At 43.4% G+C, this 281,237-nt stretch overlaps 3 protein-coding genes across 13 annotated transcripts; all 3 read right to left on the bottom strand.

Annotated features, from left to right (window-relative positions):
• Positions 1–23,773: 23,773 nt before the first annotated feature.
• On the bottom strand, positions 23,774–106,367 carry TGFB2 (transforming growth factor beta 2). The gene is made up of 7 exons (XM_081186080.1): positions 104,608–106,367; positions 48,885–49,048; positions 32,582–32,714; positions 32,356–32,466; positions 30,384–30,558; positions 27,556–27,709; positions 23,774–25,485 (listed from the first exon to the last, which is right to left on the bottom strand). Exons 1-7 carry the CDS (start codon positions 104,951–104,953, stop codon positions 25,327–25,329), a joined length of 1,242 nt encoding a protein of 413 aa, XP_081042206.1. The 5' UTR covers positions 104,954–106,367; the 3' UTR covers positions 23,774–25,326.
• Positions 106,368–120,231: 13,864 nt separating this feature from the next.
• Positions 120,232–149,615, bottom strand: RRP15 (ribosomal RNA processing 15 homolog). The gene is made up of 5 exons (XM_081186116.1): positions 149,465–149,615; positions 143,454–143,710; positions 139,010–139,107; positions 136,845–137,046; positions 120,232–120,773 (listed from the first exon to the last, which is right to left on the bottom strand). Exons 1-5 carry the CDS (start codon positions 149,535–149,537, stop codon positions 120,612–120,614), a joined length of 792 nt encoding a protein of 263 aa, XP_081042242.1. The 5' UTR covers positions 149,538–149,615; the 3' UTR covers positions 120,232–120,611.
• A 12,930-nt stretch (positions 149,616–162,545) lies between these two features.
• LOC308582701 (uncharacterized protein) lies at positions 162,546–239,845 on the bottom strand. 11 transcript variants are annotated; one of them, XM_081186143.1, is made up of 8 exons: positions 239,499–239,845; positions 237,026–237,273; positions 221,694–221,802; positions 214,797–214,903; positions 211,907–211,970; positions 198,750–198,848; positions 173,087–173,294; positions 162,546–162,715 (listed from the first exon to the last, which is right to left on the bottom strand). In XM_081186143.1, exons 4-7 carry the CDS (start codon positions 214,889–214,891, stop codon positions 173,151–173,153), a joined length of 402 nt encoding a protein of 133 aa, XP_081042269.1. In that variant the 5' UTR covers positions 214,892–214,903; positions 221,694–221,802; positions 237,026–237,273; positions 239,499–239,845; the 3' UTR covers positions 162,546–162,715; positions 173,087–173,150. The 11 variants fall into 11 exon arrangements, 9 of the variants coding, with proteins under 9 accessions (XP_081042269.1, XP_081042266.1, XP_081042268.1 ...); XM_081186140.1 differs by lacking the exon at positions 239,499–239,845 and adding an exon at positions 238,543–239,162; XM_081186142.1 differs by lacking the exon at positions 239,499–239,845 and adding an exon at positions 238,040–238,534.
• Positions 239,846–281,237: the final 41,392 nt, after the last annotated feature.

A 281,237-nucleotide genomic window follows, 5' to 3' on the forward strand; every position in this document is an offset into this window, starting at 1 on the left:
ATATGCTTGCTCACACAACTTAAATCAAATTTACTTCCATTATTTTCCAGCCCTACAAACTGCTCCAGGGGAAAACAGCAGGTTAGATAAAGCACAATGACCAAAGTGCCAAAGCAATGTCACAAACTGTGGCTGTTGCACTGGCATGGCAGACTATGTTATGTGTTCCACAATTTGGGTCAACTCTACCATTCAGGCAACCACAATTTTCAAAATTGCACAGTAGAAAAATAGCAGTTTTAGAAGGTAGAATTCATATTTGTGTTAGGTCTCTAAACTTCAAGTGTGCAGATTCTGATAGGGGAAACTTCATGTTCTCTTTTCTGTTATTCATCGGAGTTTTCCTCCAAGTCTATTACTTTCCTGATGCCATTTTTTAAGCATCAGCACCATATATCAACCAGTGGCATTGTAGGTCACTAGGCCAGCTTTTGACTTAGTGACCGTATAATGGATTGTTCATGTATGCACAGGCAGTTCAAAACTAGCAATGTCAGCATAGCCAAGGGCCAGAGGGCAGAGTGGGAAAGCAGATTGTGGGCAATCAGGAAATTGTTTGAGTGATCTGGATCCAAGGCATCAAACAGAGTCAAAATCAGTTTCACCAAACCATACTCATAGTCCTGGTGAGAAAGAGGTGATTTAGAGTTAATGGCAGAAATGGCCGGGTTGGGAGGGAGAAGAGGCAGCATAGAGTACTAAAGACCTGTATACAATGGTGATTCTTAATAGTATTCTTATGACCCCTAAATTCCTGGGTCCAGTAAGTGTTAGATTCTAATCAAGGTTTGTGTGTGTTAAACTGGATTCAAAACTCCTAATCCCTGGACCCAGCTTCCCATGTTCAGGAGATCGCCTGGGAAATGGACCATTGAGAAAACAAAGGAAAGGTAATGGGCCATTAAGACAGCAAAGGCCCAGATGATCAGTGGGTAGGGCCATCTCAGAGTCAGTTAGAAGACAAAGCCAGAGTCTGATGCAGAGATGAGAGGTGGCTGTGATGTGACCTAGAGGAGGAAAAAGTTGCAGGCTGGGAAAGGCTGGAGAGAGGATCAGAACACAATGGTTGATTGATGCTTGAATCCAAGGCTGCAGCTATAGGAGAAACAAGTGCCTCTTAATGCTGTGAATCCCTCCATCATGGACTCAGGTTGTATTTATGAATAAATAAACCATATATCATAAAGACACCACAGTCTCCGCTGTGCCTCATTCCCGAAAGGAAACACAAACCCTGGGTAAGCTTGCCTGGAATCTCACACTGCTGGGAGACTAGGGTGGCGTGTAGCAATATTGATTATCTTTCTTACCCATCCACCCTCATAAGGTATCTTTCTTACCCATCCTGTAAAACAAATTACAGAAATGACAAATTACAAGAACATAGAGTGAGTCCTAGCGAGAGAGAAATGATGATGAAATAGCATATCTGGAAAACACATAAGGAGGAAGAAGAGGAGGAGAAAGTGTTTCCTTGTAACCTATAAGTCTGGCAGGGCAACTGACAGGCACCAGAGCAGGGTGTACTCATGCAGAGGATGTCATCACAGCTGCATTGATGGTACCCACTCTGCGCACTCTCACAGCTACCAGTAGCTTGAGGATTTGTGTTGCCTTGCATATAAGTTCAAAAAAGTTTCTAGTCTGCAAGTTTACCTCTCCACCTGTCCCCATATACCTGTATTATTTATATGTGGCATGCTGACAGTCTAAGTGGAAATATGAAGAAACCAGTTATTTTTCCAATTTACAGAAGATTCCTTGCTGCTCACTTGGGGAGGATTTGTACTCACCACTGGTGACTAGGTGAAGGGCTATTTGCACACCCAATATAAAGTTAATCCTTGTGGACTTCAGCATTGGTCTGGGCATCTCAGCGAAGCTAGAGGATAATGAAGCCAAGAGCGGTTCCCCCCAGTGCATTCTCAATGGAGGCAGCATCCGAAATGCAAAAGTATGGAAAAGCATTTAGATATCATTTTGCTGAAAGAATTACAAGGAGCCTCTTGCCACACACACACGGGCTCTCTTGACATGAAAGAATAGCTGACCGTTAGTCTGAATAAACTATTACATAACAGCTAAGCTATAATAAAACCCTGATTCCAAATCAAATAAGTCTCCCAGACTGCTTTCAATGAGTCACCAACAGCTTTATAAACATACAAAATACTTGACAAGGAAGTCTCTGATAATTTTTTAGCAATTATGTCTGCGAATTGTTCCTTGCTGACATCACCGTTTGAAATGGTTTCCCATAAGTTTGTGTTCCCTCTTTATGTCTGCTCATTAATCATTACAGCTTGGAATATTTCTTTTTCCTACCAACGCCCCCCCCCCAAACCCATTATCAGAGCATTTTCATGGCTCTGAAGCCAGCTGATGTGTCAGATTCTAAATTATCAGTGGCTCAGGAGAAACCATTTCCCCCCTTTTGGCTCTGTAGGAGGAGGCTTTTGTCTATACAAATAAAAGGACTGTGTGGTTAGAGCAGCTCCATTGTAGTGGTTTGCAAATGTTCCACTATGAAATAGATCTTTCTGCATTGACCTGTCTTGCTGCCCACCTGTCAAAATTGCTTACACTCCATTGCAAATCTCCTGCACTCCTGTCTGAGCAAAAACGCTCTTTGAAGCAGCTGCCCCTTTTCCTTTAAACACCACCACCCACCTGCTTGCTCTAATGTTTAAAGGAGGAGGTGGCTGCTTCAAAGAGCACATTTGCAAAGGGCTTCTTCTTTGCATCTCTGGTGTCAGAAATGGAGGAGGATCCCACAGGGCTTTCACTTCATTCTCATGTGGCTCTTTCTTATGTCACAGATGCCCCCCATTTCCATCACAGAGCTACAATTCCAGGAGTTCACTGGGAAGAGGGATGGACTGTTAAACCACCCTGAGAACCATAGCTTTCTGAAGGGAAATGAATCGCCTAACAACTCTCAGCACCCTTAACAAACTACAGTTCCCAGGATCCTATGGGGGAAGCCATGACTGCCTTGGCTTTGAATTCCTTTTCCCCACAGCATGTGTGTAAGTGGTAATCGTGGTTATGGAAAGACACTATGCATGTGCCCATTAGGAAACTTCATTCCGAATACTCCACAAGGTTCTCAAGCTAAGGCCTCCAGTTAGGCTCCAGGAGAGTGGAGCACAGCAAAACATCGTCTGATTCCTGCACAATTTATCTCCCTTATCTTGGACAAGCGGCTTGACATTTTGCAGCAACATACAATTAAGAAGCAAAATCGGAGCTGCCGGCCCCAAGTGTCAAATGGTGAGCTCCATAATATGGCCTGGCACAACCAATGCAAGGGAAAGAGAATTTTTAAAAGCTCGCCACAATAACAGCAACAACACCCAAGGCAGAGCCGGAGGAAATGGCCTCATAATGTTGAATGTGGACTAGAAAGGCCCACGCAGTCCAGTCATTCCTTCAGATCTGAGCTTGGGAACTAAGAAGTTGCTGAGTTCAAATGGGGGACTGAGGCACCAATCAGTGCGCAACCTCAGGCAAGACATCTGATGCTCGCTGAGCCTCAGTTAGCCCTGGATTCAACTGGAAACCAGATGTTGCCTGTGCACTGAACCAAGTAAATAAGTTGTAAGAACATCATACTTTCAAAACATGCCATTACTGGGGGGGGGGGTACTAATGGCAGGCCAAGTTGTGCACATTTCTTACAGACATGTGAATGCTTAGTAATGGTTTGAGCCAGGGATGGGGAACCTGCGGCTATAGTGAAGCTGTGCTGGTCCTCAAATTGCCTGCTCATTCCTGTGCAAGAGGCTGCTGTTAAAGTCACAATGGCAGAGGCTGGCTGATCATCTGGCAACAAGTGCCCAATTTAAAGGCTGAACCATACCACCATTCCAACCATTTTCAGTTACAACTTAAATGTACTTCATAACACAGATCTTCAACAGTCAAGGATTATAGCATCTACCATTTTAGGTTGCAGGCTGTTGCCTGTAAGACTCATCTTTTATCACTGCACACACTCAGTAAAGCTGCTGAGCCAGTGTGGTGTAGTGGTTAAGTCGCATAATCTGGTGAACCGGGTTTGCGTCTCTGCTTCTCCACATGCAGCTGCTGGGTGACCTTGGGCTAGTCACACTTCTCTGAAGTCTCTCAGCCTCACTCACCTCACAGAGTGTTTGTTGTGGGGGAGGAAGGGAAAGGAGAATGTTAGCCGCTTTGAGACTCCTTCGGGTAGTGATAAAGCAGGATATCAAATCCAAACTCTTCTTCTACAAGAACATAAGAAAGATCCTTACTGAATCAAACCAATGGCCTATCTAGTCCATTATCCTGTTTCCCACAGTAGCCAATCAGATGCCTCTTTGGAAGCCCAGAAGGAGTTCCAAGTCACAAGTATGCTCAAGTGTGTCCAAGGCTCCTATTCTGCCCAGTCAGTGTAGCTTTTCTGGTCTTCTTCCACATTGTGGCCCTCCAGGACCTTTTGCCCAGCCAGGCTCTCACCTTTTAGGAATAAGTACAACTCTATAAGGTCAGGAGTGGGGAAGCTGTGGGCCCTCAGTTGTTGTTGGACTCCAACTCCCATCAGCCACAGCCAGCTGAGCCAATATTCAGAGATGATGGAGGTTGTAGACCATTAACATCTGCATACCCTCCAACATTTCCCCAGTGAAAATAGGGACGTCCCATTTCATAATGATAATTTTACCATTTATGCCCCACACATCTTACCAGCCACTCTAGGCAGCTTCTAACATATATAAAAACATAATACAACATTAAACATTAAAAAAACTTTCCTGTACAGGATTGCCTTCAGACAGCTTGGAGGTCGGACAACTCCATACCCTCCAACATTTTTCCAATGAAAATAGGGGAAAGTGGGACATTCTGGGGGTCAAAGAAACTGGGATGGCTTTTCTAAATCAGGGACATCCCTGAAAAATAGGGACACTTATCTGGAGAGCCACACCATAGCATAGGTGATCTCAAAGAAGAATGACTTGCTTTCTCTGAGATACTGGATTTCAATCTTCTTTCATAAGGGCAAGCTAAGAAATATTGAGTGAGAAGGAAGATTTTGACTTAAACTCTAGCCAGGGCTGTTACCAGAGTCCAAATTCAGTAGCTAGTCTTAGCCCACCCTTCCTGAAAAGATTGCCATTGATTTCAGGGGTGTTGCGACTATTTCCGAACGAATTACCATTGCTTATTGGAGAAGAACTTGAAATTCTAGCATAGCATTGGCTTCGAAGATTCTGGAATTTTTATGGCGATGATGACTGAAAGGCCCATTTTCACAGCAGCTAAGGTCAGCTCCACATGATGACTCACTTACACCACTGATCTACACAAATAGCATGTGCTATGATTGTCATCTGGTATAACAATCTGCATCACAAGACTCCACATTTCCTGTTCCCCAGCGTACATCCACTGCAGGCCTGAGGGAAAAACTTAGCAAGTTTCCCAAGTATCTTTACAGAGTGAATAATGTCGCTTACATGGTGTTGGAGGAAGAGTGATGGGAAGAGAAAAGGGGGGAAATTATGAGGTAACTCCCCTTTCCTTTGTCCCTCCTCATGATGCTTGCCATTTCAGAGAAATGAAATCTATGTAATCAACATCCTACCTGAACAAAGAAACTCTAGAGTGGAGCAGAGTGACTCCTTCCTTAAACCCTGAAGGCCTGCTGCCAGTCAGTGTAGGTAATACTGAGCTAGAAGGGCCAATGCTCTGACTCACTATATGTTTCAAAATAAGGAGAATGTGCTTTGCCAAGAAGGATAAATTACAGCGTTGTATTGGAGAGGTTCTCAGACCGTGGTCTATCCATGCAGGGGATAGTTGAATATATATATATTTGACAACACACTTGATTTATTTATTTTGATGACAGAGATTGAGGCTGTTCTGTCCAAGGCCAGATATAGCATGCAGCATAACAACACCCAGAAATGGGGACCTGTGATACTTTCATAGTGTAACTGGGGCAGTCTACTAATTTCCTCCCCTGAAAATTATCGGCTAAAAGGCAGAACTATGGTTATCAAAATAGGAGTTATGGATATAGGTTGAATTGTAGACACCCCCCCCCAAAAAAAAGTTTATTAAGTGGTCCACCACAGCCCCCTGCAAGAAGGTTGGACTACAGCTCCCATCAGCCCCAGCCAGCATGGCCAAAGTGAAGGATGATGGGAATTGTAGTTCAACTACATCTGGAGGGCCATAGGTTCCCCATTCCCTGCTTTAGGGCATAACCTCTGTTCATATTAGATTCTAAACAAGGAGAACATCACGTAGTTCCAGGCTCTACTGAAGACATGACAGAACCATGTCATTTAAAGCCAGTGTGGTATAGACTGTTGGACAAAGACTTGGGAGTTCAGGGTTCAGATCCCCACTCGGCCATGAAGCTCACTTGGGCCAGTCCCTGCCTTTCTGACTAACCTACTTCACAGGGATGTTGTGAGGATTAAATGAGGACAGGGGAACCATGTATGCCACCTTGAGCTTCTTGGAGAAAAGGGTGGGATATAAATGAAATAAAGAAATACAAGTACAGAGAATTTCTTTTACGCTACCAAATTTCCCTCCATGGGCTCATGACGCCAAAAAACAAGAAATTCCTCCTCTGTCAAATAAAATAAAATTAGATATGGAATGAGGTAAATAGAAAACAAGCTACTAAATGTCAGGCATTATGCAAACAAATGAAGATTCTGGAAACCTTGTAGATTTCTGGCAAAGGACAGCCCTAAACTCAAGAGGTCAATGGCGTCTTTCAGGAAACAGCTGTCAGAGCACGTCGACCCAGGGAAAAGGCCTCACTGAGATTTCAGAGATTTCATCTTTCATGAGCATTTCAATCAGGCTCTGACTGAGGAAAAATGACCCTTTTAAGGCTGGCTTAAGGAAAGGCTGCCGCGTCCACTCGGGAAGTGTTGCATGTGATCCAAGAAAACAATTTAACTTTATAAAATTAGAGGTGGTGGGTGTTGATTTAACATAATTAGTGTTGATTTAACCTACACTGTGCAGGTGAGGGATGCAGTGGTGGAGACTCTGCCTTGCAGTCAGAAGTTCCCAAGTTCCCTGGCATCTCTCGGTAGGGCTGGGAGAGCATTCCTTCCTTACAACGCCAGAGAGACACTGCCAGTCTATGTAGAAAGACTGAACTAGATGACCCAATGGTCTGTTTCAGTTTAAGGCAACTTCCTGTGTTCCTGTGAGGGCCACTTGTAGAGGCCATCTTTTCAGGAAGCCCCTTCCACACAATGTAGGTACTGGGCCTTCAGTGTTGTGGCACTTTTACCTCACAGTTGTCTGAAATGGCATAAAGGCTGTTTTTATTAGAAAAGCAGAGAGGAACTTGATGTATGCATCTATCCACCCCTAGACTGGGAGGTGTGTGGGGGGGGGAGAAACTAAAATATATTGTGCACTTTTGAGTTGTCTTCCGAAGCATTATCCACAATGATACGCTCAAGCAGAAAACAAACAGCCAGAGAGCCAACATCACTGCCAGTTAGTCAAGCTCCTACGGCGCCCAAACCAATTTGTAACTCCATCCCCTTCTGCATCTGTCAAATTTCGTTCAAAACGGAGCAGTCCCTGTATGAAACCCTCTATTCCCACGGAGAATTACATTACAGAATGATGCTCCATGCGAGTAGTAATTTTGTTTTATTTGCCTTTCGCATATGGGAATATTTATCTTCAAAGTTTTCTCCTCTGGCTCAGAGGCTGCTTTGTAAACCAGATGGTCTTGTGTGGCCTAATTGTACGATGATTTGTTGTGTGATTCAGTAGCATTGTTTATTTGTACAGTGGTTTGATGGAATTTGTACACTGCATAATATTGTTCCACTGCGCTTTCTTTCAGGAACAAGTCCCATTTCACTCTTAACGTTTGTGGCTGCGCTTGTAATTAGATGGGGTTCCGAAGATGCTTTCATCTCGGTTCATTTGCAGTACTGAACTGGCAAAACTAAGGCAAAAGAGTCCTTTGGAAAATGTTGGCACGATCTAGAAGTCGCTGACATTCAATGTTGTTCAATGTGGAGCTGCACTTCTGGACAGTACATGCATCTCTATAGATCTTTTAGTTTGGCAGCACTTAAACTTTGAAACTGCCTGCCTGTTGATATCAGGCAAGCGCCTTCCCTGTACTCCTTTCCCTGCCTGCTAAAAACATTTTTGTTTAGACAAGCCTACCCACATTTCTAGAAGGTTGGTGCATGTTTTAATCTGTTTTTGATGAAATTTTAATTTTTTAGGTTTAAAATGGTTGTTCTTAACTGTTTTTGGAAACCACTTTGAGGTCTTTTTTTTACACTCGTGGTGTAGAAATTTCTTTTTTTTAAAAAATCCCCATAATTTTATTAATCTAGATTTTCCAAGATAGCCTACAAAAGAGAACCATAAAACAAATATAAAATAGTTCAGAAACATCAGAAACAAAAGCAGTTATCGTAGCAACAGTAAAAATACAAAAAGTAGTAGATATTTTATCAAAGTTACCCTGCTTGCCATAGGACTGAGAAAAAATCTGCCAGGATTCCCAGATGTATGGCAGCTTTGGGCAGCTGTGTGGGTGAAACCAAGCTGATGGGCAGCAGTGACTGTGTGAAGATGAGGAGCAGGCCCGACTAAGAGCTGCAGGGCCTACTGAGATCCTCTTGCCCAAGCCTTCACCAAAGTTGGATCCATTACTGATAACAACCTTCACTCTCAATCCAGCAGAACTCACTTACACCAGTTGCCACCTACTAAGTGCTGTGCAGAGATAAAAAAACAGGTCAGCCTCTCTACCTGGTGAGCTACATTCAGTCTTGCTCAGTGTTCCCCAAACATAGGTCTCCAGCTGTTGTTGTTTTTTACTACAACTCCCATCATCTCTAGCTAGCAGGACCAGTGTTCAGGGATAATGGGAGTTGTGGTCCAACAACAGCTGGAGACCCAAATTTGGGAAACACTGAGCTAGCTGATCATCGGTAATGGCCAACAGGGCAGCATGGCCAACAGGCCTTCCCAACATGGAGGACGCGGCCCAGTAGCCAAGAGGCAAAGTGGGAGAGGTGAGGTGGACTGAAGAGCTGTCCTCTCACCACGCTGAGCTCCATAGCACCTTGCCCTTCTCCCTCTCAATAACTGGCAAAAACCTCCATGTTCGGAAGCCAGGTAGGCAACACAGTCTCACTCCTCTGTGCTTTGCCAGCCACTACCACTAGTCATAAATGTTGCATGGACATCTTTTAGAGGCATAAGAATTGCAGCCTCTTTTTCAGGCCAAGAAAACTTTTGAGAAATTGGAGAACAGGTTTCGGCACAGCACTAGGTGTCTGGTGCGCTCAACAGGGGTCCTGGCAGCTGCCCTAGGATACCAGGAGCTGATTCTTATAAAAAGGTCCTGAAAGAATCTGGCTGACCTCCCACTTTTCCTTGAGATATATACACTGTCGTTGTTTTTTCAGCTCAGTCTACAAGCCGGTACCATGAGGAGTTATCATTGCCAACTGGCAGTCTTTCAAAGGAGTCCATCAAGCTGAAGGGACAGGACTGGATTATAAAAGAGGTGAGAGGAACTCCAAGCCAGGCTGCATTTGCTCCGTGAACTTCCCACCCTGATGGGAGGCTGTCATGTCATCATTTCATATGATAGAAGTAAAAGAAGAAGTGGAGAAATGTGTACTAAACTGTTGACAAATTCTTGAGAAGATTTTTTCCCCCTTTAAAAAAAAAAAGCAAACTGATGTTGAAATGGTAAGAGCTGAAGTTAAGATTGGAAGAGTGAGAAACTGAAACCACAATTGACAGCATCATCCATCCCTTCGCGCAACCCACATCCACCTCTCAACCATAAGGTAAGCGCAGCTTCTGAAATTCTTCACGCAGAAATTCTTCAAATACAGATCATTCTTCAGCTTTTCTGCTATGGAGGAGCCATCAGCAAACACATTTCCCTACTGTTGGTCTTGAGCTGAGAGATTGACTACACGGAGTTCATTCCAAGGCCTCTGTCAGGCTACCTACTGGGTCAAGTTTTGATATCAGTCTTTTGGGCACATCCACACCCAGATCAGTCCCCTGCATGAGGCAGGGGGAGGCAGCTGCCTTGGGCGGCACCCCCCATTCTGCCATCAAGCTTTGCTGCTGGTCTCCCAAGTCTCTAGGGGCAGAGAAAGACCAGTGACAAAGTTCAGCCCTCCTGCTGAGTCAGTGAAAGGGGAAGCATTCTGCCACCCATCTGTACCACTGGGTGGGGTGGGGGGAGATCTCGCCACCAACTAGCAGGGTAGCAGGGCTTTACACTGGCTTCTCCTGAAGGGAACAGCCAACACAAAACCCCACCTCCAGGCAGAAGGGTCCTGAAAAGATCTCTCCCCCCCCCCCCACCTCATGGAGAAGCACTTGTGGAGTTTGCTCCCCCCGTGGTGGGGGCAGAAGTGGAGCAAAACTCCTCAGGCTGCCCCTGTCCACACTACAGAGGTAAACTGGTTTAGCAATCAATCCCTCTTCCCAGGGAACTCTGGGAGTTGTAGTTCTGTGAGGAGGGTCTCTTGACAATTCTCAGCACCCTTAACAAGCTACAGTTCCCAGGAATCTTTGTGTGCCAGGGGAGGGGACAACCATGACTGTTAAAGATAGATATAAAATGTATAATGTGGACGCTACTTTCCCAGGATGGAGGCCACTTTCAAGCACGCAGGTGTGAGAATGTAAGAAGGCATTGTTTTCTGCCTGCCCTGCATTCATCACATAAAGCACTGTCTCTGTTCTATTGCAGCAGTCATGAAATTAAAAGACAAATGCTTCTTGGGAGAAAAGCAATGACAAACCTAGACAGCATCTTAAAAAGCAGAGGCATCACCTTGCTGACAAAGGTCCGTATCGTTAAGGCTATGGTTTTCCCCGTAGTGATATATGGAAGTGAGTGCTGGACCATGAAGAAAGTTGACCACTGAAGAATTGATGCTTTTGAATTATGGTGCTGGAGGAGACTCTGGAGAGTCCCATGGACTGCAAGAAGATCAAACCTATCCATTCTGAAGGAAATCAGCCCTGAGTGCTCACTGGAAGGACAGATCCTGAAGCTTTGGCCATCTCATGAGAATAGAAGACTCCCTGGAAAAGACCCTGATGTTGGGAAAGATTGAGGGCACAAGCGGAAGGGGACGACAGAGGACGAGATGGTTGGACAGTGTTCTCGAAGCTACCAGCATGAGTTTGACCAAGCTGCGGGAGGCAGTGGAAGACAGGAGTGCCTGGCGTGCTCTGGTCCATGGGGTCACGAAGAGTCAGACACAACTAAACGACTAAACAACAACAACAATACCTATTTAGCTTGGAATAAATCCAATTAACCTTCTGAGTAGGGATAGATTGTGCTCTAAGAGATTAATATGCATGGCTGGTTGATGGCATCATAGACCAGTGAGGTTGGTCTAGCTCAGCCACCACATCCTCCAACTTACAGTGGAATCCAGTCACACGTATGCACTTTTACAGCCCACTAGTTTCAGTAGGAGGTCTGAAAAAATGACTTTGGTTATTTGAATTCTGGCTGAATCATGCCTCAAAATGAGAGAGCTCCCTTTGAAAACTGGAAAACTGGCACATTCTTCTTCTTCAGTAGCATCCTCACAGTGCCAACTTTGTACATGTTGGATTTGCAGTTTCATAACAGCCATGTAGTTTGTTCATGGATAAATTATAGAATCCTAATGGCTGGGGGGGAAACATTCCTCTATTTTCTTCTTCAACTGGGACTTTGAAGCAGCCAGTTCTAAACGAGATCAATATTGCACAGGGGAGAGAATTTTAAATAATGATTAATAGTAACATAATATGGTCTTGGAATGGGTAGCAGGATTTACATGTCCATCACCTACCCCTCAAAAAAATCCTTCTACTGCATTTATGAAGGCCTGGATTCTTACACAGCCACTGGATGTTTTTCCCAGGTTGTGCTTAATCTTCCATATACAGAAAGTAGTTGAGTAATTCTTCTTTGAATAGTAATGTATTAATAATCTGAATGCTTTTATGCCTTTTCATGGAATTACATGTTTTGCAATATTCTAGGCTGCATCAACAGAAGTATAGTGCCCCAATCAAGGGAAGTCATATAGTTCTGCTCTATTCTCCCTTGGTTAGGCCACACTTGAAGCACTATTTCCACAATTTAAGAATATTATTGACAAGCTGGAACATGTGCACAGGAGGGCAACCAAGATGATCAAGGTCTGGAAACCAAGTCTTATGAGGAATGGTTGAGGGAGTTAGGTTTGTAAAGCCTGGTAAAAAGGAGATTGAGAGGAGATATGATAGCCATCTTCATATATCTCAAGGGCTGTAACATTGAAGATGGAGCAAGTTTGTTTTCTTCTGCTCCAGAGGCTAGGACCTGAACCAATGGATTCAAGTCACAAGAAAGGAGCTTCTGACTAAACATCAGAAAGAACTTTCTAACGGTAAGAGTTGTTTGACAGTGGAACGAACACCCTCAGAACGGTCATGGACGCTTCTTCATTGGAGGTTCTTAAGCAGAGGTTGGATGGCCATCTGTCATGGATGCTTAACTGAGATTCCTGCATTGCAGGAATCGGGGTACCTTCCAACTCTACAATTCTATGATTGTATCCGAGTCTTCCTAGACTGATCCAGGCAACTGCTCTAGCTTAGAAGGTATCTGAATAGAATGTCAGTTTATCAAACAGTTCTATAGAGTTTCCATATTTACATTTTTCTAAGTCTGAGAAGTAAATTGCTATCATGGTTGCCATTAATTTGATTTGAACTGATTTTACAATGGAATGATTTTAGATTGATGTATTAATTTACTATTGTTAGCTGCTCTGAGCCTGGCTTTGGCTGGGGAGGGTGGGATATAAATAAATTATCATCATCATCATCATCATCATCATCATCATCATCATCATGTACTTAATTATGTGTACTTGTATCAGTGTGGGATTTTCGGCAATAAGGTTTCTCTGTCTTCCAAGTAGTGTGGCGGGACCTAAAGTACAACACCATATTTCAAATCAGTGTATTGGAAGGAAGGTACATCTACAAAATTGTCAGGTTATTTTCAGAGAAGAGGCCAGGCCAAAATAGATGCCTAATAGAACAACAACTTTATTGCTAAAAAAATAGTCTAGAACAGCAGCAATTTAGATACAGCACCACCTGTGGTTGGCATAGCAGCATAACAGTTAAGCTCTCCGTTACATCTCCTCTCCTCCAGTTACATTTAACCCTTGCTATATAATCATGTCCTACTTTGGTAATTCAAAATGTGTCAAATTAGTAATTAATAGTCCTCAAAATGAAACAATGTCCTGAAATCCAACTATCATTAGTAACAACCTGGTCACCACCTTTTAAGACTGCAGATATGAACTGAGAAGTATTGTCTGCTACAAGCTTTTTCAGAAAGTCCACAATGTGCAGATATGCTCTGTAGCCTGCCTGTTACATTATTGACATGCTTCTCAGGCATACTATTTCTATGTAGTTTGTGAAATAGTCCACCATCAGCAAGTACCGATTGCTATTTACATTCACATATACCATCTGCTAGCCTCCTCATTACAAGAATGATGTTCTGAATTTGGCAAGAATAAGGGTGTAGAATACTAAGGACCACCCCATACATTTTACCCACCCCTCATTCTGTATTGTGTAAGCACTCCAGACCCTACTATTTAGTTGGCATGTGGCTAGTTTAAATAATAGCAACCAATCTCACAGCTTTAAGACACAAAAGATGAATTACTTAAACACTGTAAAAAAGGGGGGGCCTCTGGATTCCGAATCTACTTTATAAATAGTAAGCATTGCTGAAGTATGTGCAAGCAGAACAAAAACCCAGGAAATAGTGGTCACAGGACCTTTCTTGCCAACTTTTTGGTTTGGCATTAAATGGTTCATTCAAAGGCAAGATTAGATTGTTGGACCAACACAACGTGGTTTCTTTTATTCCCCTGAGACTCACTCTTGGATTACAGCAGGTTACTTCATTAAACTAGCATATCAAATTTGATTGGGAGTTCTCATAGTTTTCTGTTCCGTTTTATTTTATTTTATATACAGATGAAGAAATTACTGTTACACCCATACCCAGTGACAAGCCAACTACATGACTTCACATCTACTTTATAACCACATATAATTACATAACCTTGCAGTTTATTTTCTCCCAGAACTCATGGCTCCTGATAGACTTTGTTCTGTCTGATCTAAGAGGCAGATTCTGGACTTCTTCTTCTTCTTTGGAAAAAGAAAGTTTTCAAGACACTTATACAATTAGGTTCTCCTCCCCCACCCTCCGTATCAAATATTTTACTTTTATTAACGACATATTGACTCAACCAATATAGAAGGAGTGAGGGAAAGTGAAAAGACAAGCACTGCTAGCAGAAAAATTGGCACATGCACCCACCTTTTAATAACACATAGCTGCTTGTTCACAGTGATGGGACAGTTCTCGTATTTCCAATCCTACATCATAAACTCTTTTCAGAGTACATTCTGTTCCCTTTATGATGGTCCCCTCCCCCACTTATATGTATTGCATGTTTTGTGTAGCGTATACAGTTTTGGACATGATCTTAACCTGTAATGGCAAATTCACAGTGCTATTTTTCTAGAAAAAGAGGTGCCGGAACTCACCATGAATGCCTCCCTTGTTCTCCTATAATGGCAATGGCCCCCACCTGAGAAGTGCCAAAACTGAGTTCTGGCGAGTTCCGGTGGAAAAAAAGCCCTGCAAATTCAGATGTGGAGGATCCCTTCGTGGTAGTCATGGCCACACCCCTTCTGAGGTTATATACAATCTTCTTCTTTTTTACGAGTTTTTTTTTATTAGTTTTCTAAAATAACCCCAGGGACACAGGTGGCCCTGTGGGTTAAACCACAGAGCCTAGGACTTGCCGATCAGAAGGTCGGCAGTTCCAATCCCCGCGACGGGGTGAGCTCCTGTTGCTCGGTCCCTGCTCCTGCCAACCTAACAGTTCAAAAGCACGTCAAAGTGCAAGTAGATAAATAGGTACCGCTCCGGCGGGAAGGTAAACGGCATTTCTGTGTGCTGCTCTGGTTCGCCAGAAGTGGCTTAGTCCTGCTGGCCACATGACCTGGAAGCTGAACGCCAGCTCCCTCGGCCAATAAAGCGAGATGAGCGCCGCAACCCCAGAGTCAGTCACAACTGGACCTAATGGTCAGGGGTCCCTTTACCTTTAATGTACCCCCAATAATAGCCAAATTACAAGAAAAACAATTAATTCCCAAACTGTACAATTATCAAAGTTCCAATCAACTTCCAGTTAATACATTTTAGTTAAAATGGCTCCCACATGATGGTTTGGGTGTATTCATATCACTGCATTCCATAATCTTAATGAATGTCAGTTACATTTCAGTTATAATAATAACGCCTTAGTCCAACAGCTACATAATTAATGATTTCTATTCGTGATGTTACAATATATACAGTTATAAAGTTTCAAGTGAGGAACTCAAACTATTATCTGTATTCTGCCCTGCGTGTGAAAACTGTTATATCCAAGGAGATTCCTTCTGCCCATACATGGTGTTGTCTCTTTCACTTCCTAGCTGTTGTTTTCTCTCATCGTGATTTGGGGCAGAACTGAATATCAAAGTTTCTCAGAGGTCTTATCTTTACATCCCTTGCTTCGATGTCTCGGAACAGGCGACGGTCTGCTATATATACTATATACAATCTTCTAAGATTAGGAAATGCATTGCAAAATCAATGCAGATCTCCCTGTGCTTCAATGGGATCTATTATTTTCTGTGGTCATACATGAGCAAATGATTTCGAGTGCTCCGGTATCTTCTTTCAGAGTGACTTAAGTTGTGTTTTCCACGTAGTTCCATTGAACATAATAGAACTTGCATGTCATTGTTTTGAAACTGAAGTACCTCTTGTTTTCGGTGACTTCCGGGTTGGCGCCATCGCCGAATGGCGGACTCCCTCCGAGCTCCGGAGGGAGTCTGCTCGGCAGGGGCTGGGTCCTACCGCGCCGGCGACGCGGGGACCCTTAAAAACCACGGGCATGGAGCCCGTGGACATGGGTGACTCGGCTGGCACCGTTAGCGCCCTCCCGACTCGTGAAGGAGCCTTTTTAAAGGCTACGGAACGGGTGCCGGGGAGTGGCGTGGTGCTGTGAGTCCTCTGCTTTCCCTGCCGAGCGAAGCCGCATGCCATTCGACGGAGAGCGCTGACTTCTTCTATTGAAATTTCGGACTATGAACAACAACCCGTGAGTAATTTGGAAACTGGGTTTAAAAGGAGAAAAAAAGAATTTTTTTTCGGATTCGGCATGAGCGGGGGAGATCCAAAAAGGAAGTCAGTCCCCCCCCTATTGTAAACATTCTAAAACAAGGATTGGGTAACCAAGGTCGAGAGAGAAGTGTATTTCTGTTTAAAAATTTTTAATTCCACGATGGGAAATTATAAGAACTGTGCTGGAGGAGAAGAGTGGAGGGTGAGAATGAAAATGTAACCCCCCCAGGGAACCGGGGCGATTTGTGAGAGAGCCTGGTGGAGAGAGACGGAGACTTTGACAGCTGTCAAAGTAGCTGTCAAAGTTGGAGAATATAAAGAGGACTTTGCTATGAGGACTTTGCTGGTTAATTTTGCTACAATTTGCTACAATTTGGATATAAACTGTTGAAAATAAGGAATAGCAATTTGACTTTTGGATCAGAGGAAACAAAGTTACTACAATCCCCCTAGAGGGGTTTCGGGACATTACAAGAACGATCGTAAGTGGAAAAATACTCTTGGAATCGTACAGACTTGTTATCTCCTGGGAAAGCTGCAAAACTGAAACAGTATTTCGTCTACAGAGGTGTTTATATTAAAGGAGACAATAGAATTTTCTATTGAAGAAAGGAAGGGACTGGACGTAAGTTTTTGTTCCTGAACAACAACAACCGCTGTAGAGGTACCAAATTTCTGAATTAGAACGTTTTAGCAGCGGAACAGGACAAGAAATCTGAGAAAGTGAGAAAAAAGAACAAAGGACTGATTACGACTTGGAAAGAACAAGGGGGGAGCTATAAAGACCAAGGAAACTAAAGGCCCTCTGGGGGCCTCTTTCAAGTTAAACATCATTTTAAAAAAATTTTTAAAAAAAAAACCGGCAAGGTGGAACTGGGGAAAAAATTGGCCATGGATTTGAGATCTCCAGGCTGACAATAGACAGACTGATGGATATGGGGAATTCAAACCGGGGAAGGGGGGGGGAGATTTGGAATCCAAAGGCTGTGCAACTATGTATGTGCAATGTCTCTTTTTTTCAAGTTACATTTTCTACATATCAGTTTCATTTGTTGAGACATTAGTGTTACATTATGTGTGGGGTTTTGTGTCAGCGTCGCTTGTGCAGGTTCTCTTTCCTATTTGCTTGTGTTCCTTTGGTGGTGAGAGAAGTTGGGGTTGGCCTAGGGTGTGGTGATTGGCTGTGGTGGTCTTTGTTTTCATGTGTGAGTGGGGTGGGTGGGTGTTTTTGGATCAGGTTAGCCATATTGATTCATATGCTGTTGGTGGATTCTTGTCGTTGTCTTGTTGGGCTGTGTATGTGATAAAGGGGAGCCATACCGGGGTGAAGGCATCTTCTATTTGTCCCCGTGTCAGTTTCAGTTTATTAGTTAGTTTTTCTAATAAGGCTGTTTCGCATACTATTTGGTACCATTGGTCCACTCCATGCTTACTCCTGACAGGTCTCTCCAGTGTCTGGCTATGATCCCAACACAATTATGAAGCTCACTGAGTTAATTGTGGGCTCTCAAGCTAACTAACCTTTGGGAAGACAAATCGAAGCCCCCATGTACATTGCCTGCTATTCTTGAAGGAAGGACAGGATACAAGAAGTGCTCACTTAGAACACCATCTCCTGCATCAACTTCTTTGTGCACTATGTTCAATATCTGTCCTCTGCTTCCAACCACCTTAGGAGATGTGCTCAATGAAGACATGAGAGCAGACCTTCTTGGCACTGTCGCCCAGATTGCAGAACTCTCTCTCAAAATAATGTTGTTCATGAGAAGGCGGAAAATACTTTTATTATTCTGCTCTGTAGCTGACCCCAGCAGTAAGTATAGAGTTGTGGAATAATGTATGGTAACTGAAACATGCCTTATTTATTTATTGCATTTACATCCCACATTTCCTCCCAAGAGAGCTTAAGATGGCATGCCTGGTTCTCCCCATCTTTATTTAATTCTCACAACATCCCTGTGAGCTGGGTTAGGCTGAGAGACTGAGGCGGACCCAAGGGCAGAAAGCTTCATGGTTGAGTTGGGGTTTGAACCCTGGTCTCCTAGGTCCTAGTTCAATACTCTAACTGTTACACCACACTGGCTGTCTCCACACTGACTGTCTCCTGTAATTAAGAAGCACTTTGTACACTGGGGTCAAGTGCAAGTGATGGGCAATAATCACACTACACTTCCAACATTACAGTGCCAGGGAGAGGGGATTGCCAAGTGTCAGGGCACGTGTAACCATGCACATTCTGCATTCCCCGTTAAAAAGCAGCTGTGCTAGCAGTGAATCCAAAATCAAGTCCTGTTTCTTGCCTAAAACATCCATTGCCATTATTCTGATATTTGATTTTCCATTTTAAATTATGACACTCATCAATATTTTTTTTAATCAGTTGTTAAGTCATGCCAGAAATCCATTCCCAGCAAAGCACAATTAGCTTCTTGCTTTTCCGAATTGGAAAAGAATACCAAAAATACGCAAGCTTTGATTGCTTCAGAAAGGTTTATTCTCCTTATATCTACTTCTGCAAATCGTTGTCATTTCGGTTTTAAACTAAATAAAGGGGATTCCGCTCAAGGCATAATGTAAACCTGTGAAACCCCCCCCCCCAAAAAAATCTAAACTCATCTATTCATGGTAGTACACTATGAACTATAGCAGGCTTCCTCAAACTCAGCCCTCCAGATGTTTTGAGACTACAGTTCCACTCATCCCTGACCACTGGTCTTGCTAGCTAGGGATCATGGGGGTTGTAGGCCAAAAACATCTGGAGGGCCAAGTTTGAGGAAGCCTGGACTATAGTAGTACATTTTGCTGTTTGGGTCACTTAGGCAAAAATGCACATGTATCCTTCATGAGCAGTGAGATGTCAGGATGGCTATGGACTTGTGTGGGACCACATTTTGGTCCCATTGGGACTGGCCTTCCACATAAATCCATTTTCACAAGAGAAAGCAAATTCATACCCCGTTCAGAATCTCATGTCCTGCTTCAGTCTGAGAATCATACATATGTTAATTGGAGATACACAGGTTGAAGTGCAACTTGTTTAAACTTTTCTTTAATGGCATAGGAGCCGAGATTCCATTGTCTCCAGGTCAACAGAGCAGGAGGGGGTGGAGCTATCCTGTGACCTTCCAAATATTACTGAACTACAATTCCCAATACCCTTCCCCACTGGCAGTGCTGACTGGAGCTGATGGGAGTTGAAGCCCTCAGAAATGGCTGCAGGGCCTCAGGGACCCCATCTCAGTTGTAGGGGGAAATATCTCAAATTTAAAAGGATCCAAATGGTTTTGATTACATACAGTGGTACCTCGATTTTCGAACATAATCCATTCTGGAAGACCGTTTGAGTTCTGAAACGTTCGAAAATTGAGGTGCAAAGAGCGGTCTGCAAATTTAATAGAGAAAATTGAGAAAAATACAGTGGTACCTCAGTGGAAGCCATTTGACTTCTGAAGCCCGTTCAAAAACAGAAGCATTTACTTTCAGGTTTATGGCGTTCGAGTTCTGAAACGTTCATCAATGGAGACATTCAAAAGCTGAGGTACCACTGCACTTCTGTGCCAGTCCTTGAAAATAAACCATTACAGAATCCGACAGACCTTTTCTATATGGAGAACATCCAAGACAGAACGACCAAGCTACCTCAAATATCTAAGTTATATCCACTAATATAATGTGACAATCCAATATCTGTAGTAATAAACCGTTTTTTGTGGAATTTAACCCTGTTGCTAGAAACAGGCTTCATATGAAACTGAGCTATTAGATACCTATTCCAGGTAACCTGCACTGACTTCAGTAAGAGTTACTGCCAAGACTAGAGTTGGAATAGAAATGTCCGTCTGGTCTTCTCTTGGGGATTTTGTACTTAGACCCCCAGCTCCATGTGGAGAGTGTGGGAATCCACATGGCAGCCATCACAGTTGGAAACCGCTTTTCAAAAGGTTGTCCTGAGGAATGTGAAGAGCTTCCACATCAGCCTCTGTGGCTGCCAACTCGCAGCGTTGATTCTGAGCATTTACACATTATTTGGTTGAACCATGAGGAAAGCAGCTTTCAAAACATCACAGCCGGCATGGAGTGCAACGTTTCTCGAGCCATTTTTTTGGCAGTCTCCACACAAGAGCTGTAACATTTGATCCAAAGCTTATGAGCCTCCGGAGAACGAGAGTGTGGCCATTATTCTGGAAAACTTGTTTCAGTTTCCAGTCATTCTTATTGCAACAACATCCCTCTTCACAAGAACTACCCACACATTGAATCAATGTGCGAGTGGAGTCATGCCAAGCGACTCCTCCCCGATTTCCTGGTGCTCATGCTGTGCTAGGGATGCCAAGAGCAGTCAAGTCAGCATGCAGGATACTGGGGGCAGGGCTGGTTGGTGTGGCTTCAGCATGCGAACATGGCTTCAACGTGTGAGTGGTTCTTGGGAAGAGGACTTATTTGTACCTCTGTTTCAGTGTTTCATGAACTGATTCAGCATGTATCAAGATTTGGCCCAGTGCAAATAATCCTCTATTGTGAGAAAGTTAAAGAGTATGGCTAATGTACCGGCTTAATATATCACACAAGTAAAACCCAACCAAATCTCTATTTCTAAATAAAATATATGGAAGTCCCATTTCTGGACTGTTTTCTTAGAGGGAAATGACATCTTCATTTCATTATCATATTCCTATAGACACTAATGCAGAACCATTCAAATCATTAATGTACAGTGGTACCTCGGGTTACATACGCTTCAGGTTACAGACTCCACTAACCCAGAAATAGTACCTCAGGTTAAGAACTTTGCTTCAGGATGAGAACAGAAATCGTGCTCCGGCGGCGCAGTGGCAGTGGGAGGCCCCATTAGCTAAAGTGGTGCTTCAGGTTAAGAACAGTTTCAGGTTAAGAACGGACCTCCGGAACGAATTAAGTATGTAACCAGAGGTACCACTGTAATAGCGAATGTCTGAAAGTTGGTTGATGTTGACAAAGCCTAAAAAAGGAATGTAGTTTTATTCATGTCTTTTAAGAGGTAAGTTCCATTTTGTTCAATTGGGCTTACTCCCAAGTAAGTACAGACTAGGCACACTAACCTGAGAGTGAGCCTAACTGAATGCAGTGCGACTTTTTCTGAGTAAACATGCAAAGGATTGTACTGTGAAGATAGATTTTGGACACTGACTGAATCTATTTGGAATGGTCAGAAATCACATATGAAAGCCAACATTTGCTCATGTGTCTTCCTAAAAGTAGGAACGGAATGCATTTGATAAAAGCAAATGTACTACTTTCAAAATAGTATAAAATAATTTGAACAAAAAGGAGCTTTTGTGTGGTTGCTTTTGCACTTTAATGAAGAAAAAGAGAAAGGCGTTATCAGGGGAAGCAATGAATAAATTATGTAAGACAAAATAAAAATGCACAGATGGAAGGCCTGATCCTATAAATCATTTGAGAAACTGGTCATTTGCGGACAACAACTTTGAAAACAAATGTTCATCATCTCCAGATAAGATAGGCAAAGCTGAACAATAATAACCCTGGGTTCAAAGGACTGTCCTACAGAGTCTGTAGCCCTCAAGGTGGCTGTCAAAATGTAATCTGTGTAGCATTGGGGAAAAGCACTTTAGCAGTTTGGCACTTAGGTCAGATAAAAAACAGTTAAGGCCCACTGTGGCTGTGTAGGCCCAACCAACCACAGTGGGACTTACTCCCAAGTAAACATATGTAGGATTGCACTACTGGTTACAGTTTAAACAAACTGAATGTTATTTACTAAAATTCAGAGTTAAAATGATGTGATTTTAGTATGGATCATTTTAATAGCATACAACCATACAACTAATGATCCCTGTGGCTGAATTTATTTGCCTCATTGTGAACCCCCATATGCATGGCTTGTGTTCCCCCTCAAACTCAAACCTTCCTGAAAGTATGAATCAAACCGCAATCTTGAAATATAACACACCCTTGACTGTATCAATTCAAAGGGACTATTGTGATTTTTTAAACACACCCTGGATTATATAGGACTAAATACTTGGGCATGTGATGCGCAAACCTAGCTAGGCTGCATGTGCAGGGAAGCAGGTTTGGGCTATGTGGGGAAGTGTGAGCACAACTGTGCGGTACAAATGCCATTCCCCCATTTGAACCAGCTGCAAACCTTTTCTTTTAAAACAAACCTGAAATCTTCCCAGGCAAGCTAGATGCTTCTCCTTCCCCATCTAGCAGCTAAGTTGGCCACTTAAAGGTAAAGGGACCCCTGACCATTAGGTCCAGTCACAGACGACTCTGGGGTTGCGGCGCTCATCTCGCTTTATTGGCCAAGGGAGCCGGAGTACAGCTTCCAGGTCATCCGGCCAGCATGACTAAGCCGCTTCTGGCGAACCAGAGCAGCGCACGGAAATGCCGTTTACCTTCCTGCCGGAGTGGTACCTATTTATCTACTTGCACTTTGACGTGCTTTCGAACTGCTAGGTTGGCAGGAGCTGTTACCGCGCAACTGGACCTCACCCTGTCGCAGGGATTCGAACCGCTGACCTTCTGATCAGCAAGTCCTAGGCTTTGTGGTTTAACCCACACATCACAAAAAAAGACAATACATTTGCATGGACTTTGCATGTGTTAATTTATGTCGCGATGCATATTTTGGAAATAATTTCTAATTTAAATAGACATGCAATACATATCGCCAGTGTGTAGAACCCTGCACTCAGCTGCTAACAGTTACTGGGCATCTTTATGGCCCCGAGTCTTCCTTCCTGTTTTTATCTTTAAGCCAAGCTTGGCCTGGACAAGTGCAACAGAGGACTCCTTCAAACAGAAGCCTATTCCAGCAGCCCTTCAAATACAGGACTGTCTGGGATTGCAAAACGGAATGCTTTTTCCTCCCAGGAGTTCAAGGCGGCACACATGCCGGTTATATCCTTGCAACCACCCTGTGAGGTAGGCTAGGCTGAGAAAAGGCGACTAGCGCAAGGTCACCCAGTGGGTGCTACAGCAGAGCCAAGATCCAAACCCCTGCGCCTGCTATATCAGAATGGGGGTGTAGCGTGTGACTTTCCTCTTTTCATTTTGACTGCGGCTGAACTGACTTCGATACCCCGTTATGGAATTAAACAGAACAGAAACTAACCAATCCCCCTAAGTGGAAGAAGTGAGGCTGCACGTGTAAGTGGCCTTTCCCCTGCATATTGCTGATGCATATACATGGTCTCATGCAGACCCCCAGCACCACCGCAGCGCTAATCTGAAGTGGCTGGATGTGCCCTGTGACAAACTACGGGTGACTACAACTTGATCAGGCCAAGGAATGGCTTATATAAGCAGATCAATGAGAAGTCCAGAAGTCCAGAAGTCTTTGCTTCTGGTTGTCCTTGCCATCTGGGGAAAAAACAGAAAATTGCTTTCTGCTCCAGCACCCAAACAGAGATTTTAAACTTCAGCATTTTGAAGCCTCCCATTTTCAAATGTATGACTAGGGGGTGGGGGTGGGACTTTGCCTTGCCTTTTGTTTGCTTTGTTTTTACTGTACCTTATTTTCTTCTTCTGAAACAGAATGAAATTGGAGTCAGGTAGCTTATATCGTCAGGATGAAAAACAACATACAAAGCTCATGTATAGCAAATTTTACAAAACATGTATTTGTAGTGCAAGTTGGGGGGGGGGACAAAAAAATCAGGGGCTTCACTCATACTGGCCAGCTAGAGGGAAACACACAATTCCAAGTGATCAACAAGAGCCCCTAAGTTCAAACTCTTCAGAGTTGACAGTATTAACAGAGTACAAAAATATGGTAAAATTTACACGTTACACATAAAGTACTTAATTTTTTAATAGTTTACAATAGAGATCTACAGATATGTTTCCAATTAAGCTGGCTTCTTACTACCCACCTATTGTAATACTATAGGTACGGTTACATATACAAAACAAAACAAAAAACAACAAAAAAAATCCCGCGCGCACACAAATAAAACAGACAAACAATCCCAATGCAATAGCTATACAGCAACGTATTAGGGTCTGAAGATTAGACCAGTACATGTTAAATATTTCACTGGTTTACTAAACTGACAGTTTAGTTCATTTACAGTCACTGGTGGTGGTATGTTTACATGTTTAAAAGAATCTTAATAGACTTGTCTTTGAGACTGAAACAAAAATGTTCTTTATTGTTAAGGTTTTCAGTATAAAAACAAATGGTGCGAGGCTTTGCATAGGCTCTCGGCAAGAAAAACAACGGTGTATGTGGCTTTTTCTTTTTAAGGCAGACTTCCTGAAAAATAGCGAACTACTGTTTTAACTGAGCTAAACAAATCATGGTTTGCAGGATTTTTTTTTTAAAAAACTCTTTTTTTGAGCTCAGGTTTCTAAGGAGTGAAACCAGGTTTCTTGCAGTTTATTTGGTCTGCTCGTTTTTTGTTTGTTTTTTGCTCCCTCGTTCCCCCCACCCCTCCCCAATGGTAATGACATGCTCCCTCATTTGATCATATAACACAAAAATAAATAATGCGCTGTTAATTCCTAAGAACTACAGGGAATGGGTAGAGCATCTATGGCATAACACGGAGGTCAAGTAAGCCACGGAACAGATACAGCAACTCCACTGAATGGGATATTTTTCCTGTTTTTTTCCTTTCACATAAGAACTCTATCAAATTCTTCCAGTGTTTATTTTTTTAAAAGGCTTTTTTTTTTCATTTTTTTTTCTTTCTTGTTAGTATTTTTTTTTTTTTGCTTTTCTTTTTTTTAAAAAAAGAAAATTCCTTCTTGTCTATCTCACTAACCAAGTAGTTGAAACGTAGGATAAGGCCTTCACGGTTTTTGCTTCAGATGATGGTGTGTGGTTTTTTTTTTTGAAAACAAAACGCAAAACAATGAAACAAACTCTCAAACGATTTGGACTAGTACCACTTTTTTTCTCCTTTGTTTTTTTTTTTTTAAATCACTGCTTGACCCTATGTGTTCTTTACATTTCTTCTTCTTCTTATGTTTTGTTTTCTTCCTTTCTTTTCCAATGCACTTGCTGTGCTGCTTCAGAATATCCCTTAGCTGCATTTGCAAGACTTTACGATCATGTTAGAAAGTTGTTCGATTTTGGGCGTTTTTCCAATGTAATACAAGATGGTGAGGGGCTCCAAATCTTGGGATACACAGCATGGAGATGCAGAGGCTTCTGGGTTGATAGTGTTATACAAGCTGAGAACCTGGAAAGAGAGGAAAGAGAGATGAAGGCATTTCCTCCAGATGCTCAGCAACACATTTCATAGGTTCCATGGATTTCAGCTTGGTTTTACAAACGTGAAGAACTGGGACGCTGGATCAGACCAAAGGCTTATCAGCCCAGGATCCTGTTTCCATAGTGGACCGTAATTAATTGATTCACATTCATTCATAGTGGACAACCACTATGCTTCTGGGAAGACCACAGGCAAGACACGGGACCAACTGACCTCTCCTATAGCTGCCATCCAACAGCTTTTAATGTAATAATAATAATAATAATAATAATAATAATAATAATTTATTTATACCCCACCCATCTGGCTGGGTTTCCACAGCCACTCTGGATGGCTTCCAACAAAGTATTAAAATACAGTGGCCTGTTAAACATTAAAAGCTTCCCTAAACGGGGCTGCCTTCAGATGTCTTCTAAAAGTCTGGTAGTTGTTCTTCTCTTTGACATCTGGTGGGAGGGCGTTCCACAGGGCGGGTGCCACTATTGAGAAGGTCCTCTGCCTGGTTCCCTGTAACTTGGCTTTTCTCAGTGAGGGAACCGCCAGAAGGCCCTCGGCACTGGACCTCAGTGTCTGGGTAGAACGATGGGGGTAGAGACGCTCCTTCAGGTATACTGGGCCAAGGCCATTTAGGGCTTTAAAGGTCAGCACCAACACTTTGAATTGTTCTTGGAAAAGAGTAGTATACTAAAAGCAGAATATAGCCACTGTGACGTGTAGCCACTGAGAGTTCTAACCTCCATTAACAGTGAATTCCACAATCATGTATACCGTCTTTCAGTTTAGAAAGGGGAGCAGTTCAGGGACAGAGCATGTGCTCTGCAGAAGGTGCCAGGTTCCATCACCCAGATGTATCTGGCCATAAAAGGTTCCCCACTCTGAGATAGATGGACCAATGGTCTGACTCTGGATGAGGCAGCGTCCTGTGAGGATTTTGATCTCTTGAAACCTGGGCATACAGTGAATTAAGACTGTTTCCATTTAAAAAGGAGACTAGGATAGCACTGGAATAGGATGGAGAGGTGGCACTGGGACAGAGCAGAGGAAAAATGGCAAGGGGGTTATAGGTTATAGGTGTAGAATTGGGGGCAGAGGAATTTTAAAGGGCAGACCGAGAGCCACCCTTCCCAACCTTTCCTTAGCTCTTCAAATAAGCAGGCGCTGCCCCAAATCTTTCAAGCTTTCTCTCTGCAACCAAGAGAAGCTGGCTTTTGTGTTAGCGACGAAAGCCAGGATTTTCAGGATGCCAAAGTGTGTGCCAGACCCTAGATTCTGTGCTGGGTTTTCACAAGCCAGCACATGGAACACACCCAATCCTGATCACAGCCGCCCAGGAGAATTCCTTTCCCTAGAACAGGCCTGCGCAACATAGAAGTCCCATGTGTTGTGCAGGCCTGCCCTAGAATGACTTCCATGGGTGGAGTCAGTGCATTAGGGCTGCGTGGAAGATCAAAACCTGGCCTACAGAAGGGCCTAAACTGATTTTAGAACAGGATAGGCCCAGGAAACTGTTGCCGCTACTCCTCAGACATCTGCTTCAGCAGGGAGAAGGCACTGAGGTCGGAATGAAATCGCCCTGGCCCTGCTTGGGCACTGACTGTTTTAGGGCATGGATGGGGAACCGGTGGCCCTCCAGATGTTCCCAGACTCTAATTCCCATAATCCCTGGCCACGTGATGGGAGATGGAGGATATTCTGCCAGAGAGTGTGCTGTACAACTGGACTTAAAAATACAAGGTGTTAAGGCAGACCTGTTTGAAATATGTTCAGTTGGTGTGCAGACTAGACATGTTGCACCAGTTATTTTTAAAAGACTTTGGCAGCGCCAAGTTTTATTGTATTGGAAATGTATTGTGTCAATAATACACTAGTATAATGCACTAGCTGACAGGGGTTTCTTGCAGGGGGAGGACAAAGAAAAACTTATTTTTGTTATCAAAAATCCTGCTTTTCTGCACCCACCCCCACCCAATATATTGTTAATATTCTATCAGGAAACAAATCTAACCCCCACCCCACCCCGCAAAGGAAGAGACTTACTCTACTATGCTGAGTATCTGAGCTCCATAAATAAGGACAAGCTCCTGCACAGAAATTTGCATGGTATCCTTTAGGTTCATGTATCCATTTCCATCCCAGATCTCTCTTGAAGTCAATATAAAATGGGCGCAGGCAGCAGTTGTCTTGCACGTTCCTGAAAATGCAATTGCAGACAAGCATATTATTACAGTCACAGCCACCAAAACTGGGCTGGGGAGCAAGAAGCTGAGCTCAATGCAACTCTAAACAGAGATTCTTTGTAAGCCCTATGCAGTGTTCCATCAAACTTGGGTGGATGCTTTCGTTGAGATTCCTGCATTGCAGGAGGTTAGATCACACGACCCTTGGGATCCCTTCCAACTTTACAATACTATGATTCTCAAAATGGATGCTTTTTCTGAATTAGGGGTACACTTCATTTTTAGATTGAGAAACATTTACTTTCAAAATAGTAAGAAACATACAATGTAGCGCTCTCCAGATCTTGTTGGACCAAGCCTGTCCAGTGGTCAGGGATGATGGGAGATAGAGTCCAACAACATCTGAGGGTGCCATGTTTGCTATCCCTGTGGTAGCAGTAATAACCCCTTGCATATTTTAAACACTTTTATTAGTATCTGTTAACAAATATTTTATATTGTCCAGTATAAGTCACTTCTAGGTCTTCTGTTGGGAAAGTGGTATATAAATTTTGTTAATGAAATAGATAAAAGCATGAGCAAAGGGAGCACGTTGGCCATCCCTGTAACTTCCAGTTGGCTACCTGTTCAGTAAATGTGAGAAAAGGCCCCCACAGAACTCCTACATGAAACCAGAGGGCTGGGAGAGGACTCTGGACCAACCAGGATCCTCTCCTTGGTCGAATGAGTTCTATATGCGTATTTCGATATGCAAGTAGGGTCCTTTTCACATGGGCCATGGCTGATGGAAGTATCACTGGCCCCCACAGCTAGCCTGTGGTGACTCCACGGCCTTCTCATGCCCACTTTTAATACATGAGGCAGTTCATCTGAAACTTGCCCAATGGTGTTTCTGCATGAGTCATTCCTCTGGGTACATATCCAACAACAGTTGATTCCAATCTATCTCGCTGCCAGGGATGTTGAGGCAATCTCATGGCAATTGAAACAGGAGCAGAAATGGCCAACGTCTGCTTATTTGTCTGGGCCAGTAATCAATCCAGCGATTAATTATTTGCATAATTAATTCCATAAAGTCCCACCACAGCAGGCAAAGAGATGACTTTACATCAGAAACTGAACTGCAGGAGAACAGAAACAGGGCTGCGTGTGATGAACATGGGTCGGAACGGAAATCAATGCCTTCTAAAATCCCTACTCTTTCCATCAGGGGTGAATGGATGATTCAAACAAACGCAATGCAGAAACGTGACAGCATTATTCATCTCCAATGGAGGCTGATCGGTGGGGAGCAAGGCTAGAACAGCAAATCATTCAGCGATACAGTGGGCAGCCTGCTCTGCGGTGGGAATTACAGGAGACTTTCATTTTTTTTATTCACTTAAGTTTTAGGGGCACACCAGGGGGTTCTCTCTTGGCATACTGCAGCGCCTTCCTGTGCACTATATTAAAAAAGAAAATCTCACAAACTCAGTGGGACTTTCTCCTAAGCATAGGATGTGGGCTAGCTTAGCTTGTTTCCCATGACACCAGAACTCAGGGAACGATGGTTTATTTAACTTATGGTTAGTGACGACACATCAGGTTCAAACTGTTGTTCCAGTTCCTGGGCTATAAGAGCAAACCAGGAGTAGAAGAGAGATAGAAATGTATATGCAAGCCCAAAGCTCATCACAGGTTATTCCATATTGCCAGGAAATACTGTTTCCTGCTACAGTGGAACCTCAGTTTCCGAGTGTCTCAGAAGCTAACAATTTGGAACCCGAACACTGAAAACCTGGAAGTAATTGTTTCCATTTCTGAACATGCTTCGGAAGTCGTACAGCTTCCGCTACGTGTCTTTCGATTTTTTCAATGGGTTTTACTGACCATCCATTGATCCTTGGTTTTCGAACATTTCGGAAGTTGAACAATCTTCCGGAACGGATTACGTTCAAAGACTGAGGTTCCACTGTACATCTAAACTTGGCCACAATGTGCATGGGTTTTTTGTTTTCTGCGGGGGGTGGGGTAGTGCGAAGTAAATGTGGTCATTTCATTACAACTAAGGCCAGCAGGAGATAAAGGAATTTACTGGGAAGAAAATTCGAATTTTGTTACATTAAATCAGTTGTAAAGATACTATAAGAACTCAGGTGTTCAACTACTACTCTTTCTTCATACCTAGCAAGAGGCATTTTTAAAAAATAGAATCAGGGAATTATGGGGCTGTATTTATATTCTGCATTTATTTATATTTATTTGAATTATGGTGCTGGAGGAGACTCTTGAGAGTCCCATGGACTGCAAGAAGATCAAACCTCTCAATTCTTAAGGAAATCAGCCCTGAGTGCTCACTGGAAGGACAGATCCTGAAGCTGAGGCTCCAATACTTTGGCCACCTCATGAGAAGAGAAGACTCCCTGGAAAAGACCCTGATGTTGGGAAAGATGGAGGGCACAAGGAGAAGGGGACAACAGAGGACGAGATGGTTGGATAGTGTTCTCGAAGCTACCAGCATGAGTTTGACCAAACTGAGGGAGGCAGTGGAAGACAGAAGTGCCTGGCGTGCTCTGGTCCATGGGGTCACGAAGAGTCGGACACGACTAAACGACTAAACAACAACAACAAATTTATATTCTATGAATGTTAACCTATTTCTATGCATGCAGGCAGACAGGCAGAGACAACACCTCAATCCATAATTACCTAAAACAATAGGCAGCATCTAGAGCACGCTTCCTCCGCCGACTGGACTGTTGCGACTCAACTCTGTAGGAGGGCAATAACATTAGCAGAAGATGTGGGGTCTTCCCACTGTTTTTTTTCCTACTGGGCTTTAAAGATTTCTCACCACTGGGATATGTGTAGTAGTCATCAATACCTTTAAAAAATACATTTTGGTAATAAATATTGTGCTGCTCTTCTGGAACAAATTATATAAACCAACTTTTAACAAGAAACTCGAACCACAGAAAGAAAAAAATCAGAGGGCACTGGCATTGGGTGGGAGCATTTATTGCATGCTGATATGCATATGTAAATTTCATAGGAAGTTCTCATTATGTTGATTGCTGTGGCTCCTTTGAGACAACCTTCCAAACCTTTGTTTGGGAAGTTTTATACCACTGCCTTCCCTCATCACACACCAACACTCATCTTTATTTTACTATAGTATGACATCTGGGTTATAGAAACTATGGTTAATGCTGAGCCCCAAACCATGATTTGAAATGTGTTTGTAAACAATGCTTTGTAGGTTAGCACTAATCATGGTTTGGCATAGGATATCATGGCAAACTATGGTTAGAACAACCCAGAAATTGAAGTTGGAACTGGTGTACAACAAAAGATGGAGGCTGTGTTGCTAATCTGACAAGCTGTGGTTTGGAGAAGTATCCAAACTGAACATGTATTCTGCCCTCAATCAGATAAAATAAAATGCAATTTCAGCACATAACAATGCCAGGAGATGAACTATATCATAAACTTCATCTGCATTCATGATTAGTCATTTAGTCAGTTGTAATACAATATATTAAAGTTTTTTTTCTTTCAGTTATTTCAGTACAACATACATTTAGATATTTATTTAACTCAAATATTAACTCTACGCTTCTGATACACTCTACTAATCTAAGCTAAAAATGCTGTGCAGTCCAATCCTAAGCATGCTTACTTAGAATCAAGTCCCACTGAGCACAATAGGACTTACACCCTAATATGTATGCTTAGGACTGCAGTCTAAGGCTGAAAACAAAAGTCTGACTCATTGATTTGTATGGGGTTAGATTGCACTAGAAGATAACAGGAAATAAATTTTGACAGAATACTGAAACCCACCCAGGTATCATCACTAAAGGAAAAACAACAACCCAATCTCTGTACACAAACACACACCCAACCTTCCAGATCCCATTACTGTATTTGAGTAAATTAAATTACCGTAAATTAAACTACAAGCAAAAGCAGCAAACTCGGGGGGTGAGGGCTTGATATAAGATGGACAATGGAATGGGGACCCTTCATCTTCTTTCTCAGGCAATTTAAATTATCACTGAATTTGATTCCTCTCAATTTTGTTGTAATTTTCTGTTAAATCAATTTATGGGTTCCTTTATTGTTGCAAGATGGATTTTTAATTCCAATGTATTCCGACCTAAAACACTCTTGTGGATTGCAGTTTTTTTTAAAAAAATCTATCCACAAATGTTTCCTTTGTTCTCATTTACTAGTACTCAATAACCATGACCCACTTGCTCCCACTTGATTCAGTTGAGGAATCCACTTGGATTTGGGTGTGGAGCCAGTCAGGGATTTGCATCCCGCTTCTGGGGAATCCCAGTTATCATCCAAACAATATTTGGCTTCAATAAACTTTGGTGCCTGGCGTGCTCTGGTCCATGGGGTCACGAAGAGTCGGACACGACTAAACGACTAAACAACAACAAACTTTGGTGTTACCATGAGCATTCCCTCTTAGCTGCACTGGAGAAATGTGGTGAGTGACCAAGATCACTCTTTCTACAAACACACAAGACACACACACACACACACACACACAAAATAAGCACACAGAGCTCAATCTTTTCAATGAACTGGGTTTTTGTATTTTCCATGTACTGTAAAAACTCCTCTTACTTATCACATAACAATTTTAATTTTTATGGTTTGTCATTACCTGCAAATCTTGCCTCTAGCTCTTCACTTTTATTTGGGATGATATAATTATTTGAAGGCACGAATGTGCAACATGGACAGTGTAAACTTATCTTAAATCCAAGATTCCTGTCTGCAAAACACAAGGGGAGGAAGGGGAAATTGCCTTTAGATCCAGTGCAGACCTGAAACTATTTAGATTTAGCACAGGCAGGCTCTAAATGATCAAAGGCTTAGGATATGGTCACCTCGGTGGTGGAGCCACTCGTGCACCGCATCAGTTACGTCGAAAGATAGCCACTCGCCTTCAGCTCTGGTTTTAACTACCTTGCTATCAATGTAGCGCTGCATAGGTGATGTTAGATCTTTGGTTTTCAGAACCTGCAAATGAGAAAAGACAAGATGCATTCTGTTGGTTATGGGCTTTCAGGATTTCACTGAGAAGAAAAACTAGCTCAAAACTAGTTCAAAAGAAGATGGCAATGGTACAGAAAATAACTGCAGCACTCAACAGGTTACAAACAATCACATACAGCAGATATGAATATAAATATATAGAATGAAATTGGATTCCAACATTGATGTTGCAACCAGACCTGGTGGCATCCTGCTTTTCATCTGGGCTGCTGCGTATGTTCCTGTGTTGCAAATGAATATGGCAGGATGGTTAGGGTTTTAAAGATCAGAGTAGCTTTAACTCATGGCTCCAAGATTCTTTGCTCATCCCAGAGCTGTTTCCCTCCTGGCTCGATCTCTCTGCGCATTACAAAGAGGTAACAGAACTGAGATCCAGGCTTTCAAAGCCAGAAGTTACTACAAACCACAGCAAAGTGGGTTAGAATTTCATCATTGCCGGGACACTGGAGGAAAATAAAAGCACATTTCAAACCCAGACTACATCCTCTTTTACTTGTGTTGACCTGCTTTACGTATTTCTGATATAACCCAGAGTGTGTTAGCTTTTCAAAAAAGCATATAAAATTCTCCATAGGATAACGTGATTCAAAAAGATCTTGGAAAATAAAAATGCTAGTCTTGCTTTCACTGATTTATTTACTAGCAGAATGTCCATCATTAAGACATGACCTGCTTAGCTTTAACAGTGTACCAGCATCTGCGCCCAGATACCATTTTCCACTGCCCAGAGCCAGATTTAGTGGCAGGTGCCCCAGGTGACTGCCAAGGTGCCAGGCTTGCAAAGCACAGGGCTTGGGAAATGCCTTTCATGGGCTAGATGCTCCCCTGTCCAGTGATCAGCTAAGGCAAATAGTACTAACAGTTTGAACCATGGTTCATTCATTTACATACCATCTTTTTCTCCAAGGAACTCAAGGCATACATGGTTCCCCACCTTCTCATTTAATCCCTACAACAAGCCTGTGAGGTAGGCCAGGTTGCGAGGAAGTGACTAGCCCAAGGTCACCAAGTGGCGATTTAGACCCTAGTCTCCCAAACCTAGACAGCATCCTAAAAAGCAGACATCACCTTGCCAACAAAGGTTCATATAGTTAAAGCTATGGTTTTCCCAGTAGTGATGTATGGAAGTGAGAGCTGGACCATAAAGAAGGCTGATCGCCGAAGAATTGATGCTTTTGAATTATGGTGCTGGAGGAGACTCTTGAGAGTCCCATGGACTGCAAGAAGATCAAACCTATCCATTCTGAAGGGAATCAGCTCTGAGTGCTCACTGGAAGGACAGATCCTGAAGCTGAGGCTCCAATACCTTGGCCACCTCATGAGAAGAGAAGACTCCCTGGAAAAGACCCTGATGTTGGGGAAAATGGAGGGCACAAGGAGAAGGGGACGACAGAGGACGAGATGGTTGGACAGTGTTCTCAAATCTACCAGCATGAGTTTGACCAAGCTGTGGGAGGCAGTGGAAGACAGAAGTGCCTGGCGTGCTCTGGTCCATGGGGTCACAAAGAGTCGGACACGACTAAACGACTAAACAACAACTCCCAAACCGTAGCTAGCCATTACAACACACTGATGGGAAAGAGACAAAGTGAGTCGGGGTCTCTAACTTTCTTTTTTAAAAAAATTAACCACACTTTTGTGTGCTGTCCAAACCCTAATTTTAACTGTGGCTTGTTAAAACAAGCCAATTTCAAACCACAGTTTGTTGGATTCAGGCAAAATGAAATCTAAAAAGGAAACAAGACCTTCCCACCTCCGCCTCATGACTGCATTGGAAGAGGAGGTGGGGAACAGAACACACCAACCCAAGGCCCACAGCTGCTCGCTCTTGTCAAGATAAACCATGGTTTGTTGTGACATCCCAACTTGCCCAGTGCTTTTGCTTGTAAAACTGGCAATCCTTACCTGCGCTGCCAGTGTCGCATTGACATGTTTTAACTTGCAGGGGAAAGTGCAACATCCATGCATGCAAATTTACTGTCTTATGTGGCAAGGGAAGTATAATGAGCTACAACTGCAATACCAAAATGAGATACAGTGGTATCTCGGGTTACAGACGCTTCAGGTTACAGACTCCGCTAACCCAGATATAGTACCTCAGGTTAAGAACTTTGCTTCAGGGTGAGAACAGAAATCGTGCATCGGCGGCACGACGGCAGCAGCAGGAGGCCCCATTAGCTAAAGTGGTACCTCAGGTTAAGAACAGTTTCAGCTTAAGAACGGACCTCCAGAACGAATTAAGTTCTTAACCCAAGGTACCACTGTACTTTAAAGCTGAATAAAGGAAGGGCGACAAACTGGTGCTGCACCAAGTACCTATGTGGGCAAAGCTGGGTTAGATCAGTTCCATCTAGATCTCAGTAATACATGCCAAGTTGCCTCCTTCATCTACAATCAAAAGGTGGATGCGTGAGACTTCATTGTGAACCAATAGAAGACTAGCAGGCCAGATAGCACAGCAGCCATTCCACAAGGTACCTGCCTAATGGGATGGCCTGTAGGCATCTGAGTCTCCCCACATAGTGTCCCCACCTTAGTGCCCCATCCCCCTACCCACAACTGCCATTATGGGTACCACCACCCCTCCCTCTGTCTCACACCCAAAGTACAAAATGATGACCTCATGCAAACCTCCAAAACCTATTCTGTAGAAGAAGAAGAAGAAGAAGAGGAGGAGGAGGAGTTTGGACTTGATATCCCGCCTTTCACTCCCCTTAAGGAATCTCAAAGCAGCTAACAATCTCCTTTCCCTTCCTCCCCCACAAAAATCACTCTGTGAGGTGAGTGAGGCTGAGAGACTTCAGAGAAGTGTGACTAGCCCAAGGTGATGCTTTTTTTTCCATTAAGTTTTTATTCAGAATTTATAAAGAACAAACAAATGCAAAATAAACACATTTACATAGCTTGTTATTCCCATTCCCCATACTATACAAACAAGGTATAAACATACAAAATCATAAAAAAGAAAATCATAATATTTTAGGCTCTACCGAGCCTTTGACTTCCCTTCACCCTTTTGGTAAGTATCAAATACATTCCATGATTGCGTATTTAATTTTTAAACTTATAATTATTCGCTGATAGAGTTGTTCTAATCCCACCAGTTCATCTTATAAATCTGTTCCAATATATTTCCAAAATTTACTCCAATTTTTCTGGAATTTCTGGCCATCTTGGTCTCGTATTCTGCCTGTTAATCTATCAAGCTTGGCGTAATTTATCATTTTGACCTGCCAGTCACTTATACTAGGCATAATTTCTAATTTCCAATTTTGTGCCATCATAGTTCTTGCTGCTGTGGTGGCATAGAGAAATATTTTTTTGTCTTCATTTTTTATTTCTTTACCCATAATTCCCAGCAAGAAGGCCTCGGGTCTCTTGGGAAAGGTATATTTTAATATTTTTTTGAGCTCATTATATATTGCTTCCCAAAAGACCTTCGCCTTGCTGCATAGCCACCACATATGGTAGAGGTCTCCCTCCACTTCACCACATTTCCAGCATGTCTTGTTCTTTAATCTATACATTTTGGCCAATTTCGTCGGTGTAAGATACCATCTGTACAGCATCTTCCAGACATTCTCTCTCAGAGCCGTACAGGCCGTGAACTTAATACTGCTGTTCCACAGTTCCAGCCCAAGGTGATGCTTACTTGGTTATATAACCAACTACAGTGGTACCTCGGGTTACATACGCTTCAGGTTACATACGCTTCAGGTTACAGACTCCGATAACCCAGAAATAGTGCTTCAGGTTAAGAACTGTGCTTCAGGATAAGAACAGAAATCGTGCTCTGGCGGCGCGGCAGCAGCAGGAGGCCCCATTAGCTAAAATGGCGCTTCAGGTTAAGAACAGTTTCAGGTTAAGAATGGACCTCTGGAACGAATTAAGTACTTAACCCGAGGTACCACTGTATTTGTGAGCAGTGTATGATGAGAATACAGAGATCGACTGTACATTCTTTAAGGTCACCAACGTGAGCAAAAATGCCCTTCTGAACCCAGCGCCATCGATAAACAGACATGAATGCAACTTTAAACTACAAGTTGACTTCTAAGTTACATTGGCCACACCATAAACACATAAACAGATTTTATACGCACAGGGGTGGGGGAAACGTGTTCAAAACAAAATTGGTAAGTTTAACTTGCTAGTATCTTCATCTACCATCTTAATTGCTAAAGGCTGGTCCATGCCACACCTGCGTAGCGGTGGTTGGAGCACTGGACTATGATGGGAGCAGATCCCGGTTCAGCTGCCCACTCAGCCCTGAAGCCCATTGGATAACCTTGGGCCAGTCTCTATCTCTCAGCCTAACCTGCCCCAGAAGGTTAGAATCATGGAAGTGTTGAGTTGGAAGGGACCATCTAGTGCAACCCCCATGCAATGCAGGAATCCTTTGTCCAACGTGGGACATGAACCGTGACCCTGAGATCAAGAGTCTCACGCTCTACCACCCAAACTATCCCAGCTGTTGTGAAGATAAAGCGGGGGTGGGAGAGAACCATTTATGTTTCATGGAAGGAAGGGGGAAAACTTGAGTTTTCAGCTCTGGTGTCAACTAATCCTATGTGTTTGCTTCTCTCTTCTGGGAAAGTGACTCAGGTTGTCCATCACTTACTGCAAAGCCGCTCCAGCACATTTTGCACAGACGTCATTCAACAGGGGTTCAAGCAGGCCTTTTTAGGCAACCAGGCCTACCTGCCAAACCCTCCACGTCCTGCTCTTCTGTCGGCCAGCCTTGCGTAATGGTGTGTGATTGCAAAGGGGAATGGCATTGCAGCCACGGAAGCCAACAGGGGTCTTTCCCTTGGCTTCAACGAGGTTTGGATCTGGCAATAATTGAGAGCAGAATGTGGTCCTTATAAACTATTGTACGAGGTGCAGAGTTCTTGCCAAAATACAAAAGGTACATATGACTTGCCAAATGTTTTAAAGCCTATAGTTCTGTGATCCGCTTCCTGAGAAATTGCCAAGCACGTTCATCATGCAAGTTTGCAAATAAAGAGTACATGCTGCAGACACAGACCAAACCCAATTACGGCTTGGGTGGGTGTAGCAGCCACATTAGTTCACACAGTCACAACAGGGTTGCTTCCATCCTCTGCACCCATGTTGAACAATAGTAAAAATCAGACATGTTTTTAAAAATTGAATGTTACTAGCCCTCATGACTGTGAGAAATGGTTTTCAATGTGTGCAGGGATCTGTTGACAAACTACAATGGGCTGGTGGGTTTCCTGTCCCCATCCACAGCTTGTTTCTTTCTTTGGGTGCCCCATCTTTTCACTGCCAGCTCTTAATGCTGGCTGTTATGAACAATACACCTCCTATCTGCAAGGGTAACACCGCGTATACAGAACTGCTCTGTGTCAGTCTTTTTCCTGGAGCGGACAGTCTGATCAAAGAGCCACATTTGCCAACAACATCCCATTTTCATTGCCGGCTACAACACTACACTGTCTAATTTAAGCCTACGTTGGAAATGATTACTCTCAATATTGCCAGAGAGTGTGTTTAAGGAGCAGGTATATGGAAAGTGTGGAGAGCAATAAAGAATGAGGACGGTTTGCAACTGCAAGGCTGTATCCTTACATATGACAACTACCTGTGTAGCAGAAAATGTAGGAAGTGGTACTTCAACAACCATAGCACAACAGTAACACAATCATATGGGCTGCTCATACATTACCAGGCCAAGTTCAAGGTCAAATCTTGGGTCCAGGACATCATAAGGCCTGTTTGGTGCCTTATATCCCTGCCTGATCACTGAGATATTCAGGGGAGTCAGTGTTAGTAGTCTCTCATGGGTCAGACGCACAGCTCGCATCCACCAGAAACTGCGTATTCAGATTTGTGGGCCTAATTCTCTGGATTTCTCTCACACAGGTCTGTAGGTCAGTGCTTTCCAAACTTTTCAAGCTGGTGACACTTTTTGGACAGGCATCATTTTGCAACACAGTAATTCAGTTTTGCAACATTTCATGACACAGTAATTCAGTTTTACTAGCAAACCGGAAGTGAAACGAACCCTTTCCAGCCCCAGGAGGAGTGTGGGGAGCGTTTGTGCGGCATACCTACACACTGCAGCTGACATACTAACGTGTTGTGCAACACACAGTTTGAAAAGCTCTACCGTAGGTGCTAGTTCCTGGGGGCTGAGGCACTTTGGGCCCCACATTGTTCAGGGGGCTTTTGGTTCCACCTCCTGCCTCCATGCGTGATATCCGGACCCCCTCAGTCATCCTGAGAAGCTGGTGCCTCTGGACAGGTCCCCTTCCTTTTGAACACCAGGTGTCTGATGAAGACTTTTAAAGATTTCAACAGGCATTTGAAGTAAGCTTTTCTGGTTTAACAGTACATTTTAACATATTTTATCATTTGCATCTTTTTTGTATCTTCATTGTACACCGTTTAGAAACAGTAGAACCTCGACTTACCACCGCCCCTACTCACGAACAATTCGACTCGTGACCGCAGCAAACCTGGAAGTAAATACCAGGTTTGCCGCGATTCGCACACGTGCAGAAGCAGCTTCTGCCATCTGCACATGCTCAGAAGCGGCTGCCACCGTCTGCACACGGGCAGAACGGCGCTTCTACCAGCGACCCGGATCGACTCACAAACGGACCTCCGGAATGGATTCTGTACATGAGTAGAGGTTCCGCTGTACTGTATAAATTTGCTGAAACTGATCAAATAAATACCACATGACATCAGTGTTCTTCCATGTGGACTAGGTTATTTCTCACTAACCTCCATAATCTGGTACCACCAACAAGTGGAGATCCATGCAAAACATTTTCCTTAATCATGTCGCAGGATAATCTCATGGTAATGGAATGAGTTATCGATTGTGGGAATACATTGCAAAGAAGTCACTAACCATCTGGCTTTGGCGTAGGCAATATTATGCCCTCCAGATGTTGTTGCTGGACCCCAACTCCCATCATCCTTTGCCTGCATGGCACATGGTCAGGGATGATGGGAGATGTAGTTCAGTAACATCTGAAGGCCACCACATTGGTTGGCTGCTACCTCTGATCTAGCTAGCAGAGCAAAATAACGTCTACAAAGCTGGGAAGGCGTCCCAACAACTCGCCCTTGTTTCTGTCTTCTTCACTTTACAGTTCAGCACAAAGCGGTCTCAGTACCGTCAAGCAAAAAACAGACAAACAAAGTTTCTCCCCAGGAAAATGCCGAAATGCTCGGTGCAATTTCCTGAAGTTGAGGGAGATGTCGAGATTGTCAGGAACGAAGATGTCATGCAAAGCAAAACAAATAAACCTCGGCAAAAAAAGGCACGAGCATTTAGCTGTAGCTCGCCTGAGGCGTGGTAGGTTTTATTAAAACATCAAGCCATAGAAGTCAAAGCCACTAAACCAGAGCAAGCCCTCTTTTTTGTTTTGTTTGACACACCTCTTCCAATATTTGGAGGTCAGCATTCAGTGCCATCGCATCCCAACATGAGAATTAATAAATAAACTAGGGTGATAATTTGATGCTAGATTTTATGCCCAATATAAAGCCTGGTGTGGAATGGCTCTTGCACAATCCTGTCTTGGCTCTCCTCTAAGTCACATACATTTGCTGCAGGAAGACTGAATGAAGCCAAGAGACAGAGCTTAGTCATCAGCAGTTTGGTGACAAACAAGTGAGGCTACACAAGAGGAATCCTGCGGACAGCTGCAAAGTCTCACAGCTGCATTAACACCAATATCTTAAGAAGCAATGGTAGCAAACACTTAAGATGATCAATGGGTGCAACCAGCAATCTGGATTTCTAGACAGATGTCAATAAACAAGGCCCCCGTATAGCCTGTCTAATTTCAGCTGGTAACTTACTCCAGAGGGTTTACTGTTCAGCAGCCTGCGTCTTCTCTGCTTCTTGGCTGCCCTCCTCTCCAGCCTGCACTTCTGCCTCTGATTCTGGATTGCCCTCTGCCACAGCCTCTTCCTGCTCACTAAACCCTGTTACTTCTTCAGATTCTGACCACTCATTGTCGACCCATCACCGATCCCCTGGCTCTGAGCCTTCTTCTTTGTGGGTTCCCCAGCTGGTGCCCCCCACCAGTGGGTGGCACTGTTGTCTAAACCACTGAGCCTCTTGGGCTTGCTGATCGGAAGGCTGGCGGTTTGAATCCCCACCACGGGGTGAGCTCCCATTGCTCTGTCCCAGCTCCTACCAACCTGGCAGTTGAAAGCACGCGAGTGCAAGTAGATAAACAAGTATCACTGCAGCAGGAAGGTAAATGGCATTTCTGTGCGCTGCGCTATGGTTTCCGTCATGGCGTCCTGCTGTGGTTTAGTCATACTGGCCACATGACCAGGAAAGCTGTCTGTGGACAAACGCTGGCTCCCTCAGCCTGAAAGCCAAGATGAGTGCCGCAACCCCATAGTCGCCTTTGACTGGACTTAACTGTCCAGGGGTCTTTTACCTTTACCTTTTACCTCTCACTACTGAATCCAGCCAGTCAATTCCCTGCTGGTGCAGGGGAGAATCCAAAAAAAGATGGCCCCCACCCACTTCCAGCATGAAGTGGTACAGTCCATTCTACAACACCCACCCACCAAACTATTCCACCTTATTCTGCTCTTTGTGGATCCCATTATGCAACCATGCTCCTCCTGTGCGATCTCTTCCCATCTTTATTTCAGCAGGATCTGAAGGAATCGTACTGGTGATCCGAAACCCACACCAGTGTAACTGAGAGCAGAAAAATGTCTTAAACCTTTTGCCTCCTCAAGTCCTTCCTTGTAATATAATGTCCCCCCTGGGGTCCGAGCTGCCACTGGAAGCCCAGTGCAGCTCAATGTGCCCCCCCTCAACTCCTCCTTCCCTGTATCATTGCATTCCTCCCTTCCAGCAGCCTATCAGGTACCTAAGCAGGCTAAAGCCTCAGATAACAGTAGTAATAAAACCCAGAATTTCAGCTCCATTCCTCATGATGCTTTATGATGTGTTACCAAAACATGGCACTGTTTCCATAGGAAGTCATTTGAACACGTTATTGTTTTATAGTCTGTAGCTAATAAACTGCCATAAAAACAATCTCGCTGCAACCACTCCAAACAACGGATAGGATTTGTGCCCTGCTCTGCTTCCTCCCTCCACTGCCCCCCCCCACCGCTTGTCCTACTCTGCCAGGGGTGCCTTTTCAGGATGCCTATTCATAAAAAGAAAAAGAAAAATGGGAGCAGCGGTTTATTTCTAAATACAGAAGCACCTTAATAAAATAAAGATGTGGTGAAGGCTACCAAAGGGGCCGCCAAGTCGACGGGTTCAAAGACATTCCCACAACATTCAAATTTTTATCTGATCAAATTCCAATAAATCCCGCATTTGGCATCAATCTTTCAAAACATAGCAAGAGACACTGGTGGATGCTTGAGCTTGTTTGTTTAATCATTTTATTTCCCTCCCCCTTCCCCCTGTTAAAGGACTTTTATCCGTCTTATATTACCTAAAGTCTTGGTCTTTTGTTAGAACTTATGTTGAGGACAGCGTCTTATGTTGTTGTTTAGTCGTTTAGTCATGTCCGACTCTTCGTGACCCCATGGACCAGAGCACGCCAGGCACGCCTGTCTTCCACTGCCTCCTACAGTTTGGTCAAACTCATGCTGGTAGCTTCGAGAACACTGTCCAACCACCTCGTCCTCTGTCGTCCCTTTCTCCTTGTGCCCTCAATCTTTCCCAACATCAGGGTCTTTTCCAGAGAGTCTTCTCTTCTCACGAGGTGGCCAAAGTATTGGAGCCTCAGCTTCAGAATCTGTCCTTCCAGTGAGAACTTAGGGCTGATTTCCTTCAGAATGGAGAGGTTTGAGCTTTCTAGCAGTCCATGGGACTCTCAAGAGTCTCACCCAGCACCATAATTCAAAAGCATCAATTCTTCAGCGATCAGCCTTCTTTATGGTCCAGCTCTCACTTCCATACAACACTACTGGGAAAACCATAGCTTTAACTATATGGTAGGCTCTCATTAATGGGAAGAGACAAACCCAGGAAGGCTCTTTAATATGTTTCAGTTTTCATAGGACCCTTTACTATTATGAGGGACAGGGGAATTCTGTCTGGATGGAGGGTAGGACTTGAACCAATGGCTTCACGTTACAAGAAAGAACTAAACATCCAGAATAACTTTCCGTCAGTAAGAGCTATTCAACAGTGGAATGGATCTCTTCGGGTGGTTGTGGACTCTCCTTCAGTGGAGGTTTTAAAGCAGAGCTTGGGTGGCCACCTATCTGTCTTGGATGCTTCAGCTGATTCCTGCATCACTGAGGCTGGACTAGATGACCCTTGGGTCCCTTTTATGATTCCTTAACAACAATGCTATGTAGCTCTGAGGCTAGAATGACATATTGGGACTGAAATATGGCTGCCAACAAAACAGTCTCCTGCTAAATCTGCTTCATTGGCTGATGACTGTGAAACACATTGGCGATGATGTCATAGCAGTGCATGATGATGTCATGGCAGGCATGTTTCTTGAGACATGTTCTCCTATATCATCCATCCCGGGCCCTTGTCTCACTGTTAAGCTTGTCCCACTGGGTTGTGACATGTGCAACAGCTTCCTCTGTTGTGGGTCCCTACCTATGGAACACCCTACTGCCAAAAGAGCAGACTACAGACCCTGATGGATTGCCACCATCAAGGGAAAACATTCCTATTCTACCAGGCATAAACCAGCGAGGCTGCTTTTTGTTTTCAGTAATTTTAGGATGCTCTGGGGTGGTTTTTTTTTATTAGTTTTAAGGGGTGTGCATAATAAAATTGCAAATAATACACAGCTAAAATCCACAAAAACTATTAGAAAACCAAATATGCATAAAATCATCATCATTAAAACAATTAACATTAAAACAAAAATAAAATTGGTAAAATGTTAAGAATGAATACAGGTAGCTAATTCATATGTCTGGGTAGGCTTAAAAAAGGTTTCAGGTGCTGACACAGTCTAAAGACTGATTCCTTGAAAATGTGGAATGAACATTATTTGGCACTTGTAAAAGGGCAAGTTCTGCAGGCTGAAATTGGTTGAGAAGGCACGTCTTTATATACCAATAGTAAAACACTCAACTTGGCCCTGTAACAAAACAGCAGCCCGTGCAGATCTTTGAACAAAGGTGTAATATGCTGACAGAATCTTATTCCTGTCAGCAATTGGGCTGCAGCATTCATCATTAACTGCAATTTTAATGATAGTTTTAACTGGTGTGTGTGTGTGCGCGTGTGTGTGTGTGTGTGTGTAATGATGTTTATTTTATGATATTCTAGAAACTGCCCTGAGATCATTATAAAAGTGATGAAGGGTGGTCTACAACTCTAGATAAGGAATAAATAATATAAATTACTAAACATTACTGGAGGGAAAAGGAGGCATAGCCACTGTTTTTGGTGATTGTCATAACATCTCGTTGCAGCCTGATGATGTATGTACAGTAGTCAATGGGACTGTACACAAACGGTCCCTATTTGGAAGAACTAGTATTCACACATCCGCATTCTAGGATTACTTTCCATCCATGGAATTGCCGCTTCTCCAGCCTCAAATAAATGTGGAAGTGGTAAAATAAATCATCTGAGCACATTTATCACAGGCCGAGATGGCAACTGCAAGTGGCTTTTTGCAGACAGTAAACCAGTATTAGAGTCCATGAATAAACCATGAGATGATCTCTTTCTTGATCACTTCCATATTCAGTTCAGGCTATGATCGTATTGACTGAAACATTTGCTAATTGTTAACACTTGTCATTACTGCGAGTCACTCAACACTTTGTTGGAAAAGTGGAATGCAAATTTTAAATCAAGTTTTATTATATCAAACTAAAAAGTCACTGACTCTTTCACACACACCAGGGGCTGTGCCCCTGCTTTCTTTGCTTGCCAACCCTGCCAATCCGGAGAAACCCCCTAACTCCCCAAAGCCACCCCCAGCTTACCAAAGTCACCCCCTGTCCTCACCCCTCCCCAAAGCCAAGATAACCCAATATGTTTTCGTGTCTGAAACAAAAAAATATAAATGGTATCTCATATGGTGGTGAATTATAACAACACAGAATATAATCAACAATCTGTAGTCTGAAGCCTGGCAACCATGTGGTAAAGGAAACCGAAAACGCAAGCAGAAAACAGGGTTCGAAACAAAGGGCTTAAATTATATGAATTGGCTCAGGTGTGGTGGTGTTAATATTATCTGGCTGAAGATGTAAGAACGTAAGGCAGGCTCCTAATTTCAATTAATCATTTCACAGACGTCATTTGAGGGAAATGGCTAAACACAAAACGCATGAAAAACCACAGTGAAGTTAAGCTGAAAATGCCATGTCCCTGTTGCTGGTTTTGGGGGGGACTAAAAAAAAAGGTAAAGGACCCCTGACAGTTAAGTCCAGTCGCAAACGACTCTGGGGTTGCAGCGCTCATCTCACTTTACAGGCTGAAGGAGCCAGTGTTTGTCTGCAGACAGTTTTTCCGGGTCATGTGGCCAGCATGACTAAGCCACTTCTGGAACACCGAAACCAGAGCAGCGCATGGAAACGCCTTTTACCTTCCCGCCGGAGCGGTTCCTATTTATCTACTTGCACTTTTGGGTGTGCTTTTGAATTGCTAGGTTGGCAGGAGCTGGGACCGAGCAACGGGAGCTCACCCCGTCGCGGGGATTTGAACTGCCGACCTTCTGATCAGCAAGCCCAAGAGGCTCAGTGGTTTAGACCACAGCACCATCCGCATCTCAAATCTCAGCACTCTGATTTAACTGAATTGCATATGAAGCTGCAAGTTCACTGTATATGAAGTGCCACAGACATCGCTAAGAGAGGAGGGGTAACTCCATCAAACTCCCATGAGGGAGGACTCTAAATACCGTCTCAGTAGCTGTCTGAGGCAAGAAATGTATGGCAGGAACTGCCCTCCTGGCCTGGACACTGTCACCGACTCTGCCCCTGGATCTGAAGAGGGGGCAGGAAGAGTGCATCCGGGGGGGGGGGACTGTGGTTTATCAAGGAAAAGACAAGCACTGACACTGGCAAGGAACTGCTACTTTAGACGGTCGAAATCTGCTTGAATAGAACTATATAACTGTGTTGAAAGCACTTCATAGAATCATAGAATCATAGAGTTGGAAGAGACCACAAGGGCCATCGAGTCCAACCCCCTGCCAAGCAGGAAACACCATCAGAGCACTCCTGACATATGGCTGTCAAGCCTCTGCTTAAAGACCTCCAAAGTAGGAGACTCCACCACACTCCTTGGCAGCAAATTCCACTGTCGAACAGCTCTTACTGTCAGGAAGTTCTTCCTAATGTTTAGGTGGAATCTTCTTTCTTGTAGTTTGGATCCATTGCTCCGTGTCCGCTTCTCTGGAGCAGCAGAAAACAACCTTTCTCCCTCCTCTATGTGACATCCTTTTATATATTTGAACATGGCTATCATATCACCCCTTAACCTCCTCTTCTCCAGGCTAAACATGCCCAGCTCCCTTAGCCGTTCCTCATAAGGCATCGTTTCCAGGCCTTTGACCATTTTGGTTGCCCTCCTCTGGACACGTTCCAGTTTGTCAGTGTCCTTCTTGAACTGTGGTGCCCAGAACTGGACACAGTACTCCAGGTGAGGTCTGACCAGAGCAGAATACAGTGGCACTATTACGTCCCTTGATCTAGATGCTATACTCCTATTGATGCAGCCCAGAATTGCATTGGCTTTGTTCTGGAGCTTGCTTTTTCCTCCTCCCACCCACTCCTTTTTCCTTATGTGCCATGTCTTTTTAGATTGTGAGCCTGAGACGGCAGGGATTAATTTAGTACTGATTTTTGTAAGCTGCTCTAAGAGTCTTTCTTATTTTTATTTTTGCTAAAGGGTGGGGTATAAACATGTTAAACAAACAAATAAGTGAGTCAATGCTTCTTCTTCTTTTAAAGTCAGTTAAGTGACGGAATGGTTAGAAACAAAAATAAAACAAACTCCCAGGAATGTATAGCAGCATCAATAATCAAAGACGACAAAATGGGGTCAGACGGGTTGAGGATGAGATAAAGACTCCGCCCAGCTTTCGGCTCTGATTTTTAACAAACTAAGGCTGCAATCCTGAGCACATGTCCTTGGGAATAAGAACTGGACTGGCTTCTGAGTAAATGTTTATAAGACACAGCTGTAAAGCTGGGATCCCATCCTTGCTTAACTGTAGAAATCAGTGGGGCATAGTTCTGAGTATGTATGACATTATTTATATGTATTTATATTATTATACTTAGGGACGTGGGTGGTGCTGTGGTCTAAACCACAGAGCCTAGGGCTTGCCGATCAGAAGGTCGGCGGTTCGAATCCCCGCGACGGGGTAAGCTCCCGTTGTTCGGTCCCAGCTCCTGCCAACCTAGCAGTTCGAAAGCACGTCAAAGTGCAAGTAGATAAATAGGTACCGCTCCGGCGGGAAGGTAAACGGCGTTTCCGTGCGCTGCTTAGTCATGCTGGCCACATGACCCAGAAGCTGTATGCCGGCTCCCTTGGCCAGTAAAGTGAGATGAGCGCCGCAACCCCAGAGTCGGCCACGACTGGACCTAATGGTCAGGGGTCCCTTTACCTTTTTATATTATTATACATGGATGCAGCCCTCATTAATACTATGTTTGATATTAGTTCAGAATTCTTATGAAGTGCTCACCCTAAACCTCACTGTTCAGGGGTGCTGTGCCATGCCAACAGGAGCAAGACACAAGTGAAGAAAGAAGCATTATTCAAGCAGAGGAATATAGGAGCTGCCCTATACTATTATTGGTATATCTAGCTCAGCATTGTCTACGTTGGGTGTCAGCACCTCTCCAGGGTTTGAGGAAGGGTTCTCTTCCAGCCATACTTGGAGGTGCTGGGGTTTGAACCTGGGGCCTTCTGCATGCATTGGGTTGACAAGACATTTCTCTGTTAAGTGCAATAATATAGTGCAGTGTTTCTCAATAAAATACCCAGTGCAAAATACTCACACAGCTACTTAGTTTCAGCCCACCTAATATAGTGGTACCTCGGGTTACAGACGCTTCAGGTTACAGACACTTCAGGTTACAGACTCTGTTAACCCAGAAATAATACCTCAGGTTAAGAACGTTGCTTCAGGATGAGAACAGAAAGCGCGCGGCGGCTGCGGGAGGCCCCATTAGCTAAAGTGGTGCTTCAGGTTAAGAACAATTTCATGTTAAGAACGGACCACCAGAATGAATTACTGTATTTTTCGCTCCATAGGGCGCACCAGCCCATAGGGCGCACCTAGTTTTTTTGGGGGGGAAATAAAGGGGGGGAGATTTATCCCCCCCCCAGATCGGGGAACAGCGGGATGGTGGCGCTGCACCTCCCCACTGTCCCCCGAGCTTGTGGGGCTGCCCGATATCTGCACGAAGCCCGGGCTTCGGGATGCAGGCTGCTATCCGCAAGCCTTGGGAGCCCGACGGGAACTCCCGCGGAGCTCCCAAGGCTTGCGGATAGCTTCCTGAAGCCTGCATTCGCCCCATAGGACACGCACACACTTCCCCTTCATTTTTGGAGGGGAAAAGGTGCGTCCTATAGGGCGAAAAATACGGTAAGTTCTTAACCTGAGGTACCACTTTTTTAATTCTACTGTAAAAGCGTCTTAAGGAGAAACCTTCTTTTCCAGCTCCCAAGAACATAAGACAATCCCTTATGAATCAAACCAGAGACCCATCTAGCCCAGCAAGAGGGAGACCATGAGCTCCAATCAAAATAATTCAACAGACTATGGTTGTTTTCACACCTGAGGCTTAAACTATGGTTTCTAAAGTAAGTGTGAAACTGAATTGGCTGGGATACATGTTCAAGTTGTTATTCCCATTTCTCTCATATCTGACAGAAAACGTGCAAGAGATTCTTGAATACGTTAATACACATACTACAAACTTAGATCTGCTTTATACTATTTTTAGTGGTCTGGCATCTCCCAAAGGATCATGGGAATTGTAGTTTGGTGAGGTAGTGAGAATTCTGTTGCAGATCCCCAGACCTGCCTCACATGAACTACATTTCTCACAGTTCCCTGTTAAGAGAGAGTGTACATCAGCCAAACTTTACATTGCGCAGAAAGGGTCACACAGGTAACAGTCATGAGACAGCAATGATCACCACAGTTTTACCTGATACAGTTCTATCCGTTGTTCCGAGACACGAGCTTTTGGATTCTGCAATCGAAAGACTCTAAATTCTGCCTTCACCAGGTTGGAAGCGTTTTTTTCCATCGCCGAGACATCAAATCTCACTCGTCTAAAATAGGGGATGGGGTGGTTTGTTGAGATGAGATCTGCAAGAAGTTAGTGTAATGGTTTAAAATTATGAATATATTGTTCTTTTACAGGCCACAGCACAAGGCAGACTCAAGAAACAGCGACGGAAATGTCTGCTGGATGATTCAGCTTCCAGCAGCCAATTTCGATATCATTAACAATTTAACCAGATAAACAAACACATGTGTTTGATTATAGAAACAGCAGATTAATAGAGATCAGCAAGCCATTTCCAACTCTCTTTCGGGGCATGCATTTAACCCTGTTCTTTGAAAGCAACGTGGAAAATCCTGGATGATTATAAATTGGAACAAACTCATGACAGCTGATGTTTCACAAATGACTCCAGACTTGCATACGCTTAATAGCAACTGCCAAGAAAATAGAATTTAATGACAAGCAGTGTGCTGTGGGTAGCTTTATGAAAGAAAGAAAAGTCTGGAGGAAAAAAATATCTAAACTCTTGACAATATGTTTTGTCTTTTAAATATTTCGACTGAATCTCAAAGAAGAGGAAAGGAAACAGACAATTGTATAACAAATCTAAGACTTTACACAAAGCAATAAAGTCCCTCTCCTCTAAAGAAGGGGGGATAACCAGTTGTATTTCATCATGAAACCGAAAAAATCATTTCTGCACGCTGATGGGCATCAGAGCAATAATGTAGACTCCTTCTTTTAACAATATGTGTAGCTATACTTAAATATTAATTGCTGGTTTAAAATGTTAAGTGTTTTAATGTTCAAGTGAGCCGCACTTTAGATTAAGAGCCATTGTCATATTAGATGGTAGTGAGCCATATTGTCTCCATGGCAATTTCTAAAACAGGAAGTGTTCCTTGAGGAGAGGTGATCAGGATTACAGAAGTGGCAAGGGAGGGAAGATTTAGCCCTTTCTCTGCACATAATTTCCCTGCTCCAAACTGCCCTGCCCTACCCCATGACATTCCAGAATGTTTCAAATGTCCCCCAAAAAACAGATCTGGAACTCCATAGGGAGGAAAGTTGCTCTCTGAAGGATCTCTTTGAATTAAGTACTAGTACTGTTGGCATTCATCTAAATGGTGTATTGGTGATCAAGAAATCAAACAAATTAAAAGCTTTAAAGACCAATGCATCACCTTTTATTACAATCTAAAATGGGTGACCCATCGTAACAGGATAACCGACTTAGCTAAATGCTCTGCAGCATGAATTAAACAATTCTATTTTTTTATGGTAGTGTGCCTGCAGCGGTTAGGGGCTATAGTGCAAAAACTGTTTCACAACTCCTTTATGGATAACTGACTTTAACAACAAAGTCGAGGGTGTACAGGCCTCCTTCCCCCCCCCCCAAAAAAATCTAAGAGTTCAAAAATACATCTCCTATCTTGCTATTTGCGCAGAGTTAGGCCAGCATCTCTTAGAATCTAGGGGCTGGATTATGACTTTCAAATACTGGTTAAAAAATCACTTTAATACAGACCCAGAAAGTTTACTAACTTCTTTATTGAGAGATACACATAATTTTACATTGTTTTCTGATATTATCCTCAAACTCAGGCAAATAGGAATTGTAATAGATTCCCTTCTTTTATTGGATGAGTCACAAATCTTCTCTGTCATCAAGTAGAGACTGCTAGACCATGAAATCCAAAAACTCTACCCCTCCCAGCCTTTTGTATGTTCATCTGCTTACTTAGGATTGCAGCCCCACCATGGACCAATGCCTAATTGCGTTTATAATTTAGATACTCCATTGCATCACAGAGCTTTTAAGCTAGCTCATCTAAATGCATTCCCCTCATCTGTTTTGTTTGGAAGGTTTCAAAAAATCCCCTTCCAGAACAGATTCTGCTCCTGTAATAAGAAAACACCAGATCACAAAATTTTGGATTGTCCTCTTCTCGACACCCTTCGCAGAGATCTCCTAGTGACTCCCTTACAGCTTAAAATATCGATTTACAAAGAGTCTGTAATCCAATTATTTGTTGAGGGATGATACTCCCCAAACTACCAAGATGGTTTTGGTGTATTTAGCCGAGATCTTTAAATCTATATCTAAAGTTGCCTGATTTATTCAATGGTGGCTATCTAGTCTTTTATATATTGTATGTATTTGGATTATTAATGTATTTGGATGCCTTTATATGATTTTATTGTTTAAACTTACGCCAATAAAGCCCAATGACCAAATAACTTACACCCAAATCATTCAAGGCTATAAAGCAGGAGTAGCTAAGGTCAAAGGGTTGGCCTTCAAGATGTTACTGGAGTTCCATCAGTTCTAGCAACTCTGGTGAATTATGAGGTTAAAAGCAGCCACTTTAATTTAGGCTTGGAAATGCAGCAGTGCAGTTCATACGGAATTAGTGTTGCATGACTAACACGCGTGATTTGGTGCTGACTGAGGAAGCTAATACCAAAATGCATCCTCTGCATGTTAATTTTGTCTCTCTTTTTGGCTTCAGGTGCAAAAGTGTGTAAAAGTTGACTCTTGATTTTACAGCTGCTTTATGTCATGGGCAGTATCCAGTGAAGTGGCTCCACTAGTGTAGTGACAGGGCAACGGAACTTCCTCTCCTCTCTCTGATCCACCTTAAATATGTTCTGTGGGTTCCTCAAGCCATCCAGAGCAGATCTGGAGCAGGTATGGAAGTCATGAGGGGAGGGGAGAGGAAGTTCAATTGCACAGGAGATACAACCTCAAGTATTATTTTCTCTTCCAACCTACCAGTTTATCCATTTACCTCCCCCCCTTTCAACACTGCTGCTTACAGTGATTGGCTCATGGACAGGCATCTCTTGCACCAGCCATCCGTCTGTCCCAGGGTATGGTCAGAATGCATTTAGAGCTGCTAGCTTGCTGAATCTAAGCAGGTATGGGTTTGGTCAGTGTGCGGATGGATGACTGCTTGGGAACCACATGTACCCAACCTTGGGCTCCATCTCAGGAAAGGTAGACTACAAATATAAGGGGGAAATGACTATCTATCTGTTCATCTGTCCATCTGGCTTGGGAGCTTCTAAAGATCCTGGCTTGGGAGCTTCTAAAGATCCAGTCAACTGCAGATTACTAAGGAAATGACTACATCAGATAGATAGATAGATAGATAGATAGATAGATAGATAGATAGAAAGGTAAAGGGACCCCTGACCATTAGGTCCAGTTGCGGATGACTCTGGGGTTGCGGCGCTCAACTCACTTTACTGGCCGAGGGAGCTGGCGTACAGCTTCTGGGTCATGTAGCCAGCATGACTAAGCTGCTTCTGGCGAACCAGAGCAGCACACGGAAATGCCATTTACCTTCCCGCCGGAGAGGTACCTATTTATCTACTTGCACTTTGATGTGCTTTCGAACTGCTAGGTGGGCACGAGCTGGGACCGAGCAACGGGAGCTCACCCCATCGCAGGGATTTGAACTGCCGACCTTCTGATCAGCAAGCCCAAGAGGCTCAGTGGTTTAGACCACAGCACCATCCGCGTCTCAAATCTCAGCACTCTGATTTAACTGAATTGCATATGAAGCTGCAAGTTCACTGTATATGAAGTGCCACAGACATCGCTAAGAGAGGAGTGGTAACTCCATCAAACTCCCATGAGGGAGGACTCTAAATACCATCACAGTAGCTGTCTGAGGCAAGAAATGTATGGCAGGAACTGCCCTCCTGGCCTGGACACTGTCACCGACTCTGCCCCTGGATCTGAAGAGGGGGCAGGAAGAGTGCATCCGGGGGGGGGGGGGACTTAGACCACAGCACTACCCGCATGATCTAAATATATATATATATACACACACATACATTAATTCGTAAAGAAAACATCAAAGTGGTTTGCAACAAATATACATAAAATGGTACCATAAAAACAATATTTAAAACTTAAAATCAGAAATTGGATATCTGTTGTGGAAATATGTATCAGTTATGTTCATGGTTCCATCCCAACAAGTGATACTGACTGGGGTAAAAACACCTTAAGTAAGAAATCAAAGCCCTGGACAGCTACGATTCTGGCTCAGTATTTGAAGTGGAAGCTCCCAAATAACACTAAACGGGAGTTATGAAGTCTGCAAAGTCACCGCAACTGAAGTTCACCAAAACTTGGAAAAACTCCACAGAACAACACTCTCAGATGCAATGGCAGACAAGAAAAAATATTTATTATTTTTTTTGCTACTGTTTTAAAGGGATGTTGGGTGCACCATCCACATGCACACATGAATTAAATTCTGACAGTTTCCCTCTCAAAACATAATAGCTCAAACTGCTAATTATTTAAAAGCAGCTAACTGATGCTGGTGTGAACACTACTTATATTCACAGTCTGAAACTGTGAGGGGACAACAACGCAATTTCCTAAGCATGCGCAACTTGTTCTGTCACCGCTCCTGAAGCAGAAATCCAGCTGGTGGCCGCCCCTTCCCCTCCAATGCATGCTAATCTGCAAGGGGCACAATCTGCCAGAAAGTTTTCCTGTGCATAAAAAAAAAACCTTGCGAAAGGAACAAGAGCTGTGCAGGAGCACGACACTGCGCTGGTGTTCCAGTTGTTTATCGGCTTTGTCTCGTACTTTCTGATAGAGCACACCAAGTTCTTTCTCTGTTTCCTAGTTTGTCATTGGTGGCACCCATATGGAGCAACCACTTCAATTTGTCTCCTGGTACAATCACCTCTGGAAGAAATGGAGGCAGTGAGAGATTTTACTTTCTTGGGCTCCATGATCACTGCAGATGGTGACAGCAGTCACGAAATTAAAAGACACCTGCTCCTTGGGAGAAAGGCGATGGCAAACCTAGACAGCATCTTAAAAAGCAGAGACATCATCTTGCCATCAAAGGTCGGTATAGTTAAAGCCATGGTTTTCCCAGCAGTGATGTATGGAAGTGAGAGCTGGACCATAAAGAAGGCTGATCGCTGAAGAATTGATGCTTTTGAATTATGGCACTGGAGGAGGCTCTTGAGAGTCCCATGGACTGCAAGAAGATCAAACCTCTCCATTCTTAAGGTGCTCACTGGAAGGACAGATCGTGAAGCTGAGGCTCCAGTACTTTGGCCACCTCATGAGAAGAGAAGACTCCCTGGAAAAGACCCTGATGTTGGGAAAGATTGAGGGCACAAGAAGAAGGGGATGACAGAGGATGAGATGGTTGGATAGTGTTGTCGAAGCTACCAGCATGAGTTTGACCAAACTGCGGGAGGCAGTGGAAGACAGAAGTGCCTGGAGTGCTCTGGTCCATGGGGTCACGAAGAATCGAACACGGCTAAACGACTCTAGATCAAGGGAAGCATCTAGATCAAGGGAAGTAATAGTGCCACTGTATTCTGCTCTGGTCAGACCTCACCTGGAGTACTGTGTCCAGTTCTGGGCACCACAGTTCAAGAAGGACACTGACAAACTGGAACGTGTCCAGAGGAGGGCAACCAAAATGGTCAAAGGCCTGGAAACGATGCCTTATGAGGAATGGCTAAGGGAGTTGGGCATGTTTAGCCTGGAGAAGAGGAGGTTAAGGGGTGATATGATAGCCATGTTCAAATATATAAAAGGATGTCACATAGATGAGGGAGAGAGGTTGTTTTCTGCTGCTCCAGAGAAGCGGACACGGAGCAATGGATCCAAACTACAAGAAAGAAGATTCCACCTAAACATTAGGAAGAACTTCCTGACAGTAAGAGCTGTTCGACAGTGGAATTTGCTGCCAAGGAGTGTGGTGGAGTCTCCTACTTTGGAGGTCTTTAAGCAGAGGCTTGACATCCATATGTCAGGAGTGCTCTGATGGTGTTTCCTGCTTGGCAGGGGGTTGGACTCGATGGCCCTTGTGGTCTCTTCCAACTCTATGATTCTATGATTCTATGATTCTATGACTAAACAACAACAGTCACCTCTAGTGACAATTTGAAGCTGCTTAGACCCACTGGAACGCAGCAAAGTGCCATGGTGCTGGGCCACAAGGGTTCCACGTGAACAACAACGGCGAAACAAATTATTATTGTTATTGTGCCCTTTGGAAATCTTTCAGATTTGATGAGAATCCCTGCTGATGTGCTTCTGGTCCACTTCAACGGCAAGTGCAGCTTTTCCTGCTAGAGAGCAGACACATCAGCTACTCTTTGATAGACTATCCTAAGTGAGTGGAACTAATTCAATATGTTTCCTGTTTTGGGGAGACATAAACAACTTTCTCTTTGTTATTTGGGCGGGGGAGGGGGAGGGGGGGAGTCAGACCATCCGGGTTGATTTTTTTACTATTTTGCAATCTCGCATCCACACACAGAGAGGGGGAAAGCTGAGAGCCCCAACCCGAGCCTTCCAACGAAAGGGGGCAATAAATGTTCCAGGGATTTATTTTTATTTCTTTTCGTGTTTGTTAAAACTTTGGCGGGCTCCCCTCTTCCTCCGCACGTCTGCTCTCTCCTGGTGCTCTGCCCATCCTTAATCCAAGCAGCCACAAGCCACGGCGGTCCTGTTGCTTTCCCCTTTCTCTTTCATGACTGAATCACATGAACGTACGAGGCTTTGATGCGGCATATATGCAAATATTTATAAGAGTCACTTGATTGTGATTAAAAGTGGTTTGCAAAGCTCTCTTTGCTCTGGCTGGCTTCCCTAGACCTCTGCCTTGTAGGGCTCTTTCAGTTGTTTAAGTTTCAGCCGATAAAACACACACACACACACACACACACACACACACACACAGAGTTTCAAAAACAAAGCAGAACTTCTGTACAAGGTGGAAGAACTACTTCCCACCCTCTGTTTTTAAAGCCTGCTCCCTGATCTGCATATGGGATTCCATCCAGAAACATCTCCTCCTTCCATAACAATGAAACAACAGTAACTGATACGGCTTGCATGGAAGGCAAATCTAAAGGAAGAGGTTATTAGGCCGTCACCACATGTCTTTCCGGCAAGATCCTCTCCTCGCTGTGAGGCATGTGAGGGTCACAAACCTTCTCCCCTCTTTCATAGGAGGCTTCTCCAAGAAATGAGAAGTGTGTGTAACGCAGCTGGACTTCAAAAACTGCTAATTACCACTGTTCACCCCTTGTGACCCTGATGTTAATAGAGGGGCATGCACGGGGCTATTTTTCTAGGGAAAGAGGTGGAAGAACTCACCAGGAACACCTCCCTCGTTCTCTTAAGAGTGGCAATGACGCCCACCTGAGAGAGAGGTGCTGGAACTGAATACCAGCAAGTTCTGGCTGGGGGGGGGGGAAGTGCCCCGGGCATGCATCATATATGAAAATAAGTACAAAGGGGCCAAAAACCCCAACCCCCACAAAAATTCTGAATTTCACATATATCTTAAGGACCAAATCACACACATAGATGCCTGTGATGCCATCCCAGTGGTCATTTTTGAATAAGAAGGGCCACTTCTGAAGGGGCGATTTCAGTTTGGACAAGCAGCGGGGAGGTGAGTATTTTAAATTCCCCCCAGCCTGCCATTTTCAAGTCCCACCCACCAGCGGGTTCACCACTTCAAGTGAGTTCCAATAGGAAATTTGCATCAGCAAACCTTGTAGTGGAGGGCTACTTTGAAGTTGGGGGAACCCAAAGCAGGTTTCTCTGTTTTAAAAGGGTGCAATGCAGGGGTGGGCAGCCTGTGCCCCTCCAGACGTTGCAGGACTCGAACTTGCATCAGTCCCATCCTGTAAGGCCCATGGTCAGGGATGATGGGACTTGTAGTCCAGCAGAATCTGAAGGGTCACAAGTTCCCCATACCTGATGCAATAATACATGTGTCCGAGGGTAACATCTAGTTTGGATGTGTATATAGACTTGCTGTGACTACCCAGGAAAGAGATACTGGGGTTGGGTTGGGTAGTTCTGTGAAACTGACTGGTACTGGGCGCAGGCTGTTTTTTCCTTTGCAGGCACCTGCCATGGAGAATGCAGCTACCTGAATGGTTTCAGGGCATGCACACATATCCGTGATGGAAGGCAAACAACTAATTTAGGGCGAAGGATTTCATCTGCCAATCCTCAATTTGGCTTTGTTCGAAACCTGCAAAACCGATTCGGCCAGAAATGACAGTGGGACAAAAGAAACGACTGTGTGAGTACCGAGAAACAATGGCAACCTCCTCCAAGTATCTTAAAACCTATTTTCACGTGCCAGTCTATGTGTTTCAACTGTCTTCCAATGGGGGGATTGGGGGGAGAGAGACCACATTCCCAAGAGGACGGAATGTTTTTATTTCTCTCTGGCGAAATCTGTGATTGGCAACTGAAGAGATGCATCCCTAATCTGTTTACAGTGGCAGCAAAGCATCTGCCCACCAGATCATTCAAATTCAATAACCACATTTCCAGGGACTGTTGTTTTGAGTTAAAAATAGCTGCTCCCTACTTTACACGGCACATTCACCATATTCACAAGCTGCTGTTATTTTAGCTAAAGAGCTTTTTTTTTTAATAATAAAAAAGGCTTCTGTGTACATCCCAGTGGTTGCTTTGAGTAGGCGTCTTCAGAATTAGCAAACACCCAGGAATTGATGATGTGGTCTCCACCATGTTCTAAATTACAGCTGGGAGACAAGTGGTCCTCCATATGTTGTTTTTTCCCCAATTCTCTTTGGCCTCAGCCAGTACCAAAGGACGATAGGGTCCCCCATCCCTGTTCCAAGTCATCTCTCTCTCACTGAACAGTAAGTACTTCTTAAGCGGATAATAAATTTTCACACAGTGTTCCTGGCCATGCACAGACAAAACACAGCACTGTTAAACACTGCTCCTTCTCAGGTGCCTTTGCACCTAGTCACATGGATATATTTACTCATTAGTAGAGCTGCACGGTCAGGGGAAAAACAATGCTGTCCAGGGTTGTAAAGACTGCGGAGAGAATAATTGGGTGCACTCTTCCCACCTTGGATCAAATCTACGCTTCCAGGTGCCATAAGAAAGCTGCAGAGATAGTGCAGGATACTGCGCACCCCGGAAATGATCTCTTTCAGCTTCTGCCTTCTGGAAGAAGGTACAGGGTTATAAAGACTAAGACTAGCCGCCTGAGAAACAGTTTCCATCCAAATGCGATTTTGGTTTTAAACACAATGTAAGGTAGTCTTTATGTGAGTATATTGTACAGTGGTACCTCGGGTTACATACGCTTCAGGTTACTTACGCTCAGGTTACAGACTCCGCTAACCCAGAAATAGTGCTTCAGGTTAAGAACTTTGCTTCAGGATGAGAACAGAAATCGTGCTTCAGCGGCACGGCAGCAGCAGGAGGCCCCATTAGCTAAAGTGGTGCTTCAGGTTAAGAACAGTTTCAGGTTAAGTACGGACCTCCGGAACGAATTAAGTACTTAACCCAAGGTACCACTGTATTCAATTATGGGGTATCAGAGTTTTTAGGGGCTAACCAGGCTGGGATAGCAGGCTTGTGGGTTTTTGAATGTCTGGTGTAGATTTTTTCAATTTCGTTGTTCTGTATGGGACAATGACAATAAAGATTATCGTATTGTATTTGCTTTCCCAAAATGTACACTGATTGGCTCACCGACAACTTCTGCCCAAGCAATTATTCCCCTTAAGACTGTAATTTGCTTGGTCAGGATGGGTCAGGGGAGATGGTGGCATTGCTTTCAGGGATCTTACACTGACGATTCCCTGCCTGTCTCATCAAGCTGCAGGCTGGCGCTCGTCTCACCCATGGACCTCACCCAAGCATGTGCCCCAGGCTGCCACCTGACAAGGCAGACTTACAAGTCACTCAGGGCTGCCAACTGCAACAACAAAGACATTTGCAGGAACCTACAGGGGAAACGTTTGCTCTTCCTTGACCTAGAAATCATTTCGTAAGGGAAAGCAGGTGTGTGGACCCAGCCCTAAGAGGAGAGGGCTTTCAGGAAAGGGACACCACTGTGGTTCTGTCTCGATCCTGAGATGCAGACAGACCTACATCTTGACTCTTTTAGCCCTGTGTATCTTCTAAGCACTGGGTGCCAAATATTTGCAATCCACTGATAGAACTGATAATCCATTGATGCATTCACACAATGTAGGTGACTAGTTTTTGTACACAGAGAGATAGAGAGAGAGAGAGAAAGAGAGAAAGAGAGAGAAAGAAATATGAGAAAGTGTGGAAAGAAAACAGGAAGTAAGGATTTTCCCATTTGGAAAGTTAAACAGGCAAATGATTTGATCTTCCAAAGGTACAACAGATCATATTACATGCACTTTACATTAAACTTGGCAACAGTTGTCTTTTCTGTAGCTGGCTTTCCTCACTAGATTATAATGTACAGCAGAAGTGTTTGAAGACTGTTTCCAATTCTCTGTCCAGTAGCTGGATATTCAGGGTGGTCTGACAAAAGCTTCTATTTGGACCTCCATTAGCACACTACAGCATGCAGAGTTATATATTGATCAGCAAGTTTTCACATCTCTCCTGCAGTTCTCCTGAGCTTTATGTGGGTGTGCTCATTCCCAGCAAGCGCTGGATTTTGCGTTTTTTGATTTCCACCACAGAAGGTAACAGCAGTGGTCTCAAAGCGAGTAAGAGAGGGGAAACACATTAGTAGAACAGAAGTGAGATAAATCTGGAGCTTTTATTGTTTGCTGAAATCTGTCTTGGCGCATTGGCATTTTGAGTTACATGGCAAGTTGCGCTAAGTCAACTTAGATTGCAATCCTAGGCCCATTTACTGGGCAGTAAACCCTATCAAACATGGTGTCTATTTAAGCTACTTAAGACCAAACCCTGTTCAACCCAGTGTGACTTGCTTCTGTGTTGACATGTATAAGATTGTGTCATTGGTGGATTAATGCAAGAAGGATATTTAGTACAGTCTTCCCCAATTTGGTGCTCTCCAGACATTTTGAACTACAGCTCCCTTCAGCCCCAGCCAAAATGGTCAGTGGTTAAGGATGGGAGTTGAAGTTCAGTAACATCTGGAAGGTGCCTGATTGACGGACAATTTAGTAGATAATTTCAGACCTAGATTTTCAACTGAGAATAAATCAACTTGGCAATTGTCAAGGAAGCCCAACACAGTCACTCCAGAAGAATGAACTCTCCAAAAATGAGGAGATTGGGAAAAAGGAAGGTGAAAGGGAAAATGAAGATGGCCAAATCTCTCCAGAAAGCCTGGGTCTTGTTCAAAACCACGATAATAGAAGCTGAGCTGCAATGTACACTGCAGATCAGGAAATGAACCACTGGGACCAAGAAGATACCTGCAGGGCTAACAAGCAGAGGCAAGGAAGCTATTAAAGGCAAAAAGCCTTCCTTCAGAAAATGTCCAAGTCTTGTCCAAATGGGGAAAACAAAAGGGAATGCTAACTTTGGCTGAAGAAATGCAAAAAGGCAATAAGGGACGCAAAAGAAGAAGAAGTAAGGAACACATTGTTAACAATGGAGGCCATTGGACCTTTGGATAACAAGAGAGCCAAAGGCGAGCTAAAAGAGGAAGAGGAGATTGAGAAAGCTATGGTGTGGCTGCACTTAGAATACTGTGCATGGTTCTGCTTGCCTCAACTGAGAAACGATACTGTCGAGATTCAAAAGGAAAATGGTCAAGGGGCTGGAGCAACTCCCCTAGAAGGAAAGGTTACAACATTTGGGGCTTTGTAGAACAAGGAGGTTGAACCAGGTTACACAATGTAGGGCATTACTGTTCAAGTAATGCTACAATTAAGTAGACAATTGGCATTGAACATAACAAGTAACTGGTACAACTGGTGCTATTTTAAAAATTACCTGAGTGCCTTAGCAGCAGACATGTGTTTCTGCTACTGGGGAGATGGAAGATCCTATGCATTACCTTTTACGTTGTCCCTTGAATAGAGATTCCCCGGACTCATTTGCGGGGGGGGGGGAGGCTTTTTGGAAAGCAAGAGCTGATTGGGCCTTGACTGATATTATTTGTGATCTGTTGGCAGGCCACAACAAAACAATAACAAACAAGGTGGCCACCTTTGCAGTAGTAGCTCAAAAATTCACAGTCTATTAGTCTGAAGTCTGTCATTTCCAAACAGCAAAAAGATGCTTTATCTTCCCTTTATAAGTCTGAACTGTATTTTCCAGTGAAGATTTCAGTTTCTGGTGGTGGGTGGGGAGCAACTAAACAAACACTCTTTGCTCTAGCAATATAAGGTTGATTTCTACTAGGGCCAGAAACGTAGGTTTAAGAGGACAGATTCGTTATAAAGCAAAACATTTACAGCTATTGAAAAACAAAGCAAAACCCTGAGTTCTGGATGGTTATGAGCAAAACTCTTAATCAATATTATGTATCCAAACATTTCTAGAATGCCAGGTCTGTGGATTTTCTCATTTTTGAACTGCGAGCGGGAAGTTGTCTGCAGTCTCCTCCAGAAAAACTATGTTTCTTTCCCCAAGTTATCCATCTTCTAAGTCTCATCTTTCTTCACCACTGTGCTAGACTATTATATTTGCCATGTGAGTGATGGATAATGTTACATCTTAGGGATTACAGAATGATTAATGAAGTTCTATATCCCTGCCCAGTGAACAGGGAATGCATCTGGGACTAAGCAATCACTACTGGTGGCGCAGTGACAGATTGGAGAGTTGGCTTGGCGTGGCCAGTGGTGAATGTGGAGCCTTTCCCAGGTTGTGAATCTCCCCTACTACATTACACTTTCCATGCTGAGCAGGACAGGGAAAGCATTCATTGGAGGGCTTAATAATTATGTTCTTTCCCACACCTGCCCCTTCTCACCCCCTCTGCAAAACGAGAAGGGTCCATTGGTGGCCGCTGTGTAAAGGCTTGTAAATTTCTTGACAACCAAACATGGATTTTTCCTTCTTACATCTGCCAACATGGTGTGTCCTCCAAATGTTGTTGGACTACAACTCTCATTATCGGCTGTGCTGACCAGGGAGGATGGGAGTAGAAATCCAACAAAAGCCAGAGGGCACCACATTCGCTATCCCCGTTTCACATATTCTGCCACTGTCTCCAAAACAGTTTGGTAATAATAATAATAATGTTGAGGGCCTGTTGCCTGGATCAAAGTGGCCTAGAATTCTATGCCACTCAAATCTGATTGGTTGAATGGTAGGTGGGCTGTATAGTTCAGAGCTATACAGAGCGGGCTGTATAGTTACTCTGTTCAGAGGGAGTGTGTGACTGTCTGACACTATGGACCACAAGAAGCAGCTAGGAGAGAAGGCTGGAGTTGAAGCAGGTGGAAGATAGGAAAGCAAATATTGAAGAAGCTAGGAACAGCCTGGTAAAATAGCCTGCCCTCCCCACAAAAGAGCTGAATCACTATCTTAAGCTGAAGATTGGCAGAGACGTCATCAAAGGACTGTGAGCAGCAAGGAAAAGTTCAGCAAGGACCAGAGAGAGAACTGCCTGAAAGCTTGGCTCATAGAAAACCAGCAGAAGGCCTCTGTGAGACTGACTCCTGGGAAGACTGACTGTCCTGAGAAAAGGGGCTAAGGGTAATTACAGACCCTCCAAGGAATGTGCCAAATTTAGAGAAGCCGTCCTGGTTTCTGATTTGTTCCTGGAATGTCCCACTTTCCTTAGGATGTCCCTGTTTTCATTGGAGAAATGTTGGAGGGTTTGGAATTATCCTACACCCAAGCCATCTGAAGGCAATCCTGTATAGGGAAGGTGTTTTTTTAATGTTTAATGTTTTGTTATGTTTTTATATATGTTGGAAGCTGCCCAGAGTGGCTGGGGCAACCCAGTAAGGTGTGTGGAGTACAAATAGTAAAAGTATCATTATGTAATGGGATGTCCCTATTTTCATTAGATAAATTTTGGAGGGTATGTAATTAGCATACAGGATTTAATAAGAAAATAACAGCAAGCCTCATGCAAGCTTTTGTATTTGCAAGCAGCTGTCATTTATAACAGTAACCTTACAAGTGCAAGTCTTAAAAGAAACTGTAACCAATTTACGGTATGTATAGTATTTACATTTCCCCCTCTCTTTATAGTTAATAATAATGAAAGAGCAACTTCTTCCTTTTTTTTACTTATAACTTGAGTTGGACTGTTTTTGTACCACGTCTACTGGGTTATAGATTAAGGCTTTGGCAAACACCACAGTTTAGATACATGACAGCAGCAGTTAGAAGGTTTTGAAATTTGACTAACGTGGTGGTAGTTGGCATAAAATAACAGCACACACACACACACACACACACACACACACACCGGACTTATCAGCAGTGACAAGTAGAAGCTGGTCCATCGCATACAAAGTGGGAAGACTCTCCACAATGATTGACGCTACACCTCTCCTAATGAACAGCAGTTGATTAATAAGGGATATTAGGATGTTAATAACCCGAGAGTTAGGCTCTCTGGAAAGGGCTACAGCTCAGTGACGGAACATCTAGTTTGTAAGTAGAAGGTCCAAGGTTCAATCAACGTCATCTCTTATGTAGTGCTGGGAATGTCTCTTGTCTAAAAATCTGGAGAGCCACAGCCAGTCAGTGTGGAAAGATACTAAGCTAGATGACTCAAAAGGTATAAGGCAAAGTATAAGGCAGCTTCTCTTGCACCTAAGTCAAGTTCTTGGCAACTGAGGCTGGCAGAGGCTTTTCTAGCACTGTCTAGGCTGCCCATGTTCTCCTCTGCTATTTCAGACGAGCAACAAAAAGTCCTTCACATTTTGCCAGAACATCTGAGAAAGGCAAAGCTCCTTCCAAATCACCATCAGACTCGCATCCTTGGCCTGCAATATCCCAGGCTCTCATGTATCGCTGCCGAAATCAAATATGCAAGTCAATGTGTGTTGTGTTTGGAAAATTCTCAGGTATGCACTTTGCTATTCTGCTTATGCTGGAATCTTTTTTTTTTCTAAATCAAATAAAAATATATATCCAGAACACTTTCATCTTCTTCCATGAAGCGCTGCTCCTTTTCCATCTCGGATTAATGTGTGTGAGTCACAACCCTGTCTCCTATCTGCTCCTAGGAAACAGGAGGAGGAGGATGCAAGCTGACCCTCCTTTTGCTGGCAAAAGGTAGATCTTCTAGCTTGGTTGTGCAAAGTTGGTTGAGCTGGCCATTGGCTAGTGTAGTGTAATGGCTGAGAAACTTAGTTATGAACCCATAAATGCCCATTTCAAACTTTTACTCTGCCATGACCTCACTAGGTGGCCTTTGGAAACTTATTCTCTCTCTGTCTCAGCATCATGGTAAGTATGGATGATCATATATTGGCTCAGAAACTGAGATATGATTGATCCTTCTGACCTGGACTCTTTGCTCAAGCCAGCCAACTAGGGCTTTTTCTTCCATTATCTAAAGTTTCCCAGTTTGTTTGAACTACTGATGTGGTTTACAGCTTCAGAACAAGCCAGGAAGGCTACTACCCAACTTCAAACCATGAGTTAATATTCAGACTTGTTCCAAGCCATGGTTTACTGATTCATATGAAATGGCAAACTGCAGTTAATGGAAGAATCCCTGCCTAGTTTGCTTCTTTGCACAAAGGACTGCAATATGCTTTATGTCTTGGCTTTTAAACCAAGATATAACCATTCAAATGCAGTTCCACTCTCCCCCTCTGCAATGTGGGGAAATAATAATACTGGCTTACTTTACACTGTGGGTAAATCTAATAATATTTGACATCTACACAGTGCTTTCGGGTGTTCAAAGCAGTTCGAGTGCATTAGCTAGTTGTAATCCTAAACTTGACAGGGTTGTTAAGGATTACAACTACATAATGCACTCCAAAGTGCTAAACATATGTTAAGTATTATTATTATTAGATTCACCCACTGCCATATTTGCAAGGAGGAGAAATGTTCTAAAATAAAAGCCTTTTCTTAGTGGCTTGATGGCCTGGCATCTAAAATGACATTTTCAAGGGTTCTCTTTCTCCACTGAAAAACTGGAACAAAGAAAGCTGTCCTATAACAGGTCAGACTACAATTTGTCCATCTGTCCCTGTGTTATCTATGCTGACCAATTCTGGCTTCATTTGCACATGATGAGAAATCACACTTTAGGGCTTCACCACAACTGCACCTTTCAGGTCCTTTTTACTCCACCATGCTCTTGTATAGATGGAACAAACCACAATCCTTGGCTTACTGTTGTACCCAAACCAAAGATAGTCGTTGGTTTTGCTCCAAGAAGCCACGATCAGTTAGCTTCTTGTGTGGTTTGTTGGGAGCATATTAAACATAATCCTTGGTTCAGATGGTAAAACAAGCAGGAATTAAGTCTCAACGAAGCCCCAAATTTGTGTGCCCCTCCCTCTCCTCCTGCCATGTGCCCAAGAGAAGGCCTGTGTTCACATTTAGTGTCACTTTCCATGAATTTTGGCTTGTCATTACGTATGCACAAAAGATTGCAACTTAAATTGTAGGGAGTTTAACAAGACAGTTTCTTGAACGGTAGGTTGACGTACGCTTGCTTGTTTTAAACCATCGTCTCTAATGTGTGCATCGCAACAAGCTAAGATTCATGGAAAGTGAAGCTAACAGTGAACAAACTCTTTCTCCGGCCAGTGTGGAAAGAGAGAAGGCTTAGGCCTTTTCCAACTCGTGCACATAGCACTAAATTATAGTTCAGCATTACCTGTGAACTAGGCCACTTACAGAGCTAGTAATGTGCCTACCCTCTTTGCTAGCTTATATAAAATCATCCATTTACTTTTTGCTGGCTCCTTTCTGTCCATTTGCTTATATGTTCTAGATATAAGGAGTCATGATGCAGAGAAAGGGAACATAGCACTGGGATTTGCTTTTAGAACTAGCCGAAATCTACACAAACATTCTCAGTTCAGTATGTAGGTCATAATATTTGAGGATTCTGGGGGCCATCCAGCAGGTTGGGAGGGAACTTCCTCAAGTCTCCAGAAATTGCACCACTCCTCTCGGCTACAAAAGTGAACACATGCCTCAGCCCCGACTTCAAACGCTAGAGGAGGAGATGAGTGAGGAACTTGGTTTTTTTTAAAGAAAATAATGAATTAAAACCAGAAGCCCACTTTATTCTTTCACCTGGACATTTTTCTTTTAGAATACGCAGGAGTAAAAAAACACCTACCCTCAAAGGAAGCTGGGCCCTGCAATGCTCTGGGCTTGCCCTCATTCCAATCAAGGAATCGTGGCTCAGTGGTAGAACATATGCTTTCAATGCAGACGGTCCCAGGTCCAATTTGCAGCATCTCTGGTTAAAAGGCTTGTGTGGTGTCAGGGACTGGCTGGACAAAGAGGAGTGGGGTGGCCCCAGCTGGAGAACCCCCAAGGGGAGGGGACTGGTGGTGGGATGGCGATGAGTGGTCAGAGAGAGAAGAGGGAGCAGGCTGGAAGGAGGTGTCGGAAGGTGAAGAGGTAACAGGGTTTAGTGAGCAGGAAGAGGCTGTGGAAGAGAGCAGTCTAGAATCAGAGGCAGCACCAGATGGGGGTCAAGAGGCAGAGTGGAGGCAGGCTGCTGAAGAAGCCAGGGAGGTTCCTCCTCCTCTAAAACCAGCTTCCCTCACCTGTGGTCTCCCAGAACACAGAGAGGAATGAAGAGGGAAGAGCAAAGAGAGGCAAGGCGAAGCTGCCTCAGGTTGCTAGAGAAGGATCCGAGGGAGGAGTCTTAGAGAGTGGTTGGAAGGCAGGGACCTTCAGTCTTTGCAACTGCCTTCTTGGGGCAAGACCTACTGTGATCACTAGGCCTGAGCTGTTTTGGATTCTTTGAATAAAGAATTAACTTTACCGACACTGGGTGTTTTATTGCTGTCTTGCCCCTGACTCCGGCCCCTGACAGCTGATGCAAAAGATCTCTGCCAGAGTTTGCAGCATTGCTACCAGTCAAAATGGTAGTAAATATTGGGGAGATGGAAAAAATAAGTCTGGCCTGGCACAGTGCAAGTTCCTATGTAGTCCAGGTGCAAAGCTGTGAACCCTGGAGAAATGTATTTGTGGATGGCTACTCTGGGCTCACAGGAGTTCTTTATTCCAATACACTTCCCAGAAGTGTCACATTAAGTTCAATGGGGCTTACTCCCAGGTATAGGGTCACAGCCTGCATAAATTTATTTTCAGTCAGTTAATTGCCTGACACTGACAGGTATCTTGCAAGCACAAAGTTATCTGGACTGAATCATGATTCCACCACAGATGAATTCCACCACAGATAAAACTCTATGATGCTGAAACTGGAATAACCTGGTTCTATAAGCTTAGGTAACAGGCACACCATGCATTTAAAACACACTGCTTCCTCCACAGAATTCTGAGAACTCTGATTTGCCAGGGGTGCTGGGAATTGCTGCGAGGGATAAACCACAGTTCTCAAGATTCTTTGGAGCTTTTATAGTTTGGATGTGACCCAAGTCTTACAAATAAGGTCCAGGCACCTTACTCACTATGCCACCAGGACAGCACTGAGGCTTGGGGAGTTAATGGCCTGATCTTTGCTGAGGAACAGTGTCACCTATATAATGGCCAAAAAGGCAGAGTGACTCATCAGCCAGACCATGTGACATTGGGATTCAAGAGTGGCTGGAAGCACTACAGATACTTCTTCAAGGTTGCTTCCAGAATTTGACCACCAGCTCATTTTAGACCACATCTGTCTTTAGCCCATGGGATCCTTGTCTGTCCACTCTAAAACCTGACCTCTGACCTGTCCTCAACCATGTTGCTTGTCTGTGGTCCTGCCAGGCCATGACCCAAGATCAGGCAACCTGACTTACTCCACAGAGCTGAGTTTTTCTTATGTACTGCTAGGACAGTGGGCTCCCTCTTTGAACAAACACTCACAGCTTCATTATTATAGCTGCCTGTGTCAAAGGACTTGTAGCTACAAGTGTGGTTCCACATCCAAGAAAATGCTTTGAACACCACTCTCTCCCACATCACTCCTGGGAAACCAAACCAAACCCGGAGGTAATAAGAAGAGGACAGATAGTTACTCTTCTTACATTGTATGAAATATAAGGCACAGTTGAAGCATGCTGTGCTGGGGGAAAGACAAATTGAAAACATTTTGAATTATTTAGAGAGCTAAATAAACTTTCTCCAAATCCAATTTTCTCCAGCAGTGTCACAAGAACCACAAAGCCGTCATCCATGACAAACTTGGTAGTGTTGAAATCAAGGAAATGGCAGTAAAACGACATTCTCAAGCTATTTCACAATTCAGCTGGGCTCATTATACTGTTGTGTTTATGTGTCTCCACCTTAGTGCAGGGGAGTCCACCCCAAATCTGCTTCTTTCAACTCTCACAATGTTCTTGCTTTTGTAAAATGTTTTTAAACAATAAAACCCTAGAAACATTTTAACTGGTTCTTGATTAACCTCCAGGGACTTCTGGATAACTGGAAATAAATGTGTGTGGGATGGAGAGATGAATAAAATCATGATGAACAGAATGGTGCTGATAGTAATTATTATTACTAAAGTAATAATTTACATTTACAGAAAACTCAAGCCTTTAGCTATATAGCCAAATGAACTTCAGTTTGAGGGTTCTCCTGAAAACTAATAAACTGAATAAATTATTTTTATAACTTTTTAAAACCAAGGCCCGTGGCTGATAGGAGTGCGGGTAGAATATAGCTTTAGTGATTAAAAAACAACAACTGCTGGACTGCATCCCTCTATTTGTCCATAATGCAAAACTGTATGTAATACTATCCTGCCAACATCCTTCAATAGTGTACTGCAATACTACTCCGCAGAGCAGAGAACGACACTCTGCCAGCATGCCATTTAACCTGTCTACTCTAATTCACGGTTTCTTATCCTTCTTCCATGGTCATTATTTCTTGATCCCTTTCCCGTAATCCAGTCACAGTATCCAAATCCTTCAGTATCCATAGCCTTCTAGCAACGGCACGAAGGGGCATGCATAGGAAGCTTCCTTAATAAAGAACTCAGGCCAGTGGTCCGTCTAGGTCTTTACAATGACTAGCTACAGATCTCTCTATGGTTTCAGATTATTTCGCAGGCCTAGATGTGAACCTGTGGCGATTTGCATGCATTACGCTACAGTCCTCCAGGGCTTCCTTACCAACATCATCAAGCAGACATAACCACTGGGCTTGAACATGGTTGTTATTTTCGTAGTACCCACACCCAAGGCAACAGAAACAGGGACGTGAGAGATGAAGGGATGGAAAAGGGGGAGATAAAAAGATGGTAAAGGAGGATCCAAAGAAAAATGGGAGTCTAAGTCACAAGGGGCCTAGAGATAGAATGAATGATGTGCTGTTGATAGGAAGCAAACAGATAAGCAGGAGAGCTGTGGATTCCTTCATACTGTGGGCCCTCATCAGAGCTGAAAGTGGACCAAATCAAATAGTCAAAGCTAACTGTCCACCTGAATGCATAAACAAAGAACAGTGGAAACTGTTAGCTCTATCATAGTAAAAAGGTAAAGGTACCCCTGACCGTTAGGTCCAGTCGTGGATGACTCTGGGGTTGCGGCGCTCATCTTGCTCTATAGGCCGAGGGAGCCGGCGTTAGTCTGCAGACAGCTTCCAGGTCATGTGGACAGCATGACTAAGCCGCTTCTGGTGAACCAGAGCAGCACACAGAAATGCCATTTACCTTCCCACAGGAGCGGTCCCTATTTATCTACTTGCACTTTGACGTGCTTTCAAACTGCTAGGTTGGCAGGAGCAGAGACCAAACAACGGGAGCTCACCCCTGCGCGGGGATTCGAACCGCCGACCTTCTGATCGGCAAGCCCTAGGCTCTGTGGTTTAACCCACAGCGCCACCCGCGTCCCTTCTATCATAGTAGTTTCTGTAAATAATTCTTACTCCAGAGCTTGGTTTAACTGTAAACCCTATGAATCCAAGATTTTTTTAACTTTAACATGTGCATTTCTCATTTCTTCTGTAGTGGTGTATATTAGATACATTTACTAAAGGAAAAGGAAGCCTGGGTGTGTGGTAGGTACCTGGACAAAGAATTTGTTTTTGATCTGTAGCCTGGGTGCTGCTTTGTTTGGAATGTGAGGCAGAAAATAGCCTGGTCAGGTAACCTCCAGGTGACATTACTGCAATGTGTTGTATGTGGGGCTGCCTTTGAATCGACTTGGGGGTGGGGTGCGGATCAGTAATACAAACAAATGTCTACATCCACCTGCTGATGCACTTCACATCATCTGCAGAGGCCTTTCCTGAATCCCCCCCCCCAACTGTCTGCGGTAAGGCTGGCAATGACTAGGAAAGAGTCTTCTCAGATTGGGTTCCTGTCTTCTGGATTGTTCGACCCAAGGAGACGCCTGCATTTTCAGGAGGCTGGAGAGGAGGGGCGCCAAAAGGCAGAGCCGAGGAAGGCTGCTGAAGACAAGGTGGCGATGTATCAGATTGCTTGGGAAGGAACTGGAGGAAGGAGGAGAATTAGGAAATTGTGGGGAGACAAGGAACTTCAGTCCCCACATTGGGGCAAGATCTACCGGCAAGAGTTGCTGTGCTCACTGGGCCTGGCCTCCTGAGCTGTCCTGCTTCTTTGAATAAAGAGCTAACTTCACTGGCGCCATGTGAGTCATTGCTGACCTGCTCCTGACAGTTGTTTTGGTTTTTAACCAAAAGCTTTTATTGTTTTTTGTTTGTAAATGATGATGATGATGTTACTTTGTTAGTCATGCTGGAAACACATGCATTGAATGGCAGGATATAAATGTATTAATTAGTTTAACATATTTACTGGTCAATAATATTATATAAACTAACTTCACTGCTTGTTGGGCTTCCTGAGTCCATGTAACGGAAAAGATGACTTCCATCCTTGAAAGCAAATCAAAGAACTTAACAATACACTTTTAGTTTTGAAGCAGAGCTGGACCTGTTTTTCTACCTTTTCAGAAACAGCGTATGTTTCTGGGTTTAAAATGCCATGGTACACCTGCACCAGCAAAACTGGACATCTTCATCTGCTCCACCTGCAATAAAGCATGTCTCTCCCGTATCTCCCGGTCTCTACAGCCACAGCAGGAGCTATAACTCTCCAATGGTTTAACCTCATTCCCAAATTGTGAGCTCTTTCATTGTCTCCTGAGACAGACGGATACCAACCAATATGCAAATATCAATACAGTGGTACATACGTTTCAGGTTACAGACGCTTCAGGTTACAGACTCCATTAACCCAGAAATAGTACCTCGGGTTAAGAACTTTGCTTCAGGATGAGAACAGAAACTGTGCTCCGGCGGTGCGGCGGCAGCAGGAGGCCCCCTTAGCTAAAGTGGTGCTTCAGGTTAAGAACGGATCTCCGGAACGAATTAAGTACTTAACCCGAGGTACCACTGTAGTACCTACTGGGCTTCTATTTCCCCTTGTAAGGTTCCTTCTTAAAGAGATTTGAACTCAACTCTGACTTTTGGCACAGGTTAGGTTTTCAGGTGTAAATCTAAAAATGGAGCAGGTAAAAGAAACACGTGGATTCAGGTTTGCCTCTGTATAATGGCAGCTTTCCACAGTTGTCTGCACTGCTATTAAAGCAGGAGCATGAATCTCTGTTGAGAAGTTCTCCTGCACTGGCTCTATTTCAAGTAAGAAGTTTTTGACCTCTGGGGTAGGGTAGTCATTAGAGTGGTATGGTCAATTTCAGTGGCAATTATTCCACTTGACCAGTGGTTCGACTGAGTTATGAACCCATTCTCCCTTGGAAAAGCCTTATTCCCAGGATATGGTCTGAAGGCACATGAGGCCACCACCTTGTTGAAGCTAAGCAGATCTGGATCTGGTCAGTGTATGGATGGGCGGCCACCTGGAAACCACATGTGTGCCAGCTTGGAAAAAAAGGATGGTCTATAATGGCAAGAAAATAAATAAATAAATACATAACTAAATGTTCCTCCCTCTGAGCACTGAGTCACTTCCCTCCTTAATTAATTCCTTACAATAAAAACATCCCTTGTTCTTTGATTTACAAGTTATTTTCAATAAAACGTTTTTTTTTTTTGTTTTTTTTTGCATCACCTTCCACAGACTGCAGTCTTGAAAAAGCTAATATGTTTGTCTTGTCTGGAGTTAACTGGCAACTTGCTCCAATTCCTTTCAGTTCTAAAGCCTGGGAAACGGCCATATTTCTTCTTTTAGAACGGCAAAGATGGTCAAATGCAATGCAGGATTCGTGACATCGGACTGTCACAAACAAAAACAGCTTATGGCAGCCATTTCCAGTTGTTGTAATTCTAATTACTAAGCAAACGAACGGAAAATGACTTGGGCTCATTATTCATTTGCTGATCCTATTTTTGAACGCAAATGTTCCAGCGATGATCAAAGAACTACCTTCCCCATTTCCATCCTTGGAAAGTATTGTGGCTAGATGCGCTATGTGCAAATGTATGCTTTCGCATACAAGGTTATTTCTTACAGAGTTCTAAACTAGCATAACAGGGATTTTGATTTTAATTGTTTGATCCAATAAATTTATTCCACCGTCAGCAGGGCACTGTTTCAAATTCCTTACTCTGGAACAGGCAAACCTTTCAATAAACGAAGATATATAAAGCCAAATCACCACGTTTTTGTTTTAAGTTAGGGCACGGCTTATCTTTCCTTCTTTTTGAGTGAACTGCTTCTCACATACTTTTGCTGAAGTAGGATCACAGTCCCAAATTGAATGCTCCCTTTCCACTCCTTTACAAAAGGAATCAGCAACTGGAGGCTGTCAATGAGGGGTGAACAATGTAACCCAAGAAAACAACACAGCACAAATTTGACAAAAGCACCAACTCCATCTATATCAGAGCCACTCTTTTCTTCTCTCCCTGCTCTCCTCCTCCCCCTCCCCACCCCCAAACGGTCTTTCTGCATTCCCAGCTGAAGTGAAACCTGGTAAATATTACACTTGCAAGAAAACAGGTTTGGAATTTAAAGCATCCAGGCAGAGTCTCTTCTTGGCATCTAACTGCACAGACATGGTTGCCTGGTGCCAGACTGTATTCAACCGGCTGCAGAGAATTCAGATAAAGACATCAAACCTGTGGCCATAAAAGCAGCTTCTGTGCTCAGTGATGCAAAAGTTACTTCCTAGTGTCTTTACACAGCAATACCAGTTTGTGCACAAACTACTTTTGCTGTTGCCTAGAAGAATACATGTTTAGGAAGAAGAAGTGTGCATTGCACACAAAAGCTCATACCAATAACTAACTTAGTTGGTCTCTAAGGTACTACTAGAAGGATTTTTTTATTTCTTATCTTTTATTTATTTTGTTTTGTTTTGTTTCGACTATGGCAGACCAACATGGCTACCTACCTGTAACTAGCACTATGGAAGGCGCCACATTGAGCCGCATGAAATGGAAGAAGGTATCTGAAGAAGTGTGCGTGCACACGAAAGCTCATACCAATAACTAACTTAGGTGGTCTCCAAGGTGCTACTGGAAGGAATTTTTTTATTTAATTCTATTTATTTTATTTTGTTTCAACTATGGCAGACCAACACGGCTACCTACCTGTAACAAGAAAAACCTTGACACGGAAGACCAGACATCTTTCCACATGCACCTACCTGGAACCTAAAATCTATATTCAAAGTTATTCTTTTACAAGTTAAAGGGGATTTTCCAGTGGTGGAACCCTGGTTGTGGAATATACTTCTGCAATTCAATATCACTACCCAGGAGTGAAGCAAATTCTTGTGGCTCCTTGCCTGGAAATAATTATAAGCGACACGACTGAGTAGACATGTCTAGGATCATACTGCTATTGTCTTTTCAGGACCAAGTGAAACTCTTCTCTTCCTAGGCTTTCAAAAGCTAGCTGCAACTTTTTCTTAGCTGTTTTATTCCCTGCGCTTTCATCTTGCTCTGTATTTTAGATTGGAGCTGTTTTAATGCTGCAATCTGCCTACTGCGCTGCATATTTTTATAGTTGTCTTTATACTGTTTTTTATTTTGTGAGCTGCCCGGAAACTAGCCCTGGTGTATGAACGGGCAATGCAACCAGTACAAAATACTCCCAGCAAGCAGCCCCAGTCAGAGTCCCCCAAGGGAGTGCAGCCTTTGACAGGAGAAATAAAACCCCACCTCTACCGTTCAGGTTACTAAACAGCTCTGGAGAAAAGCTTACACTGTCTGAAGTGAGGAGGGATACACTGAAATATAAAGGGCATCGTTCAGTCAGCTAGGCTGGGAAGCATGGAACTGTGCTAGAGGTTGGAGAACTGATGAGCTATCCCAACATATGAGCAAGGAGCCCCTGACTGCAGTGCTCTGAAAATTCACATGATGCTGTCATGAAATTCATCTTATGCATCATGAATATTTACAACGACGTATGTTTCAGAAGTCCCTTTTCTGGTATCAAATAGAGGCCTGTGTATTTTATGTCCCGGACCTGGAAAAAATGCTGTCTAATTCAGCTACATCTGGAGAGAATTAATCTCCACCACTGGCACTCAGTGGGTCAGAGAAACCTAGTGTGCCTGAAGAAATATAGAAGGAAGTCCTGGCTTGCACACTGGTGTCCGTAGAAAAGCTCCCACTGAGCTGGAAAGTGAAGAGAAGGGAGACCCCAGTGTTTGACTCAAGGGGGCTAAAGGAAACAGAAGAGGAAAGCAAACAAGCAAAAGATAAGTTGGCAAACTGAATGTGGATGCAAGCACCTAACGTTTTGTGCTGTGGAGCGTAGGAAGGGTTGAACAAAACTAGATAAAAGTAGACCACCACCTCAGTGAGCCAACTCTGGCTGGTGGGCGGGATGCCAGCTGCCATCCCATTTCCGACTACCATAGTGTGTCATTAGTTTAAGGCAGTGGTTCTCAAACGTTATTCTCTGGACCACACTTTTCTCTGATAGTTCATATTTGTCAGAGTTGAAATTCCCTGTTCACAACAATATGTCGTGGGGAACTGTAGAAGAATAGCCAATGATCTTGGAGTCATGGGTACTGTTTCTGGTTGTAAATCCAGATTTTTTAATTTATTTTGATACTATACTACAGGCAACTCCCAATTTGTGTGTGGTTACGTTCCAAGGCATCTTACGTTTAAATGAAATCATGTATATCTGAAACACCACTGAAAACGCCTGCAAACCCCCATTCCACCCTGCACTGCCCCTTTCCGTGACGTTTTCCAGTCACTTCTGGATTTGGTGTGATGCGCACGTGCACAGTCAGGCACATATTGGATGTGCCTAAACTGGTCGCTGCCTGTATACTATGCTATATTACAGCTAATGTAATAAATCAATTCCAAACTGGCTTGTCAGGATAAACCATAGTTAAAACTAGCCACGTTTCCAGATTTTGACATGATGACAAACCATATTTAGTTGAAGAAAGGAGCAGATGCTTCATATCTCTTCCTCATGGCCATTCCAGAAGTGGGACAGTAGGTTCATGCATCTAACACCAAACTATGGTTTACTATTATGTTCAAATGGAAACACTGAATAAAGAGGGAAATAAACTAGTTTTACTTTCTTATTTCTGCAACTTGACTTGTATATATATTTCCACAGAAATTCTATCCTTCCATGACAATTTGCTGAATATGCACATTCGAACAAGCCTACCCACTAAAAACCACTGGAGCCCACTGGGGAAAAAACAAAACAAAAAACCCCAACCAAAAACAAACCCTAAATGGCGTCTTTTCATTATTTATCTATAAATCTCAATTGCCACCTCGAGTTGCACTTTGCCCATTCAAACCAATCAATTCAATGCACATTTTGTCAAAGCTACCCAAATACCTCCTTTCGGCATGTTCCTTGACGCTAAAAGAATTACGTACAGAACACTGCTGATTTGACAAGAAGAACTATGTGTCCTTTGTAAAGAAAGATGGCGACCACAGCAGTGGAGACAGAAAAAGAAAACAAAAACCTTCCCTTGAAGTGAACGGGTGAAGGCAAAGTAGTGCAGGCCCCAAATAAGGCTGAAGGGATATGTTCACAGAAAGTGAATGCCTCCCCTAGCCCAGCCCCCCTTTCCCTCAAGTGGATGAAAAGTTAATATTTCAGGCAAAGGCTCCAGGGATCTTGGTTAGCTCAAGGTCAGGCATGATATTCTGCGAGACTACTGGGTCAGCAGCTGGAAACTTAAACAGCTGCTGAATTCATTCAGTATGCAACTATCAAAACAGCACCATTTATGCTTCTATCAGGGTAGATTCATCCCTTGGATAGCCCCGCACACCCTTGAGATCTGCTTCAAAAATGGAATTTCCATCCTAAAGAAAGTTCTGGTGTGCCAAAGGTTTTCTTCGTTCTTAATGGGGACAGAATGTCAGAACATTTCCATTTAAAAAATAATAAATCACAGGCCAAGCGCATAAGAAATGGAGAGGTAGAGTTTCTCTTCCCACACTGTTTGACTAAAAGCATTCTGAAGTAACTGACTGCTGCTTCTGATCTAGTGTGCTAATAAAAACACCCAACGTTGGATAAACAACTGCAAATAGATTTCCTTATGTTCTCTTTCCCAATTTTCTCTTCTACTTGGCAGTAGTACAGTGATCCCCAGCTTAGAGGACACCCCACAGATAGTGGAGTTAAAGCTCTCTTACACAGAAAATTTATAAAGGTACTCCCTGAACCCACACAAAGACATGATACAACAACCTTTAATAATCAAGAGTACTTTTGTTTTTAATTTATTTCCCAGGTACATAGTGTCATGAGACATTCGTCTGAGATAACCTGACCACCTCCATTTTGACAAGGTTTCTAAATTTAAACATGTCTTGGAGCCCAGCTAAAAGAGTTCTATGGGCTAACTGAAGGTGATAGGGATTTAATTCACCATAGATCTATAGTCCATCCTACAGCTGGGGTAACACAACGTATTTTTAAAAAGTTTCTCCATCACACATAGGGTTCTGGTATCAACACACATTGGGGTGTGAACCACTTTATCCTGTCGGCTAAACACACATGCAATTCAGACTCTCATGCAGATTCATCTTCAACTTTGTTAATAACACAACTCAAGCAACAAACAACTAGTAGGTGTAGCTCATCAAATACTTGGTTGGTGAACGGGTGGTTGAGTCTCGGTGACACAAAAGAGATAGTTTGGATGAGGAGAAAAGAGAATGCAAGGCCAGCTCTTCCAAGCTGCAGCTCAAGTGGCCGAGAGCAAGGCCATTGGAAGGCTGCTCTTCTGAAGAGAACTGAACAAATCTAGATATTCTCCACAGGAACAGCTAATCAATGCAGGGCACTACATAAGAGTACAGTGGTACCTTGGTTTACAACCATAATCTGTTCCGGAGGTCCAGCTGTAAACCAAAGCAGGTTGTAACCCAAGGCGCGATTTCGCCAATGGGGCCTCCAAAAAAATGGGTTGTCATCCAAAAAAAGGGACACACACTTCCGGGTTTGACGTGGTTGTAATCCAAAATGGTTGTAATCCGAAACGGTTGCAAACCAAGGTACCACTGTAGATCCACAGGATGCTAACAGATCCAGAGGGGAAATGAAAGAAGTTCTAAATACAGAGACTGAGGGGGCAACATAACAAATAACAATGCTAAGCAGGGGCACAACATTTGCACATTTCATTCATTTATTCACCTTGCCTCATCCAAAGTTCTTTGAGGCAGCTTACAAGTACAGTTGTACCTCTACTTACATATCCCTCTGGATACGGCATCTTCGGGTTATAGCCACGGCAAACCTGGAAGTGTACACTTCCGGGTTTTGCCGTGCGCGCATGCGCAGAAGTGCTCAATCGCGCCGCGTGCATGCGAAGCGCACCTCTATTTACGTAATTTTCAGGGTGCAAATGGACCCCCGTAATGAATTAAGTTCGTATCCAGAGGGTCCACTGTATAAAAATGAAGCAGAAAGAAGAAAAGGTCATTTTTAAAAAAAGCATAGTAGTCACAAGACAAAACACTCAAAGCAGTACAGGATTAGATGTCGAGTCCAAAAGGTGTTTTTGAGTTCAGATCATCTGCTATGGATGCAAAGGCAAGCCTATCCTCTTCTCCCCCCGCAGCTCTGAACTGTGGGGTGCAGTGCTTTGTTTTCCCTGGGATCTCCAGCGGGAACTGAGGAAGACCTATGTCTGAAACTCTGGAAAAGCATTGCCAGAGTAGAGAATACTGAGCTAGGGGGACCAATGGTTGACTTGGTATAAGGCAGGTTCCTATGGTTCTATCCCAGTTATTAAATCAAAGTGACTGGATTTAATCTGACTTAGTCCTGCTGACATCCCTCACCGCAATCCAGGGAAATAGATCCAGGTCTTCAAGCGGCAATGGCTTTGTGCAAGAGAACACAGACAGCTCAATGTGCTTGTAAGGCTGTGAGCCCCATGTATTACTTTTCTGTTCACTGCATCACAGCTAATGGAATAAATTCACCCTAAGTGCTGCTAGCATGAGCTTCACTCCTCTTCCTCCCTCTCCCCAGTATAGTGGGGACTAGAAAGAGCAAGGCAGAGGGAGAAAATTCTAGAAACCACATCTGGAAAGTATGCTATTTGGTACTGGCTGAATTTCAGCTCACCTGTGGACTCAGTGGGTCAAGATACCATGCCTCAGCCTCATCTGTAAAATGGGAACAATAATTATGGTCTGTGGTGAGGTAAGGACACATTGGTACCCCAATCCTCAATGCACTGGCCTCCATCAGCAGGTGCCTGTCTGTGAAAGGACTTAGGCTGCTGAATTTTAATCCCCAGGTTTGCTCTGACATCCACTATAGTCCCACAAATTTCAGTGGAGCATATTTCCAAGTAAATATATTTAAGAGCATGGATGCTGACTGTAGTTTTGCACTGCAATCCTATACACATCTACACAGAAGTTCAATGAACTCAGATCAATGGGCCTTATCCCCAGATAAGGTTTGCTGCCTTAAGCCTACTTGGAAGTGAAACTGAAGTCTGACTTTCCTGATAGAAGGGAGTTGGTTTAAGGAAAGCTAAATTATCTGCTAATGACTGCTTACTTCCCTTGCAGGTGAGCGGTGGTTGCAGCCCGACGCAGTGCCCGGACGCCCCGCACCATTTTGTCTGCGCGCGTCCCCCTCTGAGGCTCACAGGTTCTCGCCAAGCCCCATTTCAAATTGGGCCAATCCATGGCAGCCTTGGGGTGTGTTGCTTGGCGAGCAGACCTGAATCAGGCAGGCTTCAATCAACTCCATCTGCCTACTATATATCCCGGCTGACACTGTGCTTTTTATACAGTCGGCCAGGAGTGTCACCTCCCCCTTTCCCTCCCTACTTTAATTCATTGCTGCTTTGGGCAGAATCCTTGGGCAGAATCCTATAGCCTTTCATCCAATCGGGGTGTGGTGAAGTGGTGACTCACACCCCCCCCCCCTATTCTCTGCAACGGCGATAACAGGGTACCCCGTTAAAGGGGTTTGGAGGGAAGCCTCTGTCCAAAGTACCAGTTCCATAGGGCCACTGGGCCATAGAGTCGCCATCTGCATAAACCTGGGGTTTGCGATGGATCTATTCACGAATAGTCCCTGTCATGCCTCAGTCCCCGCTACCCCAGTGTGGACGGGCTGAGAGGGAAATACGGCCAGTGCCTACCCCAAGGCTTCCTATATCTAAAGTCAATAAAATGGCGGCCATTTAAAATCCCAGACTGTTGTTGTGTCCATTCGTTTCCCCACTTTAGCAGTTAGGTGCGCCAGGAGGAGGGACTCTGCGGCTGGGCATGCAATAACATGCGTGTGTCAGGCTTAGGTTATCACATTTAGCTTGACAATCTTTGCACACAAGGACATATCAAAAGACTCCAACAGTGAGTGGGTCAGTAGCTCACCAGCATCCGATGAAGCACTCTCAATTCACAATGTTTGGAAAAACCCGGGCAGAGGAGATTATGTACGTTGCTACAGCTACTTGTGTGATATGTTGGTCTCGTGAAAGCAGATGCTAAACGCAAGATCTACTTTAGTCTACCAGAGGCATGCACAACTTGCAAAGCCAAAGAGCCAACCTTTGCCATTTCTGCAGACTGGTCAGGCGACAAAGCCAAGCACTTCATCAAGCTTCTGGTGTGCCACGATGGCTGACGCGCTATGTTAAATATGGCACTGTGCTATTTAGTTATCCTGCTTTCATTGTGTCACCCACTACAATCCCCAATAAGCTCACCTGGCAGTAAACAGTGGTGGTCCTACAGCTGCCATTTAATTCTTCGAGAACGCCCTGAACACTGTATCTTCCAGAGCACTGTAGAAAATTTAGCCAGACCTAAAAGATCCTGGGAGAGATTTCGCCCCTAAACCTCCTCAGCAATTAATACTGCGGTGTGGTTTCCTGAAACCCGCAACTGCTATGGTCTTGCCTGCTCATATCCAGACCAGGGACTACATTTGCATGTTCAAATTTTTTCCTATGGCCATGAAAGCAAGCGAGGGGCATGCCCTCCTGCGCTTGCCCCCACTGAAATGTGGCTTCCCCAGAAGACCCCCCTCAGGGGCAATTACTCCCATGTTCTTTTATTCGCATAATAAAAAGAAGCTGCGATTTTAGCCATTTCAGCACCAGGGTCTTTGAAACACAAGCATGAAACACAAACTGAACTTACTTGCAGTGCAGTTATGACAACTGGCAGCACGATAGGAAAAAGTGATTCTGAATTCAGGGGCTTTTGCCTGCCTTGAAATGTACTTATACTTGGTTGCTGTTTATTTTGAGCCACTTTGATTAGCATGGCATTTTAAAGAGTTAATGTAAAGCAATAAAAGAGAGAGAGGCAGAGAGAGGCGCAAACTATACCACTGTCCCTATTATCAGCGAGACATTTTGAGCACAGCCATTTGAGAAGAGCCAGTTCATGCAAGGTGATACTGATGGTACTTCACAGCGACTTGGCATAGCATATTTTCCCTTAACGAGTCCTCAAAATCACACTCAGGATGGAGAAATTCACTCTTAAGCTGGATGCCTGCCCCTTTGGCACAGGCTAACTTAACATTTTTACTCAATTACTATTTATAAAAGGGGGGGGTGGCAGCGAAGGAGAACCAAGTAGCTTTCCCTTTGTCTTTTTTGAGTTGGGACCTCGATTGTCTAGTAATTTGTGAACAGAAAACGTTAAAGTCATCAGGGAAAGCGTAGCATCCTGATGGAGAAAGAGATAGAATGATGCAAGAGGTTTCTGTTGCACAGATAAATTCTGTTCATCAAACCTCCGCTCCCCGCGCTCTCTCTGCCAGGAAGAACTCCTGTTCTCTTTGGCACGTTGCAGCAATGCTGGCTTTGGAGAGTTCTCCAGGGCTCCAAAGAACAGAATTTCCAAACCATTCCCTGGCTACAGAAGGAAATGAAAGTCAGTCATTTTCAAGAAAAGCAGGTTGGACCGTCCAAGGTTACTATTCTGCGCCATTAAAACCAACACGAAGTTTGCCACCGATGTCTATAGGAGTAGGACTGCACTCCAAGCAAACTTTAGGGGAAGTTTAGTATGTCAACCAAAGAACCAAATTCGAAAAGTTCTATGAAACTGAAAAACAAATGTAGGTGATGGCTAACTAAACGATGAATAAACCCAAGCCAAGTCAGACACACACACAGAAATTACAAATATTTTAACAGCAGTAAAATCCTGGTGCTTTTAATTTCTTTCCAAAAGTCACCAAAGAAACCAATGTACACTATAAATAGACATTGGATTTACCTGTTTAAGGGGGGGGGGGGACTTGCTTGTGAATTTTGCTGTGAATTTTCCAAATGGACTGTATCTCAGGCATTACCAGTACCTTTCATGACAATACAGAGAACAAATTTATAAGCCATGCAAATTCAAGTAAAAACAAGGGCAGGAGTCACCTAAAGGAGCCAGTGTGGTGTAGTGGTTAAGAGCGGTAGTCACGTAATCTGGGAAACCGGGTTCGTGTCTCCGCTCCTCCACATGCAGCTGCTGGGTGACCTTGGGCCAGTCACACTTCTGTGAAGTCTCTTAGCCCCACTCACCTCACAGAGTGTTTGTTGTGGGGGAGGAAGGGAAAGGAGAATGTTAGCCGCTTTGAGACTCCTGAAGGGGAGTGAAAGGCGGGATATCAAATCCAAACTCTTCTAATGGGTCCCATCAGTAGAAGCCCTTTGTAAGGACTTCTGCTTGCTCAACAGGGTTTCCCCCCTGCTCCCTGCATCCCCCTCAAAATCAGGAGAAGCCCAAGAACAGCACAAGGAGTGGGGAGAGGAAGACTCATTCCATCTGCACTGATGGAAGGATCAGAATAGCATGACAAGGAATTCCTCCCCAAGTCTATTTAACGATTTGGATCTGCCAGCAAAACAGAGTTGTAGCCCATCCAATGCTAGTCCCTACTCAATAGCAGAGCCATTGAAATGAATTTAAGTCCATTTAAGTCCATCAACTCATTTAAGTCCATCAACTTCAAGGGGTCTACGCTGAGTAGGATGAGCAATGGCTACAACCCAGTGTTACTGGTTAGTTACAATATCACTCATGGCTATACAGTGTTGTATCCATTTACAAACTGTGCATAAATAAAACCTTCTGTTCACACACATGAGGGGGAACAAGGTGTCCACTGACCCCACCCACTGCATCACCCTGGAAAACTGTTAGTGCAAAGCCAACCATGGTTCCAGTGCATGTTCAAATGAAGTGTGTCAAATTACTTAAGTGTAAATGCTGGCATTGTTTTCAATGGGAGAAAACTGAGCCAGCCTTTGCATTATTATTGAGTTTGTATGGAGCCAGCCATTTCCAGCATTTGAGACCCAATTTCACGGTGTCAAAATTGCTAATGAATTCCAATTCAGCGGCTTCAGGTCAACACGTCCTTTGAAACTTTTTATTATTTTTTATTGCTGGCGCACAGCAGCTACAGAATCTCCTGGAAGATTGAAACGCTCCCCAGCAGTGTTTTTCATGTTACTGGTTTGTGTCCATGTATAACGAGTGACCTGTTTGGCCTGTGTATAAATGGCAGAATGACACGGTTGGCAGGCGGTGCCTTGTATCAATGCGAATCCCAGATCATTTCAGAGTTACAATGTATTTGTTACTGTTTTGGAGACTCCCAAGTTGTACGCTTGGCTGATGTACGCACATGCACAAAATATTTTCTTCCATTCCAAAACAGGAATGATGTCAGTTAATTAGCAGCTATAGAAATGGCTGCTTTGAAAGTGTTTTGAGCAAAGGCTGTTCTCTGCAGTCATTAGGTAGATTAGTTAAACACCAGTGTGCTAGTCAGTCTTCCACTAGAACAAGAAACTATAGAGGCCTTTCCCATTTATACTAAGCATCCCCACATCAATCCAGATACATGGGACATCATATTTAGACTTATCCTGCGCTCTGCCAAAAGAGTAACCATGAAAGCCAACAATTTTTAGATCAACTATGTATTCCAACATGGAAACCAGAGACAGAGGTTATACGCTTCTTATTACAGGGGAGAGACCAGGAGCTCACCAAGACAGTAGCTAAGTTCCTCTATTTGATTTTTTGTCACCAAAGTACGCTACAGGATCCTGCCCTTGCTGGAGACCCACAGAGATGAAATAGATTGCTTGCCTCTTCTTCCCTTTGGCAAATGACTGCACTGTACTGTTGAAATGGCGATGAGATCACACTGGCCTTTTTATTCTGAATGTTTGTATGTGATGCCAATAAAGGTTTGATGATGATGATATACACCAGCATGACTTTTTTCAGATGGAAATTCCAATGGAATCATAGAGTTGGAAGGGACCCCCAGGGTCTTCTAGTCCAACTCCCTGCAGTGCAAGAAACTTTTGCCCAGTGTGGAGCTCAAACCCACAACCCTGAGATTAAGAGTCTCACGCTCTACCAAATGAGCTGTGTTGGGGTAAATGCCTACCAAGAAGGACCAGTTCCTGACTTAGAAATGCTCCCTCTCCCATCCCTCATTGGCGATCACTGGAAGTCATTAAATCAATGGTAACAGAGAAGTACTCTCTCACACAGAGTTCCTTTATCACAATATACCTTAGAGGACTGATCCCTGACACTGCACCCAGGTTTTAGGGTTAAATCCCTGTATGTCACTGGGATTGATTCACAATATGCCAAGAAGTCCTGCTTTGAGGCAGCCCAGGAAGCTCTGGTAGGTCATTCATAAAAGGTACCAATGGCAACCAAGCTGCTTGGTTTGTTTGTACCCGTAACAAACCTGACGCTATGGACTTGGCTGGAATGGATGATCCCTTGGTAGGATTCAATATGCAAGGTTATGACCTGAATGGAAGACCCCCAAACCCAACCAAATGGCCCAAGGTAGACTACAATTTCCACTGCATCAGTTTACTTCCCAAGCAACTTCCTTGACATTATAGACCACGTCATGCAACTATCATCACGATTATCATCTGTTTACCCCATATAAAGCCAAACAACACATTTCCCCTTGGCACACATGCCTCGTTCTGAAATCATATTGCTTCTAAGATGCCTGGCGAGGCTCGTACTTCTGTTGCCAGCTGACTCCATTTCTCTCAGTCAAAAGTGGCTGACGGATGTTATCCTTGCTTTTCTTTCTAATCATAGTTGCCTATTTGTAGCTCTTGGAAGATTTAGTGCTTATGCACGTTAAAAAGGTGCGAGTTTGCATTTGTTCCTGGAGAGCCTTTCAGATATACAGCCCACTTCGACTCTTAGATGAGTAACAGCTTTGGGAGAAGGAATGATGGAAAGACATTAAAACATGTTTATTTGGAAGGTCTTCACGGTCAGATTATCATTTATTATGGGAAGGAGTGTGCGTGTAGAATACCAGAAAGGTACAGTGCATAAACTTGTGCTTATTTCCCTGAATTCCGAAACCACACGCTATTCCCATCTTGCTGCCATATGTTGCTACCAGATGACAACTGCTATCAAATGCTGCTACCAGTAACCTGCCACTCTGTTTATTTTTCCTTTATTTTTTTAACAGCTCATGTAGAACTACAGCTCTGATGGTAATTCATCAAAGGCAAAGAACCACATTTCAAAAAGGTGTTCCAAAATACCTCGCAACTGGGGCTCTTTCTTGAAAGGGTGACTACAAATGCACGGTGCCATTTCTTCAACAGGAGCACAACCAAGCCCAGATGGCACTCATTTTACTCCCTTTTGCCTGGCCAGATTGTATCATTGAACTGTGATACGGCCTCTCACCTGCCTGGATGCAGAGATTTTTTGAGGATGGCGGGTAGAAACTTCTGGATTTCGCTTGGCTAGAATGTCACCTGTTGTACAAAGGTAACCATCGCATGCATTGCCCCGCCCACCCCTGGGCTTGCAGCTCCCAAAAGTCATGTGGCCTTCAGACTGAAAGAGATTCCCTATCCCAGCTCAAGTGACACAATGAAGGACTCGCATGAAGCCACCTTATACAAGTTCAGACCATTACTCAGTGCAACAGAGCTCTATATTGTCTATGCTAACTGGTGGCAGCTTCCTAGGGTTTCAAAAAAGGATCTCTCCCAGACCTGCATGGAGATGCTAGAGATTGAATCTAGGTTCTTCTGCATGCAAAGCACAAGCTTTTCCACTGAGCTCCTGCCAGGATGCAAGTGGCCACACCACTGCAAACGCATCATGCTTCTGGATGGCGGTTGCTAGGAGTCGCAGGTGGGCAGCAAGCAGGCATCCTACAAGCATCTGGTTGAGAACAGGACGCTGGACTAGATGGGACATTGGCCTGAGCCAGCAGAACAGTCTTATGTTCTTGTGCTAAAAATCCAGGGGGAGGAGAGGACATGGCGACACTTATCAGATCTACAACTGCAATCAGAAGTGCCATGTGGGTATAATATTGCAAATGGCTGTTTGGAACTATTCTGAGAATAGCAGGTGCAGATGGTGCTACAAGTATTCAAAGGAGTTGCGTGAGGGTTCAAATTGTGTCGGGGTGTGAGTGCCCAGCCGCTCCTTTTCCCCTCCTTTTCTCCTCCCTGTGACCAGGAACCCTGTGCAATTAGTTTTCCAAATTGTGGGAGAGATTCTAACCATGTTCAGCTTAGTCTCTCCCTGCTGAGCTTCATTTTCAGTGAGCAAAAGGCCAGGGGAAGGAGGGGTTGGGGCAGTACACACAGGGATGGGGACAGGAACACACTGCACCACAGTTAGAGCTCTCACACACATCCTTTTGGTTCTGCATGACAATAATGGGCCAACTCTGATATCTGAAAGCAACAGGAGGAAAAGAGATAGACATAGCTTGGAACATCTAGCATTGCTTTCTCCTCCTCTCTGCATGGGCACTGCCATAAATGAATGAGGGCAAGAAAGACAATACCTTGTGGTCATCCATTGACAGAAAACTGACACAGAGGAACTTGTTGCTTTTTACTTTAGCCAATATATTACCCCCTAGAAGAGGTATTCTCAACCTGTTTGAGTTTGGGGGTTATAAATTGAAGCCAAATGTATAACAATCCCTGATAATGCATGAATTAGACTTAGCGGTCATGGGTAAGAAGAATATCTACTTTTAAGATAGCAACTCAAGACTTTCTGGCCTAGTGGAGATGTTCTTGTGTGCTTCATTTTTAAAAGGGGGAGGGATTTAGGCCTTTTCTTGCAAGATATATGTATATTTTTTGTCTGCTATTCTCCTTTCACCATAAATCTGCTTCTCCTGTTCTATTCTCTGCCCGCTGTCTTGTGTAACACTAAACCATGGCTCAGTGCTATGTAGCCAAGCCTGAGTGAAGAGGAGGAATTCAGCAAGTATTTTGTTTCACTTTTTTAGTGAATGGTTAGTTGCTAAACAACATGACTTCAAACCATGAGTTATGATGCTGGCTTATTAAACATGTCAGACTAACCTGATCTCGTTTTTTGACAGAATTACAAGCCTGGTCGATGAAGGGAACTCAGTGGATATAGCCTACCTTGATTTCAGTAAGGCATTTGACAAGGTGCCCCATGATATTCTTGTAAAGAAGCTGGTAAAATGCGGTCTTGACTATGCTACCACTCAGTGGATTTGTAACTGGCTGACTGACCGAACCCAAAGGGTGCTCATCAATGGTTCCTCTTCATCCTGGAGAAGAGTGACTAGTGGGGTGCCACAGGGTTCTGTCTTGGGCCCGGTCTTATTCAACATCTTTATCAACGACTTGGATGATGGACTCAAGGGCATCCTGATCAAATTTGCAGATGACACTAAACTGGGAGGGGTGGCTAACACCCCAGAGGACAGGAACACACTTCAAAATGACCTTGACAGATTAGAAAACTGGGCCAAAACAAACAAGATGAATTTTAACAGGGAGAAATGTAAAGTATTGCACTTGGGCAAAAAAAATGAGAGGCACAAATACAAGATGGGTGACACCTGGCTTGAGAGCAGTACATGTGAAAAGGATCTAGGAGTCTTGGTTGACCACAAACTTGACATGAGCCAACAGTGTGACACGGCAGCTAAAAAAGCCAATGCAATTCTGGGCCTCATCAATAGGAGTATAGCATCTAGATCAAGGGAAGTAATAGTGCCACTGTATTCTGCTCTGGTCAGACCTCACCTGGAGTACTGTGTCCAGTTCTGGGCACCACAATTCAAGAAGGACACTGACAAACTGGAACGTGTCCAGAAGAGGGCAACCAAAATGGTCAAAGGCCTGGAAACGATGCCTTATGAGGAACGGTTAAGGGAGCTGGGCATGTTTAGCCTGGAGAAGAGGAGGTTAAGGGGTGATATGATAGCCATGTTCAAATATATAAAAGGATGTCACATAGAGGAGGGAGAAAGGTTGTTTTCTGCTGCTCCAGAGAAGCGGACACGGAGCAATGGATCCAAACTACAAGAAAGAAGATTCCACCTAAACATTAGGAAGAACTTCCTGACAGTAAGAGCTGTTCGACAGTGGAATTTGCTGCCAAGGAGTGTGGTGGAGTCTCCTACTTTGGAGGTCTTTAAGCAGAGGCTTGACAACCATATGTCAGGAGTGCTCTGATGGTGTTTCCTGCTTGGCAGGGGGTTGGACTCGATGGCCCTTGTGGTCTCTTCCAACTCTATGATTCTATGATTCTATGATTCTATGATTCTATGATTCTATGAACTAACCATTGTTCATTTTAAACCAGGATCCCTAGGTTTGAACATAAGGCTAAGCTGGGATCCTTTCAAAGGTGAATTTTTATCTGCCAAACCCCTTCTCTTGGCCATGTGACAGGTAGAAAGCCCAGCACTTTCCTTGTTCTCACTCGGGCTCATCCATGCGCTGCTAAACCATGGTTAAATGTTACATGGTTGAAAGGCATACAGATACGCCTTAGGTGTTACTGTGGTACCTCGGTTTTTGAATGTCTCCATTTTTGAACATTTCGGTTTTTGAACACCGAAAACCCAGAAGTAAATGCTTCGGTTTTCAAACACGCCTCAGAAGTCAAACATGCCATGTGGCTTCTGTACTGAGTTTTCCGTCTTGAGTTTTCGAACGTTTCAAAACTCGAACCGTCTTCCTGAACGGATTACGTTCGAAAACCAAGGTACCACTGTATCTCTTTTTCTTTCCTTTGGCACCCGCCCCCATCGCTTTTGTGCATATTAAAATGTGCCGGTTAGATATCTCAGTTCTCTCAGTTGCTTCAAGTCAGTTCGCAAACTTTTTATAATGTTCTGGGGTGGGAATATTTACTGCTTCCCTCTGAAGGTTTTTTAGGCTGAGTGGAAAAGTAAGTTTTGATCGCATTCCATTTGCTATGACCTCTTTGCCTCACAGACCATGTTGCTTTTCCTGGTACATCCACTCACATGCCAACGTTTGTTATGTGAATCTTTCAACTGTGCACATGCACACAACGATTTCTCCTCTTTTTGGGCTTCTTGTTTTAAAATGAAGTAGCTGGCATCCACACACACACACACAAACCAGATACCAGTCACCTAGGGATCTGCTCAAAGCCACTTTGGCCCTCGGCCCTCGTGTATGCCTGACATTCCTAGCGCCTCTATTGGTATCCCTAGTGTTTCTATTGATAAGGGTGCAAATCACTTCTGTGGACCTCTGTGTTAAGTTTCAGAAGCCTGTCACACTTCGGAACATGGCACCAGTGTTTTCCATTCCTCATAGGCCAGATACCATCCTCATATTTGTGAAAAGATGTAGACTGCTGCGATTCCCTACCTTCCAGGCAAGGCAGTGTGACAGATGCTCTGTTTTTTACCCACAAAACTCTATCTGAGCTGACCAAGCTGCTGACTTGCAAATGCTAAATGTAAACAAAAAACAGAATCAGAAAAACCAAAACGCCTTCAGCAGCAGTTGGGCTGCCTTTTAAAATTCAGGGCAGAGTTTTGAATGAGAGCATGCCAGTGTAAACACCCTGACACTGGCCAAACAAGGAAAATAGCATGGATTTCTATGAGATGGAGAAAGGGAGTTTGAAAGGATGAGAGATTTACTGCTGCATTTTGCTGCGTGTGTAATAATCACCACCGGCAGACTCACCCCAGGAAGTGTCGAAATTCCCATCCATCGCTGACACGGATCCAACCACTAAAAATTAAATTATCTTTCCCAGAACATTCCAATTTGGGCTTTGGCAACAACATATGTTTTGATGCTGTTAAACAGATATACACGTACTATCTAAAACATATATAATACAGTGCTCTCTCCCAGGCAAGACTTCCCTCTTGGATTTTTTGCAACAACTTTTTTTTTTTAAAAAAAGAATCAATTGGACATGAAAAATTGAGTGAAGATTCAGATCACAAGATCTGGATCCAGCCCCAAAAGATGCAATCCAAAATTGTGAAAGGAAGTAACGAATGGATCCTTATGAGAACCTGGCATTATGAATGAACGCCTGCAGATGTGTCAGGGCAGATGCGGCATTTGTCAGTACAGTGTGAATTTGACAGTGAGGCAGAGCCAAACAAACGTGGCCAAGGTCAAATTCACAGCATTTTTCCTCCCCTCACTTTCCTCTTGCATTTGACTTAGAATAATGTTACCGGGGTTACTGAAATGCAATGTGCAAGCCAGTATTTTTTTACTATCAATGACGGGATTTTATTTTCAATCTTTTAACTTTACAATAAACGCCATTCAGACAGCTTATAGAAATTTAAAGAGGGAAGGTACCTCAAAGTACATCGAGCCTCACCCTCCCTGCTCAGTGCAGGAATATGCAATATTCCTGACAGATGGCCATCTAGCGTTTGCCTAAATACCTCCAGGGAAAGAAGTACAGTGGTACCTTGGTTTAAGAACAGCTTAGTTTATGAACAACTTGGATTAAGAATGCTGCAAACCCGGAAGTAGGTGTTTTGGTTTGTGAACTTTGCCTTGGAATAAGAACACGTTTCGCTTCCTGTTGAGTGTGTTCCATTTGTAAATTGAGTCCCCTGCTGCTATGGGAAAGCATGCCTTGGTTTAAGAACGGCCTTCCAGAACGGATTAAGTTTGTAAACCAAGGTACCACTGTACTTGACTTTAATGCAAAATAATATAAAATGCAAATAGAGCTCTAGACTGCTACCCTGGAGTTGACCACAGGAACAAATTGCCAAGGTAGAAAAGAGTCAAGCACACTAAAATTTCCTTTGGAATGACTTCCTCAAGGCCTGACTGACCTCGTACATAAATGATGATGTACTGGAATCTTACCCTCAAGTCACATTGGCTACAGACGATCAGAACCCTGTGCTTTCCTCTACAGCAGGAAACATCCAGATGTGGTTAGACTACAGCTGCTGGTTCAGGCTGATGCGAGGTTGAGTCCCAACAACATCTGGAGAGCCAGAGGTTCCCCATGTCTGCTGTATACCATGCTTGAAGTACCTCAAACTATTTGCTCTGCAATTCCCTCTCAGGTTCTTATAGCACACGTGCGAGGAACCTTTAGCCTTCCAGATGTTGCTGAACCATAATTTCTATCATCCCAAGTCACTGGTTATGCTTGCAAGGGCTGCTGGGAGTTGTAGTTCAGCAACGCCGGGAGGGCCAAATGTTCCCTGCTCTTGTTGTGGGAGGGTTCAAGTCCTGTAGAGGTATGCATGCCCCTTGCTGTTTGAGCTGCTAGAGGGCTGAAAGCAATGATGGCCCTGCCTTATTATAATGGTTAATCTTGCAATTCTTGCAACCAGGAGCCCAGGATTCAGAGGACTGTGGAAATCTGTGAACGCTTCCCACCAATTGCCTTTCAAGCAGGACAAATGTCCTCTGAAAACTCCAAGGTTTTATCCTCTAATGTAGTGCCATTATGGAGAGATCACCTGAAACAGCCAATTCTCTTTTTAAAAGACACTAAGCTACTTGAACAATGACAGAATACTGGCCAGTTCTTGGGGAAACAGCTACAGAATTAGTCACAGACCCCATGTTTACACGAATACGGTATTTTTAAAAGATACCAACACTTATCGCACACCAGAGATTGTCATACAAAGATGCTGTGGCCACCATCAAGGATTTAGCTACTGACCCCCATCTGCCTTGCCTCTCAAAACTCTAAGTCTTCGAGAAGCGGTTCCCTCACTGCAAGAAGTGAAGCTACAGGGAACCAGACAGAGGGCCTTCTCGGTAGTGGCACCCGCCCTGTGGAACGCCCTCCCATCAGATGTCAAGGAAATAAACAACTATCTGACTTTTAGAAGACATCTGAAGGCAGCCTTGTTTAGGGAAATTTTTAATGTTTTATGTTTTGTCACATTATATTATTAATTATTATTATTATTATTATTATTATTATTATTATTATTATTAATTCTGTTGGGAGCTGACCAGGGTGGCTGGGGAAACCCAGTCAGATGGGCGGGGTATAAATATTAAATTATTATTATTAATTGTTATTATTCTTTGGTGGGGGCATCCAGAGAAACGCCCACAAATGTTAAGTTAAGCAATTGCCGGTATACAGCAATTGTGGGTGGTAATAAGTAGATATGGTCTTGTTTTTTCCACAGACTCTTACTCAAGGATAGCTTATGCAATACATTGACTTTACTTCTGCCTTTGCAAATTATACATATACGCATTTACAAAGTGCACCAATCCATCCTTCCACATGTTCTTGTGTGTGCGCAGAGCTTCCCATTTCAAAAGGGAGATCCTATCCACAGGCACAACAATGAGCTCCCTCCGCTGAAAGCGTTGCTCCTTTCCAATAGAGTAACCATCTGCAAGTATCAGAGCTCTCCAGACTTTTAGCATTTGATGACTCTGCAGATGTGCATTCAGTGTTCGTCATTGGCACGAAAAGCCCAGCAGTTCTTAAAATGCATGCCATGGGACTCTGGTGCAGAGGTAGGTAACCTGGTGACTCCTTCCAGATGTTATTGGGATTCTCAACTCCCATCATCTCTGATGACTGGCTATGCTGGCTGGGCTGATGGGAGTTGTAGTCCAATCTGAAGGGCACCAGTTTAGCTACCCCTGCTCTAGTGAATCACAACAGGGATGGAAGCATTGTTTGAAAAGTTAAGCATCCATCAGCCTGGGCTCATTGAGTTCCGCCATTTCTCAATATATGAATCGTGGCATTTGTCCTGAGGCTCCTGCCAGGATTCACTGACAGTTCTTTCTATACCTGGTAGGTTCAGGGAATCCCAGAAGCAAAATAACTGTATTCAAAGCGTATACCTGAACCTTGACTTACCAGGCAAAGGGAGACACAGAACACCAGGAGGCAATTTTAACCAGTACCAACTTGCTGGGAGCTGATTAAGGAAATGCAGGTGTATCTTTTTGAATTTAGTAAGTGAAGTGCTATTCCAGTTACAGCCTAGGAAAAAGAAATGCGCTGCAGGTATGAAAAGATTAGGAAACCAGCTCAGCTCAGTTCATGTTACGTGAATGAATCATGGATTCCCACACTCCCTCCCTTCTTGTCCTGCAAAAAGACATCTGTCAGAGGCGCTGTGGGCTTATATGTTCATTGTAGATTCTGTACTGAGCAGGAAGTTGGGTTGCTTGACTCCAAAGGTCTTTTCCAATGCCATAATTCTTTGATTCTATGTAACCACAGGCTAACTATAGATGGGTGGTCTGTATTATTTTATTAATACTATTGCTACGAGTTTGTCATGGCCTTTGGCTAGAATAATAAATTTACGAACTAGATTGTAACCACAGTTGGCCATTACATTAAGCTGAGCAAACTATGGTTTGCTTGTGTACAAGCCAGTACTGGAAATCACACTGTGTCATTTCTGATTTACAGATGCACTTTAGTTTGTAATTACTGGACGTAATTAGGATTTGCCATGACAGAGTCAAGGGTGCAATGAGAGAGGGAGGAAGCCTGTAAGTCCAGGACTTCTTCCTGTAACGCTAAACCACGGTTTAGTGTTTGCATCCAAATTGAGCTAAGGTTGCCATCATACACATTCACTAAACGGCACCCTCTTTGTCCACTGCAGACGTTGCATTCTTAGTCATTAAATCAAAACAATGTGGGGGAAATTGATTATGTCAACAAAGAGAAACAACTATTAGAAACTGAACCATGCTGAAAAGCACAGTGATAGAAATCATGTCATTAAGCACTCGACTCGTGGATAGCATCTTTGCAAAAAGAAGCAAAAAACAAAACAAAACAAAAAAACGCCAGCCCAGTTACAATCGGGAAGCAAACACACTCTAAACAAACGAGCAAATAAATGTGTTTAGTCTAAACAATGCTGTTGATGCACTTATTAAATTAAAATAATACCTGGGGAACATATCATTCCCATGCTGAAAAATGCCTTGGGGGGGGGGGGAGAAAGAGAAAGAGAGAGAGAACAAAGTATAGCATAAGGTTTTGCAACGGGAGTGGAAACATTTGTGTATTCTCACTAATGACTTGTTTTGTCAAAGATGCACTGGGAACTTCCAGTGAATCTGTAGCAGAGAAAGACTCCGAGGAGAGACACTGTACAGGCCAAGGCAGCAGCGGGCCAACTGGAAGGGGCTCCTTAGCTTTTCCCAACCTGACCTCCTTCAGATGTTTCAGATGGCAACAGCCGTCAGCCCCATAGGGCACGGCCATTGTAGTCCAAGACATCTGGAGGGCACCAGGTTGGGCAAGCCTGCTCTCGGATCACGTTGTCACTGAAAGCAGAAAAACTAAAAACTGAAGACCTAGTATTTCATTTCCTATGATGTTAATGGTTAGCAGCCCATGCTGTGAGAGGCATTTCGGTAACTGTTCATTCCTCAGAAGGGAGGTGGAGTTCTGCTATTAGATTCATTGTGCATATAAAGTTCCTGGGTTCTCTGTCTACACTCTAGAGCAGAGGTGAAAATTAGGATCCAGCCAGCGCCTGACATCACAGTGGCACCAAGTGACCCAAAGTATTTTTTACCACTTTGAGCAGCACATTCCATTGGGGCTTCCTGTACAAGAAGTCCTGCTATGGACAGGGGTTGGCTGCACTGTGGAGTCCCATGATTCTCCCTACCAATCAGTTAGAGCGGGCAAGAAAGAGAACGGAGCGCCAGGGTAGCAAATTCAGGTCTTCATGAAATTGAATGGGACAGCTTTAAGTGAGTGACCCCCAGCAAGACTGATTGGTGGGGGGAACCCTATTTTCTCTCCTCCCCCCCCAATGGATCTGCCAGGGACAAGGGTAACCCCAACCACAAATGGAGCCCCTCTAGGCACAGACTTCTACTTTCTCCCATGTCAGGGAATGGCTGCCATTCACTCCTGTGATAAACTGCTGCAAAACTTGCCCCCTTCCCTGTTGAGAGGTGGCCCAGTCTCTGCCGAAAGCATTCCCTGGGGAATGCTGTGCGTGTGACAGGCACTGCAATACTTTAAGTCCCCTATATAACACACACACCCGATGTAGATGGGCATTTTGTTCATGTTTATTTACAGAAATCATTGTGACAAATGTTCTTAAACTGTGTACTTTAATCTTCCCCTCCCTCAAGCATTTGTCATTTCGTAAATATTTTTGTCAGGTACCGAGGTAAGACAGTTGTGCCCAATGAATTTCTTGGCTACCGGATGGCCCTCTCTAACTCTTAACGCTTTTGCAGAAACAGCAGGGTTTTTATTCTGTTATTCTGTCTTCATGAGCACTAGAAACTTTACAACACACACATTATATTGATGGGCGTTTTGCCAATATTCTTCTCGGAAATGAGTTAAAACTCAGAGAGTCTTGTGATTCTTTATGAAATGCCAGGTTCTTATGAGCTACAAAGGTTACTTCAGGTCATGCAGATTCCGACACTCCTTGCTCCCACTCCACACACAAAAAATCATTCTGAAGTCTCATAAAAGTCAATGGGAAAAGTTTGGCAAATCATGACTACATCCTAATGATTTCAATGAACAGCTCCAATTCCATACACATCCACCTGGGAGTAAGTCTCAGTGGACTCAACAGACATGTCATCTGTCATGGATGCTTAGCAGAGATTCCTGCCTTGCAGGGGGTTGGACTAGATGACCCTTAGGGTCCCTTCCAACTCTATGATTCTATGCACATATTGAAGCACACCTAGCTTTAAGCACATATATTTAAGCCAGGCATAGGCAAACCTGGCCCTCCACATGTTTTTTGGGACTACAATTCCCATCATCCCTGACCACTGGTCCTGTTAGCTTGGGATCATGGGAGCTGTAGTCCCAAAACTACAAGCCGAGTTTGCCTGTGCCTGATTTTAGCACACCTAGGCTATGAAGAATAGCTATGGTTATCAGGGTAAGAGAGAAAGTCCATCAACCCGCAACAGTAAGAAGAGCAGACCCCAAGTCCATTTAGTCTGGCATCCCTTTTCCAACAGTGGCATGTAGGCAATAGCCCTCCAGGTGAAAACGACGACTACTTCACCCAGAGACAGCTCATAGATTTGATGGCTGGGATCTTGGAAAACCGCAATAGGGAACCTGTGACCCACCAGATGTTACCATTTCTATTAAGGCATTCTTTATTGGAGATCCAATTACTCTTTTCATAATTTAATAAGGAGCAGTGAAGAACCCTGACCCTCTTCTTCTAAAAGCCTCAGCCAGTTTAATGTGAAGGCACTTTCCCTCTCAGCAGATCACTGTCCCTGGTGACTATAGTTTTCACTTTTTACACTAGAGAGTTTTGGTACAAATTGTACTTACAGCCTATAAACCTTTCCCAGATATGACTCATTTTCAAGTGTCTGGATTTAAGTCTCTGTTCCAAAATGAGAGAAGCTCATCTGAAGCCAATTCCCCCAATAGGCTCAGAATTAAAGACATGTTCTACCATTGGCACGTGTGATGGTGTCCCGTGAAAATGTCATAATGCATGTTCTGCGTAGCAGTGCCAACTGCAGACAATGGGGAGAAGATGCACTTCATTTTTCAAGTATCTGCATTTAAGTCTCCACTCCAAAATGAGACAAACTTCACTCCAGGCAACTTCTCAGGAAGGTCAGAATCCAGGTCCCAACATTGGTTAGCTTCTTTGCTTGCAAGCCACCTTACATATTTTATTAAAAATGTATAGTATAAATGCTAACAATGAATAGTAAACTGCCATGTATGGTGATCACCTATGATAATATATGGGCAGCATTGCCAGCTGCAGAGAATGCTGCAAAAGGACTAATCAAGTATAGTCACCTGATGAAGATGCTCTGAGCAGTGGTGGCTGGTGCCTTTTGGGTAGAAGGCAAGGAGACCGAGAGTAAGTGGACCAGCCTCCACTGGTTGAGGTACCAAATCTAACAATGTTGCATAGTGATAAAATACATAGCATAGGAAACCAACATGGAGTGCTTCAGATGTTATTGGACCCATGTTCCATCAGCCCCAACCAGCATAGGCAATGGTCAGGAATGATGGGTGTGTAACTTCTGGAGGATCTCACACTGGATGTCCCTTATACAGAGACTTGAAAGACCTGAAGGCAGTGCTAGGCATAGGAGCATCAAGATGGAATTGCCTTGCTATATGGAATCTTGAATGCAGCCAGCACCACCTGTGTCATATCTTGTGGGACATGGGTGGCGCTGTGGTCTAAACCACCAAGCCTCTTGGGCTTGCCAATCTTAAGGTCGGCAGTCAAATCCGTGCAATGGAGTGAGCTCCTGTTGCTTTGTCACAGCTTCTGCCAACCTAGCAGTTTGAAAGCATACCAGCTCAAGTAGATAAATAGGTACCACTGCAGCAGGAAGGTAAATGGTGTTTTCATGCGCTCTGGTTTCTGTCATGGTGTCCAATTGCACCAGAAGCAGTTTAGTCATGCTGGCCACAGCATTCTGTGGACAAACACCAGCTCCCTCAGCCTGAAAGCTGAGATGAGCACCACACCTCATAGTCAATTTCAACCGGACTTAACCGTCCAGGGGTCCTTTACCTTTACCATATCTTGCAACACAAGTGGGATGTATGGCAGCCCCAAGAGCCAGCTACTTCACTATATGTAAAGGATTCACTCATGAGCTTTATGGGCAAGTACATAAAGCTAGTCCCTATTTATATCAAAATATGATTCAACAACTAGTGGGCTCTAGGCAAAGTTTAGCTCTCTCAAGTGATACCACTTCAGAAAGAGTGGAGGAGTATAGAGGAGTAGCATCTGAGGCAATGGGGTGACACAGCAGGCCCCCATGCTTCACTCATTTGTCAAGGTGGCCTCTCTGTCTCACAGGGTGTTCAAAGTTTCAGAGAAGATGATCCCACAACTTTCCTAAGCAACATATTAATACAAACATAGCCAATTTGCTGGCCTTCAGATGTTGGTGGACTACAGCTCCCATCAGTTACAGCCAGCATGGCCACCGGACAGGGATACTAGGGCATGTTGTCCATACACCACCACTTTGGCTGCCGTGTATTAATGATTCAAAATCTGTTTTGGCAAGACTTGAGAACTCACTGCACCTTATCAATCTCCTTCAAATGTGCTGATCAAAACTTATGTCCTCAAATTCCAACAGGTTCCTGACTAGCCTAGCCTCTGCATCTTAGTTAAATTCTAGAATTCACTCCTGCAAGAGGTAGTGCTGGCTACCAACTTGGATGCATTTAAAATAAATTCAGACAGGTTTGTGGAAGATAACGCCTATCAACGGCTACTAACCACGAGGGCCATGTTCTAGCTCCACTGTCAGAGGCAGTATGCCCCTCAAGGCAAGTTTCTGAATCACAAATTGGCAGAACGCTGTTGGGTCTTGCTTGCAGGCTGGTTGGACATTGAGAGAACAGGATTCTTGACTGGGTGGGCCACTGGCCTGATCCATCGGGCTCTTGTGTTCTTTGCTATGCATCTGTCCACCTATCTGGCACCTGCTACAAGAAGCACTTAATCTGACTTCCACATGAAGAAGAGGAATGTCACTCCACGCCAATACATCCCCTTCCTCCAAACACCAGAGCAGCAACACACTTTCTGAAGCTGTGGTATCTCCCATTCCCTTCAGCCACTTCTCATTCCCATGACCCAAATTCCCCGCAGCCCAAATCCTTACTGGAAGCGAGTTCCACAGAATTCAGTTACTTCCCAGTAAGTGTGATTAGGGCCGATATCTTAATTCCCCCATTATCCATTCCACCCTGGTGGGGCTGTGTAACCCTCTGGAAAACAAAAGCCCACAGCTACTTCTGTACTCTACTAGTAACCCAATTCCTCTGAAGACAAGAAACCTACACACATATAAACACTAGTAAATCAATTCCTTGTTGATAAAGTAGAAACATGCCATTGTATGTAGCTGGTTTATAATGTTTTCTTTCATTAGGTAAAATACTCCGCAAAAGAGGAGGGGGAGACTACGTGAAGCAAATATTCATGCAACAGAGCTAATGGAAGGATAAATCACACCAGTGGCTCTCATAAAATTGAGGTGTAGACTAGAGATTCAATTTAAGGAGTACGGTTGTGCAGGGGGTGAACTGTTCTGCATTAAATTAGTTAACTTTCATGTGGAACTGCTACGAAAAGTATAAACAGTTGCAGTTTTTCAGGACTCTGTAAATTTATATCCCAACGTCCAAACTTCAAAGGGGTAAGTTATTCTCTAAACTTAAGCCCAGCTCTTACTCAAGCAAAACTCTCATTACAGAAAGCAAAGTTTTTCCTCAGCGAAAGGAGAAAGAAAAGACATAATTGGTCCTTTTATAGCTATTAGAAACAAGGTGTACAACTCAGGCTCTGGAAAGGTACATTACTAATTCTCTGGAGGAGGAACTAAATTCCCATGTCATCCTAATTTGCTTTCCAGTGTTCGATACTAACACAGAAACCATGAATGTGGTCCTGGTTAACCTCAGGGCTAAAAGAAATTATGGAAAAGATGCAGTCCCATAATTTAAAGGTCTCTAATGGATCAGAAGATCTGGAATGTTTTTATGCGGCTACACGGTGGGAATTTTTTCTTACACTTTTGGAACTAATACACAAAAATCTGCCCCAAATGAGGAAAATCTGGTTGTCCTGATGGACTCAATGCCCTGTGTATGATATGAGATTTGCTTTTATATTCCACTCCTGTAATCCTGTTATCTTTTCAATAAAGTTTATTAAAGGAAGAAGAGGAGGAAGAGTGGAAGGAGAACTGATACTATAACTAATGCCAAAAAAGAGAGAGGATGCAATTCACATCCATTAAAAGCTAGAGAGGCTTTGTTGTTGCTTTCAAATGGGTGACTGATGCTTGGAACCAAAATGCTGTACCAGATTTTGCTTCATCAGCACTTAAACTACCAAGATCAGCCCTATCACACACAGTTCTGCTTGTGATTCATGCACCGATGTTTATGGACAACCTATCAAATGATGGCCTGCATGTGCCAATAGCCATCAAAGATTCAATACCCCACATTTCGTCCTTCCAATATCATGTTTTATATCCTCTTCCATAATTTCAAACACAATACTTTCAACAGACTCCATCCGCACATTCGGGAACAAGTAATCAGGCGTGCATTTATTTCTTACTCATTTAAAAGCTGTTTAGGGTCATCCTACAGGACAGCAATGGGGAACTGGTGGACCTCTAGATGTTAGTGGGCTACAATAATTCCCATCATCCCCGACCATTTGCTCTGCTGTCTGGGGCTGACGCGAGTTGGAAGTCCAACTAAAGCAGAGGAGTCCCAGGTTGCCCATCCTTGCTATACAGGACAGCTTGCTCTCTGGACATCTTACCAAATCACCAGCCATGAAGGCATCTTCTGCTTGCAAGATGCCCATAGCATCTGGTTAGCCACTGTGGCAACAGGATGCTGCACTAAATGGGCCTTTGGCCCGATCCAACAGGTCTCCTCTTATGTTCTTAAAATTATAATTCCACACACAATCAACACAGGTTTCGCAGCCAAAGAGCAACGAGTCCTTCAGAGCTATGGAGGTACAGTGGGACTGCAGGGACACACGTTAAGCCACTCCCCCAAGGCTTCACAACTGTTGTATCTATGGAGGCTCCAGGGGGATTGAGAAAGCCTGGGAGATCAGGGTTCTCAATCATGTCTCCTGGGGTCCCTTCCAACTCTACAATTCTATGATTCCTAGATAAAAAGAACTGCTATTTATGTTTGTGGTGTTTATCTAGAGCAGGTGTGGCAACCTTTGGCCTTCTAGATGTTCTTGAACTACAAATACCATCTACCTCAGCAAACATGGCCAGTGCTTTTTTTCCCTTAAAAAATGTTTAGGGGTACTCTCATTTTCCCACCCATATTGTAATTCTGCCCCTTAATGAGGCCAAACTTAGATTCACAAAATGTTTAGGGGTATACATACCCCTGCGTCGCCCCATAAACACTGAACGTGACCATTGGCCAGGGATTATGGGAGCTGGTCAGTAACATCTGGAGGAACAAAGGTTCCCCACCCTTGATTCACAGCTATAGGACCTATGGAAGTCCATTAAGCTTTTTCCATTGACCTCCATGCAATGTACATTATAGTTGTGAACTTTGTGTAACCTCAATTGCAGCAAATTTGAGACTTGTAAGGGAGACACAGAGCACAGCTAATGAAAGGATGCCGCAAGCCACTCAGGGATATTTCCTTGCCTGTATCTTAGAAATCTAAGCCTGTTCATTCCTGATACACGTTGATTTCCATGCCCGACCCGAGTCACTGTCTCCTTTTGTGCTCCCACAGACCATCGCTGCAAAAAAGCCCAGTGCCCTTTGATTCCCTTGGTGCAAACTATCGGCAAAACCTTAACACAACTTCGCTTTGAGCCTTAAACTAACAGCACGTGAAAAGATTAATACGAATAAATTCTGAGCTAATCAGATCCCTTTTTTAAATGTTGACACAGTATTATTTATATCCCATAAATACCTTCTTGACTAAAATTCATCCCAGGAGATTGGCAACATGCCAAGGCTATTCATATTTACTGTATTTATATAGTACAGTTGGCCAAGGATAATATTTAAGACAAAATATGCCCTGGGATATATACAATATCTCTTTGCGTTTTCCTTTTAAATCTCTCCATTGCTAAAAATATTTAGACTGAATGTTACAAATGTCCCACAAAGACCTATCAGGGATCTGCTTAGTGATATATAGCCGACTGTGAGTATAATTAGAGCATATTTGCAATACTTGGGCCATAGTCAGTTACCAAATGCTAACATCTCTGTGGTAAAAAAAGGGGGGGGGGTAGTTTTTAAAAAGAACTCTGAATGATGGCTCTTTCCCATGCCTTTCACTCTATGACCTCAGTGTGTTTGCAGAGATCTCCTTTCTCTTCCCGCATCACTGCCTGCTCAACTAATGCAGGAACTGGAGAGTTAAAAAAAAAAGCGAAAAAAAGACCCACCTTCCTTCAGTAAGTCTGAAGGAAAGTGTACAAAGCAGTCCAAACCTGCATTTTCAATTCACTCATTCAGATTATATATTTCTTCTTGGCTGTATATTTTTTCTTCCTTAGAATGGCTTGTCCAGCCCAGCGTATATAACTAGACAGTGGAAAAACAGTTAACCCACTTACTGTGATCTTCCCAACCAAGCATTTCCACAGTAAGGCTGGCTGAAGCTCGAGAAAGGGCCTCAGCTCTTAAACTCATGATGCTCTCTATTGGCGGGTACCTGCAATATCCGCACTTGTCCTCCAAGGGCTGTTTTGCCTTACAGACCCAGCTTCGGAGGAGATTCTCACAGGGTTTTTAATTATTCCCGGGATCGCAGCTTGGATCGTTTACATTCTCCAGAAGGCAATGTTTAGCCAGGCTAGCGTTGCCTCTTTACGGGGAGGAGAAGTGTGGTTAGAAAGATGTCAGAAACAAAACAAAACAAAAATCTCCAGCTAAAAGGTGATAAGCCTAGATCAAGATGCTGCTAGGATTATAGATTGGCTGGTAAACAATCTCAGAGCACAGACTCCTGCGGAACAAACAAAGAGATCTCCAATGAGCCAGCGGAAGATCAGTGTGGGTGGGTGAAACGTCTATTTAAGAAGAAGGGGGGGGGGAGCAGCCTTGCCGTTCTCTTCTGTGTCTCAATGTTATTGCTACAAATTACGCTAGAGAGCTTGCGCATACCCACTTGGCTCCAGCACACTTGACAAAGTCTCCCTTCCCTTGGGGCAACAAGGGTGGAGCACATTTATCACAGACATTCTGGATGGTGCCTTAATTGCAATAATAAAACCCTTTGATTGCCAGTGGTGTCCTCTTCCAGAGATTGTCATTTTTAACAAATAAAAAAAGGGGGAGGCAGCAGCACAAGGAGAAAGGGGGGAGGGGTTCTGAGTTCCCTGGCTGGCATCCTGGGACTCTCGCTAGCAAGCCCCAGCAAGCCTCAAAAAGCTACACCTTGGTTGCCTTCAAAATAAATAGAAGAGGCTACAATTAGAAAGTCTAGGCTAAAGCTGCCAAGGTGGCTGCATTACGCATTTCGGAAAAAGGTATGCGCTTTTCAGAGACAGACCAAGTATATGAGTATCAAATAAAGTTATAAGGGTGGGGGGGAGGGGAGGGGGAAGACTGGAAAACAAATCAGGGAAAAGAAACACTTAGCCTAGGCATGTAGTAAAGCTGCCTCGTTTTTTTTCTCATACGAAGTTTCCTACAATGATCGACATTGGGGTTTGATTTTCTATGTATTCTTCCCTTCCTACCCACCCACCCCAGCTGGCAAAAAAGGTGAACTGACTACAGTGGAATGTGAATGGGTCCATTTTACAGCTGAAGAGACTAAGGCTGCTATCCTTGTTGAACGCAGTAGAACTTACTTCTGAGTAAGCTTGTAATTTACTGCACAGCAAGGCTGGAATCCTATGCACACTTACTCTGGTACAAAGCCCATTGGGCTCAATATTCTGAGCAAATGCATAGAATTCCTCAGAACGGCTGCTAGACAAGAGTCAGCCGGCCAAAGCCAAACCAACAAGTCCAAGTCGGAGGTGGGATTTGAATTCATGTCTCCCACCTCCAAACACTAAGTCTCTGGACCACAGTGGCTCTGGCCCAATGCACAGAGCCAGCTCTTTCAAGCTCTAATTTATTTTTCAGGAAAGAGTGCACATAATCAGTTCCAGCTGAAGCCTTCACAGACTGTGTCCAGGAAGCTGGACTTAAAAAAAAAAAGAATTAAGGGAGTATCATTTTGTACCTGGAAATAAGGTCACCACAAATGGGAACAACTAAATTGATAATAGGATCTAAAGAGGCACTTCCTGGAGGATCTGTCCTTTTTTGCTTGTACCAATTGCAGCAGCCAGCTTCAAAAGAAACTCGGTTTTGGGGTGGATACACTACTGAGCTAGATTGCTCCCCTCTCTCCAAGGTACATTGAAATGGACCACTGCCCATATCAGACACAAACCAGCAGTGGGAAGTGAAGTGATCAGCTTTGGAAGCTACCAACTGAACTGAAGCGGGGGGGGGGGGCTAGGCAGGTGATAAGAAAAGAGCTGAGAGAATACTTTTGGGGTGGGTAGGGGGGGTGGGCTTTAACAAAGTAAACTAATCCTATTAAGGGGAAATTTTGTTGACCCAGGTGTTGGCCAAATACTAAGGGGAAACGTACACTGATTGCTGGCTGGCTGGGGGCAGGCAAAGACTGGATGGAGAGCATCCAGGGAGAACAGATTGAGAAGCCACTGTTCCCACCCAAAGTGGGGGCGGAGGGGAGGGCTTTGAAAAATAAACAGAGGGAATTTGAGGATGAGAACAGATAAGGAGGCTTATTAATGTATCTGGCATCGGAAGGCACCAGGCACTGCCAAAAACGATGGGAGTGAGGCAGGAGAACTGCCAGATGTCCCCTTCTTTTCGAAGGGTGATTCCCGGGTGCTTAGATTCCAAAATGAGAGGTGCCAGAGACAAAGATTAGGTGGGAGTCGCACAGTATTCCCAGGAAGCCCTTAACTCTGGATCTCCGATTTGCTGCCCAGTAGGGAGGCAAAGGAAAAGCACTCTGCACATGCTCAGGAGAATCCCCTTCTAGAGACTATGTGTCATGTGCCAGGACTGAGGTCCCACACAGAAAAACAGGGGGATGATCCCCACGACAGAGGAGCCTGATCGCAACATAAACCCCAGCAAGGATTCCAGATTTCAGTTCGTTAGACCTCCCTCTGGTGCAAAGGTGCTTCGTCCACCTGCCCTCTCCGTATCTCGTCTCCACCCCAGCATCACAGAACCAGATCTGGAAAAATATTTAAAATGCAGAAATATTTGAAATTGGGAGGGCCCCCGGTATTCTTAGAGGCAACCCCAAATTTTATTTCATTCTTGGGCAGCTGTACCCCTGGGCTGTGCTTAAACAGTCAGGACAGCCTATATTATTTTCTAGAGATTTTGATCCGGCGGCAGCAGCACTTAGCAAGGCTCGCTCTGACCGCGTGCGCGTTTTTCTGCCCTCAAACAGCCGCCGGCGCGCGCATTCGCACTTACTTGCGGACTGGAAAGTAGGCTGCATGTCTACTTTGTAAACCTCTTTGGCGTAATACTCCTCGTCGCTCCTCTCCTTCTCGCAAGTAGCTGCCCTGTGGTTCGCCTTCTCCTGCAACAGGTCCCTGGTGCTGTTGTAGATCGAGATGACCTCCGGAGGAACCTCCTCGGGCTCCGGGTACTCTTCCGGAGGGCTGTTGAGTTTCAGTTTGCTCAGGATCTGCCCCCGGATCGCTTCGATCCTCTTGCGCATAAACTGATCCATGTCGAGGGTGCTGCACGTCGACAGGGCGAAGGCCACCGCGGCCAGATCCAAGGTGAGGAAGACGCTCCACAGGTAGCAGTGCATTTTTAGGAAGGTTGAGAGAGAAAGCACCAAAAAGCACGTTTTCTCACTCTTCACCTTCTCACCTACCCCCACCCCAAAAACGGAAAAGTGACCGGTTCCCCCCCTCCCCCCTCCGGTCTTCTTGCTTATGTGGACGCGTGAGAATAAGGCTGAGAATTTACATATATATTATAGATTTTGGAGAGATGGGAGGAATGCAACAGATCGCTAGTCCAAACAGTAGCTTGCACCGGATTTCTGGCCTCCAAAATGCTGGGATTTGGGTCGCACGATTGCGAACAGCCGTGGCGTTGCAGCAGAAGCAGCAAGTTCAACCCGGCAGTCGCTTCTTATTAAAAACTGCAACAGGTTGATGAGCGGTTTTTCTTTTTTCGAAAATAGCTGCAACAGGTTGCAAAGATTTTCTTTTTAAGCAGGTTGTTACCACCACAGCAAACAGATTGCAAATCAGCAACGGTAGCTGCGCTTCCGCCAGGAAGGGGAAAAAAAGAGGGGCGATACTGATAATAAAAAACCCCGAAAGAAAAATAATAATAATAATAATCACGTCAATAGTTTCTTAGAGAGCTGAAGGGGTTTGGGCGGGTGGAGAGAGAGAGGCAACTGGCCACCAATTCAACTGCGGGCTTCCGAGACGCGGATCTCCGGCTTCCCACGAGCTCTCGCGCTCCTCAAGTGAGATGGCACCGGCTGGTAGTCGGAGGGAAGCCCGTCCAGGGGGGATGCCGCCCCCCGGTCCTCCTCCTCCTCCTCCTCCTGCCGGAGACAGTCCGCAGCTCCCCCTTTGGCCGAGGGGCCGGCGCCCCAGCGCGCTGGGAGGCGGCAAGCGCCCACGTGTGTGCGTGTTTGTTTGGATGCGTGTGCGCGCACGCCGGGGGAGCAGCCGAGCCGTGCCAGGGGCGCGCGGCCGGGCGCCTTAAGGTGGCTGCGCCGGGTTCCCCGCCGTCTCCTGCACCCGCGTGGAGTTGCTCCTCCTTTTCCCCGGGCCCGCGGGCTGCTCCTCTCGCTGCTACTCCTGCTGCTCCCCAAGCAGCCAGCTAGTCTCCCTCTTCTCCTCTGGCTACTTCTGGCTGCCCGACTTTTCCAGGAGCTCCCTCCTCTTCCACAATTAAAAAACAAAAGGAGAGAAGGAGAAAAACCGATGACACAGTCAAGCGAGCTGAGCTGCTCCTTCCCCAACCTCTTTCTTTTTTCCTTTCGAGTGGACTGCAAGAGTTGGAGTCTTCCAGGCAGCCTCTCTTCTCCTCCTCCTTTGCTTGGCACCTTCCTCCCCCGAGTAGGTGCTTTCTTGCTGCTGCCCAGGACTTCTTCCTCCCCGGCTTGAAGCGCAGCCCCAGGTCCGCCCCTCTCGCCGCTCCTGCCCTAGCGAGAGAGAGACCCTTTCGCCGGCCGAGAGCAACATCGCGGGCTTGGGCCGGCAGAGGGAGAATTTATAAGGGCTGCCCGGACCGCGTGTGCGCGCGTGTGCTTGGCCTCCCCGGCGAGGTGACGCGCGGAGGTTGCCGGCGGAGGCGGCAGCGGAAGATTCCTCCGCCGTCGCTTTCTGTCACTGGTGGGGCCAAGGCGCCCCTCGACCCCGGGGCCAGGGAAGGAGACGGGGAGCCCCGTCCGCGGCCAAGGGAAAAGAAGTTTCCTTGGGCCAGGCCAGCTCTCAACTTAAAGATTTCCTCCTTTATGGAGAGAAAGGGCACACTATTTCACGCGTCTTGAAATAAAGGAATCCGGTGAGATTTAAGGAGTCCCTACTTTTAAAGCCAGCTTCGAAAAGATAAGAGAGACTATGCAAAAAGTTGGTTTCCACCAGGGGTGCCAACTTGGGGGGGGGGGGGTCAGGTAAGCCCCGCCCTGCTTAATTGGACACGTGCATGCACACTATTTAAATGGCAAAGCCCATCAACTTTGGAGGGGGTGTAGCCCTCTCAAATATTTGGGGGGGGGGCGCCAAAGGGGCCTCGGCCCCTAGAAGTTGGCTCATGTTGTTCCCACCTCTTTTTGCCATCTGAAGGAGCCATATACCGTGGTACCTCGGGTTAAGAACTTAATTTGTTCTGGAGGTCCGTTCTTAACCTGAAGACCACTTTAGCTAATGGGGCCTCCCGCTGCCACCATGCGATTTCTGTTCTCATCCTGAAGCAAAGTTCTTAACCCAATGTGCTATTTCTGGGATAGTGGAGTCTGTAACCTGAAGCGTCTGTAACCCAAGGTACCACTGTATACGACATAAAATATGTCTCTCCCGCATCTGTTTCTAGAGCCACCGCAGGTGCTACAACCTTCCAACAAATTGACCTCACCTCTCCATTGGCTCCCAGGCAGATGGATGCCAACGAGGAACAATGAGCTGTTTGGGACTTTATTCAGAATTACACACATACAAACAGTGCTTGGGTAGTTATTGCGCAGTAGGATCCCAATAAAGGTCTTCCCTCCAGATGTTTTTGCCTGCAGCTCCCATTAGCTCTGGCCAGCACAGCTGTTCTGACTGGGGATGGTATGGTGGGTTGTTCCAAAACATCTGGAGGGACCAGGTATGGGAAGGTTGGCATAGCGTGTAAACCTTGTTTTCACTTCTTCATAGTCAAGACTGTGGAACTCATTCCCCCAGGAGGCAGTGATGGCCACCAACTTGAATGGGATGAAAAGAAGTTTAGACAAATTCATGGAGGAGAGGGCTATCGGTGGCCACTAGCCAGGATGACTAAGCTCTACCTAGAAACAGCAATGCTTCCAAATACCATTTCCTGGAAACCACAGAAGGGGAAAGGGCTCTTGGTGCTCATGTTCTGCTCACTGGTTTCCCATAGGCATCTGGTTGGTCACTGAGAACAGGATGCTGGACTAGACGGCCACTGGCCAGAGCAAGCAGGCTATTCTTATGTTCTTATATTGGTTTGGTTTCATTTGTAGAGTGGGGGTGGGTTGGGGTGTTACAGCTTGCCCCAAGTATAAATGCAATAAGGTCCATCAGTTACTAAATGCTTACAAACTTCCTAATGCCACGGGAGATCTCTTCACATGAACAATGTCTGCAAATGGTTGCTACCTGGAATAAATATAGATTTATCGTCCAACAACATCTGAAGGATCACAGCTTCCCCTTACCGGACAAATATGTCCTGATCATCACTTACAGACCACTTGATGGCACACAAGGAAGAATTTAAATGCAAGATAGGATAGAGAATCACATGGAAACATTCCAGCTCGCTGCACTTTATGGTTCAAAGCAGGGAATTCAAGCCCCCCCCCCCCCCCGTCAAACCTAGGGATAAAAGGAAGAGCAAGCAAATCATCCATGCAGACACAAAAGGCTGGCATATTGTGGCTGTAAACCATCGTGAATCCCCTACTCCTGCTACAACTACAGAGGGTCTGTGCATGAATTAGGCCTGTGAATCAGCGTGGCTGTTGACCTCTTCCTAAACATAGAATCCAGAGCAATTATTCGTTATCTTTGGCAGAATCCTAAATATCTCAGCACTCAGAAATAGCAGCCGAAGTTTAGTCATATGGCCATACTTCTTGCATGACAAGAATCCCGCAGTAGCTTGATTTGGTAAGATTTGGTAAGATAGCGTCAAGCCATAAGTGAACCCTAAAATATATATAAAAATATAGACCCTTCAGAAAGGGGGAACAGCACAAACTCTTGTTGAGTTTAGTCACAACCGCCCTAAGCTGTCTAAAGAACTGGAGTTATGTGCTGTTGACATGGGTAAGATGCTGAGGGCTTTTAGAACTCCTTGCAATTCTCCTTGCAATATACTCTACATATTACAGTGGTACCTTGGGTTAAGTACTTAATTCATTCCGGAGGTCCGTTCTTAACCCAAAACTGTTCTTAACCTGAAGCACCACTTTAGCTAATGGGGCCTCCTGCTGCCACCATGCCGCTGGAGCACGATTTCTGTTCTCATCCTGAAGCAATGTTCTTAACCCGAGGTACTATTTATGGGTTAGCTGTAACCTGAAGCGTATCTAACCCAAGGTACCACTGTCTATCACAAACATGATGGGCGCAAGCCTAAGTGCCCAATCCTGTACTATGTGTATAACAACAAAGAATCCTGAGGTACATCGCAAGACTAGCAGATTTACAGTCGGGGTGCCAACTTGAATAAAATATGGGGGGGTGTCAAGTAAGCCCTGCCCTGCATAATCAATCACATAACATGGAGTACGGACACCATTTGAATGGCAATGCCCATCAACTTGGGGGGGAGCAGCCCACTCAAATATTTTATTGGGGGCCCCAAAGACCTCTCAGCCCTTAAGAGATGGCTCCTTAGGAGTTGACTGCTAGAATGAGTTTCACTCGCTTCTACATTTCTATCAGGAAATTATATGCAAAGATCTCGTTCCTCTGTAACTAATACAAGTTTGACAAAAGAGGAAAGAACTCTTGACATGAAGGCTGACATGACATTTTTCAGTTTGGATGATGCCTGAATGCAGGCTTTGATGTCCTGAAAGCAAATGCCTCCCGGGACAGCATAAGTATCCTCAAACTAAGCCCACCATTGCATTGCAATATGTTCCCCAATTAAGCAGTTAGTGGCAAAGCATTTGCCTTCCTTTAATTTCACTTTCCTTTCGCTTGTTTGTGTTACATTTAGGCCTAAGCAGGCCCCAAAAGAAGTCTGGGGCTTGACTTTAATACATTTCTGAACTCTACATTCTGGAAAGAGATGTACTTTTCTAAAGTAAACTTCCTAACATACATATTCCACCACAGGCATGTGAATACAATGGTGTCCTTTTCCACATACTTTTTATTATTATTATTATTCTCTCACTCTCTCATGACAAAAATAGGGACACCTGGAAAGTTACTTTCTTGAGCATAAGGATCTTCTGTTTCCTGTTAACTTAAAAATTAAGTGATCTAGATTTTTAAAAACAATCTTGTGGTTTCTTTTTACATTGTTAAGTGCAAATGCACTATGTAAGACGTAAAGGTAAGACTCCTTTTGCATCTGCTGACGACCAAGTCATTACATAAGAAGGCTGGCTATGTTTCTTACACTAAAGACCATTGTTGGAGGAAAAATATGTTTTGGAATTTAAGAGGTAATTTTCATGCGCTGCACAATGACAACAAGCGTCAGAGAGTTGCACAATTTCCCTTCTCTGTGGCAAGGTAGTTACAGTCCTAAGGCAGATTGAAGTCTTATTAAAAAAAACCCTTTAATTTGTGTTCTTTCTCTCTCACTCTCTCTCCAAGTTGTAGGCTGGGACTAAGATGGTTCTTGTAAACAGTTGAAAGAAGGCTCTCCCCAACAAATACAATTTTAGAACACAAAACCCTCATTGTAATGACATAAGATGAAATTTGGCAGCAATGTGGAAGCCTTCTCAATCATTGCCTGTGACGCTGTGTTGTCATCCTCATGACCATTCTAACCGCTTAATTCTAAACAATGGACCATCTGCCAACAGCTTCAAGTGAGGGAGGTGAAAGTTTGTCTAGGAAAAGCTTCGCACTGGCTTTAGGTATGGAAACTGAATAGTGGAAAACCTCACAAGGAAGAAATCCTCTCTTTGCCAGTCTTAAAAGGCAGAAGATCCACTTGGCAGGGCCTGTGAGAGATAATCTGCTGCCCCGGGGCAAAGGATAAACTGGGACTCCACATCCTGCATACAGAAACTGACAAAACAGGGAGTGAAATCTTACTTGAACACTGGTACAGTGGTGCCTCGCAAGACGAAATTAATTCGTTCCGCGAGTTTTTCGTCTTGCGGTTTTTTTCGTCTTGCGAAGCACGGTGTCGGAAAAGTTTTGGAAAAGCTTCAAAAATCACCAAAGTCTTTTAAAACCTCAAAAAGGCTACCACACCGCGTGCTATGAGTTGCTCCTCGAAGTCAAGTCACAACTGTATTAACGGTTTTAAGAAAAAGGAAACAAACGTGCAAGACGTTTCCGTCTTGCGAAGCAAGCCCATAGGGAAAATCGTCTTGCGAAGCAGCTCAAAAAACAAAAAACCCTTTCGTTTTGCGAGTTTTCCGTCTTGAGAGGCACCACTGTAATGGGGCAACATAGCTGAGGGGACCAGGCTAGCTTGGTCCTACAGGGCAGGCCATGTGGTATAAACCAGGCATGGGGTACGTTTGGCCCTTCAGATGCTGCTGAACTAAAACCCCCATAATTCCCAGCCGTTGACCATGCTGGAAGTTGTAGTCCAGCAAATTCTGGAGAAGCAAAGCTCCCACACCCGGTACAAACAAAACTGCCCACACCTGCCATAAGCTCTGCTCCGCACTGCTGCCTGAGGAGGCTGCCTCACTCTGCCTAATGATAGGGCCAGCTCTAGGCAATTCAAGAGCACAGTGTGGTTCAGGAGACAGCAGAGAAGAAGAGACACGACAGAGGCCAGGCTGATTCAGATATGCTGCCTCAGCAGTTTACAGCAAGCTGGCATAGTGGGCAATGGAACCAGTATTTCTCTCATGACAATAATAGCTTTGCCTTCTCAGCAGCACATCTCTCATCTAAAAAGAGGCACATCTAGGACCTCTTTCATATATCCTTTTTTAAAAAAAATCAAAAACCAAACCTGTCATATAAATCAGTATTTTCACTTTCATTCAGCTGTTCTGCTTATTCGGTTTAGAATCCTGAGAGATTGTTCTATAGCATTCCCAAATTAATCCACCTTTAAAATAAAGTGGCAAACAGCTGCAAAGGCCACCCAAGCTTATAGTTGGCTCTCAGCTGTCCCTCGTTCAAACCTCACATTTACTCCAGGCTCCATGACTTTGGTAGAGCTACTTTTACGGCCTGCAAACCAGTTTGCATGTGGAGCACAAGAGCCAAGGAACGAAAGTAAGAAAATGCATTGAGCAGGTGCAGAGTCAGCAGATTTTGCTAAACGTGGAAAGTGACTTGAAATCTGGGGTTTTCGTAGCCCCCCTGTTGTTGTTTAGTTGTTTAGTCGTGTCTGACTCTTTGTGACCCCATGGACCAGAGCACGCCAGGCACTCCTGTCTTCCACTGCCTCCCTCAGTTTGGTCAAACTCATGCTGGTAGCTTCAAGAACATTATCCAACCATTTCGTCCCTAGTGCCAATATTTCAGAATATATCGATGCGACTTTAGAAACCACTGACCACCCTCATCTACAACCTACAAGTCACTTCACCCAGTGGCCTAGCATGCCTTGGGCTTGAAGAAAGTGCCCCAAAATAGCTATAAAGACTCAACCTCCTGATCTATGTATTTCTCAGAAACTCAGGTGCCACTAGAGGGGCCAAACCTCTTTATTTATGAAGAGACAAATGAAGCCCAGGTACCTACCTCCCCACAGACAATAGTTGTAAGAAATATTTGTTTTTAGATGGTAGCCTGGGAGACTTCAGCTGTGAAAAACGAAGGGTGGTTCCTATGAAGCAGTTCATAAAAGGGCTTCGGGCTGCACAATGGAATATCTCTACCTTTCCCACACACTGCTATATATATTTTAGGGGTCCCCCAACCCTTGAGAGCTGATGGCAGGGGTGTAAGGAGAGGGAGGGGATCATTGCTCTAATGAATCTCCTTCACTGGATACTACTCTTTAAGTATTTGGAAATGTAGGGAAGTTGATAGTTCTCACATGCTGTTATCTCCCGTCCTCAAAAAACTACCCCTTGTCCTACCTTAACCTATTGGCCTCTTTCCTCCCATTCCTTTGTGTCAAATTTTAGACTGTAAGCTTCTCAGAACAGGGACCTATCCTTTTCTGGTCCAAAACATGAGAACATTACTGTATCCTTATTTACTAAATGTTTGTGTGGCCAACATTTAGTGCTCTGGGCATCTCACAGAATACGGCCTAGTAAATGCCAATTCAACAGTTACAGCAGGCACAATAAAATATTGGGGGGGGGGGGGAGAGAATATTATTATGCAACATATTTAGTTTTCCACAAATAGATCTCACATGAATGAGAGTTTCCTCAGGAGGTGATAATGAACAGTGTAAGGAAGGCAGGATTATTTTTGCAGTACAACATATAATTTGCTGTTTTAAAATATTTATTTAATTTATATACCACCCTTTATCCGAAGATCTCATGGCGGTGTACAACATTTAAAACATTTAATTTACAAAGCATAAGAATAATAATACCAAAAATTAAAACAATCACGGAAAAATGGTAGCAGCCTTTTTAAAGGCCATAGATTGTTGGGTAAAGAGGAATGTTTTCGCCTGACATCTAATGATGCTAGGCGGGCCTCTCTGGGGAGAGCGTTCTACAAATGAGAGGCCACCATAGAAAATACCCGTCCTCATGTTGTAATTCTCCAAAACACTTGGGAGACACACAGATAAGGGCCTCAGATGACAAGTGCAGGGTCTGGGCGGTTCATATGGGGAGAGGCAGTCCTTAAGGTACTGTGGTCCTCAGCCCTATTTAGAAGTGTCAAGATGTGGTTGAAATTTATGATGATTAAAAAATCTTTCATCATGTCCATTCTTCTGAGAGCACAACATAAAACAGTGGTGTCACTGTAATATGACTAGAGTTAAATAATATAGCTTTTAAATAAATAAATAAATAAATAAATAAATAAATAAATCTGAGATTTAATTGGGGGGAATGCAAAGCAGATTTGAACAATCCCCCCCCCCCATTTATAGTGTAGGTGCAACAACGTTCAAGCTTACTAGTTTCAAACATTAGACATTTCTGGTAAGAGTTTAATAAGCTTGTAACTTCCACCTTGACTTCCATCATGGAAGAAAGGCAGTTCTAGAGATGTAATTACATTAAAAATAAATACCATAGGTTGAACTGGCATATTTCCCTAGCTTCATATGCAGAAAGGACAAAATGATTGAAGGTATCATTACTGGCAGAATGATTTGATTAATCAAGGAAGTAGAATAATTTGGCAGAGGAAACTGCTGAGCCAGGTTTGCACAAATGCAACCTCAGTATCAGGAACTATTTTAACCAGTCACTCCCAATGCACTCCCAATAAATATATTGCTTTATTACATCTCAACAACGTTTTAGATTTCCCCCGAACCTACTTTCAGGGGCGAACAAAGTACTTCCACCTGAGGCATCCCTGCTACCCACATGGATGCAGTAAAAAATAATATGCAGCCTGGCACATCCAGGCACAGTTCAGCCTCCTGATGGCAACTCTTGTGGTTGCAATGCACTGTAAAAGCTCTCCTAGACCACAGGCATCATTGCCGGGCCGCATACTGGGAGAGTTCAGATTATCATTTCCCATCTTAACAAGCCAAGATATGAACAAGCATTTTGGCCAACCTTGCAGCCCTTTCGCTCCTCCCTTTATGGCGGGAGCAGAGAAACCAAGGCTGTCTTCCATTAACTAGAGTTTCCCGTTTCACTCAAACTGGGGAGCCGCGGTTAACAGCTCTGGAACAAGCCAGGATGTTAAGCCAACTTCAAATCATGGCTTAACCTCCTGGCATATTCCAGTGATGTTAACCCTAGTTAACAAAATGGGAAACTGTAGTTAATGGGAGACTTGGTTGGTTGGTGGTACAAAAACTGCATGCATAGCCAAAAGGATCATTACTATCTTGGCTTAGTAAAGTGAAATAAGGTCAGCTCCCATGGCTCAATGCCTTGGAAAAGTTACACTGGACCACAGGCATCATTGCCGGGTCACATAATACGATTGTAAGTCTGGGCAAAACTGATGACAAACCACGTTGCATTGTATGGAAATGCTTTTGACTCTGTGCTCTGGCCCCAAAACATCCTTCATTGTACGTTTAAATTAGCTTGCGTTTATGCAAACATCCAGTGAATTATTGCTGCAGCCTAAACCAGTGAGCCTCTTGGGCTTGCCGATCAGAAGGTTGGCAGTTCGAATCCCCGCGACGGGGGGAGCTCCCGTTGCTCAGTCCCAGCTCCTGCCCACCTAGCAATTCGAAAGCACATCAAAGTGCAAGTAGATATATAGGTACTGCTCCAGCGGGAAGGTAAATGGCGTTTCCATGCGCTGCTCTGGTTCGCCAGAAGCGGCTTAGTCATGCTGGCCACATGACCCAGAAGCTGTACGCCGGCTCCCTCGGCCAATAAAGCGAGACGAGCGCCGCAACCCCAGAGTCAGTCACGACTGGACCTAATGGTCAGGGGTCCCTTGCACAAGCAGCCAAGTATTTAGTTTTTTTATCAACAGGTCTACATGTGGGAAACAGTGAAGAGACCAAAAGCTATCCTTATCTATGCTTCATCAAAAACTGAATGGCCAACAATCCCCAACTGGGTCTATACATGTCTTCTAAAGAAAATGTTCAGATCCGCTCATTGCGCTCAGTTCCTGACCCAAATGGTCTTCATTTGGCTTTCTTTAATTCTTCTGCTCCCTGCTGTTGACATAACATTCACATTTACTGTCACCAACCATGCATGCTATCTGGCTGGAAAATCTAACTACTTGAATAACATGACTTGCAGGGAGAAGCAAATTAATCTAAATTACACTTTGCCATTTGGATAACTTTATTAGGATGATGAAAGCAGGTTAATTAGGAGGAGGAATGGCCTGGAATTCAGATGATTGCATCATGGCTGAAAGATTCTAAAAAACATAAACAAAACAAAAAACGAATGGCTGAAAGGAGTAAAATAATTAAGATTTATTCACAGCCTTTCAGGAGCTGAAAAAGCAATGTAAAGAGTCAATTACTGGTCTCAAGCTGGCTCAGTACAGGAACACCAGGACTGATTTCATGATGTGTCACGGCAACAGACAAACGCAAGATGAAAAAGGAAGTGGCCCCCACATCCCATCAGGTGTTGGACACGGACATGGGATGTCTGGGTCTAAATCAGGGATGGCGAGCGTTTTCCAGTCAGAGGTGGCAGTCAGCCATGGGCAGCCATCAAGCGGCAAAAATGGGCTGGGATGGCAGATGCCACCACTGTCTTTGTACAATTCTCTGCATCCCAGTCACACAGGAGCCAGAGGCTCACAGACACACATCCCTCTCTACCTTCATTTTCCAACCTGGTCCAAATCCATAGTCAGCCGTAGCCTTATTTGTAATGGTTTCAGCACCTTGTCAACATCAAGTTATTCCCATTTTACAGATGAGAAACTATTTCACAAGGTTACTGCAAGGCTCACTGGTGGCTAAATTACTCACTACAGACCTTGGGTTGTATTCAACATAGCGATAAGTAACACATTGCGTTAGCGGAATGATTTTTTCTTGCCCAGCAGACTTCCCCCTTCCATGCTTCTTAAATTTTGTTTTATGGGTCCCTGCCCCCCAAGTCTCCAAAGCAAATTTGGGTGTGGCGCAAGACGCAGGCAGGGGAAACGGGGAAGCAAAGTGAAGTTGTTCCACTTGTGCAAGGATCTAGTTCAATGGAAGCCCCTTGCTTCCATTTACAGAACCCAAATTGAGCACACCTGAGGAATGCACATGCCCACCCAAGGATGGAAATCACAGGAGAGCAACAAAGAGGTCAAATACTATTTGGGCATGCCGCACAAAGCAAGGAATGCTTCATAAACCATCCCAAAGAAGAATTAGCAGTATCAGCCACACACATTTCAGTAAAACTAGATAACCATGCATTAGAAGTCAAACTGCCTAAGAATCAACCATCCTTTTGACAAATATGGTTTCCAGTTTCAAATCACTGCCACCATGAGGACAACCTACCCTTTCATTATACGAAGAACATCTCCTAGGAAATCAAGTTCTGTTCCAGAATCTATGTTCTACAGTGCAGGTGCAGACATGCAGTTCTTAAAACTACTCCTTTTGGGATAATGTCTTGTTCTAAATATGTTTAACTTTGCTTTTTAAAGATTGTATTCCTCTTTATTTTATTGCTTTGAAGATTGCTCCAAAGCAAAGTACTATTTGTTGCTGAGCAGCCTATCTGTGAAGGGATCTGATTCACAATCTGTTCCAGGGCCACTATACTATGAGCAAGAAGAAAACAAATGAAACTCACAACTTGAAACTGGGTTTTAAATCCCAGCTCCTTTTATACGTACCTCACAAATGCATAAGCTAAGCTAATGTTGGTTCGATATTACAAGAACTTGGCCCTAGCCCAACTTTTCAAAAACTGGTTATTTTAGATCAATATGTAAAGGAACAAAGAGTCCTATGGCACCTTCGAGTATATTTATTTAAAAGCATTTCTAAGCAGCTTAATATTTAAGAATCTTTAAGCAGTATGCAAAAATACCAACACAGAATCCTAGGAGTTGGATTTTGGAGAACTATTAATTCGCAGTTGATTAAGATATGCAGTTGATTAAGATATGCAGTTGATTAAGATATTTAAAGGACCCATGGAGGGGTGGAGGGGAGGCCTAAGATTCGGAAGAATCTTGTTTGATTTTTAAAAATTTAATTATGTTAATTGTGTAATTTATTTTGTAAGACCAATAAAAATTATTTTTAAAAAAAGAAAAAGGAATCTTAAGAGTTAGAAGGCACCCAAGTATCATCTAGTCCAACCCCCTGAAAAAACAGTATCGGGGGGAAATTGTAATAACAGGCTCCAAACTTGTAGGTCTGAGCAAAACCATAAAAGTAGCACAGTTCACTAAATTAGTAGGGTAATCCTGGATGGATCATGGAGGCTTGGGTGGAAAGGTCCACACAAAGTGGTTCTCTCTATTCTAGAAATTTCACAAAGTCTAATTTCAATGCACTGCATGTATATGTGAGTGACTGCTTATACTCAAACTCGTAATTACTTTCCCCACATTGCTAGGGGGCTACCTTGCTTTGACTACACCATCCATGCATCAAGCCGCTACAAAATGGAATCTGGGTTGCCCTAGGGTTGGTCAAAAGCTGAAGCTGGTATTTGGAATTCTGGTATTGACATTGTCTGGGGTTTTACTCTGATGTTTTATATTTCAGCTGTTTCCGTTTAATCGTTTTGCTTGTAAGAACAGTTGTAACCTGCCCTAAGCCCTTAGTTAAAAAATATATATCACGAATTAAAGAGCGCTTGCATCTGCTGCTACAGGAGACGTATACTGCAATATCTGGCAATTTACCATCCCATCCAGATGCTCAAATGTAATTTTCCTTCGGTGCCCTACTAAAGAGGAAGATTAACCTCACCTCTCCATGCATTAGGAACATCAAACAAGGATTTCACTAGGTATAATTGGTGCCTTTCTACTGAATTCAAAAGCAGGCTTGTTTATTGAGAGCAAGTTTCTTGCGGTTTAAATCAGTAGCGCCATATTGGCACTAAATGATTAAAGATGCAGGAGGCTGTTTTCAAGCTCATATAAAAAAAGCACACCTAGAAATGGAATCTAGTTTCAAATAGGTTACAGTAGGAAAATTGTAGAAAATTTGTCCACCCAAAACTCCCAGCCATCAAGCATGAAGGCCTATTATTATAACAGACATTCCCATCCATCTACTTCATTATCTTGTGATCCGCAAGTGGGTTTTGAAGCCTGTGCACATGGGGGGTCACAGGCTCTAGATTTAAATCCAAAATAACTGTTGCTTTTAATCCTTAACTGGTACAATAGATGGCCCCTGCAGCAGCACAACTGGAAACCTTCACCTGCCCCAGTTGCAACAAAGCAGTCTCTACAGCAGGAGCTTGACCTCACCCCCAAAGGCACACTCCTTCATTGTCTCCAGAGACAGACGGGTGCCAAGAAAGAACCTATTATAATCTTTAACTGTATTGGTCTATCATAAAGCTGCGTTGACGCAGGTAGCCAAACTCAGGAGACACGCGAGTCTTATCTTACATTTTAACAACTGGTAACTGCTCTCTGGTTGTAGAGTTGTTTTGAGTGGCTGTTGCAGCTTACCTCTGAGGTGAACCGCAATCGTCACTCAGAATAACTCCCTGTACAAGCACCTTGAGGTAAAGTGTCACCAGTGCTTTTCTTCTAGAAAAATAGGTGCTGGCACTCACCATGAAGCTGTTACAGTAAGCGCCACACATTTTAACAATGAGGAAAAATAGTACCCCCTGGAAAAGAAAAAAGCCCTGAGTGTCATCACATCTGCCACCAGTGGGGGGGGGGGGAGGTGGGAATCACTGAATAGTTTGGGATGGACACCTGAAGGGCTGAAAGTGGCCAGCTGCTTCCTCTACTAAAGGAATGTCGAAAACACTGGCAGTGATCTACCCATTGTATGGACCGGAATTGTTGAGCTTCTTTTTGGGGGGTCCAAAGATCGACCAGGGGCACCCCTCGATCAACCAGTAGATCACGACTGACCTGTTGCGACAGCCCTGCTCTACTTGAACCAAGACAAAGACTCTGCAGTGGAGGGAGGTTAATCTTGCTCATCCTTCAACTCTTAGAGAGTTCCTTGAATTAGAGGGATCTTTCCACTCAGTGGATAGACCCATCAAGCAGTGGTCAGGCACCAAGACCAAGACGCACCCAGTCAATTTCTGGCCAGAAAAGGGAACAGAGCAATTCACTCCAATTCCATGGCCCTGCAGAAGAAGATTGGGGAAGCCTCAGCGAAGAGTGTGTTCTCCAGGCGTCATGTTGCTGTTGGGTTAGGATCTCAGACGGGAGATGGGACAGGCACAATAATGCCAAGTTCTGTCACCTTCCCCCCTTCGTTTTTTCTGTTGTTATCATTGCCCCAATCCATTGGGATCATTTTCATTCCAGAAATGAGAAAATTCTGAGGACTCAAAAGATTTAGATAGGCCCAACAGCTTCCGAATGCCTAGATGGCTTTTATTTGTATTTTAAAAAACCCAACCACTACAGATTATGGCAGCTTTTATTTCTTGCTGTATCTGCTGAAGGATCTGCCTAATTTTATTTGCAGTTTAACACACTGTTGTTGCTCTTGTTTTATTTTGTTTGCTATTTACCCAACAAAGCTTTTGAAAAGAAACACAAAAACAGTCGTTTCGCAACAAATTGTTTTTGAAACTCTGCTCGGCTTCTAAAGGGATGCATCACGTAGCATAGAAATCCCAAAGTCTCCCTGGGTGTGTGGAATTAGTTACACAGTCCTTTGGATCCCAGCCCTGGTATCTCAAATTTCAATTAACTTTCAGAGTGCAAACTTAATATATTAAAGAGAATTCAAAGCCATTGCCCCCTCCACACACAAACACACATATGGAAAAAGGAGAGGACACAGTATGGCTACATTTCCTGGCTTTTCCTCCTCCTTTTAAAATTAAGTTTTCATGGTCGTCTCCAGTTATATCAACGCTCAGAGACCAAAATCACACATTAATGGTTGCTTTATTACCTACAAAGCCTTTCGAAGCCAAGAAAGGTTAAGTCTCTATAGAAGCAAATAATTTTACATGGTAAGGATATTTCACTGTTTTATTTTATGAACTGATAAACACCCAGCCAAGTTACAAACAGAGAGGTGGAAATGCAAGCATCATGTTAATATTTAAACTCATAGAGACCTTGGCAAAAACCCCTCCCTTTTTCCGACTGGGCAGGTGCTGCTGTTTTGACTGTACAGCTTTGTTTTGGAAATATGTACAAATTAGACATCTTTAGAGAGGAAATACTGCAGATTTCAGGATTGTTGGATGATGCTTTGTTAAAGCGAGTTTCCCCTCAACCTTCAAAGAGACCGTCTGTAAGAAAAAAGGCATCCTTGCTTGAACCAAGAATCTTTATATTAACCACCCCCCCCAAAAAAAAACAACCCCACTAGTTTTTGAATCACTTTGGATTTCATCGGTCTGAGTCACTTTCACTCTCCTCCTTGATTCCACTGTCTTCTCCAGCAGCGTTTTCCCCATCACTCTGTTTATCCCAGTCTTTCATGGAAGCTCCCATCATGAAGTCGTCTCGCAATATACTCCAGGCCGGTCCATCTTCCGATCTAGATTCATCCTGAGGGTTGGGAAAGGAGACGAGTGTGAATGGTAATATCAAGCAGAAGCAAATTAAGTTTCCTTAACTGGAAGCATCCAAGACAGACTATATTTAGAATTATAGATATGCTACCTGATCCCTACAGGGATCTTGCTTTAAAAAGTAATGGAAACCTTTAAAAAGTAATGAAAGTACCCCCACGCAGAGGGCCTTCTTAGTATCACAGTCGTCTCTCACCTACGGCTGTGGAACGCCCTCCTCTCAGATGTCATGGCACTAAACAACTATCTGACTTTAGAAGACATCTGAAGCCAGCCCTGTATAGGGAAGTTTTTAATGTTTGATGTTTTACTGTGGTTTTCTAATCTGTTGCAAGCTGTCTAGAGTGGCTGGGGCAACTCAGTCAGATGGGTGACATATAAATTACTATTATTAATATATTCACTCAAACTCCAACTTACATAGCTCACAACTGACACCTACGCACATGGCTAGAGCTTACAAAAGAAAGGCCCAAGATCCAATTGAAAAAAGAAATAAATGTACGTAAGACAAGGCATCTTAAAAGCAAGAAAATCGGTAAGTCAAAGAAGCATCAAAAGGGGTTTTTCTCCAGTAGCTACCCATGACACCCCATAGAGTGGAGGTACTCAAGAGAAGACTTGCCTCTACTGAAGATCTTAGCAGGGAGTCCTTCACAGTCCTGAAGTCAACTAAACCCAGACTGGGAGCTTGCAGAGCTGACAAAGCACTGCTACAAACCGATCATGTTGCCTGGCCCAGGCAGCCCCATGTATTACAGTAGTCCAACCAGCAGGTTACTGAAACATAGGTTATCAGAAGAACATAGAACACTGACGTTGGGCTATATCTACCCAAAACAGACCTGTACCTGGTATGCCTGCCAACCTAAACTGGTGAAAGGCAACCTGGCCTACAGAGGCAACATGTGGCCTCACTGACAATGCTGGAACATCCCTCAGGCAGCCCGCCCCTTTTGGGGGTAGCACAACCATGTCAAGAACAGGGTGAACCACCACCAGGAAGACACCAAAACATGAATGCAATAGAGTAGAAGAACAGTCTGCCAGCACATCTTTTGGAAGAGGCCACTTAACAAAAACACTTGAAAATTGTGCCTCAAATTCGGAGCCATAGGATACCATGGTCAATTGAATTGAAAGCGACCGAGGAGAATTGCACGCAAACTCCTGATGGTTTTGGTCCCTCGAGGTGACCAAAAGCAGGCCTAAAGCCTACATGAAATGGCTCTAGAAACTCAGCCCTCATCCACGAGTGCTTGGCACTGTATGGCAATCACATAGGCTCCATGAATCCCCAAAGAAGGGTGATTCCCACCTCTAAAAACTGAAGATGTTTAAGCGGAGACTTCTTCAGTAAATAGTTTACAGCATACTCCATTATCAAACATGTTAGAGAGCTTATTTTGACATCTGTAAGAAATGCAGCGTTTTAGTAGTAATCCGAGGGCTGGCTCATGCATGACATACATCGCTTAATCTCTCAGCACTAGCAGTTGAACGCAAAAACTACATCTGGGATCTACAGGAAAGCACAGAGCGCTGCAGAGTGTACAGGAATGCACAACGACATCTCCCCCATACTCCCAAATCTCTCTTGGTGGATCAAGTTAAAAAGCTTTTGGATCGTGCATGCAACTCCCAACTCCGTGTCATTCCAGGAGATTTCAAAACACATGTGAACTTAGGACTGGCTTCATTTTATTTCTGCAAACAAGGTGCATGCAAGGACACGGCGTTGGGTGCTTAAGTAGCAAGAGTGCTGGCTATTTTCAGACAGGCTACAAGCATGGCATGGTGCACTTTGACCCCCCCCCCCAATATGGATTAATCTATAGTTAACCCAGGGAACAGTGTCTTTTAAAGAAAGCTTCTATGTGACAATCCAAGCTGCCTCTCTTTAATTACTCTCAAGATACAGCTTCATTGAGACATTACCTGGCACATTTCACCAACACAAAACATGGGTTTCATAAAGCCCTCAAACAAACAACTCAACCCAAAGTTAACATTTAGCGTATCTGGTTAGTTACCCAAAAGCCTCCTTGGTGTCAGCCAGTCTTATGGCGCAAAATCTGATGATAGTCATACTCAAAGGAGACCCACTGATTTCAGTGGGTCTATTCAGAGTATGACTTAATTGTCTATCATCCATAGCAGAAAGCTGCCATGTTGTTGTTGTTCAACAAGTTCATATCTGGATAGCAATACACTGGTAATTTTACTCTGAATTTGTTTTTTGCTTTGGAAGCAGGTAGTATGAGGCTACTTTGAGAAGGTATAAAAGAGACAGAAGTTTAGTTTTCACTAAGGATTTAGAACTTCACTAGTTGTCCGTTATTTGAGAATGAAGAAGCAAAAAGGACATTTTCTACAGTGCAACAGCACCACTTTGTGGTGGCTGCAATTCAAGCAGTAGCATACTAAAACATAGCAATGATAGCCTTTGCAGCAAAAGCTAAACGTGTCCTGTGGCTTAACAAATTTAGTTTGCATTCCTATATACAATTACGTGGGGATAAATCCCACTGAACTCAATGGAGCTTACTTCTAGATACACATATAGGACTGCAGTGCTATTGCATCAACAAGGCATTTAGCGCTTTCTTTTTAATAAACATTTACCAAAGAAAATTTACAGAGAGATCCGCGGTTATGATTCGTTTTCAGTCCCATTAAATACAGCTCAGCCGTGTTCAACATCAAACTAGCAGCATAATTCTAACCACATCTAATCAGAAATTCCCAGGTCCTGTTGAGTTCCCTGGTATGCAGGTATAGTGGGACTGCAGCCTAAATATTTTTTTTAACTTAAAGGTAAGTATTAATGAAATACCTCATATACATGACTGCTCCAGAAGGATGTAATCTTGCAAAAAACCAGACCCATCTGCATTCTTCCTTCCCCCTGCCCCTCACATCCCACTATTAAATAGCATTTTTTTACAATTATTGTTAGGTTCCATTGTAATTAATTCTATGGATTGGTTTGGTAAGCTTTGAGGCTTACACAGACCCACCAAGAGAGTTCTTGCTATTACCAAGAACCATTGTCAAGCTGTAACGCTCCCTCCTAACCAAGCCCCATCACCGTTAAGATCACTTCCTTTCTTTCCTGCAGGGTAGAAACCAGCACAGATCTCATGCGTCCAGTGTTTGATGGGTGCACACATGTATGCATGAAATCTGCACCTGGCTCTTGGCCACTTGCAACCAAGTCAAGATGCCTGGGCGCCAGAATGGCGCCTGACATCTCCACCATCTGGAAGTGCCTGCCTGGGAACCATTGGATCTGGACTGTTTTCACACACTAATACCACATCCTGTAGAATTCTACCAGTTATATTTTTATCTGCACAATCAGAATGAATTTCAGAAACCAAAATGCTTTTTTCTGTGCAACCTGAGCAGGAGCAGCGAACAACATTATAGTTAATTGTTGTATCTTGTCTTCACTTACCCCAGCCCCTGCTCACAGTTGTGAAGAATATCCTTATACTATGAATTGTCTGTGTCACCATTAAGAAGGGGGTAGGAATAGGCCAATAGGTATGTGGACTGTCCCTGGATAAAGTGACTTTTCTTCTTTTAGTTCTCAAGGGTTGTCATCTGAAGTAGCCAGGTGTTTAACTGATAATCAATCACAGTCAGTCAAACATTTGAAAAATAAGGCTTTAGAGCTGTCTTGCCCCCAAATGGCAACTAGACATTCTATTTTGGTGACTGTAACCTTGGTTTAAGGAGCTATTTGGCATCTAGCTTATATATCTGAATTTCTAACACTGATCTGCTATATGAACAGTGAGAAGTCCTGAGTTTCTGCACCACATCTACATAGCAAAATAGACATATGCACTTTTCATACATCACTGTGCATATGAAGAGTATATGTGATTTTCTACATGTAAGTGACAGCCATATGGAAAACTTCTGAGAGGACACCCATAGACAAGAGAAGCACTGTGGGCCACCTAACATATTTTTAAAACTCAAAGCCCACAAACACAAATCAGCACATCGGATGTGCTCATTGACTTCACCCCATGGGCCAACATGTCAATCGATTCTGACCCAGTTCTCCTAAAAGAGAAGTGAAAGAGTCCAAAGAACACAATAAGGTCCTTGTCTACATGATTAGCAATTAGCTCACATCGACTCTCCCTCTGCAAAAAAACGTATTATCTAATGCCAGAATCCAGCTTCCTCTAACAAACTTATTCCTGGCACCTGCAACATGACGCAACTTTAATTCTACCTTATTAAGCCAAGGCCTACATTCCTTGCCTTCCAAAATGGCACATTCCTGAGAAGCCAAAACAATCCGTATCTTGGCACAGCAGTGCAGAGAGGTGTATATTCACAAAACCCCACACCTACATAGGCACTTCTTTTTGCATTTTTGTAATAAGAATGATACCATCATACGGCTGAAGGAATAGTGTGCAAAATTCCTCACCCACCCAGAAAAGAAGATGACTGGTCTTCCACGTTTGCTTCATTGGTGCAAAGCAAAAAGAATGTAAATTTCATTTGGTGCTTAGGTGCAGTGTCTCATCTCTGTTCATGTTTTCAACAAGTTGTCATTTACTAGGCATCAAAGCATGCAAAATTTCAATGGGGACTGGATAGTCTTGTCTTATTTCCTAACATTATCCTTGCAGCAAAGGCCAGCTTCTGGTGGAACAAACTGCAGTTTCTTCTACACCAGAAGCAGAAGCTTTACCTCTCCTCTCCTAATACACACAGAGCACAATGGAAGGCCGAAATCCCAAGACTGGTGCTCATAACAAACCATTGTTTATTGTTGCTTCCCAACCAGTCCAACGTGTATGTGAGAAATACTTCTTAGAAACGGCAAACTTAAGCTCTTGTACTGAAATCAAAAGGACTTACAAGTAAACATGTTTTGCAGCAGCTTTTTGCTCATTACTCTGAGGACTCATTTACCAGGGCAAACTAATCTCCATTTAGTAGAAACATATTGGCAGTCCAAGCTCAATTAGTAAAATAAAAATAGAGACAAGACAACACTTTGGAGGCAATAAAACCAGCCTCAGTTGGGGCACTGCAATTTTTACAGGGTGGCTGAATGCCAGTCATTGGAAAGCATTCAAACCTTCATCCCAATTTTTTTTTGGGGGGTGGGTGGGCTTGTGACTTGTCTAGTTAGGTATGTAAAATCTTCATTTGGCCTTCCACAGGATTGTGGCCAAACTTTGAAGCTGAGAATTTACCTAGGAATTCTCCTGTCACTGAGTTTGCCAAACCACAGCACAAGTGAGCTTCTACCCCGCTTTAATTCTTGATCGCATGAGCAGCCTTTGGATGTAAAAACAAATCAAGTTTTTGATAGGCAAAGACATCAGCTGGGACATTGAGAGAATGCTATATACTAAGAATGGCTAAATACAACCGCTGCAAGCTTGAACATTTAAGCTCCCTATGAATCAGTGGGACTGAGACTGAAAAGGGCATTGCTTTCCCAGCTGTATCGACTTAGCAGCTCTCCACAGCAAAAAGAGATTTAAAGGAAATCTTACGATGGCTTTTCCTTCCCATCTGCATTTGTAGCTACCATGTACATTGCACATCAGGAACAAACTTGACCTCCCTCACCCACCCCCCTCCTCAGTAAAAATAGGTAACTGAAGCAAACAGCACGCAGTGGGAATCAATGGCAATACAGCTTTTAAGTGTTCCCTAATGCTGGCTGATAGGACTTGAACTTGCTTCATTCTTAAGCCATTGTGACTTTGGTGCATTACTGTAATAATTACTGTATATCCCAGGTCCCCAAAATGAGGAGGAATATTAAAGACAACTATTTCTTTCATGTGGCAACTTTGGTTTATCAGGTCGTTTAGAATTTCTATGATGAAGAACTGAAAATCCCTCTAGGGCCTCAAAGGGGCATTGCAGCTTTGGAAATAGGCAAAATGCATTTAGATTTAAGCAAAGGCAAGTGATAAATCATTTAAAAAAGGCTTCAGTCAGTTGAGAGCCATACTGAAAATAAAGTCCAGTCCTCTCTGCAGACTGTGCAATTTCAATTGGTGGGTGGGTGATGGAATTGGCCACTGCTGCCTTGGAACAAAACCCAAGCAGCAAGTTATACTGGCTTCAAAACACAAATGTGAAAAATGATGTACACAATTGAACACCCACAGTCCCATCAGCAGCTCTTAATCAGGAGGCTCTGCTGCAGCTGCTGGAAAGCATTCCCAGTAAGCAAACATCGCTGAGCATTGTTTACAGCACCTGGCCTCCATTCTATTCTGGATAACTTCATCTCCAGCACACAGAAGTGTTGTGTTTGTCCTGCTTTAATTAGCCACAGAGCTGTGGAATGACAGGTTCGCGGTCTGAGTCTTTGCTGGGGGACCACCCAAGGAAGGCAACCTGTCTCCATGTACACCCAATATTTAACAGCCTCACTTGGGTTCTGTTTCAAGCCATGCGAATAAACGTATGCGTCAGGTTGACATTGACCAAGGATGAAGCTCCTGCAAACTTAAGCCCAGCACTTAATCAGAAAAATGCACGGAGGGCATCAATGGGCCATACAGCACTTCTAGGATCAGAGGAGGCCTGCCTCTGAATGCCAGTCACTAGGGAATTGTAGCAAGTCAGGGATATCGTGCTCATCGCCCGCCTGGGGTGCTAGCCCAAAATATCTAGTCTCCCACTATAGGAAACAGGATGCTTTGATAGACAGGTCCTTTGTCTGATCTGGCAGGGCAAGCTAAAGCATGATACAGATGCTGGACACCACAACTAACATCAGGCTTTGGGTGCAACCTTACTTACTCCCAGTTTCATCCCACCTACCTTGCTTATGACAGAGTTCTTCCCTGGCCACATTCACTCCGTATCAACTGGAATGTGCACAGTTTCTATAGCAGTTCTTTGACATGGAGGCAATGGCCACTTTCACACCATACTGCTTTAAATGTATGATGTGCAGAAACTGCACGATCCAACTGACAGATGAGTATTCCCAATTAAGATTCAGTTGCTTCCAATACTATTCCTCTCCAGCTGCTGACTCTTCCATTGGCCCAAGACCATCTCTCCTCTACTCCCCTGGTTTCTGCACTGGTACATGTCAGCGGCGGCTCATTTAATCAGGTCAGAAATTCAGCACATACATAAAAAATGGGCAAATAACTCATGTTATCCTACCTCCAGTCCAGTAGTGGTTGGTGCCCTGGTTTTCCCCACTTCCTCCTCTATAAAGTCAACACTGAGCCCAAGGAGCAGGATGCTGATGGGCAGTGCCACCCCCTTGACCTGGTTGCAAGGAGGCAGGCAGGTAGAAATCGAGGGCAGAATGTGTTTGGTGGGGCAGTGCCCTACTGGCCCTACGGAATCAGCCTCCACTGCCCCAGTCCAAGCTGCTGAATTCCAGGGCACTAACAGATCAACGGGATTTGCTTCTGAATAAACAGGAATAAACTGGACTGCTTTCCAGCCTACAGAACTGTACTTTGGACAACAAAATGGCAGTAGAATTATAGAAATGAGCATGCATAAAGTCACATCAAAGCAGATACAGTTCAGCAGCAGCAGCAGCAGCAGCTACAATGGCTTTCAAACTACAACTCAATGAGCAGACAAGTGGCAAACTGCATCTGCAAATTAACCTGGAGGGGCCTTAGAAGCAGCATCCTAATTATCCTTTTCAGTCCCATGGCTCTGTGAGATTTGCAACATTGCCAGATAATTTCCATGTGACCCACCAGTGTTCAGCACTGTTCCACCCCTGGGATTCCATGTCCGAAAATATATACAATTAGTACTGGGGCAGAAAAGCTTCATTGTTCCATAAAGGAAAAAAAATACTTATTAACTTAAATCTGCATCACTAAACTTGAGATGTTTTCAATAGACCAAGATTCTCTGTAGAATTCCCCCTACTTTTAAGAATGCACTCCTTATTAGGGGAATATGTGCAGAGCCAGTTGAGAGACTGGCAGTACTAGGGTCTAAATTCTCTGTTCATGAGCCAGGTAGGGTTAACAAAGGCGTAATGCTTTGTTGAACATCTTAATCCCGACCTGGAAAGATCAGACTGTCTATCGGAAAGAATCCATTTTTATGCTAGCTTAGCCCTTGGCCTCCCTGGAGAAGAGCCTGCCAAATCCTGGCCATTCTGTACCAATTCCTAAAGTGTGATATGGACCATATAAAAGGGCTTGGACTGCGCTTGGCCAGTTAATTCCAAAGCCTCTATGATCCTTCCAGGTTGTTACTAAGATGCAAGCTCAATAAGGCGCACGCACACACACACACACACACACACACACACACACACACACAATAAAATCAAAACTGCTTCCCAAGGTGCATTGCTTCCTGATGGTTAAACGTGAGGCTCTGATAGCAGCAGGCTGGCTACTGAAAAGCAAGAGGATGGTGGGTGCAAAGTCTCATAAACGAGGACACACACAGCTCGATGCACTACAAGCTAAGGAGCAGGGGAAGAGAAAGACACCTTCCTTCCTTCCCATCTTCTTCTGACTGGTTTGCCAGAAGAGGCCTTTTCTTGACCACCTTCTTAAGAGGGAGGGGGGTAAAGTCACACCTTCGCTACCAAGGCCTTTCACTCCACATTGCTGAACACATTTCCATGACCCTGAAGAAATTTGGAGGCAACGTTCTGCAAGAAAAGGGCACGTTGTCTATCTATACAACGGAGTCCAAAGCTAGAAGTCAATTTGGAATTAAAATGATACCTAATGAAAGCTTGGGAAGTTTGTATTTCAGAATTTACTATGGTTACGGTAGTCCACAACAACATGACTCAACAAAGATCTGAGTGGTGACATTTTCAGCTTCAATGTAAAAGACAGCTTAGGGTTAAAGGTAAAGGGACCCCTGACCATTAGGTCCAGTCGTGGCCGACTCTGGGGTTGCGGCGCTCATCTCGCTTTACTGGCCGAGGAAGCCGGCGTACAGCTTCCGGGTCATGTGGCCAGCATGACTAAGCCGCTTCCGGCAAACCAGAACAGCGCACGGAAACGCCGTTTACCTTTCCGCTGGAGCGGTACCTATTTATCTACTTGCACTTTGACATGCTTTTGAACTGCTAGGTTGGCAGGAGCAGGGACCAAGCAACGGGAGCTCACCCCGTCGCGGGGATTCAAACCACGACCTTCTGATCGGCAAGTCCTAGGCTCTGTGGTTTAACCCACAGCGCCACCCGCGTCCCAGCTTAGGGTTAGGGGAGCCTAAATGAGAGATAGCGCAGGTGAATTAGCATTCAAGACAATCATGACCACAGGAATAACAGCAGCTGTTAGTATAATACTGTCAAGTTAAAACTCAAATAAAATATATGTGACTATCATGCTTCTAAAGTTCAATAAAGCAGTCCTAATTGAATTAGAGATTTTGGATGTCTGTGCATAATGCATGTACTAGATCAAAAGGTGTGTGTCGCAGGTTGTTCCAAGTTGTTTGATATACCACCTCTATATTTACACAAAAAACAAAAAACCGTTCTGGCAGTAATACCAGGGGGAAATAAGGTAACAACCCGAGTTCCCCTTGCAAGATATTTCAACACAATGGATAGTACTGGTTGTTAATTTAAGGTCATGCATTACATATGAACACATGCACAAAACAGATCATGTAATTGTTGATTTATCACCACCATGATTTAATACGCTTTTTTCTCTTGCAAGTTTCTACAATGCCGTCCTGTTCTTCAGGCTACTTAACAAGTTCCAAACATCTCCCTAGCTCATATATTATAATAGCAGAGGGAGATTCTGGTATGCAGACAAGCAGCTACAGTGCTTCTAGCAGAGACACACAGCAGAGGCACCTCCACTTTTGCACAATTGTTAGGATATATGAGGTTCAGCTACTCTTCGCAAAACAAACTTTTAAAAAACACAGAGGAGCTTTTTAACTGCTCCTCTCCCCAACTGTCTCCTTAGTGCGGACTTGGGCGCAGCCTGACTACAGAGTGCAGATATGCAGATGCTGAACACAACTGCAGGAGCAAGGGGAGTAAAAACACAGACTTTTCCAAATTGCAGAGGGGATGAATTATGATGAAGAAGGGAGGAAGATCCTGACTAGGAGGGAGGGAGACGCTCTCTGCATCTTGCATCTAGTCTCAGTGGAAGAGGGGAAGTGTAGAAATCAACGGCACAGCCTGCCCCTCTTCTTTCTCCACTGCCAAGTTCTTGCATTTATCTCCCTCCAAACCCACGCTGGTGTTCATCCTCTATCTCCCAGAAGATTGTATCTTAGTACTCCCTGTGCAAAGGGGTCCAAGGCAGGGTTGGTATTCCTGGCTGGCCCTACAGTGGGCACTGGCGTGGTGGAGATAAAACTCTTCAAGTACTGGGGAATATCCAATAAAGATAGAGTAGACTCAATGGACTTAAGTCCCCATTATGTCTCTGCGAGAGGCCATGCTCAGAATAACTCAACTCAATGCTGAGAATACAAATGTTCCAAGCCTGCCACCCCTCACTGCTACCACACTCTAAATAGCACAGCACAAACAAACCCCGCTGCCTTCTCCAAGCAGGCTTTCCAGATAAGGAAGATGGGAAGGGGGCAGAGACCACAAGATCCTGCCCAGAAACAAGCATTATGTACCTTGGAGAGAAAAAAAATATATTACAAAAGTCAGCAGGTTCAGCGAGGATTAAGAAATACTTTGATAAACCGTTAATGATATGAAAGGCAAAGTCCTTGGATCCCGTTCAAAAAAATAATTACTCCCATCTGAGCACACAAAATCTGCAGAGAGGGATACAGTTTTTAAAGAAGCATGAACAAGTTTTCAAACACCAGACCGTGAAACCTCACTGGAGCTGTAGAGGAGACAGGCGATAGGAAAACCCTTCTCAGCTGGTGAACGTGAACCAGCATGCACAGGATCTGCACAGGCAGCAAAATTAGGTGGCACGATAAAGATGGTATCAGATTGTAAGCAGGGGTGGGGAAGGAAATCAAACTGTGGTCTCACCCCCCGCACTCACAAAACGCTGGCTTTCTAGCTGCATACAATTTTAGGCAGGGAAACTTCCCACACTTCCCAAACTTTGGGACTTTACCACCTTATTCCGCTTCATGTAAAGATCCGCCTTACATCTTTCCTTTTTCCTTTCTCCTGTGATGGAACTCCTATTTGGGGACTTCCCTGGCTTTTTTCTGGCCCACGTAGGACCAGTCTGGATAGCTGGCCTTGGTGAAGATTTGACATTTTCATCCCCAAAAAGTTTTTGATTTGAGTTTCTACTGAAATGAGGCTGCATTTTAATGTTGTATTTTAATCTTGTTTTTAAGTTGTATTTTAATCAATTGTTTTTATACCTGGTGCTAGCCGCCCTGAGCCCAGTCTTGGCTTGGGAGGGTGGGGTATAAATAAAATTCATTCAGTCATTTATTATTATTATTATTATTATTATTATTATTATTATTATTATTATTATTATTATTATTTTGCAGTTGTAGAACTCCAAAAGCTTCAAAAAGATCAAAAAAATACCACTCACAATGTAGCGAGGAAGATGTACCACAAACCCTTCCTAGGAATGTACCCTCCACGGCATTAAATTCCTCTATTAGAGAAAAAACAAGGCACTTAGGTAGCGAGGCTGGTGTCCAACTACTTCAGATCCTGCCTGTGCTGCTCTCTTCAATCTTGGGTCCCCAGATGGTGTGGGACAACACCCATCATCCTTGAAAGCTGGGCAAAGCTGGTCGTGGATCACAGGAGTTAGAAGCCAACAACGTCTGGGGCCCAAGGTTGAAGAATTCTGTGTTACAGCATGCTCTATTCACTAAGGATCTCATGTGCTACTTTGAGAACATGGTGAGATAGTGTATGCTTGAGAACAAGCAAAGCAGGTCTAACCTGCAGCATGCAGTTACTTAGGAGAGCTATACGGAATCGCCGGCACTGGAGAGGTCTTGCTCTCTGTTTCAAGGTTTGTTCAGCAGCACATCTGCTGCCCACACGACTGCTCAGGCTACGGTGTGTGCTGCTGAGTAGGCAGTGTCATAGCGGAGAGGCAAAATAAATACTTTCTTCATGACGAGGGCTTCTGAATGATCTGTGGCTGACCTTAAGCTACCATAGCGTAGGAACTGATAAGATTCCTTCCCTGTGGCCTTGAATATCGACACTTACAATCTGGCCTACCAGAGCATTCATTCTTCAAGTTCAATCAAAACTTTTCAAGTTCAATTAAAACTTGTTTTCCAAAGCTGGCCTTGCCAGGTTAAAAGAGAGAGAGAGATCTGCTCAAAGCAGTTTAGAAACCTAATAACCATGCATTTATAGGCATTCCCACACCAACAAAAGGACACAAAGTGGTGGTGCACACTTTTGGCAATGCACAGCACAAAAATGTGCACAGTTCCGACATCTACTCACTGCATGGAGCTGGAGGGAATTTTGTGTTCCCCACCTCTCTCTGATCTATGGCCACAATCGAGCTTCATAACCCACCTCCCCCTGCTCAATTAATACACTGAAACAGTACTTCTCCATTGCAAACTGATTACCCTGGAGATATTCATGCAAATTCCATCTTTCACAGTTCCACTCAAGAGTTTAGATGCATTAACAACCTACCTGTCCCATAAAGGCTGCAGAAATCCATAAGGAACGCTTAATATGCATGTCCCCAAAATACCTCCATCCACAAATATTTGTGTTCTGAGGTCAAGTTCCTACCTGATGCTGAATATTTCAATTCCCATTTATTTCTTTAAAAGGTGAAGGGTGGGGAACAAAAGCAAAACCAAAGCCAGCCTTGACTGAGAGCCACACGGCAACCCCTCCCCCCAAAGAGTTGGTTTAGTTGAATAGTAGGAAGAGATTTAGAGTTCAAAAAGTTGCAGGAAGTGAAAATGGGGGGGGGGGGAGAGGAGAGAATAGCCACAAATACCAAGGCATTGCTGTAAAGGCAGATTTTGCCTAAAAAAATCCAAGATTTCGCACACCTCCCCACCAGCTTTATAACATTATTTCAACTAAGGGGTTGAGGAGAAGGTATCAGATGTTAGGTTTGGAAAGCTGACAAAAGCTTCTCCCATCCAAAATTGATTTTCTGAAATACCTACCAGGCGGGGGGGTGGGGAGAGAACCAAACATCCCACATTTTACTTTTTACCATGCAAAAAGACAACCAGGACATTTCAGCCGTACAGAAGCAAGACGTCCACCAGCACCCGTTTCGCTCATCAGTTCCACGGGTAAGATATGTATGGGGCCTAGTCAGAGCACAGGAGTCTCTGCCTGGCAACTATGCATATTGCCTGGCAACTATGCATATTGCACAATCTCCATTTAACCCACAGTAAAACTGAACACACACACACAGACTTCACAAGAGAAGAGGAGCTTGTTCTCTTCTCATTCTGCAAGTACTCCAGGCAAAAGGAGAGTGAAGACCCTCCCAAACGGGAGCCTGCCCAGTCCCCGTCCCCCCTTAATGGCATGGATTTCGTTCTCCTTGGCTAGGCCAGACTTGCATATTACCCCCCTCTTACTTCCACATAGCTCCTGGTCTGCCTTCCCACCCAACCTCAATGATTTTTAGTGACAAGACCTGCTCTGTCAGCAACCAAAGCACCAACTCTGACCACAGTGCTAGCTATGCAACACGCCCTGTAAGTCAGTTTTAAGTTTCTGTGTACCAACAGATTACGAACAGCAGCGCTGGAGAGCTTCTATTACAACATCAAGCTTATTATTCTAATTTTTCCAGCCTTTGAAATCAAGCAAGCCGGACAGATTTAAGGAGAAATGGAACACTTGGCAACAGTCTAAGTTACTCTTATTACCCAATGAATTTTTAAAATACTTTAATTGTACACTTGCGTGAAACTCAGAGGGTTCTTCATGCCACGGAGTGTTTCGGCATGCTTCCCGAAAGCACACTAAACAAAGAACGCATGACAAACTGTTGTCTCCCAACTGATTAAAGTATTTCTTGCTGGCACAGGAAAGCGCTTAGTTAACTCCAGTGGAATGGGGCCAAGAGAAGTATTCCACCCACTAGCGAGCACAAAGTTCAAGCATGAACGCAAATATGCATTATAAACATGCAGCTTCTGAAATTCTAGATTCCGAAACCCCAAGTCCTGCTCCCTTTCGAATCTGACTGATCCAACATCTTTGCCCTTGAACGACTTTTTAAAAGCAGATTCCTCTCGGAAGGAATTCTTGTGTCGACAGTAACCCTGCAGCGAGGCTGGAACACAGGTAACTCGGCAGAACTTTTAATGAAAACTAAAACACTGCAGATAAAAATCTCTCCCCGATTCAAACCAGTGTGAACAAATGTCATTCTGAGGTCTGAGGTCAGCCCCAGAACCAAGTCATTCACAAGCCCACCACAGATACAGTCATACTTCGGGTTGACGTTGCTTCAGGTTGAGCATTTTCGGGTTGCGCTCCGCGGCAACCCGGAGGTAACGGAACGCGTTACTTCCGGGTTTTGCCGCTTGCGCATGTGCTCAAAATGACATCACGTGCATGCGCAGAAGCGGCGAATCGTGACTCGCGCAGATGCAGGTTGTGTTCACTTCAGGATGCAAACGGGGCTCCGGAACGGATCCCGTTCGCATTCAGAGGTACCACCGTAATGGTAAGTACCAGATGAAACGTAGGAAAGACAGAATTTCTAACCTTCAACCAGTCATTTCAAGTTTTCAACAGTCTTAATATACAGAATGTAAACAGTCCTTCTGATTCAGATCAATTGCCCATCAGTCAAGTATCCATAGCCAGAGTGGTTGACATAGGCTGGATTGATACACAACACAAACCCATGATTTGCTTATTTTAAACTGTAGTTCCATAATCTCTGAATGTGAGCCTATTTACATTTGGAGCTATCAAACTCAAAGCATGGCTTGAAGCTAGGATAAGCTGTGGTATACTTTTATGTTTGAATTGACAGTTCACTGATAAGCTGCTCCAGCTCATGAGGCTACTGCAGATGGAGATGGGACTGAATTTATGAAGCTGGATGATGAGCAAATAGGAAACAATTCAGATAAGAACCATCGTTTGGCTTCTTAACTAAAGCTTGGCAGTATGCCTGAACTCAGCCAATGAATGCCGCAAAGATGTGCAGAGAAGGACAATAGGGGATAGGCAGCACCATAAAGTGGACCACTTGAAAGCAGAGATGGTAGCTTGGAGCAAGAACAACGCTGCCATAAGATCTCATTTTTCCTCTTCAACCAAGATGAGAGAGCCAAGGTTTCCTGCAAGTGCTGACATAGTTTCTAACTCAAATTTCAATACCAATTCCCAGAAAAAAATAATCTGTCCAAGACTGAACACTGAAGGACCAAAAAGGGGAAATCTTTCTTAGAAAGTTAGCTGTACTGAATACGTTCATCTCTCCTTAAGATCCTGCAAAGGAAGATACCCAGGACTCTATTGAAAATGTGAAGGGGGGACTTCCAGTGGGGCATTTGGTGTCAATGGCCGTGTTCTTCTAAGTTCCATTGCCCCACCAAGCCCATTCAACGCTATCCAGACCCCAAGGAGGGCAAAACAAAACTGTGAACGAGATAAGGACTTTGCTTAGGGAAAACTTTAGCAACTGAAACTGTAAGAGCTCTTTGAGAGTGGACTAGACCGCCTTGGGAAGTGGTGGGCTTTACTTTCCTGGAAGTATCCAAGCCAGACTGCCATCTGTCGGGGGTACTGCAGCTGCAGAATTCAGCGCTCTCTAAAAGGCAGCAGCAAGGGTCATGAAACACAGCATGTCTAGGGAACCTTGGGCCCTCCAGGGTGTTGCTGAACCCTCATCTTTGCTGGCTAAGTTTGCTGTGGCTGACGGGAGTTTTAGTTCAGCAATATCTGGAAGGCCAAAGGTTCCCCAGACATGTTATATAGCTTCCAAAACTGTGAATAACATTCAAGCAGTAACGTACCTGACACTGAAGAAGTTCCATAATCATTTGAAGCCAGGAGAGCAAAATTACACAAACACGCAAGTTGAATGGCTCACTCTGCCACATTAGAACAACTGCTCCAAGAAGTAGTGCCTACCTGTTTGCTTTTCAAGGTCTTCCTGGCAGCATTTTGCTCTGTTTCCGTCCCTTCCATTCCTCTCAATACATTGATAAAGTCTCTCTTTGAAACAGACGAGATCAATTTTGCCCGTTTTCTTTCGGAACTCCCTGCTTCTTTCACCTTCTCACTGACGTTCTGTTGATGCTTCCGGACAGCATTAAATAGCTGAACGACGCCCCTGGCAGATGAAAGGAGGAGTGGTTAGGCACCTGTTGTTTCACTGCCACACCTGCTAGGTAGCATGGCTTTGATAAAGCGTCTCCTCAGCCCCACTGCACCAGACACACGAGATAACGACAAGAGGAGTCAGGGTAATAAGTCAGAACGCAAGTGAGTTTAAGACACCATTCAAAAGCCAAAAGGGATCCAAATCATGCACTTTTCGTAAAATCAAAGAACAGTGAAATGTAAGGACACCGCACACAGTCACCGACCCAAAGGCTAAGAGACCTTGGCCCACAATTTGTGACGGCAACAATGTGTACTCCTTCAAGCACCCAGTAAACATTCTAAGCCCAGTTTCACACCACACTACAGTTTGCACTTGGGAGAGTAGCATCATGTTAAGGAAAATCTAATTTAGAGACATCACAATCCCATGCTACTTGAGTTTCACGAGCATCAGTTATCTTCAGGCTTGCTTGTAGCCTTAACCAAACGCACAGACCAGCATCGCCACAAAAAATGATGAAAAAGCAAGGATTATTCCTACCATTGGCAAAGTGTCCTATGAACCAGGCTGTTGATGCCCATTTTGTGTTAGTGATTTTGATTTGAGTGCCGTTTGCTGTGACAGAACTAAGCCTCATTTCCAACACTTTTGTCCAGTAGGTTGTGTGGAATTATTCTCGGTAATTTACAGTACCTTTCAGATGGCCTATAAAAATGTCTTCTTCCTGAAACTATTTATATGGATGCGCAGGATTCCTCCCCTTCTTTTATAGTGCCCCTGGGTAACCGTTCTCGAAGAATACTGGGCTTAATTCATAAGCAGCATATTTTCAGTGCACTGTAGGGGTCACCTCCCCTATTGTTTTAGTGCCTCTTCACTTTCCCCCCGTTTCTGGGAACCAGGTGGCCTTCTGTGGCACCCAGTTTGAGAAAAGACTTAGTAAAAGTTATTGGTCCCACATTTTAGCAATTACTGGAAGAAGTGTGGATGCCTCCCTCACATTCCAGAAGAATCTCAAGCAGAGTTTTTTTACCATCTCCCTTGGTCTGAGAGAAGTAGCTATTATTAGCTGCATCCTCCTGTCCTTAAGTCAAGACGCAAGTCGCATCTTCCTCCAGGACAGAAAAACCAAAGAACCCAAATGTGCTCATGTACCTTGGCTCTGTAAGCAGAGTCAGCACAGAAAAGGCATTTGCTTCATGCAAAACCTCTCTTCTTGGCATGGAGTGCACACACTGGCCGAGTATCTGTGTGCATGTCTATGCAACCTGTCAGGTGTGTATATGCACACTGGAAAAATTATCAAAATGCTTTTATTCCTGCTAAGGGTCAGTGCATGCAAAAATGGCAGAAGGGAATAGGAACTCTGAAGCAGTTCGGCCAAACACCAACAAGTTGTAAACAAACTGAAAACTGTGACACTAGGCTTTGGGACATGCCAGAGGAGTCAGCCAATGACTTCGCACACCCACCTACGCAAAGTTCAGAGGCAAGCTTTTAGAGCAGTCTCTGTGGAGGTAAGGATGTCAAAAACAAGCCCACTGATATGATCAAGAAAATGCACTGGTTATGTGCTAGACCAGAGCCATGTGGTGCAACGCTAGGTTAATGCAAGACAGTAATCTGACCGCAAGAACAGCGAGTTTTGGTGAATGCACTTTAGAGAAATACAAAGAGTGGGAGAAGTGATTGATCTGTGTATTTTCTAAGTATGGAATTAACAAAAACGATGAGCTCAGGCCCAGAACTCCTGCTGGGCGAACACTTAACACGTTATAGTCTTGTCCAAATTTTAAGCTTTCATAAGACTTCTGAAATCTTTTGTTGAACTTGATACTGTATGAGACAGAACTAGGTATAAATCATTTGACTCCCACGAGTCACTTCTTAAGAGTTCAATTTGATTAGAAGCAGATTACTCAGGCATGCCTTTAGATCTGTTTTCAAAAGCCCAAACACACACTCTTACCTCGTGGCAATTCTCTGAAGGCTTCTCTCCATTTCTCTGTCTTTCGCAACATCTGGCTTCACTCTGCACATCATTTCCCACTCCCGCTTTTTATCAAGCTGCATCATAAATATTGTTATGCGAAAGAGCATTAGGCATTTTAAAAATGCAGCATGCACATATAGATATTTCTTAAGAAAACCAAGTTGATAAATCATGTAGGACGACGTTAGGTGAGGATGGGGAGAATACAACTACGCTTAACAGCATCTAGTTAATTAACTAGTGCCAAGCGATAGGCCCAACAGGGCAGTGGTGTGGATTTTCACATAACAGGCTCTCCAGTGAACCTTTCCAACTACATTAGAGCCAATGGATCAAGCGGATTCCTGAGCAGGGATGTTCTGGGCGTTTAGTTCTCCTGCCAGTCAAAGTCAACAATTGCAGTGTGACCTGGACATTTGGGTGCTCACCCAGGCAGGCGATTATTTGTTCTCACCAAGAACAAAGAAACTCAGTCAAACAACATCACACCTACTTTGAACCATTTATCCTGGGCAAGCAAAATGTTTAAAGCTGATCGGCAAGGTTGAAATTGTTAACCTAGAGCATAGCCTCTTATGAAATGAATTCTAAACTAGAGTTGAAGGGTATGCAGGTCCCAACTCACTTGTGGGGCATTACCCCCTTCCCAAGATTGTTTGAGGGACGCGGGTGGCGCTGTGGGTTAAACCACAGAGCCTAGGACTTGCCGATCAGAAGGGCAGCGGTTCGAATCCCCGCGATGGGGTGAGCTCCTGTTGCTCGGTCCCTGCTCCTGCCAACCTAGCAGTTCGAAAGCATGTCAAAGTACAAGTAGATAAATAGGTACCGCTCTGGCAGAAAGGTAAACGGTGTTTCCGTGTGCTGCTCTGGTTCGCCAGAAGCGGCTTAGTCATGCTGGCCAGATGACCTGGAAGCTGTACTCCGGCTCCCTCGGCCAATAAAGCGAGATGAGCGCCACAACCCCAGAGTTATGGACCTAATGGTCAGGGGTCCCTTTACCTTTAAGATTGTTTGAAGCACTATCTGGCCACCACAGATGAAAAGCACAGATCTTCAAGAATGACTTGAGTAAGTTTGCCCACAAATAAGCAGTGGTGCCCAGTGACAGTGACCTTCTATTCAGACTCTAAATATTTTAGGAGCAAATGAGCAACCTCAGTCCTCTGACAATATATGTGACTATTGCATTTTATGGGGAACCTTGAACAATCTCCGAGACTGGAAATCATTCCAATGGTACAACCATCCAAGCCTGAGACACTGGAAGCAAAGGAGCTTCTAGATACACTAATACACACAACTTTAAACTGGAGTATAATGCATAACTATAGCTATGCTTAGCTATTGTCCAGACCTTTCTTCAACTTTTAAGGAGTGACAGAGAAGATACTTCCTTCCAAGACTCAACTCCCAGTGTCTGTTTTGAAATCCACCTGTCTTACTGAAGCCAAAACGTTTTTCAGTTCATCTGCTATTTTGTCAGACACTTTTAAAGTTGTTTGACATAGCTCAGAACAAATGCAGTTAGTTTTTCAAAAATAAAAGAATTGCCACAATTTTTAAGTAGGGTAGAGCCATCAAACTTCTTCATATAGCCAGACTTCAACTTTAACACAATTATAGCCGCTTGCTAAAAGTTTATATTAAATGTGTAACACTTAGAGAGTTATACTGTATATTTGATAAAACATGAACCAATTGTTTTCCAGTAATTATATACAGTTAAAACTGGAGTTTATGCTTTACATGGGAGATCAGGCAGCTTCAATGCCAATATGCAGATGTCTTAGCTGCAGTTCCAAAGCAACTATTTAGAAGCTTGTTCATTAGAGATAAAGAGCGCTATCATGATTTTCGGAATACTGGAGACATTTCCCACTTTATTTTAACAACGTAGCACTTTACTTATGAAGATTAAGACTGGGATTTATTATATTTTGAGATAGCCCAATGTTTTGTGAGAAAAAGAAACCAACTTCAATGTGTAAAGATTTCTTGATTTAGACACAAAAACCAAACGCAATCACGGTTCCTGTCTTTATCGACAGCAATTTCATACACACACAAACACATTTGTGTACACATCTATGTATATTATCCTGCCTTTCCCCGCACTCTACTTTAGCAAAACTGATTGTCATGCTTCTTAAAACAATTGAACAGCAAGTTAACATTGTTTGAACCCTCTTAACACTAAGTCTCCATTACCCACAGCCTTTTTTTATGAAGTTATAGAAAACTCTTATCTTTATAATTCCAGGCAGACCGCTATGAATTCATGTCTTGATGACTATGCTCTGGCCTCTGATCAAACAGCTAACCCTATTTTAGTTTTCCATCAGCATGGAATCAATAAAAGGCAGGCTGTTTCAAGTTTATCTCATGATGAACAAATCAGTTTATAGACTAACAGCACACCACCAATTTGTGGTACCCCACATATTTATCTGATAAAACCAGATTCAGAGAGCAAACAGTGACTGAATAGATCCTATATTATAGCCTTACATTTTCATCCGAAAATATCGGGAGTAAGTAAAGCAGCCACCGTGGTCTGGTAACACAGTGCTATTGAAATGAAGCCATTTCAATACACATTAGAGCTTCATTAGATTTATACCAAGTAAGAGCAGCTGGCTTACTTGGTACCCTGGCTTACTTGGGTAGTGAATCACACCATATAAATCAGTTCAGTTTATACAGCACCACTGTGCAGTCATTAAAAGATGTGAAACACCAGACCCTAAAACTTTAGCCCACCCTATCCCAGATGCACTGTCATTAACAGAGTGGAAAACCGAAGTGCCTTTCTAAAGAGACTAGCACCTTGTTCACCAGGTGTATCAGTGGTGACCTAAGGATGTCTTATTACCTCCCTGAAAAGCACTGCTTCCCAAAACTTTACACTTTAACACAGGGAGCACTGTCAGCCGTAAGGACCAGGAGCCATGCAAGCCCCGGTCCTAAAATACAGGCTACCACATACTACACAAATTATTGGCTCATTTGCAGGGCCAGGAAACCAGCATCCTTCAAACAATAAATAACTTTAAATCACCAAGTGCCACTACAGTAGCAAGCAATGGCCAGCTTTGAATTCTAATTTAAGAGTTGGCTTATTGAGTGAAGGGGACTGCTCCTTCCTGGACTCTGAGACACAACAATGCAAAGGTGAGTAGGCATCATCTGTTTTGAGCGACATGTTCATTCTGCATAGATAACTTGCCAGAACTCGTTCCAGTTTCGGTTTTCCCAGTGCTAATATGCTAACTGAGATGGAATCAACAGTCCAAGGTTAAATTCAGATGGTACTTTTAGTAAATTACGGGCATGGTCCCAGGTCAGCAGCTAGGGAGCAAGCTTGCTCCTCCAACAAGCTTTGAACTTCTGCACAAGCATAACTTTGCTTATGTTTGGCTGCTAGTTTTTACCCCTGGAGCACACTAGCAATCCTACCATGACAAGCCAAAGCATATGCACAGAGCGCAAGTGTCAGAGCTGCTTCCAGATCCTAGCTCACAGAGGATCACGCTAGCCAGCGATCATTAAGTAAAAGTCTTTATTGAGTTACAGTTTCCATTCTCAAGCTGCTGCGTGCAACTCTACGTCTAATGGCTAGATCGGCGAAGCTCCGTCTGAGTCTCCGCCCCTTGTGCACCAACTTAATATCCTAGCCCTGCTCCACCTTTTCCGCCTGACTGTTCTCCTCTGGGTCCCTCTGCCCCCCGGGGTCTCTTCCTTCCTGGATTCTTCTGACGCCGACCCCCCGGACCCTCCTGTCTCCTTGCGCCGGGCTTTAGGACCTGGCTCTCTTTCAGGGCTGCCTACTGCGTCACTTTCCTGTGCATTTGAACTTGGCGCACGCGCCCAACCTTCCACTTTCCGTCTGACCGTTTCTTCGCTCCCCGTTGGAGGTGTGGCCACTCCTGACTCATGCCCTCCCCCCTGTTGTGAGCTGCCAGTGCTTGATCCCTGGCTCCCTTCCTCTTCCCTGCTCTCTGGCGGTGACGCTGGTCCCGATTTCCAACTGCTCTCCTCTGAGTCCCCTCTGGCTCTATCTTCCTGGGGTGCCCCCCTAGACTCCCCCCTTGCCCTGGCCACTGGTGCTCCTTTCTGTGAATCTTCTGATTCACTGGAAAGACTCGGAGATCTCGGGTCGTCGTCATCACTCATCTTTTCTTCTGCCTCCTCCCCCTCGCTCTCTGTTTCCTCCCTTGCTCTTGCCTCTGCTCCTGAACCCCTGACAGCAAGCTTCATAGTAACCCAGAGGCGTCTCTCAAACTGACCTTTCATAAATCACTGCCTGCAAAAGTTTAGCAATCTGGCTACTGAGAGTAAGTGTGAATAAATACTAAAGGGGAGGACTGCTTTTATGGAGGACATAATGTATGGTATCATGGTGTTGCATCTGCTTCCTTACCTTTCTCCTCTTCTCCAGCCTCTCCTGCTTTTCCTTCTCTCGTTCCTTATCCCGCTCTTTGTTTTTAACCAGTATGGTGGGCTTACTCTTGGGAACTTTCTTACTGAGCACTTTTGCCATGGCATCAGCCCAGCCAGCATTTCCTGCATCTTTGGCTTCCGTCTCTGGGGTCTGAGGCTCATCCTCATCGTCGCCATCAAGTTCTTCAGCCCCCGAAGAGAAGCTGTCCTCTGGAATGCCAGAGCTCCACTCAGAACCTAAAAGAAGAGCAGAGTGGAGAAAAATCAAACTCAATGAACATGTATGCAATGGTCTTGTTCTGCTAACAAAAGAGACCTCTATTTGAGGGAGGGGACGTTCCTCCACAGCCCCTGAGCAGATTTTAGCGGCACAAAGCAGGAGGAGAGGAAGGCGAAGTCCCACTACAATTGCAGAGTTGCAATTATAGAGCTTTGGCTGCAACCCTTCATATTTCAAATGGATTTTTTTTCTCCAAGTAAATTACAAGTTTCCCTTAGGTAAAGGTAAAGGGACCCCTGACCCTTTACCTTTACCGACTCTGGGGTTACGTCACTCATTTTGCTTTATTGGCTGAGGGAGCCGGCGTACAGCTTCCGGGTCATGTGGCCAGCATGACTAAGCCACTTCTGGCGAACCAGAGCACCGCACGGAAATGCCATTTACCTTCCCGCTGGAGCGGTCCCTATTTATCTACTTGCACTTTGACGTGCTTTCGGACTGCTAGGTTGGCAGGAGCAGGGACCGAGCAACGGGAGCTCACCCTGTCACGGGGATTCGAACCGCCGACCTTCTGATCGGCAAGCCCTAGTCTCTGTGCTTTAACCCACAGCGCCACCCGCATCCCTTTAAGTTTCCCTTAAAGGATACCAATATAAGTGGGATAGCTCAGTTGGTAAGAGAATGAGGCTTTTAATCTCAGGGTCATGGGTTCGAGCCCCACACTGGGCAAAAATAAGCCTGCATTGCAGGGACTTGGACTAGATGCCCCTCTATGATTCTGTGACTAATGTTAAAACAATCTAAGTTAAGTGTGTTAGTCCTGAAGTTCATCTCTAAACAGAACCAATGCCTCTATTACATACACTGAGATAAGGAAGGGTTTTCTCCACAAATGACGACCCAATCAGATCACCTCTTAATACATAAACTTCCACCTACCACCCAAACACAGCCAGGTATTTCACGTTCACCTAAGAATAAGTTTGTCCAGCAACTACTCAGAAAGTGCTTCAATCTGTTACTCACAGGGTTTTGTAATGTTTTCTTTGCTTTCTGTTTTTGTGAGGGTGCGATTGCGCCAGCAGAATGGAGCAACTCTGGGAAGAGGAAGTAAAGTTTTCCAGTGTTCAGGGTTCCTATATTCCCAGACTTTGCCTCATAAACTGCTTGGCTGCAATATCCTATATGGCAGGAGTTTCTATCCAAAGGCCACTTCCACTCTTGACAAGACAAGCTTCCTGGGGGCACATGCCAGGCAAAAGTGGGCAGAGCGATGAATGTGAGTTTTGCCTTTGTACAATAAGGCTGGCTTCTACCCACACCCCTCTCTACCATCCAAACAAGAGGCAGAACTCTAGGGCACATTCCAACCAGGCAAAAATGCTTAGGGTGCAAAGCAGAGTTATGGAGGAGAGCGTTCCTAAGGGCAGAAAAAGAGGCTGTGTATTTGGCCCCCAGGTCTGATGTTCTCTAGCCCTACCACAGTCATACCTTGGTTTTTGGAACAGCTTAGTTCCCAAACGGTTTGGCTCCCGAACACCGCAAACAGTAACTGTTTGCGAAATATTTTTGGAAGCCAAACGTCCGACAGGGCTTCCGATTGGCTACAGGAGCTTTCTGCAGCCAATCAGAAGCCGCACTTTGGTTTCCAAATGTTTTGGAAGTTGAAAGGACTTCTGGAACAAATTCTGTTTGATTTCCAAGGTACGGCCCTATTTGGAAACATTTAAAAGATATTCTCTCTAGAGGTAGAAAAGCAAAGCATGCAAAATTAACACATACCATACAACAAAGCAATGTAGTGGCTAATTGTAAAAATGAAACAATAGTGCAAGTAATTCTCCAGTAAGCTATTTTGTTTAGTGGTCAAATTTGCACCATTAAAAACTACCTACAGGAACCTTTATTTAATTAGACAATAGAAATTGGCCTGTCTCCTTGCTGTTAAATGATGATTTAAACTGCAATTCACCCAGAGAGAAAGTATGCCCAGTTCCTTGCTACTTGGACAACATCTTTAACCAAGGATAATTTGTCCCAAGTTACAGGAATTCAAAGGACCAGTCACCACTTCCTGCTGTAACTAATCTGCAACAAACGATTTGCAGCAAATTGAGAAAATATGAGGATCCACATCAAGCAAAATAAAAACAAACACAAAATCCTCTTCAGAACAAAGATTTCAGAAGTCATGGCAGAAGAATCAACAAAACCCCAATATTTTATTATGGAATTAATAATGTTTTGGGTAAGAGCAAAACATTTGAGGGGGGAAACGTGTTTCTGGTTTATTTTAAAGAGATTACAATCACAACACTGACATCTAGTGTTGAAATGCCAAAATCAAGATAGATTAAAATAAGCATGTGATACAAGCCAATTCAGCATATACATGCCAAGTGCACCACTGATTTCACTAGGTGCTAGTTTGATTAAAACAGTCACTGGTATTTTCTCCATACAGAGAAGATAATCTGAGGCTTTGCTCTGCTGCAATTGTCCATCCCTTCTATTCTGATACCTCTTAAAGGAATAAAGCTAAGGCTACTACATCTCTACATCTATATTGTAAGAATTTAGTTGATCAGGCCTTAAGAATTTATAGTTAGTTAGTGGTTGATAAGGGGAAGAACACATCCAGCAGTTCATTGGGAAGGGAGAAAAGATTACTAGGACACATTTTCTTACTGCTCTTCCCACCCAATAGTTTCAGAAAACCCCAGAGGGAAGCAGGTTGAAAAGATAACCAAAACACCTTTCAACACACTTTGGTACAGCTTTCTTGTTTTTTGACAGATTGAATACATGGCAACATCAGCCACGGCCTACCACCAATCAAAATCCTCACAACCCTTAGCTAACGTCATTTCAGAAAAGACTAAACACAGCTCATGTTTAATCAACTCTAATTCTCATACAAACCTCAGTCATTCTACAGCACAAATGATGGGCAGAAGAATGTGCTTTGGCACACAGCACAGAATTTGCTCCCACAATATACAGCAGATAGCACTTTCAGTCTGTGAACTGGCTGACAGACATCTGCAATGCAGTAATAATAATTAATAATAATTGTATTATTTATACCCTGCCCATATGGCTGGGTTTCCCCAGCCACTCCCATCAATAACATTTTCTCATCAATTTCTGGCTACCAACAACATATGCAAGTCTGAGTAACACAGCACTCTACATGATGTGCCTGACCTATTATGTATGCTATGTTTTCAGAGAACAAAGTATCAATTGTCCGTATTATCCTGTCATGATATTTACTTGTCAATCATCTGGGAACAAAGTCCCTCCAATACCCAAGGTGAAAGCTTGCTTACAAGGTACCTACTAAAATTCAAATAGTGTAGACCACTGTCAATCTGTCCAGAAGTAGACATGAAAAACACTGCTTAGCATCTGATAACACTGAATGACCCCATCCATCTCTATGAAGGCCAGAGTATGCAGACTAACACTAGCCAGCCACTAGAACCAAACCAATTTAACCACTAATCCACTTTTGACATTCAAGGGTGATGCGGGACAGAGCATTTTGCCAGTTCAAAAATATTAAATGGTTTCATTCTAGTGAAAGAGCATCAGATTAATCCTGCATCTGTGCATATCTACAAAGATTAGCATAAAAACAATATGTGTTGGGCCATAAGAAAAAAACCTACTAAGTCCTCATGTTTGTAATACTTTTATTTGGGCCAACCAAAAAATCACAAAAAAGTGGAAAGTGACAACCCAAAAATGGACTGTAAGAATTAGCCTATTTTCCTCACTGCAGCTGAGCAGCACAAATATATTCATAAGCACAATAAAATCATTTCCTCAGCAGCTGAAGTTCAATACTGGCAAGTACAAGCAGTTCCTGGCTCAGTTAATAAATTCACAACAGGATGCCGATTTATCAGCAGCCAAAAAACATCCCCTGACCTAGGACAAAGTTAACTCATGAGTTTCACCATTATTTCTAGATTGCAGTACATGCTTTCAAGCACTTAATCCCAATTATCCTTAGCGTAGAGGTATTTCTTATCACCATTTGACAGACTGTAATTTGCCAAGCATCAGGTGATATCACTTAAGTAGATGCCAGCCTCAGCTATAAAGTAATAAAGCACTTGTATAGAAAGCATGTTCAAGATCACAAGTATATAAAAACATGAGAAGAGGCCAGCTGGATCAGAGCAAAGACCCACCTAGTCCAGAATTATTTCCTCTCAGCAAACCTTCCTTTGTGTAGGTAACTGTCTGTACAACACAACTGCATGTCTGATGGCATGAGCCTTTACAAACCTATCAAGGAGTAATGCCCATTGTGTTCCATGGAGTTTAACTCCCAAATGGGTACAAGACTCAAAGAATAAAAATTAGGGGTTTTAACAGATAGCCCTTGGGGTCCCTTCCAACTCTACCATTCTTGGATTCTAAGTTACAGGATCAGTACACAATCACACACCAAATTTGTCTTCACTTGTTCCAATCCATCAACTTTCATACCAAAATTTTGTAAGGCGTAAAACAATCCTGAACTAGCTAGTAAGTTTTTAACAAGGGCTAAATCTCTTTGACACTGGCTACTGCAGTGGCATTGGGCCAATATATAAGCCAATAACACACTGGGTGATCTTCTATTTGAAACTACCCTTACTTTTCCTAGCCAACACTTGACTGCTGCTCCATTTTTGTCCAGTAAAAAATGTGTGAAATCTAAAAGCTTTCAACTTCATCAGTAATAAAACATAAAATAAAAAATAGTACAAATAATCTGAAAGACTAAAAAATGAACCAAGTCATCAGATTCTGTCTCCCAAAGTGATTTCCGTTTCCACAAAATGACGATATGAACCAGAGCAATAATATGGCTGCATCATTAGGGAAAGCAAAGTTCATTACTATTCTCTGCTGTTCAGAGGAGAAAGTCATCCTACTATTCTTTCTCCTTCCACTACCCACAGCACGGCTGGTGCTGTCTCTCCAAGTGTGCTGAGAGAGATAGAAAAGGGATATATGAAGAGCGGGGAGGGTAAATACATAGCAATCTTATCTTCGGGGAGGGAGAGGGGGAAATCATAGAATTGAGCGTCCCCCCAAGGCTCATCTAGTCCAACTCCCTGCAATCCAGGAATCTCAACACGTGGTCCCCGATCCAATTTGAAACCATACCCGACCCTGTTTAGCTTTGCAAATACGCTAGTAGGTTTTTGTTCTTGTTTGCTGCACCACATAACCCAGGAAGCTTAGAAAAGGCAACGGCGATCAAGATTCAGGCATCCTGGATAACAAGTTCGCGTTAGGCACAGAAATGAAAGCAGCAGTGCTTTTTTTTTCCTGGGGGGGCGCATACCCCTAAACATTTTGTGAATTTTTGTACTTCTGTCCATTTACTGTATTTATTTTCCCCGATGTGAACTAAATAATGGTGATTTTCTTGAGTCAAAATGAGAGTGCCCCTAAACATATTTTAGAGGGGGGGGGGGAAGCACTGGAAAGCAGCATACAACAGTGGGGAGAGCGAAGAAGACGGAACTGTGTAGAAGGCAAGAATGAAGCGTAGAAACAAAGAGAACGGGGAACTGGGGCGAAGACCGTACTCGATCCCAGGCACTTTCGCCCCATTCCACCCTTCGGCGGTGAAGAGGAGCGAGTTTCTCCATCGCTGCCCATCCACGCGCCCCGTAACTTCCCCCATTATAACATCTGATCGCCACCCCCTTCCACCACCGGGGTTCCCCACCCAGCGCAAACAGGATCCTCGCGCCCGTTACCACTATCGCTCGCTTCGACTTCGGCTCCGGCAACCTCGGCCTCCTCACGTGAACCCGCCATGGCAGCGGCCATCTTGCCTAAGGTATGTCCCTCTTCCTAAGCGGTCCGGGTGACCCGCGCGGCTGTTACGGATGTTCCGGGAAGAAACGAGCATCTCGAGATAGTCGTGAGACGTACTCGGGGTGACGGATACGAAAACACGCCTGGAGGCATAAATATCCTTATTACGTCAATGGGAACATAGAATGGATTACCATAGAGGCATGGGGCTAGACCGGCTCCCTCGCGTATGGCGGTACATACTGTATTGGAATAAGAAACCGGAAGCGAGGGCTGTGCTCACCGCTTCTCCTTCCCCCATCTCTGTGGTTGTTGGAGGTTTCCGCTTCGTGCAGAGATGGGGCGAAGCTGAACCCCTCCAGATGTTGCTGGACTCCCAGCCCCAACCAGCAGTGCCAGTAGTCAAGGATGGTGGGAGCTGTAGCCCTGCTGCAACATCTAGAGCAGGGATGTGGCCCCCTCTCCGATCCCTGATCATTGTACTAATTGGAGCTGGTGGGAGTCGATGCCCTGGCCATATCAAATACTATATCATATATCATATTTATACCCCGCCTTTCCCCCCAACAGGGACTCAAGGCGGCTTACAGATAAAATAAGAACAGCTGTAAACATGAGTTTGCATTTTTTTTTAAAGTAAACAGTAGAAAATTGTCTACCTTGCCATAGGCTCCCTACCTCTGATCTGAAGGATCACAGGTTCCCCATCCCTGGGTTAATCCGTGCAAAAATCATAAGTGTTGCCTCAAGCCTGGGTGGACACTAAATTGTCCATCTATTCTAGCATCCTTGCCACCCATCTACTGCGGCCAAGCAGATGCATGGGCTGTTACTGGGGCTCCAGGACACAAGCAGGGCCAGTCGGGTATGGCCTGGGAAAAGTTCTGGCCACCAGGGACAGGCCCAGGATTGAGGCCCCCAACACCGCACAGTAGATCTCCACAGCGATATTGTTCAGGCCAGATAACTTTTGGTGCCTGAGTTGTAAAATTCAAATTGTGTCCCCAGTTTACAGTGAAAATAAATAAATGCCACTTTATACTGAGGCAGCTAGCAAAGAAAGGGCCCTTGTGATTCAGGCACCCCAGTTGTGGAGCGTTCTCCACAAAGAGGTTTGCCTGTCATCTATTTCATTCATTCATTCATTCATTCACTCACTCATTCATTATTAAAAGTACTTGCAAAGGTCCCAACGGTAGAAATGGTACAGAGTCCAAATCAAAAGTTAAGCAATACAATTTAAACACCACAAAGCAAAATACAGTACATAGTTCAGCTCTATAAGCAGCAGCAGCAGCAGTTCAAATTCCCCGCATTTATTTCTTTATAGTTTTAAGCACTTCAATCATTCCTCTGCCCTCTACCGACCTCCATCCCACCCGCTTTCAGGCTTCTTAATATACATAGTTTGTTTTTCCTGCAGCTCGTATTTGTCAATGATTTGCACATCGTAAGATTTATATCAAACCTGCTATAGTTTTTAGGTTTTTGTAATTCCCTTCAATATATATCATAAATTTACTCCAGTCGTTAATAAACTTTGTATTTTTTTGGTTTCTAATTTTCTGTGTCATTTTTGCAAGGTTAACAAATTCAAATAATTTGGTTTGCCAGTCTCTAATTAATGGGGTGTTTTGATTCTTCCAGTTTTGGGCAATTAGTAATCTGGCGGCGGTTGTGGCATACTGAAATATTACCTTATCCTCCTTTTTGATTTCGTCCCCGATTATTCCTAGTAGGAATGCTTCTGGTCTTTTGGGAAATGTGTATTTGAGTATTTTTTTTAACTCGTTATAAATATTTTCCCAATATTTCTTCATTACGTCGCATGTCCACCACATGTGAAAAAAATTTCCCTCTTTAATTTTACACCTCCAGCTGTTCTTGTTTCCTGTTTTGTACATTTTCCCTAGTTTTGCTGGTGTAATATACCACCTATACATCATCTTCTCTAAGTTTTCCCTGAGTGTTACACATGCCATGAACTTCATTCCACTAGTCCATAATTTCAACCACTTATCATATTCTATATTGTAACCCAGATCCATTGCCCATCTTGTCATTACCCCCTTTATTTCTTCATCTTTGGTGTCCCACTCTAATAATATGTTGTACATTTTGGATAGTAATTTGTACTTGCCTTCAATTATCTCTATCTGGAACTTGGATTTCTTTTCATTCATCCCTACTTTTTTGTCATTTAACCATTCTGCATGTATTTGATGGAATTGTAACCAACCCGTTAAATTATCCTTCAACTCCTCAAAAGTTCTCATCCTCCATCCACTTTCTGATCTTACCAGTAGGTTCTCATACGTTAACCTTACTCCCTCCATATTAACTTTTTTTATTATTAAGATATCCATTGGGGATAGCCACCAAGGTGTTTTCCATTCTAAAAGTTTTTTATTCCTCTCCCACACTTCATATAGGGGCCCTCTTATAATATGATTTGAAAATCCCTTATGTACCTTTTCTTTATTTTTCCATAAATAGGCATGCCAGCCAAACCTTGTCGAACCCCTCTAGGTCCAATAAATCGGTATTTTCCAGAGTAATCCAATCTTTGATCCAACAGAGGCTGGCAGCCTCATAATATAATTTCAAGTTGGGTACCGAGAAACCCCCTCTCTCTTTCCTATCTGTGAGGATTTTAAAGCTAATTCTTGGTCTTTTACCCTGCCATATAAATTTCGAAAGGGTTCTTTGCCAATCTATGAACATTTTGGAACCTCTAATCACAGGTATGTTTTGAAACAAAAATAACATTCTTGGAAGTAAGTTCATTTTAGAAGTTCAAATTCCCAATACATCTCTACCCTTCTTCAAAAGGCAAAGAGGTGTCTCTTCACCTGCTGACAAAAAGGCATCAGTGTCTTGGTTAGATGCAGGGGTCACGAAAGAGAAAGCTTGCCAGTGGGCCCTCACACTACGAATCTCATAAGGCTGTTGAGACCACCAGAAAAGCTTTCCTTTCAAATCTTAAAATGTACGTAGGTTGATGTAAGACAAAGTTCTCCTTCAACTACCTGTGACTTAGGTCATTTGGGGTCTCAAACATTAACACATTAAATTGGGACTGGCAACCACTACAATTGTTTTCAGAAATTATTTATTTCTTTATTTATTGCACTTATATTTCAAATATCCTCCAAGGAGTTCAAGGTAGTGTACATAGTTCTTCGCCCCATCCCCCATTTTATCTTCACAACAAACCTGTGAGGTAGGTATGGCTGAGAATGAGTTAGATTGGAGGTAGGCAACCTAAGGGCTGAGGGCCAGATGCGGCCCAATCACCTTCTAAATCTGGCCAGCGGATGGTCCGGGAATCACCATGTTTTTACATGAGTAGAATGTGCCCTTTTATTTAAAATGCGTCTCTGGGTTGTTTGTGGGGCCTGCCTGGTGTTTTTACATGAGTAGAATGTGTGCTTTTATTTAAAATGCATCTCTGGGTTATTTGTGGGGCATAGGAATTCATTCATTCCCCCCCCAATATATATATATATATATATATATATATATATATATATATATATATATGCTTTCGTAGATTTTCACGGGTACAGGAATGCAGGTTTTGGTGTCTTCGGGTGTCTTCCCGTGTAAGAGTTGGGGTGTCTAGGCGACGTTTCGACGAGGTCTCACTCGTCATCTTCAGGCTGGTGCTTTCGGCTTCTTGTTACTAGAACAGTAACAAGAAGCCGAAAGCACCAGCCTGAAGATGACGAGTGAGACCTCGTCGAAACGTCGCCTAGACACCCCAACTCTTACACGGGAAGACACCCGAAGACACCAAAACCTATATATATATATATATATATATATATATATATATATGCAGGTTTTGGTGTCTTCGGGTGTCTTCCCGTGTAAGAGTTGGGGTGTCTAGGCGACGTTTCGACGAGGTCTCACTCGTCATCTTCAGGCTGGTGCTTTCGGCTTCTTGTTACTAGAACAGAGCAGGATCTCAGTGTTTGAGTTCCTATAAATACTGTTGAGGGGGTGTGGTGTATAGCCTCCAACGTTCTGGGCAGAGAGGAAGTTCCCAGGTTAGTGTGCCTTTTCTTCTTTTGTTCCTTAATTACTTGAGGGATATCTTGAGTGATTTCTTGAGTGATATTCTGAGTACCACTTAGGAGGGTCATTAGGTGTGGATTAGTTGCTAAAGCTTTCGTGTCTTGACCTCTTGAGCTTGTGAAGAGTTTTTCTGAGAAGATGGCTGTACTGCACTTAGTTGTGCTCTGGCTTGGCTTCGTGTATAGGGGCGAGCTGTGGTTTTGTGCCCTGTGCCAGCCAGATCTGTGTAGGGATTGCAGGGGGGTGCAGCATCCGGAGGTGCCACTATGGTTTGGCTACTGGATGGTGTCTGTAATTAGCAAAATCCTCCATAAACACAATATCAAAACAGCCTTTTGCACCAACCAAAAAATAGCTAATATCCTCAGAAACCCAAAAGATAAAATCCAGTTAGAAAACCAAGGGGTCTATGAAATACCCTGCAAAGTCTGCCCAGCCACGTACATTGGACAAACAAACAGACGAATAAATGCTCGTATCGCAGAACACAAGAATGCCGTCAAAAAAGAAGAAAAAACTTCCTCTCTTTACCAACACATGAAAGAAACAGGACACGAAATTAATTTTGCAGATTCCAAATTGCTCTTTAACATGGAACATCGCCACAAGAGAATAATCATGGAAGCCATCGAGATAGAGAAACACCCTCACAACATGAACAAGCGTGACGACACGTCCCGCCTGCCAGACATCTGGAAATTAGCCCTCCCCACAAAAACCGACACCAGAACCAGAGGCACACAGAACGCCATCTCCAATCAACCACACCAGACCCAAACCCAGACCCTCTCCACAGATAAATTACAGACACCATCCAGTAGCCAAACCATAGTGGCACCTCCGGATGCTGCACCCCCCTGCAATCCCTACACAGATCTGGCTGGCACAGGGCACAAAACCACAGCTCGCCCCTATACACGAAGCCAAGCCAGAGCACAACTAAGTGCAGTACAGCCATCTTCTCAGAAAAACTCTTCACAAGCTCAAGAGGTCAAGACACGAAAGCTTTAGCAACTAATCCACACCTAATGACCCTCCTAAGTGGTACTCAGAATATCACTCAAGAAATCACTCAAGATATCCCTCAAGTAATTAAGGAACAAAAGAAGAAAAGGCACACTAACCTGGGAACTTCCTCTCTGCCCAGAACGTTGGAGGCTATACACCACACCCCCTCAACAGTATTTATAGGAACTCAAACACTGAGATCCTGCTCTGTTCTAGTAACAAGAAGCCGAAAGCACCAGCCTGAAGATGACGAGTGAGACCTCGTCGAAACGTCGCCTAGACACCCCAACTCTTACACGGGAAGACACCCGAAGACACCAAAACCTGCATTCCTGTACCCGTGAAAATCTACGAAAGCATATATATATATATATATAGTCCGGCCTACCACATGGTCTGAGGGACGGTGGACCGGCCCACGGCTGAAAAAGGTTGCTGACCCCTGAGTTAAATGACTGACCCAAAGTTACCAACTGAACTTTATGCCTGAGTGGGGATTTGAACCCAGGTCACCCAGGTGCAAGTCTGACACTCTATAACCACTACCCCACACTGTCTATTCCAGGACACCCGCTAGCAACCTGGCTGCAACAGTTGCAACTTCCAGACCATTTTCAAGGACAGCCCCATATACAGCGCATTTTCATAATTCCACCTGGAAGTTCCCATAGCATGAATATCTGACCTACCTCTGTCCAGGAATGGCTAAAGCTGGTGTACCAACCACTGCAGCCAAATGGTGAGCCAGTGTAGTGTAGTGGTTGAAGTGTTGGACTAGGATGGGAGACCAAAGTTTCCTACTCAGCTGTGAAGCTCACTGGGTGACTTTGGGCCAGTCACCATCTCTCAGCCTAACTTACCTCACAGGGCTGTTGTGAAGATAAAATGGGGAGGAGGAGAATTCTTTTGAGGAAAGGTGGGATACAAATGCAATAAATAAAAAGTGACAAAAATGACTCAAAGAGCCACATGCCTGTACCTTCAAGGGGAACGCAGCCCTGTACAGAACAGGCTGCCCCACCTGTGCCTGTACCCAGCCACTCACAGAATCTCCATAAATTTCCACCCTTGACCTATGTGCATCCATTCGAAGATTGAAGAGGGCCCGCATGGGTACAACTTTAAGGAGAAATATTGCAACTCAGTGGGAGAGCATTGCTTTGCCAGTGTGATGTAGTGCCAGTGTGGTGTAGTGGTTAAGAGCGGTAGACTCGTAATCTGGTGAAACGGGTTCGCTTCCCCGCTCCTCCACATGCAGCTGCTGGGTGACCTTGGGCTAGTCACACTTCTCTGAAGTCTCTCAGCCCCACTCACCTCACAGAGTGTTTGTTGTGGGGGAGGAAGGGAAAGGAGAATGTTAGCCGCTTTGAGACTCCTTCGGGTAGTGATGAAGCGGGATATCAAATCCAAACTCTTCTTCTTCTTTGCAAGCAAAAGGTACCAGGCTGAATCCCTGACCTCTCCAGGCAGGGCTTGGCATGCCTGGCTGCCTGAAACTCTAGAGAGGTGCTGCTAGTCAGTGTAAACAAATACAAAACATGATACAGCCTTGATGTCAGGCTGTCCCAATCTTGTGTTCTCCCATTGTTTTGGCTGTGGTGGTGGTGGTTGGGGTTGGTGGGAGCCGTGGCCCCAGACAACTGGACAGCTGGGCCCCAGATTGGAAAAAGGTTTCTGAACATTGAGAGGGAACAGCCTTCTGACTAACAGCTGCAGCAGAACAACAGCATAAGGGAGCAATTGCCTTTGTGCCCTGCTTGTGGGCTTTCCAAAGGCAGATCTGCCTGACCACTTTGGGGCAAAAGGAAGCTGGGCTAGATGGACCACTTAGTGTGAGCTGGGAGAGCTGCTCTTAGGAACAAAGGAAGCTGCCTTTAGCAATTCAGGCCATTGGTCCATCTAGCTCAGTACAGTGGTGCCTCGCAAGACAAAATTAATCCGTTCCGCGAGTCTCTTCGTCTAGCGGTTTTTTCATCTTGTGAAGCAACCCTATTAGCGGATTAGCACTATTAGCGGTTTAGCGGCTATTAAAGGCTTAGCGGCTATTAAAGGATTAGCGGATTAGCGGCTAAAAGGCTATTAGCGGATTAGCGGCTTAGAAAAGGGGGGGAGCGGAAAAAAATCGGAACACTTGCAAGACGTTTTCGTCTTGCAAAGCAAGCCCATAGGGGAAATCGTCTTGCGAAGCAGCTCAAAAACGGAAAACCCTTTCGTCTAGCGGGTTTTCCGTCTTGTGAGGCATTCGTCTTGCGGAGCACCACTGTATTGTCTACTCTGACTGCCAGCAGCTCTCCAGGGTTTCTGAAACGGGTCTCTCCCAGCTCTACCTGGAGATGCTGGGAACTGAATGTGGGACCTTCTGCAAGGGGAATCCTCTACCACTTAAGCTACATCCCTTCTCTATTCTCCCCACTCCATCCTCCTAGATTTTCAGCAAAATAACTGCTCCTATCTTATATGCAGGGCAACTTGAGTGCATAAAATTTCACTGCGGGACCAGGCCAGTAGATATTACAGCAAAGGACTGTGTGACATCATTCCCAGATCAAGCCTGAAAATTAGGCTCTGTGCTTCCAGGGCTGTGACAAAGATAAGAAAATATTATCCAGACCCTTTTAAAACTAATTATGAGAGGTGTGCGTGAGAAGCCCTGATGGAACCTTGCAAAAGGCTGCCTCCTTTTTGTCTTCAGAAAAGGGTGTCCCTTTATACTCTCTGAACAAGTCCATGGCATGTAGCTACGTAATGGATTCTCGCCTATCTCTCTCTTTTTATTTGCATGTGTTAGCCTTTTTTATTGCAAATAGGGTTCTAAATCTTACTTTCAAAAAGAAAATTGCACTGTATAGGAGTGTGTGTTCAAAGGAAGCTATCAATAATGTTAGTTATGAAAACCTGATCATAAGTGTTTTTAGTCTATTAGCCATTCCGGTTTATTTATGTCCCCTTTCCGGCAGAGTTTGGAGCCAGTAATTCAAGAGATGAAATTTGGAAGAGGCACACAGTGCACAAGGATATAAAACACTGACATATCCTTTATGCTAGAAGATCCTTTTTATTTTATTTTAACTAAACTCTGCAGACACCTACTTTGGAAAGACCACGGGATATTAACCTTCATCTAATCTTTGTTTTTCCTGGCGCTGTTAAAGCATAATACCACTCAAGGATCAACTGGAAGAATTAAATCCAAACTAAAGTAATTTCCTGTGCAAAATTAAAGCAAAGAAGCAATATTAACCAAGTAAGCCTCTCTCCATCCAGCCTGGTGGCCAGGACAGAATTGCTCCTTACTGCCCCTCTCTGGTGCTAGCAGAAAATACATTACAATGACATAGCAATACTGTATCCTTATTTGTATTTATTTAGTTAAAGGTAAAGGGACCCCTGACCATAGGGTCCAGTCATGGCCGACTCTGGGGTTGTGGCGCTCATCTCGCTTTATTGGCCGAGGGAGCCGCTGTACAGCTTCCGGGTCATGTGGCCAACATGACTAAGCCGCTTCTGGCGAACCAGAGCAGCACACGGAAACACCATTTACCTTCCCACTGGAGTGGTACCTATTTATCTACTTGCACTTTGACATGCTTTCGAACTGCTAGGTTGGCAGGAGCAGAGACCGAGCAATGGGAGCTCACCCCATCGCGGGGATTTGAACAGCCGACCTTCTGATCGGTAAGTCCTAGGCTCTGTGGTTTAACCCACAGCGCCACCCGCGTCCCTTATTTATTTAGTTAGTTACTTAATTATGCTGTTGGTGTTTTTACTGTTGCTATAGTAGCATTGTGTTTTTATGTTCTATACTGCTTCGCCATATTTGCAGTGTGTTTTACAAATAATTAAGTATTTATTTATTTAGTTACTTAATTATTTGTAAAACGCACTGCAAATACGGCGAAGCAGTATACAACATAAAAACACAATGCTACAATAGCAACAGTAAAAACACCAACAGCATATCAACAAAAACCGGTTGGTTAAAAAACACACAAAAGAAATAAATCACATTCTAAACACCAGTCTGAAGAATACAGTTTTTAATCGTCATCTGAGAAAAAACTGAACTTCTGTTAGCAAGAACTTCCACAAGGCAGGAGCTCAGTAGCTCTGATGGATAAACTACATTCGTCTGTATGTATGAGTATGTGTTTGTTTGTGTGCTCTTTCAGTGTATGGTGTGTATGCAGCTAGAGAGAAGGGGGGACAAAATTCCAACACCCTAAACCAGGGCCATGCAACAGAACACAGGTTGGGTTGGTCCAGTATATCTGAAGGAGCGTCTCCTCCCCCATCGTTCTGCCCGGACACTGAGGTCCAGCTCCGAGGGCCTTCTGGCGGTTCCCTCACTGCGAGAGGCCAAGTTACAGGGAACCAGGCAGAGGGCCTTCTCGGTAGTGGCGCCCGCCCTGTGGAACGCCCTCCCATCAGATGTCAAAGCGATAAACATCTACCTGACATTCAGAAGACATCTGAAGGCAGCCCTGTTCAGGGAAGTTTTTAATATGTGACATTTTAGTGTATCTTTCATCTTTGTTGGAAGCCGCCTAGAGTGGTTGTTTGTTATTTGTTTTTTAATGCTTTAGTTAAATACTACACAATAACACAATTTGCAATTTATTCCACAGGGCCATGTTTGAAGGCACAGTAACCTCTTGCAATTAAGGGTTATAACAAGCATCAGCTTTAAAGTTTGGTGGATGGGAGACGAAAACGTATTGAATGAGCCTCTCTCAGCGCCCGTCTTGAACTTCTCTTCGCTGGTCTTGGACTCACGAGTCTTGGCCCTTGGATTTTCAGTTGGGGTCTTCTCTGCCAACCCTTTGCCTCGTGAGAGCTCTGGGTCTGGATTAGCTCCTTTCCTGCTGCTGAGTCTGTAACATTATTCTGCTTAATAAAGCTCACTTCCTTGTTCTTACAGTATTTCATATCAGTTATATACCACTTGATTGTAGGGGGTTGGGAACCTTAAAACAGTTTACATTGGTACCTCGGGTTACATACGCTTCAGGTTACAGACTCCACTAACCCAGAAATAGTATCTCGGGTTAAGAACTTTGCTTCAGGATGAGAACAGAAATCGCGCAGCGGCGACGCGGTGGCAGCGGGAGGCCGCATTAGCTAAAGTGGTGCTTCAGGTTAAGAACAGTTTCAGGTTAAGAACGGACCTCTGGAACGAATTAAGTTCTTAACCTGAGGTACCACTGTACAAGTAAGAGCGTCTGCTGACATGTTTTGGGATGGGAGTTAGGAGCATAGCTGTCAACTTACACATTTGGAAATAAGGGACCAGCAGCCTTGAAAATAAGGGATCAGCAGCCCAAATAAGGGACCTGCAGCTCACCTGTTCCAGGCACTCCAGTCTTCCTGTCCTCCTGCAGTCTGGTCAAACTCATGCTGGTAGCTTTGAGAACACTGTCCAACCAACTTTGTAACAAGAGGTTCAACTAAATAGAATCTGAATCACATGCACCACAAGGCCTATGCAGCCTCAACTTAAGATGGCTCCCCGGCCTGGCTTTGCACTGCAAAATTTGCAGCAACACGTGCAACAAAATGGCGTCCAGCATTCAAAAAACCCCTCAGCTTGCATTAACTAGCCACACAAGGCATGCAAGCTCCACCCCCCAGTCGTTCTTAGACTTCTTACTGGGTGAGCAACACAGCCAAGCAACACAGTTGGCCGGCAGGGAGGGAGGGAGAGGAGCTGCTTCCTTTGAAATTTAAGGGACATCATTTAAGGGACATTTAAGGGACATCCATCAATAAGGGACAGCAGCGGGACATGGCGCTGGAATAAGGGACTGTCCCTCCAAATAAGGGACGCTTGACAGCTATGGTTAGGAGAAGCACCACCAAGATGGTGGAATGTGTTCCCAAATGGGGCTCATCGTAACTCAGAATGCTGCAGCACGATTGCTGACAGGAAGGAAACCTTCACGTTACACCAGGCCAAATTAAAGGTTACTATTTGTATTAAAAGTGTTTAATCGCTTGAGACCAGTTTGCTGAAAGGATCACCTTACTTGATATATGCCCACTCACGTGACTTTGATCTGTGGAGCTGCCATTTTAACATGTAATGTTTATTCCAAACTTAAAAAGAACCAATCTTTTTGCACCCATGCTCTGAAACTCCCTGCTCATTGAGATCATGCAGATGCCTTCACTGTACTGTTTACAGCAGCTGCTAAACACCATATTTAAAGGCAAGTCTACCAAGATATGTAATGCTAATATGTACTTTACTATGCATTTTTTTTTAAACTGCTGTTTGTATTTCTGTTTTGAAAAATCTTTTACGCTTACCGGTACTTGTTTTTAACTTCTGACTTTTATCGATAATGTTAATATATCTTTTACATAACCCACTTAGAAGTTTTTACAATTAAACAGGAAACAAATTCTGTTAAATAAAACACACAAATAAATCCTGATTTATCTTTTTTTTCTTTTTAGGTGATGTATGTTGCATCTGGGTTCTACTGAGTCTGGTTTTGGGGTGTATTTAACTGCTGTTGCTTCTGTCGGTTTATTTTTTTATTTAAATAATCAGTCACTTGAATTTGTTTCTGACCTATGATATTCGGTTAACCTATCAAGTTAAAACATGGTATTGTTGTTGTGAGCCACTGTGGGGGTCTGTTTGAGTCAAAACGCAGAGAGATATACCCTAAATGAATAGTAATAAAGACAGACAGACAGCGTTTCAGGGATGCTAGTGATCTCATTGAGGAATCCTTAATAAGCTTCCCAAACTCCTCAGGCACTGCTGGAAAACAATCTGAAGACCCTTCGTACACAAGGAGATCAGCTGCCCATTGGACCTAGGAGCACGTCTGATTAATACCTACTTTAAAATCCACATTTTAAATCTCCAGTTAAATCAATTGATTAATTACACCAATTAATCAGATAACGCTGCCAGCCACAATAAAAATTGTATTTGGGTGACATAAAGGGCACAGCCAGCATTTTAGTGATGTGTCCAGCTCCGAGGCGGAAGTGCAGAGCATTTTTCTCTGCACGGGAATAACTTCCCCTATAACTTCCAAACTCGTTTCATTGATGCCACACTTCTGGACGCATAATTTAGACGAAAACGAACACAAAGGCAAGATCCTTGAGTCACCTAGTCCTTCTCACCGGAATTGTTTCTAATTGAATGTTAAGATCAAAGTTTAAGTTTATAAGAGTGAAAAACAAGCACAAATAGTTATTATCTGACATCCTTATGAAAATTCATGACCTGCAGCTTTATCGGGGACCTTTTAAGAATTCTAATTGTGAAGTATGCAGAACTGTTAAATGGCTAGTGCTCCAGTCTCTTGATAAGAAGCGAGTTAAATAATTGTCCTGTTTAACTTGTGCTTGTTAACCTTTAAGGTCAACTAGTTTGAACATACGTTTAATGAAATCCTGGAGCCAGAATTTATGATACTGCTGCTGAATGTTAAATTGGACAATTTACATAAGCAGGACATTAACCTTCTGAGTACTAAATAGCATTTTAGCACTTAGCCGCTGGGGACAATAAGGGACATGTTCTATATATTTGTGATTAGCTTGCCTGGAAACTCTCATGATGACCAATTGGCCTACCAAGTTTAGCAGCATAATTAAATGAATGGACTCAGCCTAAGTAAATTATCATTGCTGTGTACAGTATATCATTATAGTCCTAAGGAGGAGGGGGAGGGGGGGGAGAAAGGATATGAATAATTTAATATTACATTACTAATTTATCAATGCTAAGTGACTGTGAGGAGACTCTCTGTAATTCATTGGTTTAAATTTGATATTTGATTTACTGGTGGTGTGATTAAACTTGAGCCTACTTAATTTCTTTATCAGAAATTTATGGTAACTCAGAATTTATGATAGCGCTCCCAACTGCCCCCTCCCCTCCCCTCACACACACACACACATACACACCTTCCCTTTCCGGCAACGGATGCATTTTTCGTTTTCTTCTTCTTTGTTAATAACAGCAAATGCAAAATATTACGCATAATCAAGCTTCTCATTAAGCCATTTTTCACAGCTCGTGGCAGCTACTTCCCCTCCCTGGCTGGGTCTCTCATAAGAGCCACCTTCAGCTTCACCTGCGGGGAAAGCGGGATACAAATTTAACATGTTAACCAACTGATAATAATTAAATAAATGAAGTGCCTGCCTTGGAATTCCTCTGGGCTCCCTATACGAAAGTCATGTCTCCAGGGAAAATATCCCAATCGGATCTAAAAGATAAAGCCATATCTTTATCTTTCTGGGAAAGAATTTGACATCTTTAGAAACAGATGGGTTTCAGAGGGAAACAAAATTAAATGTGGTTAAAAAAGTGAAATACCTGGGGGTCAACTTGTCTTCCAAAAATTTGAATTTATTTAAAGATAACTACGAAAAATGTTGGTCAGAAGTTAAAAAAGACCTAGAAATTTGGTCAAGACTGAAACTTTCCTTGTTAGGCCGAATCGCAGCTATAAAGATGAACGTTCTGCCAAAAATGTTGTTTTTGTTTCAAACCTTACAGATCGTGGACAGAGTGGAATGTTTTGGAAAGTGGCAGAAGGATATCTCAAAATTTGTTTGGCAGGGCAAAAAGCCCCGAATAAAGTTTAAAATACTAACTGATGCAAAAGAAAGAGGGGGGTTTGCCCTGCCAGACTTAAGGTTATATTATGAAGCTGCAGCCTTCTGCTGGATGAAAGATTGGATTTTGCTAGAGAACACTGATGTCCTAGATCTGGAAGGTTTTAATAATTCGTTAGGATGGCATGCGTTTTTGTGGTATGACAAGGTAAAAACACACAAAATGTTTAAAAATCATATTGTCAGGAAAGCAATATTTATGGTCTGGACAAAGTATAAAGACTTACTTGAAAGTAAGACTCCGAGGTGGTTATCACCAGTGGAGGCCAAGGCCCGGAAAAAACCCAATATGGAGGCCGGCTGGCCGAAATATTGGGAAATAATAGAAAATATTGGAGATAATTGGAGGTTGCAGAGCTATGAAAAACTAAAGGATAAGGTGCAAGATTGGTTTCATTATGCCCAAATTAATGAGGTTTTTAAGTTGGACAAAAAAACAGGATTCCAGGTGGAAAAATCGAAACTTGAGACAGAGTTGTTAGAACCAAAGACCAAGGTATTATCGAGAATGTATAACTTGCTGCTTAAATGGAACACTCAGGATGAGACAGTTAAATCAGCCATGATAAAGTGGGCTCAAGACATTGGGTACAACATTATGTTTGAAGACTGGGAAAGGTTATGGACCACCGGTATGAAATTTACGGCATGTAATGCCCTGAAAGAAAACATTATGAAAATGATATACAGGTGGTACATGACCCCAGTCAAGCTTGCTAAGATATACCATTTGTCTGATAATAAATGTTGGAAGTGTAAGGAGGCTGAAGGGACATTCTTTCACCTTTGGTGGACTTGTCCAAAAGTGAAGGCCTTCTGGGAAATGATCTATAATGAGTTAAAAAAGGTGTTTAAGTACACCTTTCCTAAGAAACCGGAGGCCTTCCTCTTGGGCATTGTGGGCCAAAAGGTGTTAAAGAAGGATAGAACGTTTTTTATGTATGCAACCACAGCAGCAAGAATTCTTATTGCTAAACATTGGAAGACTCAAGATTTGCCCACACTGGAAGAGCGGCAAACGCAATTGATGGACTACATGGAGTTGGCCGAGATGACTGCCAGGATTCGAGATTTGGGAGAAGAAGCAATGGAGGAGGACTGGAAAAAATTTAAGGACTATTTGCAAAAATTTTACAAGTTATATGAATTATAGGATTTCGCATGATTTGGAAGGTTAGCTCCAGCAATGAGAGTGGAATATATATGAAACTAGATAATATTAATGAAAGAACCAATGTTTAAATGTTTAAAAAGGATAATATACGTGTTTATAGAGTAAACGGATAATAAGTAATTTAAACTTAAAATGCAATTGAAAGTACAAAAGAAACACATGAAACAAGGTTATAATTTGCTGACAAATTTATTATTAAGATTGCATTGTGCGGGAGATGTGGGGAAGTTCGATGGAAGATTGAAACAAGCTTTGGAAATAATCTGTTTTTTCTTTTTCTTTTCTTTTCTTGTTTTCTTTGTTCTTCTGTGCTGTTTATCTTTATCTGGAAAAAATATAATAAAAATATTTTTTTTAAAAAAAAAATAAAAGATAAAGCCAGCCTGATAACCTGCTCCCTCTCCCTGCCTCACACTTACCTATTCGGCTGCTCCTCAAAGAGAAAGTTCGTTGTAGGAACCAGATATGATGAGTAATCAAATTTGTCATTTTTCACAGCTGGCTGCATCTTGCTCCCCCTGGTTACACGCGGCTTGAATCGTAGAGGTGGAAGGGACCTTGAAGGCCATTCAGTCCAACCCCTGCGATGCAGGAATCTCACGTAAAGAATCCCTGAAAGATGGCCATCCAAGCTCTGTGGGAAAACCTCCAATGAGGGAGGTCCTTCAGAGGGAGTCCATTCCACAGTCATACAGCTCTTACCAGGGCCGTCTTTACTAGGGGGTGTAAGGGGTGCGGGGCACCCGGGTGCTGAATTCGGGGGGGGGGGTGCCAGGCCCCTGCTGCTGAAGCCGCCTAAGCATATTGTATTGGGCTGCTATGTGGCGGGGGGTCAGTGGTGCCTTTGACATGACTGCTCTCGCGCACAGGCTCCGGAACCTTCCCAAGAAGAACTCGTATATTCGTGCTCACAAGGGTCCTCCGAGCTCCTCTAGAAATAAGGTTGCTCCCACAATGAAAGGCTGCCCAAGATGGCTCTCCCATGCATGCGCACAATGCCCGCCCGTCTCATCTTTCAGACACCTCCCTACGACCGTAAGCGCATGCGTGGAGTTTCTACACCGACTCCCAATGTGTTCTTTGTCTTCTTTAGAAAAGCTGGTTTTCAACACAAAGCACAAAAAAGCCCCTCCTTTTGGAGCCGCGCAGGCGTGAGTGCTATTTATCAAATGGTAATAGTGACATAAGCATAATAAAAGTAAATTTGGGGGCTAAAGTAAATTTGGGGGTGCTAAAGTTCTGCCCAGATGCTGAGGTCCAGCTCCGAGGGCCTTCTGGCGGTTCCCTCATTGCAAGAAGCAAAGCTACAGGGAACCAGATGGGGGGCCTTCTCGGTAGTGGCGCCCGCCCTGTGGAACGCCCTCCTATCAGATGTCAAAGAGATAAACAACTACCTGACATTTAGAAGACATCTGAAGGCAGTCCTGTTCCGGGAAGTTTTTAATGTGTGACATTTTAATGTATTTTTAATCTTTGTTGGAAGCCGCCCAGAGTGGCTGGGGAAACCTAGCCAGATGGGTGGGGTACAAATAATAAATTACCGGTATTACTATTACTACTACTATGACAGCCTTGGCTCTTAGCATTGGAAAGGAATTCCTAATGCTGCAGACATGACTCCTCTGCACACCCAACCAATCACTGTGTTGTGTGGGAGAGGACATCCTACAGATACCATCATATCAAGAGGTCCAATCCACATTGGGGCTTTAGTGTGACAGCACCTGCCCCACACTGCCTATCCGACAGGCACCTTCTCTATTGACTTTCCATTGCCTGCTAAAATATCCCACTTGGTTTCTGTCCTGGATCTAAATTAATTTTATATATGTACTGCTGTTGTTTTTTATCTTTTTATCTTTATAGTTGTTTTCTAAAATTGTTGTAATATGCAATAGGTTTTTTTTTTTTACTTTCCTATTCAACAGCAACTGTAGCTGCTTTTCACCACCTAGAGAGGAAAACCCCTATGTATCCCCCCCCCCCCATGAAGAAAAGCAACCCAGAAGGATTTTGAGTGGGAAAAGAGCCCAAAGGGGAAAGGGCTGAGCAGCCCTTCTCCACACAGTGTTCAGCTCAAAACGGTATCTTCCAACCACATTTCTTTCAAAAAGGGGGGGGGGAGAAAGAAGACTCAGGTAAATTTACTTGCAATTGCATGCTATGTATAGTTTGGCCCTCAGCCATTAAGGTGACTCAGGAGTCCAAGCAGAAGAACTGAGCAAGGCATGATGGATGGCAGTTCAAGAAACCGTGCAGGCTTCCCGGCTGTTGCTGCTGTGCCTTATATAGGCAGAGCAGGGCAGTTATTAGGCCCTGTGTTCAGGTTAAGCCTTTGTGGCTCTGATGAAAGGAGAGGCGATGGGAAGGCCATGACTTGCTCCCTAGAGTCTCCATTTACGGCGGACATGGTGGCGATGGGAAAGGAGCGCCGAGGCTCCATAGCCTAAATGCTCTTCCCGGTGCCTGCTGCTGTTCCTTAGTCATAGGGGAAGGGGGAAGCCAATGGGGTTGCAGGACCCCGATGAAACCGAATCTGTCACTGTCGAAGCACGAGAGCAGAAACCTCACGAGATGATTTATATGCTTCAGCCTGGATGTGATGGATCATGCAGATGCCGAGCCCAACTGCATTAGCCCAGCAGCCAGGGTGGGCGAGAACCAACGAGACACCAACAATGGCACTTGACAGGGAGCGGGGGTGGGGAGGAAGGAGATGTCAACATAAAAAATGGCAGTGTTGACATTTATAGTCTGAATCTGATGCAGTTTTGCAAAAGCTCAACAAATTGCTCAGGATGGATGCATGATGTTAATAATGCTTCTCTCAAAAAACCCCGCTCATTTATAGTGGGGTTTGAAGTTATGCAAAACGATCCTATTTCAGAATCAGAATACTATATGCATTGTTTATAAATGCATTGTCTCAGCGGCCGTATCAATACTGGAGGAACAGCTTGTCTGTGATGTTCAAATAGCTCCCTCTCTGACTGCCTTCCTCTGGCTTCTGAATGCTTTGCAATTATCATTTCTGCGGGCTTTTAACTTGACACACTGGAATAGATGTTTTATGTCCTGGCCTTTGCTTGGTTGATTTTGCGCTTCTGATTTCATATTGTGATTTTAACTACTGCAAACCTCCTTAAGTAATGCATGCGTAAATATCAGAGTATACATTTTTATAAGAAAAAACAAACACACTCAATCAAGGCTGGATTAAAGGGGCAAGGGCTTTAGGCCGAAACATTTTCTTTGGTCTCTCCCATCGCCAATCCAAACGCTATACAGTGGTGCCTCGCAAGACGAAATTAATTCGTTCCGCAAGTTTTTTCTTCTTGCGAGTTTTTCGTCTTGCGAAGCACGGTTTCCCATAGGAATGCATTGAAAATCAATCAATGCGTTCCCATGGAGACCGTCCAGGGACAGAGGGGAAGCGCCGTGCGCCTTCCCCTCTGTCCCCGGACCTGTTTAAAGCAAGGGGCGGTGGGGAGAAGATTGCTTCTCCCCGTTGCCTGCCCCGCAATCTCCGGGGACAGAGGGGAAGGTGCACTCGCCTTCCCCTCTGTCCCCGGACCTGTTTTAAAGCAAGGGAAGGGGCAGCGGGGAGAATCGCTTCTCCCCGTTGCCGCCCCTTGGTTCAAAAGGGGTCCGGGGAGAGAGGGGAAGGTGCGCGCGCCTTCCCCTCTGTCCCCGGAGATTGCGGTTCTGGCAACGGGGAGAAGCGATCTTCTCCCCGCCGCCCCTTGCTTCAAAAGAGGTCCGGGGACAGCGGGGAAGACGCGCTGCGCTTCCCCGCTATCCCTGGAGCTTGTGGGGCAAGCTTCGTTTTGCGAAGCAAGCCCATTGGGAAATGCGTCTTGCGAAGCGGCTAAGAAAACGAAAAACTCCTTCGTCTAGCGAGTTTTTCGTCTTCCGAGGCGTTCGTCTTGCGGGGCACCACTGTACATTGTTTTCATTAATTTTCCTGAGACAAGTGCCACAATGAGCACCTGTGTGTGTATAAGTGCACACACACATTTTCAACTTCACCACTTCTCCTCTCGCCTATCCTGTTCTGTATTCTAGAATGTTCTTTGGCGGGTTCTTGGATTCACACCATTTGGGAAGGAGGCCAACACTGATTTTTAGCATCTTTATGCCACAATTCTCTGCTACAAACGGTACTCAGAACTGCATGCACATTTTAAAAGCATATAGTAAAACAACCCAATAAAAACCAGCACAGCTAAAACAATCTGCAGTCAAAGTTAACAACAGGACAGGACGACAGCAAAGGAAAAAGAATGTTCAGTGGGCACCTTCTTAGGCAGCAGGCAAAAAAACCCTACAGTAACCGCTCCCAAACTGGTGGAGTTTTTGCAGGCATATTCTGCTGTGTGTCACTGAGCTGTGCATTTCCGGGGGGGGGGGCAGGGCGGAGGGCTGGGTCCCTTCACACTCTATGATTCTATGGTTGTTTCAATAATAGTGTGTTAGTTCTGTATTCATACTGGATCATCCAAACATCGGCTACATTCATACCATACATTTAAAGTACTGTGATACCACTTCAAGCAGTTATGGCCTCCCCCAAAGAGTTCTGGGGACTGTATTCTGTTAAGAGTACTGAGCGTTTATCAGGAGACTCTCTAGTCTCCTCACAGAACTACAAATCCCAGAGTTCCCTGGGAAGAGGAATTGATTGTCAAGCCGTTCTGGAATTATAGGTAGCTCTGTGAGAGGAATTGGGAGGCAGACTCTCCAATAAGCAACCCATGGATTATTCGGGATACAGTGATTTCTTAATTGCCTTGGATAGGGAAGGGATGGTGAATAAATAGCATAGATCCTCAGCGATGACCCACTGACCCCACGTGAGAGTAGAGATCTCTCCACTCATTTGCACAGGGGAAGGCACAGGCCCATGTAAAAAGTGCAGTTTTTAATTCCTCCCCCAATTGGGGGCCTTAGGATTCACGGTGATGAAAAGCTTGACCTGTTCCTCAAAATGAAAGATCTCCCACTTCTCCACCCCTCCCTTCTTGGGGTCAGGGTGTTTTTTCAGCCTGCTTGGTCTCATATCTCAAGAGGTGGGGTGTCCATGCACTTTCTGGACAACCAAGTCATACAGCCTCCCAGAAGCTTAGGGAGTCCATGACCTGCATCAAGACACTTAGTTAACAGTGTGATTCAACTCAGAAATGTGAAAATCACCCCCAATTCAGCCCAGTTCACCTGGTATGGGTTTTTTAAAAACCTTTTCATTTCACCCGCTGTTGGCATCTGTCTGTCTCAGGAGACAGTGAAAGAGCGTCTGTTATGTACTGAGCTGAATCCTAGAACAATAGGATCCAGAATGCAGCAGTCTGATTGGTCCACAGGAACCACCCAATCCAGCTCCAGGTGGAAGTGAATCAGCGACCTGATTGGCCTGCAGGAGCAGCCAATCAGGCTTCTGGAGGAGGTGAATCCGCAACCTGATTGGCCTACTGGAGCAGCCCAGAAATAGCCAATCACACAGGGCCCATTGTGTAAATAATGTATATATAGCTAGACGTTTTGGGGAAAGTTTCATTCATTGCTACTATGAGCTGAATAAAGAGCATGAAATTCACACTCGACTCTGAGTATATTTCAGTAACATCAACTAAGCCTGTGCAGCGTTGCAATGGAGATAACAAAGAACAAACCAGGGAAAGACAGGAGTGCCATGACTTCAATATTGCAAACTTGGCTTGGGTGAATGGATCCTTTATCTGTTTGAACAGTGGGTTCCTCATTAGTATAAAGGGTAATGCCCTTTTACTTTTCTTTTACTACTCTTTTACTTTTACTGTGACAGCTTCCCAGGTGAAGTGCAGCCACATTTTCAACTAACCATTCTAGGTGCTAATTCCTGTTTAAGCCCAACAACAACCTTGGACCACATTCTAAATATTTTTCAGGGCTCAGTCCTGAGTAGCAGTCCGGAGTAAGTCTTAGAAACTGGGAGCCTGAAGCCAAGAGACAGGGCTGGAAAACAGGCCTGAGCTGCCCCATCCTCCTAGGCACTCTCTAGCTGGGAGGGACGCTCCTGATGAGACACAGGTAGACCATGTTGCTCAAGCAAGACTCAGCTGGAAAAGGAAGTCGTTTTATACTCCTTCCTGCAACTTGGCTCCCAGTATGTTCAAAGTGTTGGTGCTGCCCTTTAAAGTCCTGAACGGCCTTGGTCCAGTATACCTGAAGGAGCCTCTCCACCCCCATCATTCAGCCCGGACACTGAGCTCCAGCTCCGAGGGCCTTCTGGTGGTTCCCTCACTGCGAGAAGTGAGGTGACAGGGAACTAGGCAGAGGGCCTTCTCGGTAGTGGCACCCTCCCATCAGATGTCAAGGAAATAAACAACTATCTGACTTTTAGAAGATATCTGAAGGCAGTCCTGTTTAGGGAGATTTTTAATGTTTGATGTTTTATTGTGCTTTTAATTCTGTTGGGAGCCGCCCAGAGTGGCTGGGGAAACCCAGCCAGATGGGCAGGGTATAAATAAATTATTATTATTATTATTATTATTATTATTATTATTATTATTATTAGCAACAGGATAAACCAGTAGCCAACCTGGATGGGTAGGGACCAGCAATCTTTCCAGACAGGCTGCAGTTATGCTACAGTTGTGCAAATTGGTGGTGCTTTTTTCAACCCAAAGGGAGAAGGCAAGCAAATAGGGAGTACTATCAGGGGCAAGGAGAAGGTGGCCCAGTCAAACTGGGGTTGGAGGAGCTAATGAGGATACCATGTAACTGGGCCTCCAAAACAGGAGGTGTGCAACATTTTTGCTACTAGATTGTTTCCCTCCTGTTATGAGACTGAAGCTGATGAGGGGCAGGGTGACATATTTTAAGTAATTGATTTTAACTGGAATTCAGTGACCCAGCATTGGCTTAAAAGCAGTGTTTGAATCTCCCGTTGTTCTAGGTGCATTTTGCGACAGGGAATTTCATTAGCCGTGAGCAGCTTCTGAGCTCTGCGCCTAAGATTTCAGATTAAAACTTGCAGAGTGGAAGGAGAGGAAGACCTTTTTCTGCCTCCCCACTGCCACCTACTCTCTGAAGACCGGAGAAGAGAATATTAGGGGTTGGGTGGGCAGAGGAAGGACTAGACCATGTGAAAAATGAACATAATATTTTAGCTGTGGTTCATTCATTTTGAGCTTTGTTATCAAAAAAGTGCACCTAGACATTCTTCTACTTAAAAAACAAAAGCAAAGGAAAACCCACCACCTTCTGAAGTGTCAGTAGCTTGCACCACCAGGAAGTGCTCCCTCATTCACTTTCTTGTAATTCAAAGTCTTACTCTCTGGAGCCACAGAAAAGCCACTTTCACCTCTGTTCCTGCCCCATGGAGGTTGTGCAGAAGGGAATGTGCACATCCCAGCTGAAAAATGCCCCCCCCCCGCCGCCGCCCTAGACCAAAGAGATGTCCACTGGCGGTTGCAATAGAGAGAATACATCTAGGTCAGCAAACCTTTTCAGCCATGGGCCGGTCCACTGTCCCTCAGACCTTGTGGGGGGGCCGGACTATATTTTTTTTTGGGGGGTGGTGGTAATGAACGAATTCCTATGCCCCACAAATAACCTAGAGATGCATTTTAAATAAAAGGGCACATTCTACTCATGTAAAAACACGCTGATTCCTGGACCGTCCGTGGGCCAGATTTAGAAGGCGATTGGGCTGGATCCGACCCCTGGGTCTTAGTTTGCCTACGCATGATCTCGGTGGTCAGCTGGTCTGACATGTTTGAGTTTGAAAGCAACTCAGTGAAGGAAGCACATTTTTCTTATAATGACACATCAAAGGTATCAGGGCTGAGTATATTTTGTGCTAAAAGAAATCCAGAATGCTGCAGCAACATTGTCCAAATCATTTGCTCGAAAAGACCAAATTCTCAGAACAGTACAAAACCAGAAATTCTGTTACTGTATTTTTTTAAAGAAAAACGAAAAACATGTATACACTTTAAAATGTCAAATATAGGAAGCACATCTGAAAGCACACGTGTCGTCCAATGAAAACACACTATCAATACTTCCAGTAATCAGTCACCGTTTCACAGAGTATAAAAGGTAAAGATCTAAGGATTTATTACCATCTTCTCATTAGTCCCATTTCATCGTCAAACAGAATTGAGATAAGCTATATGTTTGGCCTAGTCATAACGACTAAGGGAAAGGGTTGTGACTGTTTGCTCCTGTAGCATTGGCTATATGGGACAAATTGTCCTGAATACTATCTCTAATTCTAAGCGGTATATAAATTTATTGACACCAACTGGGAGCTTGCTTCCAATGCTAACTGCAGTATGTGTGGGGTGGGAGCAATTTCCTGCAAGATCATAGCTAGAGACGGAAGGCTTAAACCTCCCCTCCCTGTGCCCATGCTATTAGTGTCTAGATTGATATTCTTATATATGTTTAAAACTGTGTAAATGATGTTTTTATCAATCACACTCTCCTTTGCGCTCATCTCTTTGTTGCACATATTCATGGCACTGTTTGCAAAATGTATGGTTTTGCATTGACGTTTGAAACGAAACTGGACTGGACGGAACCCCCTAAGTCATACATCAGCCTTCTTTAGCTCAAAAAAGTGGTGTGTGTGTGTGTGTGTTTTAAGATACATTGCCTGCGTTACCTGGCTCTATTTTTCTCCTTTGTTGTTGATGTCACTGCAGTGCATCGGTGCTTTCAATCAGCTGTCACCAGGAGTACAAGGAGCAGGGGTCCTCAGAAACAATTTGAAAAGAGCTGTTCCATGTCAGACGTTCGCCTTTCCTTTCCCTTGCTCCGCCTTCCAAGTTATTCTTCACTTGAGACACTTCTTCGTACGTCTGGAAAACGTTCTCAATGAACAAACAAACAAACAAACATCACAATTCGATACATCAAAACTTTGCACTTTTCCACAGAGGTGAAGAAATCCCCAAAGCAATGCATGGACAGAATGTGTTCAGCAGTTATCCCAGTATGATGTGCTATGAGAGGATATTAGTGTGTTGTGGGAAAATATGTTGAAAAATTAAGAGCATTGAGGGCCCATCAAAGGCCCCCGTCTGGCCCAGCACCCTGGCAGAGTATTTAAAGACAGATGCTCTCGCTTGGAGGGCTCCTCAGTGTGCTGCCTCACACACTATGACCAGCCAGATGCCTCTGGGAAGCCCCAAAGCAGGACAGTGAGGCAGTAGCTCTCTCCCACCATTGCTCTCCAGGGACTGGTTTTCCGGTTCCTTACCACCAGCCCATGCAGGAATCACAACTCTTTGTGAGTCATTGTTCTGGCATTGCCCCTTTCTAATTGGCATCAGTTGGAGAAGAGCAGCTCTAAGGGAGATTGTTTTTTTTTATAATAAATATTTATTAAAGTTTTCACAATATTACATAATGAAAAAGAAAAAAGAAAGAATACAAAGTAAAAAACAGTTAAAAACAATTCCATCCTTTTGTCACTTATCTTTCATTTACTTGTTTCCCGGACCTCCTCATACCTCCCTTTTTTGTATCCCAGTTCAATTTATTAGTTCAGCAATTCCTTTCCCTCCTTATTTTATCCTAATCTTTAATCTTAATATATTATAACATTAAATTTTTACCTGTTAAAAATCCAATTTTTTCATATTCTTTTATACCATTACAGCTAGAAACCACTTAACTTCAATCCAACATCATTCTAACATTCATTAATTTTGCAATATTTCTGTAAATAGTCTTTAAAGTTCTTCCAATCTTCTTCCACCGACTCTTCTCCCTGGTCTCGGATTCTGCCAGTCATTTCCGCCAATTCCATGTAATCCATCATTTTCATCTGCCATTCTTCCAGAGTGGGTAGTTCTTGTGTCTTCCAATACTTTGCAAAGCTCTAAGGGAGATTGAATGGCTTAGCCAAGCCTGCCCAGTGTACAGAGATGAAGCAAAATTGCATGTCCTCAGAGGAGTTTGCCAGTTGCATCTCTGCATTATTTACTGCTCTGGTCTTATCCCCTTCCAATCAGCTTTTGCTGTGGGCAGGTCATTCTGCAACACACCTCTGAACTGGTAAGTCTGGCTCACTCAGTCACTCCCCGTGCAGAGACACAGCAAAAGGGTTTGCCCTCAGCAGAGGTTGCCCATCTTCTCTCTGCCTGAGTTACTGCACTGAATTTGCCTTTTTCCAGTCAGAAGGCACATGCAGAACTGTGACTCATGCAGGACCAAATGAGGTGTGTTGTGGCAGTTCTGTGTATTGAAACACAGAACCGCACTCGTCACTTAGAAAGAGGGGGTGGTGGAAATCTGACATTTCCTAGCGAAAGGAACATGACTGCAATACTTTTGAGGGACCCAGGAAAATTCAAAAGAATATTTAGCTCCACATTAACTTGTTTAGAATCAGCATGCCAGTTTTATTAGAGGACATTAAGTTTGTCTCCCACTTCCTCCCCCTTTCCCTTCATTTCGAAGAAATTATTCATCTGAGCAAAAGGTTATGTTTTCCTTCTGAATCTCTCTCTCCGCTGTGGTATATCGAAGTATTTTCCAATGACGCTCCTCAAGAATTATTCTAGATAAAAGCACCCATGTAGCAGATTGATGGAAGGTAATGTATTTTTTTTTAAATAAAAAAAAATATCTCTAATTCTCTTCTCTGTAAAACACCCTCGCACAATACAGGCTCCCCCTCCCAAAAGAAGAAAGAATCTCCCTCACACCCAGCCTGCCCCCCCCCCCGCTTTACCATGTAGTGTTTAAAATGCATAATCTCTTCTGTTGCTTTGGTAAGTCAATCACACTAACAGGTACAACGGCCTCAGGCTAAGTACAGCAAGTGACAAAAATGCTTTCAGGTTGTCATGTCTTAAAGCTGAAAGGTTGCCCCCCCCCCAATCCCCACTGCTTATTCATCTTCATCGGCTTGAATAATGCTTTTCCCATGTTGTTATGTGTTGGTAAATTAAAGAAGCCTTCCAGACAGTTCTGTCAACAATTTACTGAAATGTACCTCATTAGTGAGGTTGAGCTGTCACATGAACATAATTTAATCCTACCAAATTATCACTCAAAAACACTAGAATATCCAGACGAAGGAGGCGAGGTTTCGGGGAATGCTGCCACATTTTCCCCGTGGATGAAGTTTCACATGTATTCCTCCCCATCCCCATCCCCCCCCCCTTTAAAAAGGTTCTTGCAGTTTAGCTTACAATACAACACACACCAGCTCCACATTTCACAGTTTATCAGTGCAGATTTATGTGTTTTTATTCAGAAATATTCCCCACTGTAATCGATGGGGTTTACTCTCAGGTAAGTGTGCACATAGATATGCAACCTGATGGATGTTTTAGTTCTGTGCTCTCTGTGCTATTTTATCACAATGGTTTTGTATTTGATTTTAATGTGGGCTTGTCTCTCAAGCTACTTGTGAATTTTTATTGCAGTGTGGTTTTATTGTTGTTCATTTATTGTGGTGTTTTATTCTTATTTCTTATTTTGTATGATGCCTAGAGCATTTACTTTATGAGGTGTCTCATAAATAATAATAATAATAATAATAATAATAATAATAATAATAATAATAATAATAATAATTCATACATGGCTGGTTCAAATACAATAGATTTTCTGCTTAGTTCTGGTGGTAGTGGGGAACAATGTGTGAAGATCTCACACATGTTTATTTTGCCTCATGCCCATGCTTTGAGAAATAGTGGCTTCTCAAAATATGCACAGTCTTTACACATGACCATCTGTATGGCCACACACATATTTTCCCCTACGTGTTGTCTGTTGTACTTTGTCTCCAAACAGGCACTAATAACTGGCTCATTAAGTAGGGGCTTTACAGAGCACTCAGGCAGGCCTATAAATACAGGCCTGCAGCAGGGTTTGTCTTAGACTAGGGATGAGGAAATTGTGGCCCTCCAAATGTCACTGGACTCCAACTCCCATCAACCCCAGCCAGCATGACCAATGGTCAGGTATGCCTGCATAAGAATATCACATGTGTGAAGTGGCCAAATAGCACCAAGGCTATGTGTGAAATATATGAACCGCTGATGCCCACTTGGCCCAACTTGTCACCTAACAAACTAAACACAGTTCACCAAGCATTGCTGCACGTCCTACATTTATTTATTTTCTCACAAAACCGGGGGTGGGGGTGGGGTGTACATGAGACTTTCCAGATGCTTCTCTATGCAGGCACTGACTGGATATAGGCCCACTTAGCTTCAGCAAGGTGGTAGCCCCATGTGCAATGCCCTGAAGAGGATATGTAGCTATGGGCTGCCTCTGAAGACTTCTCAGAAACTTTATATATATATATATATATATATATAGAGAGAGAGAGAGAGAGAGAGAGAGAGAGACAGACAGACATAACACTCAAAACAGTAACACACATGTAGGCAATCTGTAGTCTGTATGTGGCTCCCTTAGGTCTCTCCTGCAGGTCCTTGAATGTATTCACACCATAGCAAATATGGCCGACATGGAAAACCAGGTGCAGGGTGAAGAATCGAGAAGAGCCTGAAAAACAATGCTCTTTGTTATGTACTGAAGTTCTCACTCTGGGCCAGCAGGGAGATACTGTAGATAGTTATGCAAATAAGGGATCAAAAGTGACGTTCAGTGATTGGATAGTTTTAGAAAGTTGTTACAATTATGTGTACTGGAGCTCTATATAAGCAGGCTGACTGAATCCTTCAGCTTAGTTCTGTTCTGGCCTCTGAATAAACAAGAGCTGTTTGAAGAATTGCTGTGTCGTCTGATATGTTCACCCACAACTAACACTGGCGACGAAGGTGGGATCGATGGACATCAGAGCACAGCCAGATGCGGCCACCCTCTGAGCTGAGCTGAATCACTGAGCAGAACCAATTCAGAGCTGACCGTTCTGGCTAGATCACTGTGTTCCATCCATTGCCCTCCACGCCGGCATCGGAATCATGGCTTCACTCGTGCCTCTACCGCCATTTGTGCCAGCCTCTGAATCATGGGACTCCTACCTCGCTTGGTTCGACTGCTACCTCCAAGCCAAAGAGCTGACAGAAGTATCACAGGAGTGGAAGCGGGGCCTATTCCTCAGCCTCTGTGGGCCTGAGGTGTTTGAGACGGCCCAAGCATTGGTTGCGCCTGAAGCAGTCCAGGCAGCACCGTGGGACACGATTAAAGAGAAGCTCCACAACCACTACACGCCAAAGCCGTCCAAGATTGCTGCCTGCCATGCATTCTACCACCGGAACCAGGCAGAGGGGGAGTCAATTAACAACTACACCGCCGCCCTCCGACAGGCTGCAATGCACTGCGAGTTCCGAGACTTAGACGATGCCCTGATGGATCAAATCGTCTGTGGGGTCCGGGACATCCACCTGCAATGGCGTCTCTTCGCCAAGCCAGACCTCACGCTGCAGAAAGGAGGCCGTGGCCTCAGAAGCTGCCGAACGCTCTGCCCAGGAGATCCGCAAGGCCAGCAGCCCGCATATTGCTAGGAAGCCAGTTCCAGTGCATCATGAAGAGGCCAGCAGTGATGAGGCATCCTCTAGTGAAGATGATGACGTGCACCAGACAAAGCGAGAGTGCAGGAAGTTCCAAAAGAAGTCCAAGGGCCAATTGGAATGTGCCGGCTGCGAAGGCAACCATTCCTGTGCCAAGTGTCAGTTCAGAGATGCCATCTGTCGGAAGTGTTCCAGAAGGAGCCACATCGCTAAGGTCTGCTGATCGGCTCCATCTGACACCCCCCCTTCACCGACTCGTAAGTCCAAGTCTTCACTCCAGTCCGCCAAGGAAAGCTGTTTCGCTCTCACTAACTGCCGCTGCCCGTATGGAACCACGATTGGCCAAACCGACTCGCCTACGTGATGCAAACTGAATGTCACTTTCCATCCCTTATTTGCATAAAAATCTACAGTATCCCCCTGCTGGCCCAGGGTGAGAACTTCAGTACATAACACTCTTCCTGCTTTCTCCATCACCTCTGTGGAAATTTTCCATATTGAAGATTGACTGCTGCTTTGCATATCAGGAAGAGAAAATAATAAATTATTCCCTCTACTTTATGCCATATTTCAATTGAGAGGCATTCGGCCTCTTTTGTGGAAATGGCTGCTCCTCCCTTCTCAGGAGGGTGGCGGTTGTGGACCTCGCCTCTCTCCATCATCCCCAGCAGCTAGGACTCACATGTCTTGCTAGATGTTAAGAAATTCCCTGGGCAGCAGAATCAAGGAGTGGGGATTCATTGCCAAAATGTGGGCTTCAAATGGGCCAATCAGAAGCCCCAGATGGGCAGTACCTTGCTGGTTGGCTGGCTAAGCATTGTTGGAGCTCATTCTATCACACCTCATAGTACTCACTGCATAGGGGAAGGTGGTACTGCGACAGGTACTGCAACCAGGAAGATAGGAACGCGGGAAGATGCCTTATATCAAGTCAGAGCTTTAGTCCATCAAGCTCAGCATTGTCCATACTGCTTGGCAGTGGCTCTTCAAGGTTTCAGAAAGGGGAGATTCCCAGCCCTACCTGCAGATGCTGTGGACTGAATAATAATAATAATAATAATAATAATAATAATAATAATAATAATAAATTTTTATTTATACTCTGCCCTTCCCAGTTCAGGAAACCAGGCTCAGGGTGGCTAACAACAAATTTAAAACACTTAATTGATACTACAAAAAAAAAAACCCAGCATAAAATACGATATAAAGTGTAAATAACAATAAAATCAAGAATAAAAAATCAATTTAGGGGGGAAATCCATCCAATAAATATTAGATGATCACCAGGGCTAGCTGGCTAAATTAGTCCCACTTGGGCCAGCAAGGAGACCAGGGGAAAACCAGCTGTAGGATCCCAGAGTGGGCAATCTTCACAAAAAGGCGAGGGGGAGGGAAGGAAGGGGAACAAAAGATCAGGCCAGGTTCAAATTGAAAGCCAGGTGGAATAGTTCTGCCTTACAGGTCCTGTGGAAGGAGGTTAAATCCTGCGGGGCCCTGGTCTCATGGGACAGAGCATTTCACCAGGTCAGAGCCATCACTGAGAAGGCCCTGGCCCTGGTGGAGGATAGTCTAACGTCCTTAGGGCCCGGGACCTCTAAACTATGATTATTCATGGACCTTAAGGTCCTCTGCAGGGCATACCAGGAGAGGCAGTCCCGTAAGTACGAGGGCCCTAAGCCACAAAGGGCTTTAAAGGTCAAAACCAGCACCTTAAACCTGACCCGATGCTCCACCGGGAGCCAGTGCAACTGGTAAAGATGTGGTCTTCTGAATGCAATGCAGATTCTTTACCACTGAGGTGTGGCCTTCCCCACAAAGGGCTGATTTAAATAGGGACATAGGAAGCCGCCTTATACTATCAGTCCAGGGAGCTCAGTATTATCTGCAATGACTGGTGAAGGCTGTCCCTGGTCTCAGGCAAGAGACATTTCCAGCTCTACCGGGAGCTGCCAGTGATGGAACGAGGGACTGTTTGCATCCAAAGGTCTACCATTAAGCTACAGCCCTTCTCCTAAGTCAGTGGTTCTCAGCCTGTGTGTCCCCAGATGTTGTTGGACTACAACTCCCATCATCCCTAAGCTCTGGCCTTGCTAGCTAGGGTGATGGGAGTTGTAGTTCAACAACATCTGGGGACACACAGGTTGAGAAACGCTGTCCTAAGTCCTCAACTGCACAGAGTATCCCTGTGTAACTTTCATTGCTGGTAGCTCTGCTGGCATTTTTACAGTTTAGGTTTTTTTAAGACATTGTAAATTAGCAGCCTTCCAAGCCCTTTCAGACCTCCTTCCACCTCCTCACGTTGTACCTGCCAGGCTCCACAGGCTGTCCTCTAAATTGCAGAAGGGAGAACTGCTGGCTTTGCATAACATAAATTTACAAAGTTAACAGAAACATTGCATTTCCATAAAGATTGCACAAGGAAAGCCTCAGATGCTTCTCCTAACTGGATGTGAAAGAGCAAAGGTCTGTCTTTGTGTGACTCTCAGGCAATGAAATACATGCTACTTTAAAAAAGGCAGTTGGAGCCTGGTACCACATACTTTCCAGTGGGAATGAACTTTCAAAGCTTTTATTCAGGAAAACTGAACTAGCTGTGTTTTTTAAACCACTGCTTGGAAAAATTCTGAGGTTTTTCTAGCAAGCTTATCAAGGGTTTCTCAACGGACTACATGTCCTAGGTAACAAAGGACAGCCCTCTTTTTTACATGTCTTTATTGGGTTGTTTGCAACTAACCTTGACTTAGAGTAGACCCATTGCAATTAAAGGACCTGTTAGTCTACTCTGAGTAAATATTAGTTGAATACAACCTAATAAAGACAGACCAATTTAAAGGATGTTTCCTGTTTTTGTTATTAATTTTAACTGATTTATGCAGTGGACGATTATAACTTTTTTGGACACTGCTTTGGAACTTTGCAGTATATAATTATATATATATAAATAAAAATGAATAATTTAAGGTGGTATATAAATACCTTAAATTATATATGTATCAGTCACAGACTGAAACCACACTACCTGTTTAGGTTGTAAACTCTAGTTTGTTTACTGTTCAACCAATATGGAAATTTCATATCACAGTTACTCTTCAAGGATTTTTCCTAGTGCAGATTTTGATTGTTTTGTTAACTAAGGACCAAAAATGGTCAGCTACCTCATGATTCTTCATTGCTGGTAGAATGATATGGTTTTACAGGCACACCAAAAAACAGACCTTTCCACACTAAACTTGTTTGTGCATAGCATCCAGGACACAAATTTTGCTGAAGGTCCACTTACTTTTAGTGCTGAACTGAACCATTTTTTTGCTTTTTTAAAAGAAAATCAAAAAGGTTCTGTGTACTTTTTCAATGACATTTAACAGTTCAACTTAAAAACACAGAAGATAGCATTATAAGTTTTGCCCAAAATGATTATGGCAGCCATTTGAATAAAACACAGATTTTGCAAGCTGTAAAGCATATCATTAGAACACATTCTGGCCTAAGGTTTGGTTCACAAACTACAGTGCTCAAACCAAGTCATTAAATCTATCTAAAAGGGCCTCATTTGAGAAGCAATAAAATTTTTAATCATTTTATTATTAAAAGAGTGTTTAATATGTAGCTAATTAAATGCCAAAGGCAGGTTATCTGAGTTTAACCTTCAAAAAGAAAATGATGTATCAAAGTGTGCCTCTGGCATCATGGGATAGAAATGTCATCCTCATAATCAATGCGTGACAACTAGCTAGTGGCCTTTTCTGGAGGTATAGTTAAATTACCTGATTAAATTAATAGCCATTTAGATGTTTTAGGAACTGCACAGACCTACACTAAATGAAAATTAGGTCCATTACATTTTCTGAGTGGGCTAGATAGACCCTAAAATAAAACACGTATGCCATTGTCCACATTTCTGAGATTAAGCAATTAAAAGCCCTTTCTAAAAAGCGACTCATTTTCTGTAATGTGCAGACAACTAGATTTGTCCTAATGATCACAGATATGTTTCTGTCTCCTCAGCTTTCCCTTTTATGCTGCTGGTGTGAAACCACAACAGAGCTTGTGTTCGCTGGAAGGGTTAAGTTTCACACCAAGATTTCTATGGACCTCCTGTTCAAGCAGCAGCCTATAGGGACCAGGAGCTAAACACAGGAGCTAAATACAGAAGCATTGTGCTAAACACCACATTAAAGGGGGGGGGAGAGACCCACCTTGTGGTGGTGTAAGTTAGGCATGGGCAAAAGGCAGACTAATCTACAGCTTGATTAGTCATATGGGTGGGGTATAAATAATAAATATTTATTTATTTATCATCCTCAACAGATTGGGAAAGGTTTCTGATTGCAAATAGTTTAAATCCAGAGCAAGTTTTTGTGTGTGTGTGTGTGTTTTAAACCACTATAGCTGCCTTGTGCTAATCACTTCTGCCTGAACCTCAGCGATCCTCACCTGTAAAATATGAGCATTAATTGGCCGCTTCTCAGTAAATCTTTGCATAACTCTGCTGGCTAGATCTCAAATTTTGCACAGGAATCCCTAATTTGATGTGACTCAGATGCAGAATTGCATCTCAATGTTTGGTTCATGGGGTCAGGGCCAGTGCTATCATTAGACCAGCCAGGCAGATGCCTTGGGAGCAGACCTCAGAGGGGAGCTGTGCTCACTTTTGAGGGGCATGGTTTCATACAGATTACGCCTGGATAGTGTCGTGCTGATAATGCCAAGGTTGCAGGTTCGAATCCTGAATGGAACAGCTGCATTGCAGGCAGTTGGACAAGATGATCCTTAGGGTCCTTTCCAGCTCTACAATTCTATGATTAGTTTTTGTTATACCCCATAAATCCCTGATAATATTTTATATTTTGAATAATTTTATCATTTCTACAAGTTTTTGAAAACCGAAGTTAGCCATTTTTTTTTAGAGGGGGTGCACCTGCGCCTTACCTATGGCGCAAAATAGACTAGCACTGGGGTACAGAAGATGCTACAGCTAGCCTTTATGTGGGCGAACTCAGCAACACACAGTACAGTGGTACCTCGGGTTACAGACGCTTCAGGTTACAGACACTTCAGGTTACAGACTCCGCTAACCCAAAAATAGTACCTCAGGTTAAGAACTTTGCTTCAGGATGAGAACAGAAATCGGGCTCCTGCGGCGTGGCAGCAGCAGCAGGCCCCATTAGCCAAAGTGGTGCTTCAGGCTAAGAATAGTTTCAGGTTAAGTACGGACCTCCAGAACAAATTAAGTACTTAACCTGAGGTACCACTGTACAGTGGTACCTCAGGTTACAGACGCTTTAGGTTACAGACTCCACTAACCCAGAAATAGTACCTCAGGTTAAGAACAGTTTCAGGTTAAGAACGGGCCTCCGGAACGAATTAAGTTCTTAACCTGAGGTACCACTGTAGTTCATTGGGAGCATCTAGGAGAAGGGGCTATGCCACCATGAGGCCCCTTGAATTCCTTGGAACTTACGCTGGATAGCTAAATTTAGGGAAACGTTAGCTGGCATTAGGGAGCTACAGAAACCAATACATCTCATCGGAAGAAAGCTACCTCCTTGTTACAGTGTGCTTGTGGCTGTAGCAGGATGATTTACGCCATGGCCTTGGGAGAGGAAGGAGTAAAAGACTGCAAGCCGTGAGGACTCAGGCACCACCCAGGTAAGGGAAAAGATAAAAGATAAATCCTCCTCAAATAATTTTTAGTAGCCCTTGGGATAAAAGTCATCCCTGACAGTGATGATTTAACAGTATCTCGAGGTGGGAGGGAAGCGCCCTAAAACTCAATGAAAGCTTTTCTCTCTCTTTTTACTTCCTTCAAGAACTCTCTGCCTCTCGCTCACTTTTACTTTTGACACTCAGACATTATCCTTATGTTTGGGGTCAAATTGGGAATTGGACGAGTGCAGGACTCCCGGAATATGTCCCTCCTGCGAAATAACTGTTCTCTGTACTGCCGTTCCTAGAAAGAGAAGCATTGGCGCACTGAAAGATATTTGAAATCACATAATAGCCGATATTCGGAGGGAGGGGAGGGAGGGGAAAGTCTTTCATCTCTCCAGATCTCAAAGTACTCTGTGGCTTTGGAGAGGCACCATGGGCAGAGGAATCACGTCAGCCCCGCCAGAACGGCAGCATCTATTTATCAGAGCACAGCAAGGCGACACAGAACAATCTGTGACAACATCTGAAGAACGACAGTGTGAAGGCATGCAATTACCACAGCGGGCAGCGCATAAGGACACACCAACTCAAATCTGTCCTCCTTTTTGTGTGTGGATATTTCTTCCCATTAAGCAGGAGGCACTAGCCTTTAGGTCATAAACCATTAGCTTGTGGTGGTTTTGTTTTGCTTGGAAATAAAATGTGCAAATGACAAATCCTGACTGTGTTCTATGGGGAGATTTGCACAGGCGCAACCGTGGTGGTATCAGGCGGAGCTTATCCCCTTTCTAATCTCTGCAAGCAGAGGTTAGGCTGCTGTAAGTAAAGCCCTCAGCTTGGGGCAGGATAGTCATTCTAAGCCTCCAGAAAACAATAACACACACACTCCTTTAAAATACTAATAGGAAGGAACAAACAAGCCTTATGAGCCAGCTGGGGAGAAAACTGTCAGACAGCGTTAATTGCACCAGCTGTACGAGAACATCACTCTGAAAATGTCCGCCAGTGATTTCCAATATGCTTTTGGGGGGAAGGGGAAACATATAATTAAAGACGTCAGAATGAGGACATTGTTTTTTTCCCTTTACAGGCAGAGGTGGGGCCAACCCTACCATGAGACAAAGTGAACGAGGCGCCTTAGGAGGCAGGGGAGCAGTAGGCAAGGTGCTGTAGGACTACGTTAGCGCCTCTCCAGTCTGCAGGTTTATTGTGAGTATATTCTGATAACGGTGCATTAATGGTGGATAAGTTCTGCTTTTGTTTGTTCTGGGGTGGTTCCCCAAGGCAGAGGCGGATTTAGGGCAATTCTGCCACACTGGGTGCCAAGCCTAGGGGGCACTGCAGAGCATCACAATGATGACATACTGAATTGAGTAGAATGGAAGGCCTTGCACAGGGCGCCACTGAAATTTGAAAGGCCAAAGTCCGTCCCTGCCCTGGGCTAGGCTACAACATTATTGCTGCCCAGAAGGGCTGCAGCACAACAAAAGCAGGACAAAAATAAACCTGAATATCATACCCTCCAACATTTCTCTGATGAAAATAGGGACACCCCATTCCATAATGGTAATTTTACTATTTATACCCCACACATCTTACTGGGTTGCCCCAGCCACTCTGAGCATCTCCCAACATATATAAAAACATAATAAAACATTAGAAAAAGCTTCCCTATGCAGGATTGCCTTCAGATGCCTCGGGGGTCAGATAACTCCATACCATCCAACATTTCTCCAATGAAAATTGGGGCATCCTAAGGAAAGTGGGACATTCCAGGATCAAAGCAGAAACTGAGATGGCTTTTCTAAATCAGGGACGCCCCTGGAAAATAGGGACACTTGGAGGGTCTGGAATATTGGTGGTATAAAAAGTTACAGGAGTTCAGCAGGAAGTGACGGAACATGCACTGATTAGAAATGAAGCCGTGTGAGGGCAGCAAATATCTTAAAGATGACACACACACCCCTTACCTACAGATCCTTTCAGGTAGGAAGGTCAGCAGGGGGAGCCCTATTGGTAGTTCTGCCTCCCTCTGAAGTTCAGTGGGTGGCCCAGAAGAGGTTGTTCTCTGTGGCAGCCCCTAAGCCAGGGGTCTGCAACCTTTAAGACAAAAAGAGCCACTTGGACCCGTTTCCGAAGAGAGAAAAAACTGGGAGCCACAAAACCGGGACGGTGACGTCAGGACAGTGCGTGACTAGCGCACACACCGTCCCCATGCGACATCACAGCCAGTACAGCGCCCGCCACAGTGGGGAGTGTCGGGGCGCACAATGCGCCTCCTCCCCTCGCTAGTATCCGCCCCGGAGCCGCGGCAAAAGTGTAAAAGAGCCACATGCGGCTCCGGAGCCGCGGGTTGCAGACCCCTGCCCTAAGCCGTGCAATTCTCTCACTACAGAGGCGTGCTTGGCTTCTTCACTATACGGCTTTCAGCGAACGCTGAAGACATGCCTCTTCATGAGGCTCTTAGATACCTGAGATGTGTGTTTTTAGGACCCACTCTATTCCTATGACTAATTTGTTTTAACTACTACTAGCCTTTATTGGCGTAAGGATTTGTTTTAACTGTTTTATATTCTGAATTTTACACTGTTGTAACCGACCCTGGGACCTGCTACAAAAGGGTGCATGGTAAATTTAATACTAATAATTAAATACAGTGGTGCCTCGCAAGACGAAATTAATTCGTTCCACAAGTTTTTTCTTCTTGCGAGTTTTTCGTCTTGCGAAGCACGGTTTCCCATAGGAATGCATTGAAAATCAATCAATGCGTTCCTATGGAGACCGTCCAGGGGCAGAGGGGAAGCGCCGCGCGCCTTCCCCTCTGTCCCCTCTTTTGAAGCAAGGGGCGGAGGCGAGAAGATCGCTTCTCTCCGTTGCCGCCCCTTGGTTCAAAAGGGGTCCGGGGACAGAGGGGAAGGCGCGCGCGCGCCTTCCCCTCTGTCCCCGGAGATTGCGGGGCTGGCAACGGGGAGAAGTGATCTTCTCCCCGCCGCCCCTTGATTCAAAAGAGGTCCGGGGTGCGGGGGCAAGCTTCGTTTTGCGAAGCAAGCCCATAGGGAAATTCGTCTTGCGAAGCAACTCGAAAACGAAAAAAACCTTTCGTCTTGCGAGTTTTTCGTCTCGCGAGGCGTTCGTCTTGCGGGGCACCACTGTATTCTGCAATTGCACTCACAATTGCATTGTGAACACTGGCGATGTGATTTTCTAACAGCAATGACAAGTGGAGAGGACTATTGCACTCGTAGCTCGCTTGTGGACTTCCCATGGGCATGGGCATGACCACTGTGGGAATCAGGAAGGTAGACTTTTCTCCCGACCCATAAATTTTTATTGAAACAAAGTAATAATAATAAAAACAAAGTAATAATAATAATAAGAAGAAGAAGAAGAAGAAGAAATAATAAAAAATAATTTAAAAAAGTAATAATAATAAAAAAGAGTGAAGAAAATACAATGCCCTCTCTCCAAGATAGATATTTTATGTTGTGATTTTCTGTTGTGAACCACCCTGATATCTACGGGTATAGGGTGGCATACAAATTTAATAAATAAAATAAAAATTAATCTTAACCCTTGTCTCACACAGAAGGGGTGGATCCTTCCAGCTCTCACCCCGAGATCTTCCCTTCCCTGCCTCTCACACAGGGTCCTTCGCTTTCATGTGTGCATAATCCCCCCAGTGACCCAGAGTAGAGAACACACACCAAAAAATCCCAAGAAAAGAAAGGAAAAAAGAAGAAACAGGGAGATAAAAGCAACAAAAGAATAAGGAAAGGAACGAAAGGGAAAGAGAGAGAAAATAAAAAGGGTCTTGAAAGACCTACATTGGCTCCCAGTACGTTTCTGAGCACAATTCAAAGTGTTGGTGCTGACCTTTGAAGCCCTAAACGGCCTCGGTCCAGTATACCTGAAGGAGCATCTCCACCCCCATCATTCTGCCCGGACGCTGAGGTCCAGCGCCGAGGGCCTTCTGGCGGTTCCCTCATTGCGAGAAGCAAAGCTACAGGGAACCAGGCAGCAGTGGCGTAGCGTGGGGGGTGCAGGGGGGGCGGGCCGCACCGGGCGCAACATCTGGGGGTTAGGGTTAGGGGGCGCAAATCCACGGGTTAGGGGTGCAAATCCATGGCTTAGGGGGTGCAAATTACTTGCCTTGCCCCGGGTGCTGACAACCCACGCTACGCCACTGCCAGGCAGAGGGCCTTCTCGGTAGTGGCGCCCGCCCTGTGGAATGCCCTTCCAGCAGATGTCAAAGCGATAAACAACTACCTGACATTCAGAAGACATCTTAAGGCAGCCCTGTTCAGGGAAGTTTTTAACGTGTGATATTTTACTGTATTTTTGGTTTTTATGGAAGCCGCCCAGAGTGGCTGGGGAGGCCCAGCCAGATGGGCGGGGTATAAATAATAAATTATTATTATTATTATTTCAATTCTCCGTCTGCCAGTTATATGTAAAAGGATTATTCAAAGTATTCACTCCAAGATGGTGGACTAGATGGGCCCATGATCTGATCCAACAGGGCTCTTCTTATATGTGGGGAACCTGTGGCCCTCCACACGTTGCCAGACTACAACTCCAAGCACCATTGACATAGTCTTGCAGATCTGGAGAGTTTCTTATCCCATGCTACAAAAGGGAGTCAGAAGCATTCAGAGCAGCTGAATAACTGTAAACTTAAAATAAGAATAATAGGGAAATAAGTGTGCAACCCTGTTATAAAAGGGCTGGTTCCCCCTCCCCACAAGCCAGGATTTTTAAGAAGAGGGATCATTTGTGAGAAAGGCACAACTCATTCATAGGCATAATCAATATGACAATGAACACTGACCAAAACAATACAAAACGCTTATCAAATAGAGCTGCACAGCAGTCTTGCCAAAGGCTCTTCATTATCCACCAGTGGCCTCTTAAGAACAGAAATCTATTGCTTTAAAGAAGCCACTTGAAGGGGAAAAAAGGCTAGGCTTTGCAAAGCTGCTGAGGATAAAATAGGATGCTTTCTCTTCCTATACAGAGCTCCCATTAAAAGAACAAAATGACTCAAAGAATCTTTGAAAACCTTCTCAGATATCACACACATCCCTCTCACCAGATATCAAGAGAAGACTGTTTTCCAAATGCATGAAGGGATTTTGTACTTTAAAAATGTTTCCTAGAAGGTCATTTTCTTTCCTTCAAGGAAGTTCCACGGATTTTGGTGTGGGTGGGTGTGAGATTGCCACATCATGAAAACAACTGAAACCTGGAAAACATCCCTGTTAGCAGGCACATTTTGGGCCATCTCTTACCCCTTTCTCTTTCTTATACAGAGGAAAATCCTGGTGTGAGTTGGAGCCCCTCGCGCTTGCTACTTCTGACAGAAAATGTGTCCATTCAAGGACTTATAAGACCACCTATAATTTGGCTCACAGCTCTTGTACTCCATCCCTCCGCTGTCCCACAGCAATCCTGGGTTGAACCATTGCTATGCATTGCAATTGCATTGCTTCCTTAACCTTCTGTTGCAGATTGTCATTTTCTTTGACACACACTCCAAGCATTACAGCTCAGAATATAACAAAGAGACTGAATATTGGGAACTGACCATTATATGTAGAGATAATGCACTTCTATTTGAGTTTTCCGTTTACTTGGCCGGAAACAGTCATCCTAAAACACAATTCTTGATGCGACTTATGCTAACTGCATGAGCATAACCTTCATCTTTTACACTCCTGGCTTGGAGATACAAATATGCATGGCTTACCCTCCTACCTGAGAAGCATGTTTATCAGATTTATTATTGAACCTTCCGCCTTGCAGTGTTGATGCAAATGCCTCTAATACTGTTAGGAAACCTGTGTGTTTTAGCATCTGTGCAATATCATCCATCCTCCAAGGCTGAGCCTGGAGCTACAGTGTTTAAGAATTTATATGGCTGTCCTTCTCCTCTCTCTCACTGTGGCAAAAGCAATAATGAAATGCATAAGCTACACCCTTCGAAAATATAACTGGGCTATTTGTGATTTTGATTCACTGTTTAGTCCCCATCAAATAAATTGTTTTACAGGTGTTCATCTTTAATATTTATTTGTTAATGGCTAAGCCCTAGACAGATTTCCTCCTCACAGTGTAAGTATTTGAACTTGGAAGAGAAAACGAGTCCTTCAAACAAGTTGATTTCTTTCAGGGATTCCTCCCCCACTCCTCCCCAGTATGGGGGCTTCACTGTGTAGTGACTACTCATAATATTTTCTGTTATCATCTTGTCAGGGTTCAATTCATTATTCCATTCATTATTCAATTTGTTGGGCTATGAACATCTGAATAATTGAAAACGGCAGAAGTATTATAAATTATCATGTCTCTATGAAAAACCCCTTTTAGAGATTTTATGACATGACTTTAAAGCACACACGCACACTCCACCAGAATTGGCCTACAAGCACTCATCTTGGAAGGACAGTTTCACATGTGTATGTGTCAGAGAGAGAGAGAGAGAGCGCGAGCGCATTGGGAGGAGAGATTAAAAAATATCTTCTGCATATGCATAAACACACACAGCCCCTCAAGTGCACTAAACCTCATACTCATTATGTGCACATTACATCATTTTAATTACTGTTGCATTCACAGCAGTGAACATTGTAGTCCAAGGCGGTAACATAAATAACCGATCCATAGTGATTATTAATGAAAGCAGCTTTCCTCTGGTCAATGTTGGCATGTCAGCATACAATCCTAACACTACAGTGCCCTATATTATCTCAGACAAGAATGCAAAGCAAAACAGTACCTTTAAATTGGGGTGACTAAACCATTTTTGGGCTGCGTTGACCCAGCTTGCTTTGGGCTGCATGTCAAAGTGAGTGGTATGAGATGAGGTGTGGCCCAAAGTGGTCACAGTGAGTGTGGTGAGCACCTTTTAAAGCCTCGAAGCTGTGCAGAAGACAACATTGCCAGAAGAAGGCAAACCTCTTCTCCCAGTTCCATCTGGTCCCCCAATATGTTTACAACTGTATTTCATAAAGCTGCAGTCAGAGCATTTGTACCGGATGTTAAATCTGCCAAATTCCACCTGCCTCAGAAGTAAATGGAAACCTGAATATTCATTCAAGGAAGCTGTTGTAAATCAAAAGCTCCTGTCGGATTTATCCCGGCCACCATTTGTTTCCAGAAGTGTAGCAGTTAAAGGTGCAACAAAAGGATCGACTTCTGTTCCCCCACAAATAAATATTTATGTGGAATGGCGATTCAAACAAATATTGTATTACTTAAGACACTGTGCTGCTTTTCAAAACTAAAGTCCTCCCAAAGTAGTTGTCCCGTTTCAGTCTATGAGTAGTCAGATATCTGGGCAACCTAGAAGTGCACAACCAGGCCCAGACAGGGGGGGGCATATGGGCCACTAGGCCCGGGCCTCTGATTCCAAAGGGGGCCTCGGTCAGCATATTTATCTATATTTTCCATTTTGTCTTTATATGCAGATATGGTTCAAGCCTTGAAATAAAATTATTTGTCAGCATAACTTTTGTGAAAATTATTTATATGCTTACTTATTTATAAGACTTCAGTTATTCCCAGGGTAAAAAGGGGGGGGCACATTATCTACCTGGCCCAGGCCTCTGCCTGACTCTGCAAGGCCCTGTGCACGACCCAGGAACTGAACCTGCATGCGAAGGAGGAACATATGAACACTGAAAGGTGTCAGACCATTGTACCATCTAGCTGAAAACTGTACCCACTGACTGGCTGTGGCCCGCTAGAGTGTCAGACCAGCATGTTCCAGTGAACAAGCTGATTGCTTTGCCCTGAAACCAAGTGAATACATAATGTCTAGAAACCAACTCAAAGACAATGTAGAGATTGAGAAAAAGCAAATGTGGCGTATCACTTTGTCCCAGGCACCAATATGTCCCCGCCATTACAATTTGGATAATTCTAAGAGAAGTTCTCATTATAACATTTAGTGATATAGTGATTTGGGGAGATTCCATCGCGTATATTAGAGGGTGTTCACTCAAACCTCCCTTTACATCACTGTAATGTGCTATGTCAAATCTGGAATCCTGCCCCCCCCATGTATTCTGTTGAGTGGGGCTCCAGACATCTGCCCCCAAGTCCTACTTTGATGGCATGCTAAGGGGACCCACAACCCTCAACACTGTCATGTTTGACTCCTGCCCTAGAAATGTTGCCTAAAATAGGTATTCATATAACTAGCATGCCCTGATCTGCTCATACAATCTTGGATTCCAGTAATTTAGAAGCCTTCCTCCAATGCAAATCATAACTGTATTCATAAATATCAGCAGCCGCTTTTAATTCCTATTGGGGGGTGGGGGCAGATTGTAAAGGTTGGCCAAATATCCCTATAATGGAAATACAGCCGCAGTCAGCTAAAGAAAGCCTGCTATAATTCCACAATATTACTTGCAAAATTGAAATCTAAACGCTATTTTGTTTACTGTTGGAGAAGGATTGTGGAATGAAGACATAAAAAGCTACTGAGGGCTTCTTTTTTTTAATGCAACTTTTGCATAAATCTTGTATCTATAACCTGATCTTGGCGACATAAATATTAGCAGGCTTGTTTCCATTTCATCTCCCATAGAACCAATGCGGTCCTACAGCAATAACCAGCCAGAGAATAGAGCTATTTGCTGCTGTCATAAATAAGGAAGGGTGTCACGGATGTTTTCATTTGACTGAGCAGTAATGGAGTTAATTATACTTCCAGTCTCTTTGTTTTTGATCTGTGTTTCCAAAGTCATCTTGGTGTCCTGAGTTCTCTCAGTACTTTTAACCTTTCCTACTCCCACCACCAACAGTAATTTTCCCCAGTTCGATGATGAATTTGGAAGTGTTATTGTTCAAATCTTGCAATTGAGTATCTATAGAATAAATACCAGTGAAAATCTTCATTACTGTAGCCATATCCCAAAACGAAATGTTTTGCCAATAGTTATAGGCTGACAAATGAGATGTAGAAAATGCTACTGAATATGTTACTTATTAATATATCGGTACACCATTAAGAGAAAAGGCCCCTTCTAGAAAAGCACTCTGTGCTAGTAAGAAAATAAGAATAATCAGTTATGATACATTGGGCTAAGGATATTGGTTATAATATACAGTTAGAAGATTGGGTAAAACTATGGAAAGATGGAATAAATTTTATGGCTTCCAGTTTTCTTAAAGAAAATATAATGAAAATGATGTATAGATGGTACATAACACTAGTGAAATTAGCAAAAATGTACAAAACAAATAACCAATGCTGGAAATGCAGAAAGAGGGTACCTTTTATCATATGTGGTGGGTTTGTAAAGAAGTGAAGGCTTTCTGGGAAATGGTTTATAATGAACTAAAAAAAAATGTTGAAATATACATTTGTAAAAAAAAAACCAGAAGCCTTCCTAATTGGTATTGTAGGTAATGAAATACATAAGCAAGATTTAAAAAATTGTTTTTATATGCAACAACTGCAGCAAGAATATTATTAGCCCAACAATGGAAGCAGGAAGGGATACCAACGAAGGAAGAGCGGTAGATGAAATTGATGGATTACGCCGAGTTGGCGAAATTAACTGGGGAAATTCGGAACCAGCAAGCCCAGACTTTCCTGAAAGACTGGAATAAATTTATGGTGTATCTAAAAGACAATTGTAAACAACTAACATCCCTAGTAGGGTTACAATAAGTTTTGTAAGGTTAATTTTATCAATTATTGCGAAGTATCATTTATAATCTGTTTATCTATGAAAAGGATTTAACAGTAATAACTATAATAACAAAAGGCAATATCAGAAAGTAAGTTGGAAAACCATCAGGTAAGGAGGACGGAAGTCTTAGGCTGTTATAGCCAAATGTATGTTATGTTATATATAAGCTGGATGTTATGTTTTAAAATATGTGTAAAAATAATTAAAAATTATTATAAAAAAAAATAAGAAGAAGCTGCTGGATCAGGCCAGTGGCCCATCTAAGCCAGCATCCCATTCTCACCGTAGCCAACCAGATACCTGTGGGAAGCCTCAAAGCAGCACCAGAGAAAAACAGCACTTCCTCGCATGTGATTTCCAGCAACTGGCAATCAGAGGCAAATTTCCTCTGACCGTGGAGACAGAACAACATAACAGTAGCTAGTAGCCATTGATAACCATGAATTTGTCTAACCCTCTTTTAAAGCCACCCAATTTGCTGGCTGTCATTACTTCTTGTGGAAGCAAATTTCATTGTTTAATGAAATTAGGAAGCACTTTTTTGTGTTAGGAGGTACTTTCTGTCCTGAATCATCCAACATGCAGCTTCTTCTTGTGTTATGAGAGAGAGAGAAAGCTTTTCTCTATTCAGTTTTTCGACACAGTGCATAATTGTATGATCTTATCGTGTCTACGCCAGTGTGGTGTAGTGGTTAAGAGCTGTAGACTCATAATCTGGTGAACCGGGTTCGCTTCCCCGCTCCTCCACATGCAGCTACTGGGTGACCTTGGGCCAGTCACACTTCTCTGAAGTCCCTCAGCCCCACACACCTCACAGAGTGTTTGTTGTGAGGGAGGAAGGGAAAGGAGAATGTTAGCCGGTTTGAGACTCCTTCGGGTAGTGATAAAGCGGGATATCAAATCCAAACTCTTCTTCTTCTTCTTCTTCTTCGTTGGCTTTTCTCTAAACTAAAAAGCCCTGAATGTTGTAATCTTTCTTCATAGGAATGTTGTTCCACCCTGTTGATCATTTTGGTTGCTCCTTTCTGAACCCTTTCCAGCTCTAAAATATCCTTTTTGTGTGTGGTTAGGTGATCAGAACTGCACACAGTATTCCAATTGGCAATGCACCCACTGCTATTTTTTCTAGAAAAAGAGGTGCCAGAACTCTGCATGAACCTCTCCCTCGTCCTCTTTGAGTGGTGATGTTGCCCTCCTAAGAGGTGTCGGAACTGAGTTCTGGCGAGTTCTGGCTGAAAAAAAGACCCAATTGCACCATAGATTTGTGTGACGGCATTATGATATTTGCAGTTTTATTTTCAGCTCCTTTCATTATGATCCTTAGCACAGAATTCAAATTTTTCACACTGGGTCAACATACTCACCAAGCTGTCCACTGCAACCCCAAGGTCTCATTCCAGGTCAATAATGACCAGTTCAAACCCCATAAGAGTATCTCTCTGTGTGTAGGTTTATTGTTGTTTTTTCCCTAATGTGCATAATTTTAGACTTGTTTCCACTGAATTGCATTTGCTGTTTTTCTGCTGATTCACTCAATTTGGAGAGAGCCTTTTTCAGCTCTTCATAGAATCACAGAATCTTAGAGTTGGAAGGGACCCAGGTCATCTAGTCCAACCGCCTGCAATGCAGGAATCTCAGCTAAAGCATCCATGACAGATGACCATTCAATCTCTGCTTAAAAACATCCAAGGACGGAGAGTCTGTCGGCTTCGCCTTTGAGTCGGTGCCAATGACTGGGCTCAACCTCTTCAGCCCCGACTGGGCCAGGTGAGCTGGGAAAACACTTCCAGAGACCTTCCACTGCAGGAAGCAAGTCTAAGTGCAATGGACTCACAACTTTGAGCTGTGAGCACCAAACTCAGTTCCAAAGTCAGCAGAGCACAGCAGAGTGAACTACACGAACGGCGGCTCTGAAGCATAACTTCTTTATTCTTTTGCAGCTACTGCAAACTAGAAATAAACTAAAGACTAACGACTATCGGAGGCTACTGGACTGCATGAGTGTTACAGTTGCTTAAGCAGTCATCTTATCTCTACACAGATAACACTTAGACTCTCACAGAGTCAGGCTGGAGCGGAAGAAGCGATGAGCAGAGTCCACCCCCTCCTTTCTGAAAAGAAACATTGTCAGTAGATTCTTGCAATGGGAGGGGTGAAATATCCACAGAGTCCACTACCTCTCGTGGGAGTCTGTTCCACTGCCAAACAGCTCTGACTGTCCAAAAGTTTTTCCGAAAGTTTAGTCGGAATCTCCTTTCTTGTAACTTGAAGCCATTGCCTCAAGTCCTACCCTCAAGAGCAGGAGAAAACAAGCATGCTCCCTCTTCCATGTGATAGCCCTTAAGATATTTGAAGATTACCCAGCTCTTTCAAACTTTTCTTGTAAGGCTTAGTTTCCAGACCCTTGATCATCTTGGTTGCCCTCCTCTGCGCAGGTTCCAGTTTGTCAACATCCTTCTTAAACTGTGGTGCCCAGAATTGGACACAGTACTCCAGGTGTGGTCTGACCAAGGCAGAATAGAGTGGTACTATTACTTCTCTTGATCTGGACACTACTGTTGATGCAGTATCTTTTTTGTTTTAACCAGCCTGACCTACTTAGCCGTGTGTTGAAATTTGTCCATCAATTTCTTGAAAGTTTTCTTTCCCTGTGAAAGAGCTTTCCACTTTTCTGCATTATTCTCTGTGTGCTTTAGAATTCCTTTAGAATTTTGGTTGGTGCGGGATTGAGTCTCCCTTATTGTTTCACGATGTAAATGGAGGCGAGTGTGATCATATTTACACCACACATTTAAAAGCACAGTTATACCTATTCCTCTCACAGAGCTACAATTCTTACAGTTTCCTGGGAAGAGGGTTTGTTTGTTAAGCCACTCTGGAAATTGTAGCTCTGTGAGGGGAACAGGCGTCTCCTAACCACTCTCAGCACCCTTAACAAACTACAGTTCCCATTATTCTTTGGGGGAAGCCATGCTTGTTAAAGTGGTATAATAATGCTTAAAATATGTGGTGCTGATGTGGTCTTTTCTTTCCATTAAACATTTCCACAGTGTTCTGCAGCCTCCCCAGCTGCCTGAGCAACTTGATCCTGGGGGGGGGGGGCACCAATGGGACAGGATTTCTCCCTGTGAGTTTTACCTGAAAGAGCACCCCAGGGTGGCTGAGGCGCCTGAGTGCACTCTCTGATGTTGTTTTAAGGGAAGGCCTTCATTTCACCTTTCTTTTTAAAAAACTCACATGGATTTTTAAAAATAATAAACATCTGCTGGGGCACAGTAGGCTATCTCCCCAACTTCCCATGCTTAGAGGAAGCCCAGCGAAGGATATCAAGAAGTTTCCCTGAAGCACAGGCATCCAGGGAAGGTGGTAACATGCAGAGTACCAGAAAAATGATTTGAGGAATGAAAGAAAACTTCTTTGCTGCCTCAGAAGTAAGGCAAGCACAACCAAAGCCCTGCATACCACACACTGATTTTTTTTCACTCTCTCCTTTGATAATTTTCAAAAGCATTGTTTCCTCATTAATTGATAGAGAAAGGTAAAAAAAAAGGGGGAAGACATTTTCTGCACAGCACTACCTTATGCTCATAATATGATTTCACCCACCTGACCCCCTGCCCTCAACGAAGCCATTCTATGAGAGTAGATTACAGTGGTACCTCAGGTTACATACGCTTCAGGTTAAATATGCTTCAGGTTACAGACTCCGCTAACCCAGAAATAGTACCTCGGGTTAAGAACTTTGCTTCAGGATGAGAACAGAAATTGTGCTCCGGCGGCGTGGCCGCAGCAGGAGGCCCCATTAGCTAAAGTGGTGCTTCAGGTTAAGAACAGTTTCAGGTTAAGAACGGACCTCCGGAACAAATTAAGTACTTAACCCGAGGTACCACTGTACATGTAGAAAGGTTGTGTTGGAATATGTTATTCTTATGATTAGTCTGTGAGCAGGCTCTGGCAGGAATTTAGGATTATCCTCAGTGGATTGTAGAAACAGTATATGAATAACCAGTTCTGATGCAAATCCTTCCACATGTATGCACCCATGGGATCACTTTGGAAAAGGTCGTTCATGGGCAACAAATTGGTAACATAGACAAGTGGGACTTCAACAAAATGTTGCAGTGCGGTGTGTTCCAGTTAGTTAGCCATGCCCTTTTCTCAGATATTCCATTCTTCCTCCCACCTAATTCTTCATAAATCATGCCCCAGAATATTTTTCTTCTGGGGCACGTCCACCACATGTGGAAAAAAAAATCCCTTCTTTTTGATTACATTTCCAGAATTTATTACTATTTTTTTATTTATTTTAGCCAATGCTTTGAATAAAACAAATAAAGGGGAGCAGGACCCTCCAACAGATCTCCACACTGAAAGCATCCCTAAAGAGCCAAAGGACCAAAGAAAATAAAAATAAGGTGCTTACAGTGGGAAGGATGATGCTTGTTCTACTGGAAAACAGGTCCATGCCATTTCGAGACTACATTTAATGGGGGGGATGATGGGAATGGTATGAAAGAACTGCTAATGGGAAAGAAAACCTTCTTAGACCCAATGTTTAGAAATTGGATGCTTGTTTAGATACAGGAGGTCACTTGGTCCTTTTCTTCTCCTCTGTCATTGTGTTGCTGCAGTTGTGAGGCCTCCTGTTTTTTCTATCTTTTCTAAAACATGCAGCTTTCCCGTTTGGGTTTGTGAAATTGCTTTAAGTTTATCTCTCTCTGTGTGTGTGCATGTGTATATATACTATACATGCAATCAGCATCCCCTGGTTTCACTCTCTGATCTTTCTACAAAAGCAGTGAAAGAGACAGAAGAAACTCAACCCTCTGAGCTCCAAAAAGCTCTCCTGTCTATAGTGATAATGGATTTCTCCAAGCTTTGCCCTTTGTTAGGGAAGGTCAGGGTGTTGTGTTCTTTGGTGCGTGTGTGTTTGTGTGTGTGTGTGTGTTTCACTCTCTAAATTCTTCAAGGCTCTGAATCCAGTTTGCATATTGAGCTTCCAGGAACTATTTTCAACTTCCAAGGGCATTTGAGCATGAAGAACACATTTCTTGATGTCTTTAGCTACAAATTGGCACGCAGCTGGGCTTGCAGTAGCATCGTGAGGAGGGGGCCAACATCTTAAATCCGCTGTTTATTACCCAGGAAGTTCTGATCAAGTTTATGGTTCTAAAGACTTCAACATATCAACTCCACTGAAGAACAGGACAAGCTATTGTAAATATGAACCATCAAAGCACCAGCCATTTCAATGAAATGAAGCAAATCAATTGTTTTTCGCAAAGGTGCCTTTCAGATCTCCTTTTTCAGGTTCTCCATTACTTTATTGGTTTCAGCATTTTTTGTATGTTAGGCTATTGAATGAAAATAAACTAACTGAAAGGGTCTCCCTCCCCTAATTAAACCTCTGAAGATCACTTGTCTCATTATGGCACCTTGACACGTTTTACTTGACCAAAACGAGTGGAGTTACCTTGAAATGTTGCAGACAGAGGCACACCTCAAAGATCACAATCTTGCAGAATAATGTCCTGCACGTCACTCTGAATTTTCTCCTCCTGGTGAGGGAAAGCTGAAAAACAAAACAAAAAAAAGAAGAAGAAGAAGGAAGAGAAGTAATGAACAGTGTTTGAGGAATCTGAAACCTTTCAATGGGGAGAAAGTGTCCAGCTGGTTCATCAGGTTTCCTTCACATGGGAATATCACTGATTTCCCCCACTAAGGAGGCATTGATGCCTTCTGTGACATCAGTAGCCATTCCAACAATTGCCACATACATATCAAACCTATTTAGTCAAGGTATGTATGCATTCGCCCTGCCTGTACCCCAAATAGTGAAGCAAATCAGGCTGATTTGGGGTGGTCTTTCAGGTTATTGAGTGGCTTCATACTGTTAAAAAGAGGTGTGAAGCTGGATCTGGGAGTGCCCAACCTTCCAAGTAGCTCTGCTGCCTCTGTTTTCCCATGAAGTTAAATATATTGCAGATTATTCACACTCCACCCCCAATTTCTTTTCTTTTCTTTTCTGAGAAATTAAGCCAAGCTGAGTGGGGAAAGCCCAGAGATCGAGAGAGGAGGGTGCTCTCCATCCAGCCCAGAGCTGCAAAGGTCCTCTACATTCTTTAGAGATCACCCCTTCTCAAGGCTGGCCCAACTGTGAAGCAAAATGGGACAATTCTCTCCGGCCAGAGGTGCATGGATAGGAGAAGTGAATTGGCCCTCACATGCCTCAAAATTGGCTGTCCTGTTTTACAATTGGCTGACCAACCTGCTTGCTCTCCTGCAGTGGCCAGTATAACCAGCAGCCTACCTGCTGAGGCAAGATGAGACTGGCTGCTGCCCCCTCGACTCCCCTCTCTGAGGAAGTCCAAATGGGCTTGTAATTCTGAGCAAGATGGCCAGGATTGTGCCTCAACTGTTGCAGAGGTTCATTGCCACAGCTAAAAATACAATTAAAGCTTTTTTTAAAAAAAGAAGAAGTTGTAAATAATGTTCATAGAATTGTAAAGTTGGAAGGGACCACGAGTATCATCTAAGTCCAACCCCCTACCAACTTTGAAGTAACTGTTTAATGAAGCTTAAATGGGATTTGTGGCCACAGTTTTAATAGTATTAAAATGACATTTAATGGCACTTCTGTAGCAGCAGCAGTGCAGGGAGTCACCCAGTCACCTTGCCCAGAAAGATCCCTTTGGTTCCTTCTCAGTGTGATGGGGAGGGGGCATGTTGAGAAGGTGACAGAGAAAACTCCTGTGCTCTCACCAGCAATGAAACAGCAAAACAAAATGTGGCTGGGGAGGAGAGATTGATTGCTGGGCCACTCTGGGAATAGTAGCTCTGGGAGGGGAATACATATTTTTAGGCACCAGGTGAAAACATTCTTCTATCACCAAGTCTTTGGCTAAATAAACAATTGATGGCCTTTTAAATGTGTTTGTGGGAGGGCTTCTTCTTGTTTGTGTTTCTTATGCTATGTATTTTGTGTTTTCATTTTGTAGTTTTATGCTGTAAACCGCCTGGCAATCTTTGGATAAAGGGCAGTACAGTTAAACCTCGGCTCCCAAACTCTGAAAACCCATAAGTAACTGCTCCAGTTTTCGAACCATTTTTGGAAGCCGAACGTGCTACGCAGCTTCCATTTTGAGTTTCCCTGTTGTATTGTTTTGTCAGTTTTCAGTTGTCGAACGTTTCGGAAGTGGAAGTCTTCCGGAACGGATTACATTTGACAACCGAGGTTTGACTGTATATAGATTTAAATAAATAAGTAAAGGCTCTCGGCAGGAAATTGAAGCAACTAAATGCACAAATTGTCATCTCGTCTGTCCTCCCAGTTGAACGACGTGGCCCAGGGAGAGAGGGGAAAATAGTGGAAGTGAACAGCTGGCTTCGCAAATGGTGTAAACAGGAACGGTTTGGATTCTTAGATCACGGACTGCAGTTTCTTGAAGATGGACTTCTGGCAAGTGATGGGCTGCACCTCACAACGGTTGGGAGGAATGTTTTTGCCAAAAATCTCAGAAACCTCATCAGGAGGGCTTTAAACTGACTAATGTGGGGGAGGGAGACAGTGCTCCTGAAGGTAGGAGTCTATCAATTAATGAAGATGATCATCCAAATGTCATAGACCAAATGGAGCAAACAGCACGCGGACCTAGTGGTGGGAGGAAAAAATCCTTAAATAAGAGACACGGGGGAATGATTAATGGACTTCAATGTCTGTACACTAATGCACAAAGCATGGGAAATAAACAAGATGAGCTTGAGCTCTTGGTACAGCAAACTAAATATGACATAATAGGCATCACTGAAACCTGGTGGGATAAGTCCCACGATTGGAATGTAATAATGGGGGGATACAATCTATTTCAGAGAAACAGACCAGACAAGAAAGGAGGAGGAGTGGCGTTATATGTCAGGGATGTGTATACCTGTGAAGAGATCCAAGATTTAGAACCTCAAAGCCAATGTGAGAGCATTTGGGTCAAAATTAAGGGAGAGAAGAATAACAGAGACCTCATTGTGGGAGTTTACTATAGATCCCCAAGCCAAACGGAGGACATAGATGATGCCTTCCTGGAACAGATGGCCAAGCATGCAAAAGGAAGGGAGATAGTAGTAATGGGGGACTTCAATTACCCGGATATTTGTTGGACGTCAAACTCAGCCAAGAGCATAAGGTCAAACAGATTCCTCACTGGCCTTGCAGACAACTTCATTGTCCAGAAAGTGGGAGAAGCAACAAGAGGAACAGCCATTTTAGATCTGGTCCTAACCAATGTTGATGACCTGGTTAGTGGGGTAGAAGTGGAAGGATCATTAGGCGCGAGTGATCATGCTCTTCTGAAGTTTACTATACAGCGGAAAGGAGCAGCCAAGCATACTAGGACTCAATTTCTTGACTTTAAGAAAGCCGACTTCATAAAACTTAGGGAAGTGCTGGGTGAGATCCCATGGACAGCAATACTAAAAGGAAAGGGAGTTCATGATGGCTGGGAGTTTGTTAAGAGGGAGATAGTAAAAGCACAACGTCAGGCAATACCAATGAGACGGAAACATGGAAGGTGCCTAAAGAAGCCAGGGTGGCTATCTAAAGAACTTTTAACTGAATTAAGATTAAAAAAGGATGTGTACAAAAAATGGAAAAGGGGGGAAACCACCAAAGAGGAATTCAAACAAATAGCCAGCACGTGTAGACACAAAGTCAGAAAAGCTAAAGCACAGAATGAACTCAGGCTTGCTAGAGAGGTTAAAAGCAACAAAAAAGGCTTTTATGGGTATGTTCGTAGCAAAAGGAAGAACAAAGAAACAGTGGGGTCACTCAGAGGAGAAGATGGTGAAATGCAAACAGGGGACACAGAAAGGGCTGAACTCCTCAATGCCTTCTTTGCCTCAGTCTTCTCCGATAAAGAAAACAATGCCCGACCTGAAGAATTTGGAGCAAATGATTCAGCAAAGGAAACACAGCCCAGAATAACTAAGGAGACAGTACAAGAATATTTGGCTAGTTTAGATGTATTCAAGTCTCCAGGGCCAGATGAACTGCATCCAAGAGTATTAAAAGAACTGGCAGATGTGATCTCAGAACCACTGGCAGTCATCTTCGAGAAATCCTGGAGAACAGGCGAAGTCCCGGCAGACTGGAGGAGGGCAAATGTTGTCTCTATTTTCAAAAAGGGGAAAAGAGAGGACCCAAATAATTACCGCCCAGTCAGTCTGACATCAATAGCAGGGAAGATTCTGGAGCAGATCATTAAGCAAACAGTCTGTGAGCACCTAGAAAGGAATGCTGTGATCACCAATAGTCAGCATGGATTTCTGAAAAATAAGTCATGTCAGACTAACCTGATCTCATTTTTTGACAGAATTACAAGCCTGGTAGATGAAGGGAACTCAGTGGATATAGCCTACCTTGATTTCAGTAAGGCATTTGACAAGGTGCCCCATGATATTCTTGTAAAGAAGCTGGTAAAATGCGGTCTTGACTCTGCTACCACTCAGTGGATTTGTAACTGGCTGACTGACCGAACCCAAAGGGTGCTCATCAATGGTTCCTCTTCATCCTTGAGAAGAGTGACTAGTGGGGTGCCACAGGGTTCTGTCTTGGGCCCGGTCTTATTTAACATCTTTATCAACGACTTGGATGATGGACTCAAGGGCATCCTGATCAAATTTGCAGATGACACCAAACTGGGAGGGGTGGCTAACACCCCAGAGGACAGGATCACACTTCAAAACGACCTTGACAGATTAGAGAACTGGGCAAAAACAAACAAAATGAATTTTAACAGGGAGAAATGTAAAGTATTGCACTTGGGCAAAAAAAATGAGAGGCACAAATACAAGATGGGTGACACCTGGCTTGAGAGCAGTACATGTGAAAAGGATCTAGGAGTCTTGGTTGACCACAAACTTGACATGAGCCAACAGTGTGACGCGGCAGCTAAAAAAGCCAATGCAATTCTGGGCTGCATCAATAGGAGTATAGCATCTAGATCAAGGGAAGTAATAGTGCCACTGTATTCTGCTCTGGTCAGACCACACCTGGAGTACTGTGTCCAGTTCTGGGCACCACAATTCAAGAAGGACACTGACAAACTGGAACGTGTCCAGAGGAGGGCAACCAAAATGGTCAAAGGCCTGGAAACGATGCCTTATGAGGAACGGCTAAGGGAGCTGGGCATGTTTAGCCTGGAGAAGAGGAGGTTAAGGGGTGATATGATAGCCATGTTCAAATATATAAAAGGATGTCACATAGAGGAGGGAGAAAGGTTGTTTTCTGCTGCTCCAGAGAAGCGGACACGGAGCAATGGATCCAAACTACAAGAAAGAAGATTCCACCTAAACATTAGGAAGAACTTCCTGACAGTAAGAGCTGTTCGACAGTGGAATTTGCTGCCAAGGAGTGTGGTGGAGTCTCCAACTTTGGAGGTCTTTAAGCAGAGGCTTGACAACCATATGTCAGGAGTGCTCTGATGGTGTTTCCTGCTTGGCAGGGGGTTGGACTCGATGGCCCTTGTGGTCTCTTCCAACTCTATGATTCTATGATTCTATGATTCTAGGGTTCTCCTAACAATTCCCCGCACCTTTAGCAAACTACGGCTCCCATAATTCTTTGGGAGAAGCCATGATGGTTTAAAGTGGTGTCACGGTGCTTTAAATGCATGATGCGAATGTCCCCCCGCTGATTGAATTACACGGCAAGTCACCACGTTATGTTGCATTGTATCGTGGCAAAATAATATAAACTATCTTGGAGATTGTTTGACTAGAAAGCTGAGATATAAATCCTCAAAATACACAAATAAATGCATGTTATTACCTAGGACGACATGGTGAGATGAAAAAGCATTTCTGGTCTGGAGCATCCCCTCCAGTCCTGTATTTTAGGTTATAAGGCAATCAATTTCTTCTTGAAAAAAAGAAATGAAAGAGATCCAGGCTGAAAGAAAAGCTAACTAGGCAAAATAATGGCTCCTGAAGTTGAGATGCAATTATAAGCCTCTTCGTGGCCTCAAACATATTATGCTACTAGCATGTTCTCCTCCTGTTCACCTGCTGCAGGGGAGGATGCTAAATTGCTTTCTTGTTTGTATTTTGGTATGGTGCTCGTCTCTTTATTACTAAAAGCCCTCCATTGATTCAGCTCCCCCTCCCGCCCTTCCCGCATTCTCCCTGTGGCACATGCATTAGGCAAGGCTAAGTGGATAATGGAGCAAGAACAATCATAAGGATAATGGTGGGTTACAGAAACAATTATGTAAGGAATAACACATGACAGGTGATCTAATCCAAAATATATAGGCTTGCTGCCATCTCCGTGGGAAAATTATGAGACTCTGGGACAAAGGGCAACTGCGTTTCACCAGGCACACCCAGCATGTTTGTGTTAACACCGGCTACTGTTTATCCGTCACACGGGAGTATTCTTCATATTACTGTTATTAATATTGTGCATGCATTTACATTCCTATCTGAAGAGTGCAGGAGGAGCCCTGCTAGTACAAACTAAAAAAAAAAGCTGATATAGGCCACATTCACACCACACATTCAAAGCGCGATGGTACAACTTTAAAGAGGCCTGCCTTCCCCCAAAGGATCCTGGGAGCTGTAGTTCAGGCATAGGCAGACTCGGCCCTCCAGAGGTTTTGGGACTACAACTCCCATCGTCCCTAGCTAACAGGACCAGTGGTCAGGGATGATGGGAATTGTAGTCTCAAAACATCTGGAAGGCCGAGGTTGAGGAAGCCAGGTGCAGGATAACCTCAGCCTTTCAGGCTGATTGAAAACAAATCCAAGTTTTCCTATGCCTGCCGTAGTTTGTTAAGGGTGCTGAGAGTTGTTAGGGCACTCCTTTTCCCCACACAGAGCTGTGGGGAAAAGGGGAGTCCTATCAGCACGAGTCAACTGTCAGGGATAGTCCTGCAACATCTGGAGGACCACAGGTCCCCCAATGCTGCCTTCAGCCAGGCTTCCTCAACCTTGGCCCTCCAGATGTTTTGAGGCTACAATTCCCAGCATCCCTGACCACAGGTCCTGCTAGCTAGGGATCATGGGAGTTGTAGGCCACAAACATCCGAAGGCCCAAGGTTTAGGAAGCCTGCCTTAAGCTCTGTAAGGGCGCTTTTCAGTAAAGCCAGACTTGATTGCTGGGTGAAATGGAAAAGTTGTAGCACCAGTTTATAGGCAACAGCTTCAACTGCGTTAGTGATTTAATTCCTGTTGGGCAGTCAGATGCGATGCTCTTTCGGAGTCCTGACAGAAGAATTTTTACACCAGCCCCCACCCCCATCTCACCAACTGCCTCCCTGGCAAAGTGCCACCTGCCTGCCTGGAATCAGTGCCCCCACGGCGTGTCGTTTCAGGGCTTTGTGGGAAACTAAAAGGGCAAGAACCTTGCAGCCTCCTGCCAACTGAGGTAAATTCCAAGCCCAGGGAAGCAGGCAGGCTGGCCCAAGGAAGCACAGGCAGCAGCATCCGTGGAGAGTTGGCAGCCGCCCAAAGATGCCAGGGCGTCCTGAAACTACAGCGGTGCAAGTGCTACGGATCTGGCCCAACTGCTGCCAAAGCAGGACCCTGGGATCAGAGAGCGGGGCTTGCTGAGAAACATGGACGCCTTCCAGAATTATGAGAAATGGCCGTAAGCAAATTTGTAACCTCTTACAAAGCGATGCAAGGAGATTCTGGGGTGGGGTGGAGAACCTCAGGCCTGGGGAATGAATGCTGCTGTGTAGTCCTCATAACACTCCCTAGGCCACACACCGTCTTGTCCAGGCCTGTTTCACCTCCCTAGGGTTTTGGGCTGGCTGCAATGGGTCCTTGAGCTCTGATATTGCTTCCTGTGTGCCTGGATAAAGGGTACAGAGGTGTGTGTTTGTAGAAACTAGCCAGTACAGTGGTACCTCGGGTTAAATATTTAATTGGTTCCGGAGGTCCGTTCTTAACCTGAAACTGTTCTTAACCCGAAGCACCACTTTAGCTAATGGGGCCTCCTGCTGCCGCCGCGCCGCCAGAGCCCAATTTCTGTTCTTATCCTGAAGCAAAGTTCTTAACCTGAAGCACTATTTATGGGTTAGTGGAGTCTGTAACCTGAAGCGTATGTAACCTGAAGCGTATGTAACCTGAAGCATATGTAACCTGAAGCGTATGTAACCTGAGGTACCACTGTAGCACAAAGGCAACTTTTACATTTGTTGCTCCGCCCACTTTTGCTTCTGGCTCCTCCCACCACTGCCATGTGGCGTCCAAGTGGTTTCTCAGAATGGAATGTGGCCCTCGAGCTTCTCCACCCCAGGACTATTGTATATGTACGAGTAACCATAGATGGCAAAGCCATTCCCTCTAAACCATGGTCACTTGTCACTCAGCTGATGTCAGTGGGTAATGTCAGCTGATTGTTGTTGTTTAGTCATTTAGTCGTGTCCGACTCTTCATGACCCCATGGACCAGAGCACGCCAGGCACTCCTGTCTTCCACTGCCTCCCGCAGCTTGGTCTAACTCATGTTCGTAGCTTCCAACCATCTTGTCCTCTGTCGTCTCCTTCTCCTTGTGCCCTCCATCTTTCCCAACATCAGGGTCTTTTCCAGGGAGTCTTCTCTTCTCATGAGGTGGCCAAAGTATTGGAGCCTCAGCTTCAGGATCTGTCCTTCCAGTGAGCACTCAGGGCTGATTTCCTTAAGAATGGATAGGTTTGATCGTCTTGCAGTCCATGGGACTCTCAAGAGTCTCCTCCAGCACCATAATTCAAAAGCATCAATTATTTGGCAATCAGCCTTCTTTATGGTCCAGCTCTCACTTCCATACATGTCAGCTGATAGTGGGGTTCAATTCTGCATTGGCTGTGCATGCCAGTTCCCTGCTTAGACCCTTGCAGAGATCAGGCTTGGAGTCTCTGCTCATCATCTGAGCACAGATGCTGAAGCAGACTCAGCTGAAGAGTGGAGCATTCAGTCCTGCCAGGTGCTGCTTCGCCAGTGTGTTTCATGCAGGAAATGTACTGACAAAGCAGGTCAACCTCCCCTCATCCCTGCAAGTTAACTTTGATAGGTGAGTGGGACTGCCTGACGCCGGATGATTGACAAGTGTTTGGCCCTGCCTCCCTGTGAAAGTTGGCCCATGAGGTGAGGGGAGATAAAGATCTGGTGCACTAGGCCTAAAATGCCGCCCCCCCCCAAAATATAGACAGACACTTGGAATCAGCTCTGACAGCCCCATCACTCATAAAGGTATCAGAAGAGTTGTCAGAAGGGTCCTGCATGACCGCTACACGAGATAAGAAAGCTGAAGGGAAAAATAAAGTCCTTCAGTTAAGGATAAATAAAGTCCTTCTCCTTTGTAAAAAGTATTAAAGGTAAAGGTAAAGGTACCCCTGCCCGTACGGGCCAGTCTTGACAGACTCTGGGGTTGTGCGCTCATCTCACTCTATAGGCCGGGAGCCAGCGCGGTCCGCAGACACTTCCGGGTCACGTGGCCAGCGTGACAAGCTGCATCTGGCGAGCCAGCGCAGCACACGGAACGCTGTTTACCTTCCCGCTAGTAAGCGGTCCCTATTTATCTACTTGCACCCGGGGGTGCTTTCGAACTGCTAGGTTGGCAGGCGCTGGGACCGAGTGACGGATTCGAACCGCCGACCTTTCGACCGGCAAGTCCTAGGCGCTGAGGCTTTTACCCACAGCGCCACCCGTGTCCCTAAAAAGTATTAGGGGCTTTAAAAAAAAAATTGGTTTCTTTGCCTTCCACCTTGTTTTTGTAAATGCCTCTGGGAGCTCTTTGAACAGAAGTCTTTTCAATATATTTTTTAAAAAACCTCAGAATGAGGTCCAGTGCTCATTGAATCAGACTGGAATTGAATTATGGGCTGGGGGGGGGAGGCTTGTACATTTATACATATCTCCCGCAAAAGGAGGAACATGAACTACACCCCCAGACAGTTAATGTACTTTGACATCAGGTAGAAAACGGCTATTGGATATGCATGTATGCTGCACCCACAAGGTATTAGTGGTATACCAGCAATTACTAACAGTTTGCAAAGAGTTCTGCGCCTGCAATATTCTGAGTATTATTTTTGTTTCCAAATGCTTTCATTTCTGCAACAGGCTTTATAGATAATGAAATCTACTACAGGAGAGGGATTGTGAAGCGTGCCATCTCTTTAACATGATGCGCAGGTTAATATATGCAGGCTGAATCTAAAACCGGGAGGACGGCAGCAGAGGTTCAGCAGAGAGCTTTATCCCATATTTCCATACGTAGAAAGCAGGATGCATTCTGGAACCATAATAATTGCTCACAATGGGGTGCAGGGGGTACGAGGTGGTTAAGGCACAGCAGGTGGGCAGCTAACGCAGGCACCACTTCTGGGAGCATAGCTAGCGTGCAGCTTATTAAAAAACAGCCTGATGGGGTCAGTAGCCCAGTCTCAGAATACCACCCAAGAACAATTCAGTTTTAATAGCTTTTACTATGTATTTCATAAGCATGCCCATTGAAATTGAGTCATCAAAGCCTCCCGGTTCCTCCAAGACAGATTTTAGCCCGAGAGCTTGGAGTAATTATCCCACTGGATGTAAGCCTGTGTAGCTATTTCAACCTCGTTCATCATTTCAAACAGCTACATACTCTGCCTGCTAATTTCATCAGATGGATTAGCCTCTCTTACTTGTCTATCTTTTTTTTTTATTTCTGGGGGGTGAAATATTGCCTTTTCCCCGTTTTAATAAGCTGAGCAGGCATGCACCGCTGCACCGCTTCTGACTCCTATTTCTTTCAGCTCAGGGAATGATCTACTGAGGGAAGATGGGAGAGTAAATGTGAAGGTGAAAAACTTGACCACTCTTACCTGCAGGCTCAAACCAGCTGTTTCAAGCTGTCTAAAAAACAACAACCCAATAACAACACATTGGTTCATCTTTTCTCATCTGTTCCACATATATACAAAATGGTTGGCTTTCAAATTGTTTTTGCTCTTCCTTTTTTTTTTTTAAGTTTCTCTTGCGGGAGACAGATAATCACATTGCAGGAAGCTGAAGTTGATAATGTAGGGTTGCAACTCAAGCAGCAGTGCAATGCTTAGCTACTCAGAAATAAGTTCCACTAAAGTGCAGAAGGCTTACGCTCAGGTAGGAAGGGGGGGAGGGAGAGAAACTGACATTTTAAACTCAATCCAAAACAATATTAGAACCAAAATACAGCCAGCCTTTGAAATTTGCACTTCTCCTAGTTTCCTGATGCTGTTCTCTAACCAAAAAGTCTTTATTATGCATATATATGGGGAAAGTGCACAAATATGAAAATTTTGTTGGAAATGACATATATCAAGGGAAAATGATTGAAAGAATGTGTATATTATTAAAATCTGCATGTGAAAATGTGTTTACAGTGGTACCTCGGATTAAGTACTTAATTCGTTCCAGAAGTCTGTTCTTGACCTGAAACTGTTCTTAACCTGAAGCACCACTTTAGCTAATGGGGCCTCCTGCTGCTGCTGCGCTGCTGGAGCACGATTTCTGTTCTCATCCCGAAGCAAAGTTCTTAACCTGAAGTACTATTTCTGGGTTAGCGGAGTCTGTAACCTGAAGCATATGTAACCTGAAGCGCATGTAACCCGAGGTACCACTGTATTAGGATAAGTTTGCACAAAAATTTTCATGATTTTTTTTTTTTTTTTTTAGCAAACTGATGCAGAAATGTTGAATTTATGACCGGACAAATGAGAAACTGAAAGAACTGAAAGGGACAGATACTTCCATCTTTACTCCCAGGCAACCGGGTATACGCAGAACAAACTTAGTTGGTCTCTAAGGTGCTACTGGACATTTTTTTATTTATTTTCAGTGTAAAAAAAATGTGAAGTAATTAATCAAGCTTTGGTTGGTTGATCTGTTGGTTGAATTGGCTGTGCTATGGCAATGTTAACCCTAGGGGATCAGCTTCCCAGCACCGCAAGGCAATAGGTTCATCCTATTTGAGTCAGTGCTTCTTGAATCCTGGGAGGTGCAAATGAAAATGGTTGGCACGGTGAATTTTGTGTCAGTTCAGCAGATTGGACTTGATTACCTTTGCATTGCTTCGAGACTTAAGAGTCTGTGCCTCTAATTATGGGTTCCAAAATTTATGAATGGCAGGCATGTATCTTTAAAGTAGAGCAGGTTCGACTCTGCAGGGAGCCATCTCAGTGCCACCAAGAGCAGAAGATGACAGCAAACTAGAGTTGAAACTTTCAGATAAATAGTTGGAAGCTCCATTGCTATTGCTGCCTTGTGAATCCATATAAGTGTTTGACTTAATACTAATGATCTTGATACTGGTACTGAACCATAACTAATGTTACAAATTTGCAAAAATTAAAAGAACATCACCTAAAATATCAATGAGTCCTAAGATCAAGGTCGTTGCAAATGATATGGATCTTGTCTAACTACTTGGATAATTTAGGTATAATTGAAGGATCTCTTTCCAGCATTTCACCACTTCCTAACACTGTTTTTTGCCTTCCTGCTGGTACAGGCTATAGTTCAGTTTGTTACTAAAAAGGACTTTGATTTGAGTATATTAACAATCAGATAGCACCCCTTCCCACACAATTTATTTCTTTCTTGCCCATGAGTAAATAAAGTGTGTTTCCTCTCCCCACTTGATGACCACAATTTACACTATTATTTGTATCTGAAGAAGTGTGCATGCACACAAAAGCTCATACCAAGAACTAACTCAGTTGGTCTTTAAGGTGCTACTGAAAGGAATTTTTTTATTTTGACTATTATTTGTGTATTCAATGATTTGCACTAATCATGCTCCCTCTGTGGGCCAGAAGCACCATTCATGTCAACAAGGAATCAGGCCTTCAGGTCTTGTGGGAACTCCCTCCCATAGAAATACAGTTCTAAGAGTGGTTTACAATCAATCCCTCTTCACAGGGAACTCTGAGAATTGTAGCTCTGTGAGGGGAATAGGAACCTCCTAACTCTCTGCACTCTTAAGAAACAACAGCTCCGCCTCAGAGGTTGCCTCCATGCCCCAACCCCCCAAAAATAAAAAAGCTGTGTAGAAGCTCCACACCCAATACCCAACACCCGCAGAACCTGGACTTCTGCCTGCCTTGACTTGAGAAAGGAAATCCATGCTTTATAATACTGGACTATGTACATTGTAAGATAGGAAGTCGCAGTGTGCACCAGCCCCAAGATTTGATTCACTTCAGGAAGTGGTACAATCTGTTCTGAGTCACTCCATAGTCTGTCTGATTCAATTCATGCTCCAGGTTCAAAGCAGCTTCATTAAAAACAAAGCTCCATTTCCTATATTTCGCTATTATGGAGAATCAAAATATGGCTATAACTTTTTCCCTTCTTGAAAGAAATGGATGAAATGTACAGCATAGCAGCCTCTTCAGAGTGGATTAAGCCCGCCAAATTGCAAGCAAATACCTCCAGGGTTTGGGGGTCTGGACTCTTTGATTTATTTATTTTTAGAAGGAGGAACAATCTCCTTCTTGTTTTATTTTGGGAGAACTGCATGGAATTTGTAGCCATGGTTGCCCCTTTGGAGTGCACAAACCCTACCAAATCGCAGAAGAATAGCTGCTTATCCTGCAGTGACACCTATGACAGTCTGAAATGTGCCTCACTTACCTGTGTTTTGTGGGCAAGTTCTCTGCAATTGCAAACATGAGAAAGCTGCTTTTCGGTAGCATACCTGCCATATTACAGAAATGTAAGGATTAGCTTTTGTGCTATATGAATTTAAAGTTGAATGGGGTGAAATAAACAGGATTCACTTTCCTCCATGTGCTTTTGTTTATTGAACCATTGCGATTGGAGAGCCATGGAAGGAATTTCCTCTATTTGAAAATGAGATGTGTTGCTCATAAAGGAGTTCTCCTGCCCCTCTCCTTCTGAACCCCTGCCCATGTTTCCCTTATGCTTTGTTAATTTTGCTTCTTGTAGGAAGCTCCAACCCATAGTTTTTCTCTGGCAAGACACACTATCATGTGCGCTTTATTCAGGGTTGTTGTTGTTGTTTAGTCGTTTAGTCGTGTCCGACTCTTCACGACCTCATGGACCAGAGCACACCAGGCACTCCTGTCTTCCACTGCCTCCCGCAGTTTGGTCAAACTCATGCTGGTAGCTTCGAGATCACAAAATGCCATGAGGCACACTTTGGTCCATGATCTGCAATGCCTAGTGGAAGCTGTGCTTTGTACTATCAATGCTGCAAATCACCCACAGATCATCTGATACCCTCCAACATTTCTCCAATGAAAATAGGGATATCCTAAGGAAAAGTGAGGACGCGGGTGGCGCTGTGGGTAAAAGCCTCAGCGCCTAGGGCTTGCCGATCGAAAGGTCGGCGGTTCGAATCCCCGCGGCGGGGTGCGCTCCCGTTGTTCGGTCCCAGCGCCTGCCAACCTAGCAGTTCGAAAGCACCACAAAGTGCAAGTAGATAAATAGGGACTGCTTACTAGCGGGAAGGTAAACGGCGTTTCCGTGTGCTGCTCTGGCTCGCCAGAGCAGCGATGTCACGCTGGCCACGTGACCCGGAAGTGTCTTCGGACAGCGCTGGCCCCCGGCCTCTTGAGTGAGATGGGCGCACAACCCTAGAGTCTGTCAAGACTGGCCCGTACGGGCAGGGGTACCTTTACCTTTAAGGAAAAGTGAAGGGATGCGGGTGGCACTGTGGTCTAAACCACAGAGCCTATGGCTTGCCAATCGGAAGGTCGGCAGTTTGAATCCCCGTGACTGGGTGAGCTCCCATTGTTTGGTCCCTGCTCCTGCCCACCTAGCAGTTCGAAAGCACGTCAAAGTGCAAGTTTACCTTCCCGCTCCAGTGGGAAGGTAAACGGCATTTCCATGCGCTGCTCTGGCTTGCCAGAAGCGACTTAGTCGTGCTGGCCGCATGACCCGGAAGCTGTCTGTGGACAAACGCTGGCTCCCTTGGCCAGTAAAGTGAGATGAGCGCCGCAACCCCAGAGTCGTCCTAACGGTCAGGGGTACCTTTACCTTTAAGGAAAAGTGGGACATTCTGGGATCAAATCAGAACCCAGGATCCAGAACAGCCCCTGGAAAATATGGACACTTTGGGCGGGGTTGTCATTCTCAGTTTTCCTCTTGCCTTGGACTTTGCACAGATCAGTTGCATCATGGCTAACAGGAAGCTGCTCTGTACCAGCTCAGACTATTTGGCCATTTACTCCATTGTTCTCCACTGTAAGTGGAAACAGCTCTCCAATGTCTCAGGCAGAAGTACCGTACTTCCCATCACCTGCTTCCATGATAATTTTTACTGGAGATGCCAGGGACTGAACCTGCTGTCTTCTTCATTTAAATCATGTGCTCTGACACTGGGCTATGGCCTTTTCCCACGAGAGCTCCCACATGCTCTGTGCCTGGGGTGGACTGGGGTACTCACACATGACTGGTGAACTTACTTGGCTCCTGGTCTGCTTGGGCATCCAGGGGCTGGATTGTGCTTCTTATTGATTGGTTAGTCTTAATTGCAGGTGGCTAAAAGAACTGATGCAAGATGAAAGGGAAAGCATGACTTCACAATGCCTCCGTGTGACATAAACCTTACAAACAGAATAGCCAAGTTTACAGTAAGCAAGAAAGATGGCTAGGGTTAACTCAATATAATAGAGTAGGCTTTCAATCAGAGTTAAAATATGTCTTTTAAATGGAAATAAAGAAAAATGATGGGCATTCACGTGATTGACAGCCTCTCCAAATAGAAGTGTTGCTATAATTAAGCAATAATGTATGAGTGAGTGTACATTATGACAAATTGGAAGTTCGGCTGATTAGATTGAGCATATAAACTGTCAGTATAATTATCACATTTTAATCATTTTTCTCCATTTTTTTTATAACACCATTGTCTTCAGACTCATTTGGTGCTTATTAGATTGATATTCTAAGAGGAACCGTACAACATAAAACATGTCCTTTAACAGGATGAACTTTAGATAAGACTTCAGGTATGTCTATAAACATTTATAATGGTGGCTGTTGTGCCTTCACATCCTTTTTCATCCCGTGTGCCATTTAATGCCAGGCGCGTGTCCCTTTGATCATGATAGAATATGCTCAGCTTAAAATTCCATCGTGAAATACTGCACTGGCCTACAATGAAATGCAAAGCCTGGAAGTAGTGTTCACATGAGACAGCCTTGGTCAACCTGGTGCCCTCTAGATGCTTTGTAGTGCAGCTCCCATAACCCCCAGCTGGCATGTCTTGGATCTAAAGGGCACCATATGGTTGAAAGGGCTGTATGTGTTTAGCCTGGAGAGGAGAAGATTAAGCAAAGCAATGATCATGGTCTTCAGCTACAATGGTCTGTTTAACGTCTCTAGGAAGCCATGAGGTACAGTCATTTGAAGTGTTGGGGTACACTGATGACACACAGCACTATTCTACTGAGAAGAGGCTGTGTATTGTCTGGACTGTTGCTTGGGCACATAGCTTTCAACTTTCAGATTAGAAAATAAGGGATCAGCAGCCAAAATAAGGGATCAGCAGCCTCACCTGTCCCAGGCACTCCTGTCTTCCACTGCCTCCCACAGTTTGGTCAAACTCATGCTGGTAGCTTCGAGAACACTGTCCAACCATCTCGTCCTCATGGTTCAATGTTACTAGTGAGCAAAGTTACCCAGTCAGGATTTGAATCTTGGTCCTAACTTTTGGGGTTAAGTTAATTTTTAGCTGTCCATTAATACTGACAAACCGTATCTCTCATTCATCTCTCAGATCCCCTTGTAAATCTAAAATACTGACCTCACCACATCCTGTGGTAAAAAAATTCCCCAAGTTAACTACACATTGTGTGAAGGTAAGTGTGTGAAGCTACAGCATTCCTACTATCAGCCTAAGTGACACATTCTCTCTCTCTCTCTCTCTCTCTCTCTCTCTCTCTCTCTCACACACACACACACACACACACACACACACACACACAGGGTAGAGCCCCTCCAAGCCAAAGGCCCAAAGGCAGAAAGCCCAGCCAGCAGCCAAACGAAGCCTCAAGCGGTGGTCCCCACAGTGCAGCAACCCAGCAAAGGGATACAGCAGCAAGGAAAACCACACCGTCACCTCTCCGCTGGGAAGCGCTAAAGCAAAGGCGAGTCCCCAGGCAACGCAGCCGATTTGATCGGCACAAGGCATGCAAGCTCCACCCCCCAGTCCTTCTCAGATTCTTTATTGGTGAGCAACGCAGCCGAGCAACGCAGTTGAGGAGCCTCCCTGGCCGGCAGGGAGGGAGAGGAGCTGCTTCCTTTGAAATCTGGGAAATTTACGGGATATCAACAATCTGGGATAGCAGCAGGAAACGGCGCTGGAATAAGGGAGTTTCCCACCAAATAAGGAAAGGTTGACAGCTATGCTTGGACACAGCGGTGAAGTGGATGCTAATAAGCAGAGCTTGAACCCAGGGAAGATGGAAGAGGTTCTCATGTCTAGGAGTACTGCTAGTTGTCTCTCTTCTGAATGGGGCTGTATTCCCTTTGAAAGAACAGGTTTGGAGTTTGCATGTGCTCCTGGATCCATCTATTCATCGCTGGAGGCTCAGGTTGCCTGATGTCATGGACTGGCTAGATACAGAGGAGTAGTGGGAAGTAGGGGCATAAGGCTTCTGCTTCTGCCACTGCTTCTGGGTGTCTCTTTGCCACAGACTCTCCTGTTCACTATACCCTGTTATATCTTCAGCTTCCAACACCTCGTCTTCCCAATCTTCTCCCTCTTCTCCCACTCATCAATGTCCTACCACCACTCCCTGGGCTTTGAGCCTTCTTCCTTTAGGGGTTTCCTAGCTGGTGCCTCCCACAATTTCTCTGCATCCAACCAGCCCATAACACTGGTTTCAGCTTCCTCCTTATTAATCCCTATAGAAAACAAGGAGCAGGAAGAGGGGAAACTAGAATTAGATGGCTTCATCTGTCATTGGCTATGGCTCCACCTGCTGTTGACCTTCCTACCATCTGCCATTACCAATCTCAATGGGCAGTAGTAGTACATCATTCAGAAGGCAAGGTTCACTGTGGATGTCCATCACAACACGCTGTCCAAACTAAATATTTTTGGGGAGAAAGGGAAATGCTATTTGCGCCTCTCACCCCTTTGAAAAATTGTTACTCTGTCTGGTATAAGAACCAAGATAGGTGGACAACAAGAGAGCTGGTTTGGGTGGGAAGAGGGCCAGTGAGTTGAAGCCCATGATCTATATAGCTTTGATCCAGAGAAGAACATGGCAGACACGTGTCTTTGATTAATAACTCTCTTATTTCACAATAGGTGCTGCTTCTGCAGTTTTTTTGCCTTCTGGTATAGAAATAGGGGGGGGGGGATTTCCATGTGGAATGGGCAGATCTTCCCTCTGCTCTGGATTGGGGTGGTAAGCATGGGAGATCAGTTCTGCTTATTTTCATAGAACCGAGTGGCATTCACCAAATGGAACGAAACGAGGAACAAGTTCTCTTTCCAGAGCAGTTCTTCAAAGTAACTTCCCATGCACGTGTACAATATTACTCTACAGATTTGCTATTGAAATGAAATACTGCAGTGACCTTTTTAATTCCCCTGATTTTTTATAATCTTTGAAATTTAGCACAACAGCAGGAGTTTAATCATATTCACTGATATAAAAGCCAAAATAAGGCACCTCTACATTCAATTAGAGATATGACCTCCAAGGTGCCAGACTCTTCAGAGATTCTGTGAATGTCTCCAAGGACAATTACATCAATGAGGCATGGGGCTTCCTCCCCTCATTTCCTTCATCGCAACGCAATCCTATGCATGTTTACTTAAAAAGAGGTCTCGCTCAGTTTAGTAAAGCCCACTCCCAAGCAAGTGGGCATAAAATGGCAGATTTAGAGCCAAACTACATGTTGTGTTACTAACGGGTTGTATTAGTGTGTACACTAATCAAAACAAGCATTCTGCTACCAACCCCCTCCCCCAAATAAGGGCTGCAGGATAGGATTAATCCTTCCTCCTCTCCAATTGTTGCTAAAAATCCCCCAAGCTGCTACCCCCCGCCACCCTCTCGCTTGCAGAGGAGTGCCTGCAAAAAGGTTCTCGGTATTATTACTACCATGATTTATTAATGATATAATATAATTTACTTGATATACCACTAATGCCAAAAATTGCATTCTAAGTGGTTTACAAATATAAAAACCAGTTCTAGAAGCATTAATATATCAGCATCCATAACTAAAATATGCAATAAAGCAAACCCATTTCTTATAGCCTGCTAGTAAATGTGGCACAAAAATATTGGCACAGTTGTTATACTGTATAACAAAATTTTAAAGTTTGGAAATGAGGTCACTGTGATGATGATGATTAAATCCACATAGCCGTGTATGAATCTGTCTCCATTTTACTTTCACATGTGTGTGTGCCCATGATTTTTGTAAACCACTTTGAGGTTTTTTACAATCAAGTGGTATCTAAATTTTAAGAAGTAAATAATAATTTATAAGACATGATTTAATTCTGATGTTTTCCGACGGTGTAAATTTAAAAGTAAAACATTTACCAGGATCCATATTTTCCCACTAGAGTTCATTCTTATTTTTCCATGTTGGAAGAGTCACAAAAGATAAAGCTTTGCACACAGTTTTGTTCTGTATGCTGTTTTCAATCAGCCTGAAAGGCCAAGGTTATCCTGCACCAGGCTTCCTCAACCTCGGCCCTCCAGGTGTTTGGAGACTACAATTCCCATCATCCCTGACCACTGGTCCTGCTAGCTAGGGATCATGGGAGTTGTAGGCCAAAAACATGTGGAGGGCCGAGGTTGAGGAAGCCTGTCCTGCATTATGGTGCTTCGGTATGTAATGTATCAATAATTACATATGGCTTTTGCATGAATCTTGGTGCCTCAGTACTGAAAAAGCTTGTCACCTATAAAAAAGTGTGAGATGGATTCCATTTTTTAAAAAAAGGTGTGGGGGGGGGGACAAGTTTGAAAGTAGACAACAAAAGGATTCAGGCATGCAAGCAAGAAACATGCAAGTAGAGTTTTTTAGTCTCACAACAACCCTGTGAAGTATACTGACTAGAAAGCTAGAGACTCAGAATCAAAGAACTGAAGAATTGGAAGGGACTCTGAGGGTCATCTAGACTCACCTCCTATGATGCAGGGATCACAGCTAAAGCATCCATGACAAATGGCCATCCAACCTCTGCTTAAAAACTACCACGTTCCAAAGGAGTCGATTCCACTGTTGAACAGCTTTTATTGTCAGAAAGTTCTTTCTAATGTTTAGTCGGAATCTCTCTCAAGAACAGGAGAAAACAAGCTTGCTCCATCTTCCATGTGACAGCTCTTTAGATATTTGAAGATAGCTATTCTATCTCTTCTCAGGCTTCCTCAACTGTTACTCATAAGGCTTGATTTCCAGACCACTGGTTGCCCTCGTCTGCATACATTCCAGCTTGTCCATATCCTTCTTAAATTGTGGTGTTCAGAACTAGACACTCCAGACCAAGGCAGAATACAGCAGTACTATTACTTCCCTTGATCAGGGCACTATACTTCTGTTGATGTAGCCTAGAATAGCATTAGCTTTTTTGGCTGCTGCATCACACTGTTGACTCATGTTGGGGTTGTGTTCTACTAAGACCCCTAGATCCTTTTCGCATGTACTACTAGTAAACCAGGTATCCTCGATCTTATATTTATGCAGCTGGTTATTCCTGCCTAAATGTAGAACCTTACATTTGTCCCCATTGAAATTCATTTTGCTAGTTTGGGCCCAGTTCTCTAATCTGTTAAAGTCCCAGTTCTGTCTTCTGCTGTGTTAGCTACCCCTCCCAATTTGGCGTCATCTGCAAATTGGACAAGCATCCCCTCAATTCCTTCATCTAAGTCATCCAGGACAGAACCCTGTGATACCCCACTTGTCACTTTATTCCAGGATGATGAGGAACCATTATGAGCACTCTTTGTGTTCATTCAGTCAACCAGCTACAAATCTATCTAACAGCAACCTTGTCCAGCCCACATCTTACCAGCTTTTCCACAAGAATATCATGGGGGAGTTTGTTAAAAAAACCTTACTGAAATCAAAATATACTATGTCCAAAGCATTCCCCTGATCCACCAAGCTTGTAACTCTATTTTCTAAAAAAGAAATGAAATTTGTCTGGCATGAATTGTTTTTGAGAAACCCATGCTGAGCCTTATAAATTACAGCATCCTTTTCTAAGTGCTCACTTGCCTGAGATTACCCAGAAAGATTCATAGCAAAGAAAGGACTTGAACTCAGATTTCTGACTTTCAAATCTGACATCTTTGCTGTTGTGCTTACTGTACCCCATTCATCAGAACTGCAAGGTCAGAAAATGAGCATTTAGTGTGGAGCCCCTTAGTTTTTAAAATAACTTTAATTGCAACTTTTATTTTGTAGGTGTTCTTGTTCTTTTGGTGCATATGTTGAGATGTGTGCAAGCATTCATATACTGAACTGCATGCATATGTACAGCCATTGCCTATAGAAGTGAAGATATCAGTAGAGTGATTGTCTTGTTCTTCCATACAATTTAACAATAAAAACATTCAGAGCCAATTGGATTTTTCATCAATCACCCTGATCACAGTGGCTGTATCAGCAAAGGGTTTAAGAGGGATGATCCGTTATGTCACTTGAGGCACGGGACAAAAACATCACTTTCAAAACATTAATGCCACAACAAAGCCCCTCTTTTTTTTTCTTTTTTTTTGTCAACCTGGCATCAGTCAAAAGGCTTATGATACAATTCCTGCCAAACAGGGTGAGCAGAAACGCTTGACAAGCCTCTTACACAGCTTGGCCAAATATCCTCTTCATTTTATGCCAGACATAAGTGGCAAATATTTTGGACTTAACTCTGTATCAGTCAGGGTGTATAACATTTTGCATTTGCAAAGTCAAAGTGGAGATTTTGAACGTTGGAAGGGTGGATGTTAATTTCCGCAATCTCTAGATCCCCGGCTTTAAGTTTGAAATTTTGTAATGAATGGCCACATAAACCATGGTTGTGCATGGTTTATCTGCCTTGACAAAAAGTGGCTCAACAGTCCTTAAACCCATTTAAGTCTGGCTACAGTTCAGGATGCTGTCATGCTGTTCAGTCATGCTGGCCACATGACCCGGAAGCTGTACGCCGGCTCCCTCGGCCAATAAAGCGAGATGAGCACTGCAACCCCAGAGTCGGCCACGACTGGACCTAATGGTCAGGGGTCCCTTTACCTTTACAGTTCAGGATGCAAACCCACAGCTTGAAGGATAGATATAATGATTATGCCTATATTGACATAATATTTAACCTGCTGGCATCCATTTTTCTTGAGAGACAGTGGAACGCACCTCCAGGGGTGAAGTCAAACCATTGTGTTGGCACCTAAGTGACCTCCCTGGAGCACAAGCTTGGGCAGTATGCGTGGAGGTCCTGGGATGCTCAGACAACAAGACTCCCCTCTCAACCTCGCTGATGCGGTCCAAAGGAAAGCAGAGCAGTATGTTTGGCACCAGCCTGGCTGCAGGAGTTGCCAAAAGGAGGCACACTACCCTTCCTCTAACACCCCATACACCCCAATAATACTTAACCATGGTTAAGGCAACCCCCATTTTTCTAATGTTGTATTTTAAAAGATTGTAAGCCGCAGATCTCACTGGTGTGTCCCTATACATATTCTCTAGGGATAATTCAGCAAGATGCACCATGATTTCATTGTGCTATTTGGATCTTTACCAGAGTTAAAGCAATCATGGTTAGCATTTTGCAGGACGTCTCCATTTTACCAAAGACGTTTGGTTCTTGGCAGGGGGTTGGACTCGATGGCCCTTGTGGTCTCTTCCAACTCTATGATTCTATGATTCTAAGCAAAAAAAAAGAGAAGTAATTGCCACAAATTTCCTGCTCAATACAGTATACCACTTTCCCTTCCAATAAATCCAGGAGAGTCCATGCTACCAACTTGCAAAGGATTCATGGTCAGTCAAACACTCCGTGACACACCTTTTGATAGATAGATGCTGTGATAATCTCATCTTCTATGCTATAGTACTTATGTTTACCATTAAGTCATTTGCCCATACTTATATCTTCTTGACATGTTTTGGTAGGCTGCAAACTATTAGAAAAATACATCAGAGTGGCAATAGCTTCTGAGGGGCTGAACATTCACACAGGGACCTTTAACAAGCAGTTTGTGGCCATTCATTACAAAATTTACTGCAAGATACTTTATGTGCTTCTGTATCCCACACATAAAGAACTGTGCAGTAGTTTCAATAAAATTTGTGTGAGATACTTTATGGGACTTAATCTTGGCAATGTGGTGCCATCAGGAAGACCTAGTATCTGTGTATTAGACTTCAATTTGGAAGATTTTCCAAGTAAATGGCTAAATCATTATTCAGTTGAATGATAACTTACTGTAAACAGTATGTTGCTTCTGGATATATCACTTTTGATCAATAGGTTTTCTGTCTGACTCTGCATCTGTTAATATTGTAGAGTGGCTGGACTGAATGCTTCAAACATTCTAAGTGGAAGGAGAGAGTTCATTAACAAAGATTCACTTTTTAAATATATCATAGGATTCACATATAAAGATGCAATATTAAGGCTGCAATCATGTCACATTATATACCAAGATAAGAGTCGGCTAATTAGTACACGTAAACTCAAAGCAGAAACTCTTTTTTTGGAGGAAACCATTCTCCACCCCCCTGAAATCCAAAATCTGCCATTTTTTCACATTTCACTTTTATGTACCAGTGACGCCCTCCAAATTTCGGACAACAGCTGATACAATGCAGACAAGCATGATGCTGACTGGACTGTTGAAAGTTGAATCAGCACTTTTCAGTGGATTTAATATAAATTTTGAAGTCACATTTCACAGATTGAATTCCACAGCCACGGTATGTAATTCCAGATACGAATGGTAGAGATGAAAGGGGAGAAAGAGCAAATGCCAAATCACATTTGAATTTAGACTTACAAATCTAAATTGTTTCTGTGGCAATTGCACAGACTTTTCTGGCAAGAAGTAAATGTGGCAGTAGGAAGTCATGGAAATTTTTCATTGGCTGACTGACTGATTTGATTTCTAGGCTGTCTTTCAGTCCTGAAGGATTGCTAAGACAGTGTCAGGGCCCAACTCTGAGCAATAGCCTGGTTCTTGGAGAGCAACTCAGATGAAGAGGAGCCAGTCAGGTCCATCTGACAAGCAGCGACACAGGCAGAAATGCTGGAAAACTACAATGGGCCTGAGCCCATTGGATTGGACGCCTCTGAATCAGGGACTCCTGCATCAGAAACACTGGAGTCTAAATCCAGTCCCGTCCCCAAAGAACTGACCACATAGGAGTCTCCTAAATCTGGTCCAGCATCCTGTTTTCACAGTGGCCAGGCAGATGCCTGTGGAAAGCCTACAATGAAGACACAAACACAACAGCATTCTGCTCATGTAGCAACTGGTATTCAGAGGCATACTGCCTCTCACCGTGGTGACAGAACATAGCCATCATGGCTAGGGACCCACAACCCCATATCAACCCATTAAGACAGCAAGGAGCTTGGGGGGAAAATGCAAATGCCCTCTCTTTCTTTCTAATCTGTAACCTAATCAAAGCCACCCATGGTTCATTTGACCGACTTAGAGGCCAGACAATGGAAGCCCCATGCCTGAGAAACTGCTGCCATCAGTATTCACATTAACAGACCTCAGCATCACTTTGTACACTGTGCTCATCACCTAAGCGGGGAACAATATCTTAATGGTATGTACACTTACATAATTCTAGGAACACTCTCCTCAAGTTACTGAGCCTATAAGAGTTATCTGCTTTAAAACATTATGGCCCAGTCTTCGATGGATGTTTCCTAGCTTCAATTGTTTCAATCCTTGTCATCTTGGCTTCCCTTCCTATTTGCGGTCCCAGGTTCCATCCCAAGTATTTTTAAAGAGTCACTAGCAGCCAGTGCCCATAATACTGTGATAAGCAGATCCATCACCTGCCTCAGTAAGACAACTTTTTATGTTCCACCATCTCCCATCATTGGCTTTTTCCTGGATGTTTCTATATAAGCATAGGCACCTTATTATTTAAGTGGTTGGATGCCTGATCCCCAATAATCCTTGAGGAACTGCTTGACTAACCCCTGGTACCTTAGCACAGAATAGAGCCTCTTGTTCTGTCCAAGGCAGTGGTCTCAGCTCAGGGATAATGTGGTTCTAGCCCAGTAGGGACTTATGCTGAGCACAGAGGTCAGGGACACCAGATCATGTACCTCTAACACCAGTTTCAAATCCCAGCCTAACTCATATTCCAGCAAGGCAAGCTCAAACAAAGCAGAGAACGAGTCCAGATAAAGAAGGGAAGGGCAGAGGTTCAAGTACAAAAAGTGAAAAACGTAAGGTGGGTGGCATCCTGGATAGCTCCAAAAGGAGCTAGGCTTAACAGATGAATAGAACTTTAAAAATTGAACAAATGAATAACAAAATCTGTCCAGGTGAAAATCCCACAAAGGATATGTTCTTATTTCTTTCTTATTTGTCCACAATAAGCAGAGACTAACAACTAAATGTTGCAGTGTTTCCTCAGCCCCTAGAAACAAGCCCTGTAAGGTGCTCCAACCAGCCTGGAACAGGAACCTAGAAGCACAGATGTGGAGGCAGGAAAGGAAAAAGGACACCCCTTTTTCATTTCTACCCTACTGAAACTACTCTGCACGGTGCTATTAAGTGCTCAAGGGCTCAGTGTTTTATTGCTGTATCATTTGGCGTGGGGTATCTGGAGAGTGGAGAAGTGGAAATATGCCTTTCCCCCTTCCCTGTCCCAAAGCTTTCGCATATAGCATGGAGAAGATTCACAGATCCTCTTAACCCTAAGCTCCCTTCTAGGATACCACAAGCAGTTAAGGGATCAAGCAAAGCAAGTCCTTCCATCCCTCTCTGAAATATACTCGGAGTTGAGTGTTGATTTCATGCTCTTTATTTCAGCTCATGGTAAACAGTGAGTGAGTGCTTTCCCCCCAAACCTCTGGCTATATATACATTATTTACACAATGGGTCCCATGTGATTGGCTGATTCAACTCCCCTCCTGGAGCCTGATTGGACTGTTCCTGCAGGCCAATCAGGATGCTGATTCACTTCCTCCTGGAGCCGGACTGGGCGACTCCTGCAGATCAATCAGGTTGCTGCCTTCTAGGATCCTACTTGCCTATTGTTCTAGGATCCAAGCTCAGTACATAACACTCTCCACATTCCTTTAATCTGCAAACTGAAGTCATCAACATTTCATAGGTCCTGGGAGTCACTGAGCATAGAAAGGCATGTCTTTTGGATTTTCAAAACTCGCCAGAGTGGTGCATGCTCTGGTTATCTCCCGCTTGGACTACTGCAGTGCGCTCTACGTGGGGCTACCTTTGAAGGTGACCTGGAAACTACAACTAATCCAGAATGCGGCAGCTAGACTGGTGACTGGAAGCGGCCGCCAAGACCATATAACACCGGTCTTGAAAGACCTACATTGGCTCCCAGTATGTTTCCAAGCACAATTCAAAGTGTTGGTGCTGACCTTTAAAGCCCTAAACGGCCTCAGTCCAGTATACCTGAAGGAGCGTCTCCACCCCCATCGTTCTGCCCGGACACTGAGGTCCAGCTCCAAGGGCCTTCTGGCGGTTCCCTCACTGCGAGAGGCCAAGTTACAGGGAACCAGGCAGAGGGCCTTCTCGGTAGTGGCGTCCGCCCTGTGGAACGCCCTCCCATCAGATGTCAAAGCGATAAACAACTACCTGACATTCAGAAGACATCTGAAGGCAGCCCTGTTCAGGGAAGTTTTTAATATGTGACATTTTAGTGTATTTTGCATCTTTGTTGGAAGCCGCCCAGAGTGTCTGGGGAAACCCAGCCAGATGGGCGGGGTACAAATAAATTAATTATTATTATTATTATTATTATTATTATTATTATTATTATTATTATTATTATTTCCTAGTACTGTATGAACAGAATACTTTAGGGTTCCTGGGTTGCTCCTTGGTTATAACCTACCTGTTATGTCTGGCTGGCCCCATTTTTCTTCCAAACTGATGGTCGTGTGGCATGAGGCCACCCAAGTTTGGTCATAGAGGGAAGGATGCCAGAGCTCCATATCTGAATGTCTCAGAAAAGTATGAATAATCCACATCATAGAATTTAAAATATATCTATTTCTCCTTTTTTATTCAATTTTTCTATTCTGTTCCTCCCTGAAGAACTATTTCAAAGGTTATCATGTTTATGTAGAATGGCACACACTGAGACTAACCACTTCATGACCCATGGATGTGTCAGTTTGTAGATTATTTTATGTGTATTGTTTGCATAGCATCAAGTATATGAAAGTACAGTGGTACCTCGGGTTAAGTGCTTAATTCGTTCCGGAGGTCTGTGCTTAACCTGAAACTGTTCTTAACCTGAAGCACCACTTTAGCTAATGGGGCCTCCTGCTGCTGCTGCGCCGCCGCAGCACGATTTCTGTTCTCATCCTGAAGCAAAGTTCTTAACCTGAAGCACTATTTCTGGGTTAGTGGAGTCTGTAACCTGAAGCGTATGTAACCTGAAGCGTATGTAACCCGAGGTACCACTGTATATATAACTAGAGGTTTTGGGGGAAAGCACTCACTCACTGTTTACCATGAGCTTAACCCGAGGTAATATTTCTGGGTTAGCAAAGTCTGTAACCTGAAGCCTATGTAACCCGAGGTACCACTGTATCAGTTTTGCAAGGTTATCCTATCACCACAATGGAAGAATGCAAGGATTTTTATTTCTAACCAATATCCCAAAAGAACCATCCAAGAAGAAAGGGAAAGTCACGGTGCTGTATAGTTTTAGCCATAGAAGTTGAAGGCAGTTGCTTATAACTGGAGGCTGTAGAAATCTGCATGGCAAAATAGAGCTAGCCACAGCATTGGAGATACAGGGTGGGCAGGACAACCCCAGCTGATGTCAAGTTTATTTACACAAATTATTCTAGTTGCAGAACTTGTGGGAAAGGGATTAAATTCGGCACTCTAGAGACCCTTCCTTCCTTCCTCTCTGCTTGATATGGCACAAAAACCCCTAATTTCTCTTGCTTTCTCCCACAAAGAAAGGTACTTTGAGATCAGAGGGGTAAATTCAGAGAAATGGCCATATGTTTTGGCACATAGCCTTTTTTTTTTCTTTAGTGGAAAATTAAACCAATAGCAATCACCCTCAATAGCTCAGTTGGTTACAGCGTGGTGCTGATAACGCCAAGGTTTCAGGTTCCAACTCTATGATTCTATGATCATTAGTATTGTGACCACACAGAGATGTTGCAAGAACTCCAAATTCTCTGCAGAAAAAAAATTGAGAGGCTTTGAAAGTTTGTTAGGAAATGAAACTGTGATTTCCCATTTGCAATAAAACCAAGATTCGAAGCAGTCTTTAAACCTTCTTGCTGCCTTTCAGGAAAGGCTGTCATTTCATTTCCAAGCCACCAGATGCCAGACGTCTACTGCAAATTTCTGTTCTATCACATATACAGGACAGACTCAGATGATCTTTCTGTGCATTAATATATCCTTTCAGCAGAAATTCCCCGTCTTTTAAGCAGCGTGTTCTTGATGCTATTCATTTACTGTAACAATCCTTGATTATCCACAAACTGTTTCTAAAGGTGATTACAATTTTGTCAAGGAATCCTTCTTTTTAAAGGACTGTGATTTTCCTCTTCGGTCATTTTGCTTTACCCCTCTAGAACCCGCGCCAGATAATAAAATTCAGTCCTCAGTTGCATGAGGAACAATGGCATCTAATGTGTAGCAATAAAAGAAAATTAAAATCTTTTACATGAAAAACTAAATAGATTCAACAATTTAGCAGCCAGACAAATCTATAAACATTACTCCTATACAGAGGAAGCCTGTCGTAAGAATATTTATTCTTACATCAAGATCTAAAATGCAGTACATTTAAACCACATATGACTTTCATATAACAATTTTCTCTCCAATTTAGTAGCCATGGCATTTATGTTTTATTTGAAAAATAAATATTTTTTTAAAAAATATTTTGGTTCTTGAAATTGAAGTGGTAAAAATGTTTTTGGTTTTGTTTTCAAATGGCAGATATTCATTTACATTGCGGAGTGCAATTTATGAATAATATGCACACTTCCCCAACACATCCATAACTAAATGCTATTACGCCACAATTCATATGACACCATGACTGTAAGCATGCAGAAAGACATATCTATGAACAGAGACGTGTTGTTTTGGAAAAGAAAAAAATTGCAGCTCAAATAGCTATGTAAATTCTTTTCTCCGTTGCAACAGACACGGAATTTTGTATCGTGCTGTTTAAAAATAAACTTGTAATTCCATGTGCCAAAAGGACAGAACGGGAAGCTGGAGAAGGTATTTTTAAAACCCTCTTCCAATTAACAGAAAGGGATCCCCAGAGCCAAGTCATATTCATTAATTTAAAATGCTTGTACAAAACAAATCTTTCTAGATAAAACCCAAGTGTACTTGGATTAAAAAGATATATGTATATACTGCAACGTTGCAGGGGGGGGGGGAGCACATGTAAACACTGATATCAGACATTAATAAAAAAATATTCTGACACTTAATGCACAGTTTCTCATTAATAATTAAATTATTAATGATAATACAATAAAGCCATTTTGCCCTTATAAGACACATTCCTGCTGACGACCGGTTCTGTTTTCAACATTCCACTAAACAGAAAAGTAAAAGGCTGGCTTTTCAAAAAGCAATACATGGTAAGATTATTCATCATTTATACTCAGCATAAAGTCTCCTTTAGAGTGAACTGTATTTTGGAACAAATTATCCAATTAAACATATGATTGGTCTTTTAAAAAAAAATATCACAGGATTTCATCACGAGTCAGAACATTACATTCAAATTTCTTTTCCGCATATACAGCTACAAAAAAAGTGAAGTGTGAGGAATTCTAATGAACCGGATAGACTAGTCTGGAGCCTTTTTTACATAATCCCTTCATGTAGAATCAGGACTTATTTGGGATTGACTGAATTGCCCGTGGATTTCAGAAATCATTGTTTGCTCTTGGTTCAAGGAAGAATAGTCTTTTTCTTGACATAAAAATGTCAAAAAGTTATATAACTATATTTTATGATACCATTATAATTTCTGTCCATTCTTTCAAAATATAGCATTAAGCTACTCCATTATCTTATCACTTTCTTAATCTTTCCCCTTTTACAAAAAGAATTGACAAAATTATCATTGATCTTCCACCAGATGTTGTACTGGGTGCCCTTTTTTTTGCAAAATACCTTTGTTAATCTGACCTCTCTTAATGATTACGCACATATTCCTTAGTAACTGAATAAAACTTTTCTTTCACAAGATAGCAAGTGCTTAATCCTCATTATTGGGAATATGCTAAAACCTTGAATACTTGTCAAAGATTCATTTTATAATCCTGAGGTTGGTTTGCTTTTAGTGATTTACACAAGGGCTGCGATTACAATAATTGATTTATCCTGTACTTAAAATCTACTGGTGACATTAAAATGACATTAACCAATTTTTGCTGCTGGAGTTTGGATTTACTTTAAGGAGAGGTAAGATTTGTCATTACATATGTCTTAATAGAACACTTGTGACTTAAAACAGCTAGTTCAAATATAGCAGAACAGCAGAAAAGCTAAGTCTATTGAATTGAAGCAGCTTATTAAAACAACATCAGTTAAGGATGGAGAGCAAATTTGCTTTATTAACCTTTTTTTGCATGCTATCTGTTGACATAAAAACTTTGCTTTAAAGTGCAGGTGCTATACTCTCTAGATCTATTCCTCAAAAAGTATGAAAAGAGGAGATTTTCATAATAAAAAAAAGCATGTTTCTTCTGGAGAGCTAAAGAATTTCAGCATGCAAACATTCACATATATGTTCACAATTATCTCCTAAATGGAATATATAATCTGCCATAATTCTTCATTCGATATATTCTCATGCAAGAGGGGAAAGAATCATATGCCAGTTGTTGAAGCAATTCCTCACTGTGACATGTACTTCCATTTTCTTGAGTATGTTTCTTGAGTGTGTTTGACTTAAGGATTAGCTAAATGTCCCTCCCAAGGAAACTATGGTGTTTCCCCCCTCAGGTTCTGGTTTTCTGATAAGAGCTCTCACTGAATGCAGCAATTATTGCACCGAAAACTGGAATAAGGAATAATTTCTATTCAAGAAAAAAAAAACCAGGATATAAATAATAATAATAATAATAAAAGAGTTTGGAACAGCTCTTTCCATACATGTCATGTTACTTTTAATTATGCTTCATTAAAGCTCCTAGATAACTAAAAGTGATTACTGTGGTTGGTTCATTAACACTGTGATTTTAGCCACAGCTGAAAAACATGCTGTAAAAAGTTAATAAGGACCAAAAAAATAATAATCAAATATATTGCAGAAGGCACAGAAAGAACAAAGACAGTTTGAAATAATTATGAGGCCAAAAGCTGATCAGGTGAGCTGTCAAATGTTGCCAGCAACAAATCAAGTACACTGTACGCAGAAAGAAATCTTGCTTTGCATTTCCACTAACAAATTACCCAGAAGGAATATACAGGAAGCTTCTCTGTATACTTGAGAGTTTTGCAGATGCAGGGTGCCATGCAACTAATGTCAATGTGTGGAAGACTGAAAGGCATGATATTTTTGTATGAATGTTGAAGCTGGAAATAAGTTGCCTTTCCCTATTTTTTCACTGATTTGCATTGCGTTTCCATTTCCTATTAGGAAGCTGACTAATATCAGACTACATTTGTGCTCCCCAGCCCAATAAGCCTACTACGACTGGGAGAGATTCTCCACGGTGTCTGGCAGAAGCCTTTCCCATCACCTACTCTACGTCACCCTTTTTATCCGAAGAGTCCAAGGACTGATGATGGGAGCATTCACATGCAAAGCAAGGCACTCGGCCGCTCACCATGGCCCCTCACCTGTTCTCAGATGTACCTTGGTCTCTACCGGGCAAATTAAACACGGCAACAGCATGTGTTAGAACTGGGTTGCCATCACTGCTATATAAAGCAAGGCAAAGCTAGGGTGATTTAAAAGTGCAGCATGAGTGAGTGGGTGGTAGAAATTATGTGCGGGACCCTTTCCCTTTCTTCATTCCTGCCCCCACCGTTTCAAAACATGTCTCCTTTACTGTTTCTTTTGCCCATGAAACTCTTGTGCCTGGAAATAACCCTCAGTAGGACAAAACTAGTGTTTTGGGGAGAGCAAAGTGGGAAGGGTAAGGTTTATGACCTGCTTCTGACTGTCCATGCCACACTGTAAATCCAGTCATCAGAGGCACTTCAGACATCAGTTCTGGTTTCTCTCAGTTTCTCATTTTTATAATCTTAAATTCAGGTCTCCACATTTCCACAACAGTTTGCCTTTTTTTAAAGAAGTCTTCATGAAAATTCACCTTAATTTTAGTGCAAATTTCTCCTAAAATACACATTAATATAAAATGTTTGCAAAGCAACCTTTTCCCAATATAATGCCTTTTATGTGTTGTTTTCACTCATACACACATTCATAGGGACACTTTACACTAGCATATGCATTTCTGTACACATTACTTGGCTAGAGAACTGCATTGCAAAATTCAGAGAAATTTGAATTTTGAAAGATGGCTGCGCTTCGGCTTGGATATTTTATGGGAAAATGTGAATGAGGTAAGTTTGCCTTTAAATGTGAACAGAATCAAATTGCTACCCCATTCCTATCTGAACCCCTTGGCTATCTGGGGTGCACTGGGAAGTTACAGGGCACAGAACTTTTTCTGTGGAAATGCCCCAGCCTTGGAACAGGCTGCCCAGAGAAATTCACCTGGTGCCCACTCTCCTGTCTTTCTGGTAAGCTGCAAGGACCCTTCTACTTTCCCAGGCTTCCACTGATCTGTTGTTGTTGTTGTTGCTGCTGCTGCTGTAATCCATCCTAACCACAACGGTTCACACAACCCCCCCTCCCCACATTATACTTAGAAAGAAAATGGCATTGAGACGGGAGGGAGAAGCTTTGCCTCCTTCCATTGTGCTCTGTGGGCCTCTACACACATACCATTACATTCTCCATCCTTATATTTTTGCATACACTGATGCAATGGGATAGCGGAGAGTGTCATTAATTTAGCACAATTTGAAGTCTACATAAAACCTATAGGTGAGATTATTCATGGTTTTGGAGTAAGGTATTGCCATGCTGATAACATCCAGCTTTGTTTGTGTTTTCAGCAAACTCAGGTGTTGGTTATGAAGCAGCCTTTGGCAGGTACGGCAAATTGGATGCTAACTTCTCCAGCAAGGGCCAGGAAAGGCTCCTCTCTGAAATACTAAAGAGCAACTGCTAATCAGTACAGTACAGTACAGAGAATATTGAGTTAGATGGGGAAACAGGTTTTTTTTTTTTGTTTAAAATAGCAGTAGGAAACCCCTTATGGTCCATTTTGCCTGTCCCTCCAGGGGAAGGGAATTCCAAGACTGGTGAGCCACAACAGAAGAAGACCCCCTACCATACTGCCACTCAGTGGGCTAAATCCACTTGGGGCACAACAGAAAGAGACGCTGCCAATTGCAGTACCTGGAACTGTTTATATGGGAGAAGGCACTTTGACAGATAGGCAGGTCTTATCTGGGTCCAATGAGCAAGATCCTCTCTCAGTTTTCGCTGCATACCAAGTGTGTAGAAATCAATACTTTATCTTTGGTAGCCCCATTTGCACCCAACCACCTGTGCAGGTAAGCTGTGACTTAGCAAGGTATATCAGGAGCCAACAAACACCTTCAAATTCAATAGGACTAAGCATGTTTACTTAAAAGCAATCCCAACTAGGGTCAGCCCTACTGTAGGGCAGAGGGAGGCCATTACTTCAGGTAGCAGGTTCCAGCAGCCCTCTGGCTGTTGTTTCTGATCCCTTTGTTGGAGATGATGAGCTATGGCTCACCTAGTTTGCTGCCCTTAGGGGTGCTGGAGGATGCAATCCTGTTGCCAGTGTTGAATTCGGATTCAGCTACTAGTCTGGCCAGCTTCTGTTGTGGGTGCCACCTTGTCCTTTGCCTCAGGCAGCAAAATGTCTCCCACTGTGCTCAATGGAGCTTATTTCTAAGTAAGCATGCATAGGACTGCAGCTTTACTTTATTTGAAGAATGAAACTATAAGCCATATCATGAGAACAATAGCTGTTAAAGTGTGTTGTGCTTCCAGGCAGTATTATATAGAAGTTGTGAAGCTCTGTTCCCAGTTTTGAAAACTGATGAACTCTGAATGTGCTACAGTCACAAATTACTCAAGTATCCTCTAGCTATTGGGGACAATGTGTACACTTCTCAAGCACATACATCCATTGTATTTGCTGGTTCTCAATCTTGGCTGAAAATTATTATCCATTTTGTCAAAGGCGGAGTTCTATGTAAGTCAAAGGCTTGCATAATCTTACACTAAATTGATTTGCTTAAGAGATCATTTTAGCTATTTTCTATGAAGCGTATTTGGAAATAGTTGTACTGCTTTATGACAGGTGTGCAGATGCTAGCCATCCTATTGGAAAAAAAAGTTCTGTACAAACAGAAAACTGCAGGAAGCCTTGAGCAAACTAGCAAACCCAATTTCAGTTCCTTATTGAAATTCCGTTTCCCCACAACTCACTGAAACAGGTAAATATTACGGTGGATAAACTGTTAATCAAATAACTGCAGTGAATAACCATATCTCTAGTCAGGAAACCCGCAAGTATGAAGTGCACTAAAGCAATCCTTCTTTCCTTCTTTATCTTGTCTTTGTTGATGGTTACAAAGAATGATATGACATGAGCTGAAACTTATTGGTAAACTTCTAAAAATGGGTAGGACCCAGACTTCACCTTCCATGGATGGGAAAGAAGGATCCCACTGCCAGAGAGAGAGAGAGAGAGAGAGAGAATGGATACAAAGGGAGGAACAATCATCTCTTCCTCCATCTCTTCCTCCTTTGAGTGGAACTCGGGTAAAGGATGCTCCAGTTGGTGGAAAGGAAATCTAGATCCAACCCAGTTGGAGGAATTCAGCTTGGCACTATGTCCAAAGGTTACCATTTCAGCTTGCAAGATGGAATGATCCCCTCCCCCCCCCGTTCTGGGGGTTCTCCTGACCGTCTCAAGCCAATTTGGGAGCATGGGGGCACATGTGGGTGGAGATGGGGAGTGGGAAATGTCCTTGCATGAGCTTCTGCTAGTGAGATTCATTAGCTGGATCCGGTCCAATGTTTCTGTAGTGAACTGAGCTTCCATTTCTTTTCCATTTTCTTCCCCTCAGGCTTAAATTCAGGAAACTTTTGATCAACAGGCAAATTACACATGATTTAAGATTATTTTTCCTGAATACATTGGTACCTTGGTTTTCAAACTTAATACATTCCAGAAGTCTGTTCCAAAACCAGTGTTCCAAAACCAAGGCATGCTTTCCCATAGAAAGTAATGCATAATGGATTAATGCATTCCAGACTTTTGAAAATAACCCCTAAAACACCAGTTTAACATGAATTTTACCATCTAACGAGACCATTAATCCATAAAATGAAAGCAATAATCAATGTACTGTACTATAAAACAAGTAAAACAGTATTGTAGATGATAAAAATTAAAATTAACGAAATTTCTTACCTGCACTGATGATAGTCATTGTTTGGATGGGGGCTTTTATCCATTTCCGCAGTCACACAATCAATCAATCAATCAATCAATCAAATTAACTGAAAAAGCCTCAAAACCAAAAACGCAAAATAAATAGCAAAAACAAAAGCACCAAATATAAGCTCCAAATATTACCTCAGAACACTGCAATCAGAAACAGAAGGCTTGAATTATAATGGGGGTGTGTGTGTGCAAATTAGCAGTTCAACAGGAAACACAGGGGGACTCAAAATGGAGCAAGTTTGGCTTCCGGGGGGGGGGGGGAATCAAGAACCGGAACACCTACTTCTGGTTTTGCACCGTTTGGGTTCCAAGTTGTTCGTGAACTAAGCTGTTCAAAAACCGAGGTACCACTGTAAACCCTGTTTATGCAGGGAGGGAATTCCAGGGCAAGGCTATTCAAACCAACACCCTCCCCACTTCTACTGCTCCTCCTTTCATCTGACTGCTAGCTCTTCCAGGGAAATTCTGACTACCCTTCCCCCTGTCATCTCAAGTATTGTATGAGATACAGTGGTGCCCCGCAAGACTAATGCCTCGCAAGACGGAAAACCCGCTAGACGAAAGGGTTTTCTGTTTTTGAGCTGCTTCGCAAGACGGTTTTCCCTATGGGCTTGCTTAGCAAGGCGAAAACGTCTTGCAAGTGTTCCGATTTTTTTCCGCTCCCCCCTTTTTCTAAGCCGTTAAGCCGCTAATAGCCTTTTAGCCGCTAATCCGCTAATCCTTTAATAGCCGCTAAGCCTTTAATAGCCGCTAAACCGCTAATAGCGCTAATCCGCTAATAGGGTTGCTTCGTAAGACGAAAAAACCGCTAGACGAAGAGACTCGCGGAACGGATTAATTTCGTCTTGCGAGGCACCACTGTAATGAGCATGCTAGTGAGGATAGCAGTGTCTACCAGAGGCCAAAGAGAAAGGCCACAGGTATCCAAAGTGTACCGCTTTAACCTCTCCCAATTTTTGTCTTATCTGGGTCAGAAACCAAAGTGCTAACCCACAATTTCCCATTAATTCCTGCTACGAATTCCAGTAATACCGTGGATGAATAGGGCTTCTATTTTGGCGGAAATACATTTTGCTTACACAGGGCCCTTCTGTGCGCTCCTAACTCTATGATCTTTCCCTTTGATTTGATATCTGTGTATCCACAGCACGGCAGAAGAATGAACATTACTTTCTCAGTTTATCAAGGATTGCTGTAACTAAGAGTATTTTCATATTACACCAAAAAGTGCCTTTTGACTTTTTCATGGTTTTTATCCCATCTGTGATTGTTGGTATTGAGGTGGAATCTAGACACATATTTTTTAAAAGTCATGAAAATGCTTTCTTTAAAAATGTTTTGAAAAATGTATTGACTATGCCATAGCTCATCATCCCCATCTAGTGTCACTTTTGTATAATGCACGTTAAAACATTTTATTTGCAGCTGTATAGCTGAGTCCTAGGTGAGAATGTTTGGAAGAGCTATTTAATTATAAGGCAGCCAGTTTAGACTACACAACACTTTACTGTTATAAACCAAATTTAAACCTGTTGATAATAATCAGAGAAACTCGAGTTATACCGTCATAGTTTAGGGCTCATCCACGTGGGAGTTTAACATGAATTTGAAGCCATAAGTGCCTTAAATATTTGTACTTTGTCCACTTGATTCTCTCCCCATTCAGTGGGCAGCCTGCAGTTTCTCAACAGTAAACTTGGATTTTTTAAATTCTGGAAAACATCCACATAGGGGGACTAAATACAATATAAAATTCCTTGTTACCCGACTGTGGATGCACTATGTGGACAGGTTCTCTGGCAACATCTCCTACCTAGCCCTTCAGACTGTATTTTAAAATGTTGGTTCTTATTTTACATTGTTTAGAGGGAGTTGTTTCATTGTGAAACACCTAGAATTCCTTTTTTAATTAGATGGTACAACTGCTACTAAATAAATAAACAAGTTGTAATTTGTTTTGTGAATTAAACTCGTAAAATTATTTGTCGATTATAAAAGGTTATCTGATCTTTCTCAGAGTCTTTGAAATTCATTGCAACTATTCATTCTTTAGAATTGATTTGACTCTGAGTTTCACTTGCAATGTGTTTCTTCAAGGAAGGACTCAAAGAAGGAAATAAAAACAGGTTAATGTATCTTTAATTACTGTGATAGAGGCCCATATTATGAAACTCCCAAGATGAGACTGCCAAGATATTGCCTCTGACCATGGCAGAAAACTGCCCCAGAGAACTTCCCAAGAATAGGGTCAATTTGCCCTCCTGCATCTTAACCTCTGGGATTGGAGGAAATGGTTGACCCAAGCCAACAAGAGTTGCCACTGAGCTGCAGAAACAGAAATCAGAAAGTTACAGGCCAACAAGGAGCATTAAAGTAGCAGAGGAACATGTATGAAAAAGAAACATGCATCAGATTTGTACCTGAATCTTGAACAAATACTTTCCCCCTGTATCCAGTAGAACTTACCCCCTGAGTGGGAGGACACTTTTGGCACATGCTGCCTATACAATGTACTGATCCCCAAGAGACCAGGTCTCTAAGAGATTCCTCAAAAGAGACCCTTCATTTGCTACCCAACTCCCTCAGAAAACATTAAATTGATCCCACTCAGTCCACACAAGGACTTTGTTTTTCCATGTCATGGATCTTATGAGGAAGGGCTATAGCTCAGTTTTAAAGGTAAAGGTAAAGGGACCCCTGGTCCAGTCGTGGCCGACTCTGGGGTTGCGGCGCTCATCTCGCTATATTGGCTGGGGATTCGAACCGCCGACCTTCTGATCGGCAAGTCCTAGGCTCTGTGGTGTAACCCATAGTGCCACCCGCATACCAGCTCAGTTTTAGGCTTTTTCTAAATTCTCGTTTGGTTTTTATTCTTATCAGTCTCATTTGCAGGGATGGTTTTCTTTAATAATGCCACCAGCAGCTAGGTTATATGGAAAGGGCAGTTTCTTAGAAGCAGAAGACAAGTTTTGTGTGAAAAGGGACTCTAGTTCAATCCCTGACATCTCCCTTTACATACCCTCCAAGTATCCCAATTTTCCAGGGACAGTCTTGTTATTACAAAAAGCCATCCCAGTTTCTGATTGGATCCTGGAATGTCCCTATTTCCCCTGCCTGCACCACTGCCAAGCTCAGGGAGGAGGATGAGCCGGCGCTTGTCCTGAGTGACGACGATGGCGGCAGCTGCAACTGCAAAGGAGCATCCTTTTGCCTCTCCACTGCCACTGGCCTCCTCCCTTATCAGTGTGTGTCTTTCTTTTTGCAAATCTACCAAAGAATAAAATAAAATCAGGATTAACGGGTTTTCTCAGGACGTTGGAGGATGTGCACGTTGTGTCCTGTTGCCATAGTGGTGGTGGCACTCGCCCCTTTTCTGAGAGGAAATGCTCTCTCTGGGGCAGGCGACACAAAAAATGTGAGGTCAAGGAGGATCAGTTTAAGGGGATGGGGGCAGAGTGGGAAGTGTCCCCATATTCATCTGAGGAATGTTGGAGCATATTCAGTTAGAGATGGAAAAGACGGCTAATGCCAGTCAGCAGAGCCAGTTCTGAGGCAATGTGATAAGGCAGCTTCCTGGGATACAAAGGGCAGCTTCCAGACAAAAAACATTTTCAAGCATCTTGTTCAGTTTTCAGATCAGATTACCAACAAAGAGCGCAAAATAAATTATAAAGCTGCTGCCAAGCTGGATGATAATGAAGTCACTGCAACTGCTAAAATGTCATTATTTGAAATCACATGTTGCAGACATCTCAAGTGGATAGGGAACTGCCTTTCTCGGCCTGGTCGTTCCACTTGGGCCCTGTCACTCTAAGAACCACAGCCTGCCCAATCAAGGCCTTGTCTTATGTTTTTACCCAAACACTAAATGAGCTCCATTACGAGGGTGGGTAATGGCTCCTGGGAAGCAGCGTTTGCTCTGGGGTCAGCTGCCCAAGGGACAGAGAGAGACACAAAGCAGCCTGGTGAATAAAACTCATCCATTCCTCCCTACCTCCCACCCACCCAGCCACCCCCACTCCCCCTCTGTAACCTCTAAAAAGAAGCTGCTTTGGAGTCTCCTCTCATTTGCATGGGGAGATTTAATTTCCATCCCTTAAATATGACGAATTGCTGAGATTTCCTTCAGTTAATGCTTTTAACAGCTCCCAATAAACTTCATTAATCAGTCCAGCTCTAGGCCCAACGTGCAGCCTGGAAGCAGCTAATTTGCCTGATGAGCCTGAGACTTTAGTGAATAAACAGGTGGATAAGCTGAGGGTTTTATGGCCTTAATTACACTCTAATCAGTTCAACGCTTGGCGGGCAAAAAGGAAAGAGGGAAGAAGGAGGCAGCATGATCAGCCATCCCTTCATTATTATTATTTTTTCAACTGGTGCCTCATTTCTTCCACCATCCTCATCTTCTCCCGATTTTCTGATAGAAAAGGCAGGAAAAGGGGAGTGAAGTGAAACAGGGACATGTGTTTCTAAGGTTTTAGGATAACCGACAAGATGTCTTTAAGCCGCCCTTCTACAATTTCTTAGTAACGCAACCTCTGTTGCCTTTTCCTCTGCATTTCTTTCACATTTCCTCTTTCTTTTCTTATTCATTCCTCAGTCTGTGCAAATTTACAAGAGGTCTTTGGGCTTCCTGATTATATAGATCCATGTCATAGGACAGGGCATTATGTGGCCCTCCAGACGCTGTTGGACTACATTTCCTATCAGCTGCAGCCAGCAAGGCCAGCCGTTAGGGATGATGGGAATTGTAGTCGAACAGCAGAACAGCATATGCAGGGCTGTGGATTCCACATCACTGCCACAGGACAACAAGGCATTTATTTTAGAATAGGAGAGGATCTACATAACAGATTTCACAGCTGAGTTTGATGCCTTGAAGTTTGGAAATGCTTTTCCCTACTCATTGCCCCAGTTTTGTGTGGCCCTTCCATTCTGCAGACTGAGGTGTCCACCTCAGGCAGCCAATTTTGGGCAGTCATGAAAGGGCAGTGAATTGTTATTATTGTTGTTGTTATATTTTGAATTCCATGGTGCGGCACTTGTGGGAGTTTATGTCTCAGGTGCCAAATAACTTGGCCAGTCTTGGATATTATACACCCTAAATTGGGTAGAGAGCTACAATCTGCTATTCAATTTCAGACATCAAAATGTTTTGGCCCAGCACTAATGCAGCTAAATTTAGACACTGCTTTCTCAATTCAGCAATGTTCCCAACTCTAATACTATCTGGAAGCTTTGTACTCAAGGGTGATGTGTAACCCCAAAATCCATCGGCTAGTTTTAGTTAAACAATGGTCAGGGAAAGGAATATGGGAATTACTGTAGAGCAGTGGTTAAGAGTGTTAAACAAGGACCAGGGAGACCTGGGTTCAAATCCCCCCTCAGACATAAAGTAGCTAGAGGAAAAGGGGACAGAGTGTGAAGCAAGAGCTATGAGTGGATGGGGCCCCTCTTCCCATCCTTTGGACCCCTTGGGAAACTCAACAAACCTGTTGCACCTGGAACTGGCTGTGGCAAATGCAGGTGAATGAGACCCAGCTGTGGGCAACCTGAAGAAGTACCATCCACCTTGGGTCTGCCCATAAAAAGCAAGTGAGAGTGAGAGACCAAGGGTGGATCTACACACAGGAAAAGAAACACTATAAGTCAGAAATTAAATCATTTATAACAAAAGAAAAGAAAACCCTATGTAAAAATCACATAGAAAATTTGTTTGCTCTCTGGCGCCATCTGGTGTTGCATGTCTATAACACATTCAAAGTGTTGTTTGACTAATGTAGCTGAGTCCTAAAGATGATATCCACTCTTTCCAGGAGACTTTTGTGGGTGAGCTGAGAGTTTGTTTGTAACCTGGAGGCTGAGTGTCAGAAGGAAAATGAATTGAGATAGACAGATAGATAGACAGATTAGTTACTTTGTATTAATGTAACATGTTTATACACAAACGTGTATTTTTGTAATATTTTGTTTAAGTCGACTGTTGTTGCTTCAGTTTTTTGTATACTGCTTAGAGATACAGTGGTACCTCGGGTTACATACATTTCAGGTTACATACTCTTCAGGCTACAGACTCTGCTAACCCAGAAATAGTACCTCGGGTTAAGAACTTTGCTTCAGGATGAGAACAGAAATCATGTTCCAGCGGCTTGGCAGCAGCAGGAGGCCCCATTAGCTAAAGTGGTGCTTCAGGTTAAGAACAGTTTCAGGTTAAGAACAGACCTCCAGAACGAATTGAGTACTTAACCTGAGGTAACACTGTATTTTTAATATATTTCAGTGGTATAGAAATTAAATAATGAATCACTGGATGACCTTGGGCAAATCCCTATCTCTCAGCCTAACCTACCTCACAAGGTTGTTGTGAGGTGGAAATAGGGACGTGGGAAAATAATTTTGTAAGCTGCCTTGAACACCTTGGACCAAATGCAAGATATAACTTTAGTAAATAAACATAGGCTCAAAGACACTCTCCTACACACTGAGTTTTAACACGTTCCAGAGCTCAATCCTGCCTATTGCTTATTTACCTCATATTAAGTCCTGGACACCAAGTCTGCACACTGGGATGCCATATTCCTGAGGGTGTTTATATTCATAGCACCAAATGTATTTTTTAAAAAATAAATATTTTATTAAGGCTTTTCATAATATAGTACAATAAAAAATAAAATAAACAAAAACAAAGAAGAGAGAGAGAGAGAGAGAGAGAGAGCAACAAATGTACACCAAATGTACTTCTGACTTCCCCTTGTACTATTGCACACATGTAATTACTAGCCATCACAGGGAGACTGATGAAGGGGGATATACAAGCCTCTCAAATAAATAATAACAGAAGAACAACTAAAATGTTGTTAACGCAGGCTGGTAACAGGACACTCCCCCCACCCCCAAATGAGTATGCATTCACTGTAGCTGCCATTGACACGGGAAATGCAACTCCCCTTTTAAGAGCATGTGCTGTGAGAGCTGTTTGATTCAGGTAGGCTTGCTGAATCGGCAGAATGTCAGGGGGAACCTGGATGCATGGCAACGTGATGGAAAAAGCAGTGGAAACAGCTCAAAAACCATTTTTGGGCTAGGTTTCCCTAACAGAGCTCAACAATTTGGGTTTGCTACCCCACAAAAAAAAAACCCTCAAGAACTTGGCGGGCGACAGGAATTTCCCTTTTTGAAAAACGGCAACCCTAGTCTGAGGGCCTTGTGCTTGCTGCGCACTGTCTGCCACTTCCAGGAACCAGGAGCGACGTTTCCAAACAAGGACCATCATCCCTCAAGATAAAAGGGCTCGGCTGCTGTGCTTCCGCAATAATGCACCGCACCCTTTGCCACCCTCTTTTCCCGGTTGCCTGGCCTCCCTCCTTCCCTCCACGAGTGCCCTTCACCTTTCCCTTTGCCCCGCTTTGGCGACCTTCTCTGCCCCTGGCTTCCAGGTCCCGCTTCCCTCCCACCACATTGCCTCCCTGTCACGGCTAGGCCGCTTGACAAATCACTTCAAGGGCAGCCTAACTTCGAAGGACAAGACAAAGCTTTAGCATATGGTCCAATCCCCAGATGTTTGTCTCGCGCTCACGCTCTCCCTCCTCCCTGCTCCTCTCCCTCATAAGAAGGGGCTACTTGGGAAGCTCAGCCTTCCTTCCTTTTTCCTTTCTCCCCTCAGGTTTTTGTCGGGGGGTCGCTAACTAGCAGCTTGAGCGGCTGGTCTCTTTATAGCCCGAGAAGCGAGGGAGGAAAGAGACTGGGGAAGCAAGGAGGAGGAGAAGAAGAAGGGGAGCTTTTGTAGAATGTAATGATATTTTTTACAGCCCTGGCTGAGGGGAAGTCTCAGAGCTGTTAACGCAGGTGCCACGGGGGCACTCCTCACCGCACACTGCTAGGCCGCGGATAACACCCATGGTCGGGGCTGTAAGCCACGAGGCAAAGTTCAGTGCTAGGAAAGGCAGCCAGGCTGTGTGTGTGTGTTAAGTAGAGGAGTTATTTTACTGAGCTTAGAAAGACAAGCCTGCTGGGCGTCCTTCCTTTGCTTTCAGCTGCAGACCGAGGTCCGTTGCAAATAAATAAGCTCCGGGCAGACAAGGGAATGAATGCTTCTGCTGCAGAGAAAGGAGAAGATTGCAGGCTTCATTCTGCAGCTGCTTGGAGAGAATAGAAGGAGCAAGGGCAGAGGCCGCAGCCGGCATCCTCTGGTATATAAATATATTTACAGCGTCTTCCTTGCGTGCAGGAGAGGCACACGTACCAAGCTAGTTTCATTTTGGCTGATCAGTGTCTCTCTCTCACCCCCCCCCCCATTGCTCTTGATAAAGTTGTAAAGGGGGGAAAGGGAAATAGCACCCACACACACAACTGCATGGGACGCTCTTCCCCGACGTCTTTGTTCATTGTGATTTCAGAGAGACAAGGACGAGAAAATTGTGGAAGGGGGTGCAAAATATTGCAGAACGTCTAGCCCACATTTCCCTAAGTTTTAATCTTCAGTTGCAGCAGCGCGCACTCCTAGTATGCATTCCACTGAGCACCAGCTGATTCCTTGCTCAAGAAACAATGACCTGCTTTTGCAAAGGCATTCAGCCAAAAGCAAGGGGTGGTGGGACTGTGTGAAAGAAGACATTTGGCAAGCATCTTTAACAATGAAAAACTAAGGGGTTGGGGTTCTTTCAATTAAGTGTAGCCTATTGAAAAAAACGGGTAGAGTTTCCTGGAGGGTACAATCGCTTTTGTTCTCACATAAGCTATGAAGCAAATGATTTCCAACACTGTTTGAGATGAAAATACTTAACGGGGAATGTTGAGGTAATAAAAGATGTCAAGAGCACTGAAACTTTTTAAAAAAGAAGTTACTAAGAAAATGGGAGCGAACCCTGAAATAACAAGGTCCCTGATTCCCAAATTTTAGATTTGAAATTTACCTGTTTTTTTATTATATCCCTTCTATTAGGTGATTGTTTTGTTTTTATTATGATGATCATAGACTGCAGATTTGCATGTAATCTACTTCTTGAATAGTTTCAGAACTTGATTGAATTACAAACAGCAAACTCAATTTATATATGATCGATGCGGGATATTAATTAGATTCCACCAATTTATCCCCATAAAGACGACACGGCATTAAGCACAATTAAATTCCCAGTGTTCTTTTATGGCATAGATTGTAACGTGTTCTGCTTATACGATTTTCAAAAGAAAAGAAAAACCCAGATTACTTTTTAGGTAACCAGTTCCAAAAATTTTGAACATCACATTTATATAAATTCATCTGTATCAAAGAAGAATTAAAGCGCCTTTTGCTTTGCCAGTGCTTCTCTGGTGTCGTTTTCCTAACATAGATGAATAATGACTTACAAGTTCTGCTTATTTTATCTCCATTCCATATGGGCCACTGATGTCTCCATAAGATGAAAACTTCTCATTTTGGTAAGAGAAATCAAATGGATTGGCTGCAGCCTGCATTTTTCATTTTGCTACACCTAGACTAAATTGCTTGCACTTTCATACGATTACAGCATGTCAGTGCTGCAATGCCTCGACCGAATCCTGGTCTTGTTAGCTTGCAGTTCATTTGCAGGTCCTTCCGCAGCACCGGCCCGCTGACTAATCAAATGGAATTTAAATAAAATGCAAGTGAATTCATGGTTCCTTCCCACCCCCTGCTCTAAATTCTGAACATTCTCAAACCGGCCCTGGAGAAATACAAAAGCACAAGTGACAGGCGAGGCAGGCCCTGTGTTCAACACTCAATCATTTCCTGTCACAGGTGCAGCCTCTATGCATTATCCTGCCATGATTGATAGAGTAGGTTTGTGCAGACTGGGGAGCTGGGCATGGTTCAGATGGGGCCCTGTCATTCCAGCACTGTGCTGTACTACCTGTAGGGGGGAGAAAAAAAGAGAAACTTTGCTAGGATTCAGCGACTCTGATAAGTTTTAGCTCTCTATATGCAATCAAAAGGTCGTATTTCCTAAAAGTTAAATATAGCTTCTAGGTCTAGCTAGCTTGTAATAATCCGAGAATCAAAAAGCTAATTAAATCAGGAGTGCGAAAAATGATTACTTACAGGCTAAGGTAGGGTTGTTGTTGTTTTTTAAATTAGTTGGACGTTTTCGTGTGTGTATGTAAATATATATAGCCTGATTTTTCAAGTGAATCTTGCATACAATAAATCCAACTGGGGAGGCTCAGTGCCACCAGTCACAAGCTTTTGGGAGGCTTAAGGCACTTTCACTCTATTTAAGAAGGTTTTTCGTTGGTTATTTTAGCACATCTGATGATATTTTTATCTGAGGTGGCCTGTATTGGCTTTTTTAAAGTTGCTTTTTTAAAAAAATTAAATTTTGTGGCTTCTTAAATTAAGTCAGATTTAAAGTAAGCTGCCTTGGGAACCAATTTGGTTAAAATTTGAGGTGGAAGAAATAATGATAATAAAAATAGTCTGTCACTGTCTCTTGTGGAAAATGGGTAAAACAACAACATCAACAACTCAAATGATCATAGTTCTTTAGCTATAAAAGAAAACTGCATTGAAATTCTATTCCCTCTGACCAGTGAATCTAAGTCGAGAATGGTTATTGCTTTAGGAAACAATGTAATTTATGCAGTAGGTATCTTTGACAGTTTTATTCAGCTAGGGAAGGGATTTTAGTTTTTGCTACCTATGATCATTCAGAATCTTGACTAATTGATGTAAGATCAAAGTTGACAACTATCTCACAAGTGTTCTGCAAAACTACAGCATCTTTTTGTTTGTTCATTGTTTCTGAAATGGCCAAAGGCAAGAAAATTTACATAAATGGTCTTCTATTTTTAAAATGCACTGTTTCTTTTAATGGGAGTATTAGTTAGTCCTCAGTGAATGATACTGACCTTACAAACTATATCAGAATAAATAAGTAACTCATATTTTGTATCAGTTGCTAAATAAAATGTAGCATTGCTTTAAAAAAAATTTCATTTTGAGTTATATTAAATGAAGGTGAGTTTCTATAAGGAATAATGGGACCAAAATTAATTAGAATTTTTTTTTACACATAGCATTACCTGAAGCTCATTATGACACCCCACAATGCATTATTATTATTATTATTATTAGTTTTGCAGGCAAAACATTTTATGAAACTAACAAAGCCACACTGAAAACCTCAATTTTGTTGATATTGTAGATGAATAATATTAACTGTCTCTTATAGATATGTCAAATAATCCTAGATGACAATAATTTATAATTTATTTATAATTTTCCAGCAGGGAAGCTAATGTTATATAGATACTTCGGTTACCAAAAAATTATAATTAAGCAAAAGCCATTCAGTGAAAAATGTTTGCCAAAAATCCATTTAAAAATTGTAAATTTGATCAGAATCCGAAGACCTACTTTGGGGGCATCCATCGGACTCTTAGGCGCTTACCTTTAAACTGTATAGCCAAAGGTGTTTGCATGTATTGGGCTGCAAATCATAATTGAATATAACAAACTCCCTATGTGGCCTTGAGGGAGGGGATGTTACTTTTAAGTCCAGAGTTCCCTCAGAAGCAAACAACTTGTGCAGTTCTTTTGATCCAGGCCTTTCTTCTCAAATGTTTGCATGGAGCTAAAGTCTTGGACACATTTAATTTGAACAGTTTTCTCAGTGATTTTGGGAAGACAAAGTGTTCTCTTTGAAACCTCTTATTATAAAGCAAGAACCATGTAAAAATGTCTGATTGATTTGGGAAAGCAACCAGCTATTTAAATATTGCCTCATGCACAATCACCAGTATGTATCCTTAATAACTAAGGGTTTCTTTTGCATGCTGGTGTCACCTTAAAAAAAATTAGTAACAGTTCTCTTAATAAACTGTTTTCCTCACAATGTGCAGCTTTTCCTGAGTAAGGTCACATCAAGAAATACTGGTTAACCCAAGTGATTGTGCCTGTTTGTTTTAAAAGGCGTCGGTAAAGGTTTCTAATTCACCAGAACGTTTTCCTGTGAAACCTCTATTGAAATGAATGAGAGTACTACTGTGTAGTTGTACAGCTATAATGTCTTTCTATAGGATTGTTCAAGAGACCATACTCTGAAACCTAATACAGGATTTGTCCTATAGAGTTATAATTACGCCAGTTCAGTGTATCCTCTTTCGCATTTTTGGTGCAAGGAGAAAGTTACCAAATGCTCACATATAAAGGATTTTCCTTTAACACCTCATTTATTATTGCAAGATGAAAAATGATCTCTTCCATTTATTATATTATCTCATTAAAGGGCTCACAAAGATCCTGTTTGTATATACACATAGAAATATAAGCCTTACTGTTATGAACGATCATTTTGTTACCCATGAACTAGAGAATAAGATTCTAAGAAGAAGCCAATTAATGGTAGACTAGAATCCACAGCCAGGGATCAGGAAAAATCTTATTTATTTATTTGCTCATTAGATTTTATACATGCAAATATAAGTACCCCTTAAGAAATAGGCAGAAAACAAATAGGAACCTGTATTGGCAGCCCATAGCCTTGATAAGCCCAGAGGCAGACCCAAAGCTGCCAACACAACTACAAAGTGAGCCTGCCAAGTAGCCAGATGCTACAGCTGAAAAAAAAAAAACATGTTCATTGTCTTAACAGCTTCATGCTGTTAAGGGGATATAAAATACAGAATTAAATTCAATAATACCAAGGCATATTTTGCTACATACATGTGCATGTTCAACAACAATGATAAATATGATTGTACCGTCAGAGACCCAAACGTGTGTAAACGGGTTTCCCCCTCCATTTGTATGGAATGCAGGTGCCCAGGCATACGTACACTAGTTCCTGTGTGCAAAGCATCAGAGGATTGGAGTGCATCTTATCTGGAAGAGAACTGTATGCCCAGGGAAGAGATGCAGAGATGCAGAATAATAGTGCAACAGTTGAGTGAAGATGTTATACACTGAAAAGTCATGTGAAGACCATATTGCTAGGAGTGCAACAGCAGGGATAAGGACATAAGATCAAGTCCATGGCCTACCTAGTCTAGCATCCTGTTCTCGCAGTGGACAACCCGATGCGCATGGGGAAACCTGCAAGTAGGATTTGAGAATGAGAACACTCTCCCCTTGTGTGGTTTCCAGGAACTGGTGTTCAGAAGCATTACTGCCTTCAACTGTGGTGGCAGAGCACAGCCTCCTGCTCTGTGAATTTTTCTAATCCTACTCTAAAGCTATCTGGGTTGACGGCATCACTGCCTCCTGTGAGAATGTGCTCCATTGTTCAACTATGTGCTGCTCAAGGAAGTACTTTCTTTTATATGTCCTGAATCTTCCAACATGCAGCTTTGTTAAATGCCCACAAGTTTAGGGTTACCAGACGTCCCCGGTTTCCGGGGACAGTCCCCGAATTTGCAAATCTGTCCCCGGGAAACGTGGCAGCGGCAGCCTCAGCAGCCCGGAGCCAGCCTGTTATCACAGTTGGCTATGGCTTCAGGAGCAGCTTGCTGCTGTGGCGCCCGCCATTTTTCCTACGCCACGCCAGTAAGCAGCTCCTGAAGCCAGCCAGAATCAACTGCACTACCAGGCTAGCCCCTCCTGGGCAACGACTGCCCGCCCGTGACTCCTAAGCCTCCCCTGATCTGTCAAAACAAAGGGGGAAGAAGATCGGGGAAGGCCGTTGCCCAGTTTTTAAAAAAATTCTGCGCATTTATGTTTCACAGGGTGCGAAAGAAGGGCTTTACACCTTTATACAATATGCATGTGTGCTTGGGCCCAGGGTCTTTTGCCTCACCATCCCCACTACTGACTCCCTGTTGCTACTCAGCTTCAAAAATAATAAAAAAGGGTCCCCGGATTCATTGAAAAAAATCTGGTAACCATACAGTTATGATGTTAAAGAAGAGGGAGGAAAACTTTTCCCTATCCACTTTCCCCATGACATGCATACTTTTATCAATTTCATTAATTTCAGTAGATCTCCTCTTGAGTAAAACTGAGTTCGAGACAACCAGGGCTTTTTTTTCAGCCGGAACTCAGTTCCAGCCCCTCTCAGGTGGACGCCATTGCCATTATAAGAGAACAGGTGAGTCATTCATGGTGAGTTCCGGCACCACTTTCTCTAGAAAAATAACACTGGAGACAACCTAATCTCAAAGGAAAAATATATCGTCCCAGCACATTTTTAAAGGTTCTTCCTCAAGGTACCACGAACACTAGAAGCAAATTTTAATCCTGAAATTCTGTGGCACCTGAGAAGGTATACCAGGGGCCATCAGCTCTTCCTCTCCCAAGGTTTGAGAGAGAGACAGAGCTACAACACTGTATATATTAGTTTCCCTTCCAAACTACCACAGAAACTCCTACAGCCCCAGCCTTACCAAAGCTAGGGTTCCACACCAGGAGAGCCAAAATGGGGACATGCTAAGGGCTCTTTGGGGATATACCAGGGCAGACAGCTTTGAAGCTTGGATTTTAAGCATCCCGTGCTCTCCCCCCCCCCCAAAGAAAAATGCTGTTGCAGCTCAAACCCATTTATTTCTTTCCTATTTTTCCCAAGGGGTGGGAAAGTAGTTCAAAACAAAAATAAACCAGAAGAGGGACAGAGGGGTGTGCAGTTAAAGATTCAGCTAAAGAACAACCTTTGATTTCTTCCTGCCCTAGAATTACAGCCTAAATAGTACATACCACTTGATATCATTATTACCATAACTCCAAATCTTGTAACCCCCAAAAACCTTATATATATCAGGTTATATCCTGGATTCATTTGGCAGTGAAGCATGGTTGAGGATACCGATTTGTGTATCTAAGGTTCATAGCTTGTTTCATCAATACTGGGCATTTTTTTAAAAAAATCTTTAAACATTGTTTGTATTTCCTCTCATTATTTTGTTTTCAAAACACTTGGGGCCAACAGACCTTCTTTCTTGTGTTCCTTTGAGATTTTAATCTTCTTTTTAAAAAAATATCTCTCCAGCAAGCTAAACTCAGGAAGCACCTACCCAAAATTTGCAGGTGTGCTTTCTCACACACTGAAACTGAAATTTGTTAACGCTGCTTGTTTAGTATGTATGTCTACCTATAGGTATATAGCTCTGTCTCTTAGATAGACAGCTATTTCCCCCTATCAATTTGTCATGATGGTTTGAGATTACTGAGCTGCAGAGAGTGGAATACTTGCATCTAATAAAGAGAAGGCGAAAGGAAAACGTCCTCCAAAGAGAAGTTGCAAGGTAGATAAAGAACTTCCGTTTGCCACTTAGTGGGATGGCTGTGTGTCCCAATAGGCTGAGCAGGCCAGCTGATCCATCCAGAGGGGATGGGTGTCAGACTGGTGCAGGTGTCAGTGGCGGCCAGTGAGTGATTGCACCATCAGCCTCCTACCGTGATCCATCATGCGGGCCCAGCCGGTGAAGAATCACAGCCTCAGCAAGGTGCTGCGCCCAGCAACATATCATTAAACAAGGTTACCACCGGCAGATTTGTTCCCATGATCAATCTGGTCAATAACCGTTCCACCTCACTGTTCCCCCCCCCCATTCCGCCCTTTAAACATAAACAAGCATCACGAAAGTGCTGTGAAAACAAGGCTTTAATAGGACTCCTGCAGCATTTTGCAACCTTTTTTTCTTTCCTTTTTGCCCCTTTAAACAACAACATGTAAATTATGAAAAATAACCTTTTTGTAGAAACTATATCCTCAGGCTAGCAGCCTGCCCCAATTCCATATTTTATGGCTTGATATATTTCCCTCTCTATTAATTACAGAATGGCATTTCATTATATTTCTACAGGTGACAACAAGTGTGGGATTCTAGTTCATCTTACAATATTACCCCTATCAGTGTGAATTGATGCTTCTCTCCTAAGAGGGCAGAAGTAAAATATGCCTTCCCATCTTTCGTCTGCAATTCTGGGCACAGCTCCCCACAACCCCCCTACTATTCGCACGATACTATGCTGTTTTATTCATTTATTTAGATGTACAGTATAGGTCAATAACACAGGGAAGTAAGTGGAATAGAACAAGTTAATCTAATTCAGTAAAATTCCCTCTTCTTTGCCATCTTAACAATGGTCTAAAGGTCAGTCCAAACGGGTAGGTTTTGCTACATTTCTGAAAGGTGCTGAGGTTTGGAATTTGCAGACTCAGAAATGAGTTACTTACTGTAAGTAACAAGAGCCCTGCTGGATCAGATCAAAGGCCTGGCTATTCTTGCTTCTTGTTTCCTACAGTGGCCAAACAGATGCTACTGGTAAGCTCACAAGCAGGACATGAAAACAACAGCCCTTCCCATATAGTTTGCAATCTAGGAACTTGTATTCACAGTGTGCATTAAACCAAGTGTTCCTCTGTGAATTTGTCTAATCCTTCTTTAAGGCCATCTAAATGAGTGGCAATCAACACATGTCCTGCTAGTGAGTCCCATAATTGTATATTGTTTGAAGTTGCATTTTCTTTTGTCTTATCCTGACAAAATTCCATAATTGGGGAGCAGCCATCAAGCACACCACTTTTCATGTCCTCGCTGACCGAACTCAGTTGCATAGATGGTGTCATCTCTGTGCAAGGTTCATATGCCTGTACAGTGGTACCTCGGGTTAAGTACTTAATTCGTTCTGGAGGTCTGTTCTTAACCTGAAACAGTTCTTAACCTGAACAACCACTTTAGCCAATGGGGCCTCCCGCTGCCGCCGTGCCGCCAGAGCACGATTCCTGTTCTCATCCTGAAGCAAAGTTCTTAACCTGAAGCACTATTTCTGGGTTAGTGGAGTCTGTAACCTGAAGCGTATGTAACCTGAAGCGTATGTAACCTGAAGCATATGTAACCTGAGGTACCACTGTATTAACATGAAAGCAAAATCATGAGAATGTTGGATCCTTTTTCTGTGTGCAAATGAACAAGGAAGCTTGGTGGACATTGCTTTGGCTATACAATATCAACGGAGAAGGAAGGAACAAAGAGGGAATTTGATAAAGTTCACATTTATTATTATTATTATTATTAATATACCGCCCTATACCCAGAGGTCTCAGGGCGGTTCACAAAAAAGATCACAATATATAAAATTAAAATTAAAACAATACCCCCCCCAAAAGACCACATTTTAAAAGGGTGTAGGATGTCAGTCAGGTCAACCAAAGGCCTGGTTAAATAGGAACGTTTTTGCCTGACGCCTAAAGGTGTATAATGAAGGTGCCACGCAAACTCCCTGAGGAGAGCATTCCACAGATTGGGAGCCACTGCAGAGAAGGCCCGTTCTTGTGTTGCCACCCTCTGGACCTCTTGAAGAAGAAGCACACGAAGGAGGGCTTCAGAAGATGATCTCAGGGTCTGGGTAGGTTCAAATGGAAAGAGGCGGTCCTTGAGGTACTGCAGTCCTGAGCTGTTTAAGGCTTTATAGGTCAAAACCAGCACTTTGAATTGGGCCCAGAAACTAATTGGTAGCCAGTGCAGTCGGATCAGGATCAGTAATATGCTCAAACTGTCTTGCTCTGGTAAGCAACCTGGCCGCTGAATTCTGCACTAGCTGAAGTTTCTGAGGCAGCCCTACATATAATGCATTGCAGTAATCTAACCTTGAAGCTACCAGAGCATAGACAACAGTAGTCAGGCTATTCCTGTCCAGATAGGGGCGTAGCTGGGCCACCGGACGAAGTTGATGGAAGGCACTCTGGGCCACTGAGGCCACCTGAGCCTCGAGTGACAGCAAAGGATCCAGGAGTACCCCCAAACTGCGAACCTGCTCCTTCAGAGGAAGTGTAACCCCATCAAGAGCAGGTGACCTCCCAGCCATCTGGTCTAGGGAACCACCCACATTTAAAGTCAAACCTACCAAAATCACATTTTCTGAAACAATATGAGCACCAAAACACAGTCATCATATGAAATTTGCACTTCTCTGAATTTTGAGATGCAGTTCTCTAAATAATGTGTACAAAACTGCAAGCACTAAGGTGAAGCGTGCATAAAAATGCATATATTGATGAAAATTATATACAAAAAATATACAAAAAAGCATTGTATTAGGGAAAATTGATTTGCAAACATAACACATGTTGGGCAAGACTGCATTCAAAAATGTGAATGTTAGGAAAAGAATCACACTACAATTTTCGCAAACCGAGGTGGAAGTGTGAAGAGCTGAATTTGAGATTAGAAAAATGAGAAATTGACATTTTTGCTCATCCCTATTAGTAGGCATCACCTAGGAATTTGATAAATGTTCCTCTTTGAGAAAGTGTAGGTGGAGGGGGTGGGGGAAGCATACTACAGTTGTATACAGGTATACAGGAACTCCCCTGCCCAATGCTAACGTGGTGCAAATAATTCTTCCAATCTCAGTAAAAATTACAAAATGGAACAAAATGACAGAAACCCTGATGCAAGAAGGTTGGAATAGGCACCATCATCACATGTTGGCAGCCACCCGCTCCATGTTTGTCCCTAAGGAGTATATATTCAGGGGTCTCCCGTTATCAGTCTTCTCATGGAAGAATCCTTGTTAAGTCTCAAAGAACCTTGATGTTTCCCACAGCTCAGGTGACCAGAGTCCAAAGCAATAGAGCCTCTTTTTGCTCCACTGGGTTTATCAAGCACCTGGTTGTGTCACAGTCTACACCCGTGTGAATCTGCCCGGGCTGTAACATGGGTCACATCCACACAACACATTTAAAGCACACCGGCTTCTCCTAAAGAATCCTGAGAACTGTAGCTTATCTCTCACATAGCTACAGTTCCTAGTACCCTTAACAAACTACAGTTCCCAGGATTCTTTGGAGGGAATAAATGTGCTTTAAATGTATGGTGTGGATGTGACCACCAACCTTAAGAGATCCTGGTCTCTGGCCTGGTTAGGTTAGTGGGTACCCAGGGCTGTGCCTTTCCAGTGGTAGTCATGCACGTGTAGAATTTCCTTCTACAAGGGCCTTTCAGTAGACTCCAGGTCTTAGTTTTCTTGCACCAATCTTTTTATTGAATTTACAACAAGCTTCCTATACATATGATTTTATCTAATGCTGTTTGTTCATTTGTTTTGCTTTAGACATTTTTTTTTACTGTAGGCTGCCTTCTGAGCGTTTGCCCTAAAAAAGTAAGACAGAAATAAAGTAATCATAAGTATAATGTAAACGCTATGGGCTGCATGCAGCATATGAAAAATAATATACACACCTGCAGTTCAGTAAAAGCTGGGTGTTTATATAAACCTGTTTTCATATTTTTTTTAAAAAAATATGCCAAATATTAAATATTTGTTGTAAACAATGCATTCTTAAGTTACAAATAAAATTTGGGTTAGTGTGCCTTTCGCCCAAGACCTTCGCAGGTTCTCCTATACAGTCTCTTGGAGGAAAAGAACAAATTGCAGGCTGGAAACAGCTGCAGTTAAACATCACAAGTCTGGCTGGGCAGTACCCTTGAACACATGCCCAGCACGAGGCCCCGTGGTGCTTCATTTGCATATCTCATGACTGTGGATCACTTCACAGCTGTATCACAAGGCCATTGACATGTCTTCATGGGGTGCTTTGCTTTGCTTTGCTTTTCAAACAAGTATATGAGGTGAACTCTCCTCTATCCAGGGTAACTGTTAATAACTTCATATAGCATATTACCCACTTGTATTCTTTCTCCAAAGTACTATCACATACCCTCCAACCTTTATCTGATAAAAATAGGGACGTCCTATATAATAATAATTATGGTGCTGGAGGAGACTCTTGAGAGTCCCATGGACTGCAAGAAGATCAAACCTATCCATTCTGAAGGAAATCAGCCCTGAGTGGTCACTGGAAGGACAGATCTTGAAGCTGAGGCTCCAATACTTTGGCCACCTCATGAGAAGAGAAGACTCCCTGGAAAAGATTCTGATGTTGGGAAAGATTGAGGGCACAAGGAGAAGGGGATGGCAGAGGACGAGATGGTTGAACATTGTTCTCGAAGCTATAAACATGAGTGTGACCAAGCTGCGGGAGGCAGTGGAAGACAGGAGTGCCTGGTGTGCTCTGGTCCATGGGGTCACGAAGAGTCGGACACAACTAAACAAAATAATGATGATGATGGTGATGATGATGATACCCCGCTCATCTGGCTGGGGTGCCCCAGCTACTTTAAGCAGCTTCCAACATGTATCAAAACATAATAAAACACTTAAAAACTTCCCTATACAGGGCTGCCTTCAGATGCCTTCTAAAAGTTGTACAGTTACTTATCTCCATGGCTTGGGGGTCACATACTATACCCCATGGGCATAGGCGGGGGGGGGCAGCTGCCCCACTAAATCATTACAAATCAATACAAATCTGAGGTTCTGCCTCCCCTAACAAAAGCCTGCCCCCTCAACAACCGCCTGCTCCCCTGACATAAATCCTGGCTACGCCTGTGCCATACCCTCCAACATTTCTCCAATGAAAATAGGGACGTCCTAAGAAAAGCAGGACATTCTGGGATCAGATCAGAAACCATGATGGCTTCTGCAAATCTGGGACTGTCCCTGAAAATAGGGAAACTTGGAGGGTCTGCTATCAATATTATTATTATTATTACTACTACTACTCCAACTAATTGGCTTCTAATGATTCAGCTAAGAATCCAACGAACTTGAAACTAAGAAAGTCACGTGACTTAAGAGAGTCTTGCAGCACAGGTAAGGGGAGAACCGGTGAAAAGATGAGGAAAAGAAAGGGAGAAAGTTGATGAGGGTGGCACAATAGCAATAGGAGAGCGTGGAAGAAGAAGCAAGGGGTCAAGGGAAATATCAGCACAGTCTGCACAGTGTTAGACATCCTTAATGGCACTATTCTGCAGGCTTCCATTCTCTCCTGTATGCTATGCATGAAAATTACAGAATATATAGCTAATCCCCCACTCCCCGCATGGAGTTTTTCCTTTGTACATCACAATTTCTGGAGTTGGACAGCAGGCTAAGTGCAGCACCGTCTAATTCATTTTGTTCCTGCCCTCTATAAATTTTACTTTGGTGATCATTGCTAGTAGAGGTAGTATCAAGATTTCATCTACCTGATCTGCCAATAGCAGGCCTCCAGCTTCTATTGATATATGCACTACAAAATTGATTGCCTGCCTGTATAGATAAGAACACGTATTGTTCTTCCACTGGGTGTAGTGCATTACTCTTTTCTGGATAATGTGATCTTGGAATCCTTCTCAATAACATAATTTCACCAATCAAACTGGATGACAAAATATAAATTTTATGGAGTTGTAGTCCTCAATTCATAATCGTTTGAGAAAGACAAATACAGATGAGTGAAGTTTTCCTGTAATAATGAAAATGGCATAAAATTCACCAGCAGCTGAGGGTTGTCAGATGTTCCAAATTGCCACTGAGAACTCGTATGATTCAAGGGATAACGTGTCTTTTGGACTTGGGTCCTGGGGAGTTAAGCTTTCAACTGTGAACTCATGAGGTGGGTTTGCCTGCTGCTGTGAGTAGCTGATCTCCCAGGAATGCCATAAAGGTGAATGAAATAACCACAGGAATGCTCTTCGGCTACTTCCAGTGTGAACTTAGTGAGCTAGCAGTAGCTGCAATGTAGACTCCTCTGCCGGAAGGATTGCAGTGCTGCAGAGGAGTCGCTTGTTCATCGAAAGGATTAAAAACAGAGGGACCATCCACACTTAAAAGGTAGGTTCTTGTGTGTCCTTTGAGAGTGGATGGGACTTATCACAGACTCACAGAATTGTAGAGCTAGAAGAGATCCCGAGGGCCATCTAGTTCAACCCTCTGCAATACAGGAATCTCAAGTAAAACGTCCATGACAGATGGCCATTCAACCTGAGCAAACATGGAGAGAGGATTGGGCTGCACTTTCAAAGAATTAGGTTATTTCTAATATTTAGAGGGACGCGGGTGGCGCTGTGGGTTAAACCACAGAGCCTAGGACTTGCCGATCAGGAGGTTGGCGGTTCAAATCCCTGCGATGGGGTGAGCTCCCATTGTTCGGTCCCTGCTCCTGCCCACCTAGCAGTTCGAAAGCACGTCAAAGTGCAAGTAGATAAATAGGTACCACTCCGGCGGGAAGGTAAACAGCGTTTCCGTGTGCTGCTCTGGTTCGCCAGAAGCGGCTTAGTCATGCTGGCCACATGACCTGGAAGCTGTCTGCGAACAAACGCTGGCTCCCTCGGCCTATAGAGCAAGGTGAGCGCCGCAACCCCAGAGTCGTCCGCGACTGGACCTAACGGTCAGGGGTACCTTTACCTTTAATATTACATTTCAACTAAAAGAGCCAGAGTAGCTTAGAACTGTTCCATATGATGACAATGTGCTTCTCGCACCTCCAAAGTAGGAATGTTTATACTTATGTATACTTATATGTTTATACTCACTCAAGGTCATTCTATAAATGCCTTTGAGTACATTTATTCAAAACGGAATGGCTGTGTTCCTCATCTCCCTGCTGTAAACTTTCGTCCACAAATTAAAAAGTCGGGCAAAGTAACCCAGCTACGTCTCAGATAAAAAATTTATTCTCAGTGGAAATTTTTGCATGAAAAAACCAATCAAGGAATTTGTGCAAATTTCACAGACATCTGCAGTGCATGACAAATTTAACCCTTCTTGTGCATAAGGAATTCTGTGAGACAGCTCATCCATAGGTTTGCATCAGTATCTCAGCAATGCATAACAATGGGACAGGAAGAAAAGTAGCCACTCTGCCGTTTATAATCCAAGAGTTCCTTTTTATTTATTAAACAATTAACATTGGCCGGCATTCTGACATTATTTATTTTGTTTCAAAGCCCTTCTCTGCTTAAAGCAGGGTGTTCCTGCTTGAACCTTGATAGCCTCCTGGTCTGTACCAGAGCTTTTTATTTGGACTGTTTCATCATTTTCGGAAGAAATGAGGTCACAGAGTAAGAGAACTCTAAAAGGGCCAATCTACATGTTACATTTCACTTGCTGGCATGGGTCGCCCTAATCTGAACTAGCACCATGGTATACAGGAAAAGGCGTTAGCTCTCCCCTCCCCATGACCCTGACAAAAATATCCCCCAGCTAAAATAACCTCATCAGTGCCAATGAGAACTTCTATCCCCAGACAAATTAAAGTTGCAAGAGGTGACTTTTGCCACCCTTCCTCCCCACAGGTCCATAGTTGCAATCCAGGTTGGACCTCTTATCTGCTTCCTCTGTGGCAGCAACTGAAGTTTTTCCTGGCCCTCCAGCCAATCTGATTGAGGTCCCAATTGGATGATCTGGACCTGATTTGGTTTGGATCATTCTGGACCTGATCTGCACCCAGATTGAGAAAGCCAAATATTGTACTCCTATTCACTTGTTATAATTAATAACTGCAGCACTATGGAGACTATCTAGCTTTAGAGAAACTTTTTTTAGTTCCAAATCAATTCAGGTGCACCCAACCTGCTTTGTAGCAGTGCAGCTGCCGTGACCCAATCAAAATTCAGTATGATTTGGTCTGAAGGAGATATTTGTGAATAGAAGTATTTAGGAATCTTGTTAGACATGTCTCATTAGTTGTTTAGGATACATATATGCAGAGTGGGACATAGTAAAGATATAGCTTCCATGATAAATGGTTATAGCAAAAAACAGGATTCATAAGTAAATCTTAGCCAGTAATATGGGTATCATGTAAAACATGTTTTTAAAGAAGAATTGTAGATTTTCTAACGTCTTTTTTAGTCCAACTTCCAAAAAAGTCCAAAATAATAATAAAAAAACCACTTTGGCAAAACAATATGAGCAAAAGCTAAAAAGGAGGTGGAACTGTATGATTTGGTGACTTTGTCAGGAAAAGCAACTATAAGTGATTGGTTTGAACTTCCTGGAGCATAAGTTTGGTTTTAATAAATTTTGGGCTCTTCATTAAACCATGGGCAGCAATACACCTTCAGTATTTTGGAGAGAGATTTTGAGTTTTTTAGATTCAACAGTAATACTCGTGAATTCTCAGATATTTTTTTTAAGTGCAAAGAGATCAAATTATAGATGGGTTTAACTGTTACAATATTTTCTGTTTCAGGCACTTACCCTGCTGGGTTGTAATAGCTTTGTCTACTGAGAATCAGACAGAGCCATTATGGTTAAATATTACAAACATTACAGAAAGCTAAAATCACTGTGAATGAAATGTGTTATGGAGCTCTCTGCTTTCCCAATGCACAAGTCACCCAGAGGAGGCATTTTTGAAAGGGGACACACACACACACACACACACACACACACAGGCCTTAGCTACAGTTTCAGTAAGTGGAGGTTGCAAAATATGCATGGAAGTATATTTTAATTGAAGGCCAGTGAATAAGGGCTGATTTATGGGAAATTGAAGCCCAGGAGATAACTGAAGCATTATAACAAGAAGCAGCTAAGCTGAGGAGGCCATACATCAATGGTAGAACACCTGCTTTGAGTGCAGAAGGTTCCATTTGCGGTATCTCCAAGTTGGCCTGGGAATTCCCTTGCCTGAAATGCTGGAGAGTTGATGCGAATCAGTGTAGACAATACCCAGCTAGATGAACCAATGGTATTCTCTCACACAGCACATAACAGTGGCCTAGTTAGGAGGTTATCAATGTGTGACCCACTGCGGCCGGGATAAACCCCTGGATCCAAGGTGGGCTTTCCAGGAGTGGCTGCACCACTGCCTCCTTCAAGGCAGCTTAATATGGGTGCTACTTTGGGCAACATTTCTGCAGGTCTATCAAATTCAACACAGAAACCAAACTTATTCAGTGCCTTCATAATCATTTATATTTATATTAGAAAGAGCTTGGTGGCCAGCTAACAAAGGCGGAGGTAAATCTAACCTAGCGTGGGTTTTGAAATTGTAGGAATCTAAATAAAATGATTAGTCTTTATTTTGGGAGTGGGTTGTTTGAGCAAAAATCAGACCAATGTTCTAAAATAGATAACTCGATAGTATTGTACCTATTGAGTTTGCAAGACATTCTCCCCAATTATGTGTTTTACCTTGCCTATTTGGTCTTGTGTTCTGTGGGTCACAACCGGCAGGAGCACCTTATACCAAGTGGAATTAAAGAAACCTGGTCTTTAAAAAAAATATCTTATGTGTACATATTCAGTGTCCAGAGACAAGGCTTGCTATGGCTTAATGATGTAACACTGCTTGCTGTTCTCCAAATGCTTCTATGTAGCCAGGTGGGTTATCAGAGACCTTGATCTTAGTACATGGTTAGAAAAGCTGCTCTCTCAATAGTGCTCCTCGCAGATGTTGCTTTTTTGGCCTGGCATGTTCCATTTTAATTGTTCCCTACATCTGGCCTAAATTTACATGACCATACACATACAAAATACATCTGGCATATATGGGAAATGGTGTGTGTGTGTGTGTGTGTACACACACCTCATTAAAATGGCAGTACAAATTTTCAAGGACAAGTTGGCATTCTTGATTCATGTGTTCCCTTGGGTTGAACAATTTTTTAAACAACAACAGGGGGAAAAGGAATAAGGAAACACTTGCAGTTTTCTTTTATGCCTGCAATTCTTGAGACACTTAATTTGGAAATAAATCCAATTAAAATCAATTGTGTTTATACAGTTGGGATAAGGCTGTTTGTCTGGAAGATGTGCATATCAACCCTGTGTTTGGTAGCATTAAAACCAATGCTATTAAGAGTGTGTAGGTGTTTACCTTTGGAACTGTTTCAAGCAAGAGGTTTTCTAAACATGAAATCTTCAAAAACAGTTTTCTTGGTCATTAGGACAGTGTGTGTGTGTGTGTTAAGGGAAATGTAAGTTGAGTAGATAATGTGTATAACAACCAGCCATCGCATACATTCACCAGACCATGGAAAATGTGCACATAATCCATCCAAGAGGGAATTGTGCACGTTTCCCAGGCAATATACGTTTCCCAGGCAATATCTCCAGCAGGCCTTGAGGAATGTGCATATCTTGCTGAATTTTGTACATTCTCTAGACAATATGCACAATCCCTAACAGGCCTAACAGAACTCCGAAAGTTGGGAAAGAGTGTGAAGTACCTCTGATCCTACCCACTGCATTTTCTGGCCCAGTCCATGGCTGACAAATTACCAGCCACCTGGCTTTCACCCCAGTTGGCATGAAATTTTCTTAGTTCCACTAACATTTGTTTTGGGGGGGTAGCATACCATTGTGTCTGTTTTTAAAAATTACACATAAACAATAAATCTGTAATGTTTTGACCATTTTTAATACCTTATTTTGAAATGAAAGCTTGTGACACGGTAGAGAATTGGTATTCCAGTCAATATGAGGTTTTTTCTAACATCTCTTCAGAGGCTATGCATATGCCTTGTATCATATTTTGGGATTGCAATCCAAGCCCTGGCTAGAGAGTATTAAAATGTGGTGGCAGGCCAGCCCTGCTTGCCATACCAGCTGGGGCAAAAGGTGGGAGTGCTGTGTTTCTGACTTGCCAGCATTCAGCCTGCACATTTTTGAACAAGAGAGAGTGTCCAAAAAGCATGAATTCCCCCTATCTATACTATGTGCATATTCCTGGAGAATGTCCAAATCCAGTCAAAAGATGTACATTCCCCAAGACCTGTTGGGGATTGTGCATATTGTTCAGAGAATCTACAAAATTCACACAAATATATTTTGTGTTAAAACAGCAAAACAAAGGCAAAGAAAACACCCTAGTACCCCTTTTTGTAACTAAGCATCCTTTTTGTAACTAAGCATTGCTTTAAGGCTGGGTCTTCTGTACTAGACACACTTTGTAAGTCAGGAGGTAGGCATCTCATTCCACACCCCCTGCAAGATTTGAGTTATAGAGTAGCTCAGATTCAGTAATGATATTGGCAAGATCAAAAGAACATTGCATCATTGCTCAGCTCTATGCAAGTTAATTAGCTTACATTTTGCAACAATGTTCTTTTTCATTACAAGCTCATTTGCAAAGAATGTCTACTGAACTGCAAAGTTCACTGGTTCCTACATTATGTGGGGCTCCAGGCATGAAACCTGCAGTATCTGCCCAATCAGGAGACCTGCCTCTCCACTATAGCACTTTTCATTCACTTCCATGAATTGCAGAAGTCACCCTGGGTCCATGACTTTTATCAGTGAATCCTTGAAATATGTGTGCACCAGATGTTATTGCTCAACCTTGCTAGGTGTTGGTTTAGGCCATATGTAGGAGCTCTGCTGGCCTAAGCTATTAACTAACTCCAGTAGCAGAGCCAGTGATTTGTCAGAAGGTCCTTGTACAGAGAGTTGTTTTGAATGGCTGAGCATCAGGGGTGAGCTGTAATAGTCACACAAAACTCCCTGTACAAACATCCATCTGTCTCAGGAGACAATGGAGAAGCCTTTGTGGGTGAGGTCAAACTGTTAGTATAAGTTGCATTGCCTGTCATGGTCGTAAAGACCAATGCAGGACGCCACTTAGGTTGGGCTTATATTTTGTAACAGCTTCCTCCCGCATTGTTTTTGCTGCATTCGCAGTACTGAAATGACCTCTCTGGGGTGCAAGCCTGGACAGTATGTATGGAGGTTCTGAGCTGCCCAGACGACAAGACACCCCCTCTCATCCTTGCTGATGTGGTCCAAAGGCAGGGACGCGGACTTAGAAAAAATATTGGGGGGGCCCGGGAAAGCTCATGAATAATAAATAAGCTCATGAATATGCAAATAAAGTGGCTCCAGCCCTAAATAGGGCAAGCCACGCCCCCCAGCCAGCCGATTGGCTGGCTGGGAGGTGTGGCCAGTCGGGATTCCCCTGTTCTCGCGGGATTTCCGGCAGTGCCTCCGATTAGGGCGCGCGGCTGGCTGGCTGGCGAAGGAGCAGGTGAGGAGGAGGCGGGCGACGGCGCTCTGCTGAAAGGGTGCCCGCCCGAGATTATTGGGGGGGCTGAGCCCCCCCAAAAAATTTTTTGAGGGGGCTCGAGCCCCCTCAAGCCCCATGGAGTCGGCGCCTATGTCCAAAGGAAAGCAGAGCAATACATGTGGCACCAGCTTGGCTGCAGGACTTGCAAGAAGGAAGCGTACAAGGTGTCATTCATCTGCCTGTCATTGGATTTCCTGCCAGCCACCAGACAGTGGTTCTCAAGTGTTAAAATGTAAGATTCAAGCCTTTCTGACATTTGGTTACAAGTGTCAACACAGCATTAAAAGACGCCAACAAAACAAAAAGTTCAGACCCTCCAAGTCTCCCTATTTTCCAGGGACGTCCCTGATTTAGAGAAGCTGTCCCAGTTTCTGATTTGATCCCAGAATGTCCCACTTATCCCTAGGATGTCCCTGTTTTCATTGGAGAAATGTTGGAGGGTATGGGGTTATCTGATCCCTGAGCCGTCTGAAGGCAATCCTTTATAGGGAAGGTTTTTTAAAATGTTTAATGTTTTACAGTGGTGCCTCGCAAGACGAAATTAATTCGTTCCGCGAGTTTTTTTGTCTTGCGGTGTTTTTCATCTTGCAAAGCACGGTGTCGGAAAAGTTTTGGAAAAGCTTCAAAAATCACCAAAGTCTTCAAAAACCTCAAAAAAGGCTACCACACCGCGTTCTATGAGTTGCTCCTCGAAGTCAAGTCGCAACTGTATTAACGGTTTTAAGAAAAAGGAAACAAACTTGCAAGACGTTTCCGTCTTGCGAAGCAAGCCCATAGGGAAAATCGTCTTGCGAAGAAACTCAGAAAACCAAAAACCCTTTTGTTTTGCGAGTTTTCCGTCTTGCGAGGCATTCGTCTTGCGAGGTACCACTGTATTGTGTTTTTAATATATGTTGGAAGCTGCCCAGAGTGGCTACGGCAACCCAGTAAGATGTGTGGGGTATAAAAAGCAAAATTATCATAATAATAATAATAATAATAATAATAATAATAATAATAATAATAATAATTCATTATTTATACCCCGCCCATCTGGCTGGGTTTCCCCAGCCACTCTGGGCGGCTTCCAAAAGAATATTAAAATACTGTGATACATCAAACATTAAAAGCTTCCCTGAACAGGGCTGCCTTCAGATGTCTTCTAAAAGTCTGGTAGTTGTTGTTCTCTTTGACATCTGGTGGGAGGGCGTTCCACAGGGAGGGCGCCACTACCGAGAAGGCCCTCTGCCTGGTTCCCTGTAACTTGGCTTCTCGCAGCGAGGGAACCGCCAGAAGGCCCTCGGTGCTGGACCTCAGTGTCCGGGTAGAACGATGGAGGTGGAGATGCTCCTTCAGGTATACTGGACCGAGGCCGTTTAGGGCTTTAAAGGTCAGCACCAACACTTTGAATTGTGCTCGGAATGGGACATCCCTATTTTCACTGGAGAAATATTGGAGGGTAAGAAAGTTGTGAAGAGATATCATCACACAAGCTAAGAATTAAAAGCAATAATTGGGGGGGGGGGTTTGCTTATAAAGCGGCCTCATTGCACAGGTTTCACAATCCACTTGCAGGTGGTGACCCATAGGTTGGGAAACACTGATTTAAGAAACCCTCCCTAAAGATAAAACTAATTAGAATAAAGACCAAAGCAAGAGAGTAGATAGATCTATCTAATATACTCTAAAAGTCAATGTTCCCCTTTACGCTATTCTAATTGCATGATGGTGGGGTGAATGCTTGAGCAGGGCTATAGTTATGGATATATAACCTATTTGCTATTTAATCTCTCTCTGTGTGTACACAGACAGACATTTTTCTTGTAGTAAAAGTGAGCAAAAATAGCACAAGATAGAAACAAACCCTCCAGGAAGATCACTTTACCATTTTTTTAAAAAATCAAGCTTCCCTTTTACACTATTACTACACAAGAGTCATTGGCTCTTAACTGCAAGTGGCTCACATTTTTTATGTTAATATAATTGTAATATATTATAAGAGCACATTTGCTGTAAGTGTATCAGCAGAAATCTTTAATTAATAACAACATTCATTCATACCTGGTAGAAGCCTGCATTTAGATTAGGCAAAAGGCAGCCATTAAATTGAAGTAGTGAGCTTATTAAGGAACACAGCTTTATTTCTGTTGCCTGAATTTACTGATGCTCTGATGTGCACATTTAAATTCCAGAGTTAGTTCCTAGAGACAATCAATAAAACTTGTTCTCTTTTCCCTCTGTGCTCATTATTTTCCTGTAACATTACATCTTTAACTTTATATTTGTGAGCACGCTCTTTCTCGTCTTTTTAAAAATTCTCTACAAATTGATTTTCAGGGTTAGGTAAGCCACATGTGAAAGGTCTAGCGTAGAAAAAGAGTATAATGGTAGAGGAGTCTTTTCAGTCCATCACCATTTAAGGTGCTTCACTGAAAAGGACATGGACAGAACTGCCAGTGGTTTGTCCCCTTCATCTGATGCTCACAGGTGCCTTTATTCAATGGATTTATACTTCCCCTACAAGTCAACTCTCAAAAATAGACAGCTAACCATGGAAGAGGAATAACAATATACAGTGGTGCCTCGCAAGACGAAAATAATTCGTTCTGCGAGTCTTTTCGTCTTGCGATGTTTTTCGTCTTGCGAAGCACGGTCCGTCGCAACTGCGCCTCTTCAAGCGGCTTTAAGAAAAAAGCGCAAGACGTTTTCGTCTTGCGAAGCAAGCCCATAGGGAAATTCGTCTAGCGAAGCAACACAAAAACGGAAAACCCTTTCGTCTAGCGAGTTTTTCGTCTTGTGAGGCATTCGTCTTGCGGGGCACCACTGTATATCCAACCTTAGGTGAAACACACAAGTTTCCTGGTAGGAAATGGTTAAAGAGCCATTTTTAGATTAACATAGACGAAGAGTAATTTTATGTGGTATGTTAGGTAAAAACGAGGGACATGGGCGGCGCTGTGGGTTAAACCACAGAGCCTAGGGCTTGCCAATCAGAAGGTCGGCGGTTTGAATCCCCACAACGGGGTGAGCTCCCGTTGCTCGGTCCCTGCTCCTGCCAACCTAGCAGTTTGAAAGCACATCAAAGTGCAAGTAGATAAATAGGTACCGCTCCAGCAGGAAGGTTAACGGCATTTCTGTGTGCTGCTCTGGTTCGCCAGAAGCGGCTTAGTCATGCTGGCCACATGACCTGGAAGCTGTACGCCGGCTCCCTCGGCCAGTAAAGCGAGATGAGTCCCGCAATCCCAGAGTCGTCCACGACTGGACCTAATGGTCAGGGTCCCTTTACATTTACCTTAGGTAAAAAAGAAAGGCAACAGAAATCAACTTGGATAGTGACTATTACTATTTATTGTTATTGTTATTATTGATCATAAAAAATAAAATAATAAATAGAATCACTCAAGGAATGTCACCAACAATGAATATATACACCTCAACTCCCACATCCCTAGTAGCGTCATTATGTTCACCTTCCTGTAATCTGTAGTATTAACTAACTGGCATGGGATAAGTTGCCATCAGCTTGTGGGTCTCTTCAGTCTGTAATTCACTAAATGGAATAAAGCTTGCTAGATGCTTCTTTTCGCATCTCAGACAAGCAGCTAAATAGGTTCATCAAATGCCTGATGGCTGCCGTGGCTGGAGAGCTGTGTTCAGCTTCATGGGTCACAGCCTACTTACAAGAGGTCTCCTTGATGTTAACAGACTCTTACTTAGCTACATCCTCAGAACATTATGCATTAAAATACTTTCCTTCAGTAGCTAGCATGGTCACTGCAGGTCTTGTGGGGCTGCAGTAAGTGCACAACATTTTCACATTGCTTCTCTAGTAGCAGTTTAATCCGAAATTGCCACTCACATTTTACAGAGAACCCAGATGACACCATTGTCAAAATGTTACATTCCAGTGTTTTTTGTGTTCTCCGTTTCTTTTTCTTCAGGTTTGTGTTATTTTCTGAAATTTAAAATGCAGTGGCAATGACAGCCTGTCCAGTGCAAATAGGCAAAGCATCACTGAAACATTTAAGGGCTACTGTACCTTTAATCAAAAGCTTCCTTTTACAGTATCGAACCATTTTATTGTTCCTTGTTGACTGTAGCTTTTTAGTTGCCTCTTATCAGTTTCAGTTTCTGCTTGGGGAGGAATCTTTCCTTACCGATCTCTCATTGTTGTTGCCTTTTCATTTTGATATAGGAAAAGAGCATTCTTTCAAACCATTGTTTTATTTCTGATTCCAGCTGATTGTGGAAATGCTACACCACAGCAACTCTAAAGGGCTTTAGTATGAAGGTATCTTACATACCCATCTTGGAGAGGCATCATTTGCTGCTACTGTTTGTAAACACAATAGTCTTGCTGAAGTTCTTTGCAATAAAACTTAAAAAGAAAAGCTAAAACTCTTGTTAATATAAGGATTGGAAAGATGAGATGTTACAGTGAATCACGCTCTTACGGCTGAATTGTAGATGATACAGAATCTCAAGTGGTTATTTGTCCGAAAACTAGCTTACTATTAAAACTCCATTGTCATCAGCCTTTTCTTCTTCTTCTTCTTTTTCTTTCTTTTTTTTGGGGAGGAGGTTCCGCCATTAGATGAGCCGACTGTGACAGAAGAGGACCAAAATCCAATCTGCCGGCAGAGGTGGGAAGAGGAGATTTGCTCTATATTTGCCCTCTTGCTGACAGTCACTTGCTAATGTTGTTAACCCCAAATTCTGTGTCTTAAGGAGTTCGGCAGCTTAGCCTGCGTTCGTTTTAAAGGTGATATTTTTCTATTTTTCAAAAAAGGCCTCTAGAATCACATTGCAGGATTAAAGGGTATATTATAATTATCAATATCAATAGCAATAAAAGTTTATTAAAGGTCATTAAAATGAAAGGGGATGGCTATAGATCCCATCAATCTGAACTGACTCCCTCCTCTGGTGTTAATTAGAAATCTCAGATAATGGTTATATGGGGGAGTAGTGGGGAAATTTAATTACGAAAGTTTAATGGGCCACTATCTACTTCCTGCCAGATTAAAAACTGATGATTTACACTATTTTTGATACCACGCTGGACTTTTCTTAAAAATAATAATAATCAAAACACATGTTGCAGAATGCAAAATAACACAGGAGTTTAGGCTAAATGCTTTTGCCTGTTTCTACAATGACAAAGAACAAAAGGCAGGGACCTCAGAATGTATGCTTCAAATACAGAATAGAAATAGAGAGTTGTCATCAAAAGCATAAAGAACTAAATGGCAGCGAGTATAAGATTGGACCCAAAGATCTGCTTCTATGAGCAGAAGCATTTCTGCTTTCATATGGATGTTTGTGTCAATCCCTTTCCCCATCTCTGCCCTAGCGTGCTTCCCTAAAATCAGCCGAGAGAACGAAGGAAGCAAATGATATGTTCAGGAGATGGGGAGTCCACCTGATTTGGGCGTACAAATGGTCCTGCCATAGCCTGGAGTCTGATAGCAAGGATTGCTGTTAATATCTTGGCATCTACATGAATTAAGGAGATTGACCTGGTCCTAGAATTTGCACAGCTAGCATGGCTTTCTCCAGACTTGTTAATAGCAGAGGTAGGAATATCATAGGATGAAGATGACAAGGTACCTGATTCAAAGGCCTTTGAAAAAGGCAAAACAATTTAGGGACTAAAAACATCTGAACTTTCCAGTCCTCACACTATTAATGGCATTATTGATGTTTTGCACCTGCAAAGGTTCTGCAGGAAGTTCCCTTTGTTGCAAATCTAACAGTGGAAGGACCAATTGTGACATGGAATTTTCAAATTCACATTCCATAGGCTCCATATCTTTTCTGTACAACTTAAAATAGTACATGTGAAACTCTAAATTTATATGATTTGGCACTGTGCATTTGTCATTGTATTAACCCTTAATGGACGGACTATTCTGACTTCTTTGTTGTTTCAACAAAGTGCCCTAATCTTTCCCAGCCTCTCTCCACTCTCTCAATACCTGTGCCACAAGTATGTCTTATCCAATAAGGAAGATATGGTCCCTAAGTTTAAAACAGGGAGAACTCTGGAGGAAAGCCATTGTGTAATGCTGGAACTGATGACACTGTTATTCACAGTGCACAGGCCTCTAATGCAATTAGCTATTGGTCTTCAGGATTGCAACCAGTGTTTTGAAAATAGCAGAGGTTAGATCACAGATCACTTTGTGCTGTTGTAGCAACTTAACACTGCTCACTGTTTGCAGACTTTCTTAATAAAGAGAGGCAATGGTTTAAGGGATGCTTTTATTAAACCTCTCTTCTTAGTACTGCCAGTTTACAGTAAGATTTTGGCACAAAACTGCCCCACAAAATTAGGCAGGTAAGAAACATCCATTTGGGTGCCCTTTGGATGAAAGACAGAGTTAAATCCAGCAAGCAAGAGAAATGTCAAGTATTTCCCCCTGCAAAACAAAACAAACCCCTCATGCCACAATAAAACAGTAAAGCTCCAATTGTGCTGGGCCAAATGTAATTGCACAGAAAACAGGAAGAATAAAACACCACAGTCCTCATTTACTTGGTTTAACATGTACACCCAAAGCTAAAATATGGTCCAATCTATAACTCAATTAAGCCCAAGAATGTCCTGCATGTGACCTCACTAAAAATTACTTGTGTTATGCACCAAGCTGAGTATTTCTAACCCAAACCAGTGTTTACTGGGTAATGCAATATCAGAGCGGGGTGGGTCTTAATTAAAAAATAAGAGTTTGGTGAGGATGTGTCACCATATTCCATACAGTAGGTCTGGGTAAGATGTACAAGGTGGTGCAGTGCAGATACATCAGCAGAGCCAATTTGGTGCTTCTGCCAGTGTGTCAACACTATGCCCATCTCCCTGCTACCTTGCCCCTTCCCTTCTGCTAGAAACAGCAGCAACTCAGCTGTCAGGAGGTCACTTGAGTGCTGCCACCACACCATGCTGTCTGCTACTATATTTCCTGCTACTCAACCCTATCTCACTCAGTGACTTGAAGTGAAGTGAGGTGGATTTGTTTTGTGTGTGATGGCTGATTTACATATACCAAATATCATCCAGTTACACTACCACTGGTGGCATTGGCATGTTTACCAGGGATCTCATTTGCATACTCCTGGGTGTGCATCCTGTGTGGAACATGTGCAATTGCAATGCTCCTGTGATCAAAGCATCAAAGAAGACATCGGGTAAGGGAGACTAATGCACACACACAAGGTTAGGCAAGAAGTCCTTTGAGATCCCTTCTACCTCTATGATGCTGTTACTGGAACTATACACATATACACATACATACATACTGCAGTGCTTTGAGGAAAAGGTAAATCAGCTCTAACCCATTCTGAGTATATATACTCAATTTACACTTTCTCAAAGATGAGAATTTCCGGCATGAAGAGAGTGTGATTTGGTATTACTTAAAGAACAGTGACCTATATTTGTGGGTTTTAAAAACATATATATCTATATGAATTAAGGCCTCATTAACAAAGTTGCTGAACCACTGGATCTCCCAGTAAAAAAATAATTAAAAATTGGCTTGAAACATGGGTACGAGGTGACTCTGAAATTTTCTCCCCAAGAAGCGTCTCGCGTTTGACACCTGAAAATTAATGAACATGTTGAAAAGAGTTAGACCCAAATGACTTGTCCAAGGTCATGTTCCAGCGTGTGGCAGAGCAGATAAGAAGATACAGTACCAATGCCTCCTGGTCTCATGGAACAGACAACTACTTTCTCTAAGCAGCATAATGAATGATTAAACCTTCAAGAATGTAACAACCTTAAGTGGGAATATTCCCACTCTGTTCTATGTTTTTGGCATATTAAATTTTCATGAGCTTGTTTCAGAAAAAAAGAAAGAAAAATATTTTCAGTTCCTAGGATTCCTCTTGCCAAAGAATGAGACTAAAATAGTTAATATTTCAAATGATGGATTGTAAAGAAAGAAAGAAAAAAGAATGCCCAAAAGCAATTCAATAATAATAATAATCTAATGTGCTCTGTTTCCTTTTCTGGATAGGTTTTGGTGTCCAAAAGTTGAGAACTCAGCGTTATAAACCAGGACTTGTTGTCAGTTCTAATTTAGGAAGACGTAGACAGTTTTCTACAGCAGTTCCATGGCCCGGAGCGCTCTGTCTTGCTGTTGAAGTCCCACTGTGTCAATTGCATGTCCTTGAACATTTCAGGTAGACTCACAGCACTGGGATTTGCCATCCTTGTGGATTTCAGGTGTGTAAACAACAGCTCTCCGCTTTCCTAATTTATTAAAAGATAATGAGGTGGCAAGCAGACATTCAGACATTACGTTCTTTGTATTCTTCAAGGTGGAAAGAAGCAAGTCTCCCGTCCTTTTTTATGGAATGAAACTTACTTCCTTAGGTTCATAGCATTGTGTGGCTTGAGCTCAGAGATGGTAAACCTGAGAACCTCAAGATGTTCTTGGACTACAGCTTCCATCGTCCTTGATGGGAGTTAGGTTTCCACAACAACTGGTGGGCCACAGGTTCCCATCCCCTAAGCCCTTCCATGCAATACAAGAAGGAATAAATGAACAGTTCTCCAAATGAGATGTAGAAAGTGGAGTCTCCCAAGGATTGGGATTGGGATCTGCACTTGTAAACATGTTCATAAATGATCTAGAGCAGTGTTTCCCAAACCTTGGTCTCCAGCTGTATTTGGACTACAATTCCCATCATCCCTGAGCACTGGTCCTGCTAATTTGGGATTATGGGAGTTGTAGTCCAAAAACAGCTGGAGACCCAAGTTTGGGAAACACTGGTCTAGAGTTAGGCAGCGAGGTGGACAAGTTTGCAGATGATACTAAATTGCCAAGGGTCATTGAAACAAAATGAGACTGTGGAGAGCTCCAAAATGACCTCTCTAAACTGAATGAATGGGTGATGAAATGTCAAATGCAATTCAGTGTAAACAAAAATAAAGTGGTGTGTTTTGGGGCAAAAAACAACAACTTAATTTCACATATACGTTCATGGGGTCTGAATGGGAGGTGATGGACCAGTAATGAGACCTTGGGGCTATAGTGGATAGTTCAGTGAAGATATTGACCTATTGTGCAGCAGTGGTGGAAACGGCAAATTCCATATTAGGAATAATTGGGAAAGGAATTGAAAATACAACTGCTGAGATCATAACTGTACAAAATCTATAGTGTGTCCACATTTGGCATGCTGTGTACAGTTCTAATCACCTCACCTCCAAAAGGATATTGCAGAGTTGGAAAAGATTCAGAAAAGAGCAAATTTGCAGATGACACCAAACTGGGAGGGGTGGCTAACACCCCAGAGGACAGGATCACACTTCAAAACGACCTTGACAGATTAGAGAACTGGGCCAAAACAAACAAGATGAACTTTAACAGGGAGAAATGTAAAGTATTGCACTTGGGCAAAAAAAAATAAAAAATGAGAGGCACAAATACAAGATGGGTGACACCTGGCTTGAGAGCAGTACATGTGAAAAGGATCTAGGAGTCTTGGTTGACCACAAACTTGACATGAGCCAACAGTGTGACGCGGCAGCTAAAAAAGCCAATGCAATTCTGGGCTGCATCAATAGGAGTATAGCATCTAGATCAAGGGAAGTAATAGTACCACTGTATTCTGCTCTGGTCAGACCTCACCTGGAGTACTGTGTCCAGTTCTGGGCACCACCGTTCAAGAAGGACACTGACAAACTGGAACGTGTCCAGAGGAGGGCAACCAAAATGGTCAAAGGCCTGGAAACCATGCCTTATGAGGAACGGCTAAGGGAGCTGGGCATGTTTAGCCTGCAGAAGAGGAGGTTAAGGGGTGATATGATAGCCATGTTCAAATGTATAAAAGGATGTCATATAGAGAAGGGAGAAAGGTTGTTTTCTGCTGCTCCAGAGAAGCAGACACGGAGTAATTGGATCCAAACTACAAGAAAGAAGATTCCACCTAAACATTAGGAAGAACTTCCTGACAGTAAGAGCTGTTCGGCAGTGGAATTTGCTGCCAAGGAGTGTGGTGGAGTCTCCTACTTTGGAGGTCTTTAAGCAGAGGCTTGACAACCATATGTCAGGAGTGCTCTGATGGTGTTTCCTGCTTGGCAGGGGGTTGGACTCGATGGCCCTTGTGGTCTATTCCAACTCTATGATTCTATGATTCTATGATTCTAAGAGCAACTCCCCTATGGGGAAAGGTTGCAGCGTCTGGGACATTTTATTTTAGAGAAAAGTAAGAAGTGACATGATATGCATGGCTTGGAGAAAGCAGATAGAGAAAAGTTTTTCTCCCTCTCTCATAAGACCTGAACTCATGGACATGTTGTTGTTGTTGTTTAGTCGTTTAGTCATGTCCGACTCTTCTTGACCCCATGGACCAGAGCATGCCAGGCACTCCTGTCTTCCACTGCCTCCCGCAGTTTGGTCAGACTCATGCTGGTAGCTTTGAGAACACTGTCCAACCATCTCGTCCTCTGTCGTCCCCTTCTCCTTGTGCCCTCCATCTTTCCCAACAGCAGGGTCTTTTCCAGGGAGTCTTCTCTTCTAATGAGGTGGCCAAAGTATTGGAGCCTCAACTTCAGGATCTGTCCTTCCAGTGAGTCTTCCATGTCCTTCCATGGACATATAATGGTTTAAAGGCATTTCCAGCAGAGGCCAACATGGTGGCCTGGATTAGGGCTGCAGTGAGGTCAGGACACTCCAGCAGAGCCAATCTGGCACTCCCAGCAGTGCACCCCTTCCTTGCCAACCCCCTGCCCTGCCTTATTCTCATCCAGATAAGGGGCAGTGACACCAGCAGGGGGGAAGGCAACACTGTGCCACCACACTAGATGCTACCAGCTGTTTCTTATAAGCTTCCAAAGACTGGGTCACTCATATTTCCTGGGAAAGAGAGTTTGATATGTGTAGAGCCACTGCCCATGAGGCCCCACCCCTTCACCAGTCAAGTTGAAGGAGCTTCAGCTCACTACTATGAACTGATGAGACCCAAAACCTTTTCTTTATTTTATTTGTTTTAGTTCAGTTTTATTTTTTAAAAAACAAATTCTTTAAAGGATCTGTCCAAAATCCGCAAGTGGGCTATATTAATCAGAGCAAAACAAAACATACTTTGAAGACTTGGGAGCTTGTGTGTGTTGTGGGGATAGATAGATGGGTTATCTTTTTGTTTTTACAGCTCCCTTCCCACCCATCTGATAGTTCAGGCATGCTCTAGGTCAGGAGTGGGCAACATGGCACCCTCCATGTATGGCTGAACTACAGCTTGGTCATGTTAGCTGAGACTGATGGGAGTTGTAGTCTAACCAATCTGGAGGGCACCACATTAACAACCCTTGCTCTAGACGATCTCCTATTTCCAAAATGGCACCTGTGAGCATCATGGCACCCTCAGAAAACCCTTCTTGGTTCCTGCCAAGCCATTCATCCCTCCAAAGTTTTAATTTGTTGTTGTTAACATTATAGTGGTATTTGAAGATTAAATTATTTCATTGAGAAGGGGTTTCTTGGTGATGCTTGCTTTTTTTAATCTGTGTTTTATCTCAGTGGGGTGTAGGGGTTTCCCTGTTTAGGGGCTGGGGTTTTGAGCAGCATCACTTTTTCTACTTCTGTGAAATGAGCATATTGTAGTACCAGCAAAAGTTTCTTAGATTCTCAGATATACCCCATGGCCCAAAAACAGCTGGGGAGTCCTGCCCTAAGCAGCCTTGGCCCAGTATAGGTGAAGGAGCATCTCACCCCCATCGTTCCGCCCGGACACTGAGGTCCAGCTCTGAGGGCCTTCTGGCGGTTCCCTCACTGCGAGAAGCCAAGTTACAGGGAACCAGGCAGAGGGCCTTCTCAGTAGTGGCGCCCACCTTGTGGAACGCCCTCCCATCAGATGTCAAGGAAATAAACAATTATCTGACTTTTAGAAGACATCTGAAGGCAGCCCTGTTTAGGGATGTTTTTAATGTTTGATGTTTTATTGTGTTTTTAATATCCTGTTTGGAGCCACCCAGAGTGGCTGGGGAAACCCAGCCAGATGGGTGGGGTATAAATATGTATGTTGTTGTTGTTGTTGTTGTTGTTGTTGTTGTTGTTGTTGTTGTTGTTGTTGTTACAGATCAACCTATCTCTGTCTATTCATCTAACAAACTAAGGAGAACTACAAATGAATCTTGAAAAGTTTAGTTTTAAAGAAAAGTTCTTTTGAGAGCTTACTATGAGAAAGTGGAGCTCCTTCCCTGAGAGAAGAGGAGGAGCAGAAGGCCTGTATAAAACTGGTTTCTAGAGAAGTGGCATTTAAGGGTTCCCAGAGGAAAAGCTGAGGGGGAGAAAAATCTATCAGTTATTGTAGAAAGTGCATCACAGGTGAAGGAGCTTAACACAAAACACATGCAATCAATGATGGGCCACTTGAACTATGCTTGTACAGTGCTCTCTCGAGGAAGGGATATTCCGTAGGTGTTAACTGCTTGCCTTTCCCAGGATGAGGGTACCAGAAAAAATAAAAGAAAGCAATAAAGGAAAAGTGAATGATGATCAGGGAGCTTGACGGGTTTCTGGAGACTGCCATGTTGAACACTGGAATGGCTTCAGTTATGGATTAAAAATAGATCAGATTTTTTTTTAAGCTTCCCAGAGTAAGTGCAGGGATCTACCAAGAAGTGTAATTGTCTCTTCTGCCCATGAACTTTCTTCTTTTTCTGTAGTTCCACCCCTGAGTTTGTATCTTACAGAGCATTCTTTTCTTGCTACTTTTAAAACATTCAGATGTCCATTGTTAGGATGAAAGACTCCCCACAAAGTAAACATTTCCTCTTCAATTCTCACAAGGTAATAAATGCATTTTGTAAAGTTTTTAAACTGCACCTTCTTCCACACATGGTTTTCCAGGGTGGTATACATAAAAATGTAACTCTCTGTATGATATTAAAACAAACGATAAAAATTCTGAATAACATAAAATAACAACTAATAAAACAGAAACCATTCAGCCACCTTGAACTGTTGATTTAAAAAGCCTCGGCCGATAAAAACATCTTTAACCTGGCACTGAAAGAGTACAGTTCCGTGCCAGTCTTACTTGTTTTGGGGATTCTAAAGATGGGGTGCCACCACTGAAAAGGCCCTAAGCTTTGTTGATGCATCTTTCAAACAACCTGTCAGGGTCAACAACCGCTCAGGCTGCCACACCATTAATGCTACATGATCATGACCCGCTTTGGTATGATAATTTAACAGCAGACTTCCACATCAGACCCAAACTGATAGCTGTTTGTGAAAGATTGTCATAATTGACTTGTACTCAAGGTAGAAGCGCCTATATGCCTATATAACTGTAAGTGTTGTTAAATGAAGAGTTTGTTTCCATAAACATTTGAGGAGTCTGAGTGCATAGAACTCAGCCACATTCCCTTGCAATACAAGTATTTGATGGGCAAACATAATCTGGACTTAATTTAGCTCAGCAAATTAATAACTACTGCTTATTTTCTATGCTTTTAAACTCAAAAGACCTTGATTTGCAATGGAAGAAATCTATAGTCAGGGGCCAGCACTGTTAGGGACCTGTCCAAGTCCCATCCCTCAAGGAGCCAAGGGCCAAAGCTCAGTGATAATGCATATTCAGGAGGCCCCAACCTCAACGTTCTGCATCTCTAGGTAGGGCTAGGAATGTGCCCTGCCTGATACACTGGAGAGCTTCTGCCAGTTGGTGTAAACCAGGGCCAGCCCACTCACGAGTCAAGGTGAGGTGACTGCCTCAGGTGGCGGGATCCACCAGAGCCGCAGATCCTGATGTTGATCTTTCTTCCCCCCTTGATCCAGGTGGCACCATTTTGGGGTCTCCCTTGGGTGAGAAAATGTCTTGGGCTGGGCCTGGTGCAGACAACATGGAGCTTGGTGGATCAGTGGTCTGACTTGGTAGCTTCCTATGCCCCTTCCTAATCAAGTAGGTGACTTACTGACAGTTTTGGAGCCTCCTATCTTCACCAGGCCTCTCTAAGCACAGAAATAGCATCCAGGAAGAGGCCTACTAGGTGCATCTCATCCCAAACCTGGAACCAGCACGGTCTATAGTTGAACCTGTTTAATGGGGAATATTGATCAGAACAAGTCAACACAGAAGAACCACCAGGATTCCTTGCGTACTTGTGGGATGCCGCTATAACAACAACAACAACAACAACAAGAAGAAGAAGAAGAAGAAGAAGAAGAAGAAGAAGAAGAAGAAGTAGTATTCCAACAACTGATTACTTTTTATACTATCAGGCTGCACCTGCAATAATCCAAGTAGAATAAGGGGGTGGGGATGCTGTATATTTCCAGTAGCCGACTGTGAAAATGTCTCTTTTTGGTGTTATTTTCAAAGGGCTCCCAAAAGACAATGGTTTTCCCCCCTGTGATGAATCAGTGACCCAAGGGTGATGTGAGAGGAACGCAAGGGACTTGTTGGAGAGTAGAGCTTACTTAAACTGGTCACAATAAATATGTTGGTTCAGAAGAAATTAAGAGACGTTAAAGTAGAAGCCTGGCATGCTTGTGTTTGAGGGAAAACTTGTTTGTGTCTAATCTATCATAAAAATTGCTCAAGAACAGTTTGTCCTTGCGATAGGATTGCCCTGTAGAGCTGCTAACGTCCTTAGGTTGAGACCTTAGGTTATGTGCTGTGTATTTGCCGATCGTGCAAGATGAAGCTGACTTTTCCTCCCCAAAGCATGGCCTTTATCTCTGCAAATTCGTTCGCACTTCTTCTTTGTGCTAGATTTGCCTTTCCCCCCACAAGACAACTTAAAAAAAGAAAGGAAGAACTGAAAACTAGCATCTTCATTGTAAATACAATGTGCCAGTTTCAGACCATAGTAGTGCATACTAACTAAGCAGGGATTGCTGGACTCTGGCTCCTATCATCTCCAGCCAGCATGACAAATGGTCGGGGAAGGTGCAGAATACAATCCAGTAATGTCTGGAGGGCACCATGATGTCTGTCCCCGAACTAATGCATCATTCATCTAAGTACAAGAACTCGGACTATTATTATTTATTTATCATTTTTCCTTATTAAAGGGAATATCCCATTCTTGGTCCAAGGAGATCAGGATTGTATACATGTTTTCTCACCACCCAGTTTTACTTTCATAACAAACCTGTGGGGCAGGTTAGGGTGAAAGGTGCCAACTGGCTCATGAGGTTAAATGGGGATTTCAACCTGGGACTCCTACCTTGAGTCCAAAAGTTGAGAGGCATTTTTCTCTGCTTTAAAACTGAGGGCACATTGCAAGTCTCCCACCATCACCACCAACCTTCCCACACAATCTTTTATGCATAAAAATCACCACTAGCTGCCTCCTCTGCCAGTATGTAGGGAATGATTGCTACAGGAGAGATGCGTGTAAACAATGATAGGTATAAGAGAGGGGCACAGTCAGTCCAAAGTGTGTAACCAATTGTTTGGTATCATCATCCTTCGTTAATATTAACTGGACTGACATCATTGAAAGAAACATAGAGACACTGTTAAAACCGTTTTGTAGGATGAGTATGGGAATTGTAGGATGAGTATGGGAATAGAAGTTTTCTTTATTTTCCTATGTTTATTTTCCACCTTCCTTCCATCGTCGGACCCAACGCAGTGTACTCCTAGGTAGACCCCCATCCAGGCACTGACCAGACCCAGACCTGCTTAGTTTCAGCAAGGCAATGGCCTCGTGTGCCTTCAGACCCATAGGTTAGCTAGAGTCAACCCCATAGCCTTAAAGTATGAGGGAAATGCCATTTAACCAAACTGTCAGCTAGAACAATAACATGTGGTACAGTACTTGTGATGTTCAACCTTCTTCAATGATTGCAGGGTTCCTCAGGTGTTTTGCAGCATGGCAGCCAGCAAGCTGTTCTCACTGGCTCAGGGAATTATTTTTAAAAGTATTTAAATCCCAAAGACTTTCCTAAAGAAAGGAAAGCGTTTTCATTTCCAAATATTTGAATTCCAAAGTATTCCGATTCCCAATTCCTGTTGCTAATCTGAGCGAAAATGTACCCAGCAGGCCTAGATTGTGAAGTAGCTGATTCCAGCATGGGTTGTTGTAATTTGACAACCAGACTGTTAAAATTAAGACTCCAAATTACCATTTGTACTTTTGGGTACCACTGACTGAAAGAATGGAAAGTGGGCGGGGGGGAGGGGAGGAGTCAGAGTCATTGTAGCCTAATGGGTTAAAGTCGCACTTTTCGACCACACATCCATTCCTCTTCCATTTCCCTCCCTTCAGCTCCTTCACAAAATGTTAATCTAATCGTGATACTATCACTTTGATGACAATATGACAAGACAGACAAATTTGATTGTATTCTCCACAGAGCAAAGCATATGCTACTTGGAAGACTTTGACAGAGAGAAGGGCATAAAACAAATGGAGTTCATGAATATACAATTTTTATTGTACACAGTAGTGACATCCAAACTTCAGAGAATAGGTGGGTGAGACTTATGCTTTCCTATTGAGATTAATGGGTACGTTTTTAAAAAGTGCCAACCGAGAGTACTACAGTTTATGCTAAAATGTCGGCGTGAATAAGAATAATTTTTTTCTCAAGATGAATGATGCATTTAATAGCTGCGAGACATTCGTGCCCAGTAGCACTCCTTCAACAGTGTTGGGTTTTTTTTTTTTGTTATTGTAAATTATATAATCTTAACTGCAATTATAGACCTGTTTAGGTAAAGGTCAAGTTAGTAGACTGGATGGTTATAAACTAGGAAGGGAATTGGTAATGCATTCCCTTGGTGATAGCGTCTGAATGATTTTAAGCAAGATAATTTTTTGGGGGGGAGAGTGGTAACTCTATTTCTACTTTAATGTAATATAGAAAGTAAAGACAGCACACATTAACAAAGGGTAAATTAGATTTGTCTAAGTAAACATTTCTGTACAATAGGAGTAGTGTTGCTGGGGTAAGGACAGCCTGAAGGTTAGGAGCGCCATGTAAATGGTACCAATTCATTTTCATAGAAAGCAAAAGGAGGGGCCAGCCCTCTAAACAATTACCTCTGATGGGATGCAGCCTGTACTTTACTGAAGTGTACATTAAAAAAAGAAAAGGATATCGAAATTAATCTGTCTTGTGGCTCTTGCTGCTTCAGAGAAGTTAGCATGAATCCTTTAGGTTGTAAAATGCCCAAAAGAGCAAGGGGCAATGCTAACTTAGATTCTACCTTTGTAAATATTGTTTCTCCTCACGATGTGGAAAGTTCGCAATAGGCTTGACAGGCTTCCTGTAGGATATGTTGGGGCACATTCACACACGATTATTTTACTATTAGTTCCTTGACTACAGCTCTGGAGTGATGACTTGCAGGTACGAACGAGCTGTCAAAGGTTAATGAAATCCATTTTAATGGCAGCAGATCACATTTTTAGAGGAGTGTCTTCCAGGGTGGAGTAATTAAATGAAGAGACACCAGGGCCCTGTTCTGTCATAACTCCCAGGTGAAAGGGCAAGTAGAAAGGGGTGGTGGGGCCAAACCTTTAGACCTCTGTTGTCCTAAATTCCTTCTTGGCTTCCCATGGGGAGTCTACATGAGTACAGCAGACTCCCTGCTGATCATGTGGAAAGCTGGAAGGAGCTGCATGACATTGGAAGCACAGCCCTACAGCTACTTTGTACCTGTGCTGCCTGTATACATGAACCAAGGAGTGAATAGGGCCCGCAGGGGCAGATTTAGATCTGTTTGAGGGGTGTGCATGCACTGGGCACTAAGCCAAGGGGGTGTCACCTCAAAGCCCAGTAAACAAGACGCTGGACTTCAAGAAGGAGGCATGAGGCTCTCGCGCCTCCTTTTCAAAGCCAGACACCCCCTAACCCACTTTTAGGAAGGCAGCGTGAGGGCTGGGGAGGGTTGCCCATTTTGGGCCTCACAGAGAGTGCCACAGAACCCAAGTTGGCCACTGGGGAGTCAGAAGCATACTCCATCGCCTCCATCATGGCTAGTAGCCACCGATATCCTCCATGAAGTTGTCAAATCCTCTTTTGAAGCCATCTGAGTTCATGGCCATCTCTGTCTCCTGCAGGATGGCTGTTCTGTTCTCCTTTAAGAGAGATAATAAAATTACTCTGCAAATTCCTGACTGTCATGTCCACAAGCCTTCCATGACACAAAGCATGTGCTCCGTCACTCAGCTATGTTCTGTCCCTAACTAGTTCTCAAAACCTTTTTGAGTGAAGCCAATATTGCTTATATATTATTTATTTATGTATCTCTTTTTTAGACAGGCTGTCTGCAGTTTAATTTTTGGACTTACGCCCAAATACCTGAATTGTGCAACCTGTTCTTGCACTAACAGCACAAGCTTATGAATGCCTACTCAGAGGTGAGGCCCACTGAGTTCAACGGAACTTACTCCCAGGTAACTGTGAACAGGGTTGCGGCCTTAGTGTGGGTATGGTTATGTAATATATCCATCAATGTATTTTGCCTTACAGAGTAACATAAGCAAAAAGTTAGGTCTCTGCCCTGAGGAGTTTACAATCTGAATAATTTCAACAGAGGGAGAGAAAGATGCAAGGGTAGCAGGAGAACAGTGCAAGAGAACACAGTTACACATACTTATCCCCTCATTTGAGAACTGGCACTACCTATTTAAGTCACAGTGCTTCACCACAGGAGTGATATCTGCCTGGGGATAGCTCTGATTTACCGTTTTAATGCTTACATAGGATTTTACTGGACTTTGTGTTAATAAAAGTAGCTAATTAACTGAAACACCCCCGTATTGATGGTAAACTGTAAATGTCACCTCTGAAATACTCTGCACGTTCTTAAAGCGACAGAGTCACCCAAGTGATTCTGGGTTTTCCCTCACCTGTTTCCTCAGTTAAGGTTTTCTAGGAGGGATAACCTCTTCCAGTATGTTTTCTATCCTGATTCCCCCCCTTCCCTACTCCACCCATTCAACCCTCATAATAAACCCTCTCCCCTTTCCAAGTGGGCCACACAGCACAATTTCTGTGGGAAAATTTGCAGAGCGCCCGTATAACTCATTGTTTAACTTGCCTAGCAATTAAGGGCACGGGCGGCAGAAGCAGCCCAGCAGCCTTCCATTCCACTTGGCTGAATGTTAAGCATGACCTCCCTTCCCCTTTCCCCCCTCAGTTCAGAACTCTTCTCATCTTCCAAAATTATGTGAGAAATGATTTTTCATGCTATTTGCATGTTTTAGCGCATCCATCATTATCATGTGCGCTGACAGCTTTATACTTCAGCTGTGACAGAGCTTGAAAAATAGTAGGCCTATCAATCACCACATTGTAGATTTCCAAAATGAGAGCTTTGCAGCTGACATTTTCCCTCTGCTTTCCATTCGCCTGCTTTTCTTTTCTTCTGCCACAATCAGTGGCTTTTTGTCATTGTTGTTTAATTACACAAAAGATGCTTTTCCGCGATAGCAAAATGTTGGGACGAAATACTTTCTGCCACTTTTTTTTTTTGGTGTCGTTT

This window comes from Podarcis bocagei, assembly GCF_964188305.1.
Source record: "Podarcis bocagei genome assembly, chromosome: 3".
Classification (NCBI taxonomy): domain Eukaryota; kingdom Metazoa; phylum Chordata; class Lepidosauria; order Squamata; family Lacertidae; genus Podarcis; species Podarcis bocagei.

Excerpts from the sequence above, each read along its gene's own strand:
- TGFB2 (XM_081186080.1), bottom strand. The coding sequence starts at position 104,953 with ATGCACTGCTACCTGTGGAGCGTCTTCCTCACCTTGGATCTGGCCGCG. Across the intron at positions 49,049-104,607 it reads GCCTACTTTCCAGTCCGCAA|ATCTCATCTCAACAAACCAC; the intron begins GTAAGTGCGAAT and ends AACTTCTTGCAG. Across the intron at positions 25,486-27,555 it reads CAGATACTCAGCATAGTAGA|GTTCTCAGCTTGTATAACAC; the intron begins GTAAGTCTCTTC and ends CTCTCTTTCCAG.
- RRP15 (XM_081186116.1), bottom strand. The coding sequence starts at position 149,537 with ATGGCCGCTGCCATGGCGGGTTCACGTGAGGAGGCCGAGGTTGCCGGA. Across the intron at positions 143,711-149,464 it reads AGTCGAAGCGAGCGATAGTG|GTTCTGAGTGGAGCTCTGGC; the intron begins GTAACGGGCGCG and ends CTCTTCTTTTAG. Across the intron at positions 139,108-143,453 it reads GGCTGGAGAAGAGGAGAAAG|CTTGATAAAAAGCGGGAGTG; the intron begins GTAAGGAAGCAG and ends TTTATGATGCAG.
- LOC308582701 (XM_081186143.1), bottom strand. The coding sequence starts at position 214,891 with ATGAGGACGAGATGGTTGGACAGTGTTCTCGAAGCTACCAGCATGAGT. Across the intron at positions 211,971-214,796 it reads GACAGGAGTGCCTGGGACAG|GTATGCTACCGAAAAGCAGC; the intron begins GTGAGGCTGCTG and ends GTAATATGGCAG. Across the intron at positions 198,849-211,906 it reads AACTTGCCCACAAAACACAG|CTTTCCCTCACCAGGAGGAG; the intron begins GTAAGTGAGGCA and ends TTTGTTTTTCAG.